Consider the following 287,188-nt stretch of genomic DNA (forward strand, 5'->3'; position numbering starts at 1 on the left):
TTCTCACTTCCACTGTATAATCATAAGGGATTTGATTTAGGTTGGTATTTTCACCATTGTGGTAGACCAGCTAATACCGAATAAAAAAGAGACTGTCCTTTGAGTATCGATTATAACCAACCTAGAAGTTAATAGCTTTCCTTGCTACTGTGAGATGGAAGACATGTGAAAAAGTAAAAAGGCACAGCATAAGTTGGGCTTCCCAGCTGGCACTTGTGTTAAAGAACCAGCAGGACACATAAAAGACATGGATTTGATCCCTGGGACAGGAAGATCCCCTGGAGAAGGGCATGGCAACTCACTCCAGTATTCTTGCCTGGAGAATCTCATGGACAAAGGAGCCTGGCAGGCTATAGTCCATAGGGTCACACAGAGTTGGACATTACTGAAGCGACTTAACACACAAATGCACAGCATAAACTGCTCCACCGATTGATCTTGATCCAAGTTAATTCAGGCTCTTTTCAAGGGTACTTTTTGTGGTCTGTTCTGAACCAAAAAGGGCTCTCATCCTTAACTTTCTCTAGCCACCTTACGGATGCAAATGATTTAGTCAAAGCTACCAGTCTCTTCCTAATTGCTTTTTAGCACAGCTTTCACAGTCTTTGTTTTTTCACTCAAACAGGGAAGAAAATGAGCATTGGACAAAAAGTACAGTAGTACAGTATTAGACTATGAAGCCATTTATGTACATTTTAAGTGAATATAAAAACAATATCATTAAGTGTTCAGAAATAAAAGTAATGGTTTAGGTTTCATCACCCTCCCACCCCTCTTCCTAATCTTCTCCTCCCTTTCCTCATGAATAGACCCAGTTTTTGATATCATAGCTGTGTTCTTCAGTCACTCAGTCCTGTGCGACACTTTGTGACTCCATGAACTGCAGCACATCAGCCTTCTCTGTCCTTCACCATCTCCCAGAGTCTGCTGAAACTCATGTCCATTGAGTCCGTGATGTCATCCAACCATCTCATTCTCTGTCGTCCCCTTCTGTATCATAGTGGTCCCTGCTTTTTTTAATTCTGAGCTCTCAGCCATTAGCCAAGCTGTAACAGGACAATGTTCAACATCTATGTTACTTCTAGTTTTTGGAAATTATTGACAGAGCTGCTATAAACATCTGTACATGGGTTTTCATGTAACAATAAAATTTCTTTAATCTAAGGTAGATATCCTAAATGTCCATTTTTTTCAACTCTGTTTGTTAAAAGGACTTTTTAAAATAAAATTGACCACAAAATGATGGGCAATTGATAATTTACAGAGGCGTGCCTCTCTCGATTGTGTACCACGTCAAGATTATTCTAGCATCATAATAATTCTTGAATATTTCTCTTTTCCAAAAGTATTTTGGCTATTCTAGTTCTTTTGCAATTGCACATAACTTTTCAAATGTTAGTCTGGATGTACACAAAAAAGTCGTCCTGAGATTTTGATTGAAATTGCATTAAATCATACAGCAATATGAGAACAATTGACATTTTACCTGAGTCTGTCAACTCATGAATGCACCGTGTCCCTCCATTTAGGTCTTTCTTTTTAGCACCATCCAGGGGATGCTCCAGGCAAGAATACTAAAGTGGGTTGCCATGTCCTCCTCCAGGGGATCTTCCCCGCTCATGGGTCGAACCCGAGACTCTAATGTCTCCTGCTTTGGCAGGCGGGGTCTTTGCCACTAGAGCCACCTGGGAAGCCCCCACACTCTGATTCAAAGAAATCACATCCTTTTGGAGGAACTTTGGACCTCTTGGTTTTTATGTCCTATCTTTTCCCCTTTCTTGTGCTAAATCTCTAAGCCACAGGTCTGAAGGTGGGGGCAGGGATGGTGACACTTCTGAAAGGTTGCTGCTGCGAGCCATGAGTTATGCCTGGATTCGTGACCTCCCCAGGAGAGGATTTCAATTCAGGTCAGAGATGAGGCTTGACACATGGAGCTTCTTATGTAGCAAAGTCTTATTAAACTATAATAGAGATAGTGCAAGCTTCTGACATAGACTCAGAAGGGGACAGAAAGAGTGCTCTCTTGCTAGTTTTTCGCAAGGTGTTTTGTCTCTTAGCAAGCTATTAATCAGATAGGAGAGACGCCTCAAGGCTGCAGGAGTTTCACCAGGCCCCTAACACACAGTATGCACTTTTGAGATAGTGTGGCGAGAGGTGCGTCATCCACCCACCCCCCACCGCCTCCCCCCACCGGCAACAGGCAGCACCATTTGAAGAAAGGCAAATTCCAAAGCAAATACATAGTTTCATTAACACAGCTTAAGAAAAACATTTCCATAAGAAAAACACCTTGGTTACCTCAAGGCAGAACCACCTGTCCTCAGCACAGAATTGGAAGATGCCTCTTTTAATTTTCTGTAGAGAAGGAAAAAAACGTCTGCCACTTGCAGTTTGTTTCCTCTTACCACTTGGGGACTTGTGGCCTTTCTACCTGTTCAGATCAGTCTCTCAGTCATGTCCGACTCTGCCACCCCATGGAGTGCAGCACGCCAGGCCTCCCTGTCCATCAGCAACTCCCAGAGTTTACTCAGACTCACATCCATTAAGTCAGTGATGCCATCCAACCATCTCATCCTCTGGCGTTCCCTTCTCCTCCTGCCCCCAATATTTCCCAGCATCAGGGTCTTTTCTAATGAGTCAGTTCATCGCAACAAGTGGCCAAAGTATTGGAGTTTCAGCTTCAACATCAGTCCTACCAATAGGATGGACTGGTTGGGTCTCCTTGCAGTCCAAGGGACTCTCAAGAGTCTTCTCCAACACCACAGTTCAAAAGCATCAATTCTTCTGCTCTCAGCTTTCTTTATAGTCCAACTCTCAGATCCATACATGACTATCAGAAAAACCATAACCTTGACTAGACGGACCTTTGTTGGCAAAGTAATGTCTCTGCTTTTGAATATTCTGTCTAGGTTGGTCATAACTTTTCTTCCAAAGAGTAAGCGTCTTTTAGTTTCATGGCTGCAGTCACCATCTGCAGTGATTTTGGAGCTCAAGAAAATAAAGTCTGCCAGTGTTTCCTCAGTGGGGCTTTCCTCATAGCTCACTTCGTAAATTATCTGCCTGCAATGCAGGAGACCTGGGTTCAATTCCTGTGTCGAGAAGATCCCCTGGAGAAGGAAATGGCAACCCACTCCAGTATTCTTGCCTGGAGAATCCCATGGAAAGAAGAAGCTGACAGGCTACAGTCCATGGGATCCCAAGAGTCTGACACGACTTAGTGACTAAACCACCACTGTTTCCACTGTTTCTCCATCTATTTGCCATGAAGTGATGGGACTGGATGCCATGATCTTAATTTTCTGAATGTTGAGCTTTAAGCCAACTTTTTCACTCTCCTCTTTCACTTTCATCAAGAGGCTCTTTCTTCTTCACTTTCTGCCATAAGGGTGGTGTCATCTGCATATCTTAGGTTATTGATATTTCTCCTGACATCCTTGATTCCAGCTTGTTCTTCATCCAGCCCAGGATTTCTTATGATATACTCTGCATAGAAATTAAATACAAAGGGTAACAATATATAGTCTTGATATACTCCTTTTCCTATTTAGAACCAGTCTGTTTTTCCATGTCCAGTTCTAACTGCTGCTTCCTGACCTGCATACAGATTTCTCAAGAGGCAGGTTAGGTGGTCTGGTATTCCCATCTCTTTCAGAATTTTCCAGTTTGTTGTGATCCACACAGTCAAAGGCTTTGGTATAGTCAATAAAGCAGAAATAGATTTTTTCTGAAACTCTCTTGTTTTTTGATGATCCAGCGGATGTTGGCAATTTGATCTCTGGTTCCTCTGCCTTTTCTAAAACCAACTTGAACATCTAGCAGGGTTCACATACTGTTGAAGCCTGGCTTGGAGAATTTTGAGCATTTCTTTGCTAGCATGTGAGTAAGTGCAATTGTGTGGTAGTTTGAACATTTGGCATTGCCTTTCTTTGGGATTGAAATGAAAACGGACCTTTTCCAGTCCTGTGGCCACTGCTGAGTTTTCCAAATTTGCTGGCATATTGAGTGCAGCACTTTCACAGCATCATCTTTCAGGATTTGAAATAGCTCCACTGGAATTCCATCACTTCCACTAGCTTCATTTCTAGTGATTATTCTTAAGGCCCACTTGACTTCACATTCCAGAATGTCTGGCTCTAGGTGAGTGATTACACCATCGTGATTATGAGTTGTGAAGATCTTTTTTGTACGGTTTTTCTGTGTGTTCTTGCCACCTCTTCTTAATATCTTCTGCTTCTGTTAGGTCCGTACCATTTCTTTCCTTTATCATTACCCTCCTACCTGTTACCCTCTCACTTTTCTTTCAATGACACTCCTGTGTTAGGAGCTGGGAGAGGGGGCTGTAGCCCCTGGTCTTCCCAGCATGTTACTTCCCTTTGCATGCTATTTCTGCCTCACAAACAAGGGCAGTCTAGGCGCCAGCATTCTCAGGATGCCCAGCATTGGTCCCACAAGTGAGGGCTGGGTTGGAGAAGGAAGTCCTAACCTCCGAGATACACTTGCCAGGAACTGAACCTCAGCAGCAGGTAGCTGAGGAACAGGATGAGAAACACTGATGTCATCCGCCTGGTGGGAAGATACCACAGCCCCTTGGCAGGGAGGGAGCCCTGCGTCTCAGATGCACCGTCCCAGAGTTAAGTTTCCTTTGTTATGGTCAGAAAGGAGGTAAGGAAGGAGCAGTCATGGTTGAAATAGATTATTTCTGTTCTCACCTGAGTTATTGGAGAGAGTCTGGAAAAAAAAAATGTTTCTTCATTTGCTGCACACATTCGGGACCATTTCCAGAGATTTTAAATAGTTCAGTTTTGAAAATAATGTTCACAAGTCATGCTGGGTAATAGGTTCACAGACTTCTTCCTCTGGTCATGACTTATTTATTGAGTTTGAGTGAAATAGTTCATTCCTGTAATTTCTAAAATAATTAGATGTAGCTTAATTTTTAAAAACATTAGAAGTATCATGTTGTTACTTATAGTAATAAAACAGATAAAACTCATTGAGAAACCCCTTCCCAAGTACATTCCCTTCCTTCCCTAACGTCCTCTTTCAAGAGGGCAGTCCTGTCCCCAGTAGGGATTCATCCTTCTCGTGCTCGCCTTTCTGTGCACTGATCTGTGTTGTATTTTAGGCAGAGTGGTGAATGTATCCAGCTCTGTCAGCGTCAGCTCTCTAAAGAAATGCAACCCTGAACTGCAGCAGAAGTTTCGAAGTGAGACCATCACGGAGGAGGAGCTGGTGGGGCTCATGAACAAGTTCGTGGAAGACACAAAGAACGGGGTGCACAGGAAGGAGGGCGCGCCGGATAATATAAATGGAGTGACGAAAATCGGCGTCACGGTCCTGTCCGGAATTCAAGCCAGGAAACTGAGTGCGCAGAGAGGAAGAGATAAAATCCTCCTGAATGCCTGCTGCCCAGGGTGGGTGAAAACTGACAAGGGTGGAGGCAGTCACAAAGCCTCAAGGGCCCCAAAAGAAGGAGCAGAGACCCCTTGGCTCCTTTGCCCTCGGATGCCGAGGGGCTCCAGTCAGTTCGTTTTCGAGAGAAAAGTTGTGTGTGCGCTCACTCACAGCTGTACCCATGGGTCTGATTATGTTCCTATCCCAGGTTTGCCAATCAGACTTTTACACCTTCGCAAATATCCCTACACGGACAAAAGAAAGAAAAAAGAATCAAAGTATCCCCATCAGGTTCCCACTGGGAGGTGGCTGCTAATTTTGTGAAGAGTTTTTGCCACCTTGTGGATGATAGCACAGGAGGCTTCTCTGTCCATGGGATTCCGCAGGCAAGAACACTGGATGGGTAGCCACTCCCCTCTCCAGGGGCTCTTCCGAAGCCAGGGATCAAAGCCGGGTCTCCAGCACTGCAGGCAGGGAAGCCCTATGCTCCAACATAGAATAAAAAGTTTAAAGAAAAAAACAGGGCTGTGCCCTGGCTTAACTGAGAATACAGTACGCGCGGAAAGAGGTGGAGCCAGGAGTGGTGTTTAGCAACCTTAGGGAACATTTGATCCCTCCTTAAGCGGGTAGAAGGCACGGCCTCCTCCTTCTTAACTAGTCACTGCACTGGATCCTAGGACACAGTTCTTTGCCTTCTGGACTGTGACGGGTCTCCACGTCCCACGCCTCGCCACTGCGTCGGTCTCCAGCCTCGTCAGCTCTACTCCAAAGGGCCCTGCACACCGGCCATGTCGTCCTCCACCCGCGTAGCGCTGGTCACCGGGGCCAACAAGGGCCTCGGCTTTGCCATCGTGCGTGACCTGTGTCGGCGGTTCCCGGGGGACGTGGTGCTCACAGCGCGGGACGAGGCGCGGGGTCGGGCGGCTGTGCAGCAGCTGCAGGCGGAGGGCCTGAGCCCCCGTTTCCACCAGCTGGACATCACTGACCTGCAGAGCATCCACGCCCTGCGCGACTTCCTGCGCAAGGAGTACGGGGGCCTCGACGTGCTGGTCAACAACGCGGCCATCGCCTTCGGGTGTGAGTGGGAGCTGGCGGGGATACAGCCACTGTGGGGAGAGCCAGACCGGGCGGGGCGGGGCTACCGCCTGAACCTCCGCTGTGGGATCTAGAACCCCCTCCCTAGGCTGGAGGTCACAGGGAGAGCAGGTCCTCCGAGATTACAAGCTTTTCCAGCAAGAAGGCCTTGCAATAGCTTTGATATCAGTGTAAAGGACAATGCCCGGGATTTTTGCAGTATTGATTTCATTGAACTTTGAACCAGTTTGGTAAATCTTTAACTTGCTTTGAAACCAATAAATAGTTGTAAAGAGGGGTACAGTGAGAGATTGTGTGAGCTGTCTTCATTCAGCCTCCCCTGATGATGCCATCTTACATAAATACACGGCATTATCAAACTGTAACCGGCTTCTTCCCTGGAGAAGGAAATGACAACCCACTCCAGTATTCTTGCCTGGAAAATCCCATGGGCAGAGCCTGGAGGGCTGCAGTTCATGGGGTCGCTAGGAGTCAGACGGGACTGAGCACACATCAAACCGCAAAATTCCCACTGCACAATACTGTTCACTAACTCCACCCACCTCTTAGACTAAAACAGATTTCACAGGAAAAAATATTGTATCAAGTAAGCATTTTTACCGTATGGCTTATATTTATTAATCCTGTTTTGTTTTGTTTTTCTGCTCTAAAAGTTAGTGATACCACGCCAACTCCAATTAAGGCAGAAGTGACCATGAAAACAAATTTTTTTGGGACCCGGGATATATGCACAGAACTCCTGCCTCTAATGAAACCCCAAGGTGAGTCTGACTGAGTCCGAACTGCAGTGTTTCTGACAAGATCTAGGCTCACCTGCCTCTAATCCCCAGACCCTCTACGTCCCATAGGAAACTGGTAACTGGCTCTCCAGTGGGAATCGAGTCCAACATCTCAGGAAATTGGGTATTCATTATTCTCATACATACCTTCCCAAGTAATGGTTTGTGTTACATTTTAGGCAGAGTGGTGAACGTGTCTAGTGGATGGGGCTTCAAAGCTCTTGAAAGCTGCAGCCCTGAACTGCAGCAGAAATTGAGAAGTGAGACCATCACAGAGGAGGAGCTGGTGGGGCTCATGAACAAGTTCGTGGAAGACACAAAGAACGGGGTGCACAGGAAGGAGGGCTGGCCGGATGATAATATATATGGAGTGGCGAAAATTGGCATCACAGCCCTGTCCAGAATCCACGCCAGGAAACTGAGTGAGCAGAGAGGAGGGGACAAGATCCTCCTGAATGCCTGCTGCCCAGGGTGGGTGAGAACTGACATGGGGGGATCCAAAGCCCCCAAAAGCCTAGAGGAAGGAATAGAGACCCCCGTGTACTTGGCCCTTCTGCCCTCGGATGCTGAGGGGCCCCATGGACAGTTTGTCCATGAGAAAAAAGTTGCAAAATGGCAATTCATGCCTGAGTTCTACCCATAGGCCCCACTTGCTTACCTGTCCTGATTAGACTAAGAATACACAGTGTTCAGAATATCTCCTCATGAAAAAAATCAAGCATGCCTACCTCTATGTAAATTTCAAAGCCACTTTGAAATGGCTACTGTTCTGTGAGATCTTTTGTGATTTCTTATTGATCCCAGGGAATAAAAGAAGAATGGATGACAAATAATCAATAAACATTAATAGATGAATACATGGTTCTTTATAAATGTCTGTTTGTTCCAACTGATTATATGCCGAACCAGCTCAGAAGTCTAATAGACCAAAATGTAGGTCAAGGAAAGTGAGAGTACTACTTGGGGAAAGAATTATCATCAACAGGGCCAGATGGGAAATACTGTTAGTTTTCGGGTTCAAGTGGTCTCTGTGAGAACTGTTCACCTCCCCTCTTTCACCAAGAAAGTAGCCAGAGACAATATATAAGCCGACGAGCATGGCCACATTGGGTCTGCCAGCTTTAGCTGACCAGCCTCTAGGATGACATGGACCACACCATGAGGGGAAAACCTCTGCTCTGGTGCCTGTAAACACCAAACTCATTGGGAAAAAAACAATTTTACGTGTGAAATGTGAGGGGGTGCTGGTATGAAAGATAACATCCTACAAGAATCTGAGACAATGGGGAAAATTGAGAATGGATGGGTATGAGTGGGTATGAGAGATCACTGTCAAATCTCTTCAGGGTGAATGTGTCATTTTTGTGGGATGAGGTTGCAGGAGGTCTGCAACATTAGCATGGTTATGCAAAATACACGCAGAAGTGGAACACATAACTAGAGTAACATATTCATAACAGTTGAACCTAGTTGGGAGGACACATGGATATCCATTATTATGCTTTCAACTTTCTACTTAAAATCTTTCAAGATAAACATCTTGAACCAAAAAAGCCTGGCTCTGCAACTTTCCTGTGTGACCTTGAGCAAAATCCCACATCTGCTGTATCCCCTCAATTATAAAATGAGAACTGTCATAGGATTGTGGTACTGTAAAGGTTAACTGTCTGGATATAGATGACAGTGCTGAAAATAGATCGGAAGTGCCAGGTATCTTATATCATGAGTCCCTGAAAGAGGGGCCCAGCTGCACCCAGGTCAGCTTCCTGCTTCCCTGTCACAGTCTTTGTAGACTGGGACCTGGGGACTGGAGTTGATGAGAAGAGGGACGCAGGGGATCCAAGTCTCAAGTGAAACAAGGGTGCTTTATTTGCAGAAATGCACGTTTATATATCTTCATACAAGGCAGCTTTAGGCAGTAAAAAAAATGAGCAAAAACAAGGCTAAGCAAATAACAATCTTAAAAGGGCCAGAAAGCATTCCATATCCTGAGTAAGAGGGGCATAACTGAATAGACTACCTTTAAGTAAATGGTCACTGAAGGGAGTCACTGAAAGGAATCCAAGCAGGTGACTTTTCTTATGATCTCAGTCCTGAGAACTGTGTGCAGCTTTGCTCGTTCCTGTTTTCCAGGAACTGATAAGGAATAGAGTCCTTGAGGAATGGCACACAAAAGAAGAAAATAATATATTGGATCCCTTAAAGCTGAACGTCCCCTGACACTTCCCAACACCATATCCGGCTCCCCAAGGCCCCAAAGACTGTCCACCACATAGCCTCTTCACAGAAGCTCCATGTGGTACAGATGCCCCTACTGTCATGGTTACCTGTCACTGTCCACCTCTGATTATCAGCCCTGGTGAAGCAACAGCCCCTGAAGGCAAGGGCAGGACCCTTCCCTGAAGAGTCAGGTTGACTTCACAACTGTAGGCCTTCAACTATTCTGTTATTTTCCTCCTCCCCCTACACCCCACACCATATGACAGCAGAGGATCATCAATGTTTAAATCAACAGTCAGCATCACACCTGCTAGTTTGGAAATGGATAGTGGAATCACAATGATCACGCACCCTTAGTTCCAGAAAAATAAAGCCCATGTGATAAACCAGTTGTTAACTATGACCTAAGACAAATCAAAATGTACACATTTTCAACAAACCTAGGGATATGTAACTTTTAAATACAACATTCCTGTCAATGGCCCTGAACACAGTAAAAGTTTCATAAACAGTCCTTCCATATGGGACACATTGAATTCCAGAGTCAGGTAGCCTGCCCACACTGAAAGTCTAATCACAGGACCAAAGTCTTTAACAACCTGAGTTTCTATCAAGAGAGCAAGCAGAGCTATGTCCTCAGAAGTAGTTGTTGTTTTTCAGTTGCTCAGTTGTGTCCAATTCTTTGCGACTCCAGGAGATGGTGAAGGGCAGGGAAGCCTGGCGTTCTGCAGTCCATTGAGTCAGTGATGCCATCCAACCATCTCAGCCTCTGTCGCCCCCTTCTCCTCTTGCCTTCAGTCTTTCCCAGGATCAGGGTCTTTTCCAATGAGTCAGTTATTTGCATCAGGTGGCCAAAGTATTGGAGCTTCAGCTTCAGCATCAGTCCTTCCAGTGAATATTCAGGGTTGATTTCCTTTAGGATGGACTGGTTTGATCTCCTTGTTGTCCAAGGGACTCTCAAGAGTCTTCTCCAACACCACAGTTTGAAACAATTACCCTAAGTAATTTCATTGCATCTTAGGAAGAAGCAACCATTCCAATTCTGCAGGCTTGATGGACTCAGCACAAGATAATAACTGTATTCCTTTCTCTTTTTGGAGACCTACACATGCATGCATGTAGCACATGTAATGATTTTTATTCCTCTGCCAGGAATCCCTAGTCCCATTCACCAAGCAGTTTTATTTGGAGGACGTTCACCACTCCAACCTGCAAACCACAGTGTATCTCAGAGGTGGGATTGAAAAAGGCTTATGTCCTGGTTTGGGTCAGGGTGGTGCACCAGCAAGGGGCGCAATCAGGAGTGGTCATTAGGAACCTTCTCGAACATCTGGCCCCTCCTAGGAGGGAAGGAAAGGGGCAGGGCCTCCTTCTCAAGTAGTCACAGCACTGGACCTGGGCACACAGTCCTTGGCTTTTCTGACTGTGACAGACTCCGCCCCCCCCACCCCCCATCCCATGCTATCCCACCACTGCTGGCCCCCAGCCTGGTCAGCTCTGCTTAAAAAGCCCCTCCACACCCCACGCCTGGCCATGTTCAACAGGTTCAGTTCATCACCACGTCCTATGACCATATCCCATAGATGTTCCCAGGGCTTCTGCTGACTTTGTCAAGTTTCAAGCAGGAGTAGTCTTGACAGCATATAGCTTCACCTTACAGGCATCTGGGATAAGTGAGCTAAGAGAGGATGTCACGGCCTGTGCTCAGACCCTTCAGGCACCAGTAAATCTGGACACTGACCTCCCCATTGGAGCATTTCTTTCTCTGTTATCATCCTAGACATCATGGCTATGACAGGCCAACAGGCTGTTTCATGTACTTCAATTGTATAAGGAGTCTTAACTAATCTCATAGAAACTGGTAATTGGCCATCAAATGGAAGTTGGAGATCCAACACCCCAGCAAATTGGGTATTCATCATGTTTGTGCTCACCCTTCTAGGCAATGATCTGTACTGTGTTTTAGGCAGAGTGGTGCATGTGTCAAGCAGAGTGAGCTTTGTAGCTTTTAAAACCTGCACATCAAAAACTGCAGCAGAAACTGAGGAGTGAGACCATCACGGAGGAGGAGCTGGTGGGGCTCATGAACAAGTTTGTGGAAGACACAAAGAACGGGGTGCACAGGAAGGAGGGCTGGCCCAATACCAAATATGGAGTGACGAAAATCGGAGTCACGGTCCTGTCCAGAATCCAGGCCAGGAAACTGAGTGAGCAGAGAGGAGGGGACAAGATCCTCCTGAATGCCTGCTGCCCAGGGTGGGTGAGAACTGACCTGGGGAGACCCAAAGCCCCCAAAAGCCCAGAAGAAGGAGCAGAGACCCCCATGTACTTGGCCCTTCTGCCCTTGGATGCTAAGGGCTGTCGTGGAGAGTTTGTTTCCGAGAAAAAAGTTGTGCAGTGGTGAGCTCACTCACAGCTCCACCCATTTATATTGCTATCCCAGATTCACCAGGCAGACACTTACACTGTCATAAATATCCGTAAGCAGGCAAAAGAAAGAAAAAAGAAAAAAGTATCCCTTTCAAGTTCTCACCGGGAAATGGCTGCTAATTTTGTGAACCCTTCTGCGATGTCTTCTGTGATCTCAGGGGAGGAAAAGTGGGATGGATGATAAATAATAAAGAGAAGTCAATAAATGAATAAATAGGTCTTTATAAATGTCCATTTGTGCAGATTGTTTATATGCTGAACCAGTTCAGAAGTGTGTTTTTTTAAAAAATATTTATTCATTTGGTGGCACCCAGTCTTAGTTGCAACGCATGGGATCTTCTTTGCCACATGTGAGATCCTTAGCTGTGGCACATGTCCTCTTTGGTCAGGGCACGTGGGATCTAATCAAGGATCGAACCTGGGCCCCACTGCATTGGGAGTCTGGAGTCTTAGCCACTGGACCACCAGGGGAATCCCCATCTTCCCTGGTGTAATATATTACATGTAATATATCAAAAGGTAGAAAAGAGAGTAAAACTCAGGTGTACAACCTTTATAGACAGGGCCGGTAGGAAATACTTTCAGCTTTTCAGGTTGAAATAGTCTCTGTGGGAACTGCTCAGATCCGCTCTTACACCATGAAAGTAGCTAGAGACAATACATAAGTCAATGACCGTGGCCAGACTGGGCCAGACTGGGCCTGCCAGCGATTCTCTCAGCTTTCCTGTTAGAAATTTTACAAGACAAACGCCTGGTAGAGTCCAGGCTCTACCGCCTTCCTGCACGACCAGATTAATTTTCTGGATATAGGTGATAGTGCTGAAAAGAAGTTGGAAGCGCCAAGTGTCCTATATCATGAGTCCCCGTAAGAGGAGCTCGGCTGCACCCGGGGCGATGACGAGAAGCTCCGTGCTGCCCAGAACCACACCCAGCTGCCCCAAGGCCCCAGGAATTGCCCAGCACACCCCCTCCCCCCACAAAGCACTCCATGCTGCATAGACGCCTCTACTGTCACGTTTATTTGTCACTTCTCAGGTATGATTTTCAGCCCCAGGGAAGTGGAAAGTGACAGACCCTGAAAGCAAGTGTGGGACCCTTATTTGAAGAGTAAGGTCTACTTTACAATTGTTACCCCTCAACTAAGCTGTTACTTTGCTCCCTATGATTGTGTTTTTCTAAACATACATCAGAGGACCATCAATGCCTAAATCAACATCACAGGATCTTATCCGCTAGTTTTGAAGTACACACTGGAATCACAAAGATCTTTTCTTTCTTAATTCTGTAAAATAATACCTAACTATATACACCACTTAATAACTAGGATACAGGACAATACCAGAACGAAGGCATATTTAGCAATCCTAAGGATGAGGTAACCATTAAATCATAAGTTCTGGTCAATGACTTTGCACTCAATAGAAGCTTCATAAACAAATGTCCCACCTGGAAGCATACTGGGAATGCCACACAGTTAGGAACCCTGCCCGCTCTGAAAGTCTAATCATAGGATCATTTTTTTCTAACTCTGTCACGAGTCTTTTAAGTGAGCAATGAGAGCTATGTCTTCAGAAGCAATTAATCTAAGTAATTTCCTTTCATCTTAGGAAATAGCAACCATTGCCATTCTGCCGTGGATAATGGTCCCAGCAGATAACAATTACTACTTCCTTCTTATCTGTTCAGGATTCTTTTTTTTCTTTCCATGCAAGAAAACGGTTTTTGCTCATCTACCAGGAATCCCTAACCACCACCCCACCCCCGACCCTGACCCTTCAATAGCGTTTTCCTTGAAGGAAGCAAACCTCTTTGCCTTGTAAACCACTGTATTTCTCAGAGACGGTATCAAAAGAGGGCTATGTCCAGACGTGAAACACAGAGCAGCGTCAGGAATGGGGTGGACCCAGTAACTTAGAAGCCTTCGGGTACATTTGGCCTTTCCTTGCAGGGAAAGAAGGAGGTGGCAGATGGGGTCTGGAGCAATCATAACCAGGGGAAAAAACCTACTGTGGGACACAGGTGACCCAGTTCCAGGGTAGAGCCTGGGTGAGGTGCCAATAGCCATTGTTGGCACTTGTTCAAGCAGCACACCAAAGCATCCCAGAACTCCAGTGGCAGTCACTCACAATACAAGAATCTCTGTGGGTCCCAACTGCCCTGCTCTGTGGCTCCATAAAAGTGCAGGGGGTCAGGCGGAAGGTCTAGTGTCAGGGATGACCTGTGAGGGACAAAGTGAACTTACACCCAAGGCTGAGTCTGAGCAGAGTGAAGGAAACAATTGCAGGCGCCTGCACCGGCAGCACATTGAAGGCAGCAAGGGGCCTCTGTCTGCAGCGCACACGACACAGGAACCCACACAGGCCCGTGGCTACAGCACTTCGTCCCTCTGGGCAAGGATTCTGGTGTGGGGAGAAGGGAATACATACACTTAAAGGGAAGGGAACCAGCTTGGGCCAGACCCTCAAGGCTTCTGTCGCAGGAACTTGGGATCAGAACCTGCTCCCAGTAGTGCAGTGATGGTCACTGAGCAGAGTGGAAGGCCCACCTCACTCCAGCTGTACCTCTAGACTCTTCATCTCCGGCCGCACTCAGCACCAAGGTGAGAAATGCCAGCATACTCTGAAGAAAAATGTGACTTACGTTCACCTAATTCCTGCCCTCCCATTTAAGGCACTGGGCACACACAGCCGACATAGGGACACTCCCACATAAGAACATTACTTCAAGACTATCGTACATAACTGTATAACCTGATTGACAGAGGCAGAGAAAGTTAACCAAAATGAAAAAGGCAGAGGAAATACTCTCAACTGAAATAGCAAGAGAAATCCCAGAGAAAAATAATGAAGCGTAAACAAACAGTTTTCCAAATAGAGAGTTCAAGGCATTGGCTATAAAAATGTTAACTGAATTAGGGAAAGAAAAGATCTACTGGAAAAATGTCACATGCAAGTAGAAAATAAGGGGTTCCCTAGTGGCTCAGATGGTAAAGAATCTGCCTGCAATGCAGGAGACTCGAGTTTGGTATATAAAAAGACCCAATCAGAAATGAAATAAAAATACAGTAAAGGAATGATTAGAAGACTATGTGATACAGAAGAAAATATAACTTATCCGGAAGATAGAATAATGGAAATCACCCAATCAGAACAGTAAAAAGAGACACAAATTTTAGGGAATTCCCTAGCAGTCCATTGGTTGGGATTCCACACATCCACTGCAGAGGGCATGGGTTTGATCCTGCTCGCCTCAAAGTACAGTCAAAAGAGAAAGAAGAAGAAAGAAACATAAATTTTAAAAAATGAAAACAGCTTAAGAGGTTTTTGGGGTAACATTAAGCATACAAACATTCACATTATAAGGATCCCAGAAGGACAAGAGACAGAGAAGGGGATGGCAACTGTTTTTGACAAAGTTATTGTTGAAAATATCTTGAATCTGAGGAAGGAAACATATATCCAAGTACAGGAAGTATAGAGGGCTCCATATAAGATAAACAACCTCATACCAAAACATATCAGAATTAAGAGAGCAGTAGTAAAGATGGCACCCCACTCCTGTACTCTTGCCTGGAAAATCCCATGGATGGAGGAGCCTGGTAGGCTGCAGTCTATGGAGTCGCTAAGAGTCAGACACGACTGAGTGACTTCCCTTTCACTTTTCACTTTCACGCATTGGAGAAGGAAATGGCAACCCACTCCAGTGCTCTTGCCTGGAGAATCCCAGCGATGGGGGAGCCTGGTGGGCTGCCATCTGTGGGGCCACACAGAGTCGGACACGACTGAAGTGACTTAGCAGCAGTGGCAGCAGTAAAGATAAGAAAATTCTAAAGTCAGCAAGAGAGTGAAAAGAGTCATATACAAGAGAACCTCCACAGGCTATCAGCTGATTTCTCAGGAGAAACACTGCAGCTCATAAGGGAGTAGCATGAAACATTCAAAGTGCTAAAAGCTGAACCCTGCAACCTAGGATGCCCAGCAAGATTATCATTTAGCGTAGGAGAGATAAAGAACTCAGACAAGCAAAAACTAGGGAAGTTCGTCAAGCGTAAACTCACTCTTTAAGAAATGTTAAAGGGACTTCCCTAAGTGGAGTGGAAGTAAGAATATTTAAGAAAGAGAAAATCCCACCAGAAAAGGCAGACACATAGTAAACCCTGGGGATCAACCACTGAAATAAGCTAGCATGAAGATGAGAAAACAAAAATTGCAAAAGGAATTATATATACTACATATATTAAGGGATAAGCATGAGAATGCAAAATATGCCATTTAAAAAAATGTGGGGAAGGGAAGCAAAAATTTGAATTTAAATGACTGCCAGCTTAAAATGAGTAGGATGTAGTTACAGGTCAACATATATGAACCCCATGATTATCACAAATGAAAAACCTACAACAGTTTTCATTCCAATCCCAAAGAAAGGAAATGCCAAAGAATGTTCAAACTACTGCACAATTGCACTCATGCCACACACTAACAAAGTAATGCTCAAAATTCTCCAATTCTTCATAAACAGTGAACTTCCAGATGTTCAAGATGGTTTTAGAAAAGGAAGAGGAACCAGAGATCAAATTGCCAACATCTGTTGGATCACAGAAAAAGCAAGAGAATTCCAGAGAAAAACATCTACTTCTGCTTCACTGACTACACTGAAGCATTTGACTGTGTGGATCACAAGAAACTTTGGGAAATTCTTCAAGAGATAGGAATACCAGACCACCTGACCTGCCTCCTGAGAATCTGTATGCAGGTCAAGCAGCAACAGTTAGAACTGGACATGGAACAACAGACTGGTTCCAAATTGGGAAAGGAGTACAACAAGGCTGTATATTGTCACCCTGCTTATTTAACTTATATGCAGAGTACATCATGTGAAATGCTGGGCTGGATGAAGCACAAACAAGAATCAAGACTGTTGGGAGAAATATCGACAACCTCAGATATGCAGATGACACCACACTTACGGCAGAAAGCAAAGAGGAACTGAAGAGCCTCTTGATGAGAGTGAAGGAGGGGAGTGAAAAAGTTGGCTTAAAACTCAACATTCAGAAAACTAAGATCATGGCATCTGGCCCCATTACTTCATGGCAAATAGATGGGGAAACAATGGAAACAGTGACAGACATTATTTTCTTGGGCTCCCAAATCACTGCAAATGGTGACTACAGCCATGAAATTAAAAGACACCTGCTCCTTGGAAGAAAAGCTATGACAAACCTGTGCTTAGTTGCTCAGTCGTGTCCAATTCTTTGCAACCCCATGGGCCCACCAGGCCCTTCTGTCCACAGGGATTCTCCAGGCAAGAATACTGGAGTGGGTTGCCATGCCATCCTCCAGGATGACAAACCTAGACAGCATATTAAAAAACAGAGACATTACTTTGCTGACAAATGTTCATCTAGTAAAAGCTATGGTTTTTCCAGTAGTCATGTATGGATGTGAGAGTTGGACTATAAAAACAAGCTGAGCACCAAAGAATTGATGCTTTTGAACTGTGGTGTTGGAGAAGACCCTTGAGAGTCCCTTGGACTGCAAGGAGATCCAACCAGTCCATCCTAAAGGAAATCAGTCCTGAATATTCATTGGAAGGACTGGTGCTGAAGCTGAAACTCCAATACTTTGGCCACCTGATGCAAAGAACTGACTCATTGGTAAAGACCCTCATGCTGGAAAAGATTGAAGGCAGGAGGAGAAGGGGATGACAGAGGATGACATGGTTGGATGGCATCACTGACTCAATGGACACGTTTGAGTAACTCCGGGAGATGGTGACAAACAGGAAGGCCTGGTGTGCTGCAGTCCACAGGCTCGGAAAGAGTCAGACACAACTGAGTGACTGAATTGAACTGAAAGGCTAGAAAACTAGGACACAACTAGGAGAGTTAGTGGGAAAACAGCCTAACCAGGGAAGTGGATGTTAATAACAATAGCTAACATTTACCCAACGCTTACTAGGTGTGTCTTTTTAGACATGTTTATGCAGATTCTTGTTTAGTCTTCCTAATATCACTTCCATGAGTTGGCACTTTTATAACCCCTATTTTACAGAGGAGGAAACAGGCTTCAAATGTAATAGGATGGCAAAGAAATTAATGAAACTGAATGCAAGGGGTCTGTGTGCTGATGCCTACCATTATTCATGTTTTGGTGATCCACAGTTTAAGACTTGTGATCCATTGCAAGGGCCTGGGGGTTCCATTCCTCTTGGAGGAACTAAGTTCCCACAAGAATAAACAGCAGGCAAGGTCAAAACCATGTGACTAGGACTTATCAGAAAGAGTGAAAGGGCACCATCTAGTGACCCTCTAGGTGGTTAAAAGTATGTTTGTTTTTAATAAGAGAACTGAACTGAACTGATTCATTGTGAAAGTCCCCGATGCTGTGAAAGATTGAGAGCAGAAGGGGAAAGGAGTCAGATGATGAGATGGCTGGATGGCATCACTGATGCAATGAACATGAACATGGGAACACTCCAGGAGATGGTGAGAGATCAGGGAGACCTGGGGTGCTGCAGTCCATGGGGTCTCAAAGAGTCAGACACGACTGGGCAACTGACCAACAACAAATTAAAGACACACAGACAAACAATACAACACCAATGAACCACCAAACGGCTTAAGAGCCTTAACATTTTCACTTATTTTAAATAAATACAAGCACATTGATTAAAAATCAAAATGATCAGAAGGGTATATATATATATAGTGAAATGTCAGCCTTCCTATCCCCCAGCTACCCAGTTCTCCCCAAACACACCAGTTTGTTATGCGCCCTTTCAGACATAGTATGTTTAAATATTTTTTACACAAAATGGTAGAGTAATACAGTAGTATAACACCTCCTCCCCAAGAGGTCCACTCCCTAAGGCCCAGAACCTAAGAATAGGTTATGTTACATGACAAAAAAGGATTTTTCAGATGTCATTAATCTTAATAAGCATTTCAAGATGGGGAGATTATCCTGAATTATTCACGTAGGCCAGTGTCATCATATTAATCCTTAAAGATGAGAACCTTCTTAGGCTGTAGTCAGAAGAAAAGGTGACTATGGAAGGATAGTCAGAGATGCAATGTTGCTTGCATTGAAGATGTAGGAAGCCAAGGAATGCAGTCAGCCCCCAGAAGCTGGAAAAAAGCAAAAAATAAAAAATTTCTTCTTAAAACCTCCAAAATGGAATGTAGCCTGGCTGACACCTGGATTTTAGCCCAATCAAGACTTGCATCTTGACTTGGATTAAGACCATCCCCAAGAAAAAGAAATGCAAAAAGGCAAAATGGCTGTCTGAGGAGCCTTACAACTAGCTGAGAAAAGAAGAGAAGTGAAAAGCAAAGGAGAAAAAGAAAGGTGTAAGCATGTGAATGCAGAGTTCCAAAGAATAGCAAGGAGAGATAAGAAACTCTTTCTTAGCAATCAATGCAAAGAAATAGAGGAAAACCATAGAACGGGAAAGACTAGAGATCTCTTCAAGAAAATTAGAGATTCCAAGGGAACATTTCATGCAAAGATGGGCACAACAAAGGACAGAAATGGTATTGACCTAACAGAAGCAGAAGATATTAAGAAGAGGTGGCACGAATACACAAAAGAACTGTACAAAAAAGATCTTCACAACCCAGATAATCACGATGGTGTGATCACTCACCTAGAGCAGACATCCTGGATGCTCAAAATGCTAAAAATTCTCCAAGCCAGACTTCAGCAATACATGAACTGTGAACTTCCAGATGTTCAAGCTGGTTTTAGAAAAGGCAGAGAAAACAGAGATCAAATTGCCAACATTCTCTGGATCATCAAAAAAGCAAGAGAGTTCCAGAAAAACATCTATTTCTGCTTTATTGACTATGCCAAAGCCTTTGACTGTGTGGATCACAACAAACTGTGGAAAATTCTGAAAGAGATGGGAATACCAGACCACCTAACCTGCCTCTTGAGAAATCTGTATGCAGGTCAGGAAGCAACAGTTAGAACTGGACATGGAACAACAGACTAGTTCCAAATAGGAAAAGGAGTACGTCAAGGCTGTATATTGCCACCTTGCTTATTTAACTTCTATACAGAGTACATCATGTGAAACGCTGGGCTGGATGAAGCACAAGCTGGAATCAAGTTTGCCAGGAGAAATATCAATAATCTCAGATATCCAGATGACACCACGCTTATGAAGAAAGTGAAGAAGAACTAAAAAGCCTTAAAGAGGAAAGTGAAAAAGTTGGCTTAAAGCTCAACATTCAGAAAACTAAGATCATGGCATCTGGTCCCATCACTTCATGGCAAATAGATGGGGAAACAGTAGAAACAGTGGCTTACTTTATTATTTTGGGCTCCAAAATCACTGCAGATGGTGATTGCAGCCATGAAATTAAGACACTTACCTCTTGGAAGGAAAGTTATGACCAACCTAGACAGCATATTAAAAAGCAGAGACATTACTTTGTCAACAAAGGTCTGTCTAGTCAAGGCTATGGTTTTTCCAGTAGTCATGTATGGATGGATGTGAGAGTTGGACTATAAAGAAAGCTGAGCACCAAAGAATTGATGTTTTTGAACTGTGGTGTTGGAGAAGACTCTTGAGAGTCCCTTTGACTGCAAGGAAATCCAACCAGTCCATCCTAAAGGTGACCAGTCCTGGGTGTTCATTGGAAGGACTGATGTTGAAGCTGAAACTCCAATACTTTGGCCACCTGATGCAAAAAGCTGATTCATTTGAAAAGACCCTGATGCTGGGAAAGATTGAGGGCAGGAGGAAAAGGAGACAACAGAGGATGAGATGGTTGGATGGCATCACCGACTCAATCAACATGAGTTTGGGTAAACTCCAGGAGTTTGTGATGGACAAGGAGGCCTGGTGTGCTGTGGTTCATGAGTCACAAAGAGTTGGACACAACTGAGTGACTGAACTGAACTGAGACTTGCATCAGAACTGTAAGATAATAAATTTGTATTGTATTAAGCCACTAAGTTTTCAATAAACTTCTACAGCAGCAACAGAAACTAATATATACTCTATATGGTACCATGCCTTTGAGGTAAGAGGTACAGGCCCTGGACTGAGCAGCTGCGGTTGGTCTCCTGCTGATGCTGTGAGATGCATGCCAGCGGGAGCACTGAGCCCTGACTGGGTGCTTTCCTGCGGGTTTTCTGGTCAGACACATGCACAGAGAAGGCCCTCAGTCTAGGGAAAGGACAAAAGGAGGAAAAGACACCAGCTGGAATCCATCTTGGCTGAGAGATGTACACCCACATCAGGACCGAATAGGGGATGATTGACCAGAAAAAAATCTGGAAAACGGCCCCTAAGTAAGCAACCTAAGCCACCCCTATGGGACACAGCTCATTCCAAGTTTGCCTGTGTGCTCTTCCACATGGGTTTTGTTTTTTCCACATGTATTTTTCTTGTAACGAACACTTTTATCTTTTTCACAGTCTTGGTCTCTTCGCTGAATTCCTTTTTCAGAGGAGACAAGAACTGAGTCCTTCCAGCTTTTCACGGCCGGAATTACTCTTCTCGTTTAACAGATATTGAAGTTTCTTCTCTTTGACTACCTTTAGACCTGCTGTATTCTTTTTGAGACATTCCCTGGTGACTCAGATGGTAAGGAATCTGCCTGTAACGCAGGAGACCCAGGTTCTATCCCTGGGTTAGGAAGATCCCCTGGAGAAAGAAATGACAAACCACTCCAGTATTCTTGCCTGGAGAATTCCACATATTTCTTTTTCAGTTCAGTTCAGTTCAGTTGCTTGGTCATGTCTGACTCTTTGTGACCCCATGGACTGCAGTACACCAGGCCTCCCTGCCCATCACTAATTCCCGGAGCTTGCTCAAACTCATGTCCATAGAGTCAGTGATACCATCCAACCATCTTATCCCCTCTGCCATCCCCTTCTCCTCCTGCCTTCAATCTTTCCCAGAATCAGGGTCTTTTCCAGTGAGTCAGTTCTTCCCATTAGGTGACCAAAGTATTGGAGCTTCAGCTTCAACATCAGTCCTTCCAATGAAAACCCAGGACTGATCTCCTTTAGGATGGACTGGTTGGATTTCCTTGCAGTCCAAGTGACTCTCAAGAGTCTTCTCCAACACCACAATTCAAAAGCATCAATTCTTCGGTGCTCAGCTTTCTTTATAGTCCAACTCTCACATCCATACATGACTATTGGAAAAACCACAGTTTTGACTAGATGGACATTTGTCAGCAAAGTAATATCTCTGCTTTTCAATATGTTGTCTAAGTTGGTCATAGCTTTTCTTCCAAGGAGCAAGCGTCTTTTAATTTCATGGTTGCAGTCACCATCTGCAGTGATTTTGGAGCCCCTCAAAATAAAGTCTGTCACTGTTTCTATGGTTTCCCAGAGGCCCACTTTACTTCACATTCTAGGATGTCTGGCTCTAGGTGAGTGATCACACCATTGCAGCTATCTGGGTCATAAAGATCTTTTTTGTATAGTTCTTCTGTGTATTCTTGCCACCTCTTCTTAATATCTTCTGCTTCTGTTGGGTCTATACCATTTCTGTCCTTTATTGAGCCCATCTTTGCATGAAATGTTCCCTTGGTATCTCTAGTTTTCTTGAAGAGATCTCTAGTGTTCCCCATTCTATTGTTTTCCTCTATTTCTTTGCATTGATCACTGAGGAAGGCTTTCTTATCTCTCCTTGCTATTCTTTGGAACTCTACATTCAGATGGGTATATCTTCCCTTTTCTCTTTTGCCTTTCGATTCTCTTCTTTTCTCAGCTATTTGTAAGGCCTCCTCAGACAACCACTTTGCCTTTTTGCATTTCTTTTTCTTGGGGATGGTCTTGATCACTGCCTCCTGTACAATGTCATGAACCTCCATCCATAGTTCTTCAGGCACTCTGTCTATCAGATCTAATCCCTTGAATCTATTTGTCACTTCTACTGTATAATCGTTAAGGGATTTGATTTAGGTCATACCTCAATGGTCTTAGTGGTTTTCCCTACTTTCTTCAATTTAAGTCTCATGATCTGAGCCACAGTCAGCTCCTAGTCTTGTTTTCGCTGACTGTATAGAACTTCTATACAGCTTCTTTCATACTAGTCAGTATAATTTTATTTAAAATAATGATGCAATCATTCTTGAAGCATGTGTAGATATTACCCTGTAACTGTATAATTCTTCAGGATTCAAGTTATAAGACTGACTAGTGATTGCTAGTATATAATTGCTAAATTCTTTTTCAAAAGTTGAGTTTTTGCCTTAAATGCACAAACTTTTAAAATATACATATACATGCAAAGTAAACAAAAATCTCCCAAACAAAGACCTGATTGAAAGGAAGAGACATTAATTTGGGATTTGTTAGGACTGCAGCCAGGAGATATTGACTCAAGAAGTATTTGACTTGTGTGCTTATAAAGGCAAAAATAGTAAGGCTGCAGTTATATAAGTCATTCATTAAGAATTATGATTGGAGCTGGGAAAAAAAAATAAAGGTGCTTGTTAATCAAGGATTGTTTTGGGTCTGAAATGGTTACAAAAATGCAAGGGGAAACCTTGAGACAAAACTACAGCTAGCAGATGTATCCTTGATTTGATGCCGTTCAGAAAGCTTCATTTCTCAGTGTTGCGGTGATATGTTTGAGTCAGTGATACCATCCAACCATCTTATCCCCTCTGCCGTCCCCTTCTCCTCCTGCCTTCAATCTTTCCCAGAATCAGGGTCTTTTCCAGTGAGTCATGGCTCCCAACCCCATTCTGGTTGTGTGAACTGTGATTATTCCACTACCACTCCCATCTGTCATCAACAAATAGATATAAAATGTATTTTCAGTACCTCCCTGGTAGTCCAGCAGTGAGGACTCCAAGCTTCCCATGTGGAGGGCATAGGTTCAATCCCTTGCTGAGGAAGTTCCACATGCCACATAGGAGAAAAAAAAAAATTCTTTAGGTTTAGTGTTCAAATGTTCAAAAAGGTGCGGGGGGAGCAGAGCTCACCTAATCTTTACCTAATGATTGACTCAAATTATTTTGGGACTGTCAGTCTGGGGAGTCAGACAACTTTCCCCCTGGTAGTACTGAGCCAAGCCTGTTCCATGATCCCTGACCCCTATTCATACTCTGTAGTCTCCTCCCACACTGGACCAGAACTGGCCTGTGTGACCAATAGCGATGGCAAAGTAAGAGTATGTAATTTATGAAACTAGGTCATAAAAGACCTCACTTCATAGCAAATAGATGGGGGAAAAAAATGGAAACAGTGACAGACTTTATTTTCTTGGGCTCCAAAATCCCTACGGACAGTGACTACAGCCACAAAATTAAAAGATGATCGCTCCTTGGAAGAAAAGCTATGACAAATCTAGGCAGTGTATTAAAAAGCAGAGACATAACTTCACTGACAAAGGTTTGTATAGTCAAAGCTATGGTTTTTTCAGTAGTCATGTACGGATGTGAGATTCGGACCATAAAGAAGGTTGGGCACCAAAGAACTGATGCTTTTGAACAGTGGTGCTGGAAGAGACTCTTAGAGTCCCTTGGACAGCAAGGAGATCAAACCAGTCAATCCTAAAGGAAATTAAACTTGAATATTCATTGGAAGAACTAAAGCTGAAGCTGAAGCTCCAAAACTCTGGCCACCTAATGTGAAGAACTGACTCACTGGATAAGACCCTGATGCTGGCAAAGACTGAAAGCAGGAGTTGGGGGCAGCAGAGGATGAGATGGTTGGATGGCACAACCAACAAAATAGACAGGAGTGTGTGCAAACTCTGGGAGATGGTGAAGGACAAGGAAGCTTGGTAAGCTGCAGTCCATGGGGTTGTAAAGAGTTGGACACAACTGAGCAGCTGAACAACAACAAAAGATACTTTGCCTTCTTTCTCACTGTCCCCTGGATCACTCACTGTGGAGGAAGCCAGCAGCTACATCTTGAGGATGCCCAAGGAGCCTACAGAAAGGTCCACTTGGCTAAGAAGTGAAGCCTCCAACTAAGAACCATATGAGCCAATAATCTTGGAAGGGATCCTCCAGCTGAGGTCGGGCCTTTAGAAGATGCATCCCAGCTGGCATCTTGACTGCAACCTCATGAGCCCTGAGCCAGAACTACCCAGCTAAGCCATTACCAAATTCCTCAACTATGGAAACTATGGGAAAACAAATGTTTCTTGATTTAATCACTAGGTTTGAGTAATTTGTTACAGAGCAAAAAGTTACTAATACACAGCTTTAATTTTAAAAAAGAAATTGGCTACGGGGATCTGTATCTGAAAACATCTGTTTAGATAAGCTTCACAGGTGGCTCAGTATTAAAGAATCCACCTGCCAAGCAGGAGACCTGGGTTCGATCCCCAAGTTGGGAAGATCCCCTGGAGAATAAAATGGCAACCCACTCCAGCATGCTTGCCTGGGAAATCTTACGAACAGAGGACACAGATGGGCTACAGTCCATGGGGTTGCAAAAGAGTTGGACACGACTTAGTGACTAAATAACAACAAAAATAAATTACTTGAGGTATTGAAGATTTTCACAGCTTCACAAATCGGATATTTCAAAACATAGTTTACATCAACCATTTCTTAGTACTATAAAACAAATTTTTAAATTAAACATATGAAAAAATAGAATGTTGAAATGTTTTACTTGGTTAAAATTCTGAAAGTTTGACCATTTTTATAACTGTTGATAATCTTTAAAAACTGACTTCTAAAGTCATAGTCTATAATGCCTATTGCATCAATTTTATTATGCTCAATACCTTTAGGAATAAACATTTCTATGAACAAAAAATTCATTATAAAATCCCATCAAAAATCACACTTGCTAAATGTAAAGTTCAAAACCCGATAAGATACTACAACACAAATAAACCTTGAAACATAATGTTAAGCGGAAGAAATTACTTAAAAAAGAGCACATATCTTATTATTCCATTCATATGAAATGTTCCACATAAGCACAACTACAGATAGAAAATAGGTCAGTGGTTGCCTAGGGCTGGGGGAAAGGATGTAACTCCTAATGGGTATAGGCTTTGAGGGGGTCATGAAGCTGTTACAAAACTGTGGTGATGGTTGCACAATTCCTTGAACATATTAAAACCATTGAATTGTATGTTTTATATGGGTGCATTGTTCAGTATGTGAATTACCACTTAATAAAGCTGGGGGTTTTTTAAAGGGAAGATTCAAAGGATGAAATGCTAAATAGCAGAAGATAAATATATCTTTTGACAGCAGCACAAAGATTCTTTCTCAAGGAATATAAAGTCTCTGGAAAATGATTGCTAAAGAGTCTTCTCTTCTGTAGACCTCTGGTAACTGGGAATACCCATCATCAGCTAAAACAGAGAGGAGCAGAAAGCAGTGAGACAGCTGGGAAAGCACATCAGTGTGGCTCCCAAGATGCTTTCAAGTCATCTTTCGAAAGGGGTCCCCAAGCTTAGCTCTACAATATAGCAAACCTCCTGTTATAATAAAATCAGTTGCATTGTTAAATGCTGAGAGAAGGAACTCCATTAAAGATTAGCTATCATTTTTTTTTAAGCCAAGAAGGGAAGGAAGGAAAAAAAAGTTTTAACAAACCAATAAAGCTCTAGTTTGATATATTTAATATCAGATAACAAATAACAGAAAAGATATTACATACACTTTCTCTGATAGAAAAAAGTATGACTATAAAAGCAAATTACAGCAAAACTAAATGTTTAAATTGTAGGCAAGAATCCTTATTTGTGATAAGGGTTGATCAGAACTAAGTCATTGATTAGACTAATTGAAATGAATCCACAGAAAGGTTAAAGATACTGTAGTAGGTTTGATAGTGGCTGCACAAAACTCATGTCCACCCTCCACTTCAGAATGTGACACTATTTGGAACTAGTGTCTTTACAGATGTAATTAGTTTCAGTGAGGTCAGACTGGGTTAGGGCGTGTCCTAAATCCAATGAGTGGAGTCCTCAGAAGAAGGGGAGAGGACACAGAGATACGTGGGAAAGAAGGCCATGTGAGGATGGGGACAGGGATGAGAGAGATCCAGGGCACAAGCCAAGGGATTCTAAGGAGTGCTGCCAACTACCAGAAGCTGGAAGAGACCAGGAAGGATTCTTTACTAGAGCTTTGGGAGGGACTAGGGCCCTGACAACACCTTGAGACAGGTCTTCTGGCCTCCATAAACGTGATAAAATTAATTCTGTTGTTTAAAGCCACGCAGTTGGCGGTGCTTCATTATGAGACCACAGGGAACAGATACAGTTGCCATGAAGTGTAGCCACCAGACCACCAGAGGGCACTGTCTACCACCAAACGCGGACCCAATATACTGCACCAGGTTTAAGCAAGTTAAAATGTATCCTTTAAATAATTTACAACTTTAATCAGCTTTCTGGATAGCTTGTGACCTTTCCAAGAACTTGACTGGGTGCTGCTTTTCAAGAACATCATTGTTTGGCAGTCATTTCACTTCCCCAGGAGGTTATCTGTAGGACAAATTTCACCAAAAATTTCCCTTCCAGGAAGAGATGCGAATTTTAAATTTCTATAGACAGGGTCTTATTCCTCTCCAAGAAAGTAATACTAAATTACATACTCACTAGAAATGCACAAAATTGGCTGGTTTTCCCCAGCCTCTGCAATACTGATCTAGAACCAGCAGCGACATGCACCCCGAAAACAGGACTAAGGGCCTGAGACCCACATTTCTCAGCTCTGGTACTTCACCAGCCTGATGGTACTAGAGATCCCCAGCCTCCCCTAAGTGCTTCTCCAGCCAGGCATTGGCACAACTGATTTCCTTTGGAGAAAGGCCTAGAGCTCAGCCTTTTCAACACCACACAGGACTGGCTCACACACCTCTGCGGGGAGATGGTGTTGCTCCAAATTAACGATGTTTACAATAAACATCACCCTTCTCCCTGGTTCACTGTGAACACAGAGGCCAGAAACCAATGCCAGGGCACCAAAGGGACAGGCACCATGGTGGTGACTCAAGAACAGCCGTCTCACCATGCACATGCATTTGACAGAAATCTTCACCAGAGAAAACAGTCTCTTCAATACATGGTGCTGGGAAAATTGATTATCACATGTTTAAAGAAATGAAACTACACTCCTATCTTCTACCATTCACAAACATTAAGTCAAATGAATTAAAGACTTAAATATTAGACTAGTAACCATAAAACCTCTTGACGAAAGTGAAAGAGGAGAGCGAAAAAGTTGGCTTAAAGCTCAACATTCAGAAAATGGCATCCGGTCCCATCACTTCATGGGAAATAGATGGGGAAACTGTCAGACTTCATTTTTTTGGGTTCCAAAATCACTGCAGATGGTGATTGCAGCCATGAAATTAAAAGACGCTTACTCCTTGCAAGAAAAGTTATGACCAATCTAGATAGTATATTCAAAAGCAGAGACATTACTTTGCCGACTAAGGTCCGTCTAGTCAAGGCTATGGTTTTTCCTGTGGTCATGTATGGATGTGAGAGTTGGACTGTGAAGAAAGCTGAGCGTCAAAGAATTGATGCTTTTGAACTGTGGTGTTGGAGAAGACTCTTGAGAGTCCCTTGGACTGCAAGGAGATCCAACCAGTCCATTCTGAAGGAGATCAACCCTGGGATTTCTTTGGAAGGAATGATGCTAAAGCTGAAACTCCAGTACTTTGGCCACCTCATGAGAAGAGCTGACTCATTGGAAAAGACTCTGATGCTGGGAGGGATTGGGGGCAGGAGGAGAAGGGGGCGACCGAGGATGAGATGGCTGGATGGCATCACGGACTCAATGGACATGAGTCTGAGTGAACTCCGGGAGATGGTGATGAACAGGGAGGCCTGGCGTGCTGTGATTCATGGGGTCGCAAAGAGTCGGACACAACTGAGCGACTGAACTGAACTGAACCATAAAACTGCTAGGACAAAACACAGGAAAAACCTCCTTAAAATGGGTCTTGACAATGATTTTGTTGGATTTGAAACCTAAAGCACAAAGCAACAACAACCAAGAAAAGAAAAAAAAAACAAGTGGACTTGTTTCAAACTGAAAAGCTTTTGCACAGCAAAATAAACCATCAACAAAATAAAAGGAAAACCTACTAAATAGAAAAAAAGATTTGGAAATGATGTGGCTTATAAGGGAGTAATATCCAAAAATATATAAAAAATTCATACAACTCAATAGCAAAAAACAATTCAAGTTTTAAATGGTTAAAGGACCTGAATGGGCCTTTTTTTTTTTAAGACATACAAATAACCAACAGGTTCATGGGAGGTGCTCAACAACACAAATTACCAGGAAACTACAACTCAAAATCATGAAATATTGCCTCTCACCTGTTGGAATGACTATTATAAAAAAAAAAAACCAAGAGATAACAAAAGCTAGAGAGGCTGTGGAGAAGAGGGAACTCATACCCTATGAGAAAAAAGTATAAAGTTTCCTTTAAATTAAAAATAGCTCTACCATATGATTCAGCAGCTCTACTTCTTGGTATTCATCCAAAGGAAATGAAAACACAATCTCAAATAGATATGTGCACTCCCATGTTCATAGCAGCACTGTGTATAATAGCAAAGGTGTGGAAACCACCTAGTGAAGTCGCTCAGTCATGTTCGACTCTTTGCGACCCCATGGACTGTAGCCTATCAGGCTCTTCCATCCATGGGATTTTCCAGGCAAGAGTGCTGGAGTGGATTGCCATTTCCTTCTCCAGGAGACCTTCCTGACCCAGGAATCGAAGCCGGGTCTCCCGTGTTGCAGGCAGATGCTTTACCATGGGAGCTATCAGGGAAGCCCAGGGGAAACAACCTAAGTGTCCACTAATAGATGAGCGGATAAAGATGTGGTGCATATATTATGGAAGACCATTCAGCCACCAAAAAAGAAGGAAAGCCTGTGACTTGTGACAACATGGATGAGCTTGAGGGAGCTAGGCTAAGTGAAATAAACCACAAGGAGAAAGAAAAATACTATAGGATCTCACATGTGGGATCTGAAACTACAGACTCAGAATAGAGACAGAAGGTTGCCAGATGGTTGGGGGGAAAGGTGAAGAGGGTCAAAAAGGTACATAGTTCCAGTTAAAAGATAACTAAGTCATGGAATGTATAGCATTGATGACTAGAGTCAACATTGTGCTATATATCTGAAAGTTGCTAGGAGAGTACATCTTAAAAGTTCTCATCAAAAGAAAAATTTTGTAGCTATATAAAGTGATAAGCTGTTAACCATATTTCGTGTGGTGATCATTTTCAATATACATATATCAAATCTTGCAGGAAACCTTAAACTTACATTATATCTCCATTATATCTCAATACAACTGGGAAAAAATCATGACCCTCCAAAATGGTTTAATAGGAATATGACAGGAATGGACCTGCTTGCTGGTGGCTCTGACATTGGTACCAGTCAAGACAGTAATGTAGTGGAGAAATAATTAAACTGGTGATTTGAAGACTTGCTTCCAGTTCAGACAGAGACAAGCAGTGTGAACATTCAGGGGCCTTAATTTCCTCATGTGCAAAACACTGGTTTGGGCCAGATGATTTCTAGATCCTAGCAAGTATTCTACTTCAAGAAAGAAATATAATGAACACATCCATGTTCACTGCAGGGTTATTCACAAAAACCAAGAGCTGGAATCAACCTAAGTATCCACTGACAGTTAAATAGATAAACAAAGTGTGGTCTGTACATACTGTGGAATATTATTCAGCCTAAGGAAATCCTATCATACAGTAAAACCTGGGTGATCCTTGAGGGCATTAGGTTAAATGAAATAAGCCAGCCATACAAAGAAATACTTAGATTCCACTTTGTGAAGTATCTAAAGTGGTCAAATTCATAAAAACCAAGTGGAATGTGGTTACCAGAGTCTGCAGAGAAAGGAAATAAGAAGTTGTTGGTTAAGGGGTATAGATTTCTTCCAGTTACGCACCTTGAAAAATTGCTAGAATCTGTTCCGCAGTAATCTTTTCCACAGTAATTGGCATATAGTTAACACTGCTGTACTGGACATTTAAATGGTGAAGATGGTATATTTTATGCTCTGTGTTCCTCACCACCATAAAGAAGAATAGGCATCCCACACCTGCTTGCCCTGCCTTCTCTCTGCTGGTCAAGCCCTGCAGGGACCTGGGATGGCTCAGCACTCAGACACCCAGCACAGGGGAGAGGAGGGTGAGGTTGCAGCAAAGTCCAGGAGCATTACCTGTGTCACCCAGCCCAAGTATGTATGCCCGACACACAGTGACACAAAACAGCACCGAAACATCAGAGTCTGGAGCCAAGAAAGGATTACTGCAGGGCATGCAAGGAGATGGGTGCCTCACATTCTAATATCTCTGAACTTCCTGAAAGGCTTCAGCAAAGGCCTTTTATAGGAAAGTTGAGGGAGGGGCCTGATTGCAAACTTCTTGGATCTTTGTCCTTGAGGTCAGGTAAGGGTCAGGTCACAATGTACCTGTAAACCTCCACCAAAACAAATGTCATTCTCTGTCCTGACAAGAAGGGGCAAGGCCTCAAAGCTCAACCTTTGCCTTCCCGGGTATAGGCCTGGCTAAAAGGAGGGGGTCCCTGGCCCAGCACCCAGTCTGGGTCTTCCTACCAGTGCCCAGGCCCAGCTAGGAGGCAGATCTCAGATGGCAGTGCTCTCAGAATGGGTCCCCAGACCCTGCACAGCCGTCATCACAGAGGGGACAGGTGCCCTCAGCTGTTCACTGAAACTGGAAAGAATCAATTGTACAGGATCAATAGGAACAAACACATGTTGCAGCAAATACCAGTCAGGCTGGTTTCCTGCTCACAACTGCCTTTCCTAGAGAATGACCCCAACCACAGAGGCGGACCTGAAGTAATGATGTGCAAAGTCCTTGTAACTTAACCCTGACCTCTGGCCTCCTGGGGCACACACTGAGCTAAGCTGTGCCAGGTTTTGAAACTGAATGCAGAGACTGAAACTGTTTGAAGCTGTCATCTCCAGTGACCCCCGGAAATGGCCCCCCACCATGAGGTCACAGATGTGGAGATGGGGGAGAGGTTCTCTGCTTCTTCAAGGTCTGTGCCCAGCCAGTGAGCTCTGTAGGACACAGCCCTAAGGCTGTCCCCACTGGCCCTGAGGTCAGTGGGCCTGGAGAGCCCCAGGGAGAAGGTCCAGACCTACCTCTGTCCTGATAAGAAAGGACCAGGACCCACCACACAACCGTCACCCTCTGAAGTCCCGGTCCTGGCTAAAAGGAGGCACAGCTCCGTGGGCAGCTCCCTCAGGGCCAGGTTCCCAACCCTGCCCAGCCATCATCGCTGAGGGAGCCAAGAGCCCAGGACCCAACTGGCCCTCAGGCTCCTTAGGCCAAGCCCTGCAAACTGCATCCTATGAGGCCTGCTGCCGCCATTACATCACAAAGGGGCAATGAGGAAGAGGTTCAAGGTCTGGGCCCGGCCAGAGAGTGGCCTTGGCAAGGGCTCTGGAACCCTGCAGGAAACAGCCCCTAGCCTGTTCCCCGGGCCCCCCAGCTCGCGCACTGGCCAAAAGCCAGTGGTGGGTCCTGGAGAAAAGACCAGGATTCCCCTCTTACCTCACTCTCCACCTGAGGACCACCGCTGGGGAAACCACAGACTGTTGGCTGAAGGCACGCTAAAGGTGCTTCCTTGACGGTTGCTTGCTTGGAGCGAGCGGCCCACTGTGGCAGCCAACCAATGGCTGAGCAGGCCCACTAACGGTCATCCATTGACGGTTGCTCACTTGGGGGAGGGGCCTACTGTGGCAGCCAACCAATGGCTGAGCAGGCCCACTAACAGTCACCCATTGACGGTTGCTCACTTGGGGGAGGGGCCCACTGTGGCAGCCAACCAATGGCTGAGCAGGCCCACTAACGGTCACCCATTGACCGTTGCTTGTTGGGGGAGGGGGTCCATTGTGGGGCCACCAACGGCTGAGTAGGCCCACTAACTGTCGCCCACTGACGGTTGCTCTCTTGGGGGGAGGGGCCCACTGTGGCAGCCAACCAATGGGGAGCGACTAGTAAGGGTCTCCGGGTCACCTCACCTGGTAACAGGTTTGGGGGCTTAATGGTGTGCAACTATGGCCACATCTAAGGGCTGCCTATGGTCCGCCACACTGTATTGCAGAACCTGTAGTACAGGTTGCTTGAAGTAGCAATTCATTCTTGCTTCTAAAAAGAACATGGTCCCCATTCCTGCCCGGGGTTGGCTTTCAGCAAGCCAGATACTCTGAGCATTACAGGGTCAATAGCACTTCCTCTAAGGAAGGATGAGAGACTGGGTTTCCTGTCTCCATCTCTGCCTATGAGATCGTCTGCCTCCAGTAAAGAAACGTTGGTTGAGACATGACTGTCTGGTTCCAATCTTGTCATACAGGAGGAGTGTAAGATGACCATTTGTCTCCCCTGGTAGAGAGTATAATAACAGCTGACATTCAGTGTCCCCACTTGCCATGACTGCTCTAAGCACTTTTGTAGTATTAACTCATGTCATCCTGACCACAGTTATAAGAGGAAAGCACCATAATTATTCCCATTTTACAAACAAGCAAACTGAGGCATGGAGACATTGAGAGCCTACCCCCAAGGAGCCGCTAAGGAGCTGAACCGGGAGTAGCTCCATGCAGGCTCCCCCTGCCTGTTGACTCCAGTTCACATGTCTGGGACCTAACAGGTGCTCGCATATTCACTGGAGGATGCAGATGAATGAATGCTGCAGACAGTCCGTGCCCAGGTGACGACACACCTTGGGAAGGACAAGAACCCTGAACAGATCATGTTGCTGGCATATCATGTCACTTTGGTTTGAACCCTAATGATTTAGGAAATACAGAAGAACCCACCAAGCAAGAGCAAAATCAGTTTAAATGGAATCACAATTATACATTAAAAAACCCAGAACCTATAACTTCTGACCAGGTGTGCAGGGTGGTTTAGATGGTGGGAATTTGGATCCGGCACAATAGCCTACACATCACTTTTGCTCAGATCCGCCAACCAGGTCATGAGTCAGAGGGTGTCCTGCAGCTTTTTCCCTTTAATTCATTTCTCCTCCACCCTTAGAAAGGTATCCAAGTTTTTTTTGTTTTTTTTTTTCAAAACCAGGATTTTTCGAAGATTTGTTCACAATTCAAATCCTTAACTAGGTGTAAGTGAAGGGTGTTTCACTTCATCCAGAAGATAAGGGAAGAATCGTCCGTTTTAAGTGTATATTTTCTGAATGCTGCTGTAATAAATTACCGCACATCTAATGTTTTAAAGCAACACAAATTAATCAACTTACAGTTTTGGAGGTTGGTAGCCCTAAAAATCAACATGTCAACAGAGCTGTGTTCTGTCTGAAGGCTCTAGAGGAGAACCCACCTCCTTGCTTCCTACAAGTTCTGGAGGTTACCTGCATCCCTGGGTCTTCACCATCTTCAAAGCCAGCAATGCAATCATCGTCAAATCAGTCTTCCTCCAGGCCTCTCCTGGCTTTTATCTCACATCTCCGTGTGCCTCCGACCTGCCTGCCTGCCTCTCATAAGGAGATTTGGGATTACATTGGGCCCACCAAGAAAGTTCAGGGATATCATCTCATCTCAAGATCCTCAATTTAATCACATTTGCAAAGTCCCTTTTTCCATACAAAGGGACATCCACAGGTTCTGTGATTAGGACCCGAAGTCTAGGAAGGGGGAGGGGACAATCACCTGTGCCATTTCCAAACTCTGTCTCCTCTTTTCTCTCAAAATCTTCAGCTCTTTTTTGAAGATTGTGTCACTTTTAACCAATTAAAATTCCTATTATATAACCCAGTGATTCCTAAAGTTTGCTACACATTGGAATCAGCTTTTGAAACTGCCAGTGCTTGGGTTACACCCAAACACAATTAAATCACAATGTCTGGGGAAAGAGCCAGACATCAGAATTTTTTTTTTAATAAGATCCCCAGGGAATTCTAACATGAAAAACTGGAAATGACTGCTATAAGTAACGTGTGTGCATGTGTGCATGCGTGCTCAGTAGTGTCTGACTCTTTGTGACTCCATGGACTGTAGCCCACCAGGCTCCTCTCTCCATGGAATTTTCCAGGCTAAACATAGGAGTGGCATGCCATTTCTTATTCCAGGGGATCTTCCTGACCCAGGGATCGAACCCCCTCATCTTATGTCTCCTGCACCGCCAGGCAGCTTCCTTACCACTGCACCACCTGGGAAGCCCCCTACTATGAGCAACAAACTCTCCCCACACCACCCCAGACTCCCTTTCATTGACCTGCTACATAATTTGAGGCCTAGTGTGAAATGAAGATGTGGGAACCCTTGTTTCTTTAAAAGAAAAAAAAAAAAAAAGTCTTAGGACAGAAACAGCCAAAGGCACAGACCTTGAGGCCAGCACATTATTGAGTATTTTCTTCCCTCCACACTTGTCCTCCTTTCTGAGGAACTCAGTAGACGTGTGACGGTTCCATCCAGTATCTGGCTTCCCAGTTCCTTGACTTCTAAACACCAACACAAGTCCCCCTGCCCTCTTCACCTGGTTCATCTGTACAAGCCCTGAGATCTCAGTCTCAAAGCATCCCACGCTGACCCCCAGGACCCAGCTTGGCTCCAGTCTACAAGCTTGCCTCCAGGGAGGTCCTGTCCTCAGAGGCCTCTGTTCCTTCAGCCCTACTGATCTTCACTTACTATGAGTCTCCAAACCTCCGGTGTCCTCTCCTCTCTCCTCAGAGGCCATAGCCCTACACTACGCCCCTTGCCTTGCAAACATCTCTCGCTGTGTTACGTGAGCCTGGCGAAACACCAGCTCTCCAGCTTTGCAGCTGCACGAGTGGGTGGACGGTGCCAGGAGGAAATTGGAAGGGGCTGGCTGGGCTGTCTTGACATTTATGACCACAGGTCTCAAATGGGCCCCCAGCTCTGCTCATCAACGCTGCCTAATTCCCTAATAAATTTACTTTCCTGTTCTGCAAGATGGCTACACTTTCCTCAAGTCTCCCCAAAGAATCCTTCTTGTTAATGATCTCAAATCATTCATCCCTCAAAGGGAAAATAGTGCCCCCAGGAGAGCCACCCAACATCCTACCACTAGACCCACACACACAGCCTGCCCTGTCACAGGAGGTGTCCTGATTCCAAGGTCAGGCCCCCGTCTGAGCCCTAGGACCCATCTGCACTCACCTTCCCACACATTGTGTTCTTGAATTATTCGCTTTGTCTCCGTCACCTATTTTTACCTCTTTTTGAAATAATTCCTATTGCATAAAAATGCTTTCCTCTCTCTCTCTCCTAGCTTTAAAAAACTCCTTTAAAAGAATTCAAGTCATACAAAACACATTCTCCATCTACAACAGAATTAAGAAATCAGTAACAGCAAGGTATCTGGAAAATCCCCAAGCAGTTGGAAGCTTAAAAAATACTTCTAAATACCCTTGGTCAAAGAATATATCAAAAAGTAAATTAGAAGTTACCTATTTTATTTTTATTTTTTTGGCTGCACGGCACAGTTTATGGAATCTTAGTTCCCCAACCAGGGATTGAACCTGGGCCCTTGGTAGTGAAAGCACAGAGTCCTAACCACTGGACTGCCAGGGAATTCTAGAATTATTTTAAACTGGTTGAAAGTGAAAGCACAATGTATCAGTGTTTATGGGATGGCACTAACATAGTATTAAAAGGGAAATTAATAACCCTTAATGTCTATGTTAGAAAAGAAGAAAGATTTCAAATCCATGATCTCAGCTTCCATAGTTAAGACTCAAAAAACAAAACAAACGAAAAGAAGCACAACACAAACCAACTAGGAAAATAAGCCAATAAAACCCCAAATGAGAAGAGAAGAAATAAACGTTAGAAAAGAAATATAACCAGAAAAAATGGAGAAAAATATCAATGAAATCAAAAGCTTCTTCCTGAAGTAAATGAACAGTTCTAACCAGACAGATCAGGAAAAAAAAAAAAAAAATGAAAGACAGAAATTGCCAATATCAGGAGTGAGAGAAGTGGCATTGCTATGGATATTACAAGGATTAATAAAGGCATATTATGAATGACTTCATGACAGAATCAATAACATAGATAAAATATACAAATGTTTTGGAAAATGTGAATTAAGCTCTCAAGAAGAAGTAGAAAACCTAAGTAGCCTTACGTTTTGAAAAGAGAGATCCAAATAATCTTTAGGGGAAAAAAGAAAATAATTGCTGAGCCACAGCAGGTGCCCACCTTCCTGACCTCACTTGTTGATTTGATGAAGAAAGTGCTGTCAAGGTGATAGGCTTGGGTAGCTCAGCCAAGCTGTGCTTGAGAAAAGCTCAGTCATGAAATCACTGCTCTCCATAAATCTGAAAGTCACCAATTGAATGCACTCGGATCACACTAAAAAGAGTGGATTGAAGAGTTCTAATTGCTTGTCCACACTGTGACACACCTTTAGAGATTCATTTTCAGTTAAATTTTGTTGGCACAGAGATTTCACTGGGAGAAATTATATATATACATATATATACAAATGTATATCCTAATTGTTGTTTAGCTGCTAAGCCTTTTTCGACTCTTTGAGAGTCCACGGGACTGTAGCCCGCCGGGCTCCTTTGTCCACGGGATTTCCCAGCAAGAATATTGGAGTGGGTTGCCATTTCCTTCTCCAGGGGAGACACTTAGCACCCACAGGAGTTATGCAAGATGAATAAAAACATTCCGGCAAGACGCTTGGCACACAGTGGGAGTTTCATAAACACTCTCGCCCACTTGGGGGCGCACTGGGATCCCACAGAGCTGGGTACCCGGCCCACACCTGGAAATCTGTTCTTGGGACCTTTTTTCTCTCATTCCCTCTTTTGAGTTTCTCTGAAGCAAGGAATGGGATCGAGGTCTTGAGAAGCAGGTACCGTGTCGAAATCATTTCACTGTATTCAAGAAAAAAGCAAGTATCCTCATTTTGCAGAGGATGACAGGCGCATGCCCAAGAAAATTGTCAACACTTGTTTTTCTCCTTTGCGGTTTCTTCTGCGCTAGTTTCTTCATTCAGACTGCGGTAAATCTTCAGACCCTTTCGACTCACCACTGTCTGGTTTATGTTTTAGGGGAAGCCTCTCTCCACCCCCGTAGACCACCGCTTGGCTCAGTTGTGGCTCAGAGGCGGGATCAACAGTGGGCGCCTCGCGGGGAGGGGGCGGACCCGGGAATGGGGCGTTACAAAACATTCAAGAACAGACCGCCCCTCCTAGGAGGGGAGGGATCGAGGACCGGAGGCTCTTTCTCCACAAGTCACAGCGCTGGAGCCTAGAACCCAGTTCTTCCTGGCTTCTCAGACTGTGGACCGGCCTCCGCAGCGCGCGCCGCCGGTGGCCCACGGCCCGGATCGCTCTCCACCCAAGGGCCCCGCGCTCCCTGCACACCGGCCATGTCGTCCTACACCCGCGTGGCGCTGGTCACCGGGGCCAACAAGGGCATCGGCTTTGCCATCGCACGCGACCTGTGCCGGGAGTTCCCGGGGGACGTGGTGCTCACGGCGCGGGACGAGGCGCGGGGTCGGGCGGCCGTGCAGCAGCTGCAGGCGGAGGGCCTGAGCCCTCGTTTCCACCAGTTGGACATCGACGACCTGCAGAGCATCCGCGCCCTGCGCGACTTCCTGCGCAAGGAGTACGGGGGGCTCAACGTGCTGGTCAACAACGCGGGCATTGCCTTCAAGAGTAGGTGAAGGGGTGGGTGGGAGGTCTCCGGCTCTCCGAGGGCGCCCCGCGACGAAATGCACGCGCCCCTGCCCCCACCTGTCCACTGGAGTGATCGGAAAGGGAGCGCCCGCCCCTCGGGATGCGCTCAGCTCTCGCCTCCCACGGCTGGTCCTCGCTTCCCACGGAGTCGCGGGAGCGGTTCGTTTCGCTCGAGAGCAGCCGCGGTGCCGGGCACAGCGTGCCCAGCGTGCCCCGCCTGCCCGCCGGCCTGTGCGGGCCTGTGCGCCACAGTGCGCCACCCGGGACCCTCCCAGAACCGTCAGCTGCTGAGTTTTGCAAGAGTCGGTCTCCGGGGAGGGGACCACGCCCTGCTAAGCTCATCAGCTTTCTAATGCCAGAAACATTTGCTCTGCGAAGGGTCTCCAAGCTCTCTTTGGGCTTTCGCTTTCCCTCAAAGAGCGCATTCATAGACACCAGGAGGCATCTGCTCGGGACAGGAAGTGAGTCTCGGAGACACGGATTAGCGCGCATATGCACGCTAGTGGACTTGGGTCTCTTTAATGCAGGGCTTTGATAGGCTCTGGCAAAAAGGAAGCGAGTGTGGTTCCCACCCCCAGGGAAGCTCCGCTTGTTATCAAACATAGAAGGTTTGTTCTGGGTTTTTCTTTTTTAAGGGTGGTTTTAAGCAGCATCCTTCTTTGGAGAGGGGCAGGGAGATGGAAATTACTTGCTCCATGACTCGAATAAGAAAGTTATTGATCTGCCTTGTGCTGCGGGTAGAAAATAAAAGGCTGGCCTCACTTACAACCTAATGGGAAAGAGAAATCTAAGAGGCCGAGCGGAGGAAAAGGAAGCATTGTGAAGCCTAAGTCTTCATCTCCCTCGGCTTTGGGCGTTGGGCCGCCCGGGGCACCCGTTGGGGCAACTCAGTCTGCCGGGCTTTCTGCGCGCTCAGGCGGGGAGTTGGCGGACACCCCCTCGGAGCGCACAGCTGAGGGATGGGTGGACAACACATGGGGGGTACACTGACCTCATCTGGCAATCCTCGCCCCTCAGCGTTTGGACCCTCGACCAGCAGTACCTGCGACTCTGGGAACTGCGGGAATCGCAGAATTGCCAGCCTCAGCCCCACACCTGCTGAACTGTAATCTGCATTTTAGCAGAATCGCCAGGTGCTTCCTCCTATGCCCTTTCAAGATGGGTTTGGCCACTGCTGCTCCAAGTGTGGCTCACAAGCCGGTAGTTGGAGCATCACCTGGAAACTGAATTAGAAATGCAAATTATGAAGCTCCACCCTGGAACTCCTTAATCCCAAACTCTGGGGGCAGGTCCCAGAAAGCTGTGTTCTAACAGGCCCTGCGGATGCTTCAGATAAGAGGCTGGACGTCTGAGAACCATCAGCCTCCTGCTTTTAATTTATGTAAACATCTTTGGCTGGGCTGGGTCTCCGTTGTTGTACCGGCTTTTCTCTAGTTGTGGCGTGCAGGCTTCTCATTGCAGTGGCTTCTCTCGTCGCAGAGCAAGGGCTCTAGGGTGCTCGGGCTTCAGTAGTTGTGGCATGGGGGCTCAGTAGTTGCGGCTCCAGGGCCCTAGGGCACAGGCTCAATGGTTGTGGCCCTCGGGCTTAGCTGCTCTGCAGCACGTGGGATCTTCCCGGATCAGGGATGGAACACATGTCCCCTGCATTGGCAGGCAGATTCTTTACCACTGAGGCACCAGGGGAGCCCTTGAAATTGTTTTACAGTTACCTTGTTTTGCTTTTAATCAGAGATAAGATCCACTTTGTCTTGAGAATTTCAGGGGGGAAATGTGTGACTTTGTTTCCGTCTCTTTTTGAAAAGCTGATGATCCAACACCATTTGACATTCAAGCTGAGATGACGCTGAAGACAAACTTCTTTGCCACGAGAAACGTCTGCACCGAATTACTGCCGATAGTCAAACCTCATGGTGAGTCCAGCTTTGCTGACCGTCAGAGTGTCTCCCTCAGCAAGGAGTGAGCCACAGGGACCTGTGCCCCAGGAGTCTTCCGGGCGGCTACTTCTCCGTAGGGGAAAAAAATAGAAAGCTGCGTTATCTTCTCACAGTACCTGGCTTCTCATCTGAACATTTCAGCTTTATTGAAGGACAGGTACTTTGCTGTTCAGTCACCAAGTTGTGTCCGACTCTTCGAGACTCCATGGACTGCAGACTGCTAGGCTTCTGTGTCCCTCACCATCTCCAGGAGTTTGCCCAAGTTCATGCCCACTGAATCAGTGATGCCATCCAACCATCTCATCCTGCACCAAATTTATGGAAGAATTATTTCACTTTTCTCCCTAACTTGTGTGTTGGTAGGCATGAATTCCCTTAGCCGTGTATAGATACGTGCATGTTTAGATACCCAATTCATTGAGGAGAAGGGGACGACAGAGGATAAGATGGTTGGATGGCATCACTGGCACAATGGACTTGAGTTTGAGTAAGCTCTGGGAGTTGGTGATGAACAGGGAAGCCTGGCATCCTGCAGCCCATGGGGTCGCAAAGAGTCGGACACGACTGAGCAACTGAACTGAACTGAAGGAAGAAGAGGGGATCTAAATGTACCATTTTGCAAATGGCTACCCAGTTGTCTCATCACCATTTATTAAAGGCTCAACTCCCATCTCCTGCAAAACAACAACAATAAAAGATAAGTATGATACACAGCAATCTTGGGTCCCAAGTCATTAACTCAACCCTAGAAGCAGAAGGTGTTGCAACTCTCGTAAGGCATCTTGCCTTTGAGCAACCTCAGTGAGTCCTTCTCAACTCCCCCAGGTGGCCAGTCCTCACCCAGCTCACCTGGGGCCTGGGGAAAGGGCCTGTTCTTGCATGATTATGAATTTGTCTGTATTATTTTCTTCTTGTACCAACCTTTGCCAAGCTGATTCAGAACATCCAGAGGAAACTTTTCTTTATTAGGAAATATCTTACCCACACCTTCACGTATTCACTAAATAACATTTATTACTGTTTCCACAAGCATGTATTGAGCACCTGCCATAACCTAGGCATTACTCTGGTGCCGGGGTTACAGTGGTGAGCATTGTGGGCACAGACAGTCCTGTTCATGGAGCACGGAGTCCAGTCGGGGGGACTCACTGACAAAGAACACTAACTGTGTAAATTACAGTTGTGCTGTGACTTGGGGACAGAAGGCGGGCTTCCCTGAGGACTTTCTTTCCAAGAAATCAATCATGTTTCTTAGGAAAAGAAGAGCTCTGTAGTTTTTTTCTTGGAAATGTGCTTTTCTTAACTGAACGTTTTGAATAAAGATGATCTCCGGTGCAGATATTTAAATCTAAAAAGATACATGGTAAGAGGTCCACCCGCCTGCCCATCTCCAGTTTCCACAAGTAATTTTCTTTCCTGGTTTCTTTAGTGGGATGGGATCATAGAAAGCTCACAGGTAAGAGTTGCAGGCACCAGTTGAAGGAAGCTTTGGGGCCGGAGGCATGGAGTTGGTGAGTGCCCAGGGCCAGGGGGATGGAGTTTTTATAATTTTATTGATTGATTGATTGATTTTTGGCTGCGCTGGCTGTTGCTTGGGCTTTTCTGTAGTCACACTGAGGAGAGGCTATTCTTCATTGTGGTGTGCAGTGACGTCTCTTGTTGTGGATTCTAGGGCAAGAGCTTCAATAGTTGTTCCTAGGCTCTGGAGCACAGGCTCAGTATTTGTGGCAATGGGCTTTGTTGTTCCAAGGCATGTGGGATCTGCCCAGACCAGGGATCGAACCGGTGTCTCCTGCATTGGCAGGCAGATTCTATGTCACTGAGCCAGCAGGGAAAGCCTGGGGATGACGTTTTTAAAGGCAAATCTAGGGAATTCCCTGGTGGTCCAGTGGCTAAGACTGCTCTCACTGCCAAGGGCCAGGATTCAATCTCTGGTGGGGAACCAAGATCCCACAGCCGTGGGACATGGCCAAAAATAAAATTAAATAAATGCAAGCATTTGTTTATTTTCTAAGTAAAAATAAATGTATATAAATTTTTGCCCCCCCCCCTTTAAAAAAAAAGACATTATGTTTGCCACCTGGCTTTCTTCACTTACTGTATCTGGGACTCATTCTGGGTCAGGACAGAAAGCTTTTTTAATCTTTTTTATGGCTGTGTAGTACTTCACTGTAGTTGTGTCTTTTACCAAGTATCAGGAAGTCTTCTCCCTACGGACTTTAGAATCAGAATCTGAAAGCTGCAAGGTATTGATGAACATTTATGTTCCTACACCTTCAGTTTATAGAAAAGGTTATTGAGGCCCAGAAAAGTGAATACAGTCAGGCAGTAATAGAACTAGAAGCAGTATCCCCATTTCCTGATTTCAGTCAAACCAGGACAATTAGTTCTAGTGAGGAACGATCACAGTATGTCAAACAACTGTGAACAAGCCATTTTGAAAGATAAAAGGAAGCTTCAGGGAGTGTGGGGCCCAGGGATCAACCCAACGCTGGCCAATCACGGTCTTCAACCAGTTTTCTGTAACAGTAATCACCAAAGCAGGAATCTTCAGTTTGTAACACATTAAGAATAATTGTGACTTTTTGACAAACCTCCTGTTTACCTGGAGGGCAAAACGCTGACCATCATAGCCCCTTGGTTTATAGGGAATCACTTTCTCCCCATTCAAAAGTGATTTAACAGCCACTCTTTTATTAGCTTTATAATATCACTTTAAAGAAAGTTATCCAGCTCGCTTGTTGGTTCAAGATTGAGTGAATAGGTTAAGCAACTGTAGAGGCACCTCAGTTCAGTTCAGTTGCTCAGTCGTGTCCAGCTCTTTGCGACCCCATGGACTGCAGCACGCCAGGCTTCCCTGTCCATCACCAACTCCCAAAGCTTGCTCAAACTCATGTCCATTGAGTTGATGATGCCATCTAACCATCTCATCCTCTGTCATCCCCTTCTCCTCTCAGCCTTCAGTCTTTCCCAGCAGCAGGGTCTTTTCAAATGAGTCAGTTCTTCGCATCAGGTGGCGAAAGTACTGAAGTTTCAGCTTCAGCATCAGTCCTTCCAATGACTATTCAGGACTTTTTATTTTTATTACTTTTAAATTTCCTTCAGGATGGACCGGTTTAATCTCCTTGCAGTCCAAGGGACTCTCAAGACATTGCTGGCTATGTCTCTGCTTTTTAATATGTTGAGCCACTAGGGGGAGCTAGATGCCCACTCTTTCCAGGATGCTGTAGGGTTGTTTGCAAACAAGTGGCTCCACCTGACCCTCAGCGAAGGGTGGTGGTGATGGGGGTGTGTCTTAGTCCTTCTCAGGGCTGATTGGACCAACTTAGCCGCTGCCACTGTCACCCCTTGGCCCCTCCCCCAGAGATGTGCCTTGAGATCAAAGAAGATGCCTCTTCCTCTTAGAAGGTTATTTCCACCAAAGGCATAGAGTAGCTCCTGTAATTTTTTTCTTTTCTTTCCTGCTTTCCTGTTTGAATTTAATTCCTTGTAGCAGCCAAGCATTTGAGAACAAAGCTGCTTAGCAAGTAATGAAGAACGTAACTTCAGCAAAGCAGAATTCTTGATCAAAATATTGAGACGACTATATATAGTCATTAAAATAAAAAAAGAATCTTGCCAATCCAAACTGGGGGAAATACTATACAACAATGGCTTAGAGGCTTCAAGCTCACCGTCAACTGCTCTAGACTAAAACAGACTAAAAAGGACAACTAAATGCAATCGGTGATCCCACATTGGACCCTGGATTAAAAAAAAAAAAAAAACCTGTAAAGGAAGATTATTGAGACAATCCAAGAGCCTTGAATATGGACTACACTTTAGATAATAGTGTTGTGCCCTGATAAATAGCTTGAGTATGACCACCTTTGTGGTTATGGAAGGGAGCGCCCTTACTTATGGATACTAAAGTGTTTAAGGTGAAGCCTTACACTACCTCTGGAGCAGGGAAAGGCTACCCACTCCAGTATTCTGGTCTGGAGAAGTCCATGGACTCTATAGTCCATGGGGTCACAAAGAGTCAGACACGAATGAGTGACTTGCATTTTATGCAGGGTGAAGTGAAGTGTAGTCGCTCAGTCGTGTCCGACTCTTTGCAACCCCATGGACTGTAGCCTACCACACTCCTCCGTCCATGGAATTTTCCAGGCAAGAATACTGGAGTGGGTTGCCATTTCCTTCTCCAGGGGATCTTCCTGACCCAGGGATCGAACCTGGGTCTATCTGCACTGCAGGCAGACGCTTTACCATCTGAGCCACCAGGGAAACCCCTACTTTATGCTGCTGCTGCTAAGTTTATGCTACCTGTTTACAGTTAAGAGAAAGAGTGAGAGCGAATGTGGCAAAATGCCTAACAGTTGGTGAACTCAGCTGCAGGTTACATGGAAGTGGAAGTGAAGTGGCTCAGTCATGTCCGACTTTTTGCGACCACATGGACTGTAGCATACCAGGCTCCTCCATCTATGGGATTTTCCAGGCAAGAGTACTGGAGTGGGGTGCCATTTCCTCCTCCAGGGGATCTCCCCAACCCAGGGATTGAACCCAGGTCTCCTGCATTGTAGGCAGACGCTTTACCATCTGAGCCACCAGGGAAGCCTACAGGTTATATGAGGTTTACTAAACTATTCTTGCAACTTCTGTGTAGGCTGCAAAGTTTTTCAAAGTTAAAAGTTTGGAAAGAAATAGGTATTACAAGAGAGAGAGAGAAAAGGAAGGAAGGAATAAAGGAAAAGAAAAGAAAACATTGAAGAGTCGTAGGTACTTGAGATGACATGGGATGCTCAGGTATAAGGCCAGAGTGAGGGCCTTATATGGGGCTGGGCCTGCAAGGACACCCCAACAAGCTCACAGCCCACCCCACAAATGTGTACTCTGGTGAATGCCACTTACAAGGTGAAATAAAATCCAGTTATTCTGTTGGATGCAGTGAACATGGATTCAGGATAACACGGGAGAAGTGAACTCCCCAAATCTGGTGTTTCTTGATGTTGGACAAAATGTGTAAAGTCACACATTTACTGGTTTGGGGATTTCCACCAATGCTTCAGATTGCTTTCTAGTTTTTGGCCTATTTTATTTTATGGACAGAACTATCTCTTTAGTAGCTGTGAATCGTTGCTAATATGAAAATGAACTCATTAAACTATATTTAATTATTTGTTAACTATGGGCTAAAAAAATAGTGATGAAAACCAAATCTGGGTTGGAGACGCAACCCTTTCCACATGTGAGAGTATCCATCATTAAGGACAGACAAGGGTCATCGGCAAGGGGTGGCTTGACTCTGACTTTGGCACTCAGATATGCAGAGGTGGCCCCTTGGCCCTAGAAAATAATCTAAAGGTGAGGGCTCTGTCTCCAGGAAAGCAAGTTCACAAACATCTGGAGTGTGTGTGTGTGTGTGTGTGTGTGTGTTTCCAAATTGCCTGGTGATCCTACTGCAGACCTGCCTCCTGTTCACCTAATGGAAAATCACTGTTCTTTAGCACATGTTATCAATGGAATTATGTTCTCATTATGTTCTTTTTGGGGGAACAAAGCACAAAAAGTTAAAATCCACAGGTGCCTTCTTGCATCTTTTTCAAATGCCTTTTGGAGCTTTTTGTAATGACCGGTAGAATCATTTCTTAAATCAGAAATTAAGCCTGCCCCATGACTGAATTGCATGTTTGTCAGCAGTCAACCAGTGATGGTGCATTTGTGACACACTTCCGTATTTTTCGTTATCCTGTTTCAGGCAGAGTGGTGAACGTCAGTAGTTCACAGGGCTCCCAAGCCCTTGAAAACTGCAGCGAAGATCTGCAAGAGAAGTTCCGGTGCGAGACGCTCACAGAGGAAGACCTGGTGGACCTCATGAAGAAGTTTGTGGAGGATACAAAAAATGAGGTGCATGAGAGGGAGGGCTGGCCCAACTCGGCTTATGGGGTGTCCAAACTGGGGGTCACAGTGTTATCGAGAATCCTGGCCCGGCGCCTGGAGGAGAAGAGGAAAGCCGATAGGATTCTGCTGAACGCGTGCTGCCCCGGGTGGGTGAAGACGGACTTAGGGGGCGCTCATGCCTCCAGGACGGTGGAGGAGGGGGCTGAGACTCCTGTCTACCTGGCCCTCCTGCCGCCAGATGCCACAGAGCCCCATGGTCAGCTAGTCCGCGACAAAGTTGTCCAAAACTGGTGAATGTCTGCTGTGGCCCTCGAGGCTTAATAAATGTCTGGGGAGTGAATGAAGGAGTTGTGGCATGGTAGTTTGATTCTGTTTCTGTCCTTGGGGAGCCTCTATGACAGGCTCCTTGTGAGAAAGTGTCTGGTTCTGGAAGGGAGCTGAGCAATTCTGTTCTGCCCAAACTCTAGCCCTGACAGGGAGACAAACTTGGTCCAGTCCAGTTCAGTCCAGTTCAGTTTAGTTGCTCTGTCACGTCCGACCCTTTGCGAGCCCATGGACTGCAGCACACCAGGCTTCCTTGTCCATCAGCAACTCCTGACCTTGCTCAAACTCATGTCCGTTGAGTCGATGATGCCATCCAACCATCTCATCCTTTGTCGACCCCTCTCCTTCTGCCTTCAATCTTTCCCAGCATCAGGGTCTTTTCAAATGAGTCAGTTCTTCGTATCAGGTGGCCAAAGTATTGGAATTTCAACTTCAGCATCAGTCCTTTAAATGAATATACAGGACTGATTTCCTTGAGGATTGACTGGTTGGATCTTTTTGCAATCCAAGGGACTCTCAAAAGTCTTCTACAACACCGCTGTTCAAAAGTATCAATTCTTCGGTGCTCAGCTTTCTTTATAGTCCAACTCTCACACCCATACATGACTACTACAAAAACCATAGCCTTGACTAGATGGACCTTTGTTGGCAAAGTAATGTCTCTGCTTTTCAATATGCTATCTAGGTTGGTCATAACTTTCCTTCCAAGGAGTAGGTGTCTTTTAATTTCATGGGTGCAATCACCATCTGCAGTGATTTTGGAGCCCCAAAAGATAAAGTTTGCCACTGTTTCCACTGTTTCCCCATCTATTTCCCATGAAGTGATGGGACCAGATGCCATGATCTTTGTTTTCTGAATGTTGAGCTTTAAGCCAACTTTTTCACTCTCCTCTTTCACTTTCATCAAGAGGCTCTTTAGTTCCTCTTCACTTTCTGCCATAAGGGTGGTGTCATCTGCATATCTGAGGTTATTGATATTTCTCCCAGCAATATTGATTCCAGCTTGTGCTTCATCCAGCCCAGCGTTTCTCATGATGTGCTCTGCATATAAGTTAAATAAGCAGGGTGACAATATACAGCCTTGACGTACAACCTAGCCCAGTGGTCACCAAATATTAGAGGGCAGCAGAGCCACCTAGAGAGTGATGAAGCACTGCCCAGCATCGGGGCCCAAGGGCGTGCATTTCTAACAAGTTCCCAGGGGCTGCAGGCATGGGGATGGCACTGAGGGAGCCACCAGTCTCCCGAGTGGCCCCAGGGCTACAGTGCGGGTCCTATCTGTGTTCAGCTGTCCCTTGCTATTTCTTTCTTTTTTTTCAGGCTCTTTTCTTTCTTTCTTTCTTTCTTTTTTTTAAAATTTATTTGGCTGCCCCAGGTCTTAGTTGCAGCATGTGGGATCTAGTTTCCCCGACTGCGGATCGAACCCGGAACAAACCCGGACCGCCTGCATGGGAAGTGCAGAGTCTTAACCACCGGACCACCAGGAAGGTCCCTCCCTGGCTGTTTCTATAAATGCATCCTGTTTCCTTAGTTCTGCCACCCAGCTTTATAACTCATTTTGTTTTCCTGTGTTTGAGGACACTGAAATTCGTTCCAACACATACAAAGTACATCTTGAAGGACCTGGGAGGGATGTCCCTACTTGCTGGGTTCTTGTTTCCTCCACAGTGGGTTTCCCATTCAGATTTTGCATTCTGTGTTCTTCCTAGGATGTGTGCCACTCCCCTCATTTCATTCATCCTGAGCAACTTTGTCTGGGCTGTTTCTTTGCTCCGACAGATGCGGATACTGTCTCCTTAACCAGTTCTGCTCTCCAGTGAGCTCCAGCCCAGGGTGATGCTTCAGAGGCCTCCCTGAGCCTCTATCATCATCTCTCTGACAACAGGCAACTTCACCACTTTCAAACGGAATTGGTTTTGCAAACAGCGTCCTCGGTTCTGGTTATACCCTGTAGATTAAAAAAAAAAAAAAAAAGCCTTGGTGACTAAAGGATGTTACAAAAGACAATAAATATACTTGCAAAGAAAGTAGTACTTAGCAAAATAACCCAATCTGTTTCTTCTCTCTTTTTTTTTTTTTGGTCTCTGGCCATGTCCCGACTTGGTATTTTTCGGATCAGCATGTAGCCCACTCAGAAGTCACTTTTCATGACTTCCCTAGTGGTTCAGTGGTTAAGAATCTGCCTTTAATGCAGGGGACGCAGGTTTGATTCCTGGTCAGGGAACTAAGATCCCACGTGCCATGGGGCAACTAGGCCCAAGTGCCACAACGAAGATCCTTAGTGTCTCAACTAAGACCCAATGCAGCCAAAAATAAGTTAATATTTTTAAAAAATGAAAGCTTACAAGAGAGTCAAGATTTTAGAAAGAATGGCTAGCCAAACAAGAAAAACCCAACATGTACAGGATGGACAAAATACAAAGGAAAGTAACCACAGATTTACCTCAAGTTTGTGATGGACTGTGCACAGTAAGAAACAGCAACGTTGTCCTTGCTTATGACCACGAGGATCACGTCCCAATTCCTGACAACACTGCAGACGTAAGGCGTAACACTGCTCTCCATTCGGGGAAATCGTGAACTACGGAAACGTTCAGGCTTTCATGTATGCGGAAGACCAGGACTAACCAGGTGACACTGGTATTTCTGGTCCATGACGGGGGGCAAGGTATTTATGGTTCTCGATTCTATGACTTGCAATGGCAGCCTGGCTTCTCACAACCCTCACGTCACTTTTCCATCCACTTTGTGTAGAGGGAAGTCTGAATCACTTCCTCGAACCTTCCCTACGCCGCACTGTGATTAAATACTCGTCTCAGACCATAGCTCCTAAGACATTTTAATGACTGCTTGGCTGGTTCTAAAAACATTCTAATGGCTTTCAATAAGTTTCCTGAATACCTTTCCTACTCTGGCCTTTCTGCAGCCAGCCTCCAGAATCCTGCCAATGATGGGCAGAAGCACAGGAAGGGTGGAGCGCTTTTAGGCTCTGGCTGACGGGGTTAGATAGGAAATGCGCGCCTAAACAGGCCAACCCCTTTCTTCTCCTTTTCTTTTTATTTTTCTTTTGGTCTCTGGCCGTGTCCCATGTCCCGACTTGGTATTTTTTGGATCAGCATGTAGCCCACTCAGAACACCCCTAATTGTAAGCTGCTGATCAGAGGGGCATTCCTCATTCTCATGGAAAGCTCAGAGAGGGCTCTTACTGAACGATCTTCCCAGCAGCCTCTTCCTGAGAATTCTCTCCTGGCCCCATTTGCCCTGCTTGTTCCCATGTGAGTAGCTGCAGCAGCTGCAAGACGACTGTCCTGCCAGCCTCTGTTGACTGCGCCAGTTGCAGGCCCTTCCTCTGAAGAGCAGGACCAGCTGGGCTGGATCAGGGAGTGAGCAAAGCTGCTCCTGTGAGTGACCGCGCCCCACCTCCTGTTGCCTAAGGAGCCTGGGGAGCCAGGCACAGTCAGAGAAGGACGCAGCCCACTCTGAAGGAAAGCAGCTTCAGGGAGCAGACTTGTGGACACAGGGTGGGAAGGAGAGGCGGGAGAAACAGAGAGAGTACCGCTGAAACACGTGCGCTGCCACATGTGAAATAACCAGCTGCTGGGAGGCTGCTGCCTAACACAGGGAGCCCAACCCTGCGCAACCGACATGGATGGGATCGGGTGAGGGGTGGGAGGGGGGTTCCAGAGGGAGGCTATGTGCGTGCTCAGTCACGTTCGACCCTTTGGGAACCCCATGAACTGTAGCTCTCCAGGCTCCTCTGTCCACGGGATTCTCCAGGCAAGACTACTGGAGTGGATTGCCGTTTCCTCCTCCAGGGGCTCTTCTCCACCCGGGGATCAAACTCAGTGTTTCTTACATATCCCGCATTGGCAGGCAGATTCTTTACCGCTAAAAGGGAGAGAACATATGTATACTTAGAACTGATTAAGCTGTAAGGCAGAAACCAACATAACATTGTAAAGCAATTATGCTTCGATTAAAAAACTTCAGTTAAAAATAAATAAATAAAGCAGCTACAGGAACTTCCCTGGTGGTCCAGTGGTTAAGAATCTATCTTGCAAGCAGGGGTCGTGGGTTCAACCTCTGCTTGGGGAACTAAGATCCCATGGGGATACTGAGCCCGTGTGCTCTGGAGCCCACATGCTACAATGAAGACCCAGAACAAATAAACTTTAAAAAGCAGCCACAGACTGCCCCTTCCCCCTAAAAAAGGCCCCTCTCCTCACAGGGGCATCCATTCCCCAGCTTCAGATCATCCCTGATATTCTTGATTCTAAGAGGTCCCCTAAGAAACTCTTGTACCCTTAAAAGAAGCTGTCCTTTTCCTTAAGATAGTTTGAAGTGGCTTATTGTTGCTTACAACCAAAAGGAATCTCACTAATAGCAGTGCATGAGAACACTTCATAGTATGCTGTAAAGGAAAAAGAACAATATTTAGGCTTGGAATCAGAAAGGAGAAAAAAATCATGAATTGAGAACCCATAGCATGCTAGGCCATGCTGCTGGTGCTGCTGCTGCTAAGTCGCTCCAGTCGTGTCTGACTCTGTGCAACCCCAGAGACGGCAGCCCACCAGGCTTCCCCATCTGTGGGATTCTCCAGGCAGGAACACTGGAGTGTGTTGCCATTTCCTTCTCCAGTGCATGAAAGTGAAAAGTGAAAGTGAAGTCGCTTCGTCGTGTCCAACTCTTCGCGACCCCATGGACTGCAGACCACCAGGCTCCTCCGTCCATGAGATTTGCCAGGCAAGAGCACTGGAGTGGGTGCCATTGCCTTCTCTGATGCTAGGCCATAAGTCATGCTTAATGCTTTCCCAACACTGTTTCATATAATTCTCACCGCAGTCCTTTGAGGTAGATTTTTTAAAAAATATTTTATTCGGCTGCACCAGGTCTTAGTTGCAGTACACAGGATCCTTGATCTTTGCTGTGGCATTTGACTCTTAGTGTGGCATGTGGCATCTAGTTCCCTGACCAGCGATCAAACCCAGGCCTCCTGCATTGGGAGCAGAGAGTCTTAACCACTGGACCACCAGGGAAGTCCCTGAGGTAGCTCTTAATGTCATTTTTCAAATAAATAAATAAAGGTTTGGAGAGGCTGATTAACGTACCAAGATCGCAAGAGCCAAAAGTCAGAATTGTATCCAGGACTGTTTGACCACAAAATTCCTTGGTGCCTAGCACTTGGTACCTCCAACTTCACTATTATGAGTCTAAAGATCACAGGCAATTCCTTTGGTGTAAAAATTAGAGGAAACGATATATCAAATCTAGAGGATTTGTAAGCCATATGGTTATTAGATCCCCAATCCAGCCTCTATGTGAACTTTTCCATGAACTAGACAAATGAAATATGGTTTTAAAGTGGCATATTTTCAGCAAAATGGATGGACCTAGAGATTGTCATACTGAGTGAAGTAAGTCAGACAGAGAAGGAGAAATACTATATGACGTCCCATATGTGAAATCTAAAAAGAAATAATATAAATGAACTTACTTACAAAACTGAAACACACTCACAGACTTCAGAATGAGATTGTGGTTGCTGAGCAGGAGGATAGGGGGAAGGGATAGTTAGGAAGTTTGGGATAGACTGCTGTATTTAAAATGGATAACTAACAAGGGCCTGTTGTATAGCTCAGGGAAGTTTTCTCAATGTTATGTGGCAGCCTGGATGGGAGGAGAGTTTAGGGGAGAATGGATACATGAGTATGTATGGCTGAGTCCCTTCACTGCTCACCTGAAACTATCACAGCATTGTTAATAGGCTATGTGCCTGCATGAGTACTTAGTTGCTTCAGTCGTGTCTGACTGTTTGCAACCCCGGGGACTGTAGCCCACCAGGCTCCTCTGTCCATGGGATCCTCTAAGCAAGAATACTGGAGTGGGTTGCCATGCCCTCCTCCAGGGGATCTTCCTGACCCAGGGATCGAACCTGTGTCTCTTGCATTGTAAGTGGATTCTTTACTGCTGAGTCACCAGGGAAGCCCCCCGCCCCCCGCCACTGCCCTACCAAATACAAAATAAAAAGCTTTTTTCTTAAAAAAAGAGGAAAAAAAAAGAAATGCATAGCATAAAAATAAAAGGCAGGAAAACAAAGTGGCATATTTTATTTTTTATATGTTTGGCCATGCTGCAGGATCTTAGTTCCCCAACTAGAGAGCGACCTGGTCCCCCCCTGCAGGGGAAGTGTGGCAAACTAACCACAGGACCACCAGGGAATTCCCTGAAGTGGCATATTTTAAATTAATTATCTCATACAATGTGTTTTTAGGCACCGAATGGAGCCAGAGATCCCATCCACATCAGCTTCTCTGTGACACACTTTTCAGGTTGTCACGGGTTTCCAGTTTTCTAGGTTGACACCTGTGTGGGGAACCCAAACACAGCATCACCTTTACCCTCACCTACTGAGCTGCAACAGGACTGTGACAGCTCAAGAGCCCAAACAGTGACTCAGCAGAGAATGAAACAGGTGATGATGATCCCAACAAAGGTTTACTTGTTCCTGCAAGTCAACACAACATGGGCACAGCATCAGCTACAGAACTATGCAAGACTCCTACCCAGGTGGGTGGAGAAGAGACTGGCTTAGGGAGTCACCAGTATCTGCTCCTGGAGACTCAGAATGTGTTTCCCTGGCCAATCTCCCTAATAGCGGGGACCAGCCTGAGCCCGGGGTCAGGCAGATCCCCTGGAGAAGGGAATGTCTACCCACTTCAGTATTCGTACCGGGAGAATCCCATGGATAGAGGAGCCTGGCAGGCTACAGTCCACGGGGTCGAAGAGTCAGATACGACTGAGTGATTGACACTAAACACTAAGCCTGAGCCAGAAAATGTCATTTCCTCTGATTTATAGAGCCTTCTTTATTGTCAAAAGGCTTACAGTTCTGATTTAAATTAAATCTGAAGTGCCCTAATTAAAGTATTATTATGCAAGGCACCTAGGCTATTTACATATCTTAAACAGATGAACATAGCTCAGTAGTAGAACAAGGGTGACAAGACAATTGGAACCAGGTAACAGATCCTTAAAAGAAGAAAGGTTCAAATTTTAATGCTGTACGTTTACCATCCAGCCTGATTATAAATGGAGTTCTTCTTTTAAGGGTTTATACTATCCTGATTTGTTAAAGTTCATTTAAATTAAGTTCCCACACCCCTGGCATTCTTCAGCGCTAGGTGACTAAACTACAAGATACATGTATTATTTTATATAAATGCATTAAGGCAAAATTGTACAAGGTTGTCTTGGCACTGACAGACCGACTATTCTTAACGGTGGATACAAGCAATTCTTCTATCTCTATTGTTTTTGTTTAGTCGCCAAGTTGTGTCCAACTCTTTTTCGAGCCCATGGACTGGGGCCGGCCGGGCTCCTTCTGTCCATGAGATTTCCCAGGCAAGAATACCAGGGTGGGTTGCCATTTCTTTCTCCAGGAGATCTTCCTAGGGTCACCTGCATTGCAGGAGGATTATTTACCACTGAGCCACTGGGGAAGCCACCTTATCTCTGTTAGTTCAACGTAATGTGGAAAGTGGTAGGATTTGAGGAGCCTAAAAAAAAAAAAGGAAAAAAGAAAAGAAACTCATATGTTTGTCAACTTTGTTTTTGTAAAAATGGAGTTTATCATATCTTCATTAGGAAATCAGTTTTCATTCATTCTTTGTCTTGTCAAATGCTCAATCCTTTAGTTTTCTTCTATTTTCACTTTAAGACCATTTCTAGAACTGACTATTAGGGGGCTTACATCTGGGACACTTGATATGGATGGAATGGAGATGGAAGATCAGAACCAGAAGCCTGGCTGGGCGAGGGGCCCAGCATCTCAAACTATTAAAATATTCTTGGTATTTTGGGTGAGGAGATGGAGCCCGTGGGAATGTGATACAAATTCTATACCCTTTCTCCAGAAACACAGATAAACACATGTTCTACCCAATTTCAGCAATGTTCATAGACTCCCCACTCCCATCCCCTCAGACTCTTTCGCGGATGGCCTAGTATTTATGATCCCAGACTAGATCTGATTCTGCAGAAACCACAACCCCAATCAACAGGTGACACTGCTCTGGTTGGCTGGGAGCCCCAAGCTGGAGTCATCAGGCGCTCAGGTGAACTCTGCCTGAGCCCGGTCATCAGGTGCCTCTTGCCCTGAGGCTGTCAGGCCAGGCTGAGTAGGTCTGGACTGTGTGGGTCCCCAAGGCCCCTGAAAGCAGTTAGGGGTTCATCTGAAAATATTAATGCCCTTTAGGCTTGATGTGAGGTCTCCTTCCTGAGCCAGGGCTAAAGAAGCTCATTGTAGGAATTATCTCCCTCACCTCCTCTGATGCCAAGGATGGGAAAAGTGAAGCCTGTGGGCTGGAGTGGGGCACTTTAGCCAGGGTCCCCCAAACCTCCTGTGGCCCGAGCATGTATGGAAGGATTTGGTCCGCTTCCTCCCCGAGGCTCTGGGGTGTGGTCCGGTTGGCCAGGTGCCACGGACCCCCACCAGTCTCGGGTGCAACGGTTTCTCCTTGCCTGTCACTCCAAGCCCCACCTGGTCCCGGCTGATTCCCTGACCCTACGGAAGACCGGGTGGAAACGCTGGGCTTGCCAGGCCGGGGCTCAGGCACCGCCCCCGCGCGCAGAGGACCCGCCTCCCTGAGCCTGCCCCGCCCACCGGGACCGCCTTATGGCCCCGCCTACGAGCCCAGGGACCGCCCTTCAGTCCCGCCCCCAGCGTCGAGGACACGCCTTCGGCCCTGCCCTCACGCGCCGAGGGCTGCACCTCCCGACGCTGGCCCCGTCCCGTCCTCAGAAAATCTCCGCCCGTAGCCCCACCCCTACGCGTCGAGGACCCGCCCTGGACACGCCCCACAGACCACGCCCCAAGACCACGCCCCGCAGAGGACCCGCCTTGGCCACGCCCTCCCCAGGCGCCGCCGAAGACCCGCCTCCCGGCCGGCCCCAGTATCCCGGAGCCGCTGCCTCTGGGGCTCGGGCGCGGCGTTTCTTCCGTGGTCACTGCGGACCTGCTCGACCCGTGGCGTCCAGGCCGGCTCCTCCGCGCCTCTCTCGTGGGCGCGCCCGCCGCGGAAAAAGCCGCCGCCGCCGGTAAGTGGGGCCCGCGCGCTTGTCTGCCGGACGGAAGCCGAGGGAGCCGGGCGGCGTCTCCTCCCGCGGGCCCGCGAGTGACGGGGGCGTCCTTGCCCGGTGCCCAGGGGTTCGGGCGGCGCCTCGGGGGCGCGCCTGGGCTGCATGCAGGTGGCTCGGCGGAGCGTGCACTGCAGCAGCGCGGGGGCGGCCCTAACGAGCCCCCGCCAGTGGGCGTGGGGGCGCCGGGCCGGGACCCCCCGAACCCCACCAGGGGCCGCCCGCCAGGCCGAGGCGGGCCCCCCGCCCCCAGGTCCCCCCGGCTCCCGGGGGCGAAGGCAGGCAGGTCCGGCTCGCGCGCGCGGCCTTCTCCGGCAGGTGGAGGTCAGGTGGGTCACGGCACGCCAGCCGGCCGGCGGATGTTGGAGCCGCGCGCGGCTTTGTTTTTGCTCCCAGTCCTACTCGGGACGCTGGGCTAGGAATTGAAATCTTTTGTGAGATGAAGGTTTTCCCGGTGGAAAGACCAGCCCCCGGCCACCACCCCAAGCCTTCCAGACTGTCCTCTGGAGAAGGGAATCTGAGCCGCAGTGCGCGCTTGGCCCGCCTGCGTCGTTCAGCAGTCTCGCCGCCGGCTGCTGACGCCCTGAATGGTCCTTAAAGCATCTCTGTGCCCTGCTTACGGAGGCTGTTACCCTCAGGTGTTTCCCCTGATCTGGGACAGCTGACCTACCCTCGGGAGAACCCTAGTAGGATTTTTTTTGGTAAGAAAGTGGAGGCGCCTTTTCCCCGCCAAAGCTGGCGCCCATTGTACGCCTCACGTTTTTCCACTACAATCTAATTGCCACCCTGAAAGACCCCATTCAAAATCATGTGTGGCCTAGAGTCGATTAAACCGCTTGCAGATGAGTGTTTGTTTCTGTGCTGTGACAGGTTCATTATTTATCGATAAGTAGGTCTCTCTTATGAGACGTGTGATTTTTTGACATTTTTTTTACTTTTGTGTGTTCATCTCAGAAACAGGCCTTTCATGTCAGAATCTCTAAAACTAACTTCTTTTAGATCTAGTTGGTTGATTTTTCACTTCAGCTTGCTTTTCTAAGAAATTAAGCGTGGTTAAGGTGAGAGATGCCCAGCTGAGAGTTTTCCACTTTTTTCTGGTGGACTCATCTGGCCCCATGTGCTTGTTTATAGGACTGCTCCTCTGAGTGTAATTGTTACTAGGCTGTCATACTCAGTCTTACTGAGTTATTGAGTCTCTCACAGAAAAGGTATCCGGGGGAGATTGCAAAATTTCAGGAGAGCTCTATGAAGGTTGCACTCTTGAGTTTTACCTGTGGTGTAATATGGTCGAGGCTCTGTGGCACCTGGCTGGCCTGAACTGGAATCCTGATTCTGCCAGTTGCTTGCCTTGGGACCCTGGCACCTTTTTTGGAAGGCCTCAGTCCCAACATCCTCATCTGGAAGCTGATGATACCCATGTCTTAGGACTCTTGTGTGTGGCGTGAGAGAAATACATGCAGAAATGGTGGGTTTACCAAGCCCACCCAGGAGTCGTGCTTATGAGCATAGCATCAGGTGCCCCATATTTTGAAATAAAAGAGCTTGCTTGACTGTTTCCAAACTTCTCACCTGTGCTGTTAGTGACATCAAGGAGGCTTTCTTCTGATAACCAACCATACCATTGAACTGTTCTAGTTACCCGCTTTTACTGGGCTCACACCTTGCTTCCCATAAGCAGTGGTGCCCCTTGGCTATCCCACCTCCTAAACACACATGCTGTCACTGACAAGGCTCTCTTCCTGCTAGCAAGCGCCCACACCTGTGGACTTTGAGGACTTCTCTGCTGTTCGTTGGGGTCCCTCTGCCTTTCTTGCCAGCATCACTCATACATCAGCCCACCCTCCATCACTCTGTGTGCACATTAATTTTTAAAAATGTATTCTTTAGTTTTTATTGTATTTTCAGTTTTTTGACAGCGCCTTGAGGCATGTGGACTCTTTGTTCCCCAACCAGGGATGGAACCCATGCTGCCTGCATTGGCATCAAGGAGTCTTAATTACTGGACCGCCAGGGAAGTTCCATGCCACGTTAAATTGAAATTACGTGTTTAGGTATTTCCTCTTTTATTAGGCTCTGAACTGTGAGAGTCAAACCCTGCCTTGTTCTTGTTTCTTTCCCCAATGCTTTGACACCTAATAGAGTGAACAGACTGCATGGAGTGTTTACAGTGGTTCAGAAATATGGGATATCAGACTTATAAATCTCCTGGAATTAAAAAAAAAGCACTTAGACCATTGTGATGTACTGAATTCTTATGTCTTTACTCAGCAAAACAATCTACATCTCTCATTACCATCCTTATTCTTTTCAAAAACTATGAAATATTATTTCAAGAAAAAGGCAGGCCTTTCCAGGAATGAGCGAACAATCCTATTGTGTACCTATGCGTAGTGCAGTGTATTTTTGCAGAGAGGTCCAGCATGTGCAAAAGCCCTGTGGAAGGATGAATTAGGACAAGCAGAGTGCTGCACGGAGAGAGGCAGGTAGAGCCTTGCAGGCCCAGAAGTGGGCTGGGCATGAAGGGAGTGAGGGCTTACTATATATAGGCTCAGTGAAGTGAAATCACTCAACTCTTTGCAACGCTATGAACTGTAGCCTATCAGGCTCCTCCGTCCATGGGATTTTCTAGGCAGGAGTACTGGAATGGGTTGCCATTTCCTTCTCCAGAGGATCTTCCCATCCCAGGGATTGAACCTGGGTCTCCCGCATTGCAGGCAGCTGCTTTACCCTCTGAGCCACCAGGGAAGCCCAATGGGAAGAGTTTAAACGTGGTGCAGAAGTGCTTTATGTTTTAAGAGGACTTGGAGCACTGTGTGAAAGTACGCACAGGAGCAGAGGGACAAGAGTCTGAAGGAGAAGCCTTAGGAGGCTTCTGCAAGCTTGCAGGAGAAAGATGACTCACTCAGTGGAGAATCCATGGGTGTTTTGGAAGATGAGCCAACATGACTTGGGCTCAGTGTGGCTGGTAAAGAGAAGAGTTCAGGACGACGTCAGAAGTCTCACAGGTGGAGGAGCCACTTTCTGAGGAAAGGAAGACCGGAGAGGGAATGTGCTGTGCAGGTAGAATCAAGAGTGGAGGGCTTTTTTTGTTGTTGTTGTTTATTTGTTTTTTAAGTTTAATTGGAGGATAATTGCTTTACAATGCTGTGTTGGTTTCTGCTGTACAACGATTGAGTCAGTCGAAAGTATACATATACCCCTCTAAGAGCGGAGGGCTTTTTTTTAAAAAGTTTATTTTTAATTGGAGAATAATTGCTTTGCAGTGTTGTGTTGGTTTCTGCCGTGCCCAACGATTGAGTCAGTCGAAAGTGTACGCATATCCCCTCCAAGAGTGGAGGGTTTTTTTACACAAGCAACTTAATGCCCACCGACCGATAAATGGATAAGGAAGATAAGGTGTATATACACAGTAGAATACTGCTCAGACGTAAAAAACAAATGAAATAATACCATTTGCAGCAACATGGATGCAACTGGGGATTATCATACTAAGTGAAGTGAGTTAGACAGGGAAGGATAAATATCATATGATATCACTTCTGTATGGAGTCTAAAATGTGACACGAATGAACTTAAGTATAAAATGGAAACAGACAAACATAGAGAACAGATTTGTGGTTGCCGAGGGAGAGGTGGTTGGGAGTGTGGGGTTAGCAGATGTGAACTATTACATATGGGATGGATAAACAGCAAGGTCCTACTGTATAGCGTGAGGACTGTAGTCAATATTCTATAGTAAACTTACTGGGAAAGAAAAAAGGAGCGGAGGGTTTTTTAAAGCCAGTGTTGTTGAGTTATAATTTACAGACCATAAAATTCTTTCAGTATATCATTCAGTGATTTTCAGTAAACTTACAGAGATATGCAGCCATGGCCATAACCCAGTTTTCAGCACATTTCCATTACTCATCCGCCCCCCCTCCCCCCAGTAAAAAAGATCCCTTGTGCTCATTTGCAGTTACTCCCTGTTCCTACTCCCTACCCTAAGCAACCACTAACGCATCCACTTGCCATCTCTACAGACTGGCCTATTCTGGGCATTTCATATAAATGGAATCATACGATATGTGGCCTTTTATGACCGGCTTCTTCCACTAAGCTTGTATCTTCCAGGTCCATCCACATGTGACATGTTCAGCACTTTGTTCTTTCTCATCCCTGAGGAACATGCCATCATATGGCCACACCTCATGCTGTTGATGGACCCTCCAGAGTCTAGTTTTGACGCGCTAAGTTTCAGATGTGTAGAGAAAGAAGTCAAGGAAGCATTGGCATGAATTTGGGTCTTTGAGGGGGAGGTTTGGAGGGCTATAAACTTGTGAGTCATGAACATGAAGCTGGTATTAATTACTTAAAGGAATAGACCATTGAGGGGAGAGAGAGAGGGCAAGAGGGGTCCAAGCATGTTGCCCGGGAATGCCAGCATCTGGCAGGCGTGTAGATGAGGGTGGGCCAGCAGAGAGGTGGGTGGGAGCCAGTACAGGGCGGATGGCCCAGAGGAGTGTGGGCTGGTGGGAGGCTGTCTGCAGAAGGAGGAAGTGGCCTGCTGCACCATCCTCCTGGGAGGGGAATGAGGAAGCAGAGTCCACTGGCGTTGCTAATTTGAAAGTCAGTTGTGTTGGCCTTAAGAAGATCACAGGGGGCCCGGAGCAATCAGAAAGCGAAGAGAAGAAGACCTGGAGGGTCTTAAAACTTTCCCATAGCCATGAAACAAAACACTGAGGCTTAAAGATCACATTGTTCCTGCAGCTTAGTTTCTTCCGTGAAGTAATATTTGCCTTTTTATCTGATTGATGACATGCAGTTTGGTTAGCAAACGGACGCTACCTCAGGGGAATTTACTCATGTCACCATTACTCCATGCTTCTCTCTCCTTTCAGAGCGTGAGCTAGTGAGATACCACGTAGGCTCATATATCAGTCAGGATCATGTTTAGCTGTGAGTAACAGAACACTTGATTTAACAGCTTAAACTCAGCTCTTAGCATACAGAAAGCAGTAAGTCCAGGGGCAGAGTGTCCAAGGTTGGTGTGGCGCCTTCCTTCCACTTAATGCATGGAAGTCATGCCTTAAAGATGGCTCTTTCCCCTGGCTTCAAGGTGAGGCTTCAGCTCCAACATCAAACCTTTGTTTTGAGGCATAAAATAGGGGAAAGGTGGAAGGCAAAAGGCCAGAGGAGTCCACCCTACCACCGCTGCCTCAGACTTTGCAGTAGCTGCAGTGGTTCATGTATAATGAATGCATCTAGCCACAGGGGAGAAAAAGAAAGAATATACACGGGCCGAAAGAAAATGGCAGCCACCTGGGCCCTGGTGTAACACACCTCCATCCAGACTCCTCGCCTGGAGACATAGCACCGTGGGGGCAGCACCCTATCGGGGGCCAGGCAGGTAACCGGTACTTGGAAAATAAACAGTCAAGGCTTCCCAGGCGGCGCAGTGGTAAAGAATCCACCTGCAATGCAGGAGATGTGGGTTTGATCCCTGGGTCAGGAAAGATCTCCTGCACCAAGACCCTGCTGCAGTTTTCTTGCCTGGAAAACCCCACAGACAAGGGAGCCTGGTGGGCTACAGTCCATGGGGAGTCAGACAATGACTGAGCACACCCACACGCAAATGAATGGTCATGTGGTGGATTTCTGACACCACTGCTGTCAGACACTTCACGATTAGATCCTTCAGCTTTTTAACTTTTTTTTTCCCCCCAACTGATTTTCTTATAGAATACTTACGGTTCTCTCTTGGAGTCTAGCTGTAAAGGATTGGGTGCTAAACCAACTGTTCAGTTAGGACCATAGATCTGCTTTTCCTTAGGGCTAGTAGATGCCCCATGCTGGCAGGAACCACTTGCATTCAGAATTAGCAGTTGGCAACAACATGCAGTTAGCTACTTTGTGAGTTTCTCTCCTAGAGTTCACTTCCTCCATTAAGTGGAACACTAGTGTGTTCCTTCTTTCAGCTTCATCCATTTGTCTCCCTCAGAGTCCAGGAGGGCCAGAACCATTTATCTTTTATGTCCCCCAGTGCCTGGCTCGGCAGCCTTGCTAAATATTTGAGTTGGATCGCCCAGCCCGTCTGGGCACCAGAGTGTTTGTGGCCACGTGGCCTCCGGGGCAGTGGGCTGGGGACACTTGATCCTCGAAGAGCTGTTGCATCTGTTTTCCCTCCGATTCCCTCTTAGATACCTTTTCTGGTGGGAGAATGTAAGATGGATCCAGAGGAGCAGGAGCTGTTGAGTGATTACAGATACAGAAATTACTCTTCCGTGATCGAAAAGGCATTAAGAAATTTCGAGTCCTCGAGTGAATGGGCGGATCTCATATCTTCCTTGGGCAAGCTCAACAAGGTATGTGGGGCTGGGAGTGTTTGCACTGTGGGGGCGGGGGGCGGGCACACAGCTGTCCTTTTATTGTTTCAAGGACTTGTCTTTTTAATATTATACTGCATGCCGATTACAGCCATCAATAAGAACCGCCGCTAATTTGTCACCTGAGTTACACCTGCTATTAACCTATCTGTATGAACCTCCTCTTCCAGCCCTTTCTTTCTGAGCACGCAGTATAGTGTGGATAGAGTCCATAGAACAGCTGAACACTTTTTTTTCCTCAACAATATTTAGGTTTAAACAAGATAAATTTATAAATGATCCAAAATTGTCCTTCCTGTACTGCTCAGGATTTTTATGGCTTTTTTTTTTCTTCTCTAATCTTTTCCACCATTTTACTGCTAACTGGTAACTCCTAGAAGAATAAAGGATGAAGCAGTTATGGAAATCTGCCCAGAAATTGGGTGTGTGTGTTTGGACAAGGGAAAGTGGGTTGGGTCTAAGAAGACCAAAACTGATCACTTGTGGGCTTGACCTCGTGTGCCTTTGTTTATTTCCGTCCTGCCCAGAAGGAGGGTGATTACTGTGACCTTTAGGAAGATGATAACCCGGGCTCAGAGAGGCTGTGCCCGGTTCTGTTGCTGGTTACCTGGGCTCCTGGGTGTGACACCTGACTTTGGAGCCCGAGTGACGTATGGGAGCTGGGAGGTGGCTAGCTGAGTCTGAGGGGGGGGGGTCCCCACTCCCCAGCTCACACATACCAGCGGGGCTTGAACAAACCTCGCTAGAGAGAATTTGTCCATTTACTGCTTCAAGGGGTCAGGGGGAGAGAGAAGGTGGTCAGCCTGACCACAGGGGCGGCACCTGGGCAGCTGTCCAGCACCAACCGCCCAAAAGCAGCTATCAGCACCCACAGATGGCAGAGAGGAGATGGGCGGTTATTGCAGGTAGTGCCCAGGAAGCTTTGCAAAGTGTATTTACAACATGTGAACCCCATGGCTGGTGCTGGCTGGGAGGAAAGTGGTAGTGTAAGTCACTCAGTTGTGTCTGACTTTTTGTGACCCCATGAAATGTAGCCCGCCAGGCTCCTCTGTCCATGGAATTCCCCGGGAATACTGGAGTGGTTGCCAATCCTTTCTTTAGGGAATCTTTCCCACACAGAGATTGAACCCTCATCTTCTGTATCGCAGGCAGATTCTTTATTGTCTGAATCCCCAGGGCTGGGATGGAGACATATAATAAAACAGCAGATAAGAGCTTGAGAATGCTTTGGTGGCAGAGCTCTGACTTAGGGCTTTTCTGGCTGAAGGTAATCACTGTGTTGCACGGAGGTAAGCTGCTTTTTTAGGGGAAAGCGAGATGTCCTGGAGTGGGACTTGGACATATTCCAGCTCTTCCACATATTTGACTGTTTTAGTACTTGACTCTCCTGGAATCTAATAATACCATACTTTTGGGGAGAGGGGGACATGCTTACTGCTTTCTGTTGAGTTAAAATTCATGCAACATAAATTTTACTTTTTTTTTTTTTACCTTTTTATTTTTGTTGTTTGTGCTGGGTGTTTATTGCTGGGTGAGCTTTTCTCTAGTCACGGCGAGCAGGGGCTACTCTAGTTGCACAGGCCCCTGACGGTGGTGGCTTCTCTTGTTGCAGAACACGGGCTCTAGGACCCAGGGGTTTCAGTAGTTGTGGCGCCCGGGCTCTAGAGCACAGCCTCAGGAGTTGTGGCGCACAGGCTTAGTTGCTCCGTGGCGTGTGGGATCTTCCCAGACCAGGGATCGAACCTGTGTCTCCTGCCTTGGCAGTGGACTCTTTACCGTTGAGCCACCAAGCCCCGACCAACCATCACCGCTGTCTACTTCCCAGACATTTTCACCACCCAAGGGAAACCCTCCCCATTTCTGTCTTTACTCAGGCCCTGGTAGTCACTAATCTACTTTCTGTATCTGTGGATATTTCATATAAAAGGAATCATACGATAACGTGGCACTTTTGTGTCTGGCTTCTTTCACTTAGCGTGTTTCCAAGGTCTATCCACGTTGTAGCCTGTATCAGTACTTCATTAAGTTTTATGGCTGAATAATGTTCCAGGGTATGAACAGACCACATTTTGTTTAGCCATTTTTCAATTGGCTCTTCTGAGTAGTCCCGTATGGATATTTGTGTACAAGTTTTTGTTTGAACACCTGTCTTCATTTCTCTCAGGAGTATACCTAGGAGGGGAATTAGTCACGTGGTCACTCTATATTGAAGTTATTGAGGAACCATCGAGATGTTTTCCTCAGTAGCTACCCCGTTTCACATGCCCACCGGCTACATATTAGGGCTCCAATTTCTTCTCATTCTCAGTTTTCAGGGTGGTTTTCTTTTTTGACAGTAGCCAGTTTAGTGGGTGTGAAGCGGTATATCTTACATATCTTAGGGTTTTGATTTGCATTCCCCTAATGACTAAAATTTTGAGTATCTTTTCACTTGCTTGTGGGCCATTTGTATATCTTTCTTGGAGAAATTTCTATTCAAGTATTTTGTTTATTTTTTTAACCATGCTGCTTGTCTTTTTGTTGTGATTTGTAAGAGTTTCTGTTTACATTCCGGATTCTGGTCACTTACAGGATTTTGATTTGCAGATTGCTTTTCCCCCCATTCTTTAGGCTGTCGTTTCAGGTTTTGATCGTGTCTTTTGATGCACAGAATTTTTAAAGTTTTGATGAAGTCTAATTCGTTTTTCCTCTTGTTGCCTACGCTCTTAGTGCATATCTAAGAAACCATTGCCAATTCCACGATCGCAAAGATTTACCCCTGTGTTTTCTTCTTCTAAGAGTTTTTAGTTTTTGTTTTTGCAATTAGATCTTTGATTTATTTTGAGGTAATTTGTGTTTTTTGCTGCTGTTGTTTTTCATAGATGAATATTGAGTGTGTAGTAAGAATAAAATTACTTCATAGCACACGTGCAATTCAGACATTCAAAATTAAACAATCTATGGTTGGGAAATGCAAACAATATGATAAATACATGATATGAAATAAATACTTGATAAATGCAATTAAAAAGTACATGATAAACACATTGACCATATTATTGTATGTAACCAGAGACATTAAATGTCTCAGATGGAAGGAGTGTAGGTTTGGGGCATGTGCAAGCATTCTAATGTTCTGGAAATATGTTTTTTCTTTAAATCTAATTCTTTATTTTATATCAGAGTACAGTCTACTTACAGTATTCGTTTCAGGTGTACAGCAAAGTGTGTCCGTTATGCATATATGTATTCCATTCTTTTTCAGGTTCTTTCCCCATGTAGGTTATTACAGATTATTGAGTAGAGTTTCTTGTGCCATATAGTAGGTCCTCGTTCATCATCTGTTTAGTGTCTGTATAGTAGCATGTATATGTTAATCCCCATATCCTAATTTATTTTCCCCCTACCTTTCCCTTTTAGTAACCATATCTTTGTTTGTGAAACCTGTGAGACTGTTTCTGTTTTGTAAATGAATTCATTTGTATTATTTTTTAGATTCCACCTATAAGTGGTATTATGTGATACTTGTCTTTTATATACTTCAGTTAGTGTGATAAGCTCCAGGTCCGTCCATGTTGCTGCAGATGGCATTAGTTCATTCTCTCTCACGGCTGAGTAACACTCCATCGTATACTTGTACCACATTATCTCTATCCATTCATCTGTCGATGGACAGCTAGGTTGCTTCCATGTCTTGGCTGTTGTAAATAGCGCTGCAGTGAGCACCGGGGTGCGTGTTTCTTTTCAAATTATGTTTGTCTCTGGATATATGCCCAGGAATGAGATTGCTGGATCATATGGTAGTTTGTTTTTAGTTTTTTAAGGAACCTCTATACTGTTCTCCATAGTGGCTGCACCAATTTACATTCCCACCAACAGTGTAGGAGGATTCCCTTTTTTCCACACCCTTTCCAGCATTTATTGTTTGTATACTCTTTGATGATAGCCATGCTGACCAAGTTAATTTTTGTACATGGCTTGAGGAGGCTCCAACTTCATCCCTTCTCATGTGGAAATCTAGTTGTTTTACATGTGGAAAGCCATCTGTTGAAGAGACTGTTCTTTTGAAGGGTCTTGGAATCCTTGTTGAAAACCAGTTATCTATAGAGAGATGCTGAATTCTGGACTTTCCTTTTTTTCTATTGGTCTATATGTTTATCCTTATGCCATTTTGTTTACTGTAGTTTTGTAGTAAGTTTTGAAATGGGGAGGTAAGAGTCCTTGAACTTTGTTGTTCTTTTTCAGAGTTGTTCTGGATTCCTTGGCATTCTGTATGAATTTTAGGATCAGCGTGTCAATTTCTGCAGAAAAGCCAAGTGGGGTTTTGACAGGGATCACACTGACTCTGTAGCTCGCTTTGAGGAGTATTGCCATGTGCACAATAGCGTCTTCTAATCCATGAACACAGAGTATTTTTCCATTTGTATAGGAACACGCACACACACATGTATGTGTTTTTGGCTGGGCTGGGTCTTCCTTGCTGCACGGGCTTTCCTTTAGTTGCGGTGGGCGGGAGCTCTTCTCTAGTTGCAGTGTGCAGGCTTCTTGGAGCAGTGGCTTCTCTTGTTGCAGAGCACAGGCTCTAGGGCACGCAGGCTTCTCGCTGTGACTCACAGGCTCAGTAGTTGCAGTTCCTGGGTTCTAGAACACAGGCTCACTAGTTGTGGCGCACGGGCTTAGTTGCTCCAAGACACGTGAGATCTTCCCGGAGCAGGGATCGACACACCGATGTCTCCGGCATAAGCAGGCAGATTCTTTACCACTGGGCCACCAGGCAAGCTCAGAACATGTTTATTTTGAGGTAGGTAAAATTATGAACTTGAAAAATGCAGCTCTTGAGCAGTGAGTTATCCTATGAAACAGGCTTTGTTTCAGTGTACCGGAAAAGCTTTCAAAAATGTTGAATCATTGTAGCCTGCCTTTTAAGTGCAGGATATTGAGTACAGTTGCGTCTTTCTTTAAGGAGCTTTGGAAGTGTTAGCCATTCCTTTCAGTGGTCGTCTGAGTGCCTAGAATGTGCCAGCAGGTGCCAGGGTGCAGCAGAGAGCAAAACTGACAAGACCCTGCCCTCATTCTGGTGGGGATGGGGAAGCTGGATGAGGAATGAAAGATACACCTTGTTAGTGAGTGATGAGTGTGGTGGGAATGGTAAAGAAGGCAGTGCCTGGTGAGCGTAGCTGAGATGGTGCCATTGGATCAAGTACAGAGGCTCTAGTGTGTCCGAGGCTGGGGAGGTTGTCACCGAGCAGGCCAGGGATGGGGAGAGGCTGCAGAGGAGAGGGGTAGGGAGGGCATCTCATCTTGCCAGTCCTTTGGAGCTGGCATCTGAGGGAGGCCCCTGAGTTGGGGGCGGCTGCCCAGCAGCGGGCATGGCCTGTCTTCCCTTTTAGGTGCTGGAACCATCTCCAGCTGGTCTGCTGGGTGGGGTCAGGCAGAAACAGGGAGACCAGTTAGGAGGCCCATGGGTAAGGGCTTGGATTCTGAATATACTTTGGAGGTATGACCAAGAGGCTTTGTCCTCAGAGCAAATGGGAAAGGTGAGGGAAAAAGAGGAGTCGAGTATGACTTGCAGGTTCTCCTGGGTTGGGGGCTCGAGGAGCTGAAAGGCTGTGATAGACTGGGGAGCAGCCGGCCCCTCCTTGCTCTCCAGGCAGGGAGACCACAGGTTCCCACCAGAAAGCGTGCGTTTGAGCATCCGTCAGATGTCCCTGTATGACCTCCGTGGGTCTTGGGATGGATGTGAGTTTGAAAAGACAGCTCTTTGTTAAAAGTTGTCCCCCCAATTCCATGTAACCCCACTCTTAGGTCCTCTTCACGCTTGCTTCCTGTTCTCTGCAGCCATGATGGGCTGATGAGGGTGAGCTGCCCCCTGCACGAACTTGCTCGGTGTCGGGGAGACGAGGCTGACGCTGTCTGTTCCCCCCGCAGCCCTGCCAATGACAGTGGACATCCGGAGAGAGCCCACTGTGGGCCGGGGGCCTGGTAGGCATCCTCGTCCAGGCGCACAGCATGGCCTGAGGCCGGACCCAGACTAAACAGCCTGTGCCTGATCAGAGCCGGCAGGTGGCAGAGGGGGGCCCAGCCCCTGAGCAGAGCCCTCGGCTCCTCTCACGTCTGAGTCTGTGGCTCACAGAGAGGACAGGGATGCCCCTCTGCTTTCTTTGTTAGCCAGATGAGGGAGACCTGATGATCAGCCCCCTTTTGCTGGTACAATTACCTAACTCACTCCATGTCCTGTGGCTGCAAAGTGGCTTTTACGGGTTAAATTGTGTCCTTGGAAATTGATGTGTTCTCACCCCCAGTATCCCAGAGTGTGGCCTTATTTGGAGATCCAGTCTTTACAGAGACAGCCAGGTTAAAACGAAGTCCTTATCCAACATGATGACTGTATCCTTGTAAGAGGGGACAAGTTGGACACAGACACAGAGATGCCGAGAGGGAAGGCGCCTTGGGAGGGTGAAGGCAGAGACCAGGCTGATGCGGATAGAAGCCAAGGAATGCCGAGATTACCGGAAGCTGTGGCGCAGCCTGGAGTGGGCTCTCGCTCACAGCCTCGGAGGGAACCAGCCCTGCCGACACTTGCCGACGCCTTGATCTCACCCTCCTGGCCTCCCAGTTCCATGGCCGTAAGCCTCCCTGTGGCTGGCGCTTTGTTACAGAAGCCCTCCAGCAAACTGATAGAGCAGTAGAACCAAGGTATGTACTGAACACTGAGGTGCTAAGGGCCTGACGTTGAACACCCGATTCCTGCTCCCATGGAACATAAGGCTTTGCTGGCAGAAGACAAAACAGCAGATAAACACGTGATGTCAGGTGCTGAATGCTCAGAAGAGAGATCAGCCGTGAGAGTGGGTAGCAAGGAAGGAGGACGGGGCACTTGCTCAGACAGAGACGGCTCTTTGATAACGTGACATTTGAGATTTTGAGCAGAGGCCCGGATGCGTCGCTCTGGCTGGCAGGGACGCCATCTGGGGCCCGGGCCTGAGTCCAAGGTCCAGGAGGGGATGGGCATGGCTGGAGAAGGAGAGGTGATAGGAGATGAGGAGGAGAGGGAGCCCTCCTCCCCGGGCACGTCTCGGGGCTTTATCCTGCAGTGAGGGGTGCCACTGAGCTCCTGGGAAGGCTTTGAGCAGGGTGACCCATCACTGCCTTTTCCCCGGAGAGGAATACCTCTGGCTGAAGTGCGGGGAGGGAGCCTGATCATGGGAGCCTGCAGGAGGGGAAGGGGCAGCTTCAGCACCGGGTGGATTGGAGTTACTGGATGCAGAGGGTTTGGGAAGGGCCTGGAGGGAGCAAGCCTCCTGCAGCTTAGCAATCACTTATTTCTGGGAGGCTCACAACTACTGCATTCAAGGAGTAGGAGTTGATGTGAATAAAGAATTTTCTTAGGGCTTTAGTGATGATCAAATTTCTTGCATGGACTCTTGCATGGATACAGAAATTCAGTGAGTAAATTAGTGAGGAGTTAATTTTTAAAAAGAAAAACAACTTTATGATGCAAGAAGAAGCAGTATCGTGGTCTTTAGGTTGCAAATTTAGGTCAGGTTGTGTTCTAATGAAAGCAGATGATCGCAGGTTCTAAAACATAAACCATGGTCTCACAGCAGAAGTGCCTCTGGCTCAACTCTTGACAAGAGAAAACTGAGCCCCAAGAGGTCTCTTGTTTGTCAGACTACAGACAGGTTCTAATTGTATCGTTTCTAAAACTTGCTAAGCTTTCAGTACCATTTAAAAATTTTTTTTCTGTGTTAGGGAAAAGTTTATCTTTTGTAGTTGTTATGTGTATCAACCTGAATAGAGTAATTTTTGCTTCATAGTTTGTCTGAGACTTCAAGCTGTCACCTTTCACTGATCATTTTAAGATGAATTTTAATCAAGTGCATTTTGAACCCTTAGGAACCCAACCACCATACCAAGCCTGGATTGTAAATTTAATTATGGAAATGAAGGATAGTTTATTTAAACTCTGTACATTTAAAAAAACCTTAGCAGTAAAACTTCTTTAAAAAAAAAAATGTTGTAACGCTCCTAAATGAGCCACCCTCTTTTGGCTGCTTTTATGCAATATCCTACTGTTTCACAAAATGGCCTGAAAGTGGGTGGCATGAATAGCAAGGGATGTAGGTCTTGGGTGTTGCGTGTTTCAGCTTCTGAAGTCTTACTGCTTAATGACAAGTACCTGCTTTTAGAGCAGAGCCTCTTTGATATGATGAGAGGAAGGTGGCTGGAACTAAGAGGCCAGGTGAACTGTTCTGACTCTTTATAGATGAGCTCCGAGACCTCTTCTACCTGAAAACTTGATGAGGTCACCTGGATCCTGATGTTTACCTGCACCCTGATCAATTACTTCTCTATTAAACAGTATTAGTTCAGGTGAAGCATCTTGCAGGCCTGGAGGCTGGAAGTCCAAGATCAGGGTGTCAGCAGATTTGGTTTCCTCTGAGGCGTCTCTCCTTGACTCAGCTGGCTGCTTCCCACTATATCCTCCTCCCTGTGGTTTGTGTCCTAATCTCCCCTTCTTATGAGGCCACCAGCCATACTGGACACCACCTATATGACCTCATTTTACCCTGGTCACCTCTTTAAGGGCCCCGTCTCCAGCACATCTGCATTCTGAGGTACCAGGGGTCAGGGCTTCGATACATGGATTTTAGGGACACAGTTCAGCGCGTAACAGGGTGTAATAATGAAGTACAGATCGTCTCTCCATAGATCAGCATTTTAAAGAAGCTTGTTTCTCATGGAAGCTCAGATGGCTTTCGTCCTGTGCCTCATGGAAGGGTAGATTGTTACTTATTTCATCTCTTCTTGCTGCCCTGGAGCACCGTGAAGACCTGCGGTTCTCCTGTGTGTGTGGTGACCCAAGACGTGCCCGGAACTTCTGGGCCTCTCAGGGCAGCCTTCCTGACCATCGTAGTCCCCTCCGGACGCTGCCGTAACCATCCCGCAGCCCAGGGGCTAATCGACAACACACATTTATTTCTCACTGTTCTGGAGGCTGGAGTCAAGGTCACGGTGCAGGCGGACTCAGCGTCTGGCCAGCGCCCTCTTCCTGGTTCACAGTCAGCCGCCTTTGGTTCTGTCCTCACATGGTAGGGGGCAGGGAGCCCTGCAGGGCCTCTTTCATAATAAAAGGGCACTAATCCCACTCACAAGGGCTCCACCCTCATGACCTCATCACCTCCCAAAGGCCACTCCTAAGATCCTCACACTGGGGAACACACTTGCAGACCACTGATGGGCCTGATGAATTGTGGTCCACCCAACAGCCCCTCACCAGCTCTGCACCAGCCAGTTAGTGGGGGCTGTTTGTGGGTGTCTTCTAGGGAAGGTCAGCCCTCCAGGTTGGGCTTCCCCATGTGTCCCCCCTGAGAGGGCCCTCTCAGTCCTCCCCAACCTGTCCTCTGTCCGCTGAGACACAGTTGGCATTGCTGCCCGTGATCCCCACTGTACCAGACTCTGCTTAGTGCATGAGCTGAAAGTAGGGCCGGGAGCCCCCGCCTCAGCCCCGGGATGCCTGGTTCCATCACGTGAGCTCACCTTCAGGACCTCGTCTTGTAGAGAAACGGTGTCTGTTTAGGGCGTTTGTTCTAGTCATCTTCAGCAACCTGTGCTGTTGTCTGGAGGGGTGACCTTGAGGGTGGAAGGGGTCAGGTAAGAGGGGTATCCGGGTCATACTGGAAAGACGTGAGCCAGAAGGCCTCCTGAGGAGAGACCACATTTGAGGATGTTGGCAATTAGTGATGCTTCACTTGTCGGCAGAGTGGGTCCTGTGCCTTTGCGGGAGAGTGGTGAGCAGAGGGCCCGCTTGTCTCTGGCAGTGTTCTGATGGTCTCGACGCTGGGGTTTAGGAGGCACAGCTAGTAGCACTCCCATTCCTAGTCGTGAAGATGACGCCACTGTTCTGTCTTTCTTCATTGGTGGGGGATGTCCCGGGGCCCAGGTGACATCACTGACTCCTACCCACCCCAGGTTATCCTGGGGGAGCTGAGAATTGGCAGGAGTGTTGCTGCTCGGGGTCGAGAGCGCGGCCTCACTGTGAGCCGCTCAGACACCATAAGGCCAACAACATAGTCCTGAAAGGAGCGTTTCTCTTTGCTGAAAGGAGTCTGATACACTTGGAGTAATTTATAGCTGAGGTACTCTATTTTACATCTGAGCAAAGGATTTTTTTTCTTTTTCTGGCTAGTCTTCTTTTCAGATATACTGAAGGGATGGAAATAGTCCAGATTTGGGCAGATGAATTATTCTTCCAGTAATCTAATGATGAACGCTCATCTGAAAAAAAAAAGAGAAAAGGCTCATCCAGCAGAATGGAGTATATGGACAAGGGAAGGGGCTTGTGATTCAGTTACATGTTCTAAATAATAGCAGGAAAGCTAAGAAACCAGGACTGAATTGTGTCCCCCCGAGCCCCACTCCCACCACCAAATTCATGTCAGCACAACCCCCAGTGTGGCTGTACCTGGAGGTGGCATTTTCAGGAGATAAGTAAGGTTCAATGACGTCATATGGGTGGGGCCCTAATCCAGTAGGACCGTGGCCTTCCCAGAAGAGCAAGCTCTCTTCCCTCCACACGAGGACCCAATGAGAAGGCACCTCTGTAAACCCGGAGGAGAACCGAATCAGCTGGCACCTTGATCTTGGACTTCCAGCCTCCAGAACAGTGAGAAATAAACTTCCTTTGTTGAAACTCCCCGGACTGTGGTATTTTGTTATGGCAAACTAATACAGAAGGAAATGAGTTAAGCCGGGCTATTTTTTGAAAAGGATGACCATTGGACCGTGAACACCAGCACTCAAGCTTGAGTTTGAGCCAAATACAAGCGTTCCCATTTATTTATCTTTTTAAATGGTCTTTTCTTCTTTTTTTTTTTTTAATATAGCTTTGTTGTGCAGTAAGCTATACATTTATGAAGCACTTAATTGATGAGTTCTGATCTTCAGTTCAGTGTGGGGGCTTCTCTGGTGTTTCAGACAATAATCTGCCTGCAGTGCAGGAGACCCAGGTTCAATCCCTGGGTCAGGAAGATCCCCTGAAGGAGGAAATGGTAACCCACTCTAGTCTTCTTGCTTGGAAAATTTCATGGACAGAGGAGCCTGGCGGGCTACAGTCTGTGGGGCCACAAAGAGTGGGGCAGGACTGAGCAACTGATCGTGTACACATGGAACCTTCACCACATCAGATAACGAGCATGCATCCATCACCCTGGAAGTTTCCCCATAGCCTTCTGTGATCCCTCCTCCGTCCCCTCTCTTTCCCCATCCCTAGGTAACTGCTGGGCTGCTTTCGTTTACAATTCGACTAGTTTGCGTTTTCTAAAATTTTATATAAGCAGACTCATACAGTATATGTTCTTCACCCTCGCCTCGCCTCCCCCCACCCCACAGTCTGTCTTCTTTTACTCAGCAAAACTCTTCTAAGAGTCATCCAAGCCCTGTGTATTGATGGTTTATTCCTTTTTACTGCTGAGTACAGTTTTATGGATATACACCATTTACTTGGTCATTTGCCTATTAATGGACACTGGGTTGCTTCCAGTAGGCAGGTAAATATTTAATTTTTTAAAAATGCCAAATTGTCTTGCGAAGTGGCTATATCGTTTTACATCCCACCAGCAGTTATAACAACTCCAGTTCTTCCATATTCTTACCAACACTTGATATGGGCAGTCTTTCTTTTTTAAGTTGAAGTATAGTTGATTTATAGTATTATATTAGTTTCAGGTGTACAGGATAGAATTCAGTATTTTTGCAGGTTATACTGTATTAAAAGTTATTATACAATAATGGCTATAATTCCCTGTGCTATGTTATATAATATATCCTTGTTACTTATCTATTTTATGCATAATAGGTTATATCTCTTAATCTAATACCCCTAATTTGTCCCTCACTCCTTCCCTAACCCCTTCAGTGGTTTGTTGTCTATATCTGTGAGTCTGTTTCTGTTTGGGAGTTCCCTTGTGGCTCAGCTGGTAAAGAATCCGCCCACAAAGTGGGAGACCTGGGTTCGATCCTTGGGTTGGGAAGATCCCCCAGAGAAGGGAGAGGCTACCCACTCCAGTATTCTGGCCTGGACAGTTCCATGGACTGTATAGTCCATGGGGTCGCAAAGAGTCGGACACGACTGAGTGACTTTTCACTTTCTGTTTGCATATATATTCATTGCATTATTTTTTAGATTCCACATACAAGTGATACCATAAAATATCTGTATTGCATGATGTCTCTCTGTCTGACTTATTTCACTAAGCGTAATGTTCTCTCAGTCCATCCACATGGCTGCAGATGCAGAATTTCATTCTCTTTTATGGTTGAGTAAATATTGCATTGTGTGTGTGCACATGTGGGCGCACACACACACACATGCACGCACACGCCACATCTTTGTTATCTGTTTTTCTGTTGATAGGCAGTTGGCTGCTTCTGTCTTGGCTGCTGCAGACAGTGCTGCTGCGAACAGTGGGGTGCGTGTCTCTTTTTAAATTAATGCTTTTATCTTTTCTGACTATTCAGGAGTAGAAATTACTGGATCATTACTGGTCATTCTACTTTTAGTTTTAATTTAGGGACCTCCATACTGTTTTCCATCGTATCTGCACCAGTTTACTTTCCCACCAACAGTGTATGAGTGTTCCCTTTTCTTCACATCATCTCCAACAATTGATATCCGACTGTTTGATGATAGCCTTTCTGACAGTTGAGAGGAGATATCACTGTTGTTTGGTTGCATTTCTTTAATAATTGGTGATGTTGAACATCTTTCCAGGTGCCTGTTAGCTGCCTGTGTGTGTTCTTTGGAAAAACGTCAGTTGAGGTCTTCTGCAGGTTTCTGATTGAGGTGTTTTTTTTCTTTTTTTTTTTTTGATGCTGAGTTGTCTGAGTTCTTTGTATATTTTGGATGTTAACACCTTGTCAATCTATCATTTCCAAATATTTTCTCCAATTCCATAGGTTTTCTTTTTGTTTTGTCCATGGTTTCCTTTGCTTCGCAGAATCTTTTAATTAGGTCCCATTTGTTTATTTTTGTTTTTATTTCCTTAGATCCAGAAAAAATATTGCAATGAGTTCTGCCTATGTTCTTTCATAGGAGTTTTATGGTTTCCGGTCTTACATTTACTCCATTTTGGTCTTTGACCCCCTTTGAGTTTATTTTTATATGGTATGAGGTGATATTCTAATCTCATTGTTTTAGATGTGCCTGTCTCATTTTCCCAGCATCAGTTGTTAAAGAGACTTTTTTCCATTCTATGCTCTTGCCTCCTCTGTATTTTTAGATTGATTAACCATACAGGCATGGATTTACTTCTACGCTCTCTAGTCAGGTTGCATAGATCATAGACACATAGATTAATGGAATAATGTGTCTATTTTTGTGCCAGTACCATACTGTTTTGATTACAATAGCTTTGTAGTATAACCTGAAGTCTTGAGAGGCTGGTAACCTCTAGCTTTGTTCTTTTTCCCCTATTGCTTTGGCAATTCAGGGTCTTTTATGTTTCCATGTGAATTTTAGGATTATTTGTTCTAGTTCTGTGAGAAAAACGTCATGGATATCTTAATAGCAATTGCATGAAATCTGTAGATTGCTTTGGGTAGGAAGGCCAGTTTAACAATATTAATTCTCCTGATTTAAGAGCATAGGATATGGCAGTCTTTTTGTTTTGGGCATATTGGTAGGAGTGTGGTCATATCTCCCTTTATCTTTTGCATTCCCAGTGTGTGATCACCGTATATTTGTTTTAACCTGATAAAAATACAACACAAATAGAATTCTAAGACTCTCTACATCATTTTGATATATGTAATAGTGAAACATTGGGAACGACCGCCCTCAGTAGGGGATGATGCAACAATGTGATGGCCAGCAGCGTTCACCTGAGGTGGACTTGTAGTTAAATACTACAAGTGAAAAATACTCAAAGTAGAGGGGCAAAAAAGGTAGGTTGAACAGTTCATGTATAGCTGTGTCTCCTATGTGTGTATGTGTGTGTAAGAAAAAAAGGGACTGAGGGGGCACTGTATAGGGATGGCAAGATCTTGAAACCGTTTATTGTTAGACTAGTTCACTTCTGGTTTTTCACAATTCTAAAGTAGGTTCTAACAGGTGTCTTTGTTCCTGTGGCTGTTTGTGTAAGGTGCGTCTCCCGTGGTGGAGCTGCTGGGTCAGTGAACGTAGAGCTAAACCTTTGGACACACGAGTCCGTGTGGACTTTATTGTGCTCCACTAATTGTCTGCATGGTGCCGGGGACACGCCTTGCAGCTCCTGTGCTTCATGCCTTTATCTGGCAGGAACATGGTTTCCAGGTGGTTTTCTTCCAGGTGAACTTCAGAATCATTTGCAAAGTTTAAAGAAACTCTTACAGGGGCTGTTGGTATTAAGTGTCAGTTATTGTATATTTCAGGGAGAAGTGACATCTTCCCACAGTCAGGCTTCCTCCCGCCTGGAAATGTGGTGGTCTCTTCACTGACTGAAGAGCATTCACTTAGGTTCCTAAGCATTGGATTGTGTTTCTTACATAGATCCTTACTGTATCTTAAATATATTAGATATTTTATACATGCATTTTCTTTGCTATTTTCAATGGGATTATTTTACACTGTCTGTTTTAATGACTGTTGCCACATTGGAAACTATCAATTTACAGAATTTGGAAACTAGCCAACTTGGTGAATTTATTTCTTAGTTTTTTTTTCCAGCTAGTTGCATTGAATTCTTCGGGTAGACAGATATACATACCATCAACCAGTTCTGTTTGTGTTTTTTTGTTAGTGTCTTCTGGATCTAGGTTGAACACCAGTGATACTGTCAGTGCTTCAGTAACAGTACCATGAGCTGCTGTCTCAAAGAAGTTGAAAACTTCAGTGCCACCCTAAGACTGAAGTTTCTTGCTCATGAATCAGTTCTGCAATGGTGGGTCCAGGTTGGGCGACTGACGTTCACATGATCATTCCACAGGCTCAAGCCAGGGACCCTGCTGTCCTTAACACGTGGCTTCCAACATTTGCTGACATCTGTCCCACCGGAAGGGGGAGGAGCATCTAGGTGTGTGCCCGGACTTTAAAGGCACAAGCTGCAGCTTTGTAGATGCTGGGTTTGGAGGAAGGAGGCAGTGTTGGGCTCGAGCCAACCTGGAGAGAGTGAGCCAGGCCCTCGGGCCTCGGCCACCGCCACTGGGCGTGCTGCTGGCAGCCCCACCACCCACCCCCAGCAGCTCCGTTTAGCATTGCCTGCTTCCACGCAGGAGCGCACCCCAGGACGGGGGTGCCGGACCAAGTGGGCTTCCGGCCGGCCAGCACCATGGTGGAGAGTTTCAGCCCTGACCTGAAGCTGAACTACCACCCCCAGCGCTGTGGCTGCCCACCCCCGGTGCCTCTCGGTGCACGAGGCCCTTGTGGGCCAGGGCAGCCCAAGCACCGGGAAGGGTGTGTCCCGTTCTGCTCCAGTGGGTAGGGGGCAGTTGGGAGGTACCCCTGGGACTTCAGTCCCAACACTGCGTCTCACTTGAGCACACCAGTTCTATTCTCCCTGATGTTGTGAAGTTTGAAGAACATTGAGTTCTACCAGTAAAGCGTCTGTGTCTGAAGCCTCTTTGGAATTTGTAATGAGACTCTTACCTGCCACATCTTCTTTCTTTCCTCCCAGCTCTTAAACTTTTGACAAGTTGGTTATTAGGCTTTTGGTTTGTCTGTTAGACCTGTCATTTGCATGTGGGTTAAAATACGTTTAAAGAGCAGAAAAATAAGATGTTTCCAGACATTTCACCATCTGTGTCTAAACGGTAGGCTTGCATTTTTTTATTGAATCCGCGTATACATGGTGGTTATTTCAGCCGTCTCCGCATCGTGTATGTTTCAGGGTTTAGGCTGCACTCCGAAGGGTGTGTTTGCCCTGCCTGTTCATTTGCCTTTCATGTGGCTTACTGTAGAGCTCAGTTGCCTTGACCGTCATGATTGTTCATCACTGCCCCCCCCTCCCCCCGCAATGTGGTGATTGCCTTTAACACCAGCGGGTGAGAAGTGTATATGCTTCTCAGTCACTATTTTTCAAACCTAGAATCCTCCAAAATCCTCCACTCCCTTTACTGATAAAGACACCAAATGAGGCTCAGGCTGTTCTGCACACGGTGTTTCAGCCCCACTGGCCCATCCAAGTCCACGGAGTGGGGCGGGCGGGGTGGTTGGCACGTGGACATGAGGGAGGGCCTAGGACCTGTCTTGCAGTCAGCAAAGAATCAAGTCTGGAAACCTGGAAAGTGCTGGAAAGCATCACAGTAGCCCCTGAAGTTTATAAACTGGGGGGAGGGACAGGGAAAGGAGGTGTAGTGATGAGCGCAGTGGCTCTTAAAGCCTGCACGTCATAAATTCAGAGGAGAGGAAGCAAAGAGCCGTGTGTGAGCCCACATGTCGTAGCCTGCCCCTCCGTGAGGCAGCGAAGCGTTCATTGGGATGTTTCAAGAAGAGTTTTCTGGCCTAGTGTCGGACTCCCGAGTCCCATCAGCCGGGAGCCTGGGGTGGCCCCCAGTGCCGTGTCCCGTGTGTGTGCACACGCGTGAGATCCTGACGCTCTCGGGGGCGGGAGTGGACTCAACGCCCTGGAGGCCTCAGCTCCCTTTGGAGTCTGGTCCACGGGACCAGCGTGAGGGCAGGTGATGGTGCGTTTTCTGTTAATAACGTGAGATGACGGGCGGCAGCCTGGGACAGGCTGGACGGCTGGTGAGGGCCTGAGAGCTCCCGCCTGGTGCCTCCATCAGAGCCTGGGTTTCCCGTTGTGTTGGCCCTGCCCTTGGCTTCCTGGTCTTTCCTGAGCCTGAGGTCCGCCTGGTCCTCCCTTCACGGCCGAGCCCACTGCACAAGCTGATAGAAACGAGTTTCTGAGACTCGCCGAGTGGAGCCCAGGCCCAGGGCTTAATCCAGCGGTTCTTGGCACACACGGTTGGACCATGCCCCTCTCTGGGCACCATAAGGTCTCTCCAGGCATGGAGATGCTCAGCCTTCAGTCCGTTCTTCCTGTGGCACCAGCGTGCTATTTGTTCAGAAAGTACCAATGAATGCAAGCTCCAGCAATAAGGTAAACCAGATGCAAACGAAATAAGCTTTAAGACAATTTTAAAAGAGAAAAAAAGTGTCCTGTTGGGTCTCTAACGGATGCAGGTGGCTGAGTGAACCTCTGCATCCCAGGCTCTGCGGGCAGCTTTATTGCTTGGACCATGCGGTGTGGATGAGAACTGACTCCGTAAGGGTGCAGCTCTGCAGGCTTGCTCTCAGCGTTGGTCAGAAAGCAGTACAGCAACACGCGAGTCAAGGACCTTTGTCAGCAGGAAGCTTGTCCTGTATGGAGGAGTTGGACCCGTGTCACTCCCCCGCTGCCCGTGAAAACCGAAGCTGGCCTCGCTGGCTACCTGGGATCCTGGCCCCCTGCCCCAGCTCGGAAGCCGTGGTGACATGCCAGTTTCCCCACCTGTCTCCTGCCCCCTCCCAAGCTGGTGCAGTGGCCAGGTCGCTGCCATCTGAGGGCAGGCTGGATGCTCTCCACCGAGGCCTGCTTTAACACGAGAAGTCCTGGTGGTTTGTCCGTACTCAGTGGCTGTCCTGTTTTCATTCTGTCTGGAGGGCACCGTTGCTTTCCCCTGGCAAGTATTTAGTGAGTGTTCAAGCTTGTGCCACCTAGCCAGTCTGACTCACCGTGCAGCTTCATTTTTGTGCTGTGAAACAAACATCCTTATAATGATGACGGACTTCCAGAAGGGAGACATGTAGGGCCTCACCATCTGCTTGACAAGAGCCGGGGTTTTATATTGGCTTCCTCAGCATCCCTTTATAGATGAGCGTCAGGCGTTCTGAGATCAGCACTAACACTAGGAGGGCAGGTCTGGGCTGTCTCCTTTGGGAACTTCTATTTATTTTTATTTTCAGATTAATTCATATTAGAGTATGGAGAAGGAAGTGGCAACCCACTCCAGTGTTCTTGCCTGGAGAGAGTCCCATGGACGGAGGAGCTTGGTGGGCTGCCGTCCATGGGGTCACAAAGAGTCAGACACGACTAAGTGACTAACACACACGTATTAGAGGATAGTTGCTTTTCAACATTGTGTTAGTATCCACTGCAAAGTGAGTCAGTTACACACATACGTGGATCCACTCTTTTTTAGATTCTTTCCCCATATAGCTCATTACAGTATTGAGCAGAATTCCCCATGCTATACAGTAGGTCCTTGTTAGTTACCTGTTTTATATATGGCAATGTGGACATGTTTTCTTCTAGAAATTTTTAAAGGAAACATTTAAAATTTTTATTTTAAAGGCTAGAGCATTTTAAAAATGTAATTTAACTCTCCCCTCACCCATGATATTAAATTACTCTAACATTTTTAAAAACTGTGATTAAAATGCACATAACATAAAATTTATCATCTTAACCATTTCCAAGTATATTGAGTTACTTTTCGAGTCCACAACTTGCCCTTTTGGAATTTTTAATCATGTTTCTTACATAGAGCTGTTTTAATCATGCTGGGAGTCCTGGAGAATATCAAGAGTGTCAGACTGGATAATGTCAGAGTGAAACAAAAGAGAAATATAGACATTGCCTTGGGTGGAGTGAAGTGAGACACTTCCTGGTCTCTATTAATGGAGCTCAGATGTGGTTCAGACCTTTTCTTTACAACTTATATTGTATTTTATTATTTTGTTCTAAGATCAGTCTGCTGAGCCTATGAATACAATGAGGTTAAAACTGTTGTAATTATATCTTAATTATAGCTCAAGGAATACTGTAAAATAATGCAGTGCTTGGGTGAAACAAATAAGGAAGTTTAATTTCCTGTCTAATCATATTTTTCCTTTTTGGTTAGCATGTTAAAAAGTAATTTTGAAAACATGGCCATGTTTTCCTTCTCAATTCATCTGTTTGCCTGAGATATTCTACAGCTGTAGAAGAGCATTTCACTCTAAGTATACATTGTTTATTCAGTGTTCTTGTGTGTGTGTGTATTAAGCTTATTGGCCAGTCACTTTGGGTTTCTGTTTTCCTAAAGAACACAACCCGAACAATGAAGCTTCCCTGGAAATATTCCCTGAGCTTAGCTCACTGGAAAAGTGTCTTGCCGAAGTGAAATGCCTGGATGGAGGCTGGAAAGAGGAAGGCAGGGTCAGGGTGGGCCTCCCTGACCTGAACCGGGTTCAGTCTTGGCAGCTCTTAAACAGCTCGAGGGGCAGGAGGAGGGAATCTGGTGTTTTCAAGCTCTAGCCGGTGGGACTCGGTTCTGGGGTGAGGGGGAGCTATTTTTCTAATTAAAGGGTAAGAAACTCTCACTCTCAAGAGGCTGGACTAAGTCCCTGGGTCCCTTCAGGACTGTTAAAAAAGAGGCCCTTTGCTCTCTGGTCAGGAAAGAGTGTTCAGTTTAATCCAAGGCGTGGACGTCACTCAGGAGTTCATGGTCCTTGTAGCTCAAGACCGGTCTGGCGAGAGCAGCTGGGTGAACACAGCGTTCATTTCTTTCGTGGTTTTTGGTGGTGAAATACACATAGGGTAGAATTCACCGTTTTAGCTCTTGCTGAGCGTGCAGTCCAGTGACATGCTGTGTCCTTCGCTGCTGTGCAGCCATCACCACCATTCATCCCAGAGCTTTGCCTCTTCCTGACTGGAAACGCCCTGTCCATTAAACCCACCTCCACTCCCCCGTCTCCCCAGCCCCTGCTCACCACCAGTTGCTTTCTGTGTCTATCACTTGATTACACTAGAAACCTCATGTAAGCAGGATCATGTGATACTTTGTCTTTTTGTGTCTGGCTTATTTCATGCCGTGCCTTCAAGGTTCATCCATGCTGTAGCACATGCAGGGTTTCCTTCCTTTTCAAGGCTGAATAATATTCCATTGTACATAACAAACCACCTTTGTTCATCCATTCGTCCATTGATGGGCTCTTGGGTGGTTTCCACCTTTGGGCTGTAGTGAATTGTAATGCAGTGAACGTGCTGTGCACGTAACTGTCTGAGTCCCTGCTTTCAGTTCTTCTGGGTGTGTGCCCAAAAATGGAGTTGCTGGATCAAATGGAATTAATAATTTGGTAAATAAATCAAGTGTTTAATACTGTGAGGAGCACAGCAGCTGACCCATCTTATATTCCCAGAAGCAGTGCTCAGCACTCAGTTTTGAAACCTCCTAGGACAGAGTTGCTCCGAGGACAAGGTTTCCTTCTTGAAAAGCAGCAGAAGCTGAGGGCATCAGGAGCCCACCAGGTTCCTTCCAGAGGAGCTGCAGCAGAATGCCTCCCCCTGCCCCGACTTCCCACTGAGAAGTGTCTTAGTGGGCTGGCCATGCTGGCCAGACGCTTAGCTCATGCCCCAGGGTGACAGCGCTGGTGCCGGAGTTAACAGCCCACAATCAGAGATGCACCTGGATCGAGGGCTGAAAGAGCACTCGGTGCTTGAAATACGTAACACCCAGAGTGAGGGATACATCTTTAGATAACTCCTGTCCTAAGTTTGCCTTAAAAACATGGAGCCGATTCTCTCCACACATTAGTCCTCAGTGAGACAGCGGGACAGTCTCATGAAAGTAGACTATATATACGTATTTTTTAATATATTAGGTATGTATGTATTTGGCTGTACCAGGTCTTAGTGGTGTCACGTGGGATCTTCTGTCTTCATTGCAGCATCCAGGATTTTTAGTTGCAACATCTGGGATCGAGCTCCCCATCCAAGGATTGAACCTAGGCCCCCTGCATTGGGAATGCAGAGTCTTAGCCACTGGTGTGTGTGTGTGTGTGTGTTTAGTCATGTCCGACTCTGTGACTCCATGGACCACAGCCCGCCAGGCTCCTCTGTCCATGGAATTCTCCAGGCAAGAATACTGGAGTGGGTAGCCATTCCCTTCTCTAGGGGATCTTCCCTACCCAGGGATCGAACCTGGGTTTCCTGCTTTGCAGGCAGACTCTTTACCACTGAGTCACCTGGGAAGGTGATTTTTCCAGTAGTCATGTACGGATGTGGGAATTGAACCATAAAGAGCGCTGATTGCTGAAGAATTGATGCTTTCAAACTGGGGTGATGGAGAAGTCTCTTAAGAGTCCCTTGGACAGCAAATCAAATCAGTCAATCCTAAAGGAAATCAACACTGAATATTCATTGGAAGGACTGATGTTGAAGCTCTAATACTTTGGCCACTTGATGGGAATAGCTGACTCATTGGAAAAGACCCTTATGCTGGGAAACATTGAGGGAAGGAGGAGAAGGGGGAGACAGAGGATGAGATGGTTGGATGGCATCATCGACTCAATAGACAGGAGTTTGATCAAATTCCGGGGGATAGTGAAGAACAGGAAAGCCCGGTTTGCTGCAGTCCATGGGTTCACAAAGAGTCAGACATGCCTGAGTAACTGAACAACAATTCCTCAAACATTCTTCTTAAGACATCTAACTAGTGTCCTTGTTTGCTTTTGTGACAATAAAGGACATTATTTGTAAGTGATTGGATTTCAGTCAATTCTTTTAAAATGCAGTGCATTTTGTCTCCATCTTTAAATCTCATACTAGCTGACTATGGCTCAGATCATGAACTCCTTATTGCCAAATTCAGACTTAAATTGAAGAAAGTAGGGAAAACCACTAGACCATTCAGGTATGACCTAAATCAAATCCCTTATGACGATACAGTGGAAGTGAAAAATAGATTCAAGGGATTAGATCTAATAGACAGAGTGCCTGAAGAACTATGGACAGAGGTTCGTAACATTGTACAGGAGGCAGTGATCAAAACCATCCGCAAGAAAAAGAAATGCAAAAGGCAAAATGGTTGTCTAAGGAGGTCTTACAAATAGGTCAGAAAAGAAGAGAAGTGAAAGGCAAAGGAGAAAACCAAAGATATACCTATTTGAATGCAGAGTTCCAAAGAATAGCAAGGAGGGATAAGAAAGCCTTCCTCAGTGATCAATGCAAAGAAATAGAGGAAAACAACAGAATGAGAAAGACTAGAGATCTCTTCAAGAAAATCAGAGATACCAAGGGAACATTTCATGCAAAGATGGGCACAATAAAGGACAGAAATGGTATGGACCTAACAGAAACAGAAGACATTAAGAAGAGGTGGCAAGAATACACAGAAGAACTGTACAAAAAAGCTCTTCATGACCCAGATAACCGTGATGGTGTGATCACTCACCTAGAGCCAGGCATCCTGGAATGTGAAGTCAAGTGGGCCTTAGGAAGCATCACTATGAACAAAGCTAGTGGAGGTGACGGAGAAGGCAACGGCAACCCACTCCAGTATTCTTGCCTGGAGAATCCCAGGGACGGGGGACCCTGGTGGGCTGCCATCTATGGGGTCACACAGAGTCGAACACGACTGAAGTGACTTAGCAGCAGTAGCAGTGGAGGTGATGGAATTCCAGTTGAGCTATTTCAAATCCTAAAAGATGATGCTGTGAAAGTGCTGCACTCAATATGCCAGCAAATTTGGAAAACTCAGCAGTGGCCACAGGACTGGAAAATGTGTTTTCACTCCAATCGCAAAGAAAGGCAATGCCAAAGAATGCTCAAACTACTGCACAGTTGCACTCATCTCACCTGCTAGCAAAATAATTCTCAAAATTTTCCAAGCCAGGCCTCAACAGTATGTGAACTGTCAACTTCCCAATGTTCAAGCTGGCTTTAGAAAAGGCAGAGGAACCAGAGATCAAATTGCCAACATCCATTGGATCATTGAAAAAGCAAGAGAGCTCTTTATAAGCAGGAGAGCTTTCAATACTAGATCATCCTGAGAAATCTGTGTGCAGGTCAAAAAGCACCAGTTAGAACTGGACATGGAACAACAGACTGGTTCCAGATTGGGAAAGGATACATCAAGGCTGTATATTGTCACCCTGCTTATTTAACTTGTATGCAGAGTACATCATGAGAAATGCTGGAGTGGATGAAGCACAAGCTGGAATCAAGATTGCCTGGAGAAATATCAGTAACCTCAGATATGCAGATGACACCACCCTTATGGCAGAAAGTGAAGAACTAAAGAGCCTCTTGATGAAAGTGAAAGAGGAGAGCGAAAAAGCTGGCTTAAAACTCAACATTCAGAAAACTCTGATCATGGCATCTGGTCCCATCACTTCATGGCAAATAGATGGGGAAACAGTGGAAACAGTGGCTGACTTTTATTTTTGGGGCTCCAAAATCACTGCAGATGGTGACTGCAACCATGAGCTTAAAAGATGCTTACTCCTTGGAAGAAAAGTTATGACCAACCTAGACAGCTTATTAAAAAGCAGAGATATTACTTTGCCAACAAAGGTCTATCTAGTCAAAACTATGGTTTTTCCAGCAGTCACGTATGGATGTGAGAGTTGGACTATAAAGAAAGCTGAGCGCCAAATAATTGATGCTTTTGAACTGTGGTGTTGGAGAAGACTCTTGAGAGTCCCTTGGACTGCAAGGAGATCCAACCAGTCAATCCTAAAGGAAACCAGTCTTGAATATTCATTGGAAGGACTGATGCTGAAGCTGAAACTGTAATACTGATGCGAAGAACTGACTCATTTGAAAAGACCCTGATTCTGGGAGAGATTGAAGGCGGGAGAAGGGGACTCCAGAGGATGAGATGGTTGGATGGCATCACCGACTCAATGGATGTGAGTGTGAGTAAACTCCGGGAGTTGGTGAAGGACCAGGAGGTCTGGCGTGCTGCAATCCATGGGGTCGCAAAGAGTCGGATACAACTGAACTCAACTGTCATAAGAGGAGATGCTTGTTAATTGCTTACTCATGGTAGACCCTGTGTGTGATATGTCCTGATGCTCGCAACTTTGGGAGGCCCCTTTTTTTCCTGTGAAACTGCCGCCCAGAAAGGTTAAGGGGTTCACCTAACAGAGGATGGAACTAGAATTCCAGACTCTGACCCTGACGCTTGCATACTTAAACCAGGCATCACAATAACCCCTGTCTCATTGTTTGTGTAACCTGAGTTTTAAAGCACTTATTAAATGCCAGCCTCTGTGAGAAGTGTCTTAACAAAATCACTATGGCCGAGGCACTATTTTAGCCCCATTATTCGTGATGGAGTAGTACATAGGGCAGTCTATATCATAGCCACTCCAAGGAGCAAGCTTGCAAATACTGTCTGGCCAAATCCTGACTGTGGGCTTGATGAACCCAGTTCATGATCTCTGAGTGTCTCTGCTCTGCTCCTGAACCTGTGTGCTTTCATCTAACTTGCCAATCTGCTGGATGGGTGAAAAGAAAAGCACTTCACAGAAGTTTTGATTTGTATTTTTTTTAATCAGAAAGGATGAGCACCTTCTCATTTTTCTAAGTACTGTCTGATTCTGTCCTTTGTTCTCTGTTGTTCAGTTGCTCATTTGTTTCCGAGTCTCTGCAACCCCATGGATTGCAGCACGCCAGGCTTCCCTGTCTCTCACCGTCTCCCAGAGTTTGCTCAGACTCATATCTGTTGAGGTGATGATGCCATCCAGCCATCTCATCCTCTGTTGTCCCGTTTGTTCTTCAAATCAGACAGCTTCCTTCATCTTTGCGTACCTGTCACTCAGAGCCCCTGACTCCCTGACTGGGGTGTGATGTGTTTGCTTGGATTCGTGTGGGCAGAGTACAGTGAACAATCCATCCCACATGTTCTGGTAGGGTCGCAGTTCTCAGTTATGTTTCTTTAACAAAATTAAATGGAGTAACAATTTTAAAAGCAATAGCAACCAGCCTTGTTCATTTGGAATGAATGGCTGTGCTTCCTTGTAATTCCATTTACCTGGGAAGATTTGTATCAGTCAGGAGAGGGGAGGTTATGCCATGGTAACAAACACTTCCCCAAAACAAACAGCTCGGTGGCTTTCACAGCATGGTTGAGCTCTGCCTCTGTGGGTCAGCGGGTGGTTCCTGCTGTCTGTAATTTCTCAGGGGCCCAGTCTGGGAGGGGCTGCAGTTCATGGCAGGGTGTCCACGATCTTAGAAGCAGGGAAAGAAAACCCACTGGGCCTTGAAGTTGGCTTCTAAAGCCTGTACCAGGAGTGACACATGATGCCACTGAGCTCACTGCCGGGGTAGGTCATGGTGCCCACACCAGTGTTCAGAAGGGTGGAGAAATGAGATCCTGCTGATGTATAGCCCCAGGGTGCAGCGGTGGGTGGACAAACACCTGTGGGTCCTGGGGAGCCCCTTGGGAGGAGCAGGCCATCTTCTGCACCTCGAGTAGTAGAAGTCCTGAGACTGTGCTGAGCAGAAGTGAGATTGTGACTTACACAGCAGGAGCTCTGCCTGACGGATGCAACAGGTGAGGCCAGAGCTAGTTCTCCTCCTCTGAGATCGGGGAGAAAGCCCAGGACCCAAGTATCGAGAGGCCAGCCAGTGAGTGGGTCACAGACATGGTTTCCTAAAAGCCTTGTCGTCAGGATTGGCCGGCTCACACCTGTTAAACCTGGGTGGTGCTTTCTGATTCCACCTGCTTTTCTGTGTGTTCGAAAGTCATCAGATGAGCTCTTTCCTGTGTGTTTCCCACGGTCGTTTTCTCTCTGCTTTGATACCTCAGTTCTCACCTGCTGTCACAGCACGTTTTGCCAGGTCACTGCCTCAATTTTTTTTTTTTTTTTGGACACGAGCACATTAAAAGACACTGGTTGGGTTTCCCTTTCTTTTAAGTCATCCAACTCTTACAAATAATATTTTAAGGTATTTCTTGATGATCTCGAGGTGGTGTTTTTTTCCCTTTAGAGATAGTTTTATTGATTTTGAGAGTTCAGTTTACTCTGTGCTTCTGGTGGAAAATGTCATTTTCCTTCTTTTCCCTTGACATCCTGCATAGCCTCAGTGTGTGTTTTAGAGGTGAGATCATTTTCCTTGCTTCTAGAAAGTAAGCTGTCATGGGCCTGAGACCACACAGCTCTGACACATGTTGGGTGATGTTCCTGTGAGCTGTCTGCCTTGGGAGAGGTCACTCTGCAGAGAGAGGTTTCGAGAACAGCAGAGGAAGAAGCCAGATCCGGCCCCAAATGGCTCACACAGCTCAGCCCGGGAGAGGATGGTGCTTAATGCTGCCAGTCAGCGACACGTGGAACCCGACGGAGCACAGCTCCACGGGCACCCTGCCCTGGGGTGGGGGACACTCCTGCCTCCCTGAGTAGGTGCTGAGCTGAGTTCAGTGAGGAGAACATTCAGGCAGACCTGGTTGGGGGGCAGCGGGGGCCAGGCAGGGACCTCCGGTGGACCTGTGTTGTTAGAAAGTTTGAAGCCGAAGCATTGAGAGGTGGGTCCGGCGAATCAGGTGGGAGTCCGCCGTTGAGGCCTTCTTAAGCGGCTTTGTGAGAAGTGTGGACTTCACCCTGTCAGCTTTCAGTAAATATTTGTGTGAGTCATGTGGATTGTTCCACGGGAAGGGCAGACATTGGGTGTATAATACTGAGTCACAAGGACCCACCCAGCGCTCTCGCAGTGGCCACTCGATGCCGTGAAGAACAGCATGGACCTGCCACCAGGAAGGAGGTGCCCACCGTATTTCTCAGGCACAGTGAGTGCCCAGGGATGCCCTAGCACAGACCAGGCCTACAGTCCTGGCTTCCCAGGTGGCACTAGTGGTAAAGAACCTGCCTGCCAGTGCAGGAGCCGCAAGAGACAGGAGTTAGAGCCCTGGGTGGGGAAGATCCCCTGGAGGAAGGCGTGGCATCCCACTCCAGTATTCTTCCCTGGAGAATCCCATGGACAGAGGAGCCTTGTGGGCTGCCATCTATGGAGCTGGAAAGAGCTGGACACTGAGCGATTTAGCACGCACACAGGCCCGTGTCCTGCTGGAGGAGGCCCTCTTGGGGCGGGGAGGGCGACTGTCATTCCACACCAGCAGGGATCTGACTTCCTCTTGTGGAACTTCCTGGCGAAGACGTCAGGAATCCTGGCCTAGAAGCACAGGGCTCCCCATCTCTGCTGGGCGGCACCCGCCCCCCCCCCCCACCCCGACCCCACGAACTGCACTCAGAACACGCAGCCATGAAGCACAGCTGGGAGGTTGATGGGAAACGCAGGCCTTCCGCAGCTCACACACAAGGCTTTTCTCGGGGACGGGGAGGTCTGTGTTCTGTTCGGTCACAGGTGTAGACTGGAGGCTTCCCCAGACAGAAGCACTCGGCTTCACAGGAAGCTGGCCTGTTGGAGACAGAGGCCCTTTGAAGGGAACGCATGTACGGTGTGCTCAGTGTCCGACTCTTTGTGACCCCATGGACTGAAGCCCACCAGGCTCCTCTGTCCATGGGATTTTCTAGGCAAGAACGCTGGAGTGGGTTGTGATTTCTTTCTCTGTTGAAGGGACACAGGATCACCCTCACTCTCAAAACCACACCCTGCCTCCCCTCCAGCGATGCTGGGGGCTTCCCCAGCCCCGTCTCCCTGACGCTGGCTCGCGGCCCTGGACCTTGAGCCCTCCCTAGCCATCCCTGTGTCTTCCTGTCCGCTCACATCCTGCCTCTTACACCCATGCCGCAGCCTGCTGGGGTCTTCCCGGCCTCGAGGGATGCGTGCCCCGCAGTTCGCGTCACTGCCGCCTTCCTCAAATGCAACTCCTCTTGTTTTCCAGGCTCTGCAGAGTAACCTGAGGTACTCCCTGTTGCCCAGACGACTTGTCATCAGCAAGAGATTAGCGCAGTGCCTGCATCCCGCCTTGCCCAGTGGCGTGCACTTAAAAGCCCTAGAAACCTATGAGATCATCTTTAAGATCGTGGGGACCAAATGGCTGGCCAAGGATTTGTTCCTGTACAGGTAATGCCAGCTTCACCCACTACTTCCCTCTTCTAGTCCTTACGGAATCCACGTTTCAGTTCACCAGAGCAGAAAAGTATACTGCTGCTGCTGCTGCTAAGTCGCATCAGTCGTGTCTGACTCTGTGCAACCCCATGGACAGAAGCCTACCAGGCTCCCCTGTCCGCGGGATTCTCCAGGCAAGAATACTGGAGTGGGTTGTCATTTCCTCCTCCAAGAAAAGGATGAACAAAGTGAAATACAGAGGGATGTGTCAGTTCACCATGAAGCTGTCCATCAGGAGGTTCCCCCAGGGCCCGCCCTCCGGAGTCGGTCCTCCCTGACTTTTCCCCTTGAGCTGAAACGCACTTCGTGCACACTGCCTGTGGCCTGCCCCCTGCCCGCACTGGGTGGTGACTCTCCTGTGACAGCTGGGCACCTCCATCACCAGCATAGACGGCTGGCTGGCTGGCTGGCTGGCCGGCCGCTCTCAAAACCCCCTGTGGCTGGCCGATCCCTTGGAGCTTCTGAGCAGGCCTCTCATTTTCCCTCCTCTCCCTTTCTTCTCTGTCCCCAAAGCTGCGGGCTGTTCCCGCTTCTGGCGCATGCAGCCATGTCGGTGAGACCTGTGCTGCTCGGCCTATACGAGAAGTATTTCCTCCCGCTGCAGAAGCTGCTGCTCCCGAGCCTCCAGGCCTTTGTCGTCGGCCTGCTGCCCGGCCTGGAGGAGGGCTCGGAGATCTATGACAGGTGGGTGTCGGCCAGAGCCCAGGGCCGCCCGCCCCCGGGGTCGGGGGGGTGCCTGCTTGTGTTTTATTCCGCTGCTTTTTGAGAAACGGGGGGAGACGTGCGGAGAAGACCTCGGAAGCAGGGTAGGTGCAGAAGTCAGGCTGGCGTTCACCTTTCTGTGGCGTCTCTGCCTGACGAAGTACCGCGTGCCCCTTTGAATTTTACCACGTTTCCAGGTGAGGGTGGGGAGATGAGAAAGTTCCCCAGAGTCTCTCGGTCTGTGGGCGGCGGGGGATGGGGTTCTGCCTCTTACGTGTCAGGTTCTGAGGGTCTCCCTCCTTCTCTATACTCGTGAACGTGAAAGCGTTCATCGCTCAGTCACGTGCGACTCTTCAGGAACTTACGGACTGGAGCCTGGCCGGCTCCTCTGTCCATGGGGATTCTCTAGGCCAAGAATACTGGAGGGGTTTGCCATGCCCTCCTCCAGGGGATCTTCCAGACCCAGGGATCGAACCCAGGTCTCCAGCATTGCAGGCAGATTCTTTACTCTCTGAGCCACCAGGGAAACCCATTGTTTACTAGGCTGCTTCCAAATAAAAAAGCAAGCCTGGGTTTCATTGATGGGTAGGGCTCGGCTTGATGAGTTTCAAGCACCTTGGAGAAATTTGGCAAGCTCACAGGCACAGAAGTTCATGCAATGGTGTTCATTTGTTTTTATTTATTTTAATTGGAAGCTATTTACAATATTGTGGTTTTGGTCACTGCTTAGGATGGTAAAGAATCCGCCAATAATGTGGGAGACCTGGGTTTGATCCCTGGATTAGGAAGATCCCCTGGAGAAGGGAACGGCTACCCACTCCAGTATTCTGGTCTAGAGAATTCCATGGACTGTATAATCCATGGGGTTGCAAAGAGTCAAACACGACTGAGTGGAATGGGAGAGAGGATATATCCATTCGGACCATGGCATATACACAGAATCGTTTCTGGAGAATCATAGTATGAAAATTCAACTTCCAGGGTATGAACTGTTCTGAGTGATGCCACAGTGATGAGCTTCTGTTCACAGGACCTGTTTCCAGAGCCCGTGTGCAGCTGGCCAGCAGGTCTAGAAACCTGCACGCTTGCACAAGTTTCCATGTGATGACCCAAAGCCCTGCTCGAATCTTCCCCACACCAGAGACCCCAACCGTGCCGCCTTTGCCTTATGGTGCCAGCTGTGGCAGGGGGTGTCAGGGGGCGTGGAGTGGAAGCACGGAATCCATCCAGGGCCCACTCAGAGTGCGCCCTCAAGGAAACCAAATAATCAGAATGTTTGCAGGATGGTGGCTGGTGACCCAGGGTGCGTTAAAGTCACGCGCATCCATCCTGGCGTTTGATGTGCATTTGGGCTGTTTGAGGCTTCCACTCAGCGGGTGGTGGCCCTCTACCTCCTCATGGGGAATCCACCTCAGTGACATGCTACGTCACTAGCATCCAGTTCCCTCGGAGGCAGGGTCTGTCTCGTTGCTATTTGAAACCTAGCACCATGCCCTGAGAAGCCAGGTGGGCCTGTGGGTTCAGAAAGAATCAGGGTCACACGGAGTTAACAAGCCAACCTTTACCTGACTCTGGTCTTGACTCCTAGCCCCAGGCTCTTTCTAGAAGTTCTGGTCCATTCATGTTTTCCTAATAGATGTTTACTGTAAATGCTTCCCCCGCGCCCCCATCATCTAAAGATGAGCACTTCAGCTCCCACAGTGTAAGGCAATTTTTTTTTTTAACTTGTAAGAATGAATCACACCAGAAACCTGTCAGTAGTCAGGGTGTTGTCATATATTCTTCCGGCTGATCAATATATGTTCATTTGAACTGTTGCTCCAGCTGATGAACACAAGTGTTTTCTCCTAATATTATGATTTCTCAACGTTCAACTGCAAGCTGAGTAAAGCTCCGTGAGTCACGGGATACATGCGGCTGTGACACAAAGCCCGATCCGGTGTCTTTGGCGCTCAAGGGTATGAGCGACTGGCCTTCCGAGGTGAAGGCTGGGGCAGGGTTGTATGGTCTCTAAGCGCAGGCATGTGGCCACAGCAATCAGGTGACTGTGTGTATCCAGATCAGTTTGAGAAGGTTCCTTGCTAACCTGCCCAAGAATTGGGTCAGACTCCTCCCAACCCCCGACTCCCAGCAAATACTCTGCGGAGGGTCTGGGGTGGGGCAGTCACGATGTCCGAGCCGGTGGAAGCTGCTGAGGGGTGAGTGAGTGAGTGAATTGGGGCTGCTGAGTCATGGGTTTCGTGGAGGCGGGGACAGTTCCTGGTCTCTGCTTGTCAGTGAACCAGAAGGCCATGGAGATTTTGGCCAGCATTCGGTCTCGTTATTCACCCTGCCTTTCTAATAACCCTTTGATGTCCACAAACCACTCCTGCCCAGGATCCCTCTTGTAAAGTGCACAGGAAGTGCCCACGTGGCTTGCTGTGAGTTCCTGTACGAGGAAGACAGGATTCGTGGTTGGGGGTGGATACTAAACCCCTGCTCCGAGGAGATGGAAGAGAAGTGGGAAGTTTTCAATGGTTGGAAAGCAGGCGGAAAGCAGGCAAAACCCGGCTCCCCAGACATGACCCTTGAACTCAGTGGTTCTCAGCCTATGGTGGCTCTGGCCCCCTGGGGGACCCTTGGCAGTACCTGAGTACATTTTTTGGGTGTTACACCGGGGTGGGGCGGGTGCTACTGGCATCTAGTGGGTAGAGGTGAGGGGTGTGCCTGAACATCCCAGGATGCACACGATTGCCCCCACTGCAAAGGAGGGCCCAGCCCCAGGGGTCCACGTGGTATAGGGTGAGAAACCCTGATTTAAATGAGAGTGGGCGAATCTTCATTGGCCCCTCTTCTGGCCAAGGCCAGCACCACGCTGATGAAGCCCTGCTGGTCCTAGAGTTTTCTCCCCCTTGATCATTCACTGAGTCGCGTCCAACTTTTTGCAACTCCAACCCTACGAACTGCAGCACACCAGGCCTTCCTGTCCCTCACTATCTCCCAGAGTTGGCCCAAGTTTACATCCGTTGAATCGGTGATGCCATCCAATCATCTCATCCTCTGCTGCCCTCTTCTCTTCGCCCTTCAGTCTTTCCCAGCATCAGGGTCTTTTCCAGTGAGCCAGCTGTTGCCATCAGGTGGCCGAAGTGTTGCAGCTTCGATGTCAGCATCAGTCCTTCCACTGAGTATTCAGGGTTGATTTTCCCCTTCTCCCGCGTTTACTTGATGTGATGTTGCAGGGTGCTGTTGTTATTGCCCTGCTGGTTCAGATGGTCACAACCCCAGGCTGTTTGGTCTCATGACAGTTCAGCTTCCACGAGGGTCCATTTAGCAAGTGACCACATGGCCAGAGTCAGGAAGTGCCCGGGGCCCACGGCACACAGCCCGCCTTCCTCACTGGCTGTCAGCTGGGTAGAAGAGTGTGTGGCAATTTCGTAGGAATGAGCTTGCGTTCACGGAGGACAGGAAGCAGCAGCTAAGGTGACTGAGGAAGGGGTTAGGGGATGGTGTGTGTGTTTGGTTTTATTAACTGTCGATTTTAAATACAGAAGATTTCCATTCTGGATGCTAAACCGTGCACACTTATTTTGGAACTTCACAGTTAAGGTGATAAGTGAATAATTCTTTAGTGGACAGTTAATTAGCCTCCCCCCCCCCGCCCCCGCCCCGAAAGCTCAGTTGGTAAAGAATCCACCTGCAATGCAGGAGACTCCGGTTCGATTTGTGGGTTGGGAAGATCTGCTGGAGAAGGGATAGGCTGCCCACTCCAGTATTCTTGGGCTTCCTCTGTGGCTCAGCTGGTAAAGAATCTGCCTGCAATGTGGGAGACCTGGGTTTGATCCCTGGGTCGGGAAGATCCCCTGGAGAAGGAAAAGGCTACCCACTCCAGTATTCTTGCCTGGAGAATTCCATGAACTATACAGTCCATGGGGTCACAAAGAGTCGGACACGACTGAGTGACTTTGACTTCAGCTTTTAACCCCAGTTATCTTGCTCTTTACTTTGCTCTCCATAGAAGTTTTGTTTAGTTGCTCAGTCATGTCTAACACTTTTATGACACCATGAACTGTAGCCCTTTAGCCTCCTGTCCATGGGATTCTCCAGGCAAGAATACTGGAGTGGGTTGTCATCCCCTTCTCCAGCGGATCTTCCCGACCCAGGGATCAAATCTGCCTCTCCCGCATTGGCAGGCAGATTCTTTACCACTAGCACCACCTAGGAAACCCCCCTCCATGGCAGAGTCCTTTCATAATTGCTTGTTTTTCTAACCTGTAACATTATTTCAATTTTTAATATCCATTCATTTTTAAGGTAAAATTTTTATTTTTATATGAAACTGCTTCTTTAATGTGAAAGTCATTCAGTCTTGTCTGACTCTTTGCGAGCCCATAGACTGTACAGTCCATGGGATTGTCCAGGCCAGAATACTGAAGTGGGTAGCCTTTCCCTTCTCCGGGGGATCTTCCCAACCCAGGGATTGAGCCCAGATCTCCTGCATTGCAGGTGGGTTCTTTACCAGCTGAGCCACAAGGGAAGCCCATTTAATAAAGAAAACTGGGCAGTGTTCTCTGAATGTTGAAGAAGGGATAGCGTAAGTGGCATTCCCCAGGCCCTCAGACGGTGGAAACCCCTCTACCGTGGCCACTGTTCCCTGAAATGTGCTTTGGGGATACGCTTTTATAAGCAAGGGGCAGGAGACAGCAGTGTCCATGCTGTAGTGTTTGTGATGGGTTTCAGCTTGGCGTTGGTCTTGTGTGATAGGGACCCTGGAGAGCTCTCCAGGGGCTTCCTGGATTAATCTGCTGCTGTGGGAATCTCTTCCTAGCTCAGGACCATCCTGTGCGTCCACTGTGTCCACAGGGACCCATCTGCCCAGCTTACCGCAACTGCAGCTGCTGAATGGTGCTTCTACCCCAAACTAGCGCTTTTGGTGGTTTTCAGAGCTCGGCAGAGAGAAGCTGTATTTGTTGGCTCAGCCCTGACAGAAGGCTGATCAATACCTTTAGCCACTAAACCATTCTGTGTCCTTCTAAGCATTTGGCTGTTACTGATGCTTCTTCATGTTTTTTTCCTCTGCGTCATTCGCTACGGGTATTTTATGAGTCGAAAAGGTTCATGCTAGGGTTAAGGAAAACAGAATTAATTTTTGATGTTGAAAGGTAGTAGACTTTTTTTGTACGAAATGTTTAAATATATACTGAGCAAGCTGAACTTGGGCAAACTCCGGGAGATGGTGAGGGACAGGGAGGCCTGGTGTGCTGCGGTCGGTGGGGTCACAAAGAGTCGGACATGACTTAGCAGCTGAACAACCAGAGCAAGCTGCACGCAGTGTGGGTCACAGTGAAGTGGAGAGAGTGGCATTCATCTGACAGTCTTCTGGAGGGCCAGCTGCGTGTCATACGCCCATCTGGGCACTGGGGAGGGTCAGCTAGGAGAACAGACCCGTGATGAGTGTATATTCAAGAGACGCTCGCGTAGTTTCACCCCTTTTCTCCACCAGGGCTGAGAGATGACATGCACAGGGCTTTCATTTGTCCCAGGCTCCACTGCCAAGAAGTAGACACAGGATTGCTGATTCCAGAACGCCATTGCTTTATTCTGGGCTTGTCGTCCTGTCTTTTTCCCACACCACCCCCTGCCGTGGTCGATGCAAATAGGAAGCATATGAAAGATGGACTCATTTTAGATTTCAAGTCAGACCCCCTCCTTAAGTGAAATCCCTTCGTGGGAGCTGCCTCCACTGTAATAAGTGCCGTCACCGGGCCCACAAGCTGTGTTTTCACAGTTGGCGGGAAAGGGCCCCGCTAGACGCAGATGCTCCCCAAGCGGAGAGGGGCCTGCCTCGGTCCGTGTCGGTGGAAAAACAAGCTCACACCCCCCAGTGCTGCTGCTGTCCGAGGAGGTCCATCCAAGTGCTGATGCGATGTCACGACATCCCGGGTAAAGATGAGACCTGGATCCAGGCAGGTGGTCCACAGGAGTGCTTCCTGCTGTGGCAGTCGAGGTGTGGAGGTGCTGGGGGCAGAGTGTCGGGAAACGGCCCCAGACCTTCTAGACTGTGCCATGGGGTGGGAGGCCCAGGCAACACCTGTCCCCAGTATTTCTGAAGCCCAGTGTCAGGTGCTCAGGTCAGGGATGTCTTTATCACTGAGTGAGTGACAGTCCCTAAGTCGTGTCCGACTCTTTGTGACCCCATGGACTGTAGCCTGCCAGGCTCTTGTGTCCATGGGATTCTCCAGGCAGGAATACTGGAGTGGTTTCCCATTTCCTTCTCCAGGGGATCTTCCCCACCCAGGGATTGAACACAAGTCTCCTGCGTTGCAGCCGGATTCTTTACCATCTGAGCCACTACGGAAGTCTTTATCATTACTTAGATCTTTAATCAGTTGTGTCAGCCTTTTGCTTTTTTCCGCACATTAATGACTCCTCGTGCTTTTATACAGGGAAGCCGATCTGCTCATGTCCTTGGGGCAGTGGGCCCGCCTCCCACAAGCACGGTGACATCTGTGGTGAGGCCAGAGGTGGAGACGGATCTCTGTGCCCCGAGGGGGACATAACCGGTCAGACGCTGCCCCTCGGCCAAGACGCAGCCCGTCTCGGTGACACGTTTGTCCTAGAAAATTCAGTTTTCAGTGACAGCTGGCGGACGGACAGACAGACACCGAAGGGGCAGACGGCGGCGGCTCAGAATGAGGGAGGTGGCGTTTCCCTGGCCTGCGGGGATCGCCCTGACGCTGTGCTCTCCCGTCCTAGGACGGACGCGCTGCTCCTGAAGCTGTCCCTGGTGGTCGGCAGGGAGGTCTTCTACGCTGCCCTCTGGGGGAGTGTCCTGGCCAGCCCGTCCATCCGGCTGCCCGCCTCGCTCTTCGTGGTGGGCCACATCAACCGGGGTGCGCCCGGCCGGGAGCAGAAGTACATGCTGGGGACTGACTACCAGCTCACGGTGGGTGCCCCGGGCCTGGTGGGGGGCGGGGCTGGGGTGGAGTCGGGGCGGGTGGGCACAGCAGGATGTGGAGGTGTTCGGAGAGACTGAGCAGGTGAGGAGGCGGCATCGCTGTACAGCCCACATGGGGACGTGGTCGTGGTCTCTGACACCTGCATCACGCGTGTGTTCACACGTGCTGCTCACACCTGAGCAGGGCCCTTCAGCAATACAGGTGGCTCCTGAGAGCCCTCAGCTGGGGGTTTGCTGTTGAGTCCCAGCCGTGTTTTCAGCCCCCGCCCCCCGCTACCTCCGTCACACTGACCACTGACCACCGCCCGCAAACAGGCTCCCACCTCCGGCTCCTTCCATCCTCCCGTGTGCCCTCCTCTCCCTCTGGCTGCTCACACACCTAGGTTGTCCAGGTTCCTCAGGGGTCTGTCCCCAGGCCTTCTTCCCTGGAGGTGACCTGCCTTCTCATGACCTTGAAAACTGGGAATTTCTCAGATCTGTTGTCGTTTTCTCCCCAAACTTCTCCAGTTCTCCAGGCCAGAATACTGCAGTGGGTAGCCTTTCCCTTCTCTAGGGGATCTCCCAACCAAGGGATGGAACCCAGATCTCCCAAATGGCAGGTGGATTCTCTACCAGCTGAGCCACCAGGGAAGCCCAAGAATTGTGGAGTGGGTAGCTGATCCCTTCTCCAGGGATCTTCCCGACCCAGGAAAGGAACTGGGGTCTCTTGCCTTGCAGGCAGATTCTTTACCAACTGAGCTATCAGGGAAACACTCCCAAACTTCAGTTCAGTTCAGTTCAGTCGTTCAGTTGTGTCCGACTCTTTGAGACCCCATGGACTGCAGCACGTCAGGCTCCCCTGTCCATCACCAACTCCCAGAGCTTGCTCAAACTCATGTCCATCGAGTCAGTGATGCCAGCCAACCATCTCATTCTCTGTCATCCCCTTCTTCTCCAGCCTTCAATCTTTCCCAGCATCAGGGTCTTTTCCAGTGAGTCAGTTAGTTCTTCACATCAGGTGGCCAAAGTATTGGAGTTTCAGCTTCAGCGTCAGCCCTTGCAATGAATATTCAGATCTGATTTCCTTTAGGATGGACTGATTGGATCTCCCTGAAGTCCAAGGGACTCTCAAGAGTCTTCTCTAACACCACAGTTCAAAAGCATCAATTCCACTCTGAGTCAAATCAGTTCTCCCAAACTTAAGGCTTGTTTAATGGCTTGCAGTCTATCGCCACCTAGTGGTGGACCTCGCTTCAAACTGAAAACGTTCAAAGCTGATTTCATCGTTAAGAAAGTGGGCAGCGATTCCTTACCCCGCTGAATCCATTCCTCTTTGCACCGTGGAAGTAATAGATCTCCCCATGGGGCTCTCCGAGGAAAAGAGTGATGAAGGGACGTCGTCCAGTGCTTAGGACAGAGGAGACCCTCACAGACACACTCCCTCCTCTGCCCTGTCAGCAACCGCTGCGTCTCTTCCTCTGTTTTCACCTCCCTGCTTCGTCTCCTTCGGTCTTGTTCCCGGACCACCATGTAATTTTCTAACTGATTTCTCCCCATCTCTTCCCTCTCCCATCCAGTGCTTTTTTGGTTGCTGTGAGACTTCACTTGCTGAAGCATAACATTGCTTAGATCTTTTCTGTGCTTGAAAAATTACCTGCTGCCAGGAAATAAAGTCCATCCTCAGGAGTGCCCTGGTGGTCTGCTCCCGGTTGCCCAGAGGCCTGACTCTTTCCTCCTGGCCATCTGCGCTCCCAGAGCTCGCCGCCCCTCCTGGCCTGGCAAGTCTGTGATGCCGTCTTTGCTTGAGCTGGTCCCTCCCTCGTCCTGCGCTCACTGCCCGTCTCTTCTCTCCCATCTCAGTGTCTGTCCTGCCTGTCTTTCAAGCTCAGCTTCCCCACAAAGCTTCGCTGTTCCCCCCGGATGAAAGATCTCGCCCTCTCCTCTTCCCGGTTCTCACAGCTTTTTGTTAAAACTCTTCTTATGGCTGGTTTTCTATCGGGCAGCTGTAGCACATCTATCTGCATTCAGAAAGGATCCTCAAAATCCGCATTGAATTGGTTTGGAGTCCATTTGGCTGGATGTCATTGGAGTTTTAGTATAGTCGAAGGTCCCCATTGGAACCTAAAAACGTTTCTCTCTGGGATTGTAGGACCTGAGGTCTTAGAGCCTGGCCATCCGGTCCAAGCCTCTCCACTTCTGAAATCAAACAGTGCGGTCTTTCCCACCACACAGAGCGCCCCACCCCCCGCCCCCCCAGCATCTGGAGCTAGAACCAAGTTTCCCATATTTACACCGTGTTGTTCTGTTCCACGTGACGTTAACACAATGGTTTCAAGATGACCAGGGAAAGTTGTTTTCATTTTTACGATTAAAAAGAATAGCTGCAAATGATGCTCAATGTCTTGGGCGTGGAATGTTCACGGCGTTTTGTCCCTTGCAGATAAAGTCCTTATGTGCTTCCCTGTTGGACTCAAACGTGCTGGTGCAAAGAAATAACCTGGAGATTGCCCTGTTCTTCTTCCCATTTTATGCCTGCCTGGTGAGCAGCCTGTGTTCTTCCAGGGGCAGTGCTGGCCTTCTCTGAGGCCGTGGGGTGGGCGGGAGAGACCCGGGCCATCTTGTCAGGAGGGCAGGCCAGGTGCTCAGTGACCACTGTCCACGTTCAGCTCGTTTCTGTGCGGGTGGTGTTTCCATAGCAGAATCGAGTAGCTTCTCCCCTGGGCAGCGTGTGAAGAACCCACCCCTTTTGAGAACCTCTCTTTAAGGTAAAGCTTTGTAGGCTGCTGAAGAGGGTCCGCATGTCAGAAGGCCAGCAGTTTACCGGGTCATCACCTTGTGGTAAAGTTTCCTCTATCTTCCTCCTAGGATTCCAACGAGAGAGCCATCCCCCTGCTCAGATCCGACATTGTGCGTGTCCTCTCAGCTGCCACTCAGACCCTCCTGAGACGGGATATGTCTCTGAACAGAAGGCTTTACGCGTGGTTACTTGGTACGTAGGGGCTAGAGACCCAGAGGGAAGGTGCTGATTTGGGGAATAAGTTCTAATCTTGGTGATGCGTTTCTGAATGTCATCAGTGTAGGAAGACAGCACGCAGACCGAACTGTCAACTGGTCAGCAGAGTTCTGCTGTCTAGCGTCAGTACATAAAATACAGAGAAGTAACAGGATTTTCTGGAGAAGGAGATGGCAACGCACTGCAGTGTTCTTGCCTGGGAAATCCCACGGACAGAGGAGCCTGGCAGGCTACAGTTGTCCATGGGGTTGCAAAGAGTTGGACACGACCGAGCAGCTGAGCGATGAGATTTGTAAAATGTTAACTGAATTCCATTTTAAGAAACTTGAAAGACCACAAAATAACAGTGGCTAGGCCTTATTTAGGTAGAAGCCTGCTGCTGTGGAGAAGCTTCATGGGATACGGGTGTGTGTGAGAAAACCCAGAAACGTGGGAATATGGTCAAGGAAGGTTTTGTCTGGATGGGAACATCTGTGGCTTTTGATGCATTTGGGGAGGAATTTGGGGAGGTAAGTCATCAGATGACTTACCATCTGATGGTTCAGATGGTAAAGAATTTTTCTGCAATGCAGATATCCCGGGTTTAATCCCTGGGTCAAGAAGATTCCCCTGGAGAAGGGAATGGCTGCCCACTCCAGTCTTCTTGCCTGGAGCATTCCATGGACGAAGGAGCCTGGAGGGCTACAGTCCGTGGGGCCGCAAAGAGTCAGACACGACTGAGCGACTCACACTTTGACTTTGTTTGGGTGACTTTGGGAGCCCACGAGAACCCTCGTTCATGTTTCTGTGCACTTCTCTTCTTGTGGACAGACTGTACACCTGCAGGAAAAGAGCCCTTGACTGTCAGTTGAAAGGCCTCATGGGGACAAGTTCAGGAGATCACAGGGCCTGAAAGGTAGCATTTTGTGAATGTTGCAGATTCCCAAGTTCATGTCCCTAAGAGAAGATGGTGTACAGAGTGATTGTGAAAGGACTCAGAGCTTCTCTTTTAAGGCTTTATTTTTCTAGAGCAGTTTTAGGCACAGCACAACTAAGAGGACGGTATGGAGAGTTCCCATCTAGCCCTCCTCCCTGAAATGCATGCGCGCCTCCCCCTAACTAGCATCCCCCAGTGGAGCGGCACGTTTATCACAGTCGAGGGACCTACACCGATACGTCATCATCACCACAGGCACCCCCTACCCCGTTTATTCCCACTCAGTACTGTGCATTCTGTGGCTTTAGACAAAGGTCTATAATAATACATGTCTCCCATTAGAGTGTCACCTGGAGGATTTTCACTGGCCTGAAAATCCTCTGCTGCTCAGCTTTTTTTCTTTTTAACTCTCGTGGTGCCCAGTCACTCAATCGTGTCCAACTCTTTGCAACCCCATGGACTGTAGCCCGCCAGCCTCCTCTGTCTATGGGATTCTCCAGGCAAGAATACTGGGGTGGGTTGCCGTGTCCTTCTCCAGGGGATCTTCCTGACCCAGGAATCAAACTCACATCTCCTACTTGGCAGGTGGATTCTTTACCACTGTGCCACCTGGCATATCAATGTCAGAAAGTCCTCTTAACCCTTTCTTCCCCTGGTTATAAAACTTTGAGAAGTCATAGCATGGAAGCTTATGAAGGATCTCCAGAGGGATATTTACAGGCTCTTTAAACTTTTTTTTTGTTAAAAGGATGATTTTGTCAAATGCACAGCTCCCTCACAGGGGGGCTCAGCACCTTGTCTGTAGGGAGGACCTGGGACCCAAGCTCAGTAACAGCTTCTACTTGTATAAGCTGTGACCCCAGGAGTCCAGACTCTGCTTAGAAAGATGCTGTGCCTTACCCTAAGGACCTTAGAGACTCAGCCACGGCTCAAAGTGAGTGCGTCCAGATGAGAATACCTTGATTTCTCATACTGCTGTACAAGTAAGCACCGGTTTTCACAAATGATAGGCATTCTGTTTGATTCTCATAATCATACTTGTCAAAGACAGTCAGGATGAACTCAGCTGAGGCCCGTTGAGATGGAATTCTTCCTGTCTGATTCGTGGCACACCACTGTCAGAAAGATAGGACTTGGTTTCACTGAATCTCATTTTTGATTTCTGTTGGAGGCGTTCCGTTTTTTGAAATACCAGAGCATAAGACCTTTGCACAATAATATGTACTCTAAATTTCTTTACATCTCATGGTTCTTGTTCTTTTATAGGTTCAGATATTAAAGGAAATACCATCGTGCCCGAATCTGAAGTCTCAAATGTTTATGAAGACCAGTCCATGTATTTTTTTGAGAAATACTCCAAGGATCTTTTAGTTGAGGTAAAGGAGCATTTCTGGAAAGGGGATCTCGATCAGGACCTTCCTAATTGTGGTTTTTCAGTGGGGTTCCTTGTGGGACCTCAGAGTAGACATGGGGCCCGTTCCTTCATACGCAGTTGGGGAAAATCCATGTGTGGTCATCCCCTGGAATCCACAGGGAGTGGTTCCAGCCCTTCCCGCACCCCCATCCTGTGGATACCGAACTCCACAGGTGCTTAAGTCCCTGTATATGACACAACCTGGTGTTTGCATGCAACATATGCTCGTCCTCTCGTGCGCCGTAACTCAGCACTGCATTACTTGTGATACCACGTCTAGGCGATTTGTGACATAAATGCTGTGTAAATATGTTGCAGAACTCAGCGTAAATGCTATAGAAGTAGTTGCTAATGCATGGCAAGCTCAGGCTTTGCCTTTGGGAACTTTCTGGAATTTTTTTCCCCCAAAATATTGGCAATCTGTGGACGACTGAATCCGAGGCTGCAAGACCCATGGTACGGAGGGCCACGGGTTGTCATCTCGTGCTGTGTGACTGCTTTTACTTCTATCCCAGACATTTAACAACTAGAAGTGACCCCTGATGTCACTCTGAGACAACTGATTCTTTTTTTTTCATTGTAGGCTAATTACTTTACAATATTGTGGTGGTTTTTACCATACATTGACATGAATCAGCCACGGGTGTACATGTATTCCCCATCCTAAACCTCGCTCCCACCTCCCTCCCCACCCCATCCCTCTGGGTCATCCCAGTGCACCAGCCCTGAGCACCCTGTCTCATGCATCAAACCTGGACTGGCGATCTGTTTCACATATGGTAGTATACATGTTTCAGTGCTATTCTCAAATCACCCCACCCTCGCCTTCTCCCACAGAGTCCAAAAGTCTCTTCTTTACATCTGTGTCTCTTTTGAGAGAGAGCTGATTCTTAAGTAGGTTGATAAGGAGTCAAGGGCCCTCAAGGAGAAAGGGACAAACCTTTTTTTTTCCTACATTCCTTCAGCTTAGTCACTTAAGACATTTTTTTTCCCTTAAACTCTGAGTTGTTATGACAATAATCTATCTCTTCTAAGACTAACTTTCTTTTAACCCTGAGCTAATGATTACACAACAAAACAACTCTCTTGCTCAAGGGTCTGCTTTTCCTTAAACTCTTATCAGTTCAGTTCAGTCGCTCAGTCGTGTCCAACTCTTTGCGACCCCATGAATTGCAGCACGCCAGGCCTCCCTGTCCATCACCAACTCCCAGAGTTTACCCAGACCCATGTCCATCGAGTCAGTGATGCCATCCAGTCATCTCATTCTCTGTCATCCCCTTCTCCTCCTGCCAGCATCCCAATCCCTCCCAGCATCAGGGTCTTTTCCAGTGACTCTTCGCATCAGGTGGCGAAAGTATTGGAGTTTCAGCTTCAGCATCAGTCCTTCCAGTGAACACCCAGGACTGATCTCCTTTAGGATGGACTGGTTGGATCTCCTTGCAGTCCAGGGGACCCTCAAGAGTCTTCTCCAACACCACAGTTCAAAAGCATCAATTCTTTGGCGCTCAGCCTTCTTCACAGTCTAACTCTCACATCCATACATGACCACAGGAAAAACCATAGCCTTGACTAGATGGACCTTTGTTAGCAAAATAATGTCTCTGCTTTTGAATATGCTATCTAGGTTGGTCATAACTTCCTTCCAAGGAGTAAGTGTCTTTTAATTTCATGGCTGCAGTCACCATCTCCAGTGATTTTGGAGCCCCCAAAAATAAAGTCTAACACTGTTTCTGCTGTTTCCCCATCTATTTCCCATGAAGTGATGGGACCAGATGCCATGATCTTCATTTTCTGAATGTTGAGCTTTAAGCCAACTTTTTCACTCTCCTCTTTCACTTTCATCAAGAGGCTTTTTAGTTCCTCTTCACTTTCTACCATATCGGTGGTGTCATCTGCATATCTGAGGTTATTGATATTTCTCCTGGCAATCTTGATTCCAGCTTGTGCTTCTTCCAGCCCAGTGTTTCTCATGATGTACTCTGCATGTAAGTTAAATAAGCAGGGTGACTATACAGCCTTGATATACTCCTTTCCCAGTTTGGAACCAGTCTGTTGTTCCATGTCGAGTTCTAACTGTTGCTTCCTGACGTACATAAAGATTTCTCAAGAGGCAGCTCAGGTGGTCTGGTATTCCCATCTCTTTCAGAATTTTCCACAGTTTATTATGATCCACACAGTCAAAGGCTTTGGCATAGTCAATAAAGCAGAAATAGATGTTTTTCTGAAACTCTCTTGCTTTTTCAGTGATCCAGCAGATGTTGGCAATTTGATCTCTGGTTCCTCTGCCTTTTCTAAAACCACCTTGAACATCTGGAAGTTCACGGTTCACGTATTGCTGAAGCCTGGCTTGGAGAATTTTGAGCATTACTTTACTAGCATGTGAGATGAGTACAATTGTGCAGTAGTTTGAGCATTCTTTGTCATTGCCTTTCTTTGGGATTGGAATGAAAACTGACCTTTTTCAGTCCTGTGGCCACTGCTGAGTTTTCCAAATTTGCTGGCATATTGAGTGCAGCACTTTCACAGCATCATCTTTCAGGATTTGAAATAGCTCCACTAGAATTCCATCACCTCCACTAGCTTTGTTCATAGTGATACTTTCTAAGGCCCACTTGACTTCACATTCCGGGATGTCTGGCTTTAGGTGAGTGATCACACCATTGTGATTATCTGGGTTGTGAAGATCTTTTTTGTGCAGTTCTTCTGTGTAGTCGTGCCACCTCTTGTTAATATCTTCTGCTTCTGTTAGGTCCATAAAATTTCTGTCCTTTATCGAGCTCATCTTTGCATGAAATGTTTGTTAGTCTTTCCCATTCTGTTGTTTTCCTCTATTTCTTTGCATTGATCACTGAGGAAGGCTTTCTTATCTCTCCTTGCTATCCTTTGGAACTCTGCATTCAAATGGGAATATCTTTCCTTTTCTCCTTTGCTTAAACTCTGTGCTAATAATTATATAGCAACAATGTATCCTGCTCAAGTACGTGTTTCTCCTCCTTAAGAACCTTCTGAGTCATCCTGTTATCTTAAGAGATAGGTTGTGGGAGTGGGTTTGGTAAGACCTTTCTACTGTTAGTAAGCAACTGAGAAAGTATATAAATCCCCACCCGAACTCCACCTGCTTCTGATGTCAGAAGTGTTTCTCTGTCCACTTTTCACCTTAATAAAACTCTTGCTGCACAAAGCTCTGAGTGACTAAAGCCAAGTCTCTAGTCCCAAAGCAAAACCCTCTCCTTTGGAGACTCCGAATCCAACACCATTCACCATAAGCCATCAACACTATACTGTATATAATACCCTAATGTGTGGCTTTTTTAAAAAAAACAAAACAAAACAGGGTCTGGCCGAGATCCTGCACCAGAAGTTCCCTGACATCGATGTAGAGGAGCGCCACCACGGGTACCTGAAGCCTTTCCGGATCCTCGTCAGTCTGCTCGACAAGCCGGAAATAGGTAATGCTAGACGTGCTCTACCAACATGCGCCCAAGGTGGGTTCCCTGCTGAGCGGGAGTTCAGTATCGGTGAGGTGCAGTCACCCCATTGTTTGGTAGTGCTTTAGTTGCCAACTCGGGTCTGACTCTGGCGACCCCATGGACTGCAGCCCGCCAGGCTCCTCTATCCACGGGATTTTCCAGGCAAGAACAGTGGAGTGGGTTGCCATTGCCTTCTCCAGGGGATCTTCCCGACCCACAAATCGAACCCAGGTCTCCTGCATTGAAGGCAGGTCTCCTGCATTGCCGGTGGATTCTTTGCCGACTGAGCTACAAGGGAAGCCACCGCATCGTTTAGAATACAGTTTAATCTTTGAAATTTCAGAATCTCGAGGGACTTCAGTCATGCTCTGTGCTTCAGTTTTCACTGTTTGCTGCTGCTGCTAAGTCGCTTTGGTCGTGTCCAACTCTGCAATCGCACGTTCTGTAGGACTGTAGCCCGCCAGGCTCCTCTGTCCATGGGATTCTCCAGGCGCAAATACTGGAGTGGGTTGCCATATCCTTCTCCAGGAGATCTTCCCAACCGCGGGATCGAACACGGGTTTCTCACCTTTGCAGGCAGTTTCTTCTTAAATTTTTTGCACAGTTACTTGAATTTTTATTTTAGGAAAATACCTTTGAGCTGTTATGCTCATTGGAACACATGCCTGCAGGGCATGTACAATACTGACTTTGTGAGAACGTGTCTTCAGTTAAATGGCTTTGGTTGTATTCTCAAGAAAACAGGGGACCCTCCTCCATCTTTTTGCCTTGGGAGTCCAGACAAGCTCTCTCTGCCATGTAGGCCTCGGTCTTTTCCTCTGTCACATGAAGGAGGGTCTGATTTCGGAGAGACAGCAGTGAGTGGTAACTTCAAGCGAGATCTTAGACCCCTGCCCAGGAATTGAACCTGGGTATCCTGGATGAGATCAACCCTGGGATTTCTTTGGAAGGAATGATGCTAAAGCTGAAGCTCCAGTACTTTGGCCACCTCATGCGAAGAGTTGACTCATTGGAAAAGACCCTGATGCTGGGAGAGATTGTGGGCAGGAGGAGAAGGGGACGACCGAGGATGAGATGGCTGGATGGCATCACGGACTCGATGGACGTGAGTCTGAGTGAACTCCGGGAGTTGGTGATGGACAGGGAGGCCTGGCGTGCTGTGATTCATGGGGTCGCAAAGAGTCAGACACGACTGAGCGACTGAACTGAACTGATCATGGATGAAAGCCAGGAATCCTGGCCACTAGTCCAGCAAGGGCTAGAGGCGAGAAGCAAAATTCCACTGGCCCTTGCCCCCACTGTAAAATACATTTGTCGAAGAGGCAAAAGCTATAAAAACAGGTACAAAGTTTATTATTAGAGACTCAGAACAACAAGTAGGAGAGCACACAGAGAAATAGTGTGTGAAGACGGAAGGAAGGCAGAAATAGGGCCTCCCCAATGGCTCAGTGGTAAAGAATCCACCTGCAGTGCAGGAGATGCAGGAGAACGAGGTTTGATCCCTGGGTCCGGAAGATCCCCTGGAGAAGGAAATGGCAATCCACTCCGGTATTCTTGCCTGCAAATCCCATGGACAGAGGAGCCTGGTGGGCCACAGTCCAGGGGGTCGTAAAGAGTCGGGCACGACTGAGCATGCACATGGCAGGTCCATCGGTGAGGCAGAGAAAGGGTCCCGTCTATTGCGGAGAGCAGCAGAGAGATGGTTAAATCATCTGTATAGGGCAGTTCCTCCAGGTCTCTGCCTTTGGCCAGTTACCTGATTTCCCACACCCGACGAGCCTGAGGACCCTCCCCAATGTGTGTGTGTGCAGCTTTTTCCCAAAATGGATTCCAGCCCAAAGGCCAACGGGGGGGGGGGGAGGCTTAGCATTACCTATTATGGGATGGTGCCCCTCCTCTTTTGACCCCCCAAGGAGCCTTCCTCTGCTGTGTCTCCCTTGCCCCAAGGAGGGGAAATACGTGAACTTGTGATCCTTTACGCAAATGGAGTTCAGCCCCCCTGTCCCTGCCCATGGCTGTATCTTAAAACAGGAAGGAAGCCTGGCTCTTTACCCTGTTTCTGTTATTCCTGTTTTGAAGTGCAAACAGGAGGCTGATGGTAAATATCCAGCCTCCAGTCCACCTGCCTCCTTTCCTCAAGAAACGTAAACAGGAGTCTGGTTGTAAACGCCCCACCTAGAGCCCATCTGTCTCAGGCCTCAGGTTAAACTAGACTCTGGGTCCGGAAGGCTCCCCCTTTAAACACTGTGGTTCTCTGGGCGTCGAAGAGGAAAATGGCCTTTTCTCTCCCTTGCTTTAAAAAAGATAAGAAACTGCTCCAGTGTCCATTCACCCTGAGAAATCAGCACCTCACGCCTTGAACAGCGTCACCAGCCAGGAAAGCCCTTCTGCCCCGGATTCAGTCTCGATGGCGTCCTCTGAGCCATCTGCTCAGGGTGGCCTGCTGCTCGGGCGCTGTTTGCAGAGAACAGGAGCGGAGAGTGTTAGCGAAGTTCCTCTCCGTCAGGCGTCAGGACGGGGACCTTTCCTTAGTGCTTTCAGAGACAGGCGTGAGGCATCTGTGCAGCCGGGGAGGCGCTAACGTCTAGACAAACAAAAGGAAACGTAGGCTTCTGGTCAAGTTAGAAGGGAGACTGCGGTCCCAATGTGTCCTACCTGTTGTTAATAATAACAGTGACATTGAGGGGCAGTCATTTTGTGCTTCATTAATATTTGTTGTCGTTCAGTCACTCAGTCGTGGCTCTTTGTGACCCCATGAACTGAAGCACGCCAGGCTTCCTTGTCCTTCACTATCTCCAGGAGCTTGCTCAAACTCATGTCCATCGAGTCAGTGATGCCGTCCAACCGTCTCATCTTCTGTCAACCCCTTCTCCCCCTGCCTTCAATCTTTCCCTGCACCAGGGTCTTTTCCAGTGAGTTGCTCTTTGTATCAGGTGGCTGAAGTATTAGAGCTTCAACATCAGTCCTTCCAATGAATATTCAGGGTTGATCTCCTTTAGGATGAACTGGTTGGATCTCCTTGCAGTCCAAGGGACTCTCAAGAGTCTTTTCCAACACCACGGTTCAAAAGCATCAATTCTTCAGCGTTCAGCCTTTATGGTCCAGCTCTCATATCCATACATCCCTGGTGGCTCAGACAGTAAAGAATCTGCCTGCAGTGCAGAAGACCCACGTTTGACCCCTCAGTCTGGAAGATCCCCTGGAGAAGGGAATGGCTACCCACTCCAGTGTTGTTGCCTGAAGAATTCCATGGACAGAGGAGCCTGGCAGGCTACAGACCAACTCAAAGAGTTGGACGTGACTGAGCGACTAACACACACATCATTGATATACATCCATGCATACATCATACCTCCAAAAACCCTGAGTAACTTTTCTGACTACACATATTCTGCAGATGGAGACTAGAGTAGAAAAAGTCTGAGTCATTTTCCAGGGCCCACCCAGGAGCTGGGACTGAAACTCTGGAGTCTGTCTGACTGCAGAACCTGACCTCTGTTTGTCAGAACGTTTCTCCTTACTTGATGACCCTCGGATGGCCCATCCCCAACATGTTAACTCCTGTAACACAGATGAACTTGGGTGCATGACAGGCGCAGCTCTGGTTGCTCCTGATCAAACTGAAAGCACAAGGCTTGTGTGTCTCCAGGCTCCGGCCTTGGGGATGGGTGTTTTATGTCAAGGCCTTGACCTGGGTCAAGTGAGTGTTGAACTAACTAGGGCTCCAGGTTGTATTTTCTGGAATGGGATGAATGATGGGCTTCTGCCCCATCACAGAAGTCGAATTTGTCTCTCTCATAATTTAGTTTCCCATTGAAAGGCACACGTGAAGGGCAAAGGGGCGGGTTGATACTGTCGACTGGAAGGCCTGAGACGGTCAGTCTTGCCTGTGCTTTGTCTCCCAGGCATTAGCCAGTTCCTCATTTCTCCTTGAATGTCAACCACTTTCCTTCACTAGGAAAAACCATTTGGGTTGGGAAGATCCTCTGGAGTAGGAAGTGGCAACCCACTCCAGTATTCGTGCCTGTAAAATTCCATGATCAGAGGAACCTGGCAGGCTCCAGTCCAGGGGGTCACAAAGACCCAACAAGACTGAACACACACACACAGTTTTACGCTGTAGATAAAATACAACCTGGGGCTTATTGTGAAAAGGGGGCCTTTGCCTTTGGAAGCGTAAGAGATTAGATTATTTGCTTATGCTTTGTTGACAGAGCTTCTGTTTTCTCTGCCTCATGCTGTGTTCATTCCTCTGATTACTAGGGTGGGAAGCCATGCCCTTCCATGAGGCCTGCTGGTTGGTGCTCGAGGAGCAGAAATGTCCAATTGCTTCCCACCTGCCTGTCTGGCAGGTCCAGTTCTCTCGTGCCATCTTAAGCTTTTCTGGGTTGTTTATTTCTCTTGTGTCATTCTAGCTCATCATTAAAAGTATTCAGAATAGGAAATTGCCCTACTCTGTTGGGGTTTATGTAGAGGGACTGCTTCTGGCTGGGCAGTTTCTGTACTCTTAATGTTCATCCCCTGCCTCCACCTGGGAGAATCCACCTAGGCTAGTTACTCAGCCTCAGTTGCCTCATCCATAATCAGGACCGCATACCTCATTACATACCTGGTTCTTTGGCTGTTGTAGGATTAAATAAGTTAATAGTTACAGAATTCTCAGAGTAGTGGCCAGCACATAGTAAGCCCTACAAAAATGTTCCCTTGGACACCAAGATCAAACCAGTCAATCCTAAGGGAAATCAACCCTGAATATTCATTGGAACATCTGATGCTGAAGCTCCAATACTTTGGCCACCTGACGCGAAGCGGTGACTCATTGGAAAAGACCCCGATGCTGGGAAGGATTGAGGGCAGGAGGAGAAGGGGACGATAGAGGATGAGATGGTTGTTTGGCATCAGTGACTCAGTGGACATGAGTTTGAGTAAATTCCGGAAGATAGTGAAGGACAGGGTAGCCTGGTGTGCTGTAGTCCATGGGGTCACAAAGAGTTGGACATGATTGAGTGACTGAACAACAACAAAAATGGTGAGTGTCTTCATGGATGTTATTCCCCCAAGTAAAGTTGTGATTTTCACAACCAAAGTTAAGTTTCTATACATTTAAGACTATACAGATTATCTATGTTTATGGAGTTACTCATGATATGTTTTACACATTTGTCATTTGTTGATTTAAAAATGGATTTTTAAAAAATATTGATATTTTATTTCTTATTTACTCATTCATTCATTTGTTTGGCCATTTTCTTTTTAATTGCAGGGCCTCAAGTCGTTGAGAATTTGTTTCTTGAAGTCATCCGGGCATTTTATTCTTACTGCAGAGATGCTCTTGGCTCTGATCTTAAACTTAGCTACACTCAGAGTGGAAATTCGGTGATAAGGTAGGGGTGTGGCTTTCAAATTCACTCTTCCTCCCTCCCTAATGCTGCATTTTTTTCTGTTTGCCATCCATTGTGATGTGCTCGGAGGTGTAGCTGGTCAAGCCACTCCTTAAGATAACTTTTGCTCGTAAATCAGTCAACCTGAATCAACTTTCCCCTGTTGAATGCTGAGAAGGTTACAGGGAGTTTGATCTTATCTCTGCCCCAGCCTGGGAAGTACAGATTGTGTTTTTGACAGAGTGTGAAAAGTTGTTCAACAAAGGTAGCTGGGTCTAGTGTACAAGTGTGAGTTACCGGGAGGAGGTGGGGTCAGGAAGTGGGGCCGGTGGGTGTGAGTCTTCAGGAGACAAGTCAGAGGGCAAGGAGGGGCCCCAGGGGCTCATGCTCTAGGACTCAAAGGCTCAGCGGGTGGGGTTTGGGAGATGGCAGACAAGGCAATAACTTACACAGTGTGTGGTTATCCATCAGCCCTGTGTTTTGTTCTGTTTTTGTTCTTTTCAAGGTAGGGTGCGTGCTAAGTCGCTTCAGCTGTGTCCGACTAATCACCCCTATAGACTGCAGCCTGCCAGGCTCCTCTGTCCCTAGGGTTCTTCAGGCAAGAATACTGGAGTTAGTGGTCGAGTCCTTCTCCAGGGGATCTTCCTGACCCAGGAATTGAACCCCTGTCTCCTGCCTCTTCCTTTTCCCTTTATTCTTAATGTAATTTCCTTTTTCCTGACTTGGCATTGGTCTACTGAAAATTTAGGACTTCCCAGGTGGCTCAGTGGTAAAGAACCTGCCTGCCAATGCAGGTGATGCAGGTTCAGTCTCTGAGTGGGGAGGTGCCCTGGAGGAGGGCACGATGACCCACTCCAGTATTCTTGCCCGGAGAATCCCAGGGATAGAGGAACCTGGTGGCCTACAGTCCATGGGATTGCGAAGAGTCAGACATGACTGAATGCACACACACACACAAGTACTGAAAATTGAAATCTATTAGATTTTTCTGGTTATTAACTGTAAGTATACCAAGAGTCTTTCGTGTTTGTTTTTTTCCTCACAGAATAAGAGTAGTTTACTGTTTTCCTGAATATGAAAGTAATACATGTTCATGGTAGAATGTACCAATATCTGAAAGTATCGAGAAAAAAAAGATACCATCCATAATCCCACCACCCTTCTGAGAAAACCATAAAACATTCCAGACTTTCAATGCATTAGTATACAGCTGCCTATCTTTTGTTTTTAAGCTGAAGTTACAGTAACTGTTCAGTTGCCTGTTTATTTTTTTTTTAGTGCAAGTTATGACTGGCTCTACAGTCTTCTCCTATGGAGGATAATGGTTGCCTTAGAGTCCTTAGTAAGGAGCTGTCACTTACTTAAGAAATCCTGACTAATCGATCAATCTCTGAATGACTTTTGGGTGGTTTCTACTTTTTCAGTGTTTTATAATGATGTTCTCATAATTCCCTTATGTGTACATCTTTGTGTGCTTGTACAAGGATTTCTATACCGTACGTCCCTAGAATAAATGCCCTGAGTTACAGAAGATGTGCGTTTAAATGTTAGCCAAATTTCTCTCCTAAATGGCTGTACTATGTTATTTTACCAATAGAGTATGTAATTACCAATAGTTGGACTTAATCTGGTTTCCATATCACATTCTTTTCTCAGTAGCTCTTAAGCTTACTTCTGAGGGAATGGATCAATATATATACTATCTAGGGTGGCACGTGCTTGCTCTTCCCTATATAAGAACAGTAATATTTTATCTATGACCAAGTTTGTCAGCCTCTCTAGAAATAAGTCATAAAAGATTGAAACAGGTTTATTCACATACTGCACCCCAGGTGAATGAATGGTACAATGAATTTGTGTTTTTCAGACATGGTATTCCTGTAACACAGGATTTTTCATAGATATAAGTATCCCTCTTCTTTTACAGTGCAATAAAAGAAAACAGAAACGCCTCTGAGATTGTTAAAACAGTGAATTTGCTGATCACGTCCCTGAGCTCAGACTTCGTCTGGGATTACATGACAAGGTGTTTTGAGGACTGTTTCAGGTAAGGCTCCAGTTCAGGCTTTATAAACATGTGGGAAGGAATTGAGGCTGTCATGGTTTTTTATAGCTGCTCACTCTGGTCAGGTTATACTCAGTGGCTAACACTGGGATGATCTCTGCTGAGTACATGATTGGATTCACAAACTCAGAATTAAGAACGTTGCCATTGAGAGGGTTCACACAATGCTGATGCTTCTTCAGTTCAGTTCAGTCGCTCAGTTGTGTCCGACTCTTTGCGACCCCATGAATTGCAGCACGCCAGGCCTCCCTGTCCATCACCAACTCCCGGAGTTCACTCAGACTCATGTCCATCGAGTCGGTGATGCCATCCAGCCATCTCATTCTCTGTCATCCCCTTCTCCTCCTGCCCCCAATCCCTCCCAGCATCAGAGTCTTTTCCAGTGAGTCAACTCTTCACATGAGGTGGCCAAAGTACTGGAGTTTCAGCTTTAGCATCATTCCTTCCAAAGAAATCCCAGGCCTGATCTCCTTCAGAATGGACTGGTTGGATCTCCTTGCAGTCCAAGGGACTCTCAAGAGTCTTCTCCAACACCACAGTTCAAACGCATCAATTCTTCGGTGCTCAGCCTTTTTCACAGTCCAACTGTCACATCCATACATGACCACAGGAGAAACCATAGCCTTGACTAGACGGACCTTAGTCGGCAAAGTCATGTCTCTGCTTTTGAATATGCTATTTAGGTTGGTCATAGCTTTTCTTCCAAGGAGTAAGTGTCTTTTAATTTCATGGCTGCAGTCACCATCTCCAGTGATTTTGGAGCCCCCAAAAATAAAGTCTGACACTGTTTCCACTGTTTCCCCATCTATTTCCCATGAAGTGATGGGACCAGATGCCATGATCTTCGTTTTCTGAATGTTGAGCTTTAAGCCAACTTTTTCACTCTCTTCTTTCACTTTCGTCAAGAGGCTTTTTAGTTCCTCTTCACTTTCTACCATAAGGGTGGTGTCATCTGCATATCTGAGGTTATTGATATTTCTCCTGGCATCTTGATTCCAGCTTGTGTTTCTTCCAGTCCAGCGTTTCTCATGATGCTTCCTTATTAAAGTCAAACTTTAGAAACACACCCATGCATTTTATAGTTGGCATCAATCTAGTCAGGTTTCTTCCCACTATGCCCTTAGAGCCCTGATCTATTCAACAAGCTTGGTTTTGTGGCCCAGGGACTAGAGAGAGAGTATTTTTCAAATCATCAGTCATCTTAAATTCTTACTGAAATCAGTGTATAACGGGTTCAGATGAAAGCATTTATGTTCTGAGCTTCTGTAATCAGCTTTCCCGTCACTTTCAATCTGGTGGATTGCACCGACTCCAAACTGTAGGGTGGTAGCCAGCTTGGGACTGCAGGCTTCCCTGCAGGGCCCTTTCCCAGGAGATTTTCCCCATAAAGGAGGATGGGTGTAATCTCTCAGATCCAGTTCTGTCCTGTGATTCATGCTATAAAACTTAATTCCTGTCACCTCCTTTGGAGCATTCTGCACTATCACACTGTCTTCAGTACCTGTAACGTTTGTCTCAGGCTGTCCCTACCACATACCCCCAGTAGAAGAAGGCACATCCATCAGGTAAGAGAGCCAGAGATCAGAAATGTGATGGATCCTGTGTGACAGCACAGCAGATCAGTAGCAGCTGAGACTGGAGCCAGGCCTGCCTGCCTGACGTCCCAGCTGTTCCTGCTGTGTCCTCTGCCGCCTCTGGTGCCAGACCCAGCAGGCACTCCAATCTGCGATGAATAAATTACTTGTAATTGGATCCACGGGTGATAGCAAGGCCATGCTATACTGAGACCGGAATGTGTTTTGGTCAGCTTAGTTCCATTTCAGAGTTACGAGGAACACTTTCTTTAAAAAAGTGAATTAACTGTGAAACATTTCAGGTGCAGGAAAAGATGGGAAATAATGTGAGACACACGTGAACCCATTGCTAAAATTGTGGACAGTATTTGACCTTCGGTTTTCATATCTTTTTTTTTTTTAAGGAATAAAACGTTACCACTCAGAGCCAACCCCTTACCTTCCCAGTGGCTTCCCTTCTTTCATCCCAGCTTTAATCACTGTCCTGAAGTTCATGTTTGTCCCAGTGATGTCTGAAATCCCTTGCATTCCTATACACTAATAATGAGGAAATAGAGAAATTAAGGAAACAATTCCATTCACCATTGCAACGAAAAGAATCAAATACTTAGAAATATATCTACCTAAAGAAACTAAAGACCTATATATAGAAAACTATAAAATACTGGTAAAAGAAATCAGAGAACACTAATAGATGAAGAAATATACCGTGTTCATGGATCGGAAGAATCAATATAGTGAAAATGAGTATACTACCCAAAGCAATCTATAGATTCAATGCAATCCCTATTAAGCTACCCACAGTATTTTTCACAGAGCTAGAACAAATAATTTCACAATTTGTATGGAAATACAAAAAACCTTGAATAGCCAAAGTGATCTTGAGAAAGAAGAATGGAACTGGAGGAATCAACCTGCCTGACTTCAGGCTCTACTACAAAGCCACAGCCATCAAGACAGTATGGTACTGGCACAAAGACAGACATATAGATCAGTGGAACAAAATAGAAAGCCCAGAGATAAATCCACACACCTATGGACACCTTATCTTTGACAAAGGAGGCAAGAATATACAATGGATTAAAGACAATCTCTTCAACAAGTGGTGCTGGGAAAACTGGTCAACCACTTGTAAAAGAATGAAACTAGAACACTTTCTAACACCATACACAAAAATAAACTCAAAATAGATTAAAGATCTAAACGTAAGACCAGAAACTATAAAACTCATAGAGGAGAACATAGGCAAAACACTCTCTGACATAAATCACAGCAGGATCCTCTATGATACACCTCCCAGAATATTGGAAATAAAAGCAAAAATAAACAAATGGGACCTAATTAAAATTAAAAGCTTCTGCACAACAAAGGAAACTATAAGCAAGGTGAAAAGACAGCCTTCAGAATGGAAGAACATAATAGCAAATGAAGCAACTGACAAAGGATATACAAAATATATCTCAAAAGGATATCTCAAAAATATACAAGCAACTCCTGCAGCTCAATTCCAGAAAAATAAACGACCCAATCAAAAATGGTCCAAAGAACTAAACAGACATTTCTCCAAAGAAGACATACAGATGGCTAACGAACACACGAAAAGATGCTCAACATCACTCATTATCAGAAAAATGCAAATCAAAACCACAATGAGGTACCATTTCACACCAGTCAGAATGGCTGTGATCCAAAAGTCTACAAGCAATAAATGCTGGAGAGGGTGTGGAGAAAAAGGAACCCTCTTACACTGTTGGTGGGAATGTTAACTAGTACAGCCACTATGGAGATTCCTTAAAAAACTGGAAATAGAACTGCCTTATGACCCAGCAATCCCACTGCTGGGCATACACACCGAGGAAACCAGAATTGAAAGAGACACATGTACCCCAATGTTCATCGCAGCACTGTTTATAATAGCCAGGACATGGAAGCAACCTAGATGTCCATCAGCAGATGAATGGATAAGAAAGCTGTGGTACACATACACAATGGAGTATTACTCAGCCATTAAAAAGAATACATTTGAATCAGTTCTAATGAGGTGGATGAAACTGGAGCTGATTATACAGAGTGAAGTAAGCCAGAAAGAAAAACACCAATACAGTATACTAATGCATATATATGGAATTTAGAAAGATGGTAACGATAACCCTGTATGCGAGACAGCAGAAGAGACACAGATTTATTGAACAGTCTTTTGGACTCTGTGGGAGAGGGAGAGGGTGGGATGATTTGGGAGAATGGCATTGAAACATGTATATCATATATGAAACGAATCACCAGTCCAGGTTCAATGCATGATACAGGATGCTTGGGGCTGGTGCACTGGGATGACCCAGAGGGATGGTACGGGGAGAGAGGTGGGAGGGGTTTCAGGATGGGGAACACGTGTACACCCGTGGCGGATTCATGTTGATGTATGGCAAAACCAATACAATACTGTAAAGTAAAAAAAAAAAAAAAAGTAATGGTACATATTAAAAAATTTTTAAAAGAAGCAGACCTAAAAAAAATAAAACGTTACCACCCAGACAGAGCTAACCCCTTACCTTCCCAGCGGCTTCCCTTCTTTCATCCCAGCTTTAATCACTGTCTTGAAGTTCATGTTTGTCCCAGTGATGTCTATGCTTTTATAACAAATATAAAAAGTATCCAGTATAAAAACAGCTATCCAGAAACAATACAGTCTGTTTTGCCTCTTCAAGTTTTACATCAGTGGTATCAAATAGCATATAACTTTTCACCCATGTGTGTTTGGTTGGGAGGTGGGGGTCAAAGCCCTCTGGAGATTTATCTGTATGGTAACATACACACCTAGTCCGTTCACCTTGGGTGCAGTCAACCAGTGTGTGAATAAACCAGTTTCAGTCTTTTCATCACTGCAGGTAGTACCCTGGTGACTGCACTGATCCTGTCTCTTTATATGCAGACATGGGGGGTCTCTTTAGGCACCTAGGAGCAGAACCTCCTGGATGTAGTAAATGCAGTTCTTCTACTTCTTGCCCAGATGTACACTGAGATACCTAAGCGATCATTTACAGTGAAGAAAGTTAAGTCGAACTGTACTGTGATAGCAGGATCAATCCAAAATTTCTGTTTTGAGAACCAGTATATTGACTTTTTAACGTAGGTATCCAGTTGCCTACTTATTGAAAAGGAAGTGTTGAGTTTGAGAATAAGATAAGCAGCTACCGGTAGAGTTACCCAGTGGAGTAGCAGTTCCCTCTGGGAGCTGAGGGATTCTAAGCTCATGAGGATGATAGAGGGGTGGGAGTGGGCGGGGGAGCTATCTCCGGTTGCTCCCACAGCAGGTCGAACAGCTGTCCTGCATTCTGGAGCCAGGCTCCTTCCCTGGGAACATGCCTTTGGTCTGGGGCTGGGGACCTGAAATTGTTGCTGTTGACAGTTTCAGATCAGCCGGGTATGGAATCCCATGGGTGTATGGACCACCCTCAGGTGCTATGATAAGGTTCAGGTCAGAGTCAACCTGTTTCGGAGATAATTAGATTCAAGACTTACTGACACTTCTCTGTGTTAGATCGTTTTGGGCATCAAGGCTGAATTATTAGAACTACAGAAGCTGTCTTTCACTGTGGTTGAAATAGAATAAATTACTTTATTGGAAATCATAGGAATTGCTTGACAATATTACAAGAGAGTTGTTTTTCTTTCCTGTGGTTCATGCAGACCCGTGAAGCAGAGTCCCTCTGTTGGGAGAATCATCGGCCCTCCCCCGACGGTCTCAGAGCTCTGCACCCTCCTCGTGTTCCTTCTGGACGTGATCCCCCTGGTAGGTTCTTTGCTCTGCAGAGGTGACTCTGTGCTGGCTGTCGTCTGCATTCTTATTAGTGGTGTTAGCCTTTTTCTAAACCTCATCTTACCGACAGGCTTCCCTTGTGTAGCTCAGTCAGTAAAGAATCTACCTGCAATGCAGGAGATCTGGGTTCGATCCCTGGGTCAGAAAGATCCCCTGGAGAAGGGTATGGCAACTTACTCCAGTATTCTTGCCTGGAGAATCCCCATGGACAGAGGAACCTGGTGGGCTACAGTCCCTGGGGTCACAAAGAGTCACACACGACTTAGTGACTAAACCACCACCCCCGCCACCATCTTACTGAAGAGGTGGTTGTACATAGACACCACTTAATGTTTGTTTCAGCGTGGAAGATGTAGCTGAATGTGATCTCATTTCTTTTAGGCCCTTGTGATATCAGGAGTTATAACACTTCAGCCAGTGGTAAGTGGGCTGAGCTGAAGTTATGGAGACCAGATAAGGAGCTGGGTGGCATCCTTGGACAGCAGTTATTTAGGAATGAATATCGTGATATATAGATAGATAGAATGAAAGTCGCTCAGTCACGTCTGACTCTTTGCAACCCCATGGACTGTAGCCTGCCAGGCTCCTGTGTGTGTGGGATTCTCCAGGCAAGAATGCTGGAATGGGTAGCCTTTCCCTTCTCCAGGAGATCTTCCCAACTCGGATGGAACCCAGGTCTCCCGCATTGCAGGTGGATTCTTAACCAGCTGAGCCACCAGAGAAGGAATGTTATTTCTTTTTTAAAAAATTTTTAAAAGAAAATTTTGGTCCCGCTGCCCTGGCACCTTGATTCTCTGACCAGAGATCAAACCCTCACCCCCTGCATTTGGAAGCATGGAGTTTTAACCACTGGACCCCCAGGGAGGTCCCAGAAAGTAAATGTATTTCCTAAAAGTTATATCCTTGGCTAATTTTCTCCAAGGAAACAAATTCCCTTAATAGAGAAATGAATGTGGCAGTCATTATCTGCTAGAAAGACGGAAGCCACCTGAAAAGAGAGAAAAAATGTCCACGGACGTATTAGATCAAGAAGAAACACTTTTGTTTTCCGACTTGGAAACAAACATGGAACAAACTTAGGCTCAAAAAACACTTGCGTTTTCCAAGGCACCGCTTTCTGCTGATCACACACGAGTTAAACCCACATCTGTGTTTCACAGGAACTTTACTCAGAGGTGCAAACCCAGTACCTCCCACAGGTGCTTGGCTGCCTGCTGCAGCCTCTGGCCGAGGAGATGGAGATGCTGAGCTTATCCGAACTCACGCACGCCCTGAGGACCTGTTTCAAAGTGCTCAGCAAGGTCCAAATGCCGCCTTCCTACCTGGACACAGAGCCCACAAGTGGGAGCTTGGTATGTGCTGGGAGGAGCCGACATGGCTTTTCGGGCTAACAGGCCCTTGGGCCTCCCTGGATAGGAGTAAAGACTGGAAGACGTATCGGTAATGTCCAAAGCAGGCTTCTAAGACCCTCATATGCTTTGTGAAAGCTTGTTGTGTTGAAGTAACCCCGTTTGTTTCACCCTCTGCCCTGCTGTGTTTCTGCTGAAGCCCACCGCTAAGCTAATGGTTACACACAGCTCACCATCTTGACCTTTCTATGTGTATGTTTGTATATGAGGAATTTTGCCTTTTTTTTTTTTTTTTAAGTACAAGTGAGATAGTAGTCCCTGGGGCTACAGTAAGGTGACAGAATAGCAGAAAGTTCCCATCTCCCAGGTCTGGAAGCCAGATGTCTGAGGCTAAGTTGTTAGCAGAGTGGTTCCTTGTAGGCTGTGAGGGAGTGTCTGTTCCGTGCATTGCCTCTGTCTTCTAGTGTTCCTGGCGTTCTTGACATGTAGACCCGCTGCCCCAATCTCAGCCTCCCCCTTCCCATATCTTCCCCGTGTGCATGTCTGTGTGTGTCCAGATTTCACCTTTTTATAAGGACACCCATCACACTGGATTAGGACCCACCCTAATGACCTCATTTCACTTGATCATCTGCAAGGACCCTAATTCCAAATAAGATCACAGTCACAAATACTGGTGTTGGCGGGGCTTCAGCATTTTTTTTTTTTTTAGGGAACATAATTCAACCCATAACAGATATTATTTCTCTGATTTGCTTTGGTTTTCATCCAAACACTACTTGGAGAGCATCTGTATCTGTGTACAGACAGAGGTATCTTGCTGGTTTCTCATTTGTGCATGAGAATATATGGTATGGCTTTACAGTTTATTCAACTACTCCCCTATTGAGGGTTTGTTTGTTTGTTTTTCCCAGTTATTTCTAGTTTTTAACTGCTACGGTGCCGCTGTCAACATCTTCATACAACCTGCTCTCAAGGCTGCCAGTGTCTCTGAGGAATCAGTTCCTAGAAATGGGAATCAAGCCCATTTCTTAATGTGAAGAGATGCTGCCAAATTGTCCTCCAAAAAGACTATAACAATACGGTTCCACGAGCAGCTTGAGGCCCATGGTCTTTGAATTATTTTTTAATTTTCTGCTTTGTTTAGGGATTTGAAAGTCCTGCCCTTGAGATCCATTCAGTGCAGTGGCAGACAGGAACAGGCTAAAAATGGGAACCCTTCCTGAAAGAAGGGTGGCTTCCTTGGTGGCTCAGAGGGTAAAGCATCTGCCTGCAATGCTGGAGACCCGGGTTTGATCCCTGGGTTGGGAAGATCCCCTGGAGAAGGAAATGGCAACCCACTCCAGTACTCTTGCCTGGAAAATTCCATGGATGGAGGAGCCTGGCAGGCTACAGTCAATGGGGTCGAAAAGAGTTGGACACGACTGAGTGACTTCACCTTATTCCTTTTCCTGAAAGGAGAGCCTTGCATGTTGGTTAGTGCTGGGAGGCAGGTAGGCTGCCCACGGGGCTTGAAGCTCAGTTTGCAGACTAGTTACCAGTTCTTCCTTCACTCTCAAAGCTAGTTTTTTTTTTCCCCCCTTAGCTGTTAAAACTCTTGGAAAAAATCTTCAAAAGGATGTAAGCTATAAAGTATAAGCATGTGTTGTGTACAAATATAAATAACAATGTTTCCAAATATTTGCATAATACTGTCTCATTCTTCCCCAGAGAGTGGGTCAGGTGCTGAAAAGATTTCAGTTTAATGTAATATTCCCTGAGTAACAGTATATAAGAAGTTGATTCATTGAAGTGTCATCCTGAAAAAGCCACAGAATGTACTATACATGTTTGTGTGTATGTGAGTCATGTATGTGGTTAATAGTTGGTTCTTGTTGTCTCCTCTTATTTCATTCCTTTATGCCTGTATTTTGTGCTCAACCCAATTTCCTCATTCATATTCTTAAATGTCAGAAACTTTTTTTTTCATTTCATTTTGCTTTCTTAAAATTTGGCTATTTCACGTTAAAGTATTGTGCTCAGTTGCTCAGTCGTGTCTGACTCTTTGTGACCCCATGGACTGTTTGTGACCCACCAGGCTCCTCTGCCCACGGAATTCTCCAGGCATCGATACTGGAGTGGGGTGCCGTTTTCTCCTCCGGGGGATCTTCCCCACCCAAGGATGGAACCCGCGTCTCCTGCACTGGCAGGCAGACTCTTGACTACTAACGCCCCCTGGGAAGCCCATCCTGGAGGAGAGCCGATGAACGATGTTGTGATAGTTTCTGGTGCACAGCAGAGTGACTCAGCTGTGCGTACACGTGCATCCTTTCTCCGCCAGCTCCCCTCCCTCCCGTCCAGGCTGCCACGCAACACTGAGCAGCGTTCCCCGTACTATAGAGTAGGTCCCTGCTGGCAGAAACTGTTCTTAAATGACCTTTCTGGATTCCGAATGGTCTAAATAAATAGTAAGAGGGCTCTCTCATGATACACGTGGAGATCCTCTTGGCGTAGAAAACTGTGGTCTCGAAAAACAGGGAGGATGCATTCATAGCCTGATTCGCTTGATGTTTGAACCCCTCGGTCTTACAAGATCCACGATACAAGCTTCCTTTTTTTTTTTTTTTTTCCAGAGTCCAGTCAGAGGTGAAAACACTGAAGTGATTTCCGACACAGACGCCATGCCCGCTGGCGACGAAGACGCCCCATTTCCCCCGCTGAAATCGGAAGACAGTGGAATCGGGCTGAGCGCCTCGTCGCCGGAGCTCTCGGAGCACTTGCGGGTGCCCCGGGTTTCCCCGGACAAAGATGACGTCTGGAAGAAGGGCGGGAGCATGCAGAGGACGTTCCTTTGCATCCAGGAGCTGATTGCCAACTTCGCCCACAAGAACATTTTCGGGGAACAGCTGACGGCGTCCGGGGAAGACACCAAGTCGGCGGAGGAGCCCGCGGGTCCGCGGGATGAGGGCGGGAAGGGCTCGTGGGATGCCCGGCCCCTGGGCGGCGTGCCCCAGTTCAAGCAGATGCTCTCCGACCTCTTCACAGCCCGAGGGTCCCCCTTCAAGGCCAGGAGCGTGGAGCCGCCCTCACCCCCTCCCCGCAGCCCCAGCCGCAAGAAGGACGAGGGGTGGGCCGTGGACCAGGTGGTCCTCAACCTCCGGGGCTCCCGGGAGGGCGTCCGGGAGGCCTTCGCCGCCGCCTGCCACCTGCTGCTGGACTGCGCCACCTTCCCCGTGTACCTGTCCGAGGAGGAGACGGAGCAGCTCTGTGAGGTCCTCTTCCAGCCTCCAGGTGAGGGACTCCCTGGGCGTGTGCCGCGAGGAGGAGCCTTGGGCCCCTGAGGGTTATAGACGAGTTAAGACTCCACAGCGACGGAAAGGGCGCTGTCTGCCCACCCCATTTTCCTTCCTTGTTTCATAGTTGCCGTGTACAGTTTGGGTTTGTCTTCACCAGACGGGAACCTAACCTCCCTTTGTATCTTTACAATTCCCTTTTTTTTTTGGCTGTACCCCCTGGCATGTGGGATCTTCCCTGTATGTAGCTCAGACAGTAAAGAATCTGCCTCCAATGCAGAAAACCCAGGTTTGATCCTTGAGTCGGAACGGTCCTCTGGAGAAGGGAATGGCAATCCACTCCAGTAGTCTTGCCCGGAGAATCCCCACGGACAGAGGAGCCTGGTGGTCACAGTCCATGGGGTCGCAAAGAGTTGGACACATCTGAGCGACTAACACTTCGCTACACGGCATGTGAGATCTTAGTTCCCCGACCAAGTATTGAACCCACACCCCCTGCAATGGAAGCACAAAGTCTTAACCCCTGGAGTGCCAAGGAAACCCCTGGGTCTATATTTTTTAACCTCTGGTGCCCAGCACAGCCTGTTAAAAAGGCTGAGACATAAAAGGGGCCTCATCCTAGTCAGTACATAGACTGTTTCATGAGACCTGTTACTGAAACTTTATGTGTTAGTGTGCCAGGGCTCCCATAACAAAGTACCACCCACTGAGTGGCTTAAACCACAGAAATGTGTTGTCGCACGGTCTGGAGGCCAGAAGTCTGAGGTCAGTGTGTTGGCAGGGCTGTGCTCCCTCTGAAGGTACTTCAGAAGGGTGTGTTCGGCCTCTCCTCCAGCCTCTGGTGGTTCCCAGGCTTGTGGGAGCCTAGCCCTCATCTTTCCATGGCATTCTTCCCGTGTACGAGTCTGTGTTCAAATTTCCCTTCGGTAAGGTACCCACTGGGCTTCCCAGGTGGCACTAGTGGTAAAGAACCTGCCTGCCAATACAGGAGACAGTAAGAAACACGGGTTCAATCCCTGGGTCAGAAAGATCCCCTGGAGAAGGATATGGCTGGCCACTCCAGTCTTCTTGCCTGGAGAATCCCATTGACAGAGGAGCCTGGTGGACTGCAGTCCATAGAGTTGCAAAGAGTCGGACACAACTGAAGCGACTGGCACGCATAGACTCAGGGCACCCGTTATATTGGATTAGAGGCCCACCCACTATTGTCTACCAGGGCCTCATTTTAACTGATTACATCTGCAACCAATTTCCCAAGAGGTTCATTCTGAGGCCCTGCAGGTTTATAAACTTCAACATAAGAATTTCTGTGAGGGTGCAGTTCAGACTGTTAGCGGCAGCACATTAAGCCCGGGCTGCCATAACAAAATACCATAGGCTGGGGGGTGCTTAAACCACAGAAATGTATTTTTTCACAGTTCTGGGTCTAGAAGCTCAAGATCAGGGTGCCAGCATAGTCAGCGTCTGGTGAGAGCTCTTCCCTGTGTTACAGACTGCCACCTTCTTACCATGTGTTCACATCCCGGGACGTGTAGGGGGTCTCTCTGGTGTCTTCTAACAAGGGCTCCAATCCCATCATGTCAGCCACCCCTCAGGACCTCATCTAGACCTGGTCACTCCCATAGGCATTCCCCCCCCTCCAAATACTATTACCCTGGAGGGTTGGGGCATTCACATGTGAATTTCAGGCACATGCAGTTGAATCTATTACAGGCAGGGAACACTTTAAAGAAAAAAGCATCAAGGGGAAGGTATAACAGAAGAGTGATCAAGTTGGTAGGAGCTGAGGGTGAAGATTTCCCCTCTCATCGTCACCTTTGTTAAATGTCCCATGCAATGTGTCTTGACTCCCAAGCTGCAGATGACAGAATCGTTGGAAGAAATGCATTTAGAATTGATATCTTTGGTATATTTTTAGCCTCTTGTAAAGCTAATGCCATGTGCCCTACCACCAAGAGAACTTTGAAAACACATTTTGAGCTCTGCACCAACAAATGTAACTTTTACTATATGTAAATTTTAACGAGTACTTTAATTCAGATTTTACTGTGTTTACTTTTTGTGTGGCGTCGGGGGGGGGCTGCACTGGGTCTTTGTTGTGCACGGGCCCTTCATTGCTGTGACAGGGCTTTCTCTAGTTGCGGTGAGCAGGGGCTACTCTCTAGCTGTGGCGTGCAGGCTTCTCACTGGGGTGGCGTCTGTTGTTGCAGAGCACAGGCTCCCAGGCGTGAAGGCTTCAGTCGTTGTAGGGTACAGGTTTAGTTGCCTCAAGGCATGTGGGATCTTCCCAGACCAGGGATCTAACCCGCGTCCCCCTGCCCTGGCCGGCAGATCCTTAACCACTGGATCACAGGGAAAGTCCCATTTACAAAATTTTTTAAACAAGAGAAACATGTTTTGAATCATCTCAAAGCCCCAAGAGTGACATTTGCAGAACTTGAACCGTCTGTTAACACATGACTTTGGTCTCATCGGTTCCCTGGCCCTGAATGGGGACAGTGGAGCATGTCACCACCAGAAGGTGATCACACTGCTGTGCAGGTGGCCTCCCGGACCTGAAGGTCTTAGAGTCCGCAGGCTGGTGAGCCAGTCTCGAGAGGTCTTTACGCGTCTCCGTCCCCTCTGGTTGGCTCCCTTTCAGGAGCTGGCGATTCCGGTTTCCCACCTTGGCTGAAGTCCCTGATGACCATCTCCTGCTGTGTGACTGACTGCTACCTCCGGAATGTGGCCATCTCCACCCTCCTCGAAGCGATCAACCACTCCCAGTCCCTCGCCCTCGTCATCGAAGACAAGATGAAACGCTATAAAAGCTCCGGACACAACCCATTTTTCGGCAAGCTGCAGATGGTGACAGTTCCTCCCATCGCTCCAGGAATACTGAAAGTCATTGCAGAGAAAACAGACTTCTATCAGGTATTTCCCACTGGGAAGAGGAAAGCTGGGACCCTGAGACCTTCTTCCCAGACTCTTTCTTTGAAGCTGTCCCTGAGGTTTTGGGGTTGGGGTGGGTGGATGTGTGTGTGTATGTGCGTATTCGGTCCGTTGCTCAGTCATGTCCAACTCTTTGCCAGCCCCATGGTCTGTAACCCACCCAGGCTCCTCTGTCCATGGAATTCTCCAGGCAAGAATACCGGAGGGGGTTGCCATTTCCTTCTCTAGGGGATCTTCCGAACCCAGCAATCAAAACCTTGTGTCTTGCATCTCCAGCGTTGACAGGCGGATTCTTTACCACTGCGCCACCTGGGAAGGCCTAAGGTTTTGGTGGTGGTGAAAGAATATGGTGCCTTGGGTAGCAGCCAGAGAGGGTGACTGGAGACCTGGGCCTGCTTTATCTGTCTCTAACCCCAGCTCCTGGCAGTTTATGGCCCCGCACCAAGTGTTCAGTAATATTTGTGTTCAGTGTTAGGCTGGCTGACTGGACTGCATAAGTAAGAATTGTTAACTTATCTAAATACACAGAAAGAGAAACTTTGTCCCACTTGGTGAGATTTGAGGCTTTGAGGTTATTTAGCCTCAAGGAAAACTTCAGTTTCTCAGTCATGTCTGACTCTGCGACCCCATGGACTGCAGCACGCCAGGCCTCCCTGTCCATCACCAACTCCCAGACTTTGCTCAGACTGATGTTCACTGAGTCGGTGATGCCATCCCACCATCGCATCCTCTGTTGTCCCCTTCTCCTCTTGCCTTCAGTCTTTCCCAGCATCAGGGTCTTTTCAAATGAATCCGTTCTTCATGTTAGTTGGCCAAAGTATTGGAGTTTCAGCTTCAACATCAGTTCTTCCAATGAACGTTCAGGACTGATTTCCTTTAGGATGGACTGGTTGGATCTCCTTGCAGTCCAAGGGACTCTCAAGAGTCTTCTCCAATACCACAGTTCAAAAGCATCAATTCTTCAGCACGCTCAGCTTTCTTTATAGTCTAACTCTCACATCCATACATGACTACTGGAAAAACTGTAGCCTGGACTAGACGGACCTTTGTTGGCAAAGTAATGTCTCTGCTAAGAGCTTGCTCTAATTCATGTCCATTGAGTTGGTGAAGCCCTCCAACCATCTCTTCCTCTTAGAAAACTTAGTGCTTGTCAAATGTGAGAAAGCTTACTGCTGAAGATGGCGAGCAGGTGTTGTCCATCTTTCTTGGGGACAGAGTAAGAAAATAAGGTATTATAGGGCTCAATCAACTGAAAGAAGCTGAAAGCTATTCCAGCTAGCTCATGGAAAAAAAAAAAAAAACAACTGAGGTTTATTATAAAGATGGAGCCTGTGGAGGGCAGGGTTGGGAGTGGAATGCCACTGGCTCTCACAGGTTTCACCTGGGGAGCTGTCAGAGCCCAAGGCTGCCTCCTCTCCATGTCTCCCTGCCAGCCAGGACCTAACCTGCTTGTCACTCAACTTTCAGTCAGCCTCAGGACCCTCAAGCTTGCTTGTCAGAGCTAATGATACTGGCGTCTCTGTTTCACAGCTCTGAGCTCACCTGTCAAGGCTCTTAAATGGGCAGTCAGCAGGGCACACCTGGGTCCAGAGGCTTCTGCTGTCCAGTCGACCACAACAGTGACCCAGGCCAGGGTGGAGTGGTTGTGCGTTGTAGACAGGGACAGGACCACTCACCAGGGCCTGTAGGGGGAACCTGTTTCCCCGGAGGGTAGGAGGGGCTCCAGATGCCCCGCATACCCGGAGACCCTGAGGAAGAGAGATTCTCGATGCTTTATGTGAAGTGCTGGAAGTAAACTCTCCTTTGAGGTCTTGATAGCCCGTCCTCTGAACGGCTTTTGAAGTGGGCTGGCTTTTCAGCTATTGGGTTGAACCCTCCTCAAGCAAGTCATGTAGCTGAAGCCATCTCCAGCTTGGTTCTGTCCCCCCGCCTTTTTTTTTTTTTTTTGGCTCTGCTGGGTCTTAGTTGCAGCATATAGGATCTACTTCCCTAACCACGGATCAAACCTGGGGTTCCCCCTGCATTGGGAATGTGGAGGCTTAGCCACTGGACCACCAGGGAAGTTCTTTTTTTTTGTTAAGAGCATTATTTAAATATAATTCACCAATTTCAAGTTCACAATTCAGTGGTTTTTACTATATTCATAGAAATATGCCATTTTCCTTGTTTTCTGTATGTGATTTTTTTTCCCACCTGTTTCCTCTTTTTTATTTTCTTTTTCATAAAGTGCTCTTTTCCAGTGTAATGTTTTAATCCCCTTAATGATTTTTTCAATGTATTTTTGGAGTCGTTTCTTTTTGTCACAAAGAGTCGGACATGACTTAGCGACTGAACTGAACTGAACGCTAAGGTTTACCATATGCATCTTATCAGAATTGACTTCACTTCCATTCTGAATTCCTGTGAGTTGCAGAAACATGCCTGGCAGGCTACAGTCCATGGGGTTGCAAAGAGTCAGACATGACTGGCTGATCCTTTTTCACCTCTTGAATAGCTCTGTTCCTCTTCCCTTTCTTGTGCCGTTACTATGCATAATACATCTAGGTATGTTATAAACTGAACAAGACGTGGTTGTATAATCTTATGATATTTTAAGAACTTGGTAAAAGAAAGAAAAACAAGTATATATTCGTAGAGTTTGGTTGTTCAGTTGCTTAGTTGTGTCCGACTCTGTGATCCCATGGACTGCAGCACGCCAGGCTTCCCTGTCCTTCATAATCTCCTGAAATTTGCTCAGACTTGTGTCCACTGAATTGGTGATGCCATTCAACCATTTCATCCTCTCTCGTCCCCTTCTCCTCCCACCTTCAGTCTTGTCCAGAATCAGGGTCTTTTCCAACGAGTTGGCTCTTCTCATCAGGTGGCCAAAGTAGTGGAGCTTCAGCTTCAGTCCTTCCAATGAATATTTAGGACTGATCTCCTTTAGGATTGACTGGTTGGATCTCCTTGCTGTCCAAGGGACTCCCAAGAGTCTTCTCCAACCTGACAGTTCAAAAGCATCAGTTCTTCAGTGCTCAGCTTTCTTTATAGTCCAGCTCTCACATCCATACATGACTACTGGAAAAACCATAAATTTGACTAGACGGACCTTTGTTGGCAAACTGACATTTGTCTCTGCCTTTTAATATGCTGTCTAAGTTGGTCATAGCTTTTCTTCCAAGGAACAAACATCTTTTAATTTCATGGCTGCAGTCATCATTTGCAATGATTTTGAAGCCCAAGAAAATAAAGTCTGTCACTGTTTCCATTGTTTCCCCATCTGTTTGCCATGAAGTGATAGGACCGGATGCCATGATCTTCGTTTTCTGAATGTTGAGCTTTAAGCCATCTTTTTCACTGTCTCTCGCCTTCATCAGGAGGCTCTTCAGCTCCTCTTCTCTTTCTGCCATAAGGGTGGTGTCGTCTGCACATCTGAGGGTATGGGCATTCCTCCCGGCAGTCTTGATTGCATCTTCAGGATCATCCAGCCCGCCGTTTTATATGATGTGCTCTGCATACAGGCCTTCTCCGATGGCTCCGGTGGTAAAAAATCTGCCTGAAATGCAGGAAACCCAGGTTCAGTCCCTCGGTTGGGAAGATCCTCTGGAGGAAGGCATGACAACGCACTCCAGTATTGTTGCCTAGAGAATTTCATGGACAGAGGAGCCTGGCAGGCTGCAGTCCATGGGATTGCAGAGTCAGACACAACCTAGCGACTGACGCTTTCACACTCTGCGTGTGAGTTAAATAAGCACAGTGACCGTATACAGCCTCGACATGCTCCTTTTCAGACTTTGAGCCAGTCTGTTGTTGCATGTCCCCCTTCTGGCTCTCTTTACTGTGGGTGCACGTTTACATCTGGTGCTGTTCCTTTACTCCAGGCCAGCTTTGCTTGTGCTGTTGTGATACACTTTTCCACAAGTGATGGGACCAGCAGTGCGTGTGCCCCTATTGTTGTGCACAACTGGTTTTTAAAATTATTTGTGAGAAGAAAAGAGAAGGAATATGCATTAATGCTCTCTCTTTATAATTACATAATTACTTTTTCTGGTGCTCTTTGCTTTTTGTACGGATTCAGATAACTGTCTGGGGTCAATTATTTTCACCCTAAAGAACTTTTCCATTAGTCTTGTAAAGTAGAGCTGCTAGCAACAAAATTTGTTAGATTTTCTTTATCTAGAAATGTCTTTATTTTTCTTTCTTTTATGTAAGCTAGATTTATGGGATATAAGATGTTTCTTTTTTTTTCTTTCAACACATTGAATATAAGAATGAGCCCACTTTAATCTTTTCCACATACACTTGATTATAAAATATTTCAAGCAGCACTTGTTTAATAATCCATAACAAATGCTCAGCTAAATGTTTGAACCTGAATTTGAATGAATTGTTTGAATATGTCATTCACCAGTCTTCTGGCTTCCCTTGTTTCTGATGAAAAGTTGGCTGTTACACCTTACTAGGGTTTGTTTGTAAATTATCAAATCAATTTTCTCTTGTTATTTTCAAGATTTTCTCTGTCCTTTTATCATTCTGCTAGGATGTATCTGGGTGTGGATCTCTTTGTGTTTATCCTTCTTGGAATACATTGAGCTTCTTGGATATGTAGATTGAGGTTTTTCATCAGATTTGGGAAGTTTTCAGCCCTCATTTCTTTAAATATCTTTCCTGCTCATTTCTTTCTCCTGGCCTGGCACTCTACTTATGTGCATGCTGGTGCTCTTCCTGGTGCTCTGCACGTTTCTCTAAGACTCAATTCATTTTTCTTTTTTTCTATATACTTCAGATTTCATGATTTTTATCAATCTTTTTCACTGACTCTTCTGCTAGTTCAAATAACTGTTGAGCCCTCTCTAGGGAATTTTTCATTTGTTATTGTACTTTCAACTCCAGAGTTTCCTTTTTATAATAATTTCTGACTTCTTATTGTTACTGTGTGTTTGATGAGGCATTGTCATCATACTTTTTTTTTTTCTTCTTTGAACATGGTTTCCTTTAGTTATTCAAACATACGTATAATGGCTCCTTCGAAGTCTTTGTTAAATCTGGCTCCTCTCTTGGCTTCTGCTGTCTGCTTCTTTAATCCCTGTGCGTGGGTCACATTTTCTGGTATCTCTGCCATGGCTTGTAACCTTTATTGAGGACTCAACATTTTAGATAATATATTGTTGTAACTTTGTGTTCTGGCACCTCCCTCCAACTCCCACCAGTGACTTGTTGTTATTGTTGTCTCTGTTGTTTGTTTAGTGACTTGACTGTTTTAGTTTGTTTCCTCTGCAGGGTGAGGCATTTAGTGATGCTCCTTGGAGGCTGCTGGCTTAGGAATGTGCAGCCCCTCTTGAGATGATGGTGATTTTAGCAAGATTTTCGTTGACTTTCCCTGATTTCTGTTAAACTGTTGGTATCACCCCCGGATGTTCAGTTCAGTCACTCGGTCGTGTCTGATTCTTTGCGACCCCATGAATCGTAGCACGCCAGGCCTCCCTGTCCATCACCAACGCCCGGAGTTCACTCAGACTCATGTCTATCGAGTCATTGATGCCATCCAGGCATCTCATCCTCGGTCGTCCCCTTCTCCTCCTGCCCCCAATCCCTCCTAGCATCAGAGTCTTTTCCAGTGAGTCAACTCTTGGCATGAGGTGGCCAAAGTACTGGAATTTCAGCTTTAGCATCATTCCTTGCAAAGAAATCCCAGGGCTGATCTCCTTCAGAATGGACTGGTTGGATCTCCTTGCAGTCCAAGGGACACTCAAGAGTCTTCTCCAACACCACAGTTCAAAAGCATCAATTCTTTGGCGCTGAGCCTTCTTCACAGTCCAACTCTCACATCCATACATGACCACAGGAAAAACCATAGCCTTGACTAGACGGACCTTTGTTGTCAAAGTAATGTCTCTGCTTTTGAATATGCTATCTAGGTTGGTCATAACTTTTCTTCCAAGGAGTAAGCGTCTCTTAATTTCATGGCTGCAGTCACCATCTGCAGTGATTTTGGAGCCCCCCAAAATAAAGTCTGACACTGTTTCCCCATGTATTTCCCATGAAGTGATGGGACCGGATGCCATGATCTTCGTTTTCTGAATGTTGAGCTTTAAGCCAACTTTTTCACTCTCCTCTTTCACTTTCATCAAGAGGCTCTTTAGTTCCTCTTCACTTTCTGCCATAAGGGTGGTATCATCTGCATATCTGAGGTTATTGATATTTCTCCCGGCAATCTTGATTCCAGCGTGTGTTTCTTCCAGTCCAGCCTTTAGACTCCACTAATCACTGGATGATGGCTCTATTATTTTTAACAATGCCCTGGGGCACAAATTACTCCACAGCCTTGACTCAGGTAGGTTTTTTCTTTTAATGGTTATTCATGTGTGTGTGTGTATATAAATATATTATTTTTTGGCTGTGTTGGGTCTTAGTTGTGGCATGCAGGATCTTTGTTGTGATGTGTGGGCTTCTCTGTAGTTGCAGCTGCAGGCTTAGTTGCCCTGTGGCATGTGGGGTCTTACTTCCCTTCCCTGGGATGAATTCTTATCCCCTGCATTGGAAGGCAGATTCTTAACCACTGGGCCCCCAGGGAAGTCCCTGTCTCAAGTAGTTTTTTTGAGGCCAGTCTTAGAGATTTGTTTTGACACAGGAGGATTTTTCCTAGCTCTCTGTGTCCCTGTTAGCTCAGTTGGTAAAGAATCCGCCTGCAATGCAGGAGACCCTGGTTTAATTCCTGGGTCGGGAAGACCCACTGGGGAAGTGACAGGGTACCCACTGGGGAAGTGACAGGGTACCCACTCCAGTGTTCTTGGGCTTCCCTTGTGGCTCAGCTGGTAAAGAATCCTCCTGCAATGTGGGAGACCTGGGTTCAATCCCTGGGTTGGAAAGATCCCCTGGAGAAGGGAAAGGCTACCCACTCCAGTATTCTAGCCTGGAGAATTCCATGGACTGTAGAGTCCATGGGGTTGCCGAGCGACTTAAATAAAATAAGATGTGTCCCTGTTTATTTCTGGTAAATGAGCTGGCCTTTGGTGTAGCTTGTTGCTATCATGGAGCTAGCAGCCTCCTCATAATTACTTACCATTAAAATCTCTTGTTATATCTGAGAGCACTCCTAGGCTTGACCTTATCCTAGACTCTGTTCCCTTATAGAGAGCTGTGCAACTCTGTTTTGTGGCCCGCCTCTCCCCCTGGGCAAAATCTCTGAATCCTATTGTGCAACTGGGTCAGTTGTCTGCTTCTCTTGGTGTGATTTCCTTGCGGGGTCGCTAGGCAGGGTGGTGGCCTCTGGTCTTCTGGGTGTGCCTCTTTTCATCTCCTAATAAATGATGAGTGTTCTTAGCCTGCTGTGGTTAGATAGAGCCTCCACCCAAGAGCCAGGGCAGAGGAGTAAGATACTGGCGGCCTGTTCCTCCCAGGGAAATACAAAAGCCTTATTATTAGCCGGGGAGCTGGGAGGAGAGGAGGCCCACCTTCCTGGCCACCCCCTACCAAGTCAAGCTGGACTAGAGGTGGACAGGGTCGTAGTTGAAGTGCAATAGACTTATTGCTTCTTGTGTTGGAATTTTTGTAGATTCTCTCAAGTTTTTCCTCATTTCTTGAATGCCCTTAGGATACTGTCCCGCAACTCTAAGTGGCTGGCTGTTTTCTTTTTCTATAATTTTCACTGGCAGAGGGTCCATGGTATGTTCAGTCTAGCCCCATTCATGATGTTGGGTCCTGGCAGATTCTGGATTTAGTTGCTCTTCAGCTTCTCCTTGTTTTCCCTCTCTTCCTTCCTACCAAAGTTGAGTCACAGTATAGATCTTGACTCTGTAGAACTTGGAACCACGGTGACTGGGCAGATCTTTTTCCCTGGTCCCGCATATATCACAGAGTTTGGCATAGGTACATCAGAGGCACAGAGAGGAAAAGAGAAGAAAGAATTTCATCCATGAATTCTTGGAAGGCTATTAATAGAATGAGAATGATAGCACTCAGGACTTTCCTCTTGTTTGGGTTTGCTTCTATGAGTTCTTTCTGAAGCCTTGATTTTTATTTTGATTCAGATTTATGCACCTGAGCACGTGCTCCTTGCCAAGCACTGGAGCATATGTTATATATTAATGTTACCAGCTTCTCAAGAACGAGACAGGGCTGGAGCCTGGCCACACTGAGATGCTGGAACTAGAGACGGTAAAGCAACCCATACACTCAGCCAGGGTGCGCCCCAGGTTCTCAGACTCCAGGCGTCAGGCTAGTTCCAGATCCTCTAGCCTTTTTCTCGTTCCCGTGGAATAGCTTACATACCAACGTTCATTCTGCCTACAGTGCCAGCAAGAGTAAGGTCAGATGTCCCATGAGTGCCCTGCCCTTTCTAAGTAGTAATGGCAGATTGCCAGCCACTAAGAAAATGTCCAGCGCATAGGGACCAAGAAGGCAAAGATGAATGGTCAGGCGTGTTTTTTTGTGTGTGATCAATGTCAAGTCTCAAAAAGCCTCCAAAAAGCCTTAAAACCTTCCAAATGAAGCATCTTACACATAAATTTGTACTGGGGACTGCAAGTAAAGGGACTACTTTATTTTATTTGGAAATGACTTGGCTATTCAATAAACTTTCATCATTTAGTTTAGCACAAACCCTAGAAATATAACTTACCCCGATCTGGAGAGACTATTTTAGACAGACATTCCTGAAGCATAATTATTCTTAATAAAGTTTATCTAAAAGCTCATATCTCATTTACATTTTTTAGAAGTTTCTTCGCTCGAGGTTCTTTCCTTGCTGACAAACTTGTAAAAGATATAACAATATACAACTTTTATTAAACCTTCAGTTCAGTTCAGTCAGTCAGTCATGTCTGACTCTTTGCAACCCCATGGACTGCAGCACAGCAGGCCTCCCTGTCCATCACCAACTCCCGGAGCTTACTCAAACTCATGTCCATTGAGTCGATGATGCCACCCAACCATCTCATCCTCTGTCATCCCCTTCTCCTCCCACCTTCAATCTTTCCCAGCATCAGGGTCTTTTCAGATGAGTCAGTTCTTTGCATCAGGTGGCCAAAGTATTAGAGTTTCAGCTTCAGTATCAGTCCTTCCAAGAAGGTCAATATATAAGATTTTGGTGAAGGAGGAGTTTTGTGCAATGAAGCGCTTACTTTACAAGAGGTTTTCTGCTAGTCAGGAGGAGCTGATGTCACCATGAAGGGATTTAGTGCTTTTCTAGATATGAAAGTGAGAAGTCGCATCCAACTCTTCGTGAGCCCACGGACTATACAGTCCATGGAATTCTCCAGGCCAGAATACTGGAGTGGGTAGCCTCTCCCTTCTCCAGGGGATCTTCCCAACCCAGGGATCAAGCCCAGGTCTCCTGCATTGCAGGCGGATTCTTTACCAGCTGAGCTACCAGGGAAGCCCTTTCTAGATATGAAGAGATGCAAAGGTGGGGATCAGTTCAAGTCAGTTCTTGAAAATATCTAACTATCTAAAGACCTGTCCCATCATCAGATTCCCTGGAGCACAGGGCTCCTCCCTCCACCCTGGTCAGCAGCTGCGGCAGCACAGGGTTCAGTCTCTGGAGAGGCAGATGGCAAATGCCCTTGTCGTTCTGTTGCTGCCAGTGCTCTTGGCAAGTGTCAATTTGCAGTTGACAGAATGTTTGTATGAAGTTTACGTGTAACTTGATAATTGGAAATCACATTTCCTTAAGTAAAAAATAAATAATGGTTAGGGTCTCAGGCCAGTCAGAGATTAATTTGATCTGTGCAAAGAAGAATTTTGTCAAACAGAAATGTGTTAGTTGCTCACGTTGTGTCCGACTCTTTGCGACCCCATGGACTGTAGCCCGCCAGGCTCCTCTGTCCATGAGATGACAGAGTCTCCCCTCTGTCATCTGAGACTGATGGCAGTCTCACCTCTTTCCAGGTGAGAACACTGGCATGGGTAACCATTTCGTTTCCAGGGCATCTTCCCAACCCAGGGATCAAACCCGTGTCTCCTGCACTGCAGGCAATTTCCTTACCGTCTGAGCAACCAGGGAAACTCAGAAATAAATGAGTCAAAAGAAGTTCTTTGATATACAACGTCTCTAAAACATAATGTGTGAGACATCATCTTTTTCTATGACCCCCCAAAAAAATGCCTTCAGAAATTCCCCCTCCTAGGAGTGGGAATCAGCCTTCTTTTTGAGTCTCACCCTGGTTGGTCCCTCTGGTGTCCCCAGGAACTTGGGAAGAGGCTGCAGTCACTCACAGACATCACACGTTTTAAGAGCCAAGATCAGAGTTGAGTAGATGAAGGACTTGATCCTGCAATATAGTTTAGGCCCTGAAGATGAGCCCGGCCTCTGTTACAGCATTGAGCGTAGAAATGGGAAGAAGCAAGTTTGTGGGATTAAAGCTGAACACCAGTTAGAGCCAACCACCGGTGGTAGGGTGCTAAGGTGTCTACCCTAGGACAGTGACCACCACAGATCCCCCCAAACTTCCTAGAGGATGCAACCCTGGCACCCCAGCACCGGCTCGGAGGGAGCCTTGTTGTGTGCTGATTGAGAGGACGTCTCCATCGTCAACAGGTGCCTGCTGCTAGGTGGTTCCCCTCTGAAAGCGGAGGTCTGGGCTAGAGCTGCAGTGTCCTGCATTGCCGACCCCTACATTTCACCTGTGCCGTTCCCCTTACCCGGTGGCTCCTGAGGGGACTGTGAGGTGGTTCGTTTTGTCTGGCGGTGGTGGTTCTTTGCATATTAAGGATGCTCGCATAGCAAAGGTAGGCAGGAACAGGCAGCTGGGGGCCAGACTGGCCTGCCAAAGGAGGAAAGGGGCAGGACTTGGCGGTGTTCACCCAGTCTCCCCTCTGTCCAGAGGGTGGCTCATGTGCTGTGGAATCAGCTGAATAAGGAGACCCAGGAGCATCACATCACGTGCGTGGAGTTGTTCTACCGGCTGCACTGCCTGGCCCCCACGGCCAACGTCTGCGAGGACATCATCTGCCACGCCCTCCTGAACCCCGACAAGGTGAGTCTCTGTAGCCGGCGACCTCCGTCTGACTCTGGTCCTGACACCCGCCCGCCCCCGCGGCCCAGGTGTCACGTGGTGGCACGCGTTAAGTCATTCAGTCGTGTCCAACTCTTTGTGGCCCTACAGACTGTAGCCCGCCAGGCTCCTCTGTCCGTGGGATTCTCCAAGCAAGAATACTGGAGTGGGTTGCCATGCTCTTCTCCAGGGGATCTTCCCAACCCAGGGATCGAACCTGAGTCTCTCACGTTGCAGGCAGATTCTTTACCATCTGAGCTATCAGGGAAGCCCTCAGGCAGACTCACCTGTATCCGACAGGAGCCATTCTGGGGCGCAGTGGACATCCTGTTTAACAGGCAGGGGTGTTGCATCAGCAGCATTTTAATACATCAGTAGTTTCAGGCCCGGAAGGCCCGCAGAAGCACGAGCCACCCAGTGTGTTGCACTAAAGCTCACCAGGAACGTCTGCCCAGGCTCCCGTGATGCTTGCAGGGCCCCCAGAGCTCTGGGGGAAGCAGGCAGCTGCAGAGAATGTGTCACCCCTGGAGCCCTGGCTCTGCACTGCTGTCAGGGCCTGTCCTCTAAGCTGGGGGTCCCCAAGCTCCAGGCTTCAGATCGGAACCTGCTGTCAGATCAGCGGTGGTATTAAATGAGAAATGAAGAGCACAATAACTGTCATGAGTATGGAATCCTTCCGAAACCATCTCCCGTCTGACCGCAGTCCATGGGAAAATGTTGTCTTCCATGAAACCGATGCCAAAGAGGTTGGGGATGGCACTGCCAAGGGCCACGAGGAGGTCATGCCCCGTGTTCTTCTCCAGCCGCAGGCCTGGCTGTGGCCCTGGACTCTGGTTATCGTGGAGTCTGGAACACGGACTGCCCCTCCAGACACCAGGCCCCTTAGCTCAGGCACCTCTGCCCTGCTTGCCCTCTTTCCGCTGAGTTCTCGTCTGTCATTTAAATGGGGCTCGTGACCACTAAGAACGCTGTTCTGTTAAGAAAGAAGCCAGGCACCTCACTCCCGTTTTCTCTCCTGTTCAAGGGAACCAGGTTGGAAGCTCTGTTTCGGTTTTCTGTCATCTGGCACCTGACCAGAGAGATCCAGGGCAGCAGAGTGACGTCTCACAATCGCTCCTTTGACAGGTGACAGGGACTTTTTTTTTTTAATAACTTAACCCTTAAAGGAAAAGGACACTTTGGGGAGGTGCTGGGTCAGCGTGCCAGGCTAGGATCAGGGAGATGCATGAAACAGAAACCACCCCCCGCCCCCACCCCGTGTTCTTAATGCAGAGAGATTCCTGGGGTCCTCTCGGTGAATTCAGGCCAGACAGGTGTGACTACCTCGTAGGGGGTTTCTTACCTTGATCTTGAAGGGAGGAAGCCCCACATGCCTCAGAGTCACCTGAGGAGCTGGCAGAACAAGCCCCCCGAGGGGGCTTGGTAGGAAGATAAGGAGGGGTCAATCTTGGCCGGGCTTCCCCGGCAGCTCAGTGGTAAAGAACCCACCTGCCAGTCAGTGCAGGAGATGCAGGTTCGATCCCCGGGTCAAGAAGATCCCCTTAAGAAGGGAAAAGCAACCCACTCCAGTATTCTTGCCTGGGAAATCCCATGGACAGAGGGGCCTGGCAGGCTACCATCCTTGGGGTTGCAAAGAGTAGGACGCAACAGAGCACGCACACACATGTATCGTAACTGGAGTGGCAGCCACACTGGGTGTGTGCAGCTGCGATGTCCTCAATCCCAGGCCCCAAACCGTGCATTTTATTACAGGCATGTTCTGTTCTACATTGGTTTTTAAAAATCCCCTACCTTGTTTCTTGTAAGCTTCCCTGGTGGCTCAGAGGGTAAAGTGTCTGCCTGCAAGGTGGGAGACCTGGGTTCGATCCCTGGGTCGGGATGATCCCCTGGAGAAGGAAATGGCAACCCGCTCCAGTATTCTTGCCTGGAAAATCCCGTGGACGGAGGAGCCTGGTAGGCTACAGTCTGTGGGGTCACAAGGAGTCGGACACGACTGAGCCACGTCACTTTCGTTTTTATCTTGTTCCTGGAGCCCTAGATGTGGGGTCAGACACGCAGCCTTGGAGAGATTCCAGGTGGTCCTAATGTACCACACCTGCCCCCCATTTGTGAGGAGGCCCAGGCATCAGCATTTTTTAAAGCTCCCCTGACTTAGCAACTCAGCAACAAGCCAGCAACGGCGACCCTAGCTGGAAGCAGGGTTGACCTCATGGTTCTCGTCTGCCTGGGCATGCAAGTCCAGCCTCCCCAGGTAGAACTCCCCAAGGGTGTCCTGACCGCCCTGACGGTGCGCATCCACACCCCGCCCCACCCCCGTGGCAGGTCGCTGTTCGTGGTGCTGGACAGCCTGGGCAGCTCGGACGGGGCCATCGGGGCCGCCGCCCAGGGCTGGCTGGTGCGGGCTCTCTCCCTGGGCGACGCGGCCCGCATCCTGGAGCCCGTGCTCCTGCTGCTGCTGCAGCCCAAGACCCAGCGGACCGCCATCCACTGCCTCACGCGGGAGAACTCGCCGGGTGAGCACACCACGCGGGGGCCAGGCTGGCCCTGCATCCCAGGGACCCTGGGCCCAGGGGGAGGGAAGGGGCGGCCAGGACCTCCCTGCCGCCCTGGGGCCGCAGTCAAGGCATTCAGACCAACAGGATGGTTTCGCCAGATTCGAAAGGTGGGGGAGGTACTTTGTGGGGCCTCCTAAAATTGCCGGATCAGATGAACCAGCACTTAGAAATGCTAAGTCATAGGTTTGTTGTTTTCACTGAAAAATATATGATTTTTTTTTTTATATATTAAAAAGGAAAATACTAGCAACCCATGTTCCAATAAATATAACTGATTCTTGGTTCTTTTGCTGGAGAAAGCACTTCAAGCGCATCCAAGGTAGTAGGAGAGAAAACAGACCACCCACCTGAAGGTCTTCAAGGCCACCTCTTCACTTAGGAAGGACGTCTGAGGTCTGGTTTGAGGTCATTTTGGGCTGCCCAGGCTAGCTCTTCTCAGACCTGGGACGGGAGAGCAGAGGTTTTTCCCAGGTATGAATGGTCAAGCGTGTCGAAACCTGCATGTAAGCTAATCAGTTGTGCTATATAAAAATCACTTCTGCTCAAGAACTGTCAACAAGGTAAGTGGTTTCTATCTGCTCTCCAGGGTTCTTTCCAGCTAACCTAAAATCAGAGAAGTAGAAGAAACAGACCTCTGGGCTCTGAGAATTTTCAGAGGCATCTTTAACTAAATTTTAAAGAATAGAGGAGAGGCAGGAAAAGGAAAAGAAAGACTGAAATGAAACAGATGATTTCATTGAATTTCAGTGATGAATACCTAGCACAGTTTATGGTCTACCATCACTTCCCACAATAGGTGTATTTTATGATTTCCTGCAGTTAGTTCTCTAAGCAGTGGCTTTGCAGACTTTGACTAGTTTGTTTAGCTTAGTGGGTTGTAAATACTCAGTGTTCGTCAGTCTCATCTTACGGAGGAATGCAGCCCAACCCCTAAGTAAGCAAAGATTCCCAGGTGGCTGCCTCTCTTTACAAGATTCCTTACTTAAAAACTAGGAGGCATTTTATTACTCCACACTTAGAAGAAAGTAAAATACAAAGAACTGTAAACTAAGCACCTTCTTAAAAGTTTGATCTGCGTTTATGGCAGCTCAATTTTGAAGCATTTCTTTGCTTTAACAAGAAACTCTGCAGCCCGTCAGGTGTTAAAAGTCTCGGAGCACTTCCTGCTGCGTCCTAATTCCTGTCTAATGCTACCTGCCTGTTAAGGAAAAAATGTGTCTTCTCTGCCCTGTTCGCTCCCTGGAAACAACCAAAAGGGTTGTACTTCCCCTCCTCGCTATTGCGGTAGTCCTTTGGAAATCTCATTTTTAAATACTGTTTGAAGTGGAACAACAGGAAGCTCATATTTCTAATATCTTATCCTTCCTTCTTTCCTAACCTGGCTTAATGTTCATGGAATAGATTTGTTGAAAGCTGCCTAGTAAAAATGTTTGGCAGTGCCGAAGACATCTGGCTTTTCACTCCTTTTTAAAAGAGACCTCAGCACGTTAAAGCATTGTCTGTGTTCTGATCTCAGGTACTGACAAGTGCATATTTTAAAAATCGGAGTAATCGGGAAATAAAAGCACAAATAAAGTCCCTTGCCACGCCAGCCAGTAGAGCACTTTACAGTTAATGGTTCAGCAGATATCCTCCCAGACATTTCCGTAGTTGCGTATTACAGATACTCTCCCCTAAGCGGACTTTTTGTGAACAGCAAGGTTCTGCAGCTTGCTGTTTTCTTTGAGTACTCAATGTACTCTGCACTTGGCTCCATATCAGTGCATGTAAGTGTGTCTTTAGGAAACCCAGCAGTAGCCTCTGCAGGCCTGCACCATGAGGTTCAGTCCTCTTACTTGCAGATGCTTTGTTGGTCTTTATACAGCACATTTCAGCGATACCCTTTCAGTTTTGAAAAACCTTCTGTTGACATTTCTGTAGGGTACCTTTTTTTGAAAGGAAGGTTGTGGGAGAAAACGATAGGCATTTTTATAGATCACCCTTCCCCTAAACTTGGTATATTTATATTTTCTATGAAAGTATAACTAAATTACCCAATTTCTTGAACATTTTAAAAGACCTGTTCACCTTGCATTTGTCTGGCTTCCATCTGTAATGTAACCTAGACTCTAGTGTTATCGTTGCATCCAGGAACTATATTTTGTTGTTTTTTCATGCTTTATTTTTTATTGCAGTATCCTTGATTTACAGTGCTACACAAGTTTCATGTGCACAGCATAGTGATTCATGATTTTTAAAGGTTACACTCCATTTGTGCGCTTCCCTGGTGGCTCAGTTGGTGAAGAATCCGCCTGCAATGCGGTAGACCCAGGATGGATCCCTGGGTGGGGAAGATCCCCTAGGGAAGGAAATGGCAGCCCACTCCAGTATTCTTGCCTAGAGAATTCCAGGGACAGAGGAGCCTGGTGGGCCACAGTCCTACAGGATCTTGAAGAGTCAGACACTGCTGAGCCTCTGAGCATACTCAATTTATAGTTATTATATCATATTGGTTATATTCTCTATGTGAAAGTGAAAGCCACTCCGCCGTCCATGAAATTCTCCAGGCAAGAACACTGGAGTGGATTGCCATTTCCTCCTCCAGGGGATCATCCCAACCCATCCAGATATTGCCAAGAATTTGCCTTGCCCCTTCCCACCCCCATGGAGCGTTTTACTAATATTGATCTTGCTGCCTCCCTTTAAGACCAAGATCACCGTGGAACTGCCTGACATAACTAACCCTTCTGTTCTCAAGCTGTCTGTCATTCTGTCCCTTGCAGAAGACTGGCACCGCTGGCTCAACAGGAAGCAAGCCTCATTCGCTGAGGCATGGGCCGCACCCGAGCTGCCAGAGAATGGCTGTGAAGACGGCGCGCCCCTGAGCCAGCTCACCACGGTGGACCGCGAGGCCATCTGGGCCGAGGTGGAGACGGAGCCAGAGGCGCGCCCGGTGGGCGGCGAGCCCCACGAGCATGACCGCCCCGTGCGCCTCGAGGACCTGCTCGACGGGCAGGCCCGCACAATTGCCGAGGACGGTAGCGAGCGCACCGAGTCGGCGGACACGAGCTCCGGCGCCACGGACAGCAGCGAGAACACGTCCTCCGTCTCCTCGCCGGCACATGACCCGCAGGAGCTAAGCGGTGGCGAGCAGTGCTGTGCACCCCTGGCCGCGGCCACCCGGGCCCCTGGCCCGCAGGCGGGCAGCCCCACATGCCTGGCACGCACGGACTCGGACCGGACCCAGGCCTCGGAGTCGCTGCCGTCCAGCGACGAGGAGGCAGCCGCGGAGCTGCAGGCGCTGACGGCGGCCCGGCTGCGGAAGCAGCAGCGCGAGAGGCAGGCAATGCTGGAGGCCCTATTCACGCACATCCTGCTCTATCTGCAACCCTACGACTCGCGGCGGGTGCTCTACGCCTTCTCGGTGCTGGAGACTGTGCTCAAAACCAACCCGCGCGAGTTCATCGAGGCCGTGTCCAGGACCAGCGTGGACACCAGCGCCACGGCACACCTCAACCTCATCTCTAACCTCCTGGCCCGCCACCAGGAGGCCCTGGCGGGCCAGAGCTTCTACGGCAAGCTCCCCAGCCAGCCCCCTAGTGCTTGCCCGCACTCGCTGCTCATTGAGCTCCTCACCTACCTGTGCCTCAGTTTCCTCCGCAGCTATTACCCTTGCTCCCTGAGGGTCTCGCACCGTGACATCCTGGGCAACCGGGACGTGCAGGTCAAGAGTGTGGAGGTCCTGATCAGGGTGATCACGCAGCTGGTCTCGGTGGCCAAGGCGGCCGAGGGCAAGAACGTGGAGTTCATCCAGGGCCTGCTGCAGAGATGCCGGGTCCAGGAGTTCGTCCTGCTCTCGCTGTCCGCCTCCATGTACACAAGCCAGAAGCGCTATGGGCTGGCCACGGCTGCACCCGGCGGAGCCCTGTGGGAGGAGGGTGTGCTAGAGGAGCACGTCATCAACCTGGGCCAGGACCAGATCTGGAGCGAGCACCCGCTGCAGATCGAGCTGCTGAAGCTGCTGCAGGTGCTCATCGTGCTGGAGCACCACCTGGGCCAGGCGCCTCAGGAGGCGGAGCAGCTGCCCGACCTGCCCCGGGAGTGGCGACGGGCCCTGAACTTCCAGCAGGCCATCAGCGCCCTGCAGTACGTGCGGCCCCACCCACTCACGTCACAGGGGCTGCTGGTGGCCGCCGTGGTCAGGGGCCTGCAGCCAGCCTACGGCTACGGCATGCACCCAGCCTGGGTAAGCCTGGTCACGCATTCCTTGCCGTACTTCGGAAGGTCCCTGGGCTGGACCGTAACACCCTTCCTCGTCCAGATCTGCAAAAACTTGGATGAGCTGGTCAAGCAGTATGAGAGCGAGTCAGCGAAGCTGTCCATCAGGTACAGTGAGCCTTGAGGCAACTGGTGCTTGGGTGCTAAGTCCCTTCAGTCATGTCCGACTCTTCTGAGACCCCGTGGAGTAGCCCACCAGGCTCCTCTGTCCATGGGATCCTCCAGGCAAAGATTCTGTAGTGGGTTGCCATTTCCTCCTCCAGGAGATCTTCCCTACCCAAGGATGGAACCCGCGTCTCCTATGGCTCCTACCTTGGCAGGCGAGTTCTTTACCACTAGCGCCACCTGGGAAGAGGCATATTCCTATTGCTTTAGTGACAGCTTTTTGTCACGAATGGCTTATTGGCCCTTGCCAATTAGAGGGTCCTTTCCACCTAGTCAGAAACCTAGCTAGAATTGTCAAGAGACAGTAACAAGAACTGTATGTGGATTCCTTTATTTTTAATTCCATATGACCACCCAGGCCAGATCTGGGTTGTAGGACAAGTCAGTCAATCTGTCTCCATTATTTTTGTGAAACAGAAATAAAAGTGTGAATCCTCTGCACAGAAATCCTAAAACATCTGGAAACATTTTTCCAAAGTGACCAGATAAATGTAAAACAGCTCGAAAGAGGCCTGTCGTTTTTGTAGCAGTATTTCATTATGAGAGCCTCAGTTTGTTTTAAGATGGTGATATCTCTCTGGTTTCTATGTTTAGGATTAAAAACTTTTCTGGCCTCCTTCTTAAAGATTTTCAAAACCAGTTTCTCATTTCTTCACCAAAGCATAACCTCCAAGAGGGAAAACATCTCTCCGGATTATCCTCTCACTCTGTTGGAAGGCCTAACAACCATTAGTCATTTCTGTCTTTTGGAACAACCCAACCAAAGCAAAAAGGTAAATTGCTTTTTTTCCCGAGTTCAAGGCAGTTTTCATGTATTGTTTTGTCTTCTTTGGGATTATGTCTGTTTCAAATGAGAAATGTATATGTGTAATACAGACACGTGTGCCAATATTAAAGCCAAGTAGCACACACACAAACAATGCGAGCCTGTGTGCAAGTATATGTACAAATGTACGTACTGAAATAACGCACGTGTGGTTTTGTTCTCATTGGCCACTCTTTGGGCAACTTCAGCCTTTGCCCAGTGTGGCATAGAATGTTATCTTTTTTCCATGTATTTTTTTTTACTTGACTTTATGGAGTTTGAAGGCATTTTATGTTTTGATTACTCTACCCTAGAAAGTGAAAGTGAAAATAACCTCAGTCACGTCCAACTCTTTTTGACACCAAGGAGTGTAGCCTGCCAGGGTCCTCTGTCCATGGGATTCTCCAGGCCAGAATACTGGAGTGGGTTGCCATTCCCTTCTCCAGGGCATCTTCCCAACCCAGGGATCAAAGCCTGGTCTCCCATGTTGCAGGCGGATTCTTTACCACCTGAGCCACCAGGGAAGCCCACTCGACCCTATCTGGTATTAAATTTTAGAACGGAGCTAGTACTTTGGTTGAAGGATTTGCAAAGTTTGTAACAAGTTTGTAATGAGCCTCAGACTCACAGACATCCTTCTCTGAAGGGAAGTCATGGGTTTAAATGCTCAGGGAAGCATCTTATTTCTAGACCACATGTAGGCCTTGCCCTGGGGAGTGCTCCAGCCCAGACTCCATCTCACCAGCCCCAGCGTCCTCATGGAAAGGGAAACGCAGCCAGGTCTCAAGTGTTTATCTCTGTTTTTCAGACCGCTGCTGTGACCGACCCTACCAATCTGAAGAATGCCAAGAATGCTATTCTGGAAGAGCTCCCTCGAATCGTTAACACCATGGCCCTTCTCTGGAACGTTCTCAGGAAGGAGGAGACTCAGAAGAGACCCGTCGATCTCCTCGGAGCCACGAAGGGATCCTCTTCCGTTTACTTTAAAACCACCAAAGTGAGAGAGCTTCCTCTGCAGGCCTAGAGTTTCCTTTGTCTTGTATTGTCCTGCCAGAAATAAAAATACACAGGGATGTATACATACACAGTCAAAGACAACGTGCCCAGAGAAACCCAGGTTAGAAGTACTGTTATAAGTAAACCGGAAGTAGAAATCTCCAGCTTGTTTATTAGAGTAAGCCTTATATTCATGGGAAGAAGGCTTTTGTGAGTACTTTTCAGTTTATTTTTTCCCCTTTGGCTATTTATAAAAATTATTTTTGGCCATGCTGGGTGTTCGTTGCAGCAAGGGCATTCTCTAGTTGCGGGGAGCAGCGTCTATGCTTCATCGCGGTGTGTGGGCCTCCCATTGCGGTGGCGTCTCTTGTCACAGAGCACAGAATCTCGGGCTCGCAGGCTTCAGTCAGTGCAGCTCCCGGGATCTGGAGCACAGGCTCAGTAGTTGTGGCAGAAGGAATGAATGAGTTGCTTGACTGCATATGGGATCTTCCCAGATCAGGGCTTGGAACCATATCTCATACATTGGATGCTTGACTGCTGAGCCATCAGGAAAGCCCCTCAGTCATTAATTCTTGAGCCAGGCATTGATGACTCAGGGAAGGCCTGGGAGGTGAAAACTTTTCCACAAATAAGAGGCCGGCAGAGGACAAGCAGGGAGGGATCTGTCCCAGGAAGTCCCCAGAGGGTCCTGCGCTGCATTAAACCCTTGACTCTCCCTTGGGAGGCACCCAGGCACGTAACTCAGTGTGTGATCGCCATGTCCCGTGGCTCCCAGTTGTCTGGCCATGTCTCCCGTCCACTGAGCAATGCTGGCACGTGCCCTTAGGGCTTAACACCAGCCTCTGGCTGCCTGGGTTCAGCAGAACAGGTCAGGCCCAGGGACCCAGGTCGCCTGGATTTGGCTCCCTGCTCAGCTGCTTTGTGGGACCTTGAGCACATGCATTAAACCTCTGTGTGGTGTTATTTGCTCTGCTGCAAACAGGGTGCCAGGCATCATCTGAGCACTCTATATTTACTGGCGTTATTCAGGCCTCACCTGCAAGGCAGGTGCTATTATTATTCCCAGGTGACAGGTGAGAGGTGTAGAGAGAGCATGTGATTCTTTCTGTGGTCAGTCTGGCAGTGTAACTCCCAGACCAGAGGGCTTTTAGGTTCTGGGAAGTGCAGGTGGCCTCCAAAAATTTTCTGTTGGTTCCAGGGATGACCTCCAAGGGAAATCTACCACAGGAACCTGCTTAAATTCAGCCTAGAAATTAATCTCTAAAAAGGTTCAGAAGGTTCACTCAGCCTGAGCCTCCGTTTCCTCCTCTGTGAAATGAGTCTGTTACTAGTAGCCTATCCCCTGGACTGATGGAAGAATTCATTGTGGTGATGGCTGACATTTATTGGGGGCTTTCCAGGAGCTTCCCAGGTGGCTCAGTGGTTAAAAAAAGAAGCAAACAAACATGCCTGCAGTGCAGGAGACATGGGTTCAATCCCTGGGTTCGGAAGATCCCCTGGCAAAGGGAATGGCAACCCACTCCAATATTCTTTCCTGGAGAATTGCATAGACAGAGGAGCCTGGCGGCTACAGTCCACAGGGTCGTGAAGAGTTGGGCATGACTGAACAACAACAATGCAACATTTGCTGAGCACTTCACCCAAGCCCTCCCTGAAGGACCCAAGGCCCTGAGCTGGGGCCCGCATGATCTCTCTCAAGCAGAAACCATGTTAGGAGGGAGAAGACGTCCCCATTCCCGGCTCAGTTGTATCTAAAGTGATGCTAGACAAGGGCAGTGGGGACAGGGACGTTCAGTTCAGTCCCTCAGTCATCTCTGACTCTTTGCGACCCCATGGACTACAGCACACCAGGCCTCCCTGTCCATCACCAACTCCCGAAGTTTGCTCAGACTCATGTTCATTGAGTTGGTGATGCCATCCAACCATATCATCCTCAGTCATCCCCTTCTCCTCCCACCTTCAATCTTTCCCAGCATCAGGGTCTTTTCCAATGAGTCGGCTCTTCGCATGAGGTGGCCAAAGTATTGGAGCTTCAGCTTCAGCGTCAGTTCTTCCCAAGAATATTCAGGACTGATTTCCTTTAGGGTGGACTGGTTTCTCCTTGCAGTCCAAGGGACTCTCAAGAGTCTTCTCCAACACCACAGTTCAAAAGCATCAATTCTTTGGTGCTCGGCTTGCTTTATGGTTCAACTCTCACATCCATACATGACTCCTGGAAAAACCATAGCTTTGACTAGACGGTCCTTTGTTGGCAAAGTAATTTCTCTGCTTTTTAATATGCTGTCTAGGTTGGTCATAGGTTTTCCTACAAGGAGCAGGGGAAGCCCAAGGTAAATCCATTCATCCCACAGGCACACATGCGCCTGCTGCTCTGTACCTGGCCCTGCCTGTCCACAAGTGGAGAAGATAGAGGGAGGTCCTTGTCCTCCTGGCAGGCACAGACATGAACCATCCACTTTAAAATAATGATGAGAAGCGCTGCAAAGAAACGCAGGGCACTCTGCCAGCCTGTGACCCCTGCTCTGAGGGTCAAGGAGGCCTTCCTGAGGCAGAGGGGCTGAGCCAAGACCCAGGATGAGAGGATGTGCCTTCCCAGGTGTGTGTTAGAGGCTGGGAGACCTGCAGCATCCCCAAAGGAAGGAACACAGAGGTTTTGGGAATACAGAGAAATCCAGGCACAGCAAAGGGGAGGGTGGCAAGTGACATCCCCAGGCCATGGCGTGGGTCCGTTTTTGTTGGCTGCACCATAAAATTAGGTAAATGGCACGTATTTCTGGAAACTGAAGCACATTCTTCCTGGTACTTACAAGACCTCCCTGAGCTGGTTGAGGCCAGCACGGCTGGGGGCTTCCCTGCAGGGTCCCCGCTTTCTCACTGGGTCTGCAAAGCCTCAGGTGACTTGCTCCGATCCCTGCCCTGCTCCTATCTGCTCGAAGATGGTACCCATCACTTCCCAGGAGTCTCTGCTCCGCTGTTCGTGCACCTGGACTGTCCCCCATGCGTCCTGTCCAACCCCTCCAGGAGGTGCTCTGCACCACCACCATCCCCCCAACCCTGCCCCCAGACCCCAGCATAGTGCCCACGACTCTAAGATGAAAGCTCCCAAGGTCACAGGTGCTAGTGTGAAGTGCACAGTCCATTGGAGCCCTGACTGCACCCTCACTCATCATTTTTCTGTTTTGTTTTGTTTTTTAAGACCATACGACAAAAAATTTTAGACTTCTTGAACCCCTTGACAGCGCCTCTTGGAGTTCAGCTGACAGCAGCAGTTGCAGCCGTGTGGAGCAGGAAGAAGGGGAAACGCCATAGTAAGACAAAGGTAAAGCCCGAAAATGAAGACGCGCACGGACGGCCCTATGCGATCTAAGTGACCCCAGAGGCCGCCAGGGGAGACCGCGGAGGCAGCCCCCCACCCCCCCACCCCCGGCCGGTGTCAAACTCGTGACATCATCATCTAGCTGTGCCTGTTACAGCAAGGTGGGGGGAGGGAGTGGAGCCCACCCAACCTCTGTTTTCTTCTCTTTCTACCGAACGATGAAAGTACGCATATTGTACTTTTCGTTTAACATTTTAATCTGCTGTCTAGTAGTGTGCTTCCAAGAACGTATCTAACATGTACATTTCAAAGAAAAACACCACTGCTGGACCTGCCCTCCACCTCCCGGCTTAAGAAGTGGTTCCTCATTCTACCCGTGAGGACCCCTGGGGGCCCCTCCCTGGATATAGTGCCTTCTAAAAGCTTTCTTTTTGTTTTTTGTTTTTTTTTGAAACCAATCTTTTAAAAGACTTTGTCTTTCTAGGGCAGTTTTAAGTTCCCAGCAGAATGAGAGGAGGGTATAGAGATTTTCCCTAGTTCCCTGCCCCAACACGTGTACCTCCCCACCCCCGTCAACGTTCCCCCCACCCCAGACCCAGAGAGGTATGCTTGTCACAGTTGCTGTGATGGACCAGTCAGTGGAGAACACTTATGCAAAATGTAAACCAAAGTCCGGGCAAGGGAATGTGATGATTTCTTTACCATCACAAACGAGTATCATTTTTATAAGTTAAAAAAAGCCAAACATCAACTGTGACTGACACAGTTATTTAACTTATAAAAATAATACTCATTTGCGATGGTAAAGAAATCATCGCATTCCCTTGCCAGGACTTTGGTTTACATTTTGCATAAGTGTTCTCCACTGACTGGTCCCTCACAAGGTCCTGCCAGGAGCTTGGTCTCCTGTTTCTGAAAACCCAGCATGGGCTTCACCCTCGGTTCCGTCCATCGTCCGTGAAGGTTCCTGCCCGGTACCTCCGTCAGAGCATCTGCCCCACCCCCAGGCACTGGCTCAGTGCCCAGCATGGACCCCGTTACCCGAGGAGGCATGAGAGGCTGGTGGTCCAGGCCACCCAGCTTAGCACCTGTGGGATCTTCCCCAGCAAGGACCGTCATACTTCCAAGGGCAGGGCCCCACCCCCATGTCGATCATCAAAACCCACCTTCCACGCCAAGACTTCCTGCCTTGGCCAGCTCCCGTGAACCTGGTTTTCCTGTTTCACTTGCTGTCCTCGTACTCTGGGGGCTGGCTCTTGATAATCAGCCTGTTTCCTTCAAGTTAATATAGTCTATTTCCAACACGCTTTCTTAGCTTGAACTCATAAAGACTAGAGCAATTGCCTGTCACTGGCTATGCCTTTTATTCCTCATCTGTATCATATAATGATTACATTCCTGTGATTAAAAGCTTTTTTTTTTTTTTTTAAACTCACTCTTCCTACCAATACAGTCCTTTACCTAGTATTCCTTTAAGTATTTGTTTCAAAGATTAAAACGCATCTCTTCCTCCGGGAGCAAGTATCACAGAGTGCTTTCTGGGAGTCCTGCTTATTTTTGTTGTCTCTCTCAAGGAACGGTCCTCTTCTCGGCAGATCGTTCCGGCGGCCAGCACGTCCCAGCTGACCCTTGTGGATCTGATCTGTGCGCTGAGCACCCTGCAGACAGACTCAGTGCTGCACCTGGTGAAGGAGGTGGTGAAGCACCCCCCGCAGGTCCGCGGGGATGAGGTCAGGAGCCCGGGGGCCCTCGGATGAATGCAGGACTCTTCCAGTCCACATCGTATAGATGGTGTCTGGGAGGGAAACAAAGGTTGCAGGAGCACCTGGGAATTCAAGGGGCCATAAAAGGGAGGTGTTCTCGCCGGACCTTGTGGAGATGCACAAGACGTGCTCCACGGACGGCCGTCTTGAGGTGCGAACCACCTGAGACGGGACCGACTTCCATCCTTACAGCCCACCACAGAGCACTCTGCTCAGTAGTGGTTCGGTTTTCTGCAACGTATTTTGTTTATTTGACTGTACTGGGTCTTAGCTGCGTCTTGCAGGATCTTTTGTTGCGGGCACCTGGGCCCTCTTGTTGTGGCACTTGGGCTCAGCAGTTGCGGCACACAGGCTTAGTTGCTCCAAGGCAGGTGGGATCTTAGTTCTCCAGGCCAGGGATCCAACCCACGTCTCTTGCGTTCTCAACTACTGGACCATCAGTGAAATCGCTGGTAGTGGTTCTTATCAAGGGCCTGTTGTGCGCCAAATCAAGTAAATCTAGAAAGAGGAAATGGCACTTGGCTTCCAGGAACTTGCAGCCTAAAAAGCATCAAAGATAAACAAAGCTAGTTAAAGGTGGAAAAGACCGACTTCATTCAGTAGCTCTAGCAGTAGGGGGAAGAGGTGTGGTCAGTTCCAGTTTGTGCAGGGGTGAGTAGGTATTTTATGGGGAGGATGAAGAGAAAGGATGAAGGAGCAGGGCTTCAGCAGAGTCAGGGGAGTGGAAAGTTACAAACAAGCAGAAAGGGGCTTGTTGAGTGTAACTAGACCATACTTACCGACTGTGTTGTGAAAGGTTGGTTCCTATGCTCCCCAGGAGACTGGAAGATAGGGGCCCTGTCTTTCTTGATGATATTTTAAAGGGATGGCTGTCATGTCCTTGGGAAAGACATTCCTGGGTTGGAGAAGATGCATTCACATCCCAGAGGGACAGAGGAAGGATTTGTAACCATAAGCTTTTCCTAATAAATGCTCGAAGGAGGGGAGGTCAGGAACTTATCAGGACTTGGCTGAACACACAGCAGATTCCTTCCGAGGCCGTGAGCTTTCTCATTTTAAGGGGGTCGAGGTCATCTCCCTAGAACACAGCCTTGAGCTGCTGGGAACCACAGTCATGTTTGCTCAAGTCTCTTATTAGCGTGTGGGGTGGATGGAATCGTTTGTGCCGAAGGTACAACCTTGTAGATCAAGGCTGAGGCTTGGTCAAGATGAAGGCTCAGAGGAGCCTGGCTAAGGACTTCCCTGGCAGTCCAGTGGTTACGACTCTTCACTTTCACTGCTGAGGGTCCCAGTTCAGTGCCTGGTTGGGGAACTAAGATCTCACAAGCTGTGCTGTGTGGCTGAAAAAAAACACACCCAGGGAATTCTCTGGTGGTCCAGTAGCTTAAAACTCTGTGCTGTCCAGTGCAGGGCACCCGAGTTTGATCCCTAGTCAGGGAACTGAATCCAACATGAGTTTGAGCAAACTCCAGGAGAAGGGAAGGCTGGCGTGCTGTAATCCTTGGGGTCACCAAGAGTTAGACATGACTTAGCCACTGAACAACAGCGATAACGGAACTAGATCCCGTAGGATGCAACTAAAGCGTCTGCATGCCAGAACTAAAGACCTGGAGCAGCCAAATAAACAAATAAATATTTTAAAAATACAAAAAGCAGAGGGGCCTGACTAGACTAGGTCAAGGAGAGCATCTTTGTCCATGGGCAAGTTAAAAGTCTGCATAATTTTTGTCGAAGTACAAAATTCACATCAGAGGACTTAACTCATACTGGAGATTCTAAGAAAGCAGAGCTTTCATCTGGCTGCAGGGAGATCAGTGGTCTTTGAAGGGTGATGTGATTGAACCACAAAGCTCCTATTGTTTTTCTGCCCAATTTCTGCATAGCAGTTGAGGGAGCTTTTCTACTGCTCGGACACCTTTTCGTTTATGCACAGTGGTTTTGCAACAGAACAGACTCTACGGTTTTATGCCTGAGAAGTCTTTGATTTCACCAAAGCAGACTTCTTCATTGAAAGTGTTGGAGCTATTTTGTTCTGAATTAATTTGATAGGATTTGTTCTGACCTTGAAATAATTGTCCTTTCTCAGGTAATTTAAGATGATATCGTCAGTAACACTCATAAGAATAATTCCCTAAATGAAAAATAATGGAGTAGACCAAGTGATCACTAAAAATAGTTTTAATTCAGACTGACATTTGTATACCAGAGCCAAAAAGTAGAAATAACCCGTCAGCGGATGAATGGATAAACACAGTGAGGTCTGTACACATGCAGTGGATTATGACTCAGCCTTGAAAAGGAAGGAAATTCTGACACACGCTATACACCATGGATGAACCTTAACAGCATTATGCTAAGGGGAATCAGTCAGTTCAAAAGGACGGTATTGCATGATTCCACTTACATGGGGTACCGGGAGTGGTCCAGTCCACAGAGACAGAAAAGAGAAAGATAGTTACTAGAAGCTGGGGAGGAGGGCATGGGCGTAGGTCTTTTTTGGGGACTGAGTTTCACTCCGTGAAGATGAAATAGAGCTGATGAATGGTGATCATAGTTGCCCAACAGTAGCTGTGAATGTCCTGAATGCCCTTGTCCTGTACCCTAAAAAATGTTTTAAGCAGTAAATTTTGTCAAATACATTTTACCAAAATTTTATAACAAATAAATCTTCCTTCATTCCACGTGTTCATTGAACATCAAGTATGTGCGTCCACAGAGGGGAATCCTGAAGAGTGAGGCCGCCCCCACCCACAGTCAGCCTGTATTCTAGTTGGGGGAGGAAGATGAGGCAGCCTACAACTTAACCCTGTGAGGCCACATCATGGAACCGGCTTAAGGAATCAGATATAAAATGGTCACGGGAGGCTTCATGGCATCTGCCCCCAGATCTCTTCATGGCCTAGGACTCTTGTTGCCTTGGGGCTTCCCAGGTGGTGCTAGGGGTGAAGAGCCTGCCTGCCGATGCAGGAGACAGGAGACCCAGGTTCGGTCCCTGGGTCGGAAAGATTCCCCTGGAGGAGGGCACAGCAACCCACTCCAGTATTCTTGCCTGGAGAATCCCACAGACAGAGGAGCCAGGCGGGCTACAGTCCACGGGGTCGCAAAGAGTCGGACACCACTAGAGTGACTTAGCGCGCACAGCACTGGTTGCCCTTTACCCTTTATTAAAAAGTATTTATTTGTGTATTTCCTGTGGGCATCAAGTCTTAGTTGCGGCATGCGGGATCTTTCGCTGCAGCGCACAGGCACATTAGGTGCAGCACTGAGGCGTTGTCACCCTGCAGCACGTGGGATCTTGGTTCCCTGAGCAGGGGTAGAACCCGCGTCCCCTGCATCAGAAGGCGGGTTCCTAACCACCGCGTGACTGCCAGGAAGGTCCCGCCTTTTACTCTTGAACGTGAATGTTCACGTAACAGACCTTGGATTGGCATTTATAACTCTGAGCAGGTCGAGGTGGCTGGAGACTGGCCTTCCCCACTGCTGGTCAGTTCCTCCGAATGATATCCTGGCTACAGCCACGGGGGAGCTGGCCCTGTGACAAACAGCTTCGTGCAGAGTGCAGGCGCTTCCCCGCTTTGTTCCTTCAGTACTTGATCTACAAGCGTCTGCAAATCCTGGGCTTAAAGATAAAAACCCAGAAGACCCTAGACGTCATCTGGCCGACTGGCTTTTGACTTTTCGAATAACAAAGTTGCTTTTGTGGTTAGTTTAGTTAATTGGCTTAACTTCTATAACTGACCAAGAGAAGAGGGAAAAATACGTGTTTTGAAAACCTATTTACAAGTAATTCGAGCCATTTGGGACGTAGGGAAGTTGTCTGAGCTGTCTAGGGGAAATTCCTGGAGCTAAGAATTTGCATTTGGCGTTGTCTGTAGCTCGACACGGGCTCCTGAGGCCACCAGCTTCGTGTCTGAGGAGGTTCAGTCATTATGCCAACTATTGCTTAAATACTTGCTAAAAGTCTGGGGTGGGAAGTAGGTAAATGTGGGAAAGGACTGGGAGTCTGATGAACAGGGACCTAAGGATGTGCGCCGTCACAGGATACATTAGCTTTTATTTCACTGAGATCCTTTGTATTATTATATTCAGAAGACTCCCGGAGCTGGAAACCTTTGCTTTGTTAGCAGATAAAACCTGTTTCATTTCTGTATTTGAATTCTTGTCTTAGCCTTATTTCCTCCCAATTTGGAGTAATTACCTGTGCTTTAATTTTCAGAAATCGCCGCTGGTGGATGTCCCAGTGTTGCAGTTTTGCTATGCGTTCATCCAAAGGTAACGCAGCCCCTCAAAGACATTTCTCAGTTATAGTTGCTGTTGCAGTGGTTATAAGTAACTGCTCTTGATTGTCCTCCTTTTTTTCTTCTAACTGAAGCGCCGTTGATTTACGGTGTTGTGTTGGTTTCAGGTGTACGGCACAGTGACTCAGTTTGATGTGGGTGGGTGGGTGTGTGCACGTGCCTTTTCAAATGCTGTTTCATTGCAAGTTATAAGTTGCGTATAGTCCCTGTGCTTTACAGTAGGTCCTCATTGTTCACCTATTTTGTATACAGTAGTGTGTCTGTGTTAATCCCAACTACTTCTTTATCCCTCTCTGCCTCCACCCGTGTGTTTCTTGATTACTGGAGAGCCTTAGTTCAGAAAGTATCTATGTGTTACTAACCCAGCCGTGTCCGACTCTCTGTGACCCCATGGACTGTAGCCTGCCAAGGTCCTCTGTCCGTGGGATTCTCCAGGCAAGAATACTGGAGTGGGTTGCCATTTTCCTCCTCCAGGGGATCTTGCCGACCTGGGGATCTAAGCGGTGTCCTAATTCCTCTCAAGCCATCGGAACATCCCGACAGTCTCACTTCTTCCTTCTACAGAGAGCTAATCTGACATTTTCAAGTCTGTGTGCTGTATCTTGAACACTTTATGTCAGCACAGCTTTGTGTGAGACCTGGTAAACTTCAGAAGAAACAGTTTGCATTACCTTGATAACCAAAAAAAAAGGAGGGGAATTTTAAGAACCTCTTTTAGGAAAAGAAGTGACTACTTTGGATCCTCAGTGCTTTGCTGTGCTTTCTGCTGGGAGGCTTCATGTCGATGGACTAGAGTTTGAGCAAGCTCGGGAAGTTGGTGATGGACAGGGAAGCCTGGTGTGCTGCAGTCCATGGGGTCGCGAAGAGTCAGACATAACTGAGCGACTGAACTGAACTGAGGTTTCTGCGTGGATTTACTGAGCTGAACACCCATCTGCAGGCATCTCAGCTGCAGGTTCCCCAGGTGGCTCTCTGCAGGGAGAGAGGATGCCTTGCTGGCTCCTGCGGCTCTTACAGCAGGTCCTGGATACAGCTCCCAGATGTGTCCACCGTGCAGGGAGGTTAGAGCTGCAGTAACAGGAATGAAGGGGGTATAGCCCTACCTCATGGATGCCTCAATAGCCTCACGTGTCTCAGGGGATTCACCATTAGCCTTACGTGTCTCAGGGGGTTCACCATTAGTAAATTTGACCACCAGCTGCAAGCTCCCTGGCTAACAAGTTCACATTCCATGGTTATTCTGACCCACGACACCGTAGGGTTACAGGAAGGTAGATGGAGGGTCATAGTCCCAGGAGTCCCCCGGCCCAGGATTGCATTCAGGCCAGCCACTCACCCTCCACCATGAGCATCACTGTACTGCTTTGCTCCAGGAGGGGAAAATAAGCTAGTCCTTTGTTGTTGTTCAGTCTCTCAGTTGTGTCCAACTCTTTGAGACCCCATGGACTGCAGCACAGCAAACTTTCCTGTCTCCCAGAGTTTACTCAAACTCATGTCCATTGAGTCAGTGATGCCATCCAGCCATCTCATCCTCTGTCATCCCCTTCTCCTCCTGCCTTCAGTCTTTCCCAGCATCACGATCTTTTCAAATGAGTCAGTTCTTCCCATCAGGTGAGCAAAGTATTGGAGCTTCAGCTTTAGCATCAGTCCTTCCAATGAATATTCAGGACTGATTTCCTTTAGGATTGACTGTGTGATGTCCAAGGGACTCTCAAGAGTCTTCTCCAACACCGCAGGTCAAAAGCATCAATCCTTTGGCGCTCAACCCTTTTTATGGTCCAACTCACATCCATACATGACTACTGGAAAAACTGTAGCTTTGACTCTATGGACCTTTGTTGTTTAAGTAATGTCTCTGCTTTTTAATACATTGTCTAGGTTGATCATAGCTTTTCTTGCAAGAAGCAGGCATCTTTTAATTTCATGGCTGCAGTCACCATCCTCAGTGATTTTGGAGCCAAGAAAATAAAGTCTGTCACTGCTTCCACTTTTCCCCATGTCCTTCCTAGTGCTCACTCATACGTGTCGTAATCCCAGCAAGCACCTGCTTCAGTGGCCTGAGTGAGGCCAGCGGCCGCAGAGAGGCTGCCTCCTTTCAGGGAGGAGGCCCCACCGCGAGTCAGGGACCAGCACTCGGCCCTGGGACCCTCTGGCTGTGGCCCAGCTGCCTCCCTGTGCAGTGCAGCGTCACCCCACGGCAACAACCCCAAGTCCTGATTCCCCATGAGGCCTGACCTGAGAGCTACTAAAGATCAGTCTCCTGCTGGGTGACCCCTGGCCTCACCCTCTGCGACCTCCCGATGGCTCACTCTGCATTTCCAGTGATGTTAGGGAGGCCAAATGCTAAATAGAGCCAGACAGGCCCAGAGATCTGTCCTCCAGTTCAAGGCTTTCACTTTATAGACGAGGAAACCAGGAGTGTCTGACCTGTTTGTTTAGACGGGTGGCTGGTATCCAAACCCCCAAGTTCTTGCCAGAATACCGCAATTTAGCACATGTGTATTTTAATTTAAGAAGAACGAAACAGGTCAGGCAGATAAGGCATCGTCCCGTGCCTTCTAACCGCCTGCACCTAAAATGTGCTTATAAGAAAACATTTTCATTAGACCTGTTCATGGCTGGATGTTTTTTCCCCCCCTATGGTTTTTTGTTGTTTGTTTGTTTTTATTAAATAGGCTCCCAGCAACAGCCTTGCAAGAGAACTTCGCTTCGCTGTTGGGTGTGTTGAAGGAGTCTGTGCAGTTGAATCTGGCTCCCCCCGGTTACTTTCTGCTTCTCAGGTACCGTGTTCCTAGCCACTCAACGTTACCGCGTTTTTTTTTCCTCCAGGAACATGTATGTTTTCATTTCTGCTAGCATTCTCATTCTGAAGCTGATTGTCTCTCAACAGCATGCTGAATGACTTTGTGACAAGAACTCCAAACCTGGAGAGCAAGAAGGACCAGAAAGACCTGCAGGTCTGTATGTGCGCGTCCAGTAGGATGGTTCCTCTCCCAGGAGAGCATGGCTCCCCGCCCCCGCCTTCAGACAGTCTCAGTAGAGATGATAAACATTAAACATGGGGCAGAACCAGATCTTAGGTTTACACGTGTTCCCACATCTGACTCCCTGCATCACTGTCTTCAGAGGACTCGATAGAGTCTCCGGATGACGGTTCTCATGTCAGCCTTGCGCCGTCCACCTTGCAGTTTGCTCGCTTCCACCTGGACCCCGATGTGTGCAGGCTAACTCTTCAGCTCAATCTTTATGCACAGATTCCCTTCCTTAGAACCCTCCCCCCTTCTTTTTAAAGCAATTCAGACTCATGGGAAACTTCAAAAGCACTGAAAAGCAGAAGTAAAGCTCAGCCACCGGAGACGGAAAATCTTTGAGTAGAAACCCAGCCAATAAGTAGAAGTAACAAAGGAGTGAGAAAAATCAGTATGTTATATAACCTTTATAATCGTCGGGTGAGGAGCTTTTCGAGTCAAGGCCTTAACTTCTTTTTCAGTGCCCTTCATTCATTTATTTTTGTTGTTGTTGTTGGCATGTGGTTGCCTCACCGTGTTGAGTTAGTTTCCGCTGTAGAGCATGGTGAATTCAGCTACACGTTTACATATGTCCCCTTGCATTTCCTTCCCTTGAGTCAAGGTCATTAAACCGTGCTGTGTATCTCACGGCCTTGGCGATACTGCCGCTCCCTGTTGTGACCCCTGGCGTTTGTGAGACCCTGAAGCTCTGGAGTTCTGCGTAAAGCCCAGTGACTCGTTTGGCTCCCCTGGTAGAGGGGAAAGAGCCATCCCAGCGCACGTACTGCAGCCCAGCCCACGGTCAACACTTCCTATGCCAAGCTGGAAACGCTCCACCTCGTGCGGTCCGTGGCCTGCCATGGCCCTGTCCCCTTCCAGTCCGCCAGGCCGAGCTTTGGCCATGGCCACTAAGGCCGCTGGAGGAGCTCGATGGGCCCCTGCATCCACCACAGAGGGTCCCAGCCCTCCAGACAGTGACCCCTTCCTACTGCTTCCAGGCACCCTGACTTCCCCATCTGCTCACTGCCCTCGAAGTGGCAGCCTCTCAAGTCCTCAACCCCTTGTCTTGATGTTTTTTTCTTATTTATTTTATTGAAGCGTAAGCTGCTGCTGCTGCTACTAAGTCGCTTCAGTCGTGTCCGACTCTGTGTGACCCCAGAGACGGCAGCCCACCAGGCTCCCTCATCCCTGGGATTCTCCAGGCAAGAACACTGGAGTGGGTTGCCATTTCCTTCTCCAATGCATAAAAGTGAAAGTGAAGTCGATGAGTTGTGTCCGACTCCTAGCGACCCCATGCACTGCAGCCTGCCAGGCTCCTCCGTCCATGGGATTTGCCAGGCAAGAGTACTGGAGTGGGGTGCCATTGCCTCCTCCGTGAAGCGTAAGCAGTGCCGTGTTAATGCCTGCTGTACAGAGTGACTCAGTTATACACGCATGTGCATTCTTTCTCCTCTTATTTCCCATTATGGTTTATCGCAGGATATTGAATACAGTTCCCCTCTGCTCTACAGTGGGGCCTCGTCGTCTGTCCATCCCATATATATGATAGTTTGCATCTGCTAACCCCAGCCTCCTGCTCTCTCCTTCCTGCGTCCCTTCCCCCTTAGCAGCCACAAGTCTGTCCTGTGTGTCTGTGAGTCTGCTTTCTGTTTCCTAGGTAGGTTCTGTCGTGTCGTATCATAGATTCCACATGTCAGTGTTACCATCTGACGTGTGTCTTTCTCTGCCTGGTTTTGCTTAGCGCCATCAACCCCAGATCCATCCGTCCTTCCGCAATCTCCCTTGCTGCCAGCGTCCACCCCCGCCCCTCTGCCCGGGTGCGCTCCCCCGTCCCTCCCACCAGGGAGGGACGTACTCTTGCTTCATGCCTGAACACACCTGCTGCACTCACAGCAGACCCAGGACTGCTCACGTGTCAGGGACATGCAGCCCTTCTTAGCTGATGATACCCCATGATACCTGCTCTGCATCTCCACTTGTGTCCGGGCTTCTTGCCAGATTCTGTACTGAGAGCACTCCTATGCTCTTCACCCTCAAGTCAGTTTGAACTTACTCAGTTTTGTTTCTGGCCATGTTCGTCAAAGGTGCATTTCTAGTAAGAACCCGTGGTCCTAAAGAAACCAGGAATCGAACCTGCCAAATGCATTGACCGCTGTGACTTCCTGTGTATCCGTTTTACCTATTGACCGTAGAGCAGCCACAGCTCAACGTATGGCTGCTGAGCCCTTGTAACGTGGTTTGCCTGAACTGAATGTACCGTAAGCATAAAACACACATCAGGTTTAAAAGACTTAGCCCAAAGAAGAATGCCGAATCTCACGAATAATTTTATATTGGTTATATGTTGATATTTTATATCGGTTATATGTTGGTACTACTTTGGATGTATCGAGTTACACACTGTGAACTTGTTTCTTCTTTTCAGGTAGATCCTCGAAGACTTCATTACCTATATGCTTCATAGCTGTGACTTGCATTATGTTTCTGTCGATGGTGCTGTCTTAGGCACTTAGACTCTTTTAACTTCCTTTCTTCGTTTCTCTCGGTTCCTCTCAGGAAGTCACTCAAAAAATTCTGGAAGCTGTTGGGAACATTGCTGGGTCTTCCTTAGAACAAACCAGTTGGCTGAGCAGGAATTTGGAAGTGAAGGCCCAGCCTCAGATCTCTCTAGAAGAATCTGATGCTGAGGAAGACTTGCACGGTAGGTGTACATGGCTCAGAAAGTAATGCCTGCTTCCAGGTAGCGGGTCTCTCTCTGCGTTAAAAGTCGTCTGGCTTTGCTTCTTACAAAATAAGTTGTAGTATCATAAACATAAGTTGTAGTAAAATGAACAGTAGAATTCCACTGGAAGGATCCCAAGTGACCCATGCTACTGTGTTCAGCCATCCGTGAGCCTAGATGAGTGTCCTGGGAAATAACTTCCCAAGATAATTTGCATGGACTCAGTGGTAGAAATCTTTGTGAGGTAAAGAATAGGGAGAATGCATATGTGTTTTTTTGTTGTTTTGTTTTTATGGAGCCGTGGAAAGAAAACGTAGTAAACCAGCTCACTGTTGTTAAGCAGTTGATGTATTTCATTTCTGGCCTGCCTTCCAGAGATCCTTGTATTTGGTCATTGCCTAGGTCATTAAGATTTTATCACGGCAGTCACACACAGTACGCACACCCCAGCCTTATTTATTATTAGTTATAACTTCCTAGCAAATGATCGAGAGACTCTCAAAGGAGACTCATCTGTTTATTTGGAGGACCACTGACCAGCCAGAAACCCCTGAGGGGTCTGAATTAAATGCCACAGTGTAGACTGTCAGTTGCTGGTGCACTAAAGACCACCAGATGAATCTATCAGTCAGGATCATCTCAGGTTATTGGGTCCGCTGCAGCAAGGGAGACACTTGGCTGAATCAGAAGAATGTCTCAACAGGGGACACTTGGGGACAATGGTAGGGGGCTGTGGGGCATAGGTCGAGTTGTCTGTAGCAGATGTTTCAAGGTGGGTACTGAGTGGAGTTAGTGATCAGATACCTCTGCACTGGTGGGCACAGTGCTAGGCGGGGGCAGAAGTGAATCTTCATGAACACGTTGCTTGTTTTGATAAGTGACGCGCTTTAGTTGGTTTAGTCTTTCTTTCAGCATTAGGCCTATCTTGGAGCGAGTATTAATAATTATTGTTGCAAGTTCTCAGTATTATTTAACACAGAGACACTATGCTCAGTCCCCACACTGCTCAGCACTAGACAAGAAAATCAGGCTCTCCTGAGAGCTCAGCTGGTAAAGAATCCACCTGTAATGCAGGAGACCCCGGTTTAATTCCTGGGTCAGGAAAATCCACTGGAGGAGGGATAGGCTACCCACTCCAGTATTCTTGGGCTTCCCTGGTGGCTCAGCTGGTAAAGAATCCTCCTGCAATGCAGGAGACCTGGGTACAATCCCTGGGTTGGGAGAATCCCCTGGAGAAGGGAAAGTCTACCCACTCCAGTATTCCGGCCTGGAGAATTCCATGGGCTGCACAGTCATGGGGTCGCAAAGAGTTAGACATGACTGAGTGACTTTCACTTAACTTTCACCTCTATTTTCCCTCCTATTTTGATGTGACCTCGATCATTATCGTTAGCAGTTGTTATAGCAGCAGAAACAAAACTGAATTCGTGGGGTTTAATGTACAAAGGACGGCATGCCAAGAAATCTGGGCTCTTTTCTCTTGCAAGTAGCAAAAACCCACTTCAGGAGAACAGAAACACAGCGGCACAAGGTGTTCTGGCTCACACGCGTGGAATGCCCACGCGTCCTCTCCGTGTCTGGTTTTGAGGGCAGAGTGGGAACCAGATGCTCAGACGCAGTTCATCAAATCTTGTGCGGGCGTTCTGGTTGGTTCTTCCCTGGTCTGCGGCTGGCCCAGTAGCGGGCAGGAAGGGCTCATATCTTGGAGCCCCGAGAAGCGGTCTCCCACCCAAGAGGGGCTTCTCTTCCCAGGAGGAGAAGGGATGGCGTCCAACAGATGTTTAAACCATGGTACCCCATTCCATCACTTCCACCGTATTTATTTGACAGCTAGCTTTGCGGTTTACTTAAGAAAAATAATTACGCTTTACTATGTATTGAAGATCCTGTAGCTAGTATACTATCATTTGCTAACGTAAACCAACAATTACGTTTTCTCAGGCTGTGGCTGTGATTATAGGTGTGGTTCCAGGGAACGAGAGTCTGTGCCTCTCCTTGACTCCTTTGCCCTCAGTTACTCTGCCGTAGTTTGCGGTGTAAGGATTAAACTGCCTCTTTAATCCTGGTGTTGCTGCAATCTGTGGGGCCACAGAGAGTCAGACATGACTGAGCGACTGAACAGCCAGCAACAGCTCAGCTGAACTGTGTCAAATGTAACAGGGCCTGACTTTTGTGCCGTCGTTAGATTTAACCTCAAGACAGTAATGTAGTAAAATAATTATCTGATTTTTTATTTAAGAAAAGAAATCACAGGACTTCCTTTGGTTCAGTGGTTAAGATTCAGTGCTCCCAATTCAGGGCACATGGGTCTGATCCCTGGTTGGGGAACCAAGACCCTACAATGCAGCGTAAAAAGAAAAAAAAAAATCATAGAATTTCAAAGCAGAAAGTGACTTGGAGGCTTCTTAAGGAGCAATTTGGGTAAACTCCGGGAGTTGGTGATGGACAGGGAGGCCTGACGTGCTGCAGTCCATAGGGTCGCAAAGAGTCGGACACGACAGAGTGACTGAACTGAGCTGAGCTAATTAGCAAACTGTAGAGTATCAAACAGAGAAGGCAGTGGCACCCCACTCTGGTACTCTTGCCTGGAAAATCCCATGGACGGAGGAGCCTGGTAGGCTGCAGTGCACGGGGTTGCTAGGAGTCGGACACGACTGAGCAACTTCACTTTCACTTTTCAGTTTCATGCATTGGAGAAGGCAGTGGCAACCCACTCCAGTGTTCTTGCCTGGAGAATCCCAGGGACGGGGAAGCCTGGTGGGCTGCCGTCTCTGGGGTCGCACAGAGTCGAACACGACTGAAGCGACTTAGCAGTAGCAGCAGCAGAGTATCAAAAGAGTCTCTGGATCATAACTATTTTTTATTTCAGTCTTGAACAAACTAAGGATGCACCCTGTCCATATCAAGCATGAAACAGAATGAGGCCTCAAATGATGATTTTTTTCGGCTTGGAGTCTTTATGCATGGAGCAGACATGCAGGGTCTTCCATCTTGCGTGTTTGTTACGCATCGTGTTCTAGACGCTGGTGCTCCAGCAGCAAACAGAACGAGCAGGGCCTCTGCTGTCATGGGGGGTGACACGGAAGGTGATGGTCCAGAGTAAATTAACAAAGGTATCTTTCAGTTCTTCTGGAAATGCAAAGTCATTCCAAATTTATATATATATATATATATATTTTTTTTTTTTTTTAATGGGAGTGGGGCAGGGTTCACTTTAGATATTACAGAACATGTCCCCACGGAAGTGACAGTTGTGCAGAGAAAGGAAAGATAAAGTGGGGTGGGTGGGGACTTCTTAGTGGTCCAGTGGTTGAGTGTCCGTCTGCCAGTGCAGGGGACAAGGATTCCATCCCTGGTCAGGGAGCTTAAGAGCCCACCTGCCTCAGGACAACTAAGCTGGTGCACCACAGCTGCCCAAGCCTGCACGCTTGCAACGAAGCGAGAAGTGTTAGTGTCTCAGTCATGTCTGACCCTTTGTGACCCCATGGGCTGTAGCCCGCCAGGCTCTGTCCATGGATTTCTCCAGGCAAGAACACTGGAGTGGGTTGCCATGCCCTCCTCCAGGGGATCTTCCAGACCCAAGGATCGAACCCAGGTCTCCTCCCTGGCAGGCAGTTGGATCATGTGAGCCACCAGGGAAGCCCACCACAACAGGGAGGAACCTCCAGTTGCAGCAGCTAGAGAAAATCCGTGCACAGCAGCAAAGACCCAGCACAGCCATAAATATGAGGGCGAGCATGCAGAGACCTAAGGAGGCGCTCCCCAGGGCGGGTGGGGGTGGGAATGGAAAACCCTTGGGGTGGGAGTGGGCTGAGACTGAGAAACCTCGAGACCAGCCCGCTGGGAGCCTACCGGGTAGTCAGGCGAGGTCCTGGAGAGCGCGGGGGAGGAGGGCCATGGGGCTCGAGGCTGAGCTCGCCTCGGGGCTTGGCCGTCTGCCCGCTTGCTGCGGGAAGCCATTCAAGCGTTTGGAGCAGTGACAGGATCAGACTGAGTTTTCAGAAAACATCAGTGTGGCAGCTGGGAGCAACATGGGCCGCAGCAACCCAGAACAGAAACCAGAGGTTCAGACAGAAACCTCTCGTGGTTGCTTCGGGCACAACTGACACTGAATCAGAGGCACGGACGCTAGAAGGTGTGGGCTGGTGGGAGGGCAGGGTCCCCGGAAGCTGCTGATGGACTGGGACGTGAGAGTCACCGAAAGGCACTCAAGGGCGACTTCGGGTTCTGGTTTAAACAGCTGCCCGCGATGGAGAAGACTGCAGCAGGAACGTCTCGGGGGAGGGAAATAGAGCCTGGGTTTGCATGGCCATATTAAATCTTGAGATGGTCTGGGAAAGAGTTGGGAAAGGTCACTGGGGTAGGTTGAGAAACCGAGAAAACATCAAGTTATGGAAACTATGAAGGAGAGTGTTTCCAGAAGGAGGGAGGAGGCGTGTGGTAGAAGGCTGCTGAGAAGCAGTGTGAGATAAGGACGCAGGCTCTCTGGACCCGGCTAGGGGTCATGGCATGCTGGGGTCGGGGGGATAAAGGGCTGAGATGAGAAGGACCTGGCAGTGGGTGTCGATAACCTGCTGAGGCTTAATCATCAGCAGGACAGGAATGAAGTAGTGAATGCGTGCTCAGTGGTGTCAGGCTCTTTGAGACCCTGTGGACTACAGCCTATGTGCTAACCCTCCCATAGAGCGGTGGTGGTGGTTTAGTTGCTAAGTCATGTCTGACCCTTTGTGACCCCATGGACTATAGTCTGCCAGGCTCTTCTGTCCAGAAGATTCTCCAGGCTAGGATACTGGAGTGGGTTGCCATTTCCTTCTCCAGGGCATCTTCCCGACACAGGAATCGGACCCGGGTCTCCTGCATTGCAGGCACGTTCCTTACCAACTGAGCTACAAAGGTTCCCATAGAGAACCGCCCCCACCCCCGCAATGTTCCTCGGCGCTATGCTGCCTTCCCCACTTGCCAATGTAATTCTTCGAGAGGCTCCTCTGTCCACGGGAGTCTCCAGGCAAGAATACTGGAGTGGGTTGCCATTTCCTCCTCCAGGGATCATCCTGACCCAGGGATCAAACCCGCGTTCCCCGCACTGCAGGTGGACTCTGTACCACTTGAGCCATCAGGGAAGCCGTAATGAATAGTACTAAGGACCAAAGAATACCGTTTATTTGGCTTATTTCTCAGTTAGAGTTCATCTAAGCATATTTGTATGGTGATGGAACAGTGCAGCAGAGCGGTAGGAGTCAATATCAGAAGGTGAAAAGTGAAAGTGAAGTCGCTCAGCCATGTCCGACTCTTTGCGACCCCATGGACTACAGCCTACCAAGCTCCACCGTCCATGGGATTTTCCAGTCAGAAGTACTGGAGTGGCTTGCCATTTCCTTCTCCAGAGGATCTTCCCAACCCAGGGGTCGAACCCAGGTCTCCTGCATTGTAGGCAGACGCTTTTTACCGTCTAAGCCACCAGGAAAGTCCCAGAAGGTGAAAGGATAGTTAGAAAGTGACGTTTTTGATGGCCATCCATTCAGTCGCTCAGTCATGTCTGACTCTTTGCGACCCTGTGGACTGCAGCACGCCAGGCCTCCCTGTCCATCACCAACTCCTGGAGTTTACTCAAACTCATGTCCATCGAGTCTGTGATGCCATCCAGCCATCTCATCCTCTGTCGTCCCCTTCTTCTCCTGCCCTCAGTCTTTCCCAGCATCAGGGTCTTGACAGCCAAAGGGCCAGGATTAACATGGTAAATGGAATTACTGTTCTTTGACAAGAGCCAGGAACATGTCTATCAAACAGACAAGGCAGAGAACATGGATATCAGTGTTCTAGATTAATAACGCGTGGGGCCAAACTGAGGGAGTTCGCATTTGTTTACATTCATTTTCTGAATGAAATATGAAGCGAGGCTGCTCCTGAGAAGGCGCGCATAGTGGTGGCTCTGGAGGGAGGAGGTGGATTCAGTTGGAGAGTGAGGAAGCCAGCATAGCGTGGAGATACCTGGGGAGGGGTATCTAGTAGCATCAGGTGTTTTTTGAGGTTCATGGTCATGAAATAGAGTGAGATCTATTTCATAGTGGTTTGATTTTCTCCAGAGCATTTTGCTGTGCAGAACTAGGCAATCACTGGGTTTAGCCAAGCTTTGCATGCCTCTGAGTGAGTGCTTCAGGAGAGAGAGAGGAGAAAAAGAATGAAGGATGCTCTCAAGGTGGCTGATGGACCACGGTTATGGGTGGGGAGGAAGAGACGTGAAGACCTAGGGGGTTGATGGCTAATTAAGATAGGGAATTGCAGGGGCTGGAGAAAGCTGTCATCACAGCATTCTAAGAATAAGTGAGCAGGTGAAATAAGACACGGTTACGACAGGAGGCCAGAGATGGAGATTTGGGAAACTGGCACGACCACTGTGTGAGGGTGCAGTGGCTGGCTGAGCTGCAGCAAAATAAAAAGATCGCTGAAAAGAGCGGCTCAGAGGCCAGGGTGACCGAGGCACCACCCGAGGGGATGTTGAAGTTGCAAGAATGATGATGGGAAGAGAAGCAGGGAGGAAGATGGTGAGCTGGTGCTAAACAAAGGTTCTCAGTTGCTGAAACTGAACACGTGAGAAGAGAAGACTATGTGACTCATACTTACACGCGTGATCAGCGTGAAAGGTGGAGACTCGTGACTCACGTTCATGTGATGCTTTCGGGGCATAAATGGTGACCAGTCCATCTTGAGGTTTTTTTTTTTCTTTTTTGGCTGTTCAGCCTGCGAGATCTTAGCTCCCTGACTAGGGAGCTGGGACCCCTGGCCCCAGCAGTGAGATCGCAGCATCCTAACCACTGGGCCAGCGGGCACATCCCCCATCCATCACGGTTAAAACACAAATGCCTCTCTCAGCAGATGCTGCCACGGCCACCTCAGCGATGGTGCCCGCCTCTGCACCCTCGGTGTATAGCGTGCAGGCCTTGTCCCTCCTGGCAGAGGTAAGTACATGTCTGCCTCGTCATCCCCGTCAGGGGAACGAGGCTTCACGGGGGCGCGTCCATTCTTAGAGACTGGGGGCTCGGGCTGCACCGTCCTGGCTGAGCCGGTAAGCCAGCCTGGGCCTCCGGCTGCCCGGTGGGGGTGTCCTGCTAGGCTGTATGTGCCCACATTGCCACTTCCTTTAGGAGAGTCCTGTTTTCCAATTCCGGTTCTCCTAGGTCCTGGCGTCGCTCCTGGACATGGTTTACCGAAGTGATGAGAAGGAGAAAGCGGTGCCCTTGATCTCACGTTTGCTCCACTATGTTTTCCCTTACCTGCGCAATCACAGGTACGGCCGCCACACCTCTGTAACCCCCCCAAACCCGGCCACTCCTGCCCAGGTGTGGGAAGATGGCTAATGGGAAGTGCATCCAACAGGGCTGCTCTCACGGCCTCTGACCTTGACCCTTTACCCTTCCCCCCCCTTGCAGCGCCTATAACGCCCCCAGCTTCCGGGCGGGCGCCCAGCTGCTGAGTTCTCTGAGCGGTTATGCCTATACCAAACGAGCCTGGAAGAAAGAAGCCCTGGAGTTATTCTTGGATCCGGCCTTCTTCCAGATGGACACATCTTGTGTGCAGTAAGAAACGCCATCCTGATTTAAAAAACGGGCCGGGAACCATCAAGTGGCAAAGTGTGTGGGTTTCTATAATTAGTTCGCATTCCTGAAATGGGGAGCAGAGCTAGCTATTATCATCCCAAATCTTAGGACATCCCTCACAGGTTAACGGTGTATTTCCAGGGAAGGAATTGAAGTCTTTTGAAAATGACACTGGTGCCTCCCCCTTTTTTTTTTTTAATAATCAAGAGAAGAATTATTATTCCTAAAGAGCATAACAAGGGGTTCCAGCAGTACTTGGCCTAGTGCTGCTCTGTCTTGTAATCACAAGATGCTGGACCAGCACTGAGACGTCAGGGCTCTGTGGTGACCCTCCGGGGTCCCTCCCCCTACTTCTGGGCTTACACTCCACGAGTCCTCGCTGAGACCATGCAGCCACCAGGCTCTGCGCGGGCAGCAGAGATGCGTAGAATCAGGCTGAACTGACTGCACTTTCTACTTGGAGGTCAGCAGAACCACTCGTAACTCTGCCCGTGGCTTGGCTGAACATGTCTTCATTAACAGCAGGGGTCAAGGTAGAGACTGGTCAGCTTCTTTGACCTTGGCTTTCACCCTGGGTCGGTCAGATCCATTGGAGAAGGGACAGGCTACCCACTCCAGTATTCTTGGGCTTCCCTGGTGGCTCAGCTGGTAAAGAATCCGCCTGCAATACCAGAGACCTGGGTTCAATCCCTGGGTTGGGAAGATCCCCTGGAGAAGGGAACGTCCACTCACTCCAGTATTCTGGCCTGAAGAATCCTATGGACTGTATAGTCCCTGGGGTCTCGAAGAGCTGGACATGACTGAGCGACTTTCACCCTGTAATCCTGTTGCAGTGTGGGAGGCTCTCATGAAAACTAGTGGTATTTGTCTTCGGGACCCCCACTGCTCTTCCTCAATACAAGTGTATGGACTTCATCTGTGCAAATACATTTAAGGGCAACCCTTGCAAAAGCCTTTTGATTGAGATGGTAGAGGATTCCGCCTGCAGTGAAGGAGACCCAGGTTCGATCCCTGGGTTGGAAAGATCCCCTGGAGAAGGGAATGACAACCCACTCCAGTATTCTCGCCTGGAGAATTCCTTGGACAAAGGAGCTCACACAACTGAGCGACTTTCTTTTTTTTGATACAAGCCAAAGGACTTTGACACAAATGCTTGCTTTTATGGTGGTCTGGGAATTATTCATTCCTTCGTATGTTATTTACTCCCTATATGAAGGTTATAAATGAAGAGCTTCTGCTTAGTTTCTCCTAATTCATCCCTTTCACTAACTTTTCAGAAAGCAGTTTTTAATCTTAAAGGGACATGTTGTTTTTCTTTGATATTTTTGATTGGGCTGTCACCCTTTGCATATTTAACTTTGCCTTTTTTTTTTTAAATATCCAGCTGGAAGTCCATTATTGACCATCTCCTGACTCATGAGAAAACAATGTTTAAAGATCTAATGAGTAAGTTTTCCTGTGTTAGTGGCCACATAAGTCATGCTTTAAAGGACCGATGCCTTTTGGTCATAATGAGCTTTTACCACGTATTTCAGAATGTGACTCAAACATTTTATGGTGCAGTTTCAGCCACAAACTATAATGTGGTGCATAGGATTTGCCGGGACTCCATGAATGAACCTTCCTAGTTCCAGTCAGTTGACAAGAATGCCTCTAACCACCATTTTTGCATTTTTATAGTGGAGAAAATACTTTTGAAAGCAATGATAAGGTGACCATAATTTGTTAGGAGTACTTTCCTATACCGGATATTGTCTTCAAATACCCTATCATTAAGTATCACTCAGGAAATAAATAATTCTATAAATTTTAAATATTTGGATAATAGCTACATGCCCTTAATCAAGACCATATTCCACCAGGGAAGATAGGAATGAACACTTGTGTGAATTTCTCATCACTTACCTATCATTGTGGGTTTCTCACTAAGTGAAACTTACTTGCTGTATTTATTCCAGACATGCAGAGCAGTTCTTTAAAGCTGTTCTCCAGTTTTGAGCAGAAAGCCATGCTGCTAAAGCGCCAGGCTTTCGCTGTCTTCAGTGGAGAACTTGATCAGTACCACCTTTACCTTCCTCTAATCCAAGGTAAGAAGGCCCGCCCTTCCCCCAAGCCCCCTCCCCTCACAGACAGGCCCAGGCTGGAGACCAGAGGGGCCCACAGCACGTGCTGGCAGAATGGGCCAGCGTTAGACGAGCGTGCCGCAGGGGCGATCGTAGAAGGACTTTGGCAAATCGGGAACTTTGTTTTAGGAATCAGCTACTATAATGCTGTTCAGAGAAGGCAATGGCACCCCACTCCAGTACTTTTACCTGGAAAATCCCATGGACGGAGGAGCCTGGTGGGCTGCAGTCCATGGGGTCGCTAGAGTCGGGCATGACTGAGCGACTTCACTTTCACTTTTCACTTTCATGCACTGGAGCAGGAAATGGCAGCCCACTCTAGTGTTCTTGCCTGGAGAATCCCAGGGATGGGGGAGCCTGGTGGGCTGCCATCTGTGGGGTCTCACGGGAGTCGGACATGACTGAAGCGACTTAGCAGCATAATGCTGTTAGTCTTTATTGGGTCATTGTTTAAAGTCTGGCCGTGTTTCTTCGTCACTGTCCCCTGCTCAGTCCCTCCTGCAGTTCAGATACTTGGAGGGTGCAGTCCTAACGGAGGCTAGTGAAGGAGCAAGACTGTGGAGGAGTGCCTTTTTTCCTTAGCAGTTTTTCTCTCCTTTACCCTATCAGTATCCTTTATCTGCCTCAGAAATGAATGACTGGGGCTTCCCTTGTGGTCCACTGGTGAAGACTTCACCTTCCAGAGCAGGGGGTGGGGGTTCAGTCCCTGGTTGGGGAACTAAGATCCCACATCTCTCCAGGCCAAAAAACCGAAACATAAAGCAGAAGCAATACTGGAACAAATTCAACGCTGTGCTGTGCTCAGTTGCTTCAGGCGTGTCCAACTCTCTGCGACCCCATGGACTGCAGCCCAGCAGGCTCCTCTGTCCTCAGGGATTCTCCAGGCAAGAATACTGGAGTGGGTTGCCACGCCCTCCTCCTGGGGATCTTCCTAACCCAGGAATTAATCCCACATCTCCGGCATCTCCTGCATTGCAGGCAGGTTCTTTACCTACTGAGCCACCTGGGAAGCCCAAGAGATTCAATAAAGACTTTAAAAACAGTCAACATCAAAAATCCTTTTTAAAAAAATGAATGCGGATATTACACATGACTTTGAAGGGTTTTTTTTTTCCCCTCCTCATGAAATGTTAAGATGAACATTCTAGTTCACCTTCCTCCAAAACATGAAAGAATTCTCAAATAGAAATGTGTTTTTCTTAAGACTTAGAGCCTAAACAAGATACAATGAAGTAAAAAAAACATCTTTCAAGATCATGTTAAATATCATGAGTACTAGTGTAAAAACAGTTTTCTAAGTACTAACCCTATGATGATGTCAGTCATTTGGGGGCAGGGGCAGGTTTATTAAGGTGTAATTTACATACAGTAAGGATGACTTCCCCTAGTGGCTCCGATGGTAAAAATCCACCTGCAGTGCAGGAGGCCCAGGGTCAGTCCTTCCGTCCAGAAGATCCCCAGAGAAGGGAATGGCTACCCACTCCAGTGTTCTTTCCTGGAGAATTCCATCGACAGAGGAGCCTGGTGGGCTACAGTCTGTGGGGTCGCTCAGAGTCAGAAAGGCTGAGTGACTGACACCTTACATACAGTAGACGTCACCCTTCTGGCTGTACAGTTCTGTGAATTTTGATAAACACACAGTCATGTAATCACCACTACAGTCAAAATACAGAACATTTCCATCACCCCTGAAAGTTCGCTCTTGCCGCTCAGAAGTCATCTCCGCCCCTGACCCCATCAACCACTAAATCTGCTTTCTGCTCACATAGTTTCACTTTTCCCAGAATATCTTATAAATGTGAATGTGATTAGACAGTGTAGAGCCTTTGAGTCTGGCTTCTTTTGTGTTTGAGAGTCATTCATGCTATTGCACTTACCCAGAGTTACTCCTTTTTGTTTGTTCCTCTACAGTGTTCCATTCTGTGAGTTGTTTGCCCGGTCACCAGTGGAAGGGTATTCAGGTTGTTCCACGTAGAATTATGCAATAGGTCTCTTAACGCTGCCTTCCTAAAAAAATTTCGTATAAATATCTGTCAGTTCACGAAGTATATGCTTTTCCTAAATATTAGTACTACTAGTTCTCAGCCCACGTCCCTGCTTGATTAACCATTTGAAAGGTCTTAATGATTTTAGACCAAAACATTAACAGCTTTCCCAGATATTAACTATGATAGTGTTTTACACTGGCAATAATAAAAAATACCATTTTATACTTCAGCTGACATAACATCCGCAATGTCAAGCGCATCATGGAGATGTTCATGCCGTAACATCCTGAATGCCTACGATGTGTGAAAGCGGATATTCAGATAGGACATGTCCTTACTCAAAGTACTAACAGGCTGATGAGATCAGAGGGTGACCAGGAATGCCCATGAAGATGATGGCAGCCCCCTAAAGCCTTCAGCTCAGAACAGAGTCAGAGCTGAATTTCGTGGCATCCTTACAGGATTTGGGAGGGAGGAAGAATGACAGGAACCCCATTTCCTGTGGTTCATGGGCAGCATCTGGGATGGTGCTTTACACACCTGGCCACGGGACAGGGGCCTGAAAGGGCAGCGTCAAGCCCCCTGTCCCAGAAGCAGAGCGCAGGGGCCAGTGCACTGGGCAGCCCACCTTCTCTCCCATCAGATGCTCTCCTAAACCCTGAGCTGAGCCCCAGAGGGCTGAAGAGACACTGTTCAGTGTGCAGAACAAGAACACAGACAGTGGCCTTCCTTAACCAGCGGCGTGGAGGGTCTGACCACGGCAGGATGTAAATATTCCATTTCTGAGAGATCATGAGAGGGGGAGGGAAGTAGGGGCCACAGAATAGTATATACATTATATATGGTACTTTTATATATGGCATATATGTATATGGGGCTTCCCTGGTGGCTCAGAGGGTAAAGCATCTGCCTACAATGCAGGAGACCCGGGTTCGATCCCTGGGTCGGGAAGATTCCCCTGGAGAAGGAAAATGGCAACCCACTCCGGTACTTTTGCCTGGAAAATCCCATGGATGGAGAAGCCTGGTGGGCTACAGTCCATGGGGTCTCAAAGAGTCGGACACGACTGAGCGACTTCACTTTTACTTTCTTATCTGTGTATGAAGGTCACCTTCGTGCTGACTTTAAGTAGGAAATGGTTTGGGAGCCCTTGGAGGAAGAGGAGTTTCTCCAAATAAATACCCTCCACTTTGGATAATTCAAGGGTGGTTTTTTTTTTTTTTTAAATACTACCTGTTTGAAAAAATAGAGTGGAACTCCCTGGCAGTGCTGGAGTGGTGGGTTTCAGAGTATTCTCTGACAGTCTTGGGTCACTGAATAGCCTCTGGAGCCATGAGGTTAAGGGAGTAGACGATCCAGAAGGTTCTAAATAATTGCACACTATGGTGGATAGTCAAGGCCTGATCAGAAGAGGCAGGAATAGGGAAGGCCTGGTGTCTCTCCTCTGGGGTCCCCTCTGGGGTCCTTTCCCCCTGACTGACCACCATCAAGCAGCCCTGGGTGAGGGCAATCATTGTGCATGGAGTGTGGAGCTAAATAACGCCGTATATCTTGGCTCCTCATGACATAAATTTTACATTGACCTCAGAAGAATCTGTAAATGAGCTCAAAGCAATTATTATTTTTAATGGAAAGGATGACCAAATGCTGCTTGTCTAGAATTAAAGGAAGACAGTCATCACCCCCTAGAAAGGCCCTTGACGAAGGGATCAGAAAGACTCCGAGGCAACACTCCATGCCCTTTAACTGATGAGGGCGGCTCCTTCCAGGTCTCCTGAAGTCCCTCCCATCTTTTAAGTCTCCCTCGTTGTCCCATGTTAGCTCCATTTTTACATCAGGACACCGATGCTCAGGGGGATCAGTACCTCTGTAAAGTTGTATTGCCACTACCTGGCAAAACCTGGACTGGAGTCTGAGCTCTCTGGCTCCCAACAGTAGGCTGTGGTCTTCAGGCGGCACCCTTTGAGGCAGGTGAGTTTCACAGATAGGAAGCGGGCTCAGCGAGATTACCTGGTCAGCCTAAAATGTGATTCTGCAACCTTGACAGCGGTGCACGGTTCTGGCTCAGGGCTGTCTCCTCTGTCTGCTCACAAGGACTCCTTAAGCCTGTAAGGTTTACTGCTCAGCCAAGAAAGGCGTATTAGAGATTCTAAAATAGATCATCTGGACTGAAGGATAATCTCATGAGTTTAATTTTGATTTGAAGTATCAATACAAAATATGCCCTATTTGTACAAACCACTTTTTTAAAATCTGTTTTTTCTTTAAATAGATTAAGACTCACAAGAAGTTGTACCAATAGTACCTAGTGTTCCTGGGTACCATTTGTTCAGCTTTCCCCGTGGTAACATCTCACATAAGCATAGTCCCTCATCAAGACCAAAAATTGACATGGGAATATTACCGCAACTCAACTAGAGACTTTGTTCAGATCTCACCAGTTTCTACAATGCATTCTTCTTGTGTATGTTTGTGTGTATGTCCAGTTCTGTGAATGAATCTCCTCTACAAATTCTTATGGACAGCACCACAGCTAGGACATAGAACTCTTCCCTCACCACTAAGCGATGCCCTCAAGCCACTCATTTCAGGTCAGTCGCTCAGTTGTGTCTGACTCTTTGCAACCTCATGAACTGCAGCACGCCAGGCCTCCCTGTCCATCACCAACTCCTGGAGTTTACCCAAACTCATGTCCACTGAGTTGGTGATGCCATACAACCATCTCATCCTCTCTGGTCCCTTTCTTCGCCTGCCTTCGATCTTTCCCAGCATCAAGCCACTTACTTCTTTATAGAGACACACCCTCTACCCAGCCCTGACCCTTGGAAAGCGCTCACCTGTTCTCCATCACTTTGATTTGTCACATTGAGAATATTGTATAAATAGAATCGTGCAGCATGTCACCTTTTGAGAATAGCTTTTTCATTCAGTACAATGCCTCTGAGATCCATCCAGAGGCAAGTAGGTTCATGGGTGTATCAAGGTTTGCTCTTTTTTAATGAGTAATAATACTGCATTTTATGGATGTTTCACAGTTCATTTATCCATTTAACTGGAGGACATTTGTGTTGTTCCAGTTTGGGGTTATTAGAAATAAAGCCTCTATGATAAGCATGCTTGTACCATTTTTGTGTGGTTGTAAATTGTCATTTCTCTACACAAGGGTTTGATTACAGGGTCCTGTGGTAAATGTGTGTTTAACTCTCTAGTTCAGTTCAGTCGCTCAGTCGTGTTTGACTCTTTGCGACCCCATGGACTACAGCACACCAGGGCTCTCTGTCCCTCACCAACTCCCGGAGCTTACTCAAACTCATGTCCATCAAGTTGGTGATGCCATCCAGCCATCTCATCCTCTGTCGTCCCCTTCTCCTCCCACCTTCAGTCTTTCCCAGCATCAGGGTCTTTTCAAATGAGTCAGTTCTTTGAATCAGGTAGCCAAAGTATTAGAGTTTCAGCTTCAGCACTGGTCCTTCCAATGAATATTCAGGACTGGTTTCCTTTAGGATGGACTGGTTGGATCTCCTTGCAGTCCAAGGGACTCTCAAGAGTCTTCTACAAAACCACAGTTCAAAAGCATCGATTCTTCAGTGTTCAGCTTTCTTTATAGTCCAACTCTCACATCCAAACATGACCACTGGAAAAACCATAGCTTTGACTAGATGGACCTTTGTCATCTAACTCTCTAAGAAACTCTTAAGAAACTCTCTATGAAACTGCCAAACTGTTTTTCAGAGTGGATGTACCATTTTGCGTCCTCATTTAAACAGTAATTCAAGTGTCATTATCCTTTTGATGCCTATAGAGATAACCTTTGTTTCATTCCTGGTATTGGTAATTTACCTTCTCTTTTTGGGGGTTAGTGTTTCTAGAAGTTTATCAGTTTTATTGTTCTTTTCAAATTACCAAACTTTAGTTTGAATTTTTTTGTGTATTATTTTTGTTTTGTTTGCAATTTCATTTATGTCTGCTCTTTATCATGCCCTTCTTTGTCCTTGCTTTTAGGTGGTGGTGGTGGTGGTTTAGTCACTAAGTCGTGTCCAACTCTTGCGACCCCATGGACTGTAGCCTGCCAGGCTCCTCTGTCCATGGGATTCTCCAGGCAAGAATACTGGAGTAGGTTGCCATTTCCTTCTCCAAGTCTCGTAAGATAGAGGCTTGAATTGTAGAATTGGGTGCTTTCTTCTTTTATAATGTAAGCATTTAGTGCTATACATTTCCTTCTCATTACTTTAACTATACCCCACAAAATCTGATAATCTTTTAATTTTCATTCATTGCTTTATATGTTTTATTTGCTTTGATGCCTCCTCTTCAGCCCATATCTTATTTATTAATAGAAGTTTGTTAATTTCCAAGTGTTTCCAGTTGTTCTTCTATAATTAATTTCCAGTTTGAGTCCATTATGGTCAGAGTGGGCTTCCCTGATGGCTCAGACGGTAAAGAATCCACCTGCAATGCAGGAGACCTGGGTTTGATCCCTGGGTTGGGAAGATCCCCTGGAGGAGGGCATGGCAACCCTGGAGAATCTTGCCTGGAGAATCTTCATGGACAGAGGAGTCTGGCAGGCTACAGTCCATGGGGTCACAAAGAGTCAAACACGATTGAGTGACTAAGCACACACACGTGGTCAGAGAAAATTCTTTGTAGAATTTAAATTTGTTGAAGTTAGATTTTGTCCTGGGTCATTAAGCAGTCTTGGTGAATGTTCCACGAGCAGTTAATGAGATGCATTCTGCTGTGTTGAGCGGAGTGTTCTGCAAGTGTTTTTAGATCCTGCAGGCTGATGGTATTGCTCAATTCTTCTATATCCTTCCTTGACTGTTTATTTTCCTAAGGCTTCTATCCATCATGGGGTAGGGATCTTGAACCTCAGCTACAGTTGTCAGAAGTTATTTTTCCTTGAGTTCTGGTAGTTCTTTCTTCTTGTAATTTAGACCTCTGTGGTTTGGTACACAGGCATTTAGGAATGTTATGTCTTCCTGCTGAATTGACCTTTCACTCTGCAGTGTCCCTCTTTGACCCTGGTGCTTTGCTCTGCTCTGAAGTCCATTCTGTGTTAATAGTGCCACTCCAGCTTTCTTAAAATGTTTGCCCAGTGTGTCTTTTCCCATCCTTTTACCTTTAACCTACTAATATATTTGAAGTGAGTTTTGTGTAAGAAAGCATACAAGTAGGTCATTTCTTTAATCTATTCAACCAATCTCTCTCTCTTAACTAGTGGATTTAGACAGTTCACCTTTAATGTAATTACTGCCATGTCAGGATATATTACAGAGAAGGCAATGGCACCCCACCCCAGTACTCTTGCCTGGAAAACCCCATGGATGGAGGAGCCTGGTAGGCTGCAGTCCATGGGGTCGCTAGGAGTCGGACATGACTAAGCGACTTCACTTTCACTTTTCACTTTCATGCTTTGGAAAAGGAAATGGCAGCCCACTCCAGTGTTCTTGCCTGGAGAATCCCAGGGACGGGGGAGCCTGGTGGGCTGCCATCTATGGAGTCACACAGAGTCGGACACGACTGAAGCGACTTAGCAGCAGCAGCAGGATATATTATGGCTTTTTATTTATTTTCTGTTTGTTCTTTATTTTTCATTCCTTTGTTTGCCTTTTTCTATTTTCCTGAGGTTACTTGAACATTTTTTCAGCATTCTATTTTGATGTATTTAAAGTGGGTTTGGAGATGTGTCTCTTTTTAAAGTTTTTTGCAGTGGTCGCTATAGGGATTGCAGTGAACATAGAATGTATATACTTGTTTCAACATTTTACATCATTTAGGATGCTCTTCTTTTCTCCCATGTGGTATAGTTGTCTGAAATACTACCTTTTCGTACTGGAACCATAAGAGATAAACTTTTTGCTTTTACTGTCTAACATAGCTTAAATACTCAGGAAGAAAGAATATTATATGATTTTAAGAGAAGTTTATTACTAATGTACTCCAGTGAATCTTAACCAGCATGACCATAGTTCAGCTGTTTGCCATGGCAATTTGTCATATTCCTCAGAAACCTTAAATTATGAGAAGAATCATATTCTATAAGCAATTATTTCAATGGAGAAATGGGGAAGACTTGGGGACTAGAGCGTTTCACTCAACTTTTTTTTTTCCTGCAGGAATTGAAGTTTTTGTCATAGTCATCAAATCTAAACTTAACTGAATAATTCTTTTATTTACTCACTTCACTTGTCACTCCTCACCCCCAAAATACAGTGTCATCTGCCAACCAACCTATGTGATCTTACAGTTTGTACATATGGTACTTCATATGCTTAGAAGAACATTTACAGGACTTCCCTGGAGGTCCAGCAGTTAGGACTCCATGCTTCTACTGCAGGGGGCACAGGTCTGACCCCAGGTCAGGGAACTAAGATCCCGCAAGCTAGACAGCATGACCAAAAATTAAGAATTAGAAAAAACCATCAACATCATTTACACGCTCATTGATGATGCAGTGGATTTCTGGCTTGAGCCAGAAGTTGATGCCCTCCTTCCTACTCAGCTGTAGCAGGGGAATAAGAGACCCTCGGTTTACTTCTTTAGCAAAGACCATGAACTGCTATGCCTCACAAAGAAGAGGGCTGTGGGCAAACATGGAGAGCAACACCATTCTCCCAACACCCAGCTCACCTATAGTTGTTGTCAAATGTCAGAGCAATTGCAGTTGTGTTTTTCCTTTGTCTAGTGAGAAGCTCCAAATTCCTCATTTGTATGACATCTCAAAAATCTTCTTTCCTTAGAACGCCTGACAGACAATCTCAGAGTGGGACAGACATCCTCAGTTGCTGCTCAGATGTTTCTTTTTTTCAGAGTTTTGCTGCTAAGAATATCTCCCCAACATTTGACTTCACTGTGGCCAATAATGGTCTCTGAATTGGTAAGTGCAAATACTTTATTTTTGAGGTAAAATTGGAGCTTTTTAAAATGCATTTTCAGGAATAATGTATCCTTTCCTGTATATCTAATTTGATCTGTAAAATTTTCAATCTAATTTGATCTGTAAAATTTTCATTCAAGTGCATGGTCAGCTCTTGGTTAAGTAGAGATATTTTATCCTCTAATCATAGTTGACTCTCAACTGTAGTTATTTAAATTAATTTGATATTATTTGCTTTTTTTTTTTTTTGGCCATCCCACGTGGCTTTTGGGATCTGACTTCCCCAGCCAAAGATTGAACCCAGCAGTGAAAGCATTGAAGTCTTAACCACTGGACCACCATAGAACTCACTATTTGCTATTTTTTAAACTGAGCTTTTCCCACTTTTAATGAGATATAAGTGTCATGCAGCGGCATATAAGTTTAAAGTGTAACACATAATGATTTGACTGAAGTATATCATGAGACCCTTATCACATTCAGTTAGCATCCATCATCTCATACGGATCCAAAAGAAAAGACTTTTTTCCTTGTGATGACAACTCAGGATTTACTTTCTTTACGTTCACCTGTGACTTACGGCAGCTTTGACTGCAGTTGTCACATCCTGCATTATCCCTAGTAATAACATGTCTTATAAATCGACATTTGTACCTTTTGACCACCTTCATTCAATTTTCCCTCCTCCCACCCCCTTCCTCTGATCTCTTCTGTGAGTTTGGTTTGGTTTTGCTTTGTTGTGTTTCTTAGTTTCCCCTTATAAGTGAGATCATACAGTATTTGTCTTTCTCTTCTGCCTTATTTTACATAGTGTAATGCCCTCAGAGTCCTTCCAAATTACTGCAGATGTGCCAATGGCAAGATTCCTCCTTTTCATACTGAATAATTCTACTGTGTGTGTGTATTCTCATACATACATACATATGCGTGTATGTGTGTGTGCACACATATGCATATATATATGTGCATATATGTGTAAACATATATACATATGCATGTGTGTGTGTGTATACATACATATATGTGTGTATATTCATATATATATATATATGAGACAGTTTCTTAATCCATTTATTTGTTGCTAGACACTCAGGATGTTTCCATGTCTTGGCTACTGTATCGAGTTGACCAAAAAGTTCATTCAGTTTCTTCCAACGTCACAGAAAAAGCTGAACGAACTTTTTGGCCAGCCTGGTAAATAATGCTGCCTTGAATATGGGGGTGCACATATCTCTTTGAGAATATTTTCATTTCTTGGAGCATAGTCCCAGAAGTGGGTTTCGTGGAGCATACGGCAGTTCTATTTTTAATGTTTTGAGGAGCCGTTCTGCTGTTTTCCTCAGTGACTGTACCAGTTTATAATCCCACCAGCAGTGCACAAGGATTCCCTTTTCTCCACATCCTCACCAACATTTGTAATCTCGCCCGTTGGATGACAGCAGTTCTAATGGGTGTGAGGTGATGTCTCATCGTGGTTTCGATTTGCGTTTCCTTGATGATTAGTGATGTTGAGCATCTTTCCATGTGCCTGTTGGCCATTCCTATGTCTTCTTTGGAAAAATGTCAGTTCAAGTCCTCTGCCCATTTTTTATTTGATTCTTTGCTTTTTCGTTATTGAGTTGTATGAGTTCTTTAAGTATTTTGGATGTTATCCCTTACTGTATTTGGTTTGCAAATATTTTTTTCCCATTTTGTAGGTTTTCTTTTCGTATTTTTGATTCCTTTTGTTTTATTTGCTATTTTTTATGGACATACAAATTGTAAACATTAAGCTAGATTTAACCTCTCTCAAATAGTAACTTGAATTCACTTTTTTTTTTTTAAGATTCAGGCATTCATACAGCTTGAAGAAGAGCTGCAAAAGGACAATGAATCATTGAGGTAAGTAGTGTATGAGTCTGTGCACATATGTGAGGGTTAATGGACATCACTGTATTTTTTTTGGTTTGATTTTTTTTTTTTTAGATCCAGACTGTGGACATCAATTTATGATGTAGGGTTAGCTCATCCTAAACACCATTTTCTTGAAGTAGTTGTGAAGGGGACCAGCTATTCTGACCATTTTTCAAAAGGAAAAAACCTTCTTATGGACCTTTCATAGGCAAAAGGACTACAGTGGATGTGAATGAATTTCTAACAAGAGTTTCTTTGTTAATTTATAGAAACAGCAACAAAATCAACAGAACGAAAGTTGCAGCCTCTGATGGAAACGGACAGTCGGTGGGGGAGATACCCCAGAGCGAGCTGGTCCTCTATTTATCAGCTTGCAAATTCCTAGACACAGCACTTTCTTTTCCACCTGACAAGATGCCGTTATTTCAAATGTAAGTCATAGGAGACCACATGTCCTCTTTGAAGGAGGTGACTTTTCTTTCCTCGTCAGCACTTTCACTTGTTCTTTCCTGTACACCATGTGGGTTACCAGTGGCTGAGGAGCCTGCTCAGAATACTCAGTTTCAGATTACTCGCAACATCTGTGGTTTGGTGAATTTGGCTCACAGTGGTGTTTACGGATGGGTTTCTGTTCGTGTGTGTTTCAGTGGGTTTTGCTATTGGGTGCTTATAAAACAGAGTCCTGCACTGGTGATCCTCACTGCATTTGTGTATTTTCTTTTTTTTTTTTTTGGGGGGGTCTCTTTGTTTTTAATTAACTAAATGGAACACGCTCTCTCCAGTTCACTCTGCCCCTGTTGGTTCACATTTCCTGTGGGCTTAACACGGCCGCTCGTATGTTTCATTTCATGCCTGGCCCCAGATGCCACTTCTCTCTGTCCTGTTGCCCTAAAGAGAGGAATTATGTAGAAATGTTTATGGTTAGAAACACAGAATGAAAGAAGCCAGTCTGAAATGGCTACGTACCATATGTTTTCAACTACATGATGATCTAAAGGACAAAACTGTAAAGACAGTAAACAGATGAGTGTGTCCCAGGAGTGGAGAGGGAGGCAGGGCACAGGATTTTCAGGTCAGTGAGATAACTATGTGTGATTGTGTGTCCACCATACTGTGGACACGTGTCATTACACACTTGTCCAAGCCAGTGGAAGATGCAGCTCCAAGAGTGAACCCTAAGCTTAACTCTGGACTTGGGGTGAGGATGGGGAGTCAGTGTCAGTTCATCGATTGTAACAGATGTACCCTTCCAGTGGGAGTGTTGACAGGGAGGCTCAGCCTAGCAGGGAGCGGGCCGGGGGCAGATGGGAAACCTCCATACTTGCTGCTCAATTTGGATGAACCTAAAACTGCTCTAAAAAAGAAAGTTTTTTTTTTTTCTTTAAGTGAATTCCAATGTACGTGAATATGCATAGCAGCACTAATCATAATAGGCAAAAAGTAGAGAAAACCTAAATGTTCATCAATTGACAAGCAGATAAATAACATATGGTGTGTCCAGACAGTGCTGTAGTCTACAACACAAAGAGATGGAAGTGTCGGCACGTGGTAGAGCATGGGCGCGCCTTGACGATGGTAGGTTAAGTGAGAGAAGCCAGGTACAAACAGCCATGTAGTACATTGGTTGGAATGTAATCATGTACAACCATGATTTTAATTTATATGAAATGTCCAGAATAAAAAAGACCTGTACAGACAGAAAGTGGTTTAGTGGTGGCCTCGATTGAGGAGTGGATTGAGGGAGGAGATTGAGGGATAGTCGGAGTGGATTGAGGGGTGAGCACTAAAGGGAGCAGCGATGCCATTTGGGCTTTTAAAATATCCTAAAGTTGATCACGATGGATGGTGATGGAGGTACAATTCTGTGAATATACCGAAAGCTATGGAATGGTGCAATCTACTTTTTATTTATTTGTATTTTGGGCTGTCCTGGGTCTTAGTTGCAGCACGCGAAGTGTTTAGTTGCAGCGTGTGAACTCTTAAGCTGAGGCATGTGGGATCTAGTTCCCCTACCAGGGATTGAACCCACATTCCCGACACTGGGAGCGTGGAGTCTTAGCCACTGAACCACTAGGGAAGTCCTGAATAGCACACTTTAAATGAGTGAACTGTGTGGTACGTGAATTACATCTCAGAGAAGCTATTTGAAAACTTTTGCATGGGCTCTGAGCCCACGTGCCTGACCTCGGATTCTCTTCCTCCAGTTACAGGTGGGCATTTGTTCCCGAAGTGGACACAGAAAGCCCTGCCTTCTCCTCAGATTTAGAGGAGGATCACCAAGAATGCAAGCCCCACACTGTCAGGATTCTGGAACTTCTAAAATTAAAATATGGGGTAATTGTTTTCCTTTTTACAAAATTTGTATTTGTGGTGGAGGGGGATGGGCTCAGGGGGTGAGTGAAGTACTTCATATGCCATTTGATTTCAATGACTTTGAACGGTGTTCAAAATGCCTCTTAAGTGTTCAGACTTGGAGAGGGTTATACATTTCATCTTTGTCTTAGCGTTTGTATGTCACTTTCTCATCCCGGATGCTAAGAGGCAAAGCCTCCTGGGTGGACACAGTCCTACAGAACAGCGGTCCACAACTTCTTCAGCATCAGGAGGTGGTTTTGTGGGAGGCACTCTTTCCACGGACCAGGGAGCTGGGATGGGTTGGGGGTGTGGTTTCAGGGTGGTTTCATTACCTTTATTGTGCACTTTATTTCTTTTATCGTTACATTGTGATAATGAAATAATGATCCAACTCACCATAAAGCAGCATCACTGGGAGCCCTGAGCTTGTTTTCCTGCAACCTGATGTCCCAGCTGGGAGTCATGGGAGACAGGGACACCCGAAGTGTGTTGCTAATGTCCAGTCTACTCTGTAATCTCATCTTGTTCCACTGCTCACCTCCTGCTTTGCAGCCCTGTTCCTGAATAGACCACAGGTTGGGGACCCCTGCTGTAGAAGGAGACGTGCCCGCAGAGTCCCTCCGTGACTCAGAGGAAGGGCCTGCAGGAGGGGTGGCAGGGGCCCCAGCAGGATGGCTCACAGCGAAATCGGGTGGAAGACGGCAGTGGGGACATGGGATTCGAGTTGACGCTGCTGCCGTCAGAGCAGACAGGGAGTTTTCCTAGAGGACTCGTGTCTTAGCTTTCACCGCCTGCATAGGCCTCTCTAACCCTTAGCATGTCGTCGTTGGTTTTCTGCAGGAAATCAGCAGCTCAGATGAGATCGGCATGAAGACCGAGTTCCCTCTGCTGCGCCAGCGTTCTCTTTCCAGCGTTAGGCAACTGATGCCCTTCTTTGGGACTCTAAACTGTGCTTTTAAAACCCAAAGTCGACTGCCCGCCGACACCCAAGGCCCTCCTCCACTCATGGAGTTTCCTGTCGCCGATAACCCAAGGGTCTTGAAACAACTCGAAGAATGTGTTGAACATGACTTTTTGGAACATCTGGAATGTTAACCTTGGACCAGAGAATTTGTGTAAGCCATTTACTGAGACCTTGAGAAAGGCCAGGATATACTGAAAATGGAAAAGGAGCCAGGATAGTGGTTCTAAACAAGTCTATCTCAATTTCGAAAGTAAATTTCAGATCTTTTTTTTTTTTTTGGTGGCCAACAAAAAACAACTCCCTGAAATGCCTTGTAATATATTTAGGTCTGATTTTATGTTTCTTCCTCAATGTATGTAAAGAAGTGAAATTAATATATCATCTAACGGTGGCACAAAGTTTGTAATATAAAGTAAACCATGAAGAGATTGAAAAGTTGGATTTTTTTGTTGCAGATGTGTCAGTACATTTCTCTAAACATTTTTAACTTGTTGAATATTATTTTTAACCTTTCATACATGTGTCCCTTTAAGTGTTTATTTTGGTACCACATTTTAAAATGAAAAAACATTATTTTCTGAAAATACTAATAGCCCGTTACCTTTGACTATTCAGCAGAGGTGTGAGCGTGAAGACAATCTCAGTGTATTTAACTCTTGCCGCATTAAAATCACGTGTTCGCACCTTCTGCTGCATAAGAAATACACCGTTTTCAACCCTCCGACAGCTGTCACCTCAGTTATACACTGCAATGTGCCTGACCAGCACTTTCCACTTGACATAAATCAATCATCATGGTCACTGAGGCTTTAATGCCTGAAACTACTGTCGGGGAAATTCACTCTGGACTCTTCCTTATTCCTCTGTCCTCTCTGGGAACTCTGTACCTCTGCAGACGTCGCTGTTCGTGAAAATAATTCCTAGGTTCCTCGGCACAGACTCCTGGGGGATGGCAACATGCCGTCTCACTCTTTTCAAGCCTCTTTGTCTTACACCAGCTTCCCTATTTAGAGTCCACTTGGCACCTGTCTTGCACGCTCTCTGCCTGTGCTCCGGGCTTGCCTCCCAGACCTGCCTGTCTCATGTTCCCTTTTCAGCCACCAGGGCATTCCATGACATCACTTTCCAGGTCAGACGACGCTGACTGCTCCGATGTGGGCTCTCAGATACATCCTTTCTCCAGACAGAGGTGTTTGGGGACTTGACAAACATTATTGGTTTCGTTTCTTGTAACATCCTAACCATGTATGAGTTTGTGAGCAGGACAGAAGCAATTTGTGTCACTGGTCCCAAGAGAGGATGTGGGGAACACAGAACCACTTGGTTCCCTCCATAATGGCTAAAAGAGTCAAAAAGCACCATCACGTATGGGTATTCATACAAATATGTGTTAAAAATTACATGCAGGGACTTCCCTGTTGGTCCAGCAGCGAAGACTCAGTGTTCTCAATGCAAGAGTCCCAGTTTGGATTCCTGGTGGAGGAACTAAGATCTCACATGCCACATGGTATGGCACCCCCCAAAACTGACAACAAATCTAATGGCTTATTTATACCATCAGTAGCTATTATGCTATGAAAGATAGTTCTTGTATCTGTACTTAGATTTTCCTTTTTTTTCCTCTCCAGTGTCTAAAACAACTCAATACCATATGTAATTTAATCCTTTTTTATCAAGTAGAAATCTTAAAGGGATTTAATAATACATCTCTGTTTAGCATAAAACAGTAAAAAAGAAGTCTTGTAAATGTGATGCTGAAGCTCCAATACTTTTGGCCACCTGATGTGAAGAGCAACTCATTGGAAAAGACCCTGATGTTGGGAAAGATTGAAGGCAGAAGGAGAAGGGGACAACAGAGGATGAGATGGTTGGATGGCATCACTGACTCGAAGGATATGAGTTTGAGGACTCAGTTTTACCCTCATGCTAGACTGGGCATACTTTGTGCCTCAGTTTTCTCAACTACAAAGTGGAATTATCAATGGTTATTACCCCTCAGAGTTGTAGGAACTAATCCTCTCTGTGTTCCCTTGGTGATCTATATTTTTTTTTCCACATTTTTTGGATCTTTTGTGTCTTATTTTTTTTGACTTTTTATTTTATATTGGAGCATACTATTAACAATGTTGTGTTAATTTCAGGTGTACAGCAAAGTGATTCAGTTATACATGAATCTATTCTTTTTCCAATTCTTTTCCCATTTAGGTTGTTACATAATATTGAGCAGAGTTCCACATGCTACACAGTAGATCCTTGTTGATTATCCATTTTAAATATACCAGGGTGTACATGTCAACCCCTAACTGTACGTCCCCCCAACCCCCACCCTTGCCCCTACCTGTAACCGTAAGTTTGTTCTCTAAGTCTATGAGTCTGTTTCTGCTTTATAAGTTCCTTTGTATCTTTTTTTTTAATACCACATATAAGCAATATCATATGATGTCTTTATCTGACTTCACTAAGTATGACAATCTCTGGACTCATCCGTGTTGCTTCAGTGGTCTGTATAGTTTTAATCGTGTGTGTGTGTTCAGTCATATCTGACTCTCTGCAGCTCCATGGACTGCAGCCCTCCAGGCTCCTCTGTTCATGGAATTCTCCGGGCAAGAATACTGGAGTGGGTTGCCATTTCCTACTCCAGGGATCTTCCTGTCCCAGGGATCGAACCCACATCTCTTGCATCTCTTGCACCGGCAAGTGGATTCTTTACCATTGTGCTACCTGGGAAGCCCCCACCAGTGAAAGCGAAGCTTGTGCTCACTCTCAGAATCTACAAGCCTATGTGTTGCGTTAATTGACCTGAGTATCCATATAGATTGTGTATTTTATAAAAGAGAAAATAGAGATTTTTTTTTGGGGGGGGGGCCACATCACGCGATATGTAGGATCTTAGCTCCCCGACCAAGGATCAAACCTGCGGCCCCTGCAGTGGAAGAATAGGACCTTAATCCCTGGGCAACCAGGGAAGTCCCTGCATTTGTTGTTTTTGTTTAAGTATAAGGAAAAACGAAATTACCAGTTTTTTTCTTCCTTCCTCATGGAGCCTCTTCTCCACCCCACTTTGAAGATGACTGTTCTGACTCAGTTCCTCCTAGAAGGTAAACCAGGTGTCCAGCCCAAGGACCAAAGTGCCACTGCTCTGGGGGCAAACAGTGAGCTGGAACCCTTGTTCTAAGAGAGCAGGGTTTGGAACACACACAGCTGCAGGGCAATGCGGTGAGAACAGAGCCCATATGTATGGGAATGACACGGTCGTTACCACTGGGGTGCTTTCCATGGGTTGGGCGTGGCGCTGTGTCATCTGGGTTGTTTCCTAAGCTGCGGAGGAGGTAAGCAGTGTTACCCAGTTCTCCAAAGTCAACAGACTCTATGTTCATCTTGGTCTAGAGCACTATGTCCTCAAGCCGAGTGCCAAGAAGAGTTCAACAGGAAAACCCCAGGAGGGCTGCTGCTGAGTGGCGAGGTATGGAAGACTACTTCTGAGGGCACCCTGCTCAGTGGGCTTCCTGCCAAACCTGGCCACCCTGTGGTCACGGCACAGTGGGTGGCTCCCAACTCTCAAGGTGTGGTGAGGAGTGTCTTAAAGGAGAACAAGCCTTATTTCCCAGTATGTGTGTATGCCCAGCAAAATTACGAGCTGGATGGGTCCGGACAGTTGATGAAGCCTATAATTAAAAGCTTTGAACAACAACCTGGGATACCAGACAGAATCTGGTCTTTGGAATAAAATTCTGATGTAAGACAATGCCTTCTAGGTATTATTTGCAGTTTAATTGTTGTTCAGTCACAAGTCGTGTCCAACTTTGCAACCCATGGGCTGTAGCATGCCAGGCTTCAGTGTCCTTCACTATCTCCTAGAGTTTGCTCAAATTCATGTCCATTGAGCCGGTGATACCATCCAACCATCTCATCCTCTGTTGTCCCCCACCCCTCCTCCTGTCTTCAGTCTGTCCCAGCACCAAGTTCTTTTCCAGTGAGTCAGCTCTTTGAATCAGGTGACCAAAGTATTGGAGCTTCAGCATCAGTCCTTGCAATGAACATTCAGTGTTGATTTCCTTTAGGATTGACTAGCTTGATCTTGCTGTCCAAGGGACTCTCCAAGAGTATTCTCTAGCATCACAATTCAAAAGCATCAATTCTTTGGTGCTCAGCTTTTCTTTATGGTCCAACTTACATCTTTACATGACTACTGGAAGAACCATGGCTTCGACTACAGGAACCCACAAACATCGAAAAGCAGCACCATCAAAGGAGAGACTGGTCAAGTGGACCTGGACCAGCAGAGGAGTCCATTCTACACCAAGGGGCAACTGGACGTTGTGACAGTCGCTACAGTGGTATCTTGGCGATCAGGGGCTCCTCGCTAGTTGCGCTGTGCGGGCTTCTCACTGCGGGGGCTTCTCGTTGCAGAGCACCGGCTCTAGGCACACGGGCTTCCGTATTTGCAGCACACAGGCTCAGGAGTCGTGATGCACGGGTTTAGTTGCTCCACAGCATGTGGAATCTTCTTAGACCAGGGATTGAACCAGGGACCCCTGCACTGGCAGGCAGACTCCTATCCACTGAACCACAGGGAAGTCTGTATTATAAGTTATTTTTGATGCCAGTGCTTCCTGGACCACTCTTGGAGAAACACTAGTTTGCAGAACAATGAGTTCACAGAGATGATGCCTCTTACGGAAACAAGGAAGAAGCCCGCAAGGCTGAAGCTTATCTGGTTACTTTTCCTCCTAAACTGGTAGCTCTTTCCAAGTGGTACTCTATCTAAATCAGTATGCCTACCTTCAAGCCAAGGGGGAAATGGACTTTAAAATGGGGTCTACGAAGAGAGTCCCTCAAAGAATTTAAGATAGAATTACCCTGTGATGCAGCAATTCCAGTAAAAACTGAAAGCAGCGTCATGAACAGATGCTTGTACACCCACATCTGTGGCAGCATTATCCACAAAAGCTGAGGTGGAAATAGCCTGTATGTCCATCAGTGGATGAATGGATAAACGTGGTATAGACATATAGTGGAAGATGATTCAGCCTCAGAAAGGAATGAAATTCTGACACGAGCTACAACTTGGATGAACCTTGAGCACATGATGCTAAGTGAAGTAAACCAGTCAGAAAAGGACAAATATGATTCCACTTACACGAGCTGCCTGAACTAGTCAAATTCATAGGAAAAGGAAACAGAATAGCGGTTGCCATGGGCTGGAGGAGAAAGGGCTGAGGAGTCATTGTTCAATGGGCACAAAATTTTGGTTAGGGTTGAGAAAGTCCTGGAGATGGATGCTGTTGACAGTTTTACAACAATGTGAATGTAATTAATGTTGCTGAATCGTCCACCCAAGGGCTAAAATGATAAATGTTATGCTTTGTGTATAATACCACGGTAAAAATTTTAAAATACTGTGAATTTAAAGTGAGAGCAGGGGAGATAGCCTGGGCCCCACCTTATCTGGTGAACAAGCATTTGTACCAGCCCAAGTTTCCCCCGACCCGAAGTCAACCAGAAGCAGATGGGTGGGGGAATAATAAGGACAAACTTGCCCTTCAGTGTTTCAGCTTCAGAAAAAGAAGTTGCTCCACGTTTTACCCTAAATTGAAATTGTAATAATGATTGTTGGGACTTCTTTAGTGGTCCAGGAGTTAAGACTTTGCCTTCTGCTACAGGGCATGGAGGTTCAATCCCTGTTGGGAAGCTGATATTCTACATGCCTTCTGGGCCAAAAAAAAAAAACAAAACAGAAGCAATATTGTAACGAAATTCAATAATGAGTTGAAAAATGGCCCACATTGAAAAAAAAAATTGTTTTAAAGTAATGACTCTTGATGCCTGATGGGGTTTCTAGCCTCCTGAAGGCCTTAGCTCGCTCTCTCCTGTCTCCTCCAAACCACTCGGGATTTCTCATCTCCTGCATTTCTTACATATGTTGTTTCATCCACTCGATACTGTTTTCCTCTTTTCACCTGGCAAAGACCAGCTCAAGTCATTTGTTGGTTTATTCAACAGATATAGAGGAACCCGTCTTTGAGATCCAAAACGCCCCAGGCCTGCTTCTTTCTCCTCAGGCTCCGCAAGGCACCTTCCCAGGGGGACCCTATGAAAACACCCAATAACGCAGTGCCCATAACTGGTCCAAGGCAAGCGCCCTTTTGTGGAAAAGACAGAGCCTGTCTCTTCGGTTCCTTTGCTGTCTGGCATTTACGGGCAGACGGCAGAGAGCTAAATGAAGAACAGAAAGGTTGACTTATCTGCCCAAGGTGCTGCTGGAAGGAAGAAGAAAAACGGAAGTGAAACTAAGTTTGAATGAATCAGTCTGTAGGACTGGAGAGAGTGTGGGCTCCGGAAACTGGGTTTTCTGCCCCCATCTTGGCCTCTCCATCACTCAAAGAATCCCCTCGCTGAGATTCTCATGACTCCCCTCTGTGGACACAGGAGGGTGCTCTGCTTGGTGGGATTTCCCACCGTATCCTGCTGGTCCCAGCACTGCCCGATGACTTAAGTCACCCCAACCCAGCTGCAGCATCTGTGTGAGGAGCGCCCACTCTGACTTCACCAGGCTCATGCTGAATTCTTCCTGGACCCTTGGACAACCGAACGCTTCCATACCGTATGGAGGGGGAGCACTTGACTGGGCACTAACTGCACTGCTCTGGGAGCTTTGTGTTGTAGTAAGGGCACTACTGTAACTGAAAAGCCCTTGATTGTATATTGTCCCATATTTTCCTTCCAATTATTTTCTGTTTGTTTCTGAAGCTAACCCAGGCTATCAATATACATTCCATCAGGAAAAAGACAAGTTGTTTAAAACTGTTGCGGGGGCGGGGGGGGGGGTTCGGGGGGGGGGTTGAGTAGAGCTTGTGGCCAGGTGAACAGTATGAATGGCCTAAACGCAATAAATTCAATAGAAAGTTAACACGGGGACTTCCCCGGTGGTCCAGTAGCTCAGACTCCACACTTGGACTACAGGGGGCACGGGTCCAATTCTTGGCCCGGGTCTCTCTGATCTTGGTCAGAGAATGAAGATCTCACATGCTCTGTGGCACAGCCAGAAAAATAAAGGTAATATGTACACATCAATATAGTTTTTTGGTATCAATGTAATATATATATGTGACCCGTTATGAGACAGATGAAATCTATCTTCCAATAACAACAATAATAAAACGGGGAAAAAAAAACTTTATAAGAGCTCCTTGAAGACAACCCTACAAAAGCAGACAAGAAGACTTGGAGCTAAAGGGAAGATTTAGTAGATCTTGGAGAGGAAAATTCAGCATCATCCAGTTATAAATTTTAACTTATTGAAGAGTTAAGAGAACTAACCTCAATATAATCTTTATATTATAAAGCTAAAATAATTGGTCCCAGTGCAGAAACGGACAAGAGATCAATAGGACTAGACTAGCAATTCTATCAATGGAACAAAACACATAGAAAAGTTTAACACGTGATAAAAGTAGTACTTCAAACTGTAGTGGGAAAGAAAGGTATCTTATTCAACAAATGGTGTTGGGAGAACTGGGTACCCAACAGGGGGAAAGTAAGTTGTATTCATCTCTCACGTCTTTCACCAAAATAAATCCCAAACAGATCAAAGATTGGAAACCGTGAAGAAAAGATGAAAATTCTAGAAGAACTGAGGAAAAGGTATTAAGCCAACAATGGAGATGATCTTTCTTAGATGAACATAAATTCTAGGAGCCTAAGAGAAAGTTCTGTAAGTTTTGGCTATGTAAATTTTCTTTTTTAAACTGCACAACAAAAAATCATCAGAAGCAAAGTAAAAGACAGCAGACAGAAAAACATTTGAGACATATTACAAAGGACTAATTTCTTCAGTACTGAAAGAACAATCAAAATAGAATAGAAATATGGGCAAAAGATATAAATACGGAGTACATATACACACACACACAATTGGCTTTTACAAATGTAAAACGATACCCATACTTACAACATGAGAAAAACATTGCTCTGAGATATTAGTCACTGACCATTGCAGCCAACATCAATTACAGGTGAACAGCATCTCTCCTCCATTGCTATAGAATATAGATTGGTACAAGTTCTGTGGAGAAAGGGGGGGCAATTTCTACCAAAAGTAAAAACGGATGGAGACTTCCCTGGCGATCCGGCGGTTAAGACTCTGTGCTGTACGGGGTGGTTCAACCCCTGGGGGGACTACAATCATCTAAGCCACGTGTATATTTTTGATTCCACAATTCTACTCCCAGGAATTTATTATATACATGCATATGTGCAAAATGACTTACATACAAGTTATTCATTGTAAATATTGATAATAGCAAGAAGTTTGGCAACAACCTCAGTGTCCACCAGTAGGAGACTGGCTACATGAATGACAACATGATATAATAAAATGTTAGGAAACAGTAAAATAATGTGATGAAGGTTTTCATGTACAGCACTGAAGGATCTCTGAGAGATAGTCCATGGAAGTCAAGATGCATAGCTGTGTAGGTTTTTGAAAGCAACCAGTTTTCATATTGTGTTTGATTTATGTCAGTGGGAAATTTTACTCTATTCCAATATTCTTACTCTTGTATGGAATTTTAAAATTTCTCCTTTCTTAGTTTGGGGTGCTGACACCACAGATTGGGTGGCTTAAACAATAAACTAATTTCTCACAATTCTGTAATTGGGAAGTCCAAGCTCAAAGCACCTTGGAAATGTCCCGGTTGTCCAGTGGTTAGGACTTGGCACTTTCATCTGTCCAGGGTCTGGGTTCAATCCCTGGTCACAGAATTAAGATCCCACAAGCTGTGTGGTACGGCCAAAAAATCCCAACACTTTCTTGGTTCTACCTGCTGTGTCTTCACATAACAGACGGCTGTTGAGGCATCTCTACAGTCTCTTTTACAAAGACTCTTGATTCCATTCATGGGCTTCTCTGGTGGCTCAGCGGTGAAGGATCTGCCTGCAGTGCAGGAGACCTAGGTTCAGTCCTTAGGTCGGGAAGATCCCCTGGAGCAGGGAATGGCAATCCACTCCAGTATTCTCACCTGGAGAATTCCATGGACAGAGGAGCCTGGCGGGCTACAGTCTATGGGGTTGCAAAGAGTTGGACTGAGTGACTAACACTTTCACACTTTCAGTCCCATTAATGAGGGATCCACCCTCTTGACCTAATTATCCTCCCAAAGGCCCCACCTCCAAATGCCATCACATGGTGGTGGTGGTGGGGCTAGGTAACATGGATTTTTTGGGGGGATGAGGGATACAAACATTCAGCACTCCCCAAAGAAGGTAGTTTTCAACCATTAAAATCATATCAATCTCAGCTTTACATTTTTTAAAAAACAGAGATTTCCAAGTCAGCTTGAGTTCATCTGACATAAGCAAAAGCATTTACTTTCCTGAAAAAGCCCCTTTTATACCCATGTGGTTTTTAAGTTTAGCCCGAACATGTCTGCTTCACATTTCTTTCATATGAGTAAGCCTTGAGAATGCAGAACTGCAGTATGCGCAACTGGGTTAAAAAACTTTCGGGGTGGGGAGGCAACAATTTGTATGTACTGGTAAGTATTTGCTTCTACCTGAATAGACTACTGTCTATTCCTGTTGCTGTTCTAACAAATTACTGTAATTTAGTGTCTTCAAACTGCAGGAATGTATTCAGAAGCTAGAGTTCTGGAAGCCAGGGGTCCAAAACGAGCTGAAACCAAGATGTCTGCAGAGACTCATTCTCTCTGTAAACTCTAGGGACTCTAGAATGGGGTTTCCTCACCTTTCTAGTTTCTGAAGCTACAGTCCCTGCATTCTTTGCTTCATGGTCCTTCTCCACTTTCCAATCCAGCCACATAGCATCTTCAAGTCTCTAGAGAGATGCTTTAGTGGTAAGTGGCCTTCTGTGACCAAGTCTCTCTCTGCCTCCGTCTTATAAACACACTTGTGACCGCATCTAGGGCACAGCCAGATAGTCCAGGCTAATCTCATTTCAAAATCCACATTGCTGAACATCACATGGTTAATAAGTGAATAACTTGGATTTGGGCCCAGGCAGACACTGTAGTATGCTATTCTAGTCTTTTTTTTTTTTTTTTAACAAACTCACCAAATTGATCTCACAACGAATGGGCTGCAACTTATTGAATAAACAGCCAAGAGACTGTAGATTCCACAGGAATGGAAACCTCTGTTTTACTCATCACTGCGTTCCAGGACCACTCACTTTGACAGACACAAAGTAGGTTCTCAATAAACAGTTGAAAGAGCCTCTAATGTAATAATATGATCTTAAACTTGGAAGGAACTGAGAAATTACCCAGTTCAGAGCATTGCAAATGGTATTAACTAGCATTCTTACTTAGGTGTTTCACATGCCATTTATCCTGTGGACAAAGAATGTTACCTGCTATATCAGTAAAGGAAGGATATTGCGGCCATCAGATCATCAGCCACTGCCCACCTTGAGGGGATTCAGGATGGGGAAAAATAGGATACTGGCTCTAAATAGTTAAGGTGCACATCAAAGGGTTGATTTCAATAAGCCCAGACTCTTGCCTCTTCTCATATCAAGAAAAGCACTGAATTCACTAACTTGAGATGATTGGCTTTCTTTCAGTTCAGTCGCCCGGTTGTGTCTGACTCTTTGCAACCCCATGGACTGCAGCACTCCAGGCTTCCCTGTCCATCACCAATTCTCAGAGCTTGCTTAAACTTATGTCTATTGAGTCGGTGACTCCATCCAACCATCTCATCCTCTGTCAATTAACTGTAATCTTTTGACATTCTGACTACCTAGGTGTTCTGCAAAAACCCCTATTCTAGCGCCACCGTTATGTCTTCAGAACAGTCCCTCAGAGCTGTCTGAGAGGCTGTCTACTTGGCCTCAGTCCTCAGTATGTCCATTGAATAAAACATAATTCTCAACTTTTACATTGTGCTTTTTTTTTTTTCAGTTGAGAACCCAGTGGTCAATAGTAAGGGTGACAACAGAGCACAGGTTTTGTTGTTGTTGTTTTTTATTGTATTTATTTATTTCTGGCTGTGTTGGGTCTTGGTTGCTGTGCAGGCTTTCTCTTTTTGTGGTGAGCAGGGGCCACTCTCTAATTGCAGTACTTGGGCTTCTCATTGCAGGGGCTTCTCTTATTTCAGAGCATGGGGGTTAGGACACCATGTGGGCTAGCTGTCTCATGGCTTGGGATCTTCCAGGACCAGGGATCGTCCCCTGCATTGGCAGGCAGATTCTTAACCACTGGACCACCAGGAAAGTCCTATTTGTTTTTAACATTTCCTCCTTTGTTCAAAACTATTTGGGCACTTAGAAATCTCAAACTGAAATAATTAAAACAAAAACACAAGCTGCAGAGGAGAATGTAAGGTCTAGTTCCATACTGTAAATAGTATTTAGCATATATATTTAGCATATAGTAAATATGGAGATCTGCAAGGAGATCCAACCAGTCCATTCCGAAGGAGATCAGCCCTGGGATTTCTTTGGAAGGAATGATGCTAAAGCTGAAACTCCAGTACTTTGGCCACCTCATGCGAAGAGTCGACTCATTGGAAAAGACTCTGATGCTGGGAGGGATTGGGGGCAGGAGAAGGGGATGACAGAGGATGAGATGGCTGAATGGCATCACTGACTCGATGGACGTGAGTCTGAGTGAACTCCAGGAATTGGTGATGGACAGGGAGGCCTGGCGTGCTGTGATTCATGGGGTCGCAAAGAGTTGGACATGACTGAGCAACTGAACTGAACTGAACTGAAATATGGAGTAATGTACACCAAATTCATATGTTCCGGTAAAGGGATTGGAGTAAATGTTATGTTTCATATTTCCGTATTATCTGAATTTTACAAAGCAAATGTATTTCTTTTACAATTATAAAGATGCAATGAGGACTTCCCTGGTGGTCCTGTGGGTAGGACTCTGCGATCCCAATGCAGGGGCCTGGGTTTCATCCCCAGTCAGGGAACTGGATCCCACATGCTGCACCAACAGTTCACATGCTGTGACTAAAGATCCCACATGCCACAAGTAAGACCCTGGCACAGCCAAATAAGTATTTTTCTTTTAAATGCAGTGAATATTTTAAGAAAAACCTTTTAACTCTTTCTTTAACTGCAGTATCTGACAGCCCTTGACTTATTCATTTCTTTCATTTTTCTTTGGCTGCCTGGCAAGCAGGATCTTAGTTTTCCACCCAGGATGGAACTCCCGCCCCCTACAGTGTTATCTCGGAGGCTTAACCCCTGGACCACCAAGGAAGTCCCAACTTATTCATTTCTATATCCTACTAATTAGCCCAAGACCCAGCTCAAGGTTGATATAGATACATGTGCAGGAGCTAAAGGACTAAACTGCATATGGGAAAGGACTCTTTTCATCAGGATGAAGGGTGATAATTTTTAGGGTATTTCCCCAAAGTACAAGTCTTCATCTCATTAAGTGTTAGTCACTCAGTCATATCCAACTCTTTGAGACCCCATAGACTGTAGCCCACCAGACTTCTCCGTCCATGGGATTCTCCAGGCAAGAATACTGGAGTGGGTTGCCATTCTTTTCTCCAGGGGATCTGTCCTACCCAGGGTTTGAACCCAGGTCTCCTGTCTTGCAGGCAGATTCTTTACCACCTGAGTCACCTCGTCTCATTAAAGTTTCACAACAGGATGACACTGGCGGGCATGTGATGGCTTTCTTCAGTGTAATTCATGTCCAGCCCAGTCAAGCACTTCAAGTGCATCTTTTTGGGTCACCAACACCCATGGCACCTGTCTTCAAACTTGGGGACCTCAAGCTGCAAAAAGAAAATCAAAAAAGAGTCAGTTTTGTACTGCTAAAAGAACTCTCCAGACTGGAGCCAGAGGCCACTGAGGAAGTGACTTATGTCTCTGCCCAGACTGAATCTGACCTTTTGACCACTTATCATCTAACAAAGATATCCAGAACATTTGCACAGGGTTCCAGAAATTCAAGACACTTATCCGGCCCATACCCTAAATAACTGGTGACAAATCCATCCCTTAAGGACGAATATTTCCTTTTACTATCAAAGTCAATCATAATTCTTGCAATACTTTAACAAAACTTGTGGATTTTGCCTTTATAACCCCCTGACTCTTTCTCTTCCCCAAACATTCTATTTTGCTAGAACCTATCACCAACTCCTGGAGTTCACTCAGACTCACGTCTGAGTCAGTGATGCCATCCAGCCATCTCATCCTCTGTCGTCCCCTTCTCCTCCTGCCCCCAATCCCTCCCAGCATCAGAGTCTTTTCCAATGAGTCAACTCATCACATTAGGTGGCCAAAGTACTGGAGTTTCAGCTTCAGCATCATTCCCTCGAAAGAAATCCCAGGGCTGATCTCCTTCAGAATGGACTGGTTGGATCTCCTTGCAGTTCAAGGGACTCTCAAGAATCTTCTCCAACACCACAGTTCAAAAGCATCAATTCCTCAGTGCTCAGCTTTCTTCACAGTCCAACTCTCACATCTATACATGACCACTGGAATTCCGGGAGTTGGTGATGGACAGGGAGGCCTGGCGTGCTGCGATTCATGGGGTGGCAAAGAGTCGGACAGACTGAGCAACTGAACTGAACTGAAATGAACTGTGTATCCCCAGTTGTAATTCCCAAGACCCCAGAGCTCTTTATTATTTGCAGCCTCCATACTGATTAATATTAATTAGTCAGGAGAATTATCAATAACCTCAGATATGCAGAAGACACTGCCCTTATGGCAGAAAGCAAAGAGGAATTAAAGAGCCCCTTAATGAAGGTGAAAGAAGAGAGTGAGAAAGCTGGCTTAAAACTCAACATTCAGAAAACTAAGATCATGCCATCCAGTCCCATCACTTCGTGGCAAAAAGATGGGGAAACAGTGACAGACTTTATTTTCTTGGGCTCTAAAATCACTGTGGACGGAAGTTAAAAGACGCTTGCTCCTTGGAAGAAAAGCTATTACAAACCTAGACAACATATTAAAAAAACAGGGACGTTACTGCGCCTACAAAGGTCCGTCTAGTCAAAGCTACGGTTTTTCCAGTAGTCAGGTATGTATGTGAGAGGCTGAGCACAAAGAACTGATGCTTTCGAACTGTGCTGCTGGAGAATATGCTTGAGAGTCCCCTGGACTGCAAGGAAATCAAACCAGTCAATCCCAAAGAAAATCAACCCTGACTATTCATTGGAAGGACTGATGCTGAAGCTGAAGCTCCAATCCTTTGGCCACCTGATGCAAAGAGCCGACTTATTGGAAAAGACTCTGATGTTGGGGAAGATTGAAGGCGGGAGAAGGGGACGACAGAGGATGACATGGTTGGATGGCATCACTGATTCAATGGACATGAGTTTGAGCAAACTCCGGGAGATGGTGATGAGCAGGGAGGCCTGGTGTGCTGCAGTCCACGGGGTCGTAAAGAGTCGGACACGACTGAGCGAGTGAACAACAAAATACCGATTACTGTTTGGCAAAGCCTGTGGGCCGTATGCGCCTTACTCTGAAGGCTCCCGCCGGGAGCCCGAAGCCTACCCACCTCTCTAGCGGTCCCGGCTTCCTTAACCCCTACTGGGAATTTACCTGCCCTACGCTCCTAACTACAAGGGGCCGGGAGGCGGAAGTCGGGGGGCGGGGTCAGCCACGCGCGCCCCGCCCCGGAAGTAGGCGGGCGCTCCGCAGCCACCTCCCAGTCTGATTGCGGCTGAGGCCGGTCCTGGCTTTGTAACTCGCTCAAGATGGCGACGCAGCCACCCAGCGGGATCCGCCTCAGCGCGGTGAGCAGCCGCGAGGGGTGGAGCGGGCCGTGTCCCAGGAGGGCGGGCAGGCGGGCAAGCGAGGCGCTCGGGGGGGGAGGCCGGCGGTGGGCGGGGGCGGCTCGTCGGCCCGGCGCGGCGGCTTGGGGCCGCGGCGGGGCCGGGGCAGGCGGCGGCGGCCATCTCTCTCCCTACGGCTTAGACGCTCGGCGGCGGCGGCGGCGGCGGCGGCGGCGGGCAGGGCCGGGCCGTGTCTCGTTTCGTTTCCTGGGCTTTGGGTTTCTGTTTTGCCTCCGCGGCTTCGGGGCGGGGCGGCTCCTCCTCCCTGGCTCCCTCCCCCGGTTTGCCCCGCAGCTGTCGTCCGAGGGCGAGGCCTCGGCGGCCAGCCCGCCCCTCGGCCCGCGGGGGCCCCAGACCCTTTCCCGGCCTCTGCGGGCCCTCGGAGCGTCCCGGAGTGCTGGGGGAGTGGCCGTCGGCGGCCAGAAATGCCCCGCGGCCTTGACCTCCTGGCGGCTGGCCCCCGGGTGCTGCGAGCTGGGACTCGTCTTCCTCATTCATTTCAATTCCTGCCGCCTTCCCTCCTGCTTCCCTGGGTGGCTGAGACGGTCAGAGCGTCCGCTCGCAATGCAGGAGGCCCGGGTTCGATCCCTGGGTGGGGAAGATTCCCCTGGAGAAAGGGAATGGCAACCCAGTCCAGTACTCTTGCCTGGGAAATCCCATGGACGGAGGAGCCTCGTAGGCTGTACAGCCCACGGGGTCGCCAAGAGTCGGACACGACTGAGCGACTTCACTTTTCCCTCCACTTCATCCAACGGGAGCCCAGATCGCTCCTAGGTGGTCACCGAGCTCTCCGATTTGCCCCGTCTTGTCTCCTGGCGGTGTCTCGTTCCGGAGCATCTCGGCCTCTTGGAAATCCTTGAGCGTGTTTTGTACCTGTGCGTCTTTTTTTTTTTTTTTCCGAAGGGAGCAGTCACAATAAATTAAAATTTCTCTGCCTCAAGAGTGTGGGCTTGCTCTCCCTACCCGATTCTCCTGAAAAAGTTTGCCTTGTTATGCAAAAATGTACCCCTTCTCGTCAGGGTGTTTGCTCAGGCCAGAGAATGGCTGTGCCAGTCTCATTATTCGAATGGTAATACCATTGCTTTAAAATGGTATTTTTGCCTTTTGACTTTCATTTGGCGAGATTCCTAACAGACCCCTGCTATCATCTGACTTTTAACATTTTTTCCTGATTAGTGTGAAATTTTACTTTACATTTGACTGAGAAGCTGAAAGTTTGTCACACTTCATTCACCCTTTTGATTTTGGGTTAAAAGAAACCTTCGTAAAAAGAAAAAGAAAAAAAACTCTTCATGTTCCATGCCCATTTTTCTATTCCCTGTTTCTTTTGAGGGGAACTTTTAATTGGTTTATGAGCATTCTTTACATATCTTTAATAAATGCTCCTGGGTTCCTAAGTGGTTTATTGAATGAGCTTGTATTAAGTAGATGGAATACAGAGAGCAATTTTATTCTTTCTTACCGCTGGCCTTAGACATTGTTGCTAATTAACCTGAGTGAATCTGGGCATATCCTAGTGATTTCCGGTTAGCCTCTGCTGCTGCTACTGCTGCTAAGTCGCTTCAGTCGTGTCCAACCCTGTGCGACCGCATAGATGGCAGCCCACCAGGCTCCCGCGTCCCCAGGATTGTCCAGGCAAGAACACTGGAGTGGGTTGCCATTTCCTTCTCCAATGCATGAAAGTGAAAAGTGAAAGTGAAGTCACTCAGTCATGTCCGACTCTTAGCAACCCCATGGACTGCAGCCTTCCAGGCTCCTCCATCCATGGGATTTTCCAGGCAAGAGTCCTGGAGTGGGTTGCCATTGCCTTCTCCACCAGTTAGCCTCAGGTATTGTTTAATCTGGGCTTCCCTGGTGGCTCAGACAGTAAAGAGTCTGTCTGCAGTGTGGGAGACCTGGGTTTGATCCCTGGGTCGGGAGGATCCTCTGGAGAAGGAAATGGCAACCCACTCCAGTATTCTGAAGTGACTTGGCAGCAGTAGCAGCAGCCAGTATTCTTGCCTGGAAAATCTCATGGACGGAGGAGCCTGGCAGGCTACAGTCCATGGGGTGACAAAGAGTCGGACACGACTGAGAGACTTCACTTACACTTTCACTGTTTAATCACCGGGCTTCCCCGGTGGTTCAGATGGTAAAGAATCCACCTGCAATGCTGGAGACCTGGGTTTGATCCCCGATCCCCGGGCTGGGAAGAGCCCCTGGAGGAGGGCTTGGCAACCCACTCCAGTTATTCTTGCCTGGAGAATCCCCATGAATGTAGCCTGAGGGCTATGGTCCATAGGATCTCAAAAGAGCCGGACATGACTGACTGACTAAGCACTTTAGCATTGTTAAATTACTTGAGAAGCTCTTCTTCAGTTTAAAGCTCGCTCCTTCCCCTCAGATTGGGGCAAATTTTGGTCCAGAAAACTGGTGAGGGAAAGTGAACTGGGTTGTTTTTGTTTTTTTTTTCTTTCCCTTGCTGTTTCTGCACTTTGATTCTCTTCCCCACTCCCCAGCCCCTCCCAAGTTGCTGTCTCTGTCTCTTCAGGGTTGAGAAGACAAAGAGAGCAAAGATAAGGGTCAGTACCATCTTGAGAGACTGGCACTGTGGTTAGCTGGTTCTCTGGGTGTAGCAGCTGTCCATGTGCTACATCTTTGTTTTATGGGTAATACGGACTGTTTTGATGGAAATCTCCTATCTGCAGCTTCTGGACTGTATTCCAAGTGGTCTGTTGCTTTAGGACAGGAGTTGGCAAACTGCAGTTTATGGGCCAAATCCAGCCTGCCACCTGTTTTTGTATGGCTACAAGATCCTTAAATGTTTGGGGAAAAAAAGGATCAAAGACTAATGTTCGTAACATGAAAATTATGTGAAATAGATATTTCAGTTCCCATAAATAGTTTCATTTTTGAAGGTTTGATCATCCCTTTGGTATAGCTCTCAGATGTTGTTTATGGGTTTGTCAAAAATCATAGAACATAAAGTGACCCATAATGTGTGCAAATTTTAAAGAATCATTAGCTCTGTAAATTCTGAAATGGGATGCAGAGTGACAGAAACTTGAGTTTTTGCTTTTTGCTTTCATGATTCTAAGTAAATGCTGATACCATTTTGTTTTCCAGAAATCCTGCTATAGATTTAAGTGACACATATGCACACTCTTCAGTTCACTTTTTTTTTTGGTTGAATTACCATATGATTTATTATCACTCAGCGTTATTCAGAAATGAGCCAGCCAAAACTATGATTGCTTTTTCTTTGTTGTATAGCTTTGTGTTTTCCTTGAAGTTAGTAATTGATTTGTATTTGTTTGCTTAGTTTTTCTCTGTACTGATTACTCTTTCATCCAAACTTTCAGACAACTGGAAAATCTTTTCCAGATGTGTTCAAGCACACCCAAATTTTGTCATTTTTGCTGGCTTAGTTTTGAGTTGGGGACTTCCGTTTATCATTTTTATGGACATTTCCTTCCCCTTTTCTTTGTTTTTCCTTCCCATCACATATTTCTCTTCTGGGGTTTTCTCTTGGCCGCCAGCAGTAGCTTAGTGACTGAGAACGTGGGTTCTGGAGCCCATGTGCCTGGGTTCAAAGTCTGACATAACTGAATGTGTGACCTGAAGAGAGAATAATCATCTTACCACCTGAAAGGGCTGCTTTAAAAATTAACTGAACCAATACACATAAAAGTCTTATAACGGTCCTCTGCATGCCGTAAATACTCAGTAAACATTTACTGTCCCTGTTACTGTTAACAGTGAAGCCTATCCATTTTTCCAAAAACAGGTGTAGCTTCTTGAGAACAGAGTACATGGGAAGAACATTTATGTGTCTTTTCTTGGAAATATGTTTATGCTATCCTTGCTCTTTTTTTACATATAATTTGGCTGGGCTTGTAATTCTAGATTGGAAGTGATTTCTTGTCAGAGTTTTCAAGGCATGCTTTATTGTTTAATAGAGTCCTATGCATTATACTGGGCTTCCCCTGGTGACTGAGATGGTAAAGAATCCGCCTGCAGTGAGGGAGACCTGGGCTACCCACTCCAGTATTCTTGCCTGGAGAATCCCCATGGACAGAGGAGCTGGCTGGGCGGCAGTCTATGGGGTCTCAAGGAGTTGGACACAACTGTGTGACTAAGCACACATGCAATACATTGTTCTGGTACTTAGGCTAGAAACCTGTAATAACATCAGGGAAATTTTCTCAGATTTTTGACAGCAATTTCCTATCTGTTTTTCTGTTTTTGTTCATCTTCTGTTTTCCTTCTCACTGCTTTTTCTTTTCTTTTGGGGAGATTTTCCCTATTTGATCTCCTACCTTTTACCATGTATTTAATTATGAGAAACATTGTCTTGTTCTCCGAATATCTTTAAAAACATTTTCTCCATTTGATTTCCTACCTTTTACCATGTATTTAATTATTAGAAACATTGTCTTGTTCTCCGAAAATCTTTAAAAAACTCGACAAAATATTTGTTCTTGTCACTGGCTGTATTATTCATAGTATTTTTGAAGTTTTCTTTTGTTCACTGCATTGCCTCTGTCTTCTTTATGTTCTTTTTACTGTGTGTTGTTTTTTATTCTAATTTTACACATTCTCAAGTGTGCTTATATTTCCAGATGAGACACTAAAAGCTGGATGTTCATACCTGAATAGAGCTTGTCGTTCGGTGAGTTTCAGTATTGGGTGATCAGGTAGGAAGAACCAGCTTGTCTTTGAGGTACTCTGTGTCAGAATCTTTTGTTCCTAGAGAATAAAAATGTTGGACTAGAAAATAAGGATGTTTAGAATAACTTTGGGGCTTCCCTGGTGGCTCAGTGATAATGAATCCACCTACCAATTTGGGAGTTCAGTAGGACAACGGGACGGGGTGAGGGGGGGCAGCAGTCAAAAAGCAAGGAATTATCATTCCCCAAATCTGTCTCCCCATGTGGCTTAGGAGATTTGGGTTCTATCCCTGGGTCAGGAAGATCCCAGCAGTAGGAAATGGCAACTCACTCCATTGTGTTGCAGAGATTCAGATATGACTGAGCAATTGTGCACCAGTGCAAGAGACCTGGGTTTGATCCCTGGGTCAGGAAGATCCCATGGAGAAGGAAATGGCAACCTACTCCAGTAGTCTTGCATGGAGAATTCCATGGACCCAGGACCCTAGTGGGCTACAGTCTGCTGCTGCTGCTAAGTCACTTCAGTCGTGTCCGACTCTGCTACCCCAGAGATGGCAGCCCACCAGGCTTCGCCGTCCCTGGGATTCTCCAGACAAGAATACTGGAGTGGGTTGCCATTTCCTTCTCCAATGCATGAAAGTGAAAAGTGAAAGTGAAGTCGCTAAGTCGTGTCCAACCATCAGCGACCCCATGGACTGCAGCCTACCAGGCTCTTCCATCCATGGGATTTTCCAGGCAAGGGTACTGGAGTGGGGTGCCATTAATGTCGGACACGACTTAGTGACTAAACAACAATAAAATAACTTTTAAAATAATTTTTTTTACAGTGAGAGGGGAAAATGCTGTCCAGAGTGGCATGGTACAACTGTAAAAGAAGCAGATAAAAATTATAGAAATCATTCCTTTTTTCCAGAGGGAATTCTACATCTGGTCTCCGCCATGGCATAGATAATCCTGGCTGCTAGCTCTTCGGGTAGCTCAGCAGGGGACAGGAGATAGGAGTGTCACGTTGTTCAGTTTGCTGACTTGGTTTTTATTTGTTTATTGTTGTGGTAAAATACACATAATATAAAATTTACTGTCCTAACCATTCTAAAGGAGATCAGCCCTGGGTGTTCTTTGGAAGGAATGATGCTAAAGCTGAAACTCCAGTACTTTGGCCACCTCATGTGAAGAGTTGACTCATTGGAAAAGACTCTGATGTTGGGAGGGATTGGGGGCAGGAGGAAAAGGGGACGATGGAGGATGAGATGGCTGGATGGCATCACGGACTCGATGGACGTGAGTTTGAGTGAACTCCAGAAGATGGTGATGGACGGGGAGGCCTGGTGTGCTGCGATTCATGGGGTCTCAAAGAGTCACACACGACTGAGCGACTGAACTGAACCGAAACATTTTAAACGTGCAGCTCAGTAGTGTTATGTACATTCGCATTGTTGTACAGCCAATCTCCAGAACCCTTCATCTTGCAAAACTAAAACTCTGAACCCATGAAAAAATAACTCTTCGTTCCACTTTCCACCAGCTCCTGGCAGCCACCATTTTACCTTCTATGAATGTGACATCTGTGGGTACATCATATAAGTGGAATCATACATCATTTGTCTCTTTGTGGTTAACTTATTCCACTCAGCATAACGTCCTCGAGGTTCATGCATGCTGTAGCATGTGCTAAATTTTCCTTCCCTTTTGAGGCTGAATAACATTCCACTGTATATTCAGATGTGCCACATTTGTTCATTTGTTCATCAGTCGGTATTTGTGTTGCTTTCACTTTGGCTGTTAGGGTAATGCTGCTCTGATCACAGGGGTGCAGATACCTCTTCAGGACCCTCCTCACTTCTGTACACAAAATCAATAGTAAGGACCTACCTACTGTATAGCAGCACAGGGAGCTATATGTAACATCTTATAATAAATGCTACTGGAGAAGAGTCTGAAAAAGTATGTGTGTGTGTGTGTGTGTATGTATATATGTAGAATCACTTTGAAATACATATGACTGAATCACCTTGCTGTACACCTGAGACTATCGCAGCATTGTAAATCAACTCTATTTCGGTTAAGGGGAAAAAGACCCTGCTGTCAGTTCTTTTCAGTTTATACCTAAAAGTAGAATTCCTAGATCCTATGGTAAATCTACATTTAGTTTTTTGAGGACCCTCCATATTGTTTTCCACACTGGCTTCACCATTTTTGTTGTTGAGTCGGTAAGTCATGTCCGACTCTTTGACTCCATAGACTGAAGCATACCAGGTTTCCCTGTCCTTCACTGTCTCCCGGAGTTTGTTCACACTCATGTCCACTGAGTTGGTAATGCCATCCAACTGTCTAAACCTTCTGTCGTCCCCTTCTCCTGCCCTCAGTCTTTCCTGGGATCAGGGTCTTTTCCAGTGAGTCAGCTCTCCTCATCAGGTGGCCACAGTATTGGAGTTTCAGCTTCAGTCGTTCCAGTGAATATTCAGGGTTGATTTTCTTTAGGATTGACTGGTTTGATCTCCTTGCTCTCCAAGGGACTCTCAAAGAGTCTTCTCAACACCACACTTCAAAACCATGAGTTCTTTTGCACTCAGCCTTCTGTTTGGTCCAATTCTCACATCTGTACACGACTACTAGAAAAGCTATAGCTTTGACTATTCAGATTTTTGTCAGCAGAGTGATGTCTCTGCTTTTTAATACGCAAACTCTGGGAAATGGAGGATAGGGAATCCTGGTGTGCTACAGTCCATGGGGTTGCAAAGCTAGGTTTGTCATAGCTTTTCTTCTAAGGAGCAAGCGTCTTTTAATTTCATGGCTGCAGTCACCGCCTGCCGTGATTTTGGAGCCCAAGAAAATAAAGTTGTCTCTGTTTCCATTGTTTCCCTATCTGCCATGAAGTGATGTGACTACATGCCATGATTTTAGTTTTTTGAATGTTGAGTTTTAAGCCAGCTTTTTTGCTCTCCTCTTTCACCTCAGCAAGAGGCTCTTTAGTTCTCGCTTTCTGTGTTAGAATGGTATCATCTGCATGTTTGAGGTTGTTGGTGTATCTCCTGGCAATCGTGATTCCAGCTTGTGAGTTATCCAGCCTGGTATTTTACATGACATGCTCTTTTCCCAATAACCAGTCTGTTCTATGTCTTGTTCTAACTGTTGCTTCTTGACCTGCATACAGATTTCTCAGGAGGCAGGTAAGATGGTCTGTCTGATATTCCCATCTGTTTAAGAATTTTCCACAGTTTGTTGTAACCCACACAAAGGCTTTCACATAGTCAATGAAGCAGATGTTTCTCTGGAATTCCTTTGTTTTTCTGTGATCCAGTGGATGTTGGCAATTGGATCTCTGGTTCTTTTGCCTTTTCTAAATCCAGCTTGAGTATCTGGAAGTTCACAGTTAATGTACTATTGAAACCTGGCTTGGAGAATTTTGAGTATTACTTTGCTAGCTTGTGAGATGAGTGCAATTATGCAGTAGTTTGAACATTTTTTGGCATTGCCTTTCTTTGGGATTGGAGGGAAAACTGACCTTTTCTAGTCCTGTGGTCGGGTGCACAGGAATTCCAGTTGCTTTACAGCCTCTCCAATACTTGTTATTTTCTGTTTTTGTTGTTGTGGGGTTTTGTTGTTGTTGTTGTTAATAATGGTCGTGCCTTTGAGTGTAAGGTGGTATCTCACTGTAGTTTTGATTTTCATTTCCTTAATGATTAGAAATGTTGAGCATCTTTGGAGAAATGTCTTGAGTCCTTTACCCATTTTTAAATCTGTTTATCGTCTTCTTATTGAGTTGTGAGAATTCTTTATATATTTTGCATGTTACTTGATTTGCTGGGTTTTTTCCCCTATTCTGTAGGTTGCCTTTTCACTCTGTAGAATGTGTCACTTGATGTAGAGAAGTTTTAAATTTTAGTACAATTCAGGTTCTTTTTTCTTTTGTTTCTTGTGCTTTTGGTGACATGTCAAAATCATTGCCAAACCCGATGTCATAAAATGTTTCCTCTGTGTTTTCTTCTAAAGATTCTAGCGTTTCGGCTCTGAAGGTCAGGCCTTTGATTCATTTTGAGTTAATTTTTGTTTATGGTGTAGGGGGAGGGTATGACTTTTTGTACTGTTCAGGGGGTTCTTGTGGCAAGAACACTGGAGTGGTTTGCCATTCCCCCCTCCAGTGGACTATGTTTTGTCAGAACTGTCCTCTATGACCCGTCTGTTTTGGGTGACCCTCCACAGCATGACTCGTAGCTTTATTATGTAAGCCCCTTCACCATGACAAGGGGTATCCATGAAAGGGGTTGAAGGCAAAAGGAGAAGAGGGTGGCAAAGGATGAGGTAGTTGGATGGCATCATCGGCACAGTGGACATGAACTTGAGCAAACTCTGGGAAATAGTGGAGGATGGGGAATCCTGGAGTGCCAGAGTCCATGGGGTCGCAAGGAGTCAGAGACGACTTAGTGACTGAGCAACAAGGGTACAACTTGATTCTTTTTACGAATATCAGGTTTTCCCAGCACTATTTGTTGCAAAACTGTCTTTTCCTCATTCAATGGTCTTTACACCCTTGTGGAAAATCCTTTGAGCATTTATTCTGGCCTGTTGCCTGGCTTGCTTTTACCCACCTATTTTCACTTGTCTCTGAGTCCACGGCCATCAGTTTCTCCAGAGAACAGACCTCTTGTCTTCCCATGGTTTGCTGAGTGTAGTTGAAGGACTTGCTCAGGGTAAAAGGATCTGGGAATCTTTCTTCTTTAAATACTTTCAGCCTTTCCCATTTTTCATGACATCTAGTATCTTTGACTTCAAAGGAGCAAGTCTTATTTCTTAAGTCTTCCTGGGATTGCCAGGGTTTCTGACCTACTTCTTGTTGGTTTTCCCATCTCCTGCAGGCTTTGGGTTTCGCTCTTTCCAGGATATTGAAGCAGTTGTCACTACTCTGTACTTCCCAGTCTCCAAGCTGCTATTTTGTCCACTATTTTTAATCGCTGCTTTGGTTCTTTTTGTTCTCCTGGGTTTATGCCCCCCACCCCTTTTCCTTCATTAGATAGCAGCTCCAAGAGGGAGCCGAGGTAAACACTCCTGTGTTCAGGCGTCCACATTCAAAGTCTTATATTTAAAGGATTTTTAAAATCTGGGGCCATTTGTTGATTCTAAAAATGCTGTTGATTCTAAAAATTCTGTTGATTCTTTAAAATATCTATATGGTCTTCATTGCATCTCCTTTTTGTGTGTTTTTTGGAGGAGAGTCTTACTTTTTAAAGGTCTAGCTATTTCAAGGGATTCTTATTTTATACGGCTTCCCTGGTGGCTCAGTGGTAAAGAATCTGTCTGCAATGCAGGAGACCCAGGTTCGATCCCTGGGTTGGGAAGATCCCCTGGAGGAGGGCATGGCAACCCACTCCAGTACTCCTGCCTAGAAAATCCCATGGACAGAGGAGCCTGGCAGGCTGCAGTCCCTGGCGTCTCACAGAGTCGGACACAACTGAGCGAGCTGCAGCAGCAGGAGCAGTTTTATAGGCTGATATTTCTTTTACCCAGTGTTGAAGTTGGGGGTGCGCTAAGACTACTGTGTCTTGTCTGAAAACATTTTCTCCTGGTGGATTGTTTCCTTAAACAATTATTTTAGATTATTTTAGATTGTGTACTCAAGTATTCCCCAAGTAATGGACGTGAGTCTGAGTGAACTCTGGGAGTTGGTGATGGACAGGGAGGCCTGACATGCTGTGATTCATGAGGTCGGAAAGAGTCAGACACGACTGAGCAACTGAACTGAACTGAATGACCCCGGAGAATCATGTGCAGTCTGGTTGAGGCTGTGTCTCCACAGTGGTTCTGCAGGTTAAATTGAAACACTTAACCCAAGTAAAGACGCGCCTCTTTACAGAACTTCATGGTACACTTTTTTCTTTTAACTTTGACTGCAGACGGAAACAGACAGGCTTCTCATTGAGCATATTTCCCCTGCCCGCCTTTGTATTGAGGTAGGAGGGGGCAGCTACCTTCAAGTACATGCTTCTCTGCCACATTTCCAATCCACAGTCACCATTAAAATGGAAACCTTTATATTCCAGTTAAGCACCCCACTCTAGTCCCTAGGGTATCCCTATTTTCAAATCTTATTTTTGTTTTTAATTTCTTCTTGACTTGAGGCCCTTGAGTGTTTTCTTTATTTATATGTGCGCTCAGTTGTGCCTTTAAAGGTATGTTCATAGTTCATTCATAGTTGCTCAGTCGTGTCCAACTCTTTGCGACCCCATGGACTGTAGCCTGCCAGGCTCCTCATTCCAAAGAATTTTCCAGGCAAGAGTACTGAAATGGGTTGCCATTTCCTACTCCAGGAGAATCTTCCTGACCCAGGAATTGAACCCATGTCTCTTGCATCTCCTGCATTGGCATTGGGATTCTTTACCACTGTGCCACCTGGGACTTTAAAGATATGCTTACCTTAAAAAAAAAGACAACACACACTTATAATGCTTATTATGTCCCAGGTGTTCTTCTGAGTATTTACAAATATTAAATTGTTTAATTCTTCTAACATCTTGGTAAGCTGCTGTTATTATCATCCTCATTTTCACAGATGATAAAACCTGAGGCACAGAAGGTTCAATTGCTTACCTGGGATCAGGATCACACATCTAGTTAAAGATACTCCAGAGGCTGTGTGTGTGAGATCAGGATCACGCGTCTAGTTAAAGATACTCTATAGGGCTGTGTGTGTGTGTGATCAGTGTATATGACCTGTGTGTATGTGTGTGATCAGATACTCCATAGTCTGTCTGGTGTGGGTGTGTGGGTGTGTGTGTGTGTGTGTGTGTGTGTGTGTGTGTGTTGGCTGTTCTAGGGAGTTTTTCTTTCCAGCTAATTGTTTTAGAGATGAGAATTAATAATGCCTATACATAATGCTTCTTTTTTGGGTGTTAGTTCTAAAAGGTCTTGTAGGTCTTCATAAAACCGTTCAACTTCAGCTTCTTCAGCATTACTGGTTGGGGCATAGACTTGGATAACTGTGATATTGAATGATTTGCCTTGGAGATGAACAGAGATCATTCTGTCGTTTTTGAGATTGCATCCAAATACTGCATTTCGGACTCTTTTGTTGACCATGATGGCTACTCCATTTCTTCTGAGGGATTCCTGCCCACAGTAGTAGATATAATGGTCATCTGAGTTAAATTCACCCATTCCAGTCCATTTTAGTTTGCTGATTCCTAGAATGTCGACGTTCACTCTTGCCATCTCTTGTTTGACCACTTCCAATTTGCCTTGATTCATGGACCTGACATTCCAGGTTCCTATGCAGTGTTTAACTTATATGCAGAGTACATCATGAGAAACGCTGGACTGGAAGAAACACAAGCTGGAATCAAGATTGCCGGGAGAAATATCAATAACCTCAGATATGCAGATGACACCACCCTTATGGCAGAAAGTGAAGAGGAACTAAAAAGCCTCTTGATGAAAGTGAAAGTGGAGAGTGAAAAAGTTGGTCTAAAGCTCAACATTCAGAAAACGAAGATCATGGCATCCGGTCCCATCACTTCATGGGAAATAGATGGGGAAACAGTGGAAACAATGTCAGACTATTTTTTTGGGCTCCAAAATCACCGCAGATGGTGACTGCAGCCATGAAATTAAAAGACGCTTACTCCTTGGAAGAAAAGTTATGACCAACCTAGATAGCATATTGAAAAGCAGAGACATTACTTTGCCGACTAAGGTCCGTCTAGTCAAGGCTATGGTTTTTCCCATGGTCATGTATGGATGTGAGAGTTGGACTGTGAAGCAGGCTGAGTGCCAAAGAATTGATGCTTTTGAACTGTGATGTTGGAGAAGACTCTTGAGAGTCCCTTGGACTGCAAGGAGATCCGACCAGTCCATTCTGAAGGAGATCAGCCCTGGGATTTCTTTGGAAGGAATGATGCTAACGCTGAAATTCCAGTACTTTGGCCACCTCATGTGAAGAGTTGACTCATTGGGAAAGACTCTGATGCTGGGAGGGATTGGGAGCAGGAGGAGAAGGGGACGACCAAGGATGAGATGGCTGGATGGCATCACGGACTCGATGGACGTGAGTCTGAGTGAACTCCGGGAGTTGGTGATGGACAGGGAGGCCTGGCGTGCTGCGATTCATGGGGTCACAAAGAGTCAGACACGACTGAGTGACTGAACTGAACTGATACATAATGCTTGTGTTTAAATACACTAAAAGCCACTATTTAGTGTTCATCATTTCTCACCGATGCCTTCTTTGCTTTGTTCCCCTGGGACTCTTACCCAGGAAACATTGTGTACCATGTTTTGGAGGTGGTGTATAGAATGAAGTCACTAAATGAAAGTTGACAATCTGCACACAGTCTGCCAGACATTCTAAAAGTATTAAACAGGGACCTAAATACCTAGTTTCTAACTCCAGACTTCACCCCTGTGTCATTTGTGCCCAGTTGTGTCCGGCTGAACCTGTGGACTGTAGCCTGCTGGGCTCCTCTGTCCTCGGGATTTTCTAGGCAAGCGTACTGGAATTGTCATTTCCTACTCCAAGGGATCCTCCCAACCTAGGGATTAAACCTGCATCTGCTGCAGAATACCCAATTTCTAACTCCAGACGTCACACCTAACAAATTCATAAAATAGAGAACAAAGACAAACTCTTCTACGGGTACTGGTGTTGATCAGTCATTCTCTCCTTTGGTAGCTGACACCCCAAGACCATCCCCCATAGCAGGATCTCGATTGGCTGAGGAGTGTTCTTTCATAAATGGAGAAGTGATGCTTGCACAAGAGGAGGGGCTAGGATAGGACTCAGTGGACTAATTGACAGGAGGGTTCTTGTAGAAGATGAAGGTCTGGAAATTGATTTTCTTTATAAAAACTCTGCTTTAGAAAGTTCTGGAATTCCTTATACTCTGTTATTACATAGATAAATGCTGTAGAAAGTCGGAATTCCATATACTCCAGTTTGCAAACCACTCTTGTACAGAATACCTTTTCTCACATGTGTAATTCAACCTGATGGTAAACATGCTTGAGGATTGTCTAAAACTGAGGGTGGACAGAGGAAAAGCAGAGCTTTTTCTGACATCTTGTGGGAGCAGCTGAACACTACAAATGTTTGGTTATAGTCATATCTCTAGGCTCTTTACATGAAACACTTAAATTGCCTCTTTTTTCTTCCTTAAATATGAGATAATCTGTTCAAAATGAACACAGAAAAGTCCTCATTTCATGAAAATCTCTGCATATTGAAATATCCAAGCCTCAGCCTTTTTGAACCATTTGTACATTTTTACACATTTGATATCTGCATTACTCAGGATTAAGAGAGTGCCCTGTATGATTAACATACTCTTCCATCCTTTATTACGATGAATCAGACAAAATCTCTGGAAGTCAAGGAGGTTTGTTGCATTTGAGCTGTTACTTGGCATTGTTTGAGGACTTTATAGATATGTTTATTAAGCCTAATGCACAAAAGGCGAAAACATCCCTTTGACAAAGTCTTAGTTTTATCTCATGGTAATTTTGAGGTGGCTCTAGTGGTAAAGAACCCACCTGTCAATGCAAGAGACGTTAGAAATGCAGGTTCGATCCCTGGATCTGGAAGATCCCCTGGAGGAGGACATGGCAGTCTACTCCAGTATTCTTGCCTGGAGAATCCCATAGACAGAGGAGCCTGGTGGGCCCACGGGATCTCAGAGATGGGACACACCTGAGCAACTAATGCTCTCAGTTTTGAGGCAGCTCCAGCAGGGTGGAGCATCTTGGCACTGGGCCTTTCTGATACGACTCTGGATTGGTGGGCGCAAAGAGGCAAGGGGTTTGCCGCCCATCTTAATGAGAAACTGGCTGATTTTCAGCCTCATTTTCCAGGAATCTAATATGGGTTTTATCTTCCAGGTATCTCCTGGCACAAGCAGTTAAGTCCTTTTTGCTTGATCTTGGTGTTAATACTGTGACGGAAGATTATTTTGGCTTCTATTTGCAAAAGTGAGACCTTAATTAATTTACATGAATCATTGATTTGTTTCAGCTTTGCCCGAAGTTTTTACATACAAATTCTACAAGTCACACTTGGCCATTTAGTGCAGTTGCTGAATTAATAGGTAAGTAAATTGATGTTTCATATATAATCTGTTGCTGGCAGTTGAAGTTCTAGAAAGCTTTTTATTGAAAAGTAACATGAAGACGTGCTTTTTAAAAAAACCAAATGTGTCAGTGATAACATTAGTAAAGGTTACCTAGCATCACAACCATTCAAACTAGACTCCGATCGGTCGTTGCCCAGCTTTCCCTGTATACTGTTGTTTTAAGTATTTTCCTATACTACTGTCAGAGCAAAGTATTTTAATTTGCAGAGTTCCTGAAGCATTTATGTTGAAAATATTTTTAGTCTCATCATAAAAGAAATAGGTCTGTTGCCGAAAAATGAGAATTATGTTTATTTTAAAGTTGGAAATTATTTCTAGTATTTTTCTGCTGTTAGTAATTAGGAGGTTTTATATACATGTGTATATGTATTTGGCTGTGGTGGGTCTTTGCTGCTGCATGGAGGCTTTGTCTAGAGGCAGCGAGCAGGGGCCGCTCTTCCTTGTGGTGTGCGGGCTTCTCCCGTTGCAGAACACGGGCGCTCGGTGCACGGGCCTCCGCACTTGCAGCTCTCGGGCTGTCGTCTCGATAGTTGCGGTCTGCTGGCTTGGCTGCTCTGAAGCATGTGGGGTCTTCCTCGACCAGGGATCGAACCAGTGTCCCTTGCATTGCAAGGCAGATTCTGAACCACTGGACCTCCAGGGAAGTCCTAAAAGTGTTTTAGTGAACATGAGAAAAGAGGCAAGGTCATGATCGGATTTGCATTATGGTTTTTCTTTGGTAAAATTCATACACATGAATTGTTTGATTTAAACGTGTTTGTGAAACAGATAATAAAGGAAAACTATATTTTTGGGGAATTCTTAGATAGACTTTAGATTATTTGTCAAGGAATGGTTCTAAAGTGGATGCGCCAAGAATAAGGAAAGAAAGAAAATTTGAGAACCCTTCTTTTATTTATTCCTGATAGTTCAGTTGGTAAAGAATCCGCCTGCAATGCAGGAGACCCAGGTTCGATTCCTGGGTCGGGAAGATCCTCTGGAGAAGGGATACGCTACCCACTCCAGAATTCTTGGGCTTCCCTTGTGGCTCAGCTGGTAAAGAACCTGCCCGCAATATGGGAGATCTGGATTTGATCCCTGAGTTGGGAAAATCCCCTGGAGAAGGGAAAGGCTATCCACTCTAGTATTCTGGCCTGGAGAATTCCGTGGACTTCATAGGCCATGGGGTCACAAAGAGTCAAACATGACTGAGTGGCTTTCACTTCCTTCTTTTCTTTGGTGTAGTTAGATTTTCCAAAGTCCCTAACATGTTCTGTTGAGATGTAAACTCTGAAGTATAAATGAGATAACATTACAGCTATTCACGGTCACTCTTTTTCCTTTTTATGGCAACCCAGAGGAACTACTCAGCTGGGATTGTTCATTCATACATAGTACTTGTCTAGTTTGGGGATAGGGCAACTGAAAGCCATTATACTCTTTGTGGTGTATCACATTTTAAGTGTGTTGTTTTTAATAATGCTGAAGTGGTTGATGAGAAAGATTATTTTATTTTAATTGAAGGCTTAACAGGAGTTTGAGAGCCACTTTTTATATTATAATAAAGTCTTCAAAATACACCTTAAAAGTATTTTTAGTCAGTCAGAAATATTCAGATAGATTTTAGATAGTTTATAAGTTGATGTTATTACTGCTACTGTTGAAATTTTTTTCCTTTTTCTTTGCTGTCGTCCTTAATACTTAATAACTGTTCTGGGAGAAACAAGTATGCTAGACAAGGGTGTTAAATGATGAGGTGTACAGAGATGGCTTCCCTGGTGGCTCAGATGGTAAAGAACCCGCCTGCAATTCTGGAGACCCGGCTTTGATCTCTGGGTTGGCAAAATTCCCTGGAGAAGGGAATGGCTACCCACTCCAGTATTCTTGCCTGGAGAACTCCATGTACAAAGGAGCCTGGTGGGCTACAGTTCATGGTGTTGCAGAGTAAATACCACTAGGCGCCTGTCACTTTCACGAAGATGATAAAAATGTACCTGTCGTCAGAAGCTTATGTTAGATTAAAAAGGGCTAAAATTTGAAGAAACGTGCAGCAGGTAAACTCGTCTGTGTGTATGTTAGCATACTGCTTTCTCATTCATTGAGTGATCCTGTGTGGACTTTCCATGTCAGCCTGAAGTGCTGTTGATACTCAGCTCAGTTTCCTTTATGATAGCTAGGCTAGTTCTTCGGGCAGAGACCTTCCTGTCTTGATCACCTCTTCATGGCAGTGATTCTTTTGGCTTTACACTTGTAGGGTTCCTGTCTCCATTCTTCATGTAACAGATGGAGGGCTTTAGACAGAGGTAATTCTCTAAGAGTCAGTGAGCAATATATAGCATGGCACAGGTTAGTTTCATGGCATCAAATCTTAGGAGTTCGGAAATATTTCAGCTTTCAAATTTTCCTTAAAATATATTATTCTGTTGCTGGTTATAAAGGGTTGTTCACAATGGATTGCTCTTCTTTAAAAACCAAAATCAAAATTTTTCTAACTTTTATTTCCCAGATAATGCTTATGATCCTGATGTGAATGCTAAACAGATATGGATTGACAAAACAGTAATAAATGACTGTATATGCCTGACATTCACTGATAATGGGAATGGTATGACTTCAGACAAATTACATAAAATGCTAAGGTATGTAAAAGGGTCACACTCCTTAAAATCATTGTTGCTGCCTAGTTGAAGTGTTTCATGTGCCATTCTCATTGCCTGTAGTTCCTGTTAGTTAGACATGAAATGTTGTACCCAGAATGTGCTCTGTTCTCTGAGCCTTCTATCAGTTTCCACTGCTGTCACGTTATTCGGCAATCCCGGCCATTCTCATCATCCCTCCCCTGACCTAAGATCCCACCATTCCTTTAGAGCTGTAGCACATTGTCCTCTGTTGTTTGTGCTTTAGTAGAAAAATCGTTTTAACTACCATATCCAATAAAACCTAACACTTTGGGGAATGGGAACTGGTAAATTTAAAGTGATTCAAAGGATGAGGAAGTGGCATAGCCGTAAGGCCTTGGGCTCTAGGGTCAAAGAACAGGCTGCCATGGAAGCTAAAATACGTAGTACAGGATGGAGATAGAGGGAGGGTTTGGAGCAGAGGTGCTTCTGCTGTCCTCCAGCGTTCCGTATGCCGCCAGAAAAGGCAGGTTCTCCCCAGCAGGAGGAAGAGGTGAAATCTCAAGGTCCCAGAAGCCTCAATTAGTTCATCCATTCAGCTAGGATGTGCCAGGCAATGAGCTCCTGTTTTAGTGTGTGTATGGCAACCACTCCAGTATCCTTGCCTGGGAAATCCCATGGACAGAGGAGCCTGGTGGGCTGTAGTCAATGGGATCACAAAGAGCGACTAAAAACAGCATCAATCTTTACATCCCTATAGTGTGGATTTGGCTTCCTTCACTTAAGAGATGGGGAAACACATCAGTACAGATCTTCCAGCAAGGAAGGATAGGGCCAACATTCAAACTTAGGCATTTTACTTGATATTAACAATGTTTGAATTAAAATAAATGAAGTTTATACTTTTTTCTTTTTAGCTTTGGCTTCAGTGAGAAAGTCACCATGAATGATCATGTCCCAGTTGGATTGTATGGAAATGGCTTCAAGTCAGGATCTATGCGTTTGGGTAAAGATGCAATGGTTTTTACCAAAAATGGAGACAGCATGAGCGTGGGTTTCTTGTCTCAGACGTACTTGGAAGTCATAAAAGCAGAACATGTTGTTGTCCCAATCGTGGCATTCAGCAAAGAACATATCCTTTTGATTTTGAAATGGAAACTGAGGAAGTGGTCTGGACCATTCCATCCTTTTGGCCTCCTCTGGTTCTTATTTTTAAATCATACCTTCCATTCTAGCTCTTGTTCCTGTTCACTGCTTCTACTCTGCATCTGGGCTAAATGTTTGTCCCTCTCTGGTCTCTGTTGGAATTGTGCCATGGAAATACTCAACATAAGGTGATTGCATTTTTATTAAGCTTCCCAGAGCTCACCTTTTTATTTCAGTCTTTTTGTGGTCAGTAAGACTTATGGTCTGGCTTGAAATTTTCACCAACAACCATGGAAAACAAGATGTCTTTAGGAAAATGTCTTCTGTATAAACATTCAAATATTTGAAATCATTAAATTCGTTGGGAGTTATAATATACTTGTTCATACTTCTTGTTGTACATTTGAAATCACACTGTGATTTTAAAATTTAGAGGATAATTTAGTAGTTTTTCAGTTTGAGTTGATTTCCATATTATAATTGAAAAATGTTATTGGTCTAAGTCTTTAACTTAGGATATACGACAGGTATTAAATTCAACAGAATCAAAAGCGAGCCTTGCTGCAATTCTGGAACATTCTCTATTTTCTAAGGAACAGCAGTTACTGGCAGAACTTGATGCTATCATAGGCAAGAAGGGAACCAGGATCATCATTTGGAATCTCAGAAGGTAAATGAAACGGTAACCCTCAGCTGGTTAACCATTTGGGAAGTAAAGTGCATGGAGTAATTTCATTATGTTCATCCATTGTTAAACCGAGTAGAAATGTATTGGAAGGTCCTCATTTTATGGCATATTTAATGATTTACCTTTTCCCAAGAGTGTTTCATTGAGGCTTCTTTGGCTTCAATTTGAGATAATGTTATATTATTATAAATAAATTTCCTGGCTCTGCCACTCTGTCTACATAGCACTGTTTTTTTGCTCTTGGTTATACCATCCCTCTCCTCAAAAAAAAAGACACAGCAAGATAAAGCCCAGCCAACAAATCCCAACTTGGTAAAGTTAGAAAAATCCTTTTGGTTCATTACATAAAGCTAAGCATGATTCAGCATCTGTTGAGAAAAGTAATATAGATGAGACTTCTGTGTTGCTAAATCTTTCTGAGGATAAAATCCTTTCCAAATGAAGCTATGAACTTTAGGGTGAGTGTATAATATTGAGAGATCTAATTGATCTGTTGAACCATAGGAGTTAAGCTGAAAGAGTGATAATCTTAAAGTCCTTTCATTCTTACGCTTTTCTGACCTCTTGCATTCCCTTCTTCTTTTCTCTTCCTTTCTTCCCTGCCCCTCCCATCCTCACCCCCATTTTTTTTTAACTCAATTTTGAGGTACTTGCAGACTCCTGTGTAGTTGTAAGAAATCTCAGGTACTCCTTCCCCAGGTTCCCCTCAGTGGTAACATCTTGGAACACTGTACTAAGATAGTACTGTTGATATTGACATTGATACAGTAAGGACATTTTCATCAGCTCAAGATCCCTTTTATATCCACACCCACTCCTTCCTTAATCCCTGGCAACTGCTAACATGTTTTTCCATTTCTATGTCTTTGTCATTTTAAAGAATATTATTATATAACTGGAATCATATAGTATGAAACCTTTTGGGATTGGCTTTTTTCATTCAGCTTAATTTTCTGAAGATTGATACAGGTTCTTGTGTGTTTCTGCTTGCTTCCTTTTTTAGTATTGCATGGTATGCATGGACCACAGTGTGTTTACCAATCTAGTTGTTTACAATTTTCAGTTACTACAAATAAAGCTGTGAAATAAGTGCAGAGAGGTTTTTGTGGGAATATGGTCGTCATTTTATTGGATGAATGCCCAGGAGTATAATTGCTGGATCATATGGCAGTTGCTAGTTTAGTTTTTTAAGATGCTATCAGAATGTGGCTCTCTCATTTGACATTCCCACTGGTAATATGTGAGTAAATACAGTTTCTGCACCTTCCTGGATTCCTTGTCTTCCTTCCTGCCTCCAACTCCTCAGATCTTGACTCTTTCCATGTATTTGTTTGTGCTTTATTTTGTTAACTAAAGGTTACTTCCTTGCTTCTCTTATGGTGAAGTTAATATTTAGCTCTTTAAAAACATTTTTTACAGCTACAAAAGTGCAACAGAGTTTGATTTTGATAAGGATAAATATGACATCAGAATTCCAGAAGATTTAGATGAGACAGCAGGGAAGAAAGGGTACAAGAAGCAAGAAAGAATGGACCAAATTGCCCCTGAGAGTGACTATTCCCTGAGGGTGCGTATTCTGCTCTCTGTGGGAGTGAGAAAACTAGCAAATGATGGAAATTACATTATCCACTTGTGTTATAAATGCTGCCAGAAATCTCTAAATGAAAGTGTCTCAGACATGAAACAGTGTATTAAATTTGTCCTGCTCATTGGCTGTTTTATTTTCTTAGAAAAGTTTTTAAATTGCAAAGTCATCAGGTCTGTAGTGGTTGTAAAAGTTCTTTTACTGTGTGATTAATTATTTGGATTGGGACTACTTGAATCAAGATGCCCTGGTGACCATATTGGTTAATTCAATCAAAATACCAAACTGTCTTTTTAAAAAATTAAAATATTCTAGAACGCATGCATTGATCGGTACTCTAAAGCAATTTTACATGTAGCCTACAGAAAATGCGCCTTAATATAATTTTGTGGTAAATATCACTCAGATTTGACCTTAAAGTGGAATATGCTTTTAAGATTGAAAGAATTAATGTCTCAATACAACAATGTTGATATGATAATACTGCTGTTTCTTAGTCACTGTGAGACATGCAATACTGACTCCGCCCCCCCCGCCTTTTTTCCCTTTTGGTCAGCCACATCGTGACGTGTCAGATCTTAGTTCCCCAGCCAGGAGCCACAGGCCTTCCGCATCCCCTCCAGTGGAAGTGCAGAGTCCTAACTACCAGACCTCCAGGGACTTGCCCCGTTCCCTTTTTTTGCAATAAAATTATCTCACAACCCAAGCTAAGGATAACATTGACAGCTTTACTATGTAACTTGTTCTGAGATTCCAGCAGTTACAATGGCAGATGTTCCTATTTCTTGCCATACCCTAGTGTGATAGGGAAGTATATCTTAGTGGTTAAGAAAGTCTTGCTCAGGAATATCCAGAGACAGCCAGAGCAGATGGAATAGTTTTAGTATACCGCAAAGTAAAATGTTTCAAAATATCAGTAATAAGTTTATTTTATAAGTGACAAAACAGTACTTTTGAAATCAGGAGTCAGGAGGAAAAAAGTGAGAGAAATGGTCAAATTTTAGTTTTGTATTGAATTTTTCATATTAATATATCCTTATTGAGTTGTTCAGTTCATTTCCTTTAGAGATTTCTGATAGCTTGCAGGCAGGCACAAGAGATCATATTCTAACATGTATTAGGATGCTAAGTTTGGTTATGATTCTCAAGTATCTAAGCTTTGATGCATTAAGAATTGAAAACACATTTACCCTCGCAGTGCAGTGGTTAGGACTCGGCGCTTTCAAACTGTGATTGTTCAGGTTCAGTCCCTGGTCAGGGTACTAAAAAATAAAAAAGAATTGAAAGCACATTTGGATGACTGCTGATTGTTACAGTTCCGTATGGAAAAAGTGTTGTCTGTCCACAGCAGAGTCAGAAAATATAGGTCCTTTTTTGTATATATAGACATTTTTTCAAATTTTATTTATTTATTTAAATTGGTTTTTGCCATATATCAACATGAATCAGCCACGGGTGCACATGTATTCCACCCCCCACCCCCCACCCTGCCCCGTCCCTGCCTACCACCTCTCTCTGGGTTGTCCCGGAGCACTGACTTTGAGTGCCCTGCTTCATGCATTGAACTTGCACTGGTCATCTATTAAAATGAGATTATACCATACATGCCCTTTTTAAACTTGTTTCCACATAACTTATCAACATCTATGTGGGTCAGTTGATTGTTTTCTGCAAACCCTTTTTACTGGCTCCAGTATATTGAGCTTTTTTTTTTTTTTTTGAGCTTGTTTTTAATACAGTAATCAAATACTAACTAAAGCATCTTTTAGTCTGTCGTATTTTATTGTCAAAGCACTGCAGTAGCTTTCTTTTTAAAAACACATTAAGTAATGTTGAACAGATCCATTGGTAATTATTCGGGAACGACAGTCAGTTGTTGTGTGTCTTTGCAGGCTTACTGCAGTATATTATATCTAAAGCCACGAATGCAGATCATCTTGCGTGGACAGAAAGTAAAGACCCAGCTAGTTTCGAAGAGCCTTGCCTACATTGAACGTGATATATATCGACCCAAGTTTTTAGTATCCTTTACTTTCTTAAGATGCTGTATATATATATAGAGAGAGATATCAAGTGTATTTCCCTTCCCCATTTCTCTTTTTATCCTGACAACAGATTCTAATCCTGTCCAACTTTGCCCTTTTTTATGCACCGTTGAACTCAATGAAATAGGATGAATTAAGGGAAGTGAGATGGTGTGTTCAGAATTTTCCTTAACATTTAAGACTAATAAAACTGTGAGAATTACTTTTGGATTCAATTGCAGAAATAAAGATCATTACGGAATAATGATGTATCACAGAAACAGACTCATCAAAGCTTATGAAAAAGTTGGATGTCAGTTAAGGGTAAGCTTATATCTGAAAATGTCTGAATCTTTTGTAAAAGTCAGGATAAAATGATTTTTATTTATTTGTCTTAAAATATGTATTTATTTGGCTGCACTGTTTCTTAGTATTGGGGTGTGGGATTTCTTCGTTGTGGCATATAGGATCTTTAGTTGCGGCACGTGGGATCCAGGTCCCTGAACAGTGATCAGACCCAGGCCCCATGCATTGAGAGTGCAGAGTCTTAGCTGCTGGACCACCATGGAAGCCCCCTGCCTTTGCCTCAACTTCTAATATCAGTGTTTTTAACAGCATTATGGGGCTTGACCGTAGAGCACTCATGTATTATTTTCTCATTTGGTCTTAAATAATCTTACAAGGAGGACAGAGCATTTTCTGTGTTTTACAGATGAGGAATTGGGGCCCATACATAGCTTGCCTTAGATCTAAAGATGAGTGTGGCTCTCAGGTACAGATGCAGATCCTGTCGCTACACTTGGATAAGGATCCTGGATTATTTTATGCGAGAATAAAATTGATTGGTTTTAATTCATAGTTGCTGCAGTAGCCTAAAAAGTAGTATCTGATAGGTGATTTACTTTTCTGGATTAGTTCCTAAATATGTTAGAATTTTCCTTTTAAACCACTCACTTTTGTAGAGTTCGGTTTAGGATGATGAACATTGCCTACTGTGTTAGTCTGTTTATCTTTTACTTGTTTCCACAGAAATGTTTTTTTGATGTGTGTGTGTTAAGAATTTAGTGTTAAATTCTAAAATTAAGCTTTGTTAAACAGATTTTAAGTCTAGGCATATTTTGTTTTCGAGTTCCATGATTTTCATTTTCTGTTCATTTTATTTTACTCTGAATTCTTTGCAACAGTGTACATGGACCTGAAGAGTATTATGCTTAGTGAAATATATTAGAAAAAGACAAAAGACTGTATATTATCACTTACGTGTGGAATCAAAAAAATAAACAACTCAATAAATGTAATAAAACAGAAATAGACTCAAATATTGAGAAGACACTAGTGATTGATTACCAGTGGGGACAGGGTGGCAGGGAGAGATGGGGCAGGGGATTAAGAGGTACAGACTACTATGTATAAAATAAGCTATAAGGCTATATTGTACAGCAGAGGAAATGTAGCCAGTATTTAATAATAACTTTAAATGGAGTATAATTAAAAATATTGGATGTGTCATACACCTGCAACTAGCATAGTATTGTAAATCAGCTATACTTCAGTTTTTCAAATTGGGATTCAAAAAAACCAATAGTGTCTGCTACAAAATACACATTTTTTTTCTTTTAATCAATTTGATGTAAGTAAGATGTGTAGCTCATTTTTCCAACCCAGCTAAATTTGTGTTATTTTTGGTTAAGTTTGAACTCATTAAAAAAAAAGCTTTTACAGCCAACTTTTAATGTTTTTCTCTACCAGAAGATGAACTGGTTCTAGTATTTGGATTCAGTAAACAATTTATTAAGTATTTAGTATGATTTGCCATGCTAGATGTCAGCAGAAAAAGAGGAAAAGATACACATGCCCCCAGAGCTCTTTTTGCTGAGGGGAATATGGTATCTCCTTGGAGCATCAGGCTTCCCTGATAGCTCAGTTGGTAAAGAATCCGCCTGCAGTGGAGGAGACCCCAGTTTGATTCCTGGGTGGGGAAGATCCGTTGGAGAAGGGATAGGCTATCCACTCCAGTATTCTGGCTTGGAGAATTCCATAGACTGTATAGTTCATAGGGTCGCAAAGAGTTGGACATGACTGAACAACTTTCACTTTCACTGGAAGCATCAGAATGGGCTTCTTGGAGAAAGTGGTGATTGAGAGGAGACTGAGTTAATTTACTGTTTTGGGAAGTCTAACAAGAGTTTTCTAGGCCCAGAAAAGAAGGTCTGCAAAGGAAAAGAAAGAGGCTTCTGAGAGAATGGCAATCTTGAAGGGATTATTTGGACCAGATGGGCTTCCCTGGTGGTTCAGCAGTTAAAGAATCTGCCCAACAATGTTGAAGAATCTCCTGCAATGCGGGAGGCCTGGGTTCAATCCCTGGGTTAGAAAGATCCCCTGGAGAAGGGAATGGCTACCCACTCCAGTATTCTGACCTGGAGAATTCCATAGACTGTATAATCCGTGGGGTTGCAAAGAGTGAGACACAACTGAATGACTTTGACTTCACTTTGGACCAGATGGTAATTGGGAATGCAATAATGGGGGAAGAGGAAGGTAAGGCCAGAAAGAACATGAACAGAACTACAAGTGAAGGGTGCTGTGATTTACAACTTGTATGAAATGAGAAACCACTGATGGCTTTTAGTAGAGTCACATTGAGATTAGGTTTTTATGGTTTTTCTATAGCTCTATCTATGAAAATTTTATTTTTATATGTCAGTATTTCACTTTTTATCATTGTACTTAGACTCAGCTACAATTATGAACAAAATATATATGTTGATCATATATAGATAATCAGAATATGATTCAGATATGTTGAGTTCAATATTTTAGCTAGCAGGTTTAAAAATAAATTAGGTCAGTTGAATTTAAAGCTTTTATTTCATCACAGTTAGCAACTGAATATATAACTTTGGATAAATGACTTTAATTTCTGTCTAGCAAACTTATGGAATATTAATGTGCCAGAGCCTTTGCTAGGCCCTGATATAGGAGGGAGTGAGTTGTGGTTTCTACCTGCTAAGATATTGCATCCCAGTAGAGAGGATTTTTTTCCCTTGTATAAAACTGGGAGTGATTATACTTGTCTTAAGTGAATGCTTGACAGTGGAAGTGGTTTTGGAGGAACGCTATTATATTTTTATGAATTATCTCCCCCAGAAGTAAGTTACATTCCAGATACTGTTATTCAATCTAAATGTCATAAGAATCATGAGATAAAATATAGGAAAATGTTTCATAAAGTTCTTACATTTTGGTGAAGGAATAATTGTTTTGAGCATCATGAAGGGCTTCCCTTGTGGCTCAGCTGGTAAAGAATCCACCTGCAGTGCAGGAGTATCATATCTAATGTTTAAAATGCCAATTTCATTTTGTTTTTCAGGCAAACAACATGGGTGTTGGAGTAGTTGGGATTATAGACTGCTATTTCCTAAAACCAACTCATAATAAACAAGATTTCGATTATACTAACGAATACAGGTATGTTACCTATTAAAATGATTGATGACTGACTTTTTACAATTTATTTTGGAAATAGTTCCTTAAGTTTTTCTAAGCTGAATTTGTTTCTCTTTTGTGGGAGGCTTACCTAGAAAACACATGTAATCATTTTTTTCCACCCTAGGAATTATATTCTACTCCATCACAAATAGAAATATACTCTCCTCTGTCTTTACTAATGAAATATTTCTGAGATTTGTATTAGAGGAAGTTCATGCTTTCTTGGTAACATTTTTTTGTGAAATACAAAATCTAGAAATTTCCATCTGGGATGGGAACTTAAAGAAACTTTAGTCCTCTGTACTTTAGACAGAAATACTCCTATCTTCTAAGAATGATTAGAAGCCATAAAATAAATATGATCATCAATTTTACTTGTAAATTTAGGAAGTACCAACAGCTGTCCTAGTGAGCATATATTACAGAATAGAGTACAAACTCCCTATAAATAAAGAACAAATAAAGTGGAAGGAAAGGAATAATAGCAGAGTCAGCCAATTAGGGGACACATGGTAGAGGAAATCAATAAATACATCATTCAGAGCGCAGTCCTGAGACCACAGCTACCTCTGTTATTTAAACAAAGTATAAGGAGCTGTTAACGACAGTAGTAGAAGGTGATTGCTCAAAGGGTTAGAAAGGACAGTGGCTTATCCAGAACTGTCAGGAGCAAATACAACAACTGTTACCTCTGGGTTGAAAAAGAGTAGACAGTAAAGGAACTCGGAGAGGGTTGCCAGTCCCAGAAGTCAGAGGTTCAGATCCCGGTAGAGGCTATGACCGCCTTAAGAACACACTACCTGCCATGGCAGGAGCTTGCCAAAAGGCCCGATCAGTCTCCGTCTGTAGACATGGCCTGCTGTCGGCAGGGGATGTAGGGCTGAGCTGTCCTTAGAGGAAACCTGTCTCTGCCCAGGGCCGTGCGTAGGCTGGAACAGTCTCTGCTGCTGGAGGGAAGAGCGTGGCTGGAGAGCACAGCTGGAGCTCCTCTGGAAGGACCGCAGGGTTGAGATTCAGAAAGTAGTTGGTGGGTTGGTTGGCAGCATACTTTCTCAGCAGAGGACCTGAAGTACTAGTATATTCTGTCTTATTCCTGGTGACCCTGGCTCTGTTCTATGACCTTTTAAAGATACTTAGAGAAGATTGCCATGACTCTGAGCGTTCTTACTTAACGTTTTGGAGAACCCTCCAACTTGCCCTCCCCACCCCCTGCTGCTACTGCTAAGTCACTTCAGTCGTGTCCGACTCTGTGCGACCCCAGAGATGGCAGCCCACCAGGCTCCCCCGTCCCTGGGATTCTCCAGGCAAGAACACTGGAGTGGGTGGCCATTTCCTTCTCCAGTGCATGAAAATGAAAAGTGAAAGTGAAGTCACTCAGTCGTGTCCGACTCTTAGCGATCCCATGGACTGCAGCCTACCAGGCTCCTCTGTCCATGGGATTTTCCAGGCAAGAGTACTGAAGTCGGTTGCCATTGCCTTCTCCGCCCCACCCCCTAGTGTTCACATAATAAATGCTAGGTTGCTTCTGCTTTCTTTGTGTTTGACAGAGATTTAATATTTGTCATTTTTTTTTCTTGAACTGATTTTATAATTTACTTCTTTTTGAGGCTAACAATAACAGCACTAGGAGATAAGCTGAATGATTACTGGAATGAAATGAAAGTGAAAAAACATGCAGAATATCCTCTGAACTTGCCAGTTGAAGATATTCAGTAAGTACATTTAAAAAATAATTGACTTTAATATCAGGATGTGATATTGGAGGGCTGGCTCCTACCAGGCTCCTCTGTCCATGGGATTTTCCAGGCAAGAGTACTGGAGTGGGTTGCCATTGCCTTTTCCGAGAGAGATGCTATAGTAGAGGGTAAAATGTAATACAGTTATAAAAATTGCTTAAATTGCAATAACACAACTTGCCTATTTTCTGTACTTGTTATTGTGCTAAGAAGTATATTGGATTTGACACTACAGATGCTAACTTAATATAAATTTCAGAGCGAGTCATTTGTAGTATTTTCTTAGGTTTTTGAGTTCTTACTATAGAAAAAATTAATAATGTGCTATAAACAAGAGATTTAAATCACTTTGTTTAAATTAGTCTGTCACTTCAATAGTAGCCAGAATTGTTTTTAAAAACTAATTGTCCACCAAAGTAGTTATGGAATTTTCAGGGACAAAATTAATAGGAGAATTTTGTGGGAGAAAGTCCAATGAAGCCTTAGGTCGGTATTTCCATGTTAATATTGAGTTGTTATTTTGTTACAGGAAACGTCCTGATCAGACATGGGTTCAATGTGATTCCTGTCTAAAGTGGCGAAAATTACCAGATGGGATAGATCAACTTCCAGAAAAATGGTATTGCTCCAATAACCCTGACCCACAGTTCAGGTACCATATAGTTGGTAGTACCCTTTTTTGGAAAGGCAGAAAGTACTGTTCAAGATGTATGAATAGGCGCTGGTGACGTGTTATTCCCATGTGGTTTTTCTGACTAGAAATTGTGACGTTCCAGAAGAACCTGAAGATGAAGATGTGGTGCATCCCACTTATGAGAAAACCTATAAAAAGAAGTGAGTGTTGTGTTAACGTGTGTGGGAGGATAAAACCCAGACCGTCCGCAGTGCTTTGCCTGCAGCATCAGTCAGTGCGTCTCTGAGAGACAGCAGTATAGCCACAAAAGATGAGTCCAAGATGTGGAGTGTCTGCTGTATACCATCAAGTGCTTTTTAAGTTTATGCTGTGCATACCTGCTGGTTATGGCTGTCCTGTCTACAAGATACTTTGCATATGCGGTATAGTTTTCTCTTTTGGGGCTAAAACACCAATGAATCAGAAGTGAGTACTGCCCTTTTAACAGAGAAAGTGAAACGTGTGTGCGTTACCAGTGTGCAGTTGACAACTCCTGTAAAAGGCCTGACTCTGTCCTGTGAGGAAGCCCATAAGGATAAATTCCTTTGGTTGGGGACATGGATCAGGAAAATTCTTGATGGGTGGAATTTGTTGGGTGGAGAGCAGTGGAATTTGTTGGGTGGAGAACAATGGTTTGTTCAGCTTAACCAGAGTAAATAATGTGAATGGGCCTAATGGAGAATAGAGGTAGAGAGAGAAGCTGGGAACAGCAGTGAGCCACGGGGAACATTAGGCTTACGTACTGCTCATGGAAGGTCAAGTTCATGAAGATTTATAGTGCACTATTCTTGAAGATAAAGTTTGAAGCAAGATTGGCAGACATGAGGGTGTTACTGAGATAAGAGGCAGAAAACACCTCCCTGCCTAGGGCTTAACACTGATTATAATGACACTGAAGCAGAGGTCAGTGTACCTACCTGTCTAAGTGACTTAGCAGTGAAGTGGCAAGTATGTCATTGGAAAACAATTGAAAAATGAAATAAATTTAAAATTGTTCATTTTTCTTTTTCTTTTCTCTCTCTCTCTTTTTTTTTTTAAGAGACAGGGAAAAGTTCAGGATCAGACAACCGGAAACAGTCCCTCGGGTAATGAGGCCTTCCGAATTACAGCTGTGTCCTGGATTGGGTGGTGATTAACTTAGTACTCAACTTTAAACTCAGGAGTTGCGTAGCAGGTTGAAGCAGTCAACATTGAGTTCACATTCTCTTTTCTTCATGTACCCGCTTCTTACCCTCCTTCCCAGCCCTGACTTCCTAACCCAACAACCTCACTCAGATGGTTCAATTTTATTCATAAGTTGGGCATCTGGGGAAAGGCAGATATTCTTTTAAGGATCTTCTTGTTAGATAGACAGTCAAGGAAAAATTAACAGAAACACCTAGGGCACTGCATTCTAGTACTGACTTAGACCAAAGCTACATCATTGATCCTCCCTCCTGTTCTCTCTCTCTCTTTTTTTAATTGAAAGTTTAGTTTATTTTGTAATATTAGTTTTGGGTGTGCAGCATGTGATTCAGAATTTTTACAGATAATACTCCAATAAAAACAATGGCTATAATTTCCTGTGCTGTATAATAATATATCCTTATTGCTTGTCTCTTTTATACATAGTAGTTTGCCTCTCTTAATCCCATAGCCCTATCTTGCTTAATGCTTAATGGTGTTGAGCTTTTTTTTGGTGTGTAAGTAGGTAGTTGTACTTCTTGTATCGGAAGTTGTGGGCTGTTGGTATATGTATGTTTATCAATACATTGGAATGTTTTCTTATATAAAGGCTGAGGGTTTGAGAGTGAGAACAGAAATGGGAGGAAAAGAATAGTGGGTTTAGGTTTTTTAAAGGCAGTGTCTCTGTGACTTTATCTTCTGTTTCTTTCTCTTGGAAAAATGTTTTTATTACGTACCTGTGTAGGCTCTCTATATAATCCAAGGTCAACAAATCTTTCTGTAAAAGGCCAGGTGGTATTTTAGGCTCTGTGGACCACACATACAGTCTCCGTGGTGTATTCATTCTTTGTTTTGTTCATGTGTTTAAAAATGTGAAACCAGTCTTGACTCACTTGCAGGCTGGACTCGGCTCTTTGTCACTCCGTGGTTCAGTGTACACAGCACAAGCTCACGTGATTAGGATAGTTCTCAGTGCCTCTGGGGTAGGGGGACAGGGAAAGAGTACTTTGTGTTTGGACAGGACACATTTTAAAAATCTCTTTTTAAGATCAAATTTTTTTTTCCTTCAACAGATTCATGCCGAACTTCTGTTTCCAAAAACCCCTGTGTCAAGTCAAACCTTTACTCCCGTTAAGGAAAGTATTCCACGAGGACATCTTTCAGAAGTAGCAAATACTTACTCAACAAGGCTTATAAACCATCATCGAGGTTCACCCCAATCTGAACCTGAGAATAACAGGTCAGTGGCTAAAATGTGTTTTTCCATTTGGGAAACAAGTATGAGACAGCATTTACTTGACACTTTGATGGCAATAATGCACTTCTAAGAAAGTGTAGTTTATACACATATTTTAAAAAGTCTTGAGTTGGTTTTTGTTCAGTTGCTAAGTCATGTCCAACTCTTTTGCGACCCCATGGACTGTAGCCCACCAGGCTCCTCCTGTCCATGGGATTTCTCAGGCAAGGATACTGGAGTGGCTTGCCATTTCCTACACCAGGGGATCCTCCTGATCCAGGAATCAAACCCATGTCTCCCGAATGGGCAGGCGGATTCTTTACCGCTGTGCCGCAAGGGAAGCCATAAGGATGAGGTATTTTGCTTTTATTGTCTGAACTTACCTCTACCCTACTTCTGTTACTGTTTAAATCAATTAAAAGAATGTTTTTTTCATTGTGAAAATTGATCATACTGTCACCTCTTTGCAGTTCTGTATAGTGAGAAAATTCCTGCTTTTAAGATGATCAGCATCTGAATAAAGAAGAGCGCGAAGAAGCAGTCCACAGTACAGCAGTATCATGTTGCTGTGGCCCATGAGTTCTCAGCGTAGCCCACGACATGTTGTGTGTGTGGACGAGTGGATGGAAGAAGGAGAGAAATATGTATGATGACGCGAAGTGAACAGTTAGCGCTCTTGACCGGAATGGTCAGGGAATGCTTTATGATGAGACGGTGCTAGGTTGGTTCTGTCTGTGCTGGGTCTTAGCCACCGCGAGGGCTTTTTTTCTAGTTGTGGTGCACGAGCCTCTTGTCATGCAGTGGCCCCTCTACTTGTGGAGCAGGCTCCGGGGCTGGCGGGCTTCAGTAGTCGTAGCATGTGGACCCAGCAGTTTTGCGTGGGCCCCGCTGCCCCCAGGGCATGTGGGATCCTCTCCGGGCAGGAATCAAACCCACGTCTCCTGTACTGGCAGGTAGATTCTTTACCACTGAGCTGCCAGGGAAGCCCTTCAAAAGAATTTTTGAAAATTTGAGAAAAGATTCAAAATAACTGCCTTTATGTATATATACGTCGTGGGGGTCATGTTTTGAAATAGTTTGCTGTTTATATATAGCCTAGATTTTGAGGTCTTGTTTTGTGCCTGGATTGCTGCTTTACTGAGAACATGTGTGAATTTTTTTAAACTAGTCTCCATGATATTCTTGGCTTTTCTTCATAAAGCTGGTTCCAGACAAAGTAAGAAAAAAGTAAAATTTTTGTAATGTTTATAGACAAGGTAATGGAATTTATCTTTGAAAGTGACTGCCATCACTAGAGGAGGGTATGACAACCCACTCCAGTATTCTTGCCTGGAGAATCCCGTGGACAGAGGAGCCTGGCAGGCTACAGTCCATGGGGTCGCAAAGAGTCAGACAGGACTGAAGCAACTTGAGTGCACACACATAGCCACCAAAATGGTAGAAGAGAACAGAGCGAGATTTTTCATTTGTAAACCTCTGTTCCTAAATTCATAGAGCCAAAGTCTGTGGGGAGATAGTCCCTAAACTAAGTCTTGACAAACAAATAGGAATTAGCCTGGTAAGAAAAAGAACAGGGTAACTTCTAATTAAATGCTTAACTGCTTGGATCACTAGACTGTCTCAGAACTTGGAAGCATTGGACATTTCTGAAGGTGGGAAACTGGGGGTAGGACCAGGAGGCTAGTATGAGTTCACGGGAGGGTAGTCCCCTGGGCCTTTTCACAGCCTGCAAAGGCCAGAAGTGCCGCTGCTCTTCCTCTGTCAGAAGGTAGGAGCTTACTCTCTGGAGCAGCTTTCACTGCCACTGTTTTGGAAGCAGAAGGAGTAGGGGAACGTTTGAATGCTGAATGGTAAGGAGCCTGTCTCCCCTCCTCCCCTCCCTGGCTCCCAAGAGGAAAGCCCTGGGTGGTGATGATGGCATCCTTGGGCTCCCACAGCCAGCCCTCACTGCTTCCGGTCCGAAGTAGAAATACAGCCGAGGGTCCCCAGAGGCACACAGCTCAAACAAAGGGAGCAGAAGAGACCATGTGGAGCTAACTGAGAGCTGGGCAGGTGTTTAACAGATAACTGTCCCAGAATGAGGAGATAAATGGAAGACAGGAAAAAGAAGACAGTGTACTGGAGGGACCAACCTCTGAGTAAGGGTGTTCCAGGATGGGACATCAGAGAACGGAGGAAATACTGGGAGAAAGGCGTAATTTCCACGGCATAATGTCTGGGGGAAGATAAGAAACATCATCATGACGTTTTGAAGCACTTGGGGAAAAGAATTTTTTGTTTAAGAGAGAATGCAGGCTATATTCAAAAGATCAGCAATCAGAGTGGCAGGAACAGTGACTGGTAGATAATGATGGGATAATGCTTTTAGAGTTTTGAGAAAGTAATTCCCAACCTGGAAGTCTGTATAAAAACCAAACCATCAGTGAACTTGAGAGGTGAAAAGAATATTTTCACTGTGTAATATTTCACATTTTTTATGTCGTGTACCCTTTCTTAAGTTCTTATTGAAGATTATGCCCTCTTCATATGAGAGAGTAAGCCTAAGGAAAGGGGAGATCTTTCTCGAGAAATGAGGTCTTAACACATAAGACCCAAATGGCACATCAGTACAAATATCCCTCTTAGGTGGGACAAAAAGTGATCAATTGGTGATAAATTCACAGAAAACTAATCAGATGAAGAAACCAAGGCAGTTTTTAGTGCAGGGGAAATTGTTTTCCATGAAAGGGTAGGGTGTGCTGGTTCACCTTGTGACCCACCTTTGATCCCTGAATGTTGATGGAAGTACGATGGATAGACAGGAATGGCAGTGCCATTCAGCGACCCCTGGGTTACAGAGAGCACCCCTGGGGCTAGTGGTGGTATTCTGTTTCAAGATGTTAAATTGAAATGCCAGAAGACATCAAATGAGATAAATTGGCAGTATAACGATGTGGTACTTTGAAGAGGTCTTAATAGTCTTGTTTCCTCATCTGTAAAAGGAGAAAATAATCTCTGCTTTATTAAATCATTGAGGAGTATTCTGTAAATACATTGTTTAAAAAAATGAATGTTGGCATTTCTTAGAATTTCAAGATAGATTACTTCAAGGTCATCTTATTTTTTCCATATCTACATTTTATAATCCTATATTTCATATATGAAATTTTTTCCAGCCTGAAACGGAGACTCCCTGCTCGCTCCTCAATTTTGAATGCAAAGAATCGGAGATTGAGTAATCAAGTATTTGAAAATTCTCATCAAGATGATGATGATGATGATGAAGATGTCATCATCTTAGAAGAGAATAGTACTCCCAAGCCTGCAGGAGATGACGATACTGAAGGGAAACTGCAGCAGAGTCCCATGGAGCAAAGCGGTGTCGCAGTGGAGCCTGTGGGTGATAATGAACCTTGTGGCCAGCCTGGTTCCACAGGTACCTCAGCATCCCGGTGCGATCAGGGAACCACTACAGCCACCCAGACTGAAGTGCCAGGTTTAGTCGTTAAAAAGGAAGAGGCCACTGAAGATGAGATAGATGTAAGGAAGGATGCAGCCGCACTGCCAGCCTGTGTGGGAACTGAAGGAAAGGCACATGAAACCCAGGGAACCTCGGATAAATCTGCTAGTGACGCTAGTAGCCAGTTAAATGAACTAAGAAATGAGCTGCGTCTCGTCACCCAAGAAAGAGAGAATTATAAAAGACAGTGCCACATGTTCACTGACCAAATCAACGTGTTACAGCAGAGAATACTGGAAATGAATAACAAATACGTGAAGAAGGAAACTTGCCATCAGTCTACTGAAACGGATGCTGTATTTTTACTGGAAAGTATTAATGGTAAACCTGAAAGTCCAGACCATGTGGTATCTCAGTATCGTCAAGCCTTGGAAGAAATTGAAAGGCTGAAAAAGCAGTGTAGCACTTTGCAACATGTAAAGGCTGAATGCAGTCAGTGTTCCAGTAGTGAGAGTAAAAGTGAGATGGACGAAATGGTTGTGCAGCTTGATGATGTATTTAGACAGCTGGACAAATGCAGTGTTGAAAGGGACCAGTATAAAAGTGAGGTGAGTTATATCCCTCAGCATAATGAGAGGTGTCGGTGTCCCAGCCTTAACTCCTCAGTTGCTAGATTGGAATAAATCACTTCATAATATTTCCATTTCTCGACTACCTGCTAGTCCGCTGGTTCTCGACTGGGAGTGGTCCTGATGTGGGCATCTGGAAACGCGAAGGGTCATTGTGGTTCTTTCAGCATCTTGAAGGGATGGGCAGTGATGGAATTGAAAGGGTGGGGACCAGGTCTGGTAAATGTCCTGTATACACAGGACCCTACTGTACCATGAGGGATCATCCTGCTCATTGGCTCTGAGACAGTCAGTTACTAATATATTGCTGGGAGTTCTATGTCTGTTATTTATAAGCCTGAAAATAACCATATGAGGTAGATGACAATGTTTGTTGTTGTCCAGCCACTAAGTCGTGTCCGACTCTTTGTGACCCCATGGACTGCAGCACGCCAGGCTTCCCTGTCCATTACCAATCCCAGAGCTTGCTCAAACTCGTTCCATCAAGTGGGTGATGTTATCCAACCATCTCATCCTCTGTCATCCCCTTCTCCTGTCCTCAATCTTTCTCAGCATCAGGGTGTTTTCAAACGAGTTGGTTCTTCACATCAGGTAGCCAAAGGATTGGAGTTTCAGCTTCAGTATCAGTCCTTCCAATGAATATTCAGGACTGATTTCCTTTAGGATGGACTGGCTGGATCTCCTTGCAGTCCAAGGGACTCTTCTAGAGATTTCTCCAACACCACAATTCAGAAGCATCAGTTCTTTAGCACTCACCCTTCATTATGGGCCAACTCTCACATCCATACATGATTACTAGAAAAACCATAGCTCTGACTCTGGACCTTTGTTGGCAAAGTGATGTCTCCGCTTTTTAATAGGCTGTCTAGGTTTGTCATAACTCTTCCAAGAAGAAAGTGTGTTTTAATTTCATGGCTGCAGTCACCATCCCTAGTGATTTTGGAGCCCAGGAAAATAAAATCTGTCACTGTTTCCACTTTGTCCCCATCTATTTGCCATGAAGTAATGGGACCAGATGCCATAATCTTATGTTTTTTGAATGATGAGTTTTAAACCAGCTTTTTCACTCTCCTTTTTCACCGTCATCAAGAAGCTGTTTAGCTTTCTGCCATTAGGGTGGTTTCATCTGCATATCTGAGGTTAGTGATATTTCTACCCGCAATCTTGATTCCAGCTTGAGCTTCATCTAGCCTGGCATTTTGCATGATGTACTCTGCATGTAAGTTAAATAAGCAGGGTGACAATATACACCCTTGACGTACTCCTTTTCCAGTTTTGAACCAGTCCATTGTTGCATGTCTATTTTTAAATCTTTGCTTCTTGACCTGCATACAGGTTTCTCAGGAGGTAGGTAAGGTAATCTGTCTGGTATTCCCACCTCTGTAAGAATTTTCCACAGTTTGTTGTGATCCACACAGTCAAAGGCTTTAGCATAGTCAGTGAAGCAGAAGTAAATGTTTTTCTGGAATTCTCTTGCTTTTTCTCTGGTCCAGTGGATGTTGGCAATTTGATCTCTGGTTCCTCTCCCTTTTCTAAATCCAGCTTGTACATCTGAAAGTTCTTGGCTCGCAAACTTTTGAAGCCTAGCTTGAAGGATTTTGAGCATTACTTTGCTAGCATGTGAAATGAGTGCAATTGTACAGTAGTTTGAACATTCTTTGGCATTGCCCTTCTTTGGGATTGGAATGAAAATTAACCTTTTCCAGTCCTTTGGCCACTGCTGAGTTTTCCAAATTTGCTGGCATATTGCGTACAGCACTTCTAACAGCATCATCTTTTAGGATTTGAAATGCCTCAGCTGAAATTCTGTCACCACCACTAGCTTTGTTTGTAGTGATACTTCCTAAGGCCCATTTGACTTCACATTCCAAGATGTCTGGTTCTAGGTGAGTGATCACACATCGTGATTATCTGGTTCATGAGGATCTTTTTTGTACAGTTCTGTGTTTTCCTGCCACCTCTTCATGATATCTTTTGCTTCTCTTAGGTCCATACCGTTTCTGTCTTTTATTGTGCCCATCTTTGCTTGAAATATTCCCTTGATAGCTCTTATTTTCTTGAAAAGATCTCTCGTCTTTCCCATTCTGTTGTTTTCCTCTGTTTCTTTGCATTGTTCACTGAGGAAGGCTTTCTTATCTCTCCTTGCTATTCTTTGGAACTCTGCATTCAGATGGGTATATCTTTCCTTTTCTCCTTTGCCTTTAGCTTCTCTTTTCACAACTATTTGTAAGGCCTCTTCAGACAGCCATTTTGCTTTCTTGCATTTCTTTTTCTTGGGGATGGTTTTCATCACCGCCTCCTATAGAATGTCACAAACCTCCATCCATAGTTCTTCAGGCACTCTGTCTATTGGATCTAATCCCTTGAATCTATTTGTCACTTCCATTGTATATTCATAAGAGATTTGATTTAGGTCATACCTGAATGGTCTAGTGGTTTCCCCTACTTTCTTCAATTCAGGTCTGAATTTTGCAATAAGGAGTTCATGATTTGAGCCACAGTTAGTTTTTGGTCTTGTTTTTGTTGGAATGTATAGAGCTTCTCCATCTTTGGCTGCAAAGAATATAGTCAGTCTGATATCGGTATTGACCATCTGGTGACGTCCATGTGTAGAGTCGTCTCTTGTGTTGTTGGAAGTGGTATTTTCTATGACCAGTGCGTTCTCTTGGCAAAACTCTTGGCAAAAGCAGCCTTTGCCCTGTTTCATTTTATATTCCAAGGCCAAATTTGCCTGTTACTCCAAGCTCTTGACTTCCTACTTTTGCATTCCAGTGCCTTATGATAAAAGGACATCTTTCATGGTGTTAGTTCTAAAAGGTCTTGTAGGTCTTCGTTTAAGTGAAACTAAACAAGTGAAGCTTTATTTATACTATGCTGTTTTTTGTCTACGTTTTCTTGGTTTTCGTTTTGGAGTGTAAAATGAAAGTGTTAGTCGTTCAGTCGTGTCCGACTCTTTGCGACCCCATAGACTGTAGCTTGCCAGGCTCCTGTGTCCATAGAATTCTCCAGGCAAGAATACTGGAGTGGGTTGCCGTTCCCTTCTCCAGGGGTTCTTTCCAGACCAGGTCCCTGTATTGCAGGCAGATTCTTTACTGTCTGAGCCACTAGGGTAGTGTCTTAATTTTTCGATGGAGATTTTCATCAAGCAGAGTTTTGTACATTTCTTAGCTTAAATTTGTACTTTGATAGTAGTATTTTAAAATTTTACAGTTATAAAATTAATTTTTTATCAGATTGAATTATTGGAAGTGGAAAAATCACAAATCCGTTCGCAGTGTGAAGAACTGAAAGCTGAAATCGAACAATTAAAATCTGCAAGTGGACACGTAGGAGCTGATGTATCAACTTCAAGTAACATCGAGGAGTCTGTAAATTACACTGATGGGGAAAGGTAATGTGAGATGAGGCAGTTTGGCTGGGGCTGCAGTTCTAGCGTGATACTGCTAGTACTCCTCAAAGGTTGTTCTGTCAAAAGAAGTTGCTCACTGCTGTGATCCCAGCATTATGATAGATACAAAAAGAAGTACATGTCGTCATCCTTTCCTTCAGGGAACTAAGTTTAGTGAACCTAAGTGAAATAGGAATTTCAAAGGAATAACGCTCTGATTGGTCAGACTGGTTAGGAATATTTTGGGGTGAGAAAGTGAAAATTGTCCCAGATGTTAAAGAATGGACTGAATTAGGCAGTGACTTAGAGGATAAGGGTCCATTTCATGAAACTTAGTTTTTAACCTTGATTTCTTTCTCTACTTGGCACCACTTATTTATGGTTTGCTATCTCATTTTACTACGTGCCTTCTGCAATTTTAACTTAGGAAATCCACAATTACTGAAAATTGCCATTACAGATGATAATAAGGAGGAAGTTATGTGAAAATAAGAAAACAATAGATGAATGATTACTCTCAGTAAGGTATTAAATGGACTTGGGGTTCTGACAGTATTGGTGGTCTATTGATAGTTTATCATTCAAAAATATTCATTAAGGAAAAAAAATGGTCATTAAGGGATAAAACTGTATAACTCTTCCTACTAATATAATAAGACTTGGTACCTAAAACATACTGTTGTTGGGAAATAGTTTACCATCCTTACCTGACATTTAAGTTTTTGAAGGATTTCATTAAACCTGTTTATGGAAATAGAATGAATAGATTAGTACATATAACTATGGGGCCAAGGTTTCAGAAAATAAACTCCCAATTGGTGTCTTGGAAAATGTTAACCACAAACATCTGTAGTACTTGTAAAATACAGATCCTTGGGCCAAAGTACGGGTTATTGAGTTGGAAACTTTTAAACAGTTTTCCAGATGGTCCACTTGCACACTGAACTTTGAGTCATTGATGATCATTTATATTTGTGCTTTCCAAGACAGTATAGCCACGTTTAACCACTGGCACTTGAAACGTAGCTAGTCTGAGTTGAGATGTGCTTTAAGTATAAAATACATGCTGGATTTTGATGCCCTCATATTCAAAAAAAGGAGAAGAAAATGCCTCAATATTTTGATCATATGATGAAATGATATTTCATATGTAACTTAAATTTATTGCTTTGTTTTAGTTTTTAATGTGGCTACATTCTTTAAAATTGCATATGGAGCTCACAGTGCTTTCTCTCAGTGCTGTTACATACACTGAAATAGGGTCTTGTGATGTGTCCTGTAGAGAAGGGAAGTTAGCCAGGACACTCCAAAGACTTAAAGGATAGGAGGGTCAGAGATGGCTGTAGGGTTATCCTGGTGCTTTGTCTTTTTTTTATATAGAAATTAGGCATCTGGTTGAAGATGAGTGGGTAAGCTTGGACAGAAAGCAACTGTTACGGGAATGGTGTAAAATTTTATCCAAGAGCCAATGGAATCCTAAGATAAGCTCAGAAACCAAATGTAAAATCACATTTTTGTGTGTTGTCAACCTAAAGATGAGCATCTTGCTCCTTCAGAGATTTCTACCCTAGAAAGATCAGTATCTAAACTAAAGACAGACTTCTTATATTTGGGAGGGGACAGAATAGAAACAACTGTAACATTCTCTTCATCCACGTGTTTTCAGTCAGTCTTCAAGGAAAGACCACTTGCTGAATAGTTGTAGGTATGTATCTAAAGTCCAGAATGTTCATATGCAGATAGCTACATGTATGGAAATCAGGAAGGAATCATAATGATCGTTTAATCTAGAGTTTCCAAGTGTTTATAATGAATTCATAGTACAATTGATAGTGAACTTTAGTATGTGACAGGTTCAGAGAAATTCTGCATTTAAAAAAGATCTTGTTTAACATTATTTAAGCCAAAGTTTATTAAGCTTAGTTAACCACACATCCATTTATACAACTATGGATATCTCACAGAACATGGTTTAGGGAACAGTTCAGTTTACTTTCCTCAGAAGGAAGCTGAAATTCAAAGAGCTACATCTTATTCTTAGACCAGTGTTCTCACTAGTATAAAAATACTGTTTTCCAGGTAATACCAATATTTTCAGTTGTAAATAGCATCTTGTTATTTATGTGTTTACCAGTCCACATTTTTTCCAGTCTCGAATTAAAATTATATTAGTTGGAACCAAACAGAGCCACTAGTTTTATGAAACATTGTATTTACCAACAGATAAATATTTAGTTGTTAAATTATAAATTATTAAGTGAATTATTAAATCCAGTTCTCTTGAGGAAGTTTTGCTTTTCATTTAGTTTGTGTGCCATTCTAGAGATTCCATTTTAATATTTCTCTTAAATTTTAAGCCCTATGTGAATATTAAGCTGTATTATTATAATGTTCATCTAATAGGTATAATGTTTGTGTTTTCAGCCTCAAACTTCGATCTCTTCGAGTTAACGTAGGACAGCTCCTGGCCATGATTGTACCTGATCTCGATCTTCAGCAAGTGAATTACGATGTTGATGTAGTTGATGAGATCTTAGGACAAGTTGTGGAACAAATGAGTGAAATCAGTAGTACTTAAAGTGTATTTGAGATAATGAAAAGTATTTGCTCAGTCTTCTGGTTGTACAGCTTTCAAAATGTAAACAATTTTGTTACAGGTATGATAGGTAACAGACTGAAGAACTGTATTCTTTGCTGTATTCTATGCATTCAAGTGTGGACACAAATACTGTGTACACATTATCACACCTTTGAAATGCCTGTGAATCATTGATATTGAGCAGCTACACAGCTAACTCATGATTCTGCTTTGAAATGTAAATACTTATAATTAAGTCTGCACATATTTTTTTATCACCCTAAAGGACTCAAGTGTTTTTCACCAAGAGGTTTTCAGGTTGACCCCTAACCTTTGTGCAATCTTTTCTGGTTCCCTAAAGTGTATTTTTCTCTGACTTGAGGGCTGTGCCATAATACGAATGGAAATGTTACCTTTGATTTTCTTACAGAAAAGTTTAAAACAGGGTTTTTTAAAATGGAATAACATTCCTGATAAGTTTTCAGTGAATTGAGCATTAATGATTCTTTTTTATAAATTCTTATTTCCTGAAATATTTTTTTCATTAAGAGAAAGTAAAGCAGAAACTCCATTTTGCTGGGATGTATTGTGTGTTGAGATTGCCAATCATGATCAAATGCAAAGTGTTTTTTGCAGAAAAAATTGGTGATTTTTAGTATAAAAGTATCAAAAATATTAAATGTCCCACTACATTTACCTTGAAGCCCATTTTTGGCTGCTTAGTTCGCATGGAGTGGGCACAATAATTGTTTAATATTTCTTTTTGTGAAATTTCCTGTACAGCCTTTTGTAGAATTACTACAGGTTAATTTGAGTTGAGGAAGACAATCTTTCTCCAGCAGTACTGCATACTTTTTATTATATTACAAACCTAAGTGTTTTATATCCTGGAGTTAAGCAACAAACAACCTAGGATTATAGTATTACATGCCCTAAAAATTATGCTTTATTGGTCCCTTGTTTTGTGCAATTATAAAGAGATGGCTTTCTATTAAGTATAACTGTGTATATAATTAAGAATCGTATTTTCCACAACTAAAATGTGCATTATTTTTTTCAAAGTTTTATCATTGCTATTTATTTTTACTTTTGTTTCTGAACATTGAATACATGTTCCTTTTATATGCTTAATTACATGTCTGTCATGTACAATGTTAAATTTTTATTGTACATTAACTTCTAGAAAAAGCAAATAAGTGAAATTTTATTTGCTTGATAAGGTAATTGAAAGTGTATTTTTGGTATGAAGCTGGTTTTCTGTCTCAATTGTATCTCCTCAGATTTTAAAAATCTTGTAATAAAAATATATATGATGGCTAACATTTCAGATATTACTTTTAAGGAATTCTATATTCAAGTTATATTTTGAAAACTAAGATTGTGTCTGTTTAAGACCCTCAAGTTGAGCTCATTATATTCATTAGAAGTTACATTTAGAAGACTAATACTGTTTGTTTCCATTAAGATTCTAAGACTGGGCTCACCTTGAGAGTGTGTGCGTGCATTTTACACTGAAAAAGAAACTTTCTTTGTATAAATCATTTAAAAAAACCTTGCCTAAATGAGAGCAGCTGTGTATAGCATGTCTAAGTTTGTGAATATTTATGTAGCACTTATTTCTGGAATTTGCAATTTTCCCCTTCCTTTTGGTCAGCTATATTCTTGCAGAAATCCATATTATATGGCTGTTAACTGGATTAATGGGAAAATTAATCATAGAATTAGTAAGAGAAACTTGCTTGCTAAGTTGATTCTTTGAAAATATTTAACCTAATATTCACTCTTTAAGAAAATATTGCCAAGAAAAGATTTAAAATATGGCTAGCAAATTTAAGAGAACAACGTGGACCCACATCGCACATATTGAGGTACCTCTGCCTCTTTTTTTTTGTTAAATTTGTTAAAAGGCTAGTGTGGGAGGAGTGTGTTGCTTAAACCAATTGTTTAAAGCTTTAAAACAAAACAGTATGAGGACGTAAACTAGAATTGTCCACAGTCCCTACAAACAAGACCTCAGCAGAGACTACAAACTCAGTAAATGCTAAATGTTCACACGGCAAGGCCAGTGGGGCATATTGAGGTTTCCTTTATTCGGTATTAATTCCTGCTGTGAGCAGGAGGCGCTGGTGACTGCCCACAGTCTCAGACACTTGACTTGTACTGTCGCATGACCCATTAGGTCATTATTTGACACGGAGGAATAATCAAAGGTTAGATACGTACTAGTGGTTCTCCACTGGCTGCATTTTAGAACCACTTGTGGAGTTCTTAGGAATCCCAGCGTGAGGATGCTCCCCATACTATAAGAGTTTTGAGGGTTGAACCAATTGTCAGACTGTTTTTAAGGCCTCCCAGTGCACCATCAGAGCCAAGAGCCATTGATCTACACCCTCTAGTGATGAGTGTAAGTGTTGAAGTCAAGTGGTTCCTGAAACCAACCCAGAATCTGCATGGCCACTTTCTCCTGGGGTACGAGGTCAGGGAAAGGGAAGCAGAGCTGGTGCCCAAGTTAGAAATATAAATAACAACAGAATGCTATACTGTGAAAAGACTTCCCCACTGCCTCCCTGAAGGTGACCAGTATTTTTTTGTATGTCCTTCCAGAAAATATTAGCTGCATACATATACACATTCATATATATGCGTTCAGTTTCTATTAAATTTTATATCTTTATATTTGATTATATATTTGTATCAAATCTACACAGGTATTATACCATGTAATTGGTAACATTTCCATATTACTCTTTGAACAGCTTTAGTAGCATTTTAAAATGACATGAATACGCTCCCAATGCTCCTTTTCTTTCTTTCTGGAAAAAACACTACTGTGAAAATAAATACCCACCACACATACTTTTTCAAGCATATCCAGAATGTAAATTCCTTGTCATGAATACTGATTGGTCAAAGAGTATATGGTATGTTAATTTTAATAAATGTTGCCATCCAGAAATCGTTGTACTTAAACTCCTATGAAAAATAAATGTACGAGTGTGTTTCTTCCTATCTCCATCAAACTTACTAATATGTGGGAAAATGGAGGCTTGCATTTCTTTGCCCCAGGTTGAACATGTTCCCATGTTTTATTGGCCACTTTAATTCCTCTTCCTGTGTCTCTGTCATAACTCTGCCGCCTCTTTTGGATTCTTCAGTTTATTGTTTTAAAGAAGCTGTGAGTGTCTGTTACTGTGGCCACAAATGGCTCCAAGCTTTCAGAAAACCTGCTGTTGGTTAAATCTTACTTTGCATGGTGTCACATAGATTCATTGGGATGGAGTGAGAGACTCACTGGAGTCATGTTTTTCTGGCCCTTGAACAGCATGTGGCTTTATGGGTGCCGACCCCCATTTAGTCAAAAAATCCACATACTTTTGACCCACCCAAAGTTACTAATAACTTGACCAGAAGACTTACTGATGAATAGTCAAGTAGCATATGTTATATGTATCATTTACTGTATTCTTAAAGTAAGCTAGAGAAGGAGTCATAAGGAAAATGTTTAAAGTACTGTACTACCAAAACTTGTCATTTGTTTACAAAAAGATGGACCATCTCAGTGTGTACTTCAGTATTGTCTCGTGTGAAAGATACTGAAAATGGGAAGGTAATGTGAAGAATTCATATTTATTTACAGGTATAATGATTCATGTACCGATAATGAAGAAGCAATAATATGATTGCTTTATGGCAGCCTAGTGTAACTGATATAATTGCTTCATGATAGCCTATTCTGTACACTAATTATTATCAAATTTTTATGGTATACAGTTTTATAGTCATTATGGCATACAGTATTATAGTCATATTCTTAATATAGTATTGGAAATGTTGCAGTTTTTTTGAAACTTACCTGTGATGATAAGCAGTTCTTCCAGTTAGAAACATACTGTATGGTAATATAATTTGAGAGCAAAGTTATAAAATAGGAAAAACACATTAATTTTATATTAAGTTTCACTCACCCTATAGTATCTCTGTATATTTTATACTTTTATGACATACCTAAATTTTCCTTATTAAATAAATCATGCACTGTTACATATGAATTCTGAAGTATAAATGATTTACACCATGTTAATTTCAGGAGTACAGCATAGTGATTCAGTTATATATGTATGTCTTTATATTTTCTCTTACAGGTTACTACAAAATATTGAGTATAGTTCCCTGTGCTATACAGTAGGTATGCTTTGGTTATCTGTTTTACATATAGTAATGTGTATATATTGATGCCAGCCAACTAATTCAGCCCTCTCCTCCAACTTTTTCTAAGATTTTTAGATATTTCTGGGTCATGCAGCTCAACTGTATTTTTAAATTGTAATCTCCCCCCCAAATTTCCAATATATTGAAAAAAATCCACATATAAGTGAACCCAGGCAGTTCAAGCCCATGTTCAAAGGTCAACAATATTTGTCTTTTGGACGTTGGTCACAGCTCACAAAGAATGCCATTAATATCCTTCCATTTGGCATAGAGGAAAATATATACTGTTTTCCAGGATTAATTTTGTGATCACAAAGTTAGTTTACATATACTGGCCTCTAGAGAGAAATTCAAGACCAGAGAAGACAGTCGTCGTAAATTCAAGCCATTCAAATGCAGGTGAAGTTTTTAGGTGAATGGGGTCATAGAGAATGAATTAACCATTACAATGTGTGAATCACGTTAAATTTCCTGAATAAGCATTCTGCTAAGAATGGGCTGAGTAAATTCAATTACCTATTTCAAACAGATAAAACAAGTTGAAGATTCAGTGTTAATTTCTTGCAAAGCAGTCAGGACTCAGTATTATGGTAACAATACATAGACTCAAAAGAACTTTGTACCCCAACCTGGCTAATCCTTAGGTTGAGTGTCTTCAGTAGGTAGGTATTATCCAGAACTCAGCTGTATCCTCATAACAGTGTAATGGTGCTTTATATTCACGAAGTATTGAGTACATGAGTCAACAGTCTTACCTATGGGTTTCTTGTTAAATACTGTGGAAAATTTTGACCTGTGTTTTCAACTGTGTGGCCAGTTTTCAAAGTGTTTGCTGTGATCTGAACCAGGGCTGACTGGAAGTAAGTTTGGGCTTTTTGTTTTCTTTTTCTGAATAGACAGTTGTCCCATGTTTTTGCGAGTCCCTTGGTGGAGTGTCCCTCTGTGCAGACAGCTGAGACACTAGAGGGGGCTCTTCCCAACTTGCTGTGTGACTTGGGAGTTGTCTAAGCAGCTCACAGTCTGACCTTTTCCTGGGCATAGAATTAGAGGGGTCTAGGGTCCATGGTGCTGGACAGGGAGGCCTGGCGTGCTGCGATTCATGGGGTCGCAAAGAGTAGGACACGACTGAGCAACTGAACTGAACTGAGGGTCCATGGGGTCGCTAAGAGTTGGACACGACTGAATGACTTCACTTTCAGTTTTCACTTTCATGCACTGGAGAAGGAAATGGGAACCCACTCCAGTGTTCTTGCCTGGAGAATCCCAGGGACGGGGGAGCCTGGTGGGCTGCCGTCTATGGGGTCGCACAGAGTTGGACACGACTGAAGCGACTTAGCAGCAGCAGCAGGGCAATAATAAATACTATGTATCATTATATAGTATCTATAATTCCATTATGTAAACTATATGATAAAAGTATTCCCTGTAATCACTTTAACCAGTAGTTTCTCATTTTCTACTAATTTACTGTGTTCTTAAATTGTTTTTTTCAGTATCAGATATTTTAAGCTCTATAATGGAAATTTGGGGGTTTTTTTTTGGGGGGGTGCATACTGGGTGGCTTATGGAATCTTAGTTTCCTGACCAGCAATGGAACCAGGGCCCCCAGCAGTGGAAGCACAGGGTCCTAACCACTGGACCACCAGGGAATTCCCTCTATAATAGGAATTTTCAAATGTATACAAAAGTACAGAAACCGTTCACTGCAGCACTGTTTACAATAGAGAGGACATGGAAGCAACCTAAATGTCCATCAACAGAAGAATGGATAAAGAAGATGTGGTACATAAATGCAACGGAATATTACTTAGCTATAAAAAAGAATGAAATAACGCCATGTAGAGCAATGTCGATGGGACCTAGAGACTGTCATTGTGAACTAAGAGAAAGACATATGATGTTGGTTATATGTGGAACCAAAAAAATGATACAAATGAACTTATCTGTAGAACAAGTAGATTTATAGATGTAGAAAGCAGATTTATGGTTAACAGGGGGTAAAAGGAAGAGGGAGGGATAAATTGGGAGATTGGGGTTGATATATATACACACCACTATATATAAAATAGATAACCAAGGACTTACTGTATAGCACGGGGAACTCTTCAGTACTCTGTAATGGCCTATAGGGGAAACGAATCTAAAAAATGGATGTATGTATAACATTCACTTTGCTGTACACCTGAAACTAAAACAACATTGTAAATCAACCATACTCCAATAAAAAGGAAAGTAGAAAAACTATTATAATGAACTCATGTGCACCCATCACTTCAACAGTTTCCAACTCATGGTCAATCTTGTTTTATCTATATTCCCATTAACATCCCTCTGGTAATAATTTGTGATTGTAAATATTGACTAATTTTTTTATTGTGTAAGTATATACCATTTTTAAGTGTACAATTTAGAGGCATGAAGTACATTCATATCATTGGGCAACTACCTCCACCATCCATTTCCAGAACTTTTTCAACATTTCACATAAACTGTATATCCTGTAAACAATAACTTCCCATTCCCACCTGTCCCTTGGTGGCCTCTACTTTCTGTCTCTACGAATTTGCTTATTCTAAATATCTAAGTGGAATCATAACGTGTTTGTTCTTTTGTGTTTGGCTTATTTCACTTTGCATAACATTTTTAAGGTTCATCTATATTGTTGCAGATACCAGTTTCATTCCTTTTTAAGGCTGAATGATACTCCATTGTATGGATATACCATATTTTATCCATTCATCCATCCATGGACATTTAAGTTGGTTCCACTTTTTACTGTTAATAATGCTGCTATGAATACTATTGTATAAATATCTATTGGTGTCTTTGCTTTTAATTCTTTTGGGTACATACCTAGGAGTGGACTCTTCCTTTTTTCCCTCCTCTTACCTGTGCTTTTCAAACAACTAGATTATCTACAGCACATATTAGTCATTCCCACTCCCAAGTTCTCTAAATTCTAGCCATAACTCAGAGAACATCTAAAAACTACATTGTCCTAGCTTCCTCTCGACTTAAGGAGCATGCAGTCATATTCATCAACATGAGACATCGTTTGTAGACGATTTGTATACCTTTTGTAAAACTGGCTAAAAGCGTTTGACTAGCATTTATATAAGAATCCATGACAACTCTTTCCTAAAAATGCTAGAAAAGAAAAATTTTTTTAAAAGCAAGAGTTGGCTCCTCAGACAAACCTGTATTTCCTTTCATCAAGGCTTTGCATCACAGGATATTTGTTCCCTTCCCTTCCAGGAAACTCACAGGTAAAATGTCACATTTGGAAAATTAACCCATTTCTAAAGGCCTTGCTACATTCATTTCTGCCTTCTGATTAACGACCTCACTTTAAAATGTTAAATTCTATTTTTAGGAAGTGTTCATAAGCGCATCTGTTAATTGAGGTATACTGTAAGCACCAGGTACTGAATAATCACATAGTTATGAATTCTCCAAAATTATCTAGAGACTATATAAATACATCAAAAATATATAAAAAACCCAAATCCCAATTTTTGTTTGCCAAAGGAGCAAGAGACCTAATTGAATTCAGGGCCAAAACATCCAGAGAGAAGGCGGGCAAGGTGGGGAGTGGGAGAGTCACGTCGGGGAGGCTCTTGAGCTGTCTTCTGCAAGGTTGCACAGGGTAGGACTGGCTTCACAAAACCCCTTGTCCTTGAAGGCCCAGAAACCTGCTGTCAGTCAGCACAAGGAGATTGTCTGTTTATCTGGACCAATCTCATTTCAACCAAGCTCCCAGACTAATGTATGGAATCAGGATTCCAATTAATTTAGAAGGAGAATTTAAACCCCCTGAAGAGGGCATGGCAGCCCACTCCAGTATTCTTGCCTGGAGAATCCCATGGACAGAAGAGCCTGGTGGGCTTGTAGTCCATAGGATCACAAAGAGTCAGACACAACTGCAGCGACTGAGCACACATGCTCGCACATGAAACACACTTGTCCACATGACCGGCTTGTTTATGTCCAGAGACTTCTGGGTCCCTGATCCACCCATCCTTTCCCACGGCCAGGTCCCACTGCTTCTTTGTATCTCTATTGTTGACAGTGAGTTTCTTTACCTTCAATTCGCATTTCCCAGAGCTGTTCATTCCAAAACTCTATCACTTGAAACCCACTTTAAGTGTCTCCTCTTCAAACTTTCTTTGATTCTTCAAGTCTAAAGTAAGTTCACATTCAGGACTGTAAAAGCACATTGTTCCTTTCATGTTTCTTTTCACTGTGTTTTGCTGCTGCTTTTGTTCAGTTGCTAAGTCATGTCTGACTCTGCAACCCCATGGACTGCTGCCTGCCAGGCTTCCCTGTCCTTCACTATCTCCCACAGTTTGCTCAGACTCATGTCCATTGAGTTGTTGATGCCATCCAACCATTTCATCCTCTGTCACCCCCTTCTTTTGCCATCAATCTTTTCCAGCATCAGGGTCTTTTCCAATAAGTTGGCTCTGTGCATCAGGTGGTCAAAGTATTGAAACTTCAATTTCAGCATCAGTCTTTCCAATGACTATTCAGGACTCATTTCCTTTAGGATGGACTGATTTGATCTTGCAGTCCAAGGGACTCTCAAGAGTCTTCTCCAACCACAATTCAAAAACATAAGTTCTTCGGTGCTCAGCCTTCTTTATGGTCCAACTCTCACATCCATACACAACTACTGGAAAAACCATATCTTTGACTATATGGACATTTGCTGGCAAAGTGATGTCTCTTCTTTTAAATGCTGTCTAGGTTGGTCACAGATTTTCTTCCAAGGAGCAAGCGTCTTTTAATCATGCCTGTAGTCACTGTCCACAGTGATCTTGGAGACCAAGAAAATAAAATCTGTCATCGATTCCACTTTTTCCTCATCTATTTTGCCATGAGGTGATGGGACCAGATGCCATAATCTTTATTTTTTGAACGTTGAATTTTAAGCCAGCTTTTCCACTCTCCTCTTTCATGTTCATCAAGAGACTCGTTAGTTCCTCTTCTCTTTCTGCCATTTGAGTGGTATCATCTGCACATCTGAGGTTGCTGATATTTCTCCCAGCAATCTTGATTTCAGCTTGTGATTCCTCCAGCCCAGCATTTCGCATGATGTACTCTGCATATAAGTTAAATAAGCAGGGTGGCAATATACAACCTTGACATACTCCTTTTCACTTTATTTTTAAATTATTATTTGGATACATGACAGGAGGCCTGAAGACCGTTTCTGTGGTTTATTTTGAAACACTAGTGACCAAAAGGGCTTCCCTGGTGGCTCAGAGGTTAAAGTGTCTGCCTCCAATGCGGGAGACCCGGGTTCGATCCCTGGGTCGGGAAGATCCCCTGGAGAAGGAAATGGTAACCCACTCCAGTATTCTTGCCTGGAGAATCCCATGGATGGAGAAGCCTGGTAGGTTCACTATCTATCACTAGTGACCAAAACAGGTTACAGCTGTCAGGTAGTCACTGCACAAGTGAAAGTCGTAGTAGTCTTGGGTGAGTCTCAGAGTTACAGTGTCCCCACCTGTCCTACAGAAGGGCCCTGCTTTTTCTTTTAGCAGACTGCAAATTCTCCTGAGAGTAAGTCTGCTTTTAAACTGCGGTGTTGGAGAAGACTCTTGAGAGTCTCTTGGACTGCAAGGAGATCCAACCAGTCCATCCTAAAGGAAATCAGTCCTGAATATTCATTGGAAGGACTGATGTTGAAGCTGAAACTCCAATACTTTGGCTGTCTGATGCAAAGAGCTGACTCATTTGAAAAGACCCTGATGCTGGGAAAGATTGAAGGCGGGAGGAGAGGGGACGACAGAGGATGAGATGGTTGGATAGCATCACCGACTCAATGGACATAAATTTGAGTAAGCTCCGGGAGTTGGTGATGGACAGGGTGGCCTGGCGGTGAGGCCGTCCATAGGGTCGCAAAGAGTCGGACACAACTGAGCGACTGAACTGAACTTAAGTCTGCGTCAGCTTCGCTCTCCACTGTGTATCCAGGTCCAGCATAGGGTCCAGCATATAGCAGATGCTCAGTAAATGTTTGCTAAATTAACAAGGGAAGAAGTGACTGGACTCCCTCATCCTTCCACCGATGCGTCGTTCCGCAGGGAAATAATAAACTGGCGGGAGCCAGCCGAGTCCAGGGGCGCTGCTCACGCCTCCGTGGCGGGGCGGGGCCTCTGTGGAAACCCCGCCTACGAGGAGGGGGAAGTCTCTAGAGCCCCGCCCACTCGGAGGCGGGGAGTCCCGATGCCCCGCCCACCAGGAGGCGGGGTCTGCGGCGCGCGGGAAGCGGCGCGCGCGCGGCGGCGGGAGCTGGCGGCCCAGCGGCCTGAACGGGTCCCTGCAGGTACTGCTTTTCCCGCGCGGCCTCTCGCGTCCCCGCGCTTTCCCGGCCGGGCCTGGGTGAGGGGTGAGGAGCCGGGTGAGGGTGGCGAGCGGCCCTCTTCGAGGGCCAGCCGCGAGGACCCGGGGGAGCTTAGGAGAAGCGCCCCCGGCGGCCTCCTCTCAGCCAGGTCTCAGTCAGGTCCGGTTCCGGCTTTCCCGGCTGCCCCCTCGTCCCCGGCCTCGGTCGGCTTGCCGAGCAGCCCTTCCGCCGCGGCCCCTGCCCTCCCTCACCCCCGGTAGCCGTCTCCCCGGGGCGCCCACCCCCAGATACCCGGTCTCGCCCCCTCTCAGCTTGGCCTGGCCCGGCCCGGGGCTTGCTTTCCCCTCCCTGGGTGTCCGTCCCTCGGTGCTTTTCCGGACGTACCCGGAGAATAAACTGAAAACAGCCGCGGACTCCGCGAACCACTTAAGGTGGAGCTGCGAGGGCTGCGTCAGAGGGCCGCACTGACATCCTCTCCCATGGTCGGCAGGGCTCCTGGCTCAGGCTTGAGCGTTCAGTGCCTGGTCCCTGGCTCGAAGATTGATCTCATCACCAACCATTTGCAGCTCTCTCTCCTCCGTCTTTGGAGAACCAACGGGGGCACCCCAACCCCCACCCCCACGCACCACCCCCTGAGGAACTGTGTTTCTCTCCTTGAAGACTCCCGAGGATGAAAGTCATCACTTGCGAGATCGCCTGGCACAACAAGGAGCCGGTGTACAGCCTGGACTTCCAGTATGGAGCCGCCGGGAGGATCCACCGGCTGGCCTCCGCGGGGGTGGACACGGCTGTCAGGGTAAGCGGGGCATGAGGAGTGGGAAGGGCCCTGGAAGCAACGTTGAAGTGGCATTCTCCCTCCACTCTTGTGTTTTTGTTTTTTGTTTTTTTTTAGGTATACTGTTTCATTAACATTTAAACCAATTTTATGATAATTGAAATAAAATTATAATAGGCAAAGCTTTTAATGTTGAAAGCAAATGATTGTTGAAATAAAATTATAATAGGCAGAGCCTTTAATGGAGCAACATATTGAACACGTCAGATTACACAGACAAAAGCCCCAGAATTGGAAGTAAAACCCACCATTGACTAAACAGATGTCCTTGGTTGCTGACAGAATCTCCGACTTGAGTCAGTAATGAAGTGCAGGATCAGTAAATGCTAGCAGATATCGCAGATTCCAACCTTAGATGGTTTTCCCGAGCAGGGCACTCTTGTGTTTTTATAATGACTGTTAAACGCAGGGCTTCCCAGCTGGCGGGCTCAGCGGTAAAGAATCTGCCAATGCCTGAGACGCAGGTTCAATCTCTGAGTCGGGAAGATCCCCCTGGAGGAGGAAATGGCAGCCCACTGCAGTATTTTTTTCCCCTGGGAAATCCCATGGACACAGGAGCCTGGGGTTGCAAAGAGTCGGACAGGACTGAGCACGCACACTGCAGGCAATCATCACAAATTATTGTACTAAGTTACCTAGCCCAGGGGCTTCCCAGGTGCACTAGCGGTAAAGAATCTGCTTGCCAAAGGCAGGAGGTGCCAGTTGGATCCCTGGGTGGGGAAGATCCCCTGGAAGAGGAAATGGCAAATCCACTCCAGTATTCTGGCCTGGAGAATCCCATGGACAGAGGAGCCTGGGGGTCTCAAAGAGTCAGACACAACTGAGTGACAAAGTGTATGTATATGTGTATTTAGCCCAGATGGATAAATTTTCAGGATCTTGAGTCAACAATGAGGCAATAGCGAGCAACTTTCTTCCTAGGGTCCTGTTACATAGACTGATGTCACTGGATGTGGTGATGTTATTATTTCAGAACCCTGAGCCAGTTTCCTCTAGGGGAAGAGTTTGCACAAGAAAGAGGTGGGAGGCAGTGGCACTGGAGGTTTATATTTCAGATAGGAATTACTTCCTCTTACGTTTCAAAAGAGAAACTAAATTTTCTTTCTGAAAATCAGTGCAGGGTTGTTTTAGTAGGTGCAGTATGAAGCCTGCTCACTACATGTTTCTCTGAATGAGTGTTTTTGTATCAACAGATCTGGAAGGTAGAAAAAGGACCAGATGGAAAGGCCATCGTTGAATTTTTGTCCAATCTTGCTCGTCATACCAAAGCGGTCAATGTCGTACGTTTTTCTCCAAATGGGGAAATTTTAGCATCAGGAGGGGACGGTGAGTATTTTACTTCGAATCTGTAGAAACCAGATACACACATGTCTCATAGCCAATACTGAGATTTGAGCTAGATATACTTTCTCATTTCAGAGGTCGCTTGACCCTCTGAATCTGTCATTTAGATAGTTTAGGGGAGTTATGGGGATATGTTATGGGGAGTATTTCATTCTTTTTTATAGCTAAGTAATATTCCGTTGCATTTATGTACCACATCTTCTTTATCCATTCTTCTGTTGATGGACATTTAGGTTGCTTCCATGTCCTCGCTATTGTAAACAGTGCTGCAGTGAACGGTTTCTGTACTTTTGTATACATTTGAAAATTCCCATTATAGAGGGAATTCCCTAGTGGTCCAGTGGTTAGGACCCTGTGCTTCCACTGCTGGGGGCCCTGGTTCCATTGCTGGTCAGGAAATAAGATCCCATAAGCCACCCAGTATGCACCCCCCAAAAAAAACCCCCCAGATTTCCATTATAGAGCTTAAAATATCTGATACAGAAAAACACAATATAAGAACACAGTAAATTAGTAGAAAGCTTTTGTTCAGAAGGGAAACTCGCTGTTCCTGCCCGAATTCTTAGAGGTAAATCCTCATGGCCATAGTGTCTGAGGATATTGTTTAATGTCCTAAAAATCCAGAAGTGAAGAAGCCACACAGGAAAGCGTGATTTGCGTTTAATCGACTCACTCTGCAGATGCTGTCATTCTGCTCTGGAAGGTGAATGATAACAAAGAGCCGGAACAGGTTGCTTTTCAGGATGAGGATGAGGCTCAGCTGAACAAGGAGAATTGGACTGTCGTAAAAACCCTGAGGTAACCTTGGGAGGGACCTGCAGAGGGGTTAGCTTTAGGACCTGAGTGCATTCAGCTGATAGGCATTTAGACTTTCATATCTCACTTAAAACTTTTACTTGTGCAAGACAGTAATGCAGGCATAGTTTAAAACAGTGGCCCCCCAATATTTTTGGCACCAGGGACAGGTTTCGTGGAAGACAGTTTTTCCACAGACTGGGGGTGAGGGGTGATTTCTGGCTGATTCAAGTGCATTACATTTTTTGTGAACCTTATTTCTGTTGTTATTATTATTATATTATAATATATAATGAAATAATTACACAGTTGTCACTTGCTGCTCAGTGATAGAGTATGCAGGCAGTTGATTCATCATGGTCTCCTGAGGTCCTCCTCCCTGAGCCACTCCCCAGAGCTCACCTCATGGCCTGAGCTCCACCTCAGATCATCAGGCATTAAATTCTCACAAGGAGCCTGCCACCTGGGTCCCTCTCAAGCACCATTCACCGCAGGGCTCACCGTAGGACTCACGGCCCTGTGAGAATCCAGAGCCACTGCCGACCTGAGAGGAGGCGGAGCTCAGGCAGGAATGTGATCGCCGGGGAGTGGCTGTAAATACACAGGAAGCTCCTCCTGCCTCCTCCCAGCCTCCTGCCAGCTAGCCCAGTTCCTAACAGGCCACGGGCTGGTAGCAGTCCAGGGATTGGGGACCCCTGGCTTAAAAAGAAAAATAGGGATTAAAATGGATTTTCCATTAAAAGCCATTAAAATAGAGTTCCCTAGTTTCTCTTATAAAATTTTCTTTAGTAAACTTGAATCAATTTTAAAGATACAAATATCCTTGAATGTAGTAGTTTATAGCAACAGCTAATATAGCTATATAGCTAATGTAGCTCTAGTGGGAATTCTACAATCCCATTGTGTGGGCCCTGAGTTTGCCTTCAAATTTTTGACTTTTTTTTTTCTCTCCTCAAGACAAGAATTGCTTTTTCTTTTCTTTTCCCTCTTTGGGTTCTAGGGGCCACTTAGAAGACGTGTATGATATTTGCTGGGCAACTGACGGGAACTTAATGGCTTCTGCCTCTGTGGACAACACGGCCATCATGTGGGACGTTAGTAAAGGTAGCTGATGTGTTTTTGCTATTGTCGGGGGAAAAGTGCAAGTGTTAGTTGTTCAGTCATGTCCAATTCTCTGCGACCCCATGTACTATAGCCCGCCAGGCTCCTCTGCCCTTGGAATTTCCCAGGCAGGAGTACTGAAGTGGGTTGCCATTTCCTCCTCCAGGGGATCTTCCCGACCTAGGGCTGGAACCAGGTCTTCTGCGTTTCAGGCAGGGTCTTTGCTGTCTGAGCCACCAGGAAAGCCCATTATTAGGGGAGCGATATTCCAAGTGGCTGAAAAGTCGAACCATGAAACGCTTCAGAAGAGTTTCTTTAGCGGACTGAAACAGAAGTTTAGCTGGACAGCTTAGGGATTATCCCCATATGCCAGGGGTGCAGTTGGAATGTATGAGGTTTAGCAGTGGTGTTATGAGTCATGAGTTGCTGATGCCAAAGCAAGGTAGACACCACACGCCTGGGGGTGCAGACATGACGGGGGAGCAGGTGGGGAGGGACAGGGCTGATCCCGGCCTTCACAGACCTGAGGATCTTGGAAGGTTATCAGGTCATCCTTATTAGTGGGGCATTTCCTGCTCGATATAGCGGTAGGTTTGATCAGGTTTCCCTGGTGGCTCAGCTGGTAAAGAATCCACCCGCAATGTGGGAGACCTGGGTTCAATCCCTGGGGTGGGAAGACCTTCTGGAGAAGGGAAAGGCTACCCACCCCAGTATTCAGGCCTGGAGAATTCCATGGACTGTATAGTCTTTGGGGTCACAAAGAGTCGGACACAACTGAGCGACTTTCAGTTCACTTCACTTCATGGTCAGCTTTACATTTCAGGACATCGAGTAAAGCAAAGGATACCTCACTGCTTTGAAAGAACCTGTTTTGGAGGGGTGTGGGAGGAGGTGGGAGGTAAACACATGAGAAGTTAACTACCGTTTGAAAATAGCAGTGGTGGCCAATGCCTAACAACTTTTTCCCGCCACAGTCCTGCAGTCAAGCTTGGTGTTTTCTCCCAAACCTCTTCCTCTCCTTTCCTTTATCTGGTCATTCTCCACCAGCCCAGATACCCAGGTCAGGGGTCAGGCTGTGGCTGTTGGCATCCTCTGCGGTCTCAGCGCTGCATCCGCCCGGTTTCCATCCATACTGCAAACACCTCTCTTGTGTTAATAGTTCCGTGCTGTTCCCTGAAGCAGCGTCTCTTGCCTCCTCTGAGTCACACTCTTTCTAATCAGTCCCCAACATTTCGGCCACGGGGAAGACCGGTGTGACCAGCATCCTCATCTTCTTTTTCCCAAACCTTGATATTTTGGAGTCTGCAGACACTCCATCCAGCACCTCTGAAACCAGCTGTAATGACCTTGAACGCTGCCAGCCCGCTGGACACTCTTGCAGGTGCTGGAAAATACCCAAATATGATGGTCACGTTCTAGCAGGATGTGAATAAGTGCGCAACCGTCCATCTGATGTTAGGAAGTGATGGCGCCCCGAGGGGGTCAGCGAGTGGTTGGGTGATCAAAAAGGCTTCTCTGAACACGTGGAGTTTGAAAAGAGACTGGAATGAAGTTGGGGAATGAAGACTGTGTGCATTGTTTTGGGGAATGGTGTTCCTGCCTGTGGGAACAGCAGGTGCGGAGGCCCTGTGGCCAAAACAGCTTGCTGTGTCCAGGCAACAGGAAATCGAGGGTTGCAGGAGCAGGAGGGGAAAGGAGGACCCCAGGCTGGAGGGTGGTGGTGGGCCTGGCCACCCGGGTCGGGTCTCAGGTTGTATCCTAGGTGTGATCGTGAGCTGCCAAAGGGCTTTGAGCAGTAGAGCAACCTGATTTTACTTATTAGCACGTGGCATGCTGATCCTGGGACAACAGAGAAGTGGGCAGGGGGAGGAGCGGTTTTTAAGGAGTGTGGAAATCGAGACTTCAGTGTAAGCCTTTGTTTTAAATGTGTAACATGGGCAAGGTTGTTCAAAGTCAGTAAGTTTTTGTATTTGTGGATTTGCACATGCTGTGATTCCGTCTCCTGCCCATCACCTTCAGTTCAGTTCAGTTGCTCAGTTCTGTCCTACTCTTTGTGACCCCACGGACTGCAGCAGACCAGGGCTCCCTATCCATCACCAACTCCCACTTTACTCAGGCTCATGTCCATTGAGCCAGTGAAGCCATCTAACCATCTCATCCTCTGTTGTCCCTTTTTCCTCCCACCTTCAATATTTCCGAGCATCAGGGTCTTTTCAAATAAGTCAGTTCTTCACATCAGGTGCCAAAGTATTGGGGTTTCAGCTTCAACATCAGTCCTTCCAATGAATATTCAGGATTGATCTCCTTTAGGATGGATCTCCTTGCAGTCTAAGGGACTCGCAAGAGTCTTCTCCAACACCACAGCTCAAAAGCATCAATTGTTCAGCACTTAGCTTTCTTTATAGTCCAACTCTCACATCCATACATGACCACTGGAAAAACCATAGCTTTGACTAGACGGACCTTTGTTGGCAAAGTAATGTCTCTGCTTTTTAATATGCTGTCTAGGTTTGTCGTAACTTTTCTTCCGAGGAGCCAAGTGTCTTTTAATTTCATGGCTGCAGTTACCATCTGCAGTGATTTTGACTCCAGAGTTGAATTCATCATCTTCAAGATGGCCCTTGAAGAAGAATGCCTACTTGGTCCGCACTTGTCCTGTCTGCTGTCCTCTGTCCCAGAGCTGGGCATCTGTCTCTGAAGGCCTGTCCTCCGACAGCTCTGACAGGGACACCTTGGGCCAGGTGGCCTGCCCCCCATCAGCACATCTCCACCTGGTCCCTCAGCACGTCCGATTCTTGCTCATTGCCTTCCAGGAGCCCCGCGGTCCACTGAGCTCTCTGCTTCCTGGTCTGTCGGCCCCTCCAGCCTCTCGTATTCTCCCTGTCTAGCTTGTTTCCCAAGGGGATCATGTACAAACACAGACCGTCTTCATCCACCTGCCCCACCAAGACAAACTCCAGCCCAGGATCGGCTGTGGTCCTGGTCCCAGGCTGAACACAGCTGGTCACAGACCCACACGCTGCACCCCAAGCCCCTGCAGATGCGTCCCCAGCAGCCTTCGGGGGCGGGTGGGTGGTCCCAAGGTCCCTGCCCTTTTCGCTTGTGAGGTCCAATCCCACCCCTGTTTCCCCAGCAGCCTCCCCCACAAACCTCCAAAGATCTCCCAAAGCCGCTTCTTCATCCCCAGCCACTTAATCCCAGCAGACTCCCAGAGAAGAGCCTCATGAAGGGGAGGGGGACGCAGTTAGTCTGACATCTGTGGTGTGCACACGAAGGTCCCTGGTGACCTTGGGGCCTGTGGTTTTAGGGGGCAGTGGTGGGTGTGGGGAGCCGGTGCCCCCGGCAGAAGGTTGAGTGAGTGAGAGGCGAGGAGGTCGCCAGAGTGAGTGACCAGGTGTAGAGTGCTACCTCCAGAAGAGGGTTTTGTTTCTCAAAGACTGGCCAAGGCTTCCTAACTCCCTCTTCACTTCTTCCAGGTCATCTTTGTGTGTGAGTGGTTTTATCCTCCATGTTTCTCCCCCAAAGCCCTTTCCCGTCTGGGCCTGCCTTGCTCTGGGGCAGGCCCTTGGCTCTCACCCGGTCTCCTGTCCCCTCCCGACTAGTGACACTTCCTGTGTGTGCTCTCTTCAACCCTCGGCTTCATCCTTGACATGCAGGTCACTTCCCAGCTCAGCGTTGCGCCGAGCTACACTGTGAGCCCCCAGAACCTTTCTCTCGCACACGAGGGTGTCGCACACACCAGCAGTCTCAGCTGCCTGTCATTTCCCCGAACACCAAGCTGGCTTTCACCCCGTGGGTTTGCTCAGAATGCTGCCTTCTCTCCCCGCTGGCCCCCTATGTCCTGCCTAACCTGGAGACCTGAACTCTGAGCTCACGCCTTCTCCACCCTCACCCCCTGCTTTCTTGGCTGCCCCTCGTCCTCCCCATGGTGTCAGTGTGCATGCCCAGTGGTGGTCTGTTCTCCCCTCCCCGTGCCCCTGCCACTCGTATTCTTTCTGTCCAGCTTGCTCTCCAAGGGGACTGTGTGTGCATAGCTGCCACTGGAAGCTCTGAGCTCCCTAGGAGGGGGTACCATGTGGTTATCTTTGACCCCAGAGCCTGACTTGGGGTTTGGTAGAGAGGCTCAATCACCCACTGCTGAATGATGGAACAGCAAAGTAATAATACTTAAATTGTAGTTTGTACCATTTGTGCATTAGTGGGTTTTAGTAGTGTGTTGTATGCTTTATCCATAGGCCAGAAGATCTCAATTTTTAATGAACATAAAAGTTACGTACAAGGAGTAACCTGGGATCCTTTGGGTCAATATGTTGCTACCCTGAGCTGTGACAGGTAAGTTAGTATTTGACGAGTTGTCCTCACCTCTGTTAGCTTGAAGTTTTCTTCAGAGATATTTTTATTACAGCTTAACCAATATAAATCACAATCTAGCTTTGATTCTTTTGTTCCTGATTTCATAGAAAGCATTTTATTTTACTGTTATTCTTAAAACTGGAGAAGGCAATGGCAACCCACTCCAGCATTCTTGCTTGGAGAATCCCATGGACGGAGGAGCCTGGTGGGCTGCAGTCCATGGGGTCACTAAGAATCGGATACGACTGAGCATCTTCACTTTCACTTTCATGCATTGGAGAAGGAAATGACAACCCACTCCAGTATTCTTGCCTCGAGAATCCCAGGGACGGGGGAGCCTGGTGGGCTGCCGTCTCTGGGGTCGCACAGAGTCGGACACGATTGAAGAGACTTAGCAGCAGCAGCATTCTTAAAACAGAGTAAGAAATTGGAGACGGATTAGGACAAGAGCCTTACACAAAGTTAGTACTTAATAAATCTTTATTGAATGGGTGAATGAATGCAGAAATAGCTCTGAGTTAAATCTGAACTTTTTTAAAGAAAAAGTCTTTTATAAATATGACCTAGGAAAGAAGAGATACCTAGTGCTAAGGTTGGATATTTTTTTCATTTTTTTGATTAGTGTTTACTGCTACAGTGATTTTAACAACTCCATTTAAATTAACTTGAAAAGATATTTTATCTTGTTTTCCTCCTTGTTTCAAGGAGGTCCTGTTGCCGTATTTACTGATATAATTAAATACAGTAATTTAATTGTGTTCTTGGAACAAAGAATTTTAAAAAAAGCCAGGAGGATTTCCCTGGTGGTCCAGTAGTTAAGACTCTGTGCTCCCACTGCAGGGGACCTGGGTTCAATTCCTGGTCAGGGAACTAGATCCTACATGCTGCAACAAAGACCTGGTGTAGCTAAATTAAAAAAAAAAACAAAAAACACAGAGGTACCAATCATATTGCTCACCTGTCATAATAGTCCTTTTTCAAGTCTCTTCAGCTTTTCTTCTCAGATTTATAATGGCCCTGCTCTAGCCATTTGCAGATTTGTTTTAGGTTGAAAGTTATCACTAGAAAAAAAGTACATAATGACATTTTTAGTATAGCGCGTATAGAGCCATGAAGTCTTTTGTTAGGTTTATTACTGCCATAATTGAGAAGTGCCTCCCCTGGTGACTCCAGTGGTTAAGAATCTGCCTGCAGTACAGGAAACCCGGGTTCAATCTCTGGGTTGGAAAGATCCTCTGGGGTAGGAAATGGCAGCCCACTCCAATGTTCTTGCCTGGAGAATTCCATGGACAGAGGAGCCTGATGGAGTCTCAGAGTCAGACACAACTGAGTGACTAAGCACATACAGCTACTTTTAAGTATAACAAACTGGATTTCAGATAACCCTGGAACGAAAACACTAAGGAAGAATTAGTGTTTATAACATTCCAGATGTCATTTATTTTCTGGTATATGTGGGCGGATTCTTTGGCTTTGCCCCAATGACATGTGGGATCTTAGTTCCCCAACCAGGGATTGAACCCATGCCCTCTGCAGTGGAAGGGCCGAGTTATAACCACTGGACTGCCAGGGTAATCCCCTGGTGTATGTGTTTTATTCAACACTCAGGATTGAAACAGTCTGATTGGCTTGGGGAATAATATGAATTACCAACAACCAGTTTACCTGCTAGTGTTTTCCTTATTCTTGCAAATCCCTGAGGCCAAGACCCTTCCACACAAAATCAACTTCACGACAGTTGTGCAGATGGCCACTGGGCCACACGTCCAAGACCCGAAGTTCATCACCCTTGACAAGTTGAAACATTCCGTAAAAAAGTGAAATTACGGGGTATTTCCCCCCTTCGTTAGCGGTAGCCTTTCAGTTGTTAATATTTGCCCGTGTCCTTCAGTTAAGTGTGAAAGTCTTTGGTCAGTGGTTTTGCAGGCCGCAAGTTGTTGAAGCAGTCTTTAGTTCTGGTATTAGATTGTTTCTGTGTGAAACGTAATTCACTTACTAGAAGAGATAGGTCAGACTTGTCTTCTTTGTTTAGGATCCTGAGGGTGTACAGCACGCAGAAGAAACGTGTGGCTTTTAACGTCTCAAAGATGCTGTCTGGAGTGGGGGCCGAAGGAGAGGTACAGGACTGACATTCCATCCCACCTGTGCTTAAGTTGGGACCCAGGAAGTCATGAGCGCCTCTGTATCTTGCGGCTAAGCCCCTGGCGGCCAGGCCCCGACACCTGAACTGCGGTGTGACTTCCTCTCAGACTGCCAAGTCTCAGTGGGGGGTTGCTGGGCTGACCTGAGTGGGAGTGGGGACCTCTGGGGGCCAGGGGAAGAGTAGGTGGTGAATCTCAGGGGTTTCCAGTCCTGCATGAGCTATGGAGTCACCTGGGCAGCAGGTAAAAGTACAGGTGCCTGGGCCTCACCCCCAGAGATGTGTTTCACATGGCTGGAGGCAGCCAGGGCCCTGGGGTCTGAGGTGCAGTGAGGGTAAGGAACCACTGACCAGGAACATCCCAGCCCTAGGCAACAGGAGGGCAGGTGGGTCCAGCACCTTCCAGGCAGGTAGAGGGGCAACGTGGGCCACTGGGCTGGTACCCAGGAATGGGAAGGGTTCTGATCTTTGGGAAGAAGCAGCAAATAAAGGTAGCACCCTGGTCCTCGAGATGTCAGATGACTGAATACTAAGGCAGGCAAGGAGCTGAAAGGGAGCGAAGTGGTTACTGGACCAAAGGAGGGATGACTGTAAAGCAGTCCTGGGCAGCAGGTTAATAAGGCAGAGTGGGCTATGGGCTGGCCTGGGTCTGGAGGATTAAATGCTTAGTGTTTCTAAAGTGTCAGGTGCATGGCAGCAAAAACTGTTCCACAAAGGTGTTCAAGTAGTGTTGTCTGGGAAGGTGATGGGGTTACTATTTCCTTTTTAAAAAGGGTTCATTTGGTGGGAGATTCTAAATATATACACACAGATAACAAACAAAAGGGCTCCTAGTTAACTTCCTGCCTTTTCCCAGTCTCATTTCCCAGGCAAAGCACTGCTCACAGCATGGTGTGTTCTTACAGAGGTATATGCATTTAATAATTGTTGAACGACACAAACACATAGACCCACTCCAGTATTCTTGCCTGGGGAGTCCCAGGGACAGAAGAGCCTGGCGGGTCACAGAGTCAGACACAATTGAATAGCTTTACACTTTCACTTTCAAACACGTAGATACACACACACACAGAGCTTTCCTTACCAACAATGGGAGATGAGTTCAAGACTGATGGCCTTTGCAGTCTCACTTTCAAACACGTAGATACACACACACACACACACACACACCCATACACACACACACACACACACAGCTTTCCTTACCAACAATGGGAGATGAGTTCAAGACTGATGGCCTTTGCAGTCCTGTGTGATTATTTGATTTGTAATGTGTTACAATTTCATACCTATTATTATGTCAGTAATAGATGACAATATGTAGTGAAGAGGTAGGAATTGGTAAGCCTTTATTGTGAATGTGAAGATTCAGGATAACATGTAAACTTTGTGTGCTGCAGGCGAGAAGTTACCGGATGTTCCACGATGACAGCATGAAGTCGTTCTTCCGTAGACTGAGTTTCACTCCTGATGGATCTTTGCTTCTCACACCAGGTGTGTTTCACGAAGCTTTGGATTTGAGGGCAGGAGGGCAGCAGTGCTGGGGTCTGGGCTCCTCATTCTGGGATGCTTTTTGCAGCTCAGGGAATTCTGATGAAACCAGTGGTCCCAACCCGTCCACACACACTTCAGTTGTGTCTGACTCTTTGCAACCCCATGGACTGTAGCCCACCAGACCCCACTGTCCACAGGATTCTCCAGGCAAGAATACTGGAGTGGGTTGCCATGCCTTCCAAGGGATCTTCCCGACCCAGGGATTGAACCCACATCTCTTAGGTCTCCTCCATTGGCAGATGGGTTCTTTACCACTAGCGCCACTTGGGAAGCCCTTCCAAAACCTCCAGAGAGCTTCCGAAAGTCCTGGTACTTGGGTCCCACCCCCCTAGAGATTGTATTTTAACTGGTTTGGAGTGTGTGGTCTGGGTTTTGCAATTTCAGAAAGATCCCCAGTGGTATTAACACACAGACAAGTTTGTGAGCTACTAGACTAGAGTGAGAAATGTATTCTCTTACATAAATTCAATTAAAAAAATTTTTTAACAAATTCCTTTTCCCTAGACATATATACCGAGGTCATAGTTCTAAAACTAACGAGAAAGTGCCCTTATCATGTTTATTCTGAGTAATGAAGCATCCTGTTGTGACAGGGTCTAGACACAGACAAGTTGGGTTGGAATAACTTGTGGGTGTGTAGTGGTGAAGTCTGACAGGTCAGCAGAATCAGCGAGGACATGTCAGGCTCGTTGTCTGCAGGAGGGCGAGAGGGTGAGCCTAGCAGAATCAGCGAGGACAGTGCTATGGCCAGCGTGGTCTCAGAGACCCCTGCTCTCCACTGCTCGGGCACCATCCTGTGTGTGATTCAGTGATGTGAACCAGGGCTCCACCAAACAGGAGGGCGCAGGTCAGGTTTGCCACTACGTGTTCCAGCCAGGCTGAGTGGGGGCCCCCAGGAGTGTGTGAATCACACAGACGTGTCGATTAGACTGTAAAAGGACAACAGAGAACATGTGGGAATGACATTGGCTTGGGGGTGGTACCAGGACCAAGAGCAAATAATTGCTTAAGTAAATTAAAAGTTACTTACTAAACTCAGTATCAAATCCTTTTTCTTAATGGCAGCTCTAAAGACATTTTCAGTTCAAATCAGATACCCGATGGGTATCTGCTGTCACTGTTAATGATTCTCAGTGGTGTTAATAAATGCAGGAAATGCAATGACAGAGATTGGAAAAGAAGAAAGAAAACGTGATAGGGTTATGCTTCTAGAAAATCCAAGAGATTAAAAAAAACGCTATCAGAATCAAAAAAGAATTTGATAAGGTGGCTAAATATTGTAAAAATACATAAATTCTTTATCTGCTACACTAGAATAAGTACTTAGAAATGTGAAAAGGACAGTTGTTCCATTCATAATAGTACAAAGTCCAGAAGACATGGGACTACATAGGAAAAAATTTAATAAGGCACAGAGCCTTGGTGAAGAAGACTAGAAGGTCTTATTGATGGTTATAAAACAAGTTCTGAACAAATAGATATTTTCTGTTCTAAAAATTAACATACTCATTGTTTTCCATTTAAAGGTTCCCTTAAGGATCCCATTTAGGGTTTTTTGGTTGTTTCTTTTGGTTTTCTGTTTTTTTAATTGGATGACATCTCAGGTTTGTTTAGTAGAGTAAATGCAAAGAATAATGCAACCAGCTTCCCATGTGGCTCAGTGGTAAAGAATCTACCTGCAGTGCAGGAGATGCAGGTTCAATCCTGGGAGTCCTCTCATCCAGGGAGTCTAGAAGATCCCCTGGAGAAGGAAATGGGAACACACTCCAGTATTCTTGCCTGGAAAATTCCATGCACAGAGGAGCCTGGCAGGTTACAGTCTATGGGGTCACAAAGAGTCAAACATGACTGAGCATTAGCACATATGAAAGAAGAATAACACTTGAGCAGGCATCTCTTTGTCTGAATGTCAGAGATTTTATAGTGTAAAAAAAAAAGATGTGCTTTTCATCATAGGGGACTGGAATGCAAAAGTAGGAAGTCGAGAGACAACCTGGAGACAGGCAAGTTTGATCTTGGGATACAAAATGAAGCAGGACAAAGGCTAATGGAGTTTTGCTAAGAGAATGCACTGGTCATAGCAAACACTCTCTTCCCATCAATACAAGAAAAGACTGTAAACATGGGCATCACCAGATGGTTAATACTGAAATCAGATGGATTATATTCTTTGCAGCTGAAGATGGAGAAGCTCTATACAGTCAGCAAAAACAAGACTGGAAGCTGACTGTCGCTCAGATCATGAACTCCTTATTGTCAAAGTCAGACTTAAAATGAAAAAAGTAGGGAAAACCACTGGGCCATTCAGGTATGACCTAAATCCCATCCCTTACGATTATACAGTGGAAGTAAGAAATAGATTCAAGGGATTAGATATGATATAGTGCCTGAAGAACTATGGATGAAGGTTTGTAACATTGTACAAGAGGTGGTGATCAAAACCATCACCAAGAAAAAGAAATGCAAAAAGGCAAAATGTTTGTCTGAGGAAGACTTACAAGTAGTTGAGAAAGAAGAGAAGTGAAAGGCAAAGGAGAAAAGGAAAGATATATCTATTTGAATGCTGAAAAATATACCCATCTGAAGAGTTCCAAAGAATAGCAAGGAGAGATAAGAAAGCCTTCCTCAGTGAACAATGCAAAGAAATAGAGAAAACAACAGAATGGGAAAAACTAGAGATCTTTTCAAGAAAATTAGAGATACCAAGGAAACATTTCACACAAACAAGGGTACAGTAGACAGAAACGGTATGGACCTAACAGAAGCAGAAGATATTAAGAAGAGGTGGCAAGAATACACAGAAGAACTATACAAAAAAATATCTTCATGACCCAGATAACCACAATGGTGTGATCACTCACCTAGAGCCAGACATCCTGGAATGTGAAGTCAAGTGGGCCTTAGGAAACATGCCTATGAACAAAGCTAGTGGTGGTGATAGAATTCCAGTTGAGCTATTTCAAATCCTAAAAGATGATGCTGTGAAAGTGCTGCGCTCAATAGGCCAGCAAATTTGGAAAACAGCATTGGCCACAGGACTGGAAAAGGTCAGTTTTCATTCCAATCCCAAATGAGGACAATGCCAAAGAATATTCAAACTACCATACAGTTGTACTCATCTCACACCCTAGCAAAGTAATGCTCAAAATTATCCAAGCTAGGCTTCAACAATACATGAAACAAGAAATTCCAGATGTTCAAGTTGGATTTAGAAAAGGCAGAGGAACCAGAGATCAAATTGCCAACATCCACTGGATCATAGAAAAGGCAAAAGGATTCCAGAAAAACATCTGCTTCACTGACTACGCCAAAGCCTTTGACTGTGTGGATCACAACAAACTGGAATATTCTTAAAGAGATGGGAATACCAGACCACCTTACCTGCCTCCTACAAAACCTGTTATGCAGGTCAAGAAGCAACGGTTAGAACCAGACATAGAACAATGGACTGGTTCCAAATTGGGAAAGGAGTACGTCAAGGCTGTATACTGTCATCTTGCTTATTTAACTTATATGCAGAGTACATCATGTGAGCCACAGTCAGCTCCTGGTCTTGTTTTTGTTGACTGTGGCTCAGATCATGAATTCCTTATTACCAAATTCAGACTTAAATTGAAGAAAGTAGGGAAAACCGCTAGACCATTCAGGTATGACCTAAATCAAATCCCTTATGATTATACAGTAGAAGTGAGAAATAGATTTAAGGGCCTAGATCTGATAGATAGAGTGCCTGATGAACTATGGAATGAGGTTCATGACATTGTACAGGAGACAGGGATCAAGACCATCCCCATGGAAAAGAAATGCAAAAAAGCAAAATGGCTGTCTGGGGAGGGCTTACAAATAGCTGTGAAAAGGAGAGAGGCAAAAAGCAAAGGAGAAAAGGAAAGATATAGGCATCTGAATGCAGAGTTCCAAAGAATAGCAAGAAGAGATAAGAAAGCCTTCTTCAGCGATCAATGCAAAGAAATCAAGGAAAACAACAGAATGGGAAAGACTAGAGATCTCTTCAAGAAAATTAGAGATACCAAGGGAACATTTCATGCAAAGATGGGCTTGATAAAGGACAGAAATGGCATGGACCTAACAGAAGCAGAAGATACTAAGAAGAGGTGGCAAGAGTACACGGAAGAACTATACAAAAAAGATCTTCACGACCCAGATAATCATGATGATGTGATCACTAATCTAGAGCCAGACATCCTGGAATGTGAAGTCAAGTGGGCCTTAGAAAGCATCACTACGAACAAAGCTAGTGGAGGTGATGGAATTCCAGTGGAGCTATTTCAAATCCTGAAAGATGATACTGTGAAAGTGCTGCACTCAATACGCCAGCAAATTTGGAAAACTCAGCAGTGGCCGCAGGACTGCAAAAGGTCAGTTTTCATTCCAATCCCAAAAAAAGGCAACGCCAAAGAATGCTCAAACTACCGCACAATTGCACTCATCTCACATGCTAGTAAAGTAATGCTCAAAATTCTCCAAGCCAGGCTTCAGCAATACGTGAACTGTGAACTTCCTGATGTTCAAGCTGGTTTTAGAAAAGGCAGAGGAACCAGAGATCCAATTGCCAACATCCTCTGGATCATGGAAAAAGCAAGAGAGTTCCAGAAAAACATCCATTTCTGCTTTGTTGACTATGCCAAAGCCTTTGACTGTGTGGATCACAATAAACTGTGGAAAATTCTGAAAGAGATGGGAATACCAGACCACCTAACCTGCCTCTTGAGAAATCTGTCTTCAGGTCAGAAAGCAACAGTTAGAACTGGACATGGAACAACAGACTGGTTCCAAATAGGAAAAAGAATACATCAAGTCTGTATATTGTCACCCTGCTTATTTAACTTATATGCAGAGTACATCATGAGAAATGCTGGACTGGAAGAAACACAAGCTGGAATCAAGATTGCCAGGAGAAATATCAATAACCTCAGATATGCAGATGACACCACCCTTATGGCAGAAAGTGAAGAGGAGCTAAAAAGCCTCTTGATGAAAGTGAAAGAAGAGAGTGAAAAAGTTGGCCTAAAGCTCAGCATTCAGAAAACGAAGATCATGGCATCTGGTCCCATCACTTCATGGGAAATAGATGGGGAAACAGTGGAAACAGTGTCAGACTTTATTTTTTTGGGCTCCAAAATCACCGCAGTTGGTGATTGCAGCCATGAAATTAAAAGATGCTTACTCCTTGGAAGAAAAGTTATGACCAACCTAGATAGCATATTCAAAAGCAGGGACATTACTTTGCCGACTAGGGTCCGTCTAGTCAAGGCTATGGTTTTTCCTGTGGTCATGTATGGATGTGAGAGTTAGACTGTGAAGAAGGCTGAGTGCCGAAGAATTGATGCTTTTGAACTGTGGTGCTGGAGAAGACTCTTGAGAGTCCCTTGGACTACAAGGAGATCCAACCAGTCCATTCTGAAGGAGATCAACCCTGGGATTTCTTTGGAGGGAATAATGCTGAAGCTGAAACTCCAGTACTTTGGCCACCTCATGCGAAGAGTTGACTCATTGGAAAAGCCTCTGATGCTGGGAGGGATTGGGGGCAGTAGGAGAAGGGGACGACCGAGGATGGGATCGCTGGATGGCATCACAGACTCAATGGACATGAGTCTGAGTGAACTCCAGAAGTTGGTGATGGACAGGGAGGCCTGGCGTGCTGCGATTCATGGGGTCACAAAGAGTCAGACACGACTGAGCAACTGGACTGAACTGAACTGAACATCATGTGAAATGCTGGGCTGGATGAAGTTCAAGCTGGAATCAAGATTGCCCAGGAGAAATATCAATAACCTCAGATATGCAGATCACACCAGCCTTATGGCAGAAAGTGAAGAGAAACTAAAGGGCCTCTTGATGAAGGTGAAAGAGAAGAGTGAGAAAGCTGGCTTAAAACTCAACATTTAAAAATGAAAATTATGGCATCCGGTTCTACCACTTCATGGCAAATAGTTGGAGAAACAATGGAAACAGTGACAGACTTTATTTTTCTGGGCTCCAAAATCACCGTGAACGATCACTGCAGCCAGGGAATTAAAAGACACTTACTCCTTGGAAGAAAAGCTATGACTAACCTAGACAGCACATTAAAAAGCAGAGGTAGTACTTTGCCGGCAAAGGTCTGTCTAGTCAAAGCTATGGTTTTTTCCAGTAGTCATGTATGGATGTGAGAGTTGGACCATAAAGAAAGCTGAGTGCTTAAGACTTGATGCTTTTCAACTGTGATGTTGGAGAAGGCACTTGAGAGTCCCTTGGACTGCAAGGAGATCAAACCAGTCAATCCTAAAGGAAATCAATCCTGAATATCCATTGGAAGGACTGATGCGAAAGCTGAAGTTCCAATACTTTGGCCACCTGATGCTAAGAGCCGACTCATTGGAAAAGACCCTGATCTTGGGAAAGATTGAAGACAGGAGGAGAAGGGGATGATAGAGAATGAGATGGTTGGGTGGCATCACCAACTCAATGGACATGAGTTTGAGCAAACTCAGGGAGATATTGAAGAACAACAGGGAATTCTGGTGTGCCGCTGTCCATGGAGTCACAAAGAGTTGGACAGAACTGAGTGACTGAACAATAATAACTGTTACCAAATAGTATGGTATTGGTATGGGTGTTCAGTCACTTCAGTCGTGTCCGACTCTGCCACCCTATGGCCCAGCCCACCAGGCTCCTCTCTACCTGTATTGGTATAGGAATAAGCATATGGATCAGTGGACCAGAGCAGAATCCAGAAATAGCTCTTGGGATAAAAGGAAATTTAGTAGGTAACCTGAGGGTATTTCAGTGGGAAGAAGGGGTTAGTGAGTGAAGAATGCTGGAATGTCCAGATGTATGGAAGGAAAAGAAACTGGACTCCTAGCTTACGTATAAAAATAAATCTCAGGTGAACTCCGTACTTAAATATCAAACATGAAAATGTAAAACTCTTACAAGAAAATCTAGAAGGCCTTTCTAGGACTGGGGAAGACCAAGCAAAAGACTGGAGACCCAGAAGCTCTTAAATGATAGACCTACTTGGCTGTAGAATGTAGAGCTTGCCTACAGGCAAGAAATGCAGTAGACAGTATCAGGAGTCATATGATGGAGCGGGAAAATAATGTTCACGGAACAGGAAAGAGAGTGCTAAATGATATCGTATGTGAGCACTCTGCCAACTGGCAAGAAGAACAGAAAAACAAAGGGAAAAAATCTGGAAGAGAGAAATGAGAGCCAAATACAAAAGGCAGTTTGTAGAAAAGCAGATCTTTGGGTGATATCAGCACACACAGGAGAATGTTCAGAAACCCAACAACAGTCAAGGCAGTGCCAGTTACCTTGATATAAGTTAGGTATGGCTCTATTCATTTCACACTGAAAAACTGAAAATACCTATGGCTGAAGGGTGTGGGTGTGGCTATTGCTGGAGGGAGTGTGGATTATCAGAGCCTTTCTGGAAAGCAGTCTGGTAACCGATCAGCGCATTGGCTTTGCTGAGTCTTCTGAGATTCACTTCATTAAAAAATGAAAACAGTACATAGGGTATATGTCCAAGCGTGTTTATTGCAAACATGGTTTGTAGTTGTTAAAAAAAAAAGCAATACTCAGAGAGGATGAATTGTGGTATTTTCATACCAGTGCACAGTAGGCAGCTACTAAAGAAAGGATCCATTGGTGCCATGCTGGTAATGAGCACAAGTGTGAATAATATCCCATTTTGTAAAACAGATTTTAAAAAGCCACTGTATAATGTACCTGCAGTTGAGTTATAACTGGTTGTGATGATTATGTGAAAGTGAAGTTACTCAGTCATGTCTGACTCTTTGTGACCCCATGGACTGTAGCCTACCAAGCTCCTCTGTCCATGGGATTCTCCAGGCAAGAATACTGGAGTGGGTTGCCATTTCCTTCTCCAGGGGATCTTCCCGATCCAGGGATCGAACCCGGGTTTCCCGCATTGGAGGCAGATGCTTTAACCTCTCAGCCACCAGGGAAGCCCAATGATTATGTGAGCATGGAGGAAATTAGCAACGACCCAGTGGTTTGTTAAGATGGATTATTTGGGGATGGAAGGATGGGTGAGCGGGAGAGGGTAGGGAGACACTGGCTCTGTCTGCTGCCCTCCCCTGGGGTATGGAATGGTCATGTGGAAGACTGTGTGGTTGTATAGGTGTGTGGAAATGTTAGTATAAAACACGGAGATGTTCCCAAAAGTAGCTGTGTGTGACTGGCATTCTCCAACAGGGTCTGACCTGGTTTTGAGTATAGTCTGCAGTGAGCTCTCAGATGTGGACTGCTCCCCAGGGCAAAGGCAGCTTCTGCAGGGGCTGGAGATGTCAGCAGAGGGCTGGTCTTCTGGCAGCCTCAGGGTACCATCAGGCAGATTAAAGAAGCCCAAGTCTCAGCCTTTGGATGGCACCTGAGGTCAGAATCGGGGGGGTGGACAGCAAGCCGAGGGTCTGATCACAGTGCTTCACCACAGGGATTGGCTGGATTCCCAGGCAGAGGTCGCTGAGGCCAGGATCCCTGCTTTCTGTTCTTCCTGCCCAGGCCTGGTAGGGGCTCCCAGGCGGCTGAGCCTTTTGGGAGGTGACACTCAGCGGGGTGACAGGTGGCTAGAACTGCAGTAAGGGCTGAGCCCAGACAGGGATGAAATGGTTGCATTTGTCCTTAGTCATCAAACATTGTCCGGGAAATAATCTTTCTGGGGAATCTTATATAAACCAGAACTGAAGCTCTTGCATCTCTGTTGGTGAACAGTCTGATAATAACACAGGCCTTGCCTTCCTCTCCTACTTCTCCAGCTGGGTGCGTGGAATCCGGTGAAAATGTAACGAACACGACTTACGTATTCTCCAGGAAAAATCTTAAAAGGTAGGCAATTAAAGAAATATATGAAACGTTTACCCCTTCTTTTTTTATTGCTTTTGTTAAGTGACGGTGCCTTTTTGCAAAACCTCAATTCATCTTCCAGGCCCATCGCCCACCTCCCGTGTCCCGCGAAGGCGACGCTTGCTGTCCGCTGCTGCCCCGTCTACTTCGAGCTGAGGCCGGTGCCAGAAGCAGGTGTGTTAAGTGACCGGGGCGGGGAGGGAAGAGGTGAGTATGGGGGTTAGTTCCATTTGACCAGTCTTAGGAGCAAAGATTGACGTTATCAAAATAACGTGTCAGCCTATGCATTGTCTATCTTTTGCTACAGGCAACTGTAAAGGAATGAAAGTAGTAGCTTTGTCTCTCTGCTGCTTGGTCAGCTATCATTCATCATCAGTTTCCTGTGCAGTAAAACTGATACATGAACTGGATTTCTGTGTAACTGTTTTCCCTCCACTGGCTGCTTTTAAGATTTTTCTGTTTGTCGGTGGCTTTAAGTAGTCCTATCACAGTGTGCCTGCCGCAGTTTTCTTTGTGTTTCCTGTGCTTGGGGTTCATTGACTGGCTTAGATCTACAAGTTTATAGTTTCCATCAAATTAGAGGAGCTTTTAAAAATATATATATTTACTTATTTGGTTGTACCTGATCAGCGGCTTCCCTGGTGACTCAGATGGTAAAGCATCTGCCTGCAGTGCAGGAGACCTGGGTTTGATCCCTGGGTCGGAAAGATCCCCTGGGATAGGAAATGGCAACCCACTCCAGTGTTCTTGCCTGGACAATCCCATGGACGGAGGAGCCTGATAGGCTATCGTCCATGGGGTCGCAAAGAGTCGGACACGACTGAGCAACTTCACCCAGTCTTAGTTGTGGGTGCGGGATCTTTAGTTACGGCACGAGGGAGCTAGTTCCCTGACCAGGGATTGAACCCCAGGCCGCCTGTGTTGGGAGCACAGAATCTTAGGCACTAGACCTCCAGGAAAGCCCCAGATATAGGGAACTTGGCCAGTTACTTCTTCAGAGACTTTGTGCTGTCACCTTCTCTCTCCCCCTTCTTCAGGGGCTCCAGCCACACGTGTGTCCGGCTGCTTGAAGCCCCCATGGCTTGCTGAGGCTTTGTTCACTCGGCTCCCCCAGCTCCGCCCCCCGCCCGCCAGTGTTTGATTTTGGATGGTTTCTGCAGCCATATTTTGAGTTCACGTACCTTTTCTTCTCTGTCGCCTGCCCTTGGTGCCATCCAGTGCATTCCTGTGACAGTGTGGTTCTCATCTCCAGAGTTCAAGTTGGCTCTTCCTTATGCATATCTGCTTTCCTCTTGCTTCTAGAACATGTGGACTACAGTTTTTAAAACAACTCTTTTAATGGCTTTGTGTACAAAGGGTTGGTTTTGATTGACTTTTTTCTCTTCATTATGGATATTTTTCTGCTTCTTGGCGTGCCTGATAATTTTTTATTAGACATTGTGGGGATTTTACCTTAGTGGATGCAGATGTATTTTCATTCTTTTTATTTTTTTTTTTAAGTTTGGCTGTGCTTCCTGGCTCCAGCATTTGTTGTCTATAGACTTTTTAATGATGGCCGCTCTGACCAGTGTGAGGTGGTGCCTCACTGTAGTTTAGATTTGCATTTCTCTAGTAATTAGTGATGTTGAGCATCTTTTCATATGGGCCATCTGTATGTCTTCTTTGCAGAAATGTCTATTTAGGTCTCCTAGCCATTTTTGGATAGGGTTGTTTTGTTGTTGTTGTTGTTGAGTTGCATGAGCTGTTTGTGTATTTTGGAAATGAAGCCCTTGTCCGTAGCATCAGTTGCAGATACTTCCTCCCATCCTGTGGATTGTCTGTCTGATTGCTGGCCTTCTTAGGGATGGCTCTTTCTTGCCCGTAGTTTTCTCATATGCGTGTACTGCCAGCGTCGGCTGAACACTCGGGAGGCCCCCACAGCTGTCTCTCTGCCCTGCCGCCGCACGCTCCACCAAGCCTCTTGGTTCCCAGCTCAGGGCGTCTGCTGGGCGCCGCCTGGGTTTCCTCCACCTTTGCAGGGCCTGGAAACTCCAGGCAGAAGGCAGGGGCGGTGGCGGGGCCCGGATCTCTTGCTTCCCGTCTCTGTGAGATTGCTGTCCTCCATGGGCTCGTGGACAGTGTCCCCCGGACCCTGGTTTCAGTGTTCTGCCAGGTATTTCACTTCTTTCAGGGGAAGGGTCAGTTGGTCCCTGTTCCTCCAAGGCTAGATGCAGAAGCTGTTTTCAACTTTCTAAACCTCTACGTGAATGACTTTCCTGCTAGCTCAGCTGGTAAAGAATCTGCCTGCAATGCAGGACATCTCGGTTCGATTCCTGGGTCGGAAAGATCCTCTGGAGAAGGGATAGGCCACCCACTCCAGTATTCCTGGGCTTCCCTGGTGGCTCAGCTGGTAAACAATCCACCTGTAGTGCGGGAGACCTGAGTTCAATCCCTGGGTTGGGAAGATCCCCTGGAATAGGAAATGGGAACCCACTCTAGTATTCTTGCCTGGAGAATCCCCAAGGACAGAGCAGTCTGGCGGGCTACGGTCCATGGGGTCGCAAAAAGTCTGCCACGACTGAGCAACTTAGCACAGCGCAGACAGCATGAAAACATCCCTTGATAAGGCGTTTCTATGTGACCCTGACTTATCCTCGTCAGGTGCTGACCCCAGGGTGACTTGCCTCATCCACACATCTTCCTTCCCTTCTCTTCGGATCTCAGGTGCCCGTGAGTCTCAGATCAGAACATGGTGTCCTCATTGGTTCATGCATGGTTCTCCTTGATTCTTAGGTGTGTGTTAGTCGCTCAGTCATGTCCAACTCTTTGTGACCCCATGGACTATAGCCACTGGGCTCCACTGTCCATGGGATTCTACAGGCAAGAATACTGGAGTGGGTTGCTGTTTTCCAGGGGATCTTCCCAACCCAGAGATCGAACCCCGGTCTCCCACACTGCAGGCAGATTGTTTACTGTCTGAGCCACCTGGGAAGCCCTGGATTCTGATATTCATGTATAAAGTAAGACAAAACTGAATTCTGTAAGGCATACGGCAAACCAGTCTTGTGAAATTATGTCACTTACGTCCCCAGGGGCGGGGCTTGGTGGGGGTCGGGTGGAGATGTGTTTGCTCTGAGAGCTTGGCTTGTTTGACCTTCTCTGCCCCTGTGTTCACCCATCACCAGAACCGGTCATGGAGCTGGTAAGCCTGCCGTACCGCCTGGTGTTCGCCGTGGCTTCCGAGGACTCGGTGCTTCTGTACGACACCCAGCAGCTGTTCCCATTCGGCTACGTGTCCAACATCCATTACCACACCCTGAGTGATATTTCCTGGTGAGTGGACAGTGAGGACTCGTACCCTCCCCTGGGGTAGCCCTGTAGTTGGCTTGGTTGGCTCTTACTTACCAGCTTTTTTTTTTTTTTTTGAAAAAAAGTATTAACATTAAAAGGAAAGCTGTGTCTCACTTGCTACAGTACTGCTTCTGGTGGTCACCTTGGTGGGTATTGATGCCACACGGATCGCCCTGTGGATTCTTCTCATTCTCATAAACCGAGAGGAAGACGCCTGGGCTCCCTGGTCGTCTGGGGACTTGCCAGGCCCCCAGGAGGAAGGAAGCCCAGACACACAGGGGGCCCTGGAAGCGGGCCCGTCCGGGGGTATCACCGCCCTGGCCTTCCTGCTTGGGGTTCTTAGCACCCTGGGCACCTTCCTCCATCTCTCCTGCCCGCTGGGGCCCCGCCTGGGCCCCGCCACCCCGCCACCCGGTTCTTGCTCTTTGTGACTCTTGATCTTCTTTAGTCCTCTTTTGATCTTGGTGGGCGAGAGGAGGCCGTCTCACCCTGATTCCCTGGTGAAGTTCATGACGAGGCAGAGGTGCTGGGGCCCTGAGAAGCTCGGGGCGGCTGGAGCAGGGGGCAGGGAAGGGGTCACACAAGCCCCTTCTCAGCCGGGCCCCTTCCCCACAACGACTCTTGTCTTCAAACAAAGCTGGGGACGGTGCTCACACTTCTGTTTTCCTGCCTGGTGATGAGCGTGCCCAGAGTGGCCAACAGCGTTTGGTAAGCTTCCTCCCTTCTGCTTCTGTTTTGGGAACGAAGGTCCAGCGATGGGGCCTTCCTGGCCATCTCTTCCACGGACGGTTATTGCTCCTTTGTGACGTTCGAGAAAGATGAGCTGGGAATCCCCCTGAAAGAGAAGCCGGTTCTGAGCGTGCGAACTCCCGATACAGCGAAGAAAACCAAGGGTCAGACCCCCTCTGGGTCTTCGCCAGGACCCAGGCCGGGGGAGGGGACCCCCACCGGCAGAATCCAGGACCCCAGCAGCCCCTCCGCCACCCCGCCGCAGGCGAAACAGTCTCCAGGCCCCCCAGCGGCCAAGGACACCCCCGCGGCCGTGCTTGGTGCCAGAGGCTCCCCAGCAGGGCCCCCCAAAGAGAAGCCCCTGCAGCCCAGCGGCCAGAACACCAAGGCCCAGCCGTCCCGGAGGGTCACGCTGAACACCCTGCAGGCCTGGAGCAAGCCCACACCCCGGTAAGCACTCAGACGCAGAAAGAACGCGTCCTTGCAGTTGGGAAAACAGCACGAGCTGAAAGCCCCCTGCCTTGTACTGTGCGAGCTCCCACACGGCGGCCAGAGAAGTGTTTCCTGACGTCCGGAGGGGCCCTGGTCTTGCTCAGACCTCCGTCCACCTTGCTTCTGGTGGGGGAGGGGAGTAGGATAATGTTTGAAGTCTTTTTGATATTAAAGTTCCCCCCCTTAATTTCTTGTGAGCTTCTTGCAGTTAGAATTTTTAAAAAGTAACTGTTGAGAATTGAGACCTGTGGATTTTTTTTAAAAAGAACCGTCTGTGTCTTAGAGCTTCCATACTGGAAGCCATGTCTGATAGTCTTAATATGAAGCATCTAGCAGGGTGGTTAGTGTGTCATTGGAAATTAACAAAGCATGGATTTTGAAGTTTTTAGATGGCTGGTTGACTATTATTTATGTGACGATTTAACTGAGTGCATGATCCTTAGTTACTAAGTAAGGAGGCACATTGACATAGTATTCAGCGCCTCGCATGAGGTCACCTCATACCTGTTTTTCCTAGGAACCTTGGTACCATATACAGTCAACCTCTGTGACGCTCACGACCTTTTACTTCTCTTTTTAATCCAGGAGAATAAACTTAATACCCTTAAAGACAGATTCTCCACTGAACTCCATATCAACCCCTATAACTTCCAGCCCTTCCACAGAGGAAATTCCATCAGGTGAGTGACACTGTGGGCTTCCCTGGTGGCTCAGCTGGTAAAGAATCTGTCTGCAATGCGGGAGACCCAGGTTTGATCCCTGGGTCAGGAAGATCCCCTGGAGAAGGGAATGGCCACCCACTCCAGTATTGTTGCCCAGAAAATCCGGTGGACAGAGGAGCCTGGTGGGCTGCAGTCCATGGGGTCACAAAGAGACACGACTGAGTGAGTTAACACTTTCACTTTTAAGCGACACTGTCTAATATAATTAATGAGAATACTGTCTCTTTTGGAAATGAACACCGCGTGACTTTAAGTCACTTCCGAGAAATCAAGGATGCATCTTGGGACCTCCCTAGTGGTCTAGTGGCTAAGACTCCACTCTCCCAATGCAGGGGGCCTGGGTTCAGTCCCTGGTTAGGGAACTAGATCTTGTGTGTCTCCACTGAGACCCCACACAGTCATATAAATAAAAGTAAATAAAATCTGGCTTTAAAAAAGGATGCATCTTACCAGGCTTGTCGTTTAAACCTGAGGCGGGGAGATGGTGTAGAGCTGGTTCTCAGTTCGGCCCTGCTGGTGCTGTGGGCGTCAGTCCTCGCTGTGGGGCTGTCCTGTGGATGCAGGCGGCACAGCAGCACCCCTGGGCGCTGTCATCCCTTCCCCCTCCTCGTGACATCTGCAGTGTCACCAGACTCTGCCCACTGCCCCTCGAGGGGCACGGCCACCCCTGGCTGCAAACCACTGGGTCAGATCTCCCCCTCAGATCCACGAAGGACCAGGCCAGGCAGTCCAGTTCCTTTGTCTGGACTCTAAATTTATCTCGTAAACTTCAGCTCTTAACTTAGAGACGTCTTCACTCACCCACCAACCTTGTGTGTGTTTAAGCCTCAGAGACGCCTGCAGACCTTCAGGTCAGCCCCCCGGAACTGAAGCGGCCCCGACTTGGTGAGCATGGAGAAGGACTCCGAGTCACGGACCCTCGATGAGACCTGTCCTGTGCCTGAAGGTGGCTAGCTCTGCAGCCCGCGGGTGCCAGCGAGAGGTGGGCCTGAAGGCAGCTGAGAGCAGTGCCGTCCGTCGGAAGTGGATTTCTCCAACGGAAGATACACGTGGCTTGGTCTTCTCCAGAGATATGCCGCCTCTTGTATTTAGGATTTGTTTTTACCTCGGAGATGCGAACATCTTAATAGATTGCATTTTCTTTTTCTTGAGTTTCTGAGATGGGAGCCCTGTATCGTCTGTGGGGTCGCAAAGACTTGGATACGACTGAGCGCCTTTTACTTTCAGTGTTCCCTGATGTGAAAATGAGTGACTCCTGCCTCGGAATATTTGTATGAAAACGCAGACACTTGACGGTGGACTCTCCTACAGCCGGAATTAGAGGAGTCAGTACTTTGAGAAGGTTTATTCCATTGGGTTTTAGTCTGTTGGATTATTTGATCAGCTTAGCTTCTAAATAGTTAATTAACTTTTGGAAGTCTGTTATGTTTGCTTTCAGATTTTAAAGGTAATAATGCTCTCTTTAGAAAGATAGTAAACTAGAGTGAATTAGGGGGAAAACGGGGTTGGAGGCGGAAATCGCCCATCTCCGAAGGAAATGGAGTGGAAGGAAACCCTTGCTACTTTTTTTATGTTATTTTTGGGAGGAGCAAGGGTTGTGATTTTACTTTATATGCAGTTTGGTTAACACATAGGTTACCTTCTTGATTTTTCAAAGCAGAAGAAGTACCTGTCCTCGGTGGCCTGTGCTTCTGCTCGCTCAGCACCTGGGCTGCTGGTGTGGTCCCTCCTGGGGTTAAATGGGCCTTGCGGGCTGAGATGTGATGTGCCATCCCTGCAGCGGACATCACACCTTTGGAGGCTCCTCTTAGCACAAGAGACAATGGTGACATGACCGAGAGGTGGTGACCGGCACGGCCCCGGACGCCGGTGCGGCTGTGTCACACTGAGTGGAGCTAACAGCTGCTTCCACGACACCTGGTGCCGGCACCCCGGCACCCCGGCACGATGAAGCCCCCAGGCGAGGCTGCACCAGCGCCCCCTGCCCCGTCTGAGCCAGACCAGAGGGCAAGTTCAGGACCCGCACATCCCGCCTCCAGCGGGGAGCCCCTGAGGGTGGGAGAACGACCCTCCTCAGCTCAGGCCGGCAGCAAGCAAGAGAGTTGGAAAGAACTTGGTTCTTTGTTGCCTCATCCACAGCCTGTGCCCGTGTGTTTGCTCAGTTGTGTCCAACTCTCTGCGACCCCGTGGACTGTAGCCCCTGCCAGCCTCCTCAGGCCATGGGATGCTCCAGGCAAGAATACTGGAGCGGGTTGCATGTCCTCCTCCAGGGGATCTTCCCCAACCTGCCTCTCCTGCATTGTCAGGCAGATTCTTCACCGCTGAGTCACCTGGGAAGCTCTGTCCACAACCCAGTTAATGGAAAAAAGAGCCCGCCTCCCTCTCCACGGGAAAGAGGCAAAGGGGGTGATTTACAACGTGGAGAGCTTGCAGGTGAATCGATACAACAGAGTTGTAGTAACGCAGGTGTGGGTCACGTCCAATACGAAGACGTTTTGAGAGGTCAAAGAGCAGCTGTTTTGACCAGGGGTTCTCCACCTTAAGGTCTCCCAAAGAGCTATCAGACGTCGATGGCCGGGTCCTGTCGCTCAAGTCTGGCCTCCTTGGTCTGGGGCACCGGCTGAACCTCGGGATTCTTGAATGCTCCTCTGGCCATCTGAGGCGCAGCCAGGATTGAGAAGTCAAGAGAGGGAAGCTTCCGCTGGAGGCAGTCTCTGCCGGTTAAATGCATCTGCACCCAAAGCTTTCTCTTGCTTCTCTGATCCATCACTGAGGGACAGCAGTGCTTCTGTCCAAACCGAAAGGATAACAATGTGGGAGATGCCATCAGCTCTTCAGAGGAAAAATGACCTTAAATTTCCTGCAGCTGGGGACTTCCTTGGCTGTCCGATGGCTAAGACTCCGGCGTGCTTCCAGTGCAGGGGCGGGGCACAGGTTCGACCTCTATTCAGGGAACTAAGATCACATGTGCTAGGCAGCTCAGCCAAAAAATAAAAATATCCTGCAGCTGGAGTGACGTATCTTTTCTAGGGGTTGGTCCCTTGCAAACAGGAGTCACTGTGGGTCCCGTGTGCCTCAGTAAGCAGGTCTGCTTCTCTGACCACCCCCAGCAGAGGGGCGACAACAGGAATGGGGGGGAGGAGGTGGGGCACAGTTATAGACACAGTTATTACCCGTTTGCCACCCTGACTGTAAGTTACACATGGCAATAAGAGCCCCAGCAGTGGCACCCCCGCGTCCTGATCCAAAGCCTCCTGCTTCCACCCAGGTGGTGGCGGGGGAGCTGCTGGGGGCCCCATATCCCTACTGAGTGCAGCGACCTGCCTGCCATTCTGATCTGTAGGCGGGTGGGGTTTGTGTCTGAATCCCGGCTGCCTGCTGGGTGGAGAGAGGCCTGGGAGAACTTGATAACAAGTTTCCTGGAGTCTGGGGAGGAGTGGCCTGTAGGCCCTCGGGGCAGCCGGCAGCAGAGGTGACAGCTTCATCATACCAGGCCTGGGTGACCAGGCCTGTCAGGGTGCCCACCAGGGCCAGGGCCCCCCGTGGGGAAGAGGCAGGAGGGTGAGTCAATGTCCAGTCCTCTGACCCTTTTCTGCCCCCTGCCAGCCACTGTTGTCCTTGCTGAAAGCACCCTTGTCTGCATTGGATTGATGTTATGGACCTTTCTTCCCAAGATGATTGGTCAGTGTCCATTTAAGTAACGCAGGTCTCGAGTCCTAGGGGTGAGTGAGGGGTGCAGGATGAACAGGCCTGGCCCCCCGTCCCAGCTAGACTCTCCCAGCACTCCTGCATCTCCCCCTTTGGGTTATTTTTGCTGTATTGCAGTCTCAGCTCCCTCTCCCCTGATGTGTGTGTGTGTGCACGTCTGTCTGTCGGTCTCTATGGGAGAGGCAGGACCTCAGACAAGCTACTTCATCTGAGGGAGTTTCTTCACAGCTCTAAAGACTATGCCTCCTTTGGTAGGGGAGAAGGGTCAGAGAAAAGGCAGGACGGCAGAAATGAGAAACAGAATTAAAGGGCGGAGGGTAAACCAGATCCCGTCTCCTTTTGTGTGGGGGTCACACAAGGGCTTCCCTGGTGGCTCAGCTCGTAAAGAAGCCGCCTGCAATGCGGGAGGCCTGGATTCAATCCCTGGGTTGGGAATATCCCCTGGAGAAGGGAAAAGCTGCCCACTCCAGTATTCTGGCCTGGAGAATCCCATGGACAGTCCATGGGGTTGCAAAGAGTTGGCACGACTGACTGAGCGACTTTCAATAGACACCTGGTCTCGCCTAGGTATGAACTCTCATGGGCACTAGAGGGCGCTGTCCTCACTGACCCGGCCTGGTACTAGAGTCTAGGCTGGTACTGGAGTCTGGTACTGCCTGGCTCAGAGTCTCTGCTGCTCACCCAGTCCCACCTCTCCCGGAGGGGTCCACGTCCCTGTCAGGCTTGACATGAGTGTCCCTGGATGCCAACTTCAGCCCCTGCTGGCCAGACAGAGCAACAGATGGCGGAGGGAGTGGATTATGGAAGTAATCCACGTGTCCTCATCTGCTCACTTGGTTCATCTGTTCATTGGACACCTAGATACCCTGATAGCTCAGCTGGTGAAGAATCCGCCTGCCATGTGGGAGACGTGGGTTCGAGCCCTGGGTTGGGAAGATCCCCTGGAGAAGGGCATGGCAACCCACTCCAGTATACTTGCCTGGAGAATCTCTGGCCAGAGGAGCCTGGTGGGCTACAGTCTACGGGGTCACGAAGAGTCGGACACGACTGAGCGACTAAGCGCAGCACAGCACGCAGACACCAGTGGATACTCTGGGGCACGAAACAGACAAAGCTCTGCCCTCCCTCCCGCAGCTCATGTTCTGCTTGGGGGAGGCCAACCATAGAGCTAGCGCGTATAAGAAGGTGACTTACGGAAAAAAGAGAAAGGTGAGGGGCGTTACGGGAGCTGAGTGGAGGGTGGGCTGCAGCTTTCAGTGGGGAAGGCCTCTCGGGAAGACGGGAAAAAACAAAGGAGGGGGCCAGGAAGGAAGGAGGCAGCTCAGGCTTTCTAGGCGTTCCCAAGAGCAAGACACACTTCTCAGCTCATCTCTGATGCATCCAGTGAGCATCCCCGGGCTCAGGCTGCTCCTGAGTGATGGGGGTGAGGACAGATGGCAGTCCCCTGCCGGTGAGGAGCCCCACCGCCAGCTCCTCGGCCTCCCTTGGCGCCTCAAGCTCACTTGGCGTTGAGAATGGGATCAGCTCAGTTCAGTCACTCAGTTGTGTCTGACTCTGCGACCCCATGGACTGCAGCACGCCAGACCTCCCTGTCCATCACCAACTCCTGGAGTTCACTCAAACTCACATCAGTTGAGTCGGTGATGCCATCCACCCTTCTCATCCTCTGTCATCCCCTTCTCCCACCTTCATTCTTTCCAGCATCAGGGTCTTCAAATGAGTCAGCTCTTCGCATCAGGTGGCCAAAGTACTGGAATTTCAGCTTCAACATCAGTCCTTTCAATGAACACTCAGGACTGATCTCCTTTAGGATGGGCTGGTTGGATCTTCTTGTGGTCCAAGGGAATGGGTAGGAGTTGTGAAATCCGGACGATATGCCAATGATTGGCATTAAAATTCTTTGGACTCACTGATTTCATAAAGAAGCTCCATATTCAACTACTCAAGAAGAGGCCGAATCTTGAAGAAAACTTTGCTCTTCCCCCTCGCCCCAGTGGCACTCTGCTTCTAACCCAGAAGTTACAGGAATGAGTTAATGCTCTGCTGTTGGAGCCTCTCCCCAAAGCGGGAACGAGCTCTCGGTTACCGGTGGGACGAGCGCTCCAACAAGCCACTAGGGGGCGATATTGCCAGGCCTTAGCTCTACTGTCAAATTAATTAACTCATTTCAAATATTTTCACTGAAAGGGTTTCTAATCCCGTTGTTATGGAAGTAGTATATTATCTATTACAATACAGTTTTCACGTTTATTACTTTCTAGATAATTAAATGCTATTTTGTCTTCTCAAAGAGCTCTATAAATCCAAGTCACATGCTGACTCAGAGCACACCAGGAGAACTTCACATACATGTAAGTTAGGTTGAAAAGGCACTTATAGTCACCGTGCCAAAAGTATAATGAGCTTGAAGACACTAACTTCAGAAGGGCTTTAAAATTTTTAAACCAAGAAAATAAATAAATAAATACAGCCTTAATAATGACATTTCTCTACATTAGCCGCAAATGTAATATCCGCTATGCCTCCCAACTGTACAGACATATACACAAAGATTCGTTGCAATGTTTGGAAATGGAAAACAAGACTGGAAATCACCAAAGTGTTTGCCAAAAGGAGATTAAGTCACGGTGTAGCTACATGTGATGCAGCTGTTAGCTGGACCTTGTCGCTGCTGTGGAAAAATGTTAATACTGACCGTAGTAATGTGCTTTTTGTTACCCGAACGTTGCTGACCAGAGATGCTTCGGTATTCACCTACATAACAAATCATCGGCCACAGTCCTTAGTTTCTGCAAAAATCCCCTGTTCAATAATGTGGCAAGTGCAGAAACAAAGATGAGATTCAATTTATCACGTTCCCTGCAAACTGACAGGTGACTGACCTGAAAGGCTCAGAGATGAGCAGTCAGCGTGCTGGGATCGGAGGAGCGTTTGGCTCTGAACCTTTTCCTTGGGAGCCGAGTGAGAGGGTAGTTTCTGCTTAGGACACTCGAGGCCCTTGCAGTTTTATTTTTTAAATTTGTCCAGGCTCTTCTGTCCATGGGATTCTCCAGGCAAGAATCCTGGAGTGGGTTGCCATTTTCTTCTCCAGATCTTCCCAATCCAGGGATTGAACCCAGGTCTCCTGCATTGCAGGCATGTTCTTTACCTTCTGAGTCACCAGGGAAGCCCCTTTTTAATTTAAATTTATTTATCTTTAATTGGGGGATAATTGCTTTACATTATTGCATTGGTTTCTGCCTTATATCAACATGAACCCTTCTGGCTTTAGATTTCAAGCCAGCACCTAACAATTTTAGCCCTCGTTCCACTTGCTAGTGCACGTGAGACTGACGAGGGCATTGTCCTAGATGGTGGCAGGGAGCTTAGGCCAGCAAGCCACGTGACTGTGGGGTTCTCACCACAAATGTGGTTGCCAGAGTGTATGAGGCGGTGTGAAGGGGGTCTGGGGGGAGCATAGCCAGGCATGGACTTTGGGGCTAGAAAGGGTGGAGTTTCCATTCTGGCTCAACTGCTAAACTGCTGTATGACTTGGCACGTTTTATGTCATCTCCCTAGGCCTCAGTTTTCCCATCTGTAAAATAGGAATCCAGCCTTTGCCTTAAACAGTGGTTGAAAGGACTGAGTGGGAAATGTACCTTCCTCTTAAACTGAGACTTCCATTTTCTCAGAGGAGAAATTTTGCAACCCCTGGGGACATATTTAATCACTATACTAGGGTTCTCCAGACAAGTACACAATAGAATATGTGTGTGTATATAAATATGCACATATCTTTATATATATGTGCATATAAATATACACATACTTCCCAGGTGGCACTAGTGGTAAAGAATCCACCTGCCAGTGCAGGAGACTCAGTAGATGCAGGTTCGAGTCCTGGGTCGGGAAGAGCTCCTGGAGAAGGAAATGGCAACCCACTCTAGTATTCTTGCCTGAAAAATGCTATGGACAGAGGATCCTGGTGGGCTACAGTCCATGGGGTCGCAAAGAGTTGGAAATGACTTAGTTGACTGAGCATGCATTCATGTAAATATACACACATATTTATATTTATGTATACAAGTATACATACACATGTGTGTATATAACTATACACACGTATGTGTATATAAATATACATACATGTGAATTTATACATATGTATAAATACACGAGTTAGAGGGAGAGAGATTCACTACAAGAATTAGCTAACAAGATTATGCAGGCTGGCAAGTCCCGAATCTGCAGTGTGGGCCAGCCACTTAGAGACCCAGGAAAGCTGATGCTGAAGTTCCAGTCCAAAGGCTGGCAAGTGGAAACCCGGGAGAGCTCCCTCTTGCTTAGTGAGGCTGGACTTTTTGTTCTACTCAGCTCTTCAACCGATTGGACGAGCCCCACCCCCAGGTTAGGGAGAACAATCCTCTTACTCAGAGTTCACAGACTTAAATGTTACTCTCACCCCAAAACACTCTCTAAATGGACACTTAAAATTAGCCATCACGTAAATAACAAGGGCCTACTGAATAGCTCAGGGAACTATATTTGATATCTATATATTAGGGATCAAACCTGGGTCTCCTGCACTGCAGGCAGATTCTTTACCATCTGATCCACAGGGGAAGCTCCATATAATGAAAAGAATCTGCAAAAAAAAATATGACAACAGAATTAATTCTCCGTAGATCTGAAGTCAACACAACATTACAAGTCAACTCCACTTCCCTAAGAAATAAATTCACATAAAAAAACCACCACAACCACCAGTTTGGGCCAACCTTGGAAACTGAGAATGCTCATGGTCTGGCGAGCAGACCAGCAGACTGGACTCTGCAGAGCGGGAGATCTGGGTCCCTAATTCATGGTTAGTTTATTATCTCTTAGATATTTAGGTAGAATGCCCTCTCTCCACCCAAATAACTCTAATCTATGAGACTACACGATATTCTGACAGCTCCTCGAAGAGCAATTCAGAACTATTAAAATAGCATGGGACTGGTTTCCTATGAGAAGGTACAAGCGGAAGCACCTGTGAGTTAACCTGTGGCAGCTGGACCCAGCAGAACCCAGGTTCTCAGCAATTGCAGGATTAGAAGGTCATGGGCTCTCGGGCCAGCCAGCCTGTCTGGGCTTGAACCCTGACTCTGCCACTTGCTGTGTGGCCAAGGGTTTGTTGCTCAGCCTTGCTGAGCCTTTCCTGTCTTGCTCACCTGTAACATGAGATGACAGTGAGCCCCTGCCTCACAGACTTGCAATGCCGATTCAGTGAGAAGCATGGGGTAGGTGCCCCCCACCTGCTGAGCCTCAAAAACATCAGCC

General features: G+C 46.0%; 5 protein-coding genes, 1 non-coding gene and 1 pseudogene across 6 annotated transcripts; 6 read left to right on the top strand and 1 right to left on the bottom strand.

The window, feature by feature from the left end:
• The window catches only part of LOC138077199 (carbonyl reductase [NADPH] 1-like), a 22,755-nt pseudogene extending 17,170 nt beyond the window's left edge, over positions 1–5,585 (top strand).
• A 597-nt stretch (positions 5,586–6,182) lies between these two features.
• On the top strand, positions 6,183–7,911 carry LOC138080713 (carbonyl reductase [NADPH] 1-like). Its single transcript, XM_068973587.1, has 3 exons — positions 6,183–6,471; positions 7,143–7,250; positions 7,448–7,911. The coding sequence occupies exons 1-3, from the start codon at positions 6,183–6,185 to the stop codon at positions 7,909–7,911; spliced, it is 861 nt and encodes a 286-aa protein (XP_068829688.1).
• Positions 7,912–38,144: 30,233 nt separating this feature from the next.
• LOC138079994 (carbonyl reductase [NADPH] 3) lies at positions 38,145–46,670 on the top strand. Its single transcript, XM_068972834.1, has 3 exons — positions 38,145–38,541; positions 40,365–40,472; positions 46,234–46,670. The coding sequence occupies exons 1-3, from the start codon at positions 38,253–38,255 to the stop codon at positions 46,668–46,670; spliced, it is 834 nt and encodes a 277-aa protein (XP_068828935.1). The 5' UTR covers positions 38,145–38,252.
• On the bottom strand, positions 44,689–44,762 carry TRNAC-GCA (transfer RNA cysteine (anticodon GCA)). The gene has a single exon. It is a non-coding gene; the product is annotated as a tRNA-Cys (tRNA).
• Positions 46,671–62,041: 15,371 nt separating the features above from the next.
• Positions 62,042–185,712, top strand: DOP1B (DOP1 leucine zipper like protein B). Its single transcript, XM_068973230.1, has 36 exons — positions 62,042–62,179; positions 89,744–89,925; positions 90,484–90,654; positions 97,405–97,594; positions 100,026–100,124; positions 100,451–100,574; positions 102,781–102,890; positions 106,263–106,377; positions 111,662–111,782; positions 113,707–113,826; positions 119,106–119,208; positions 120,396–120,587; positions 123,197–123,854; positions 126,498–126,769; positions 137,590–137,742; positions 138,785–138,885; positions 140,083–140,273; positions 143,078–144,680; positions 145,399–145,510; positions 146,351–146,539; positions 149,738–149,860; positions 151,453–151,587; positions 155,837–155,892; positions 158,594–158,698; positions 158,809–158,875; positions 161,483–161,627; positions 168,522–168,604; positions 168,824–168,933; positions 169,076–169,222; positions 170,628–170,689; positions 171,202–171,330; positions 180,095–180,231; positions 182,057–182,112; positions 182,394–182,555; positions 184,329–184,458; positions 185,320–185,712. The coding sequence occupies exons 1-36, from the start codon at positions 62,042–62,044 to the stop codon at positions 185,572–185,574; spliced, it is 6,846 nt and encodes a 2,281-aa protein (XP_068829331.1). The 3' UTR covers positions 185,575–185,712.
• Positions 185,713–200,148: 14,436 nt separating this feature from the next.
• MORC3 (MORC family CW-type zinc finger 3) lies at positions 200,149–242,618 on the top strand. Its single transcript, XM_068972671.1, has 17 exons — positions 200,149–200,182; positions 214,868–214,940; positions 217,471–217,603; positions 218,500–218,714; positions 219,251–219,398; positions 220,836–220,983; positions 222,894–223,022; positions 223,227–223,349; positions 226,396–226,493; positions 228,122–228,226; positions 228,780–228,902; positions 229,010–229,084; positions 229,963–230,008; positions 231,161–231,327; positions 234,480–235,371; positions 238,626–238,783; positions 241,205–242,618. The coding sequence occupies exons 3-17, from the start codon at positions 217,572–217,574 to the stop codon at positions 241,356–241,358; spliced, it is 2,613 nt and encodes an 870-aa protein (XP_068828772.1). The 5' UTR covers positions 200,149–200,182; positions 214,868–214,940; positions 217,471–217,571; the 3' UTR covers positions 241,359–242,618.
• A 9,968-nt stretch (positions 242,619–252,586) lies between these two features.
• On the top strand, positions 252,587–279,108 carry CHAF1B (chromatin assembly factor 1 subunit B). The gene is made up of 13 exons (XM_068982954.1): positions 252,587–252,712; positions 253,945–254,077; positions 254,776–254,893; positions 255,891–255,994; positions 260,227–260,323; positions 262,377–262,461; positions 263,885–263,978; positions 272,822–272,891; positions 272,992–273,116; positions 276,074–276,221; positions 276,987–277,418; positions 278,046–278,140; positions 279,008–279,108. Exons 1-13 carry the CDS (start codon positions 252,587–252,589, stop codon positions 279,106–279,108), a joined length of 1,728 nt encoding a protein of 575 aa, XP_068839055.1.
• The last annotated feature ends 8,080 nt before the right edge of the window (positions 279,109–287,188 follow it).

The sequence above is a fragment of the Capricornis sumatraensis genome, chromosome 1 (genome assembly GCF_032405125.1).
Source record: "Capricornis sumatraensis isolate serow.1 chromosome 1, serow.2, whole genome shotgun sequence".
NCBI lineage: Eukaryota > Metazoa > Chordata > Mammalia > Artiodactyla > Bovidae > Capricornis > Capricornis sumatraensis.

Coding starts and splice junctions, on each gene's coding strand:
- LOC138080713 (XM_068973587.1), top strand. CDS start 6,183: ATGTCGTCCTCCACCCGCGTAGCGCTGGTCACCGGGGCCAACAAGGGC. Junction 6,472..7,142: donor CGCGGCCATCGCCTTCGGGT/GTGAGTGGGAGC, acceptor CTGCTCTAAAAG/TTAGTGATACCACGCCAACT. Junction 7,251..7,447: donor GCCTCTAATGAAACCCCAAG/GTGAGTCTGACT, acceptor GTTACATTTTAG/GCAGAGTGGTGAACGTGTCT.
- LOC138079994 (XM_068972834.1), top strand. CDS start 38,253: ATGTCGTCCTACACCCGCGTGGCGCTGGTCACCGGGGCCAACAAGGGC. Junction 38,542..40,364: donor CGCGGGCATTGCCTTCAAGA/GTAGGTGAAGGG, acceptor CTTTTTGAAAAG/CTGATGATCCAACACCATTT. Junction 40,473..46,233: donor GCCGATAGTCAAACCTCATG/GTGAGTCCAGCT, acceptor ATCCTGTTTCAG/GCAGAGTGGTGAACGTCAGT.
- DOP1B (XM_068973230.1), top strand. CDS start 62,042: ATGGATCCAGAGGAGCAGGAGCTGTTGAGTGATTACAGATACAGAAAT. Junction 146,540..149,737: donor TTTACTTTAAAACCACCAAA/GTGAGAGAGCTT, acceptor TTGTTTTTTAAG/ACCATACGACAAAAAATTTT. Junction 168,934..169,075: donor CCTTACCTGCGCAATCACAG/GTACGGCCGCCA, acceptor CCCCCCTTGCAG/CGCCTATAACGCCCCCAGCT.
- MORC3 (XM_068972671.1), top strand. CDS start 217,572: ATGACTTCAGACAAATTACATAAAATGCTAAG. Junction 217,604..218,499: donor AAATTACATAAAATGCTAAG/GTATGTAAAAGG, acceptor TTTTCTTTTTAG/CTTTGGCTTCAGTGAGAAAG. Junction 238,784..241,204: donor AATTACACTGATGGGGAAAG/GTAATGTGAGAT, acceptor TTGTGTTTTCAG/CCTCAAACTTCGATCTCTTC.
- CHAF1B (XM_068982954.1), top strand. CDS start 252,587: ATGAAAGTCATCACTTGCGAGATCGCCTGGCACAACAAGGAGCCGGTG. Junction 262,462..263,884: donor GAGTGGGGGCCGAAGGAGAG/GTACAGGACTGA, acceptor TGTGTGCTGCAG/GCGAGAAGTTACCGGATGTT. Junction 276,222..276,986: donor ACCCTGAGTGATATTTCCTG/GTGAGTGGACAG, acceptor TTGGGAACGAAG/GTCCAGCGATGGGGCCTTCC.